The following is a 288,358-nucleotide window of genomic DNA, read 5'->3' on the forward strand; positions in this document are numbered from 1 at the left end:
CCAGTCTTCTGTGGCATAAGAGCTCTTAGTAAACCTCTATTCCCAGACTCATATTTCTGGTGTGACCTGGGTGATAGCTTCAAGATGGAGGTATGTAAGTGAACTGAGAAATCTCTGGTCCATATCTGTCTTCTCCTAGGACACATAGGCTTCCCAAGATATGCTTTTCTCATGGCAATGACAGTAGTGCCACCACAAAGGTACATTTCAAATATGAATCTATATTATACCCAATAACAGTGGCCAAAGTGAGCAACATGCCAGGTGCAGCATCATTAGGGCAAAAAAAGTAAAATGTGTAAATGAGAATTCACAGAACAGGTGCACAGTCTATTACTGTTTTCAATCTTGTTTCTATTTTTCCTCTTTCTTCCCATATTCATCCCTATACAGAAAATCAGAAAAGCCCTTATCCAATTATATTTTCATGTTGAAAGTCTAAGGTCTTGTGATCTGCACTATGTCTGGATATGGTTCTTAATAATCCAGAGATGCCTATGGAAATAAAAGTTATCTCAGCATACACTGAAAGTTATGACTGAGATCGTAACTGTCACTGAAAAACTGATGCATTGGTCCCAGATGATGGTGTTACTAGTAAGAAGTGAGCGTGATTGGAAGTGTGCCCTTGTAGGGTATCTGGGCTCCTTTTCTTCTCTTTGTTTCTAGGTACCTTGAGATGAATAGCTTTGCTCTATTGTGTGTTTTTCCCCATAGTGGTGTTTCCTTTTCTACTCTCATTGACAAGTAGTTTATTGTTTCAAATATTTTCGGATTCTTTCAGAAATCAAGGACAACCTCAGCTTTCTGATCCTCCTCCCTTTATCTCCTAAAAACTAGGGTTACAGGCAAGAACCACCATACTCTATTTTATGTGGTGCTATAGGTGGAACCCAGGGCTTTGTGCATGCTAAAATAGTATGTTCCTATCTGAGTAACATCCACTAACCTGATAGGTAGTTTTTTTAAAAAACATCTATTAACAGATCCTTCCTTCTCTTCATGGGTAAACTATCCTTGGAATGACCCTCCCAAAGACTGTATCGAAAAGAGATGGACCAAATTAAATCTAAAGTATCAAACAGGCAATTTACAAAAAGATACCCACAGAGACTCAGCAACGGAAGTGGAATTAATGACTGTGTATAAGCAAAGCAGCTAGTCTTGCCGCCGTTCTCCCAGTGCAGTAAGAGAAACTCAATAAAGATCTTCAAAAAAATATTCATGGGCCAACTCACTGCAACACAGGGAACATTATCAGTAAATAGGAACAACCACCAGCACTTATACCTGGGACCTCCGTGTGAAGAAAGCAATTACTAGATACTAAATTAAAAAAAAGGAAAGAAAGAAAGAAAGAAATCTGAAGGAAACGGATGTTCAAAATAAATGTCGTACAATTATCTGAAACCATACCTTCTCCCAGAACCACCGGGGATCAGAAAATTTATTCAGCATCATCTCTAGACCTTCACATATACCAGTTATGAATTTAAATGCAATTGCCTAAATTATGTTTTTGATCCTGTCGTTGCCATTTTTACCCAGAAGTGGCTTTTGATTCCCTCCCAAAAAAGATTAACAGTCTAATCACAGAGAGCCCACACCTCAGGCCCATACAACTGTGGACTATTCCCTGAATGTAATTTTGATTCTCTCTGTTCCCTGTGGCCTCATTGAGCCCTGCATTATCTCTGACCTGAATGTAGCAAGCATGCCGCTCCATCAGCTTTACGTCTTATTCCCTAATTTTTCAAAGCCTCATTCCAACGCCACCTACTCCACAAAGCCTTTCCTAATTACCCTGCTCAGAATTACAATTACATTTTCATAGTTCTTTATCCCCCATTTGGGGGTAATAATGATAATTATTCCCAAATCATGACCAGAGTCTTGATAGGTCTAAGTCTGTTGCCTCCTCGGGATAGCGAGCTTCAAGAAGCAGCAGAGAAGCCTTTTTTTTCATCCCTTTCCTTACATATGGTGTCGTGGTTCTAAATCCATAACTCAAGATGTCTACCAACTGAATTATGTGTTAATGATTCTGATTTTTCCAATATGCTGAGGCCCAACTACACATACTCATCCATCACTACATTAACTTAAGCTGTTCCCTTATTTTTCAAAATGATGGTTTTACCATTCATCATCCTCAAGGCCCTCAGAGCCACCTTTTTAAATACTTTGAAGCCAAATTTATGGTCATACAGTTGAACTTCTATTAGCAATAGCAGTCGTGGGGGCTCTAAAGGATATACTAAACAGTTATGAAAATGGGAGCTGTGGGCAAGCTCACACATCAGCAAGTAGGTTCTTTGAGTTTAACTAAGGATAGGTGATTCATGCATGGAGGAGGGAGCTCACAACTGTAGTTATTAAAAATAATGAGATTAATTAAAAAACATTTCTGGAGATATATTTGATCTGGAAACTTAAGTATATTGTGATGATAGTGGTGCACACCTGTAATGCCAGCACTCGGGAGGTAGAGGCGGGCGGATCCCTGTGAGTTCGAGGCCAGCCTGGTCTACAATGCGAGTCTGGGACAGCCAAGGCTACACAGAAAAACCCTGTCTCAAAAAACCAAAAAAACCGGAAACAAAAACAAAGATGGAAGTCACGTCCTGAGAAAGCACTACATCTCACAGCTGTGAAGACCAGGTGATATGAAGAAACCAGTGTTCTGAGGGAACTTCCTTGTGAAAACTGATGTTGAGGTCTCCAGGTCATTATTGCACCTGTAAGAGCTAGCTTCGAAAGAAGCAAGCAGCAATTAGTTGCTGACCAGTTAACACTGAAGAGTTGAGAAAAGGAAGATTAGAATGCACTAACTATAAAAAGGATTTTTTTTTAAAGCAACTTTCTCATGGTGGTGAAAACCAAAAAGAAAAAAAAGTCATATTAAACACATACTGGAGGCTGTTTGGCTTTGATTTTGTGGTGCTGTAGTAGTTGCCATTTGTGCTTTAAAATGTGTGGTAAATCTCCCTTTGGAAAGGTGAGCTCTATCTAGCCATACATATTCATGTGGACATGGTTCTGATTCTTACTCAACTGTGTTCTCCAAACATAATCCTGCTGAGTCCCTGCTTCTTTGTAGGTCTGAAGGGTTTGAATAAATCAGGTTCTAGACATCTTTTACATACACACGCTGTCTCTAAATCCTTCTGATTAGATTTCCAGGTATCTTCTACCCGCTCCTTCTCTGTGATCGCCTCACACTCTTCTGTTTGCCCCCCAGGGCTTCCTCATTCTTCCCTCTACTTCTGACAGTATTGTTACAGTCCCCACATCACCCATTGCTAGTACTACCTTTTTTTAAATGGATACATGATTATATTATTTCTCCATTTAAAAGCCTCTGATTTCCCTACTTTTTCACAGTTAAACTGACAATAGAATAATTTGCATAATAGAGGAATCTATTTGTGAGTCAGCTCTATGTTTCCCTCTGGGCTGTTATCTCTAGTCACCTGCAGTTGTATTTGCTCCTGGTGGCTCTGTGACCACTCAGAACATTCTCAAGACCCAGTCCACATAGGAGTCACTTTCTACTAGACTCTTCCATTAGGAGATGAGTGTCTCTGCTGGAAGTATCCACAGGTTTGCCTTGTATGATCTGTTTCAGTTCATATCTTGCTTTTAGTTAAAAGTATAATTGTACCAAATATGAATGTGTGTAAGTGCAACACAGGTGATTTGGTCAGATGTCAGGTTCCCTTTACTCAGCTGATAGAATGGCAATGGGACAGGGATTCTAAAGTAGCTTTTATGGACAAGTATTTACCCCCAAAGACTGACCATTGTCAAGCATCTTTAGAGTAGGCAGAAAATTACAGACATTAGAAAGACATTTCGGTCGTCAGAGTTTACATTCTGAAGAAGTAGATGCTGGGATAAAACTGTTAAAATAAACATGTGATTTAATATCAACAAGAGATGGGAAAGAAGAGAGGGAAAATATAACAGGAGAGTCCTGGAAAATTCAGGGAAGGCCTCTCACATGACCTTGTAAGATCATAGCATCAGATTATTTGAGAGCTCTCACTCAAGGCAGTAAACGAGCAAAGGCCTGTATCAGGAACCAGCTCCCCATTACAGACCAGTCAGCACACTTGTACAGCTGAACAAGGACAGAGGAGAACACTTCAAAGGAACACTTCAACTACAGGCTAGACATAGTAAAGGGCGTGGAAGAAGTGTGTGGTAAACTGACTATACCGACATTGCTCCCAGTAAATCACCATGAATCAGAGACCTGGAGGTAGGAAAAGCAGGAATACCATGAGTCGAAATCAGGCAGAACTCTTACAAGTCACTGGAGAGTTAATGTGTCTTTTTACCTGCCTTTCTAGACCATGCCATAGACAAGCCATAGAGCATCCACAGCAACTTCCTGAACAGAGCTCCTGGGACTTAGTCTGTTTCTCAGCTTGGTGGTCTATGAACCCACCAAACCCCAGTCATTGTAAAGGAAAGCCTCAGGTACAAAGGGTACAGGAAGCGACAGGAGGCTGAGCCTAGCTTCTCATTTGACCACAGCTTGTCAACATATTCTCTTCTGCCTTTGGAGCTGAAGATATCCACAAATGTTACAATGTGCATGTCACATGGACTGCTTTAAATGAGATTTCTTCATTTCATTGGTATTCACAGAGGTATAACATTCATAAACACAGCACAATGGATTATGTCCGCTAGAAGAAGAAACAGTGTTCTATTCCTGCCATTTGTTGGTGCAAAGGAAGAACCTTCTAAGGCATCCTGGCAGTAAGTAAAGAGAAGCCAGGGGTAGCTATTACCAAAGTAGAATTTGCTTCCTCTCCTTCAATTTCTAGTATGCCAGTGCTATTATTCTCCCAAATAAGTTGAGGGTTATTCTAATAATAAGTTTCTTTTAGGAATGGCTTCACTTCAGAGTTTTTACCCATGTATTTTCTAATTCTATCCAAGTCTCATACAACTCTCTTCTAGTTCAAGGTTGCACAACATGCAGAGGTGTGTGGATGACATCTCTAATGGGACCCTGTGCTGAAGTTAGCAGAAAATGGACAAAACAGAAGTTTTCCCATGGTATAACACTCTATTCCGTTCCAGCTGCCTTCCTCTTGTCATCTGCATCTGTGAGCGTGGCTAACCCCGGTGACAGAAAAGAAGTCAATGTGAGATGTAGCTGATCTGTTCTGGAATAACCGGTCTTACATAACAAAACTTCAGCAAGCTGTCAGTTCTTAGGTCCCCAGCCTCTAGACCTATGCTCCTGTCTCAAGCAGAATTTCCTGCTGACCCTTGATCTTGTACATCAAAGAATGAATTGAAAGCCTGCTGTCTGATCTGGTGTTCTCCAGAAGACTCCACCAATTCTTGTCTCAAATTCCTGTCTTTTCCTTACTTTTAACATGGAGCTGGAATGTGCAGTGAGAAGCACAGCAGATGCTTCCACAAAGTGGCAAAGGTTACAGTGTCATTGTTCCTGCCTACAAACCCAGGCCTTGGGAGTCTAGCACAGAAGCACTGCCATTAATTTAGAGCTAGCCTGTGCTACATAGTAAGTGTCACGCCAGTTAGAGCTACAGTAAGAGGAAGAAAGAGAGAACAAAGTAAAAATAAAGTTTCAAGAAGAAAAGAAAGTTAAAGAAAAGAAAAGAGAAAACAAAGTAAAACAACAAAGGCAAGCCTTTAGCATAGAAATCAGGCTATCCAACCAGGCATGGCAGCATCTTCTGTAGCCACTTACTCTTGGGAGGCTAAAGCAGTTGAGATCAGCTGAGCCCATGCGTCCAGCATTGAAGGACACTCTCTTTGAAAACTCAATCTGTCAGTCAAACAAACAATCAAACAAACAAAACTACTGGCAACATTTGTTTGCCATGTGAATGTGGCAGCAACTCCAAGTCTAAAGTCCATGAAGGACCTCCATATTGAGCACCAGCCCTTCACACATAATAATCCCCTTCATTAGAGCAGCACGTATTAACCTCCACTTGTATACTATGATGAAGCCGATTTGAACTTCATCTCACCCTAAAAAGTGTCTATACAATTAATTGATTTTAAAATCAGCCTAATTATTCCAGAAAAGTTAAGAGATTATAAGTCATAATTTTCAAGTGTTGATTTTCTCATAAACCTAATATTAATGTTCATTGCTGGGTCCACTTCTTTGTTGCAGTATCTCTTTCACAGATCACATAGAGTTTATTTGTCTGAATAAACCTTGTAAAAAAAAGACCACTTTTATCTACAAGACATTTGAGAGAAAAAACATAGAATAAAACGTCAGTAGTACAGCTTATTTGAACATATTTTGTCCCCCCGGGGCGAACAGAATCATGTAAACAAGCATGAGCTTGAATCTCAAGCCCAAAGTTTCATCACAGTCCCCTGAGGATCATTTGTTTGTAGAGGCCATATTTTATGCACATCAGATTTGAAATGTAAATGAATTTTTCGAGTTGGGTTTATCTTTGTAGCAGTAAAGACAACGGGAAGATACAATGCACTTACAGGAAAATGCTACAAGCTGAAAACAAGAGCACACTCTAACTGGCCAGCAGCAGGAAAGACAATGGGTGTGTTTAGGAGTCCTTTTCCCATCCTGACCTCATACACTGCAAACCCTGCTTCAAGCCAGTGGATGGCTAGAGGCTGACTCTGGTCCGGGCCTCCTGGAAACTGCAGAGTTCACCTTCTGAAGACACTCACCTATCCAGCAAGATTGATATAGAACATTTGCACTCGTTATTTTATAATTTCGTTCTGTTTTTATTGAACACTGGACTAGAATTATCTATCACATTCCCTCCACTCTCCTTTTACTGTGAGGCGAAAGTGAATCTGAATGGAATATGTTAAGCAGACAGCCTGACTTTAGTAATTCACGTGCCTGAATACAGAAGACCCAGCTGGTGAGACTCTTTTGGGAGATTCCACAGTCTCTGAGAGGTAGGGCTAGCTGGAGTAGTGGCTTGAGTTACTGGAAAACTGGCTTGAGGTTTACAGTGGTCCCTAGTTTCCTGTCCTGCCTTGCTTCATGGTCTACAGAGATATAAGAGCCCATGCTCCCACCACCACAGCTGGTGTGGCTCACAATCTTCTTTCTTTCCCATCACGATGGACCATATCGTCAACTGTGAGTCAAACTAAGTCCATCCTCACTGCAGATCATTCTTGGCAGGTGTTTGATATAAACAGTGAGAAAATTAACGGATATACATTCAAGCAAATGTAAATAGAGAATATACATGTACTTATTCTGTTGAGTTTATCTACTGTGTCTATTTTGTTTATTAAAATAGTATTTTGTAAAGTACTTGTGAATTTCATATAAGGCATGTTTATCATACATGCTCCTTCCTTGGTTTATTTTATTTATTCATTCACAATTTTTTACTTTTCATATGTATAACTGTTTTGCATATATCTGATGCCTGCAAAGGGCAGAAGATAACATTGGAGGCCATGGAATAGAGTTACAAATGTTTGTAAGCCACCACGTGTGTGCTGGGAACCAAACCTGGGCTCCCTGCAAGAGCAGCAAGTGCTCTTAATCACTGAGCCATCTATCCAGCCCTAGCTATTTTCTTTTTGATACATCATTAACATGGGCAGGCCTATTATTTTCCAAATAAATTATTTAACCTAAGGTAAATGGGCTGAAGTGTAGACCACAGCAAGGGAAGGATGGCACTGATGCTCTTTTATAACATCAAAATCTGTTTGTCAATTGAGAGCTGCTAACATTTGCTTCAATACTTCCTAATAAGTTTTCTGAGTAATCTGAATCCATTGTTTCTTGTTCAATATTCAATATGTGTTTTTTTTCTCCATTAGCTAATTTGCAAAAAATATTAAAGAGGACACTGATATTTTTATGGTGGTGTTAAATGCAGAAGCAAAGGGCCACTCAAAAAGAAAGATAGGATGTATTTACTAAATGGGCCTCACAAAGTTCTTCAGCACTTTACTTTTCCTGCAGTGCTGGCATTGCAGTCAACCACCACATCTGAATGGCTTTCATGTGAGTACTGGGGATTTGAACTCTCTTACTCCTACTTGCACAGCAGGCGCTTTACTCACTGAGCCAGCTCCCCAGCCTTTCCCCCGTTTCTGGACACACTTTCCAGGTGCAAAATTCATACATAGACCATAGAAGACCCTACTTTGTAAGGGTAATATTGGATAGCAAGGATAATCTTCAACATGGCCATTTGAGCCAGCCATGTAGCTAATCAGCAGGCTGTGTTATGAGGTTCCTTACAGCTACAGTTATCTTCCCTCTGGCTTTTTGCCTTTGCATGTGTTTAACTTGTACATGAATGAAGCTGCTGGAGACCCTTTGTTTCTCCTTACGAAAGTATCAAGCTCCTGTCTTTATAACTACCATCAGCTGAATTCTCCAGAATTATTGTTCCATGTTTTTGTTCCATGACAAAAATGCTCCAATTACACACACACACACACACACACACACACACACACACACACACATACACAATCACACAAGCACACAGAATCACACAATATAAATTGTTCTAAAGCTTGCCTTTTCCAAGTATTTAGTATTTAGTAATAGTTCCCTGTAAACTATAATTTAAACAAATTCCTTTTGTCATCATCTCTCTTTGCACATGTATGCAGGTATATCAGTAGAGAAAAATCCCCTAGTCATAAAACCATACAATCAAAGAGAGTTCACAAGTTAATTTTTATTTTCAAACTTTCCTCAAAACACTGCACTAATGACTTTACCAACCATAGGGAATATGAACACTCCCCTCTTCATCTCTAACAAGCTTCCTCTTCAGGCATATGTTATTGATGAAGAAGGAGGAGGAGGAGGAGGAAGAGGAGGAGAAGGAGAAGTAGAAGAAAAAGAAGAAGAAAAAGAAGAAGAAGAAGAAGAAGAAGAAGAAGAAGAAGAAGAAAAAGAAGAAGAAGAAGAAGAAGAAGAAGAAGAAGAAAAGAAAAAGGAGAAGGAGAAACGTAAGACACATTTTATTATTACACCTTATTATAAATTACAAATATTGGTATAACTTTTGTAAAAATATGAAAGCATATACGTGACTGTATCTCAGGTAAGTTTTATTTTATTTTTTTTACAACAATGTTCACCACATACTGTATGGACACAGGAGGATGAGGTGATAAGCAATCTGAGTCTGAGTTCAATTTTTCTTTGTCTCAGTGTCTTCTGCTTGCTGAGATAAAGGAGGCCGGTTATTGGTTTTAACCCAGGCAAGGGTGGCGGGTGGGGAAGAACTTATTACCCACAATCCCTCACAACTCGCTCAGTGATGCACCGATGACAGTACAATAAATCTGCTTCTTCATGAGAGCCAGGTTGGGAAGGTAGCGCTCGGCAGCGTGTGTCGTCATACATCACCCTCAGGCGTTGCTGGCCGTGCTCGACAGAGTGGCAGTGCTCTGATCTGTCTTCCTTTTGTCACAGACTCCTCCAGACATCACTGTCTTGTTGAATGTAGCTGATCTCTGGTCATATTTTCCTTCTTCCTGCCACCTTCCATTACTTGTACTGAGATAAATCTCCCCTCTTTGGCAGAAGGGTTGAATATACAGCCGCTTCCCCCGGTTCTGATCAATACCTTCTTAAAATAAGCCAGCCAGAAAAGAGTAGACAAGAGCTATAGGGCTGGTTCTCTGCATGGTTACCTGTCATATGAAAAGAAGGGGCTTCTAGCCTCCATGGTATAACCCATGACAATACCCCATGTTTTAGTAGGATATGAAGACAAGTTTGTCACCATCATGATACGCACATGAAAGAGAGCTTTTCAGGTAAGGAATAATAGCCTTGAGCCACATGACTCACCTAGACACACTCTTGCTTTTATTATTTTTTTTTTAGTCTTATTTATTTATTTTTCCTTTTTATATTAATTCTTTTTTACATATACATTTTATTATTACAAATAAAGTATATACAGCAAGAAGAACCATGAAATAATTAGGAACTATGTAAATATTTCATTCATAGTGCTTTGGCTATTTGTATTTGGCAGCCTTGAATAAAACATCTTTCCTATCTTGGTGAGTCTAATATTCTGAATGTAAATCAATATCTGTCATATCTCATCTCTATCAACTTAAAACATCTATACCTAAAAACATCTTAACTCCTAAGCAACTAAGGTTAGTTGTAAAATTACACTTCCTGGTCTTCAATTCCATCAGAGACTTGAGAAGAAATAAAATTAATTACCTGAGTAAACAGGAAGTACAGGTTAGCAGTTTCCAAAGCAGGGGGGAGGGGGGAAGACAGAGACAGTTTGCTGCCTGAACAGTCACCCAATAGTGTTGGAGCATCATCTTCAGCCTTATGGTCTTGTATATCTGAGAGACATATTTGTGAGGCAGGAACTATTGAAGACTTGCTTACCCTGTCTTGGCAAAGTTTGGCTGTCAACTCTGCCTGCACTCAAGCTTGCCCATTTTTAGGCAGGATTCTGTCAGTGACCAAAACGAGGACAATTTGCCCAGTGGCTGATTTGCCACATTTTAAACCATCTCCATAGGTTCATTGATGCTCATCATCTTCTTTGAGGTAGGCTGAGTGTTGCCAGGAGTTAATCTATTATACTGTCAATGAATCTATAAAATAATAAAAAGCATCTTTAAATGCCATATTCTGTACATTTCTGAGGTTTTTTGAAGACCTTATCTAACTGTTTTACCTCATCTATTTACAGAATAATATTTATTTGTTAAACCAAGGGTATATATTCTTGTAATATAAATAGACTAGTAATTGACATGACCATGATTTGATCAACTATTAACTTGTATAACTTAGTGCAATAGCACTTTCAAGGTATTGGAAGGAATCTTTGTATTCTACTTGAGTTGTATGGTTATAATACCTCATATTAGAGTAGACATATATATAATGTTATTATTGGTTTGTAAGCCAAATCTTCCAGGCCTTACCTTTATGTAGAAAATCATAAAGGTCCACAAGATCTATGCTAATGCTACTTTCAATGGTATTGATTTCAACCACTTCAGTGGGTCCCTGAAATTTAAGTCTTATCACTTTAGTGAGAATGTGTAGGATTGTCCTAAAATGCTCACATATTGGATTGTCAGTTGTATACAGAGTTATGTACAAATAATATTATTCTCTTGGCTCAGTTGTTGTCTGGGGGGCTAACTGCCTCCTTCTGCTAACCTAAGTCTAGTCCTAGAAGCTTCTAGCCTCCATACAATCTAATCTAGGCCTCAAATGTTTTAGCCTCTGAGATTTACTGATTAATAAAATAATCCTCATTCTTTTTGAGCTCTGGGCTGCTGTTTCAACTCAGATCTTCTGGCTCAAACTCTTTTCCCAGATGACTTATTTAATCTGGCTTTTCTCTTGGCCCAGAATTGCATGGTTTAGCCTCAAACTAATTTAGCAATCTGCTCTAATCTTCTGGCTTCTTCTCTTTTTCTGGCCCATTCCGTCTTCACCAGAGTTCTCTCTCTTTAACCCATCTCTCTATTACCATCCTGGAAACGGCCTTCTCTCTCTGAACTGCCTAAGAAACTTCCCTTTCTTCGCTTTTCTCTCTAGAGTTGGTCATATCCTATTCTGTCAAATCTTCTCTGATTCATCACTTTTTCTGCCACTCAATTTGGCATCATTTTCAAACATGAGTGCTTCCTACTACAAACGAACTTTACCTTTACCTTTGTTTGGGATTAAAGGTATGTATCCCATGCCTGGATCTAAGCCTTTTTTTTTTTAACCTGATACTTGCTCTATACCAGGCTGGCCTTGAATTCAGATCTGTTTGCTTCTGTCTCCTGGACTAAAGGCATGGTTGTATTCCAGCTGGATCACACAGACCTAGAAGATCTTTGGATGTGATCTCTTGCTAGCTGGATCACATAGACCTAGAAGGTCTTTCGATGTGATCTCTTGCCAGAATAGCCATGTTCTGAAGTAACATTCTTGTATAGAGTTACCTTATGGCACCTACCATTAATCTTCGGTTTAGTCTACTTACTCCCTTAGAAAAACTGACTACTTCCTTCCCACCTCCACCTTACTGTCTCTAGTAAATTGGTTGCCTCCCGCCTGACCTAACACCACACTGCACCGATGTTACAAATGTGCTATAATATGATAATATATTGTTTTACAAAAATATTTTAACTTGAAAGATTGTTTACACTACTTACTTCAATAGCTAGTAGTCAATGAACTAATATCTTGAAAATAAAATAAAGGTAATAGTACATATTTCTAACAGCACACACACACACATATATATATATATATAAAGAACTGTAATAAACCCATTTTTCTTAGATAATTTTCCTGTTAACTATGGTAAAAAAAAAATACTCTGAAAAGCAAATTAAGAGATTTTATTTCAGCTCAGAGTTCACAGGTACAGACCATCATGGTGAGGAAGCCTTGGCAACAGGACTTGCCTGGAACCTTAGGACTGGGCATGTTGTATCCACAGTCAGGAGGGAAAGAGTGATGAATACTCACACGCAACTAGCTCCTTCATACTGATGTAATCCAGTGCCCAAGCCTAGAGAATGATGTCACCCTCTGTAGGGTAGTCATCCCTTCTAAATTGATCAAAATGATCTCTCACCAGCATGTTCAAGAGGCTAAACTCTTCTAAATAATCCATCATGGGTACACCTAGATGTTTGTCACTGAGGGCATTCCAGATCCTGTTACACTGACAATCAACCCTAAGCAGCATAATACTCTTTCCAAATACATTCACTTGTATTCAGCATAGCATAACTTTTAAAGTAGGGGAAAAAATTTAGACAGATCTATCACTGAATATCACTCCCAATTTTCTCATGATAGCCTAAGAGCCTGCTTCTGAATGAAGATGGACAGAAAGGTTTGGAGTCTTTCAGCGAAAATATTGATACTGCACAAACTTGTTTACATAGCACTGGGGAGTGGTCTTTAAATACTCCAAATTTCTGTCTCTCAAATGAACAATTGTAGGGGTAGTTGGGATGTTTTCAGGGAGACTTGCCCTCTATCAATTAGTATGTTAACTTCAGGAAGCCACCCCATGTCTTGCCATTCCCATGCTCCTGTCTGTCTTCCTACTTCCTTGCATCTACTTGTAAGATCTCCTTTCAAAAGATACCTGCAACCGAGTCTTTATCTTGTGTTCTCCTTTCAGGAAACCCAAAATAATCCTGAACAAGTGCCCACTCTTGCTAAACCAGTGCATTACATATATGCTAGGTCATATAGAAAGGGACACTTATTTAAGTGCAGTAAGTGACATATTTGAGAACATTATAGAAATATAAATACAGTTTGGTATTTGTTCATGTGAATATTCTTCTTTCAAAAAGTGTATTTGTTTCTAGCTAAGGAAGTATTTTACACACACACACACACACAATGTAACAATGTACAATTTTGAAATAGTTGAACTATCTTTTTATTCCCTTAATTTTATTTGACAGTATTTTCTAACACTCTTTGACACACACACTGCCTCTTCATTTGAATGGTACTTTTTTCTTTTTTCGTTTTCTTTTCTTTCTTTTTTGAATGGGACTTTTTAAAAAGTCGAAACTGTGCCCAGCTTTCAGCATATTGTTTTGTTATTCCAGGGATGTTTGTACACAGTTCAGTGATGAATGAGTCTAAGAACCCAGGGAAATTGTAAATGGACTGTAGGAAGCCCCATAATGCATTGTGGCTGGATAAGAATACACAGGCCATGACCTGGCTCTTGTGCCGACAGGCTCCCATAAATATCAGAATCCAATTCTATTTGAGTTATACTCACTCTTCCCTGTAAGCTCATTTGCATGCATCTATTAACATACTCAGAGAACAAAGGCCCATTCCTTAGCCCAGATGGAGGAAGATACTTGTTTGAACCGGCATTCATAATTTATGATTGCGGGGATTAGGAGCCAGCCTTCCTGCTTACTAACAGCACCTGGTGTAACTCAACAGGAAGCTTCCACCACAACACACATATTCTCCATAAGCTGGTTATCCTCCTATACACTTAATCTTTTCCCAACCAATCCCCCAAAAGAAAATAAATATTTGTAGATTAAAGGAGAACTGCCTTCTCATCCTTTCCAGCTGCTGGTGTACAAGCTGTTAAGCTCAGAGTGTTTAATTAATGGATAGATACCATTAGAGAGACAGCTGGACCTGCATCCAAATGAGCTTGGATTCAAGGTGCCACAAGATAAAGATCAGAAAGTGGAGAAGCTGGACTGCAATTGGGTTCATTTATAAAAGGGGCTGTTAAAGGTCAACTGTGTTTTCTTGTGCAAGAGATAAAGAGATGCTATTAAAAACAATTGGAAAGTAATTCATAAGGGACCAGTAAGTCACTCATGTTCAATTAATTTGTCTTTCTGATAGCGAGGCACTCTTGATGGGAAAGTAAATTTGCTTAAAAATCAAGATCTCTCAAAGACAGCCATTGATCATGTCTTTGCTAAAAAGCCACAGAAATAAGCTCTTGTGTGCCGTGACTACTGGTGCCATCTGATCACAGCACACTCACAGCTCTTTGCAACCCCTTTCCAGGCTGAGAGTTAACCAATTATTCCCGAGGACAGTAAGTGCGGTGGCATTTCTGTGGCCATGCTGCGATGCTGAGCCTGCCTGTGTTTCCCGTCACCTCTGATGAACTAATCGCTAAGCACCGGAACAAGCCATCGTGCACACAAAAGTAGTCTTCTGACATTCAACAACATAACAGCATGTTCCATCCCACTGCCCTCCACTCAAAACGTCCCTCTGCCCTGTCTCTACTCCAGCACACCACAGGTCCAAACATATACATACTGAGATGAAAATGCTTTCATTTATCCAGAAAATGTATCTACACTTATGCCTGGCAGTTTATTTAACTCCCCAGAACAACATGATACATTTTCTTTGTATCACATCCACTGGGTAAATCCTTCCACTTGCGCACCGTAAACTGCCTTTCTCCTCCCTCGTGTCCTGTCACTAGCATGAGATGTGACAAAGGGTGGTTGCTTTTAGTGCTAAGTTATGGCAGCCCACTATAACACATTTTCTTCCTCTAGGCAAGATGGAGGTTGTTTCTGTTTGCAGTCACTCGTGGATATGAAAATGGAAAAATGCATTTTATCACACTGTGATCTTTGTTGACTTAAACCTGGGGTGACCATGTCCTCCCTTCTGCTAGTTACCAGGGAAAACTGCTTGTCACTCTTTCTTGGAGTTGAAAACTAATTGGGATACTCTCTCTCTCTCTCTCTCTCTCTCTCTCTCTCTCTCTCTCTCTCTCTCTCTCTCTCGTGTGTGTGTGTGTGTGTGTGTGTGTGTGTGTGTGTGTGTGTGTGTGTGTGTGTGTGTGTGTGTGTCTTCCTCTCTCCCTTCCTTGCTTCCGTTCTTCCTGTCTTTTTAATAATGTAATGGGGAAACTGAGCAATTGCCTGAAAATGTCTGTTTTTTTTTTTTTAAATCCTGCTTTCCCAAGCAGTCACTAATGACAGCACAGTGCAGCTCACTACACACTGCTTCTAGCATCAGTGAGGAGCATCAGTCAGAAAAGACAAAGGGATTAGACGCAGTTAATGTCCCCATTTTTCATTGCTCATCATTTGCAGGTTTTAATAAGAACCTTTTAGTTCCAAGTTTGCACTAGTAGGGATTTCCCAATTAAATACCACAGTTTCTTCTCAGCCTCTTCCCTTTGGAAAACCAGAGGTGTGGGCATGGTTAGCAGTAAGCACACCAAGGCTGATGCATTTTGTTTGTGCTTAGCAGAATTGGCAATTCTTCCTACTTGATTCATGTCAGGTAACCATACTATTTGTTTTATATACATTATTATATACATGATCATGTATTACATTCCTTATGGTTTATTATTTTTTACTCTCCAAAGAAGTTAAGTAAAGCTCTCTTAAGACAAAAAGACTGGTAAGCAGATGAGACAGGGTCCATTTGCAATCCTTTCTTTGTGGTCAGTATCCCAAATCATTTGTTTTGGCTTTTTTTTTCCTGGTGTAACTACAGCTGGAAAAATAACTAAAGCAGATAGGGTACATTTTTCTTGACTGTATGTCCAACCTTCTGCCTATCTTAATGTGGAACCCACTTCCGTGTATCCTGGGGAAAGCTCTCTCCACAAAATCCATCTTGCTAAATCACAGCTGCTTTCTTCCAGCCTACCTGTTCGCACTGCATGGATCCAAGGATGGTCACTTTCTCAAGTAAGGACAGTCCTTAGGGCCCTTCCTGTCTGCCCGGCTAATGTTGTCTGTGAGTGGGCATGTGAGAGAATAATACTACTAATAACAGCTAAAATTCTTTACTGCTTATGGGCTAGCCATTGTGTATTTTAACTACTTACTATCACAAAAGTTCTTTGACACCGGCAATGTTCTATTTCCATTTTACAGAAGTGGATTTCGCCCAAGGTCACATAATCAGAAGTAGCAAAACGGAGACTTGGTTTTAACTCGTGAACTAGTGCTACAAAAATTCTGACCACGCATGGCTCACAACAAAATCACTCACTCTTCCCGTGGCATGGAGGTGGGGGTGGGATGCCAGGAGAGTGGCATCTAGGATCAGGTCTATGGTTCTTGGCTAAGTTTAGTCTTGCAACTAAGTCAACAGGGGTCAGTCAACAGGAAGCTAGGAGGACACCTCTGTCCCTTTTGTCTCTTATCCCCTCCTGGAAAACAAGATTTGGCTTGGCCATTCTTTTTATACAGGGAACAGATAAATAGCAGCAGCACAGGCAGAGGCTTAGGTCCCTGTGCCTACACCTAGTCAACTGCCACTTCCACACAGGCAGAATTGATCATAGGCTTAGGCCCCCTATGCCTACGCCCAGTAAACTGCCACTTTCACTCCATGGAAACTTGAGGAAGAGAAGCACATGTAGATGTCTTTTGTGAAGAGGACTTCATAGTCAAAATTGAAGAGTAAAGATTCAGGGAGGGGTAAAAAGGGGCCAGTGTTACCATGCATCCCATGCTATTCCTTAGAAAGTCTCTCTGTTATGCAAGAGAATTTTCAGTGCCTTGTCAGTGGCTGACACTATGCAGCATCAAGTTCTCAGCCTGTCACTATTCCCTTTCCTCGGTATAGGAAAAAACAAGTCCAAAGTGAGCTATGTAGTCAGCGCATGCACACACACACACAGACACAGACACACACACACACACACACACACACACACACACACACACACACACACACGATAACATGGAATCTCTGTCCTCAAAGAACTCATCATATTTTTATAATTTTTATATTTATATTTTTATAATTTTTATAATCGGAAAAGCTAAAAATAAAATCGGGTGTCATGCTGGAGAGATGGCTCAGAGGTTGAGTACTGACTGCTCCTCCAGAGGTCCTGAGTTCAATTCCCAGAAACCACATGGTGGCTCACAACCAACTATAATGTGATCTGATGCCCTCTTCTGGCTCGCAGGTGCACATGCAGGCAGAGCACTGTATACACAATAATAAATAAATAAATCTTTAAAATAAAAAAATTTCAGGTGTCAGTGACTGACTTTTGGACAATGTGCAAGGTCACAGAGAAATACATAAAATGACACCTAGTGACTGGAGCAGCATTATTTGATAACTGACAAAAATTCAAGTGAAAAGAAGTTTTCTATGTTTCTGTGAATTTTGCAAGGCTGTGGGTCCTTGTTTAGCTGGCAAAATTGTTCTGCCAAACTTAGATGTTAGGTCCCTGAAGTGCCATGGATTGTTAAAAAGAGCCCCCTTGAGATTGTCCCATTCTGTTTATCCTGACATGGCGCTTGCATGGCGACCTCTCATCATCATTTTGTTTTGTACATAGTCCGTCATCCAGGGAAAACAATGAGCTCACCAGCCTACGGCCACAGTCGATTCTGCTTGGCAGTTCCTTCTTTGCACAAAGTTTTTTAAAAAATTGACAGCCTAGTTTATAAAACAAAGTCTTGAGAGCCTCGCTCTTATCAGGGTATAATTTATTTCACATGAAACCAACATAGGCTAAATATGTTCCTGAAAAAATGACAGGACTGGCTCAGAGAGGCAGAATGTCAGGCACAAGCCACTTCCGGGCTTTCAGGATGTGGAATCTGGCTCAGTCGTCTGCCTTTATTGTTTAGGGCTTGCCTCTACGTGTGAAAATTCCAGCAGAGAAAATCCTAATGGTAAGATGGCTCGTGTTGTTTAGATTGTGCACTGATGCAGGAAGAACGTTAAACAGGAGGTTGGTCCATTGTGGGATCATGTGGTTGAGAATCTCCTTCAGAACCAAGACCAATGACAAGTCAGGCACTGCCTTTGGTTATCGTGAACCAATTATGCTTAGTGCTCACTGGGTCTGAAAATAACAGATGAAACTGAATCTGAACCCAGAAATACACAGGCCCATATCCACACTCTGCACCCAGATGGAGCCTCACCCCTTCCAAAGAACAATTTTTCCTCATTTTTGTTGATGCATTTTGTAGTAGTGCAATCCGAACAAGCTCTGACAGCCTTAGTGTGTCTTCCGGAAAGGTGAGTCCTCAGGGTAGGAGATTTGCTGAGGTGAAAAACATCTAGAGAACACTAAACGAAAAGATATGGGCATCGTTATCTCTATTGCTCCGTCGGGAATGCACTCATGTGCCCTGCAATACCAAACGAAGATTTGGAATTAACAATATTCCAGGTCTCACAGGAGTGGGTAGGAAGAGGAGCAACATCCTCAGAGCATTTACAGCAGCCTGCACACCTTAGCAGAGGCAATCGGTAGACCCTATCCAACTATACTCACCAAACTATAAATTGTCTTCTAAAGAGCAGCAGAGCCTATATAAATTTACAGAAAAAAAAAAAAAACCAAGGTCTCGGTGAAAAACAATTTCTTTCATCTTAAGTTAAATCCAGGATTACTTAGGTAGATTAAGAACAGCTCATTAGTATATCTGCTAAGTGGACAGTTAAGAGCATGATCAATATTACAAAAATTTGAAAATTTAGGCATGAAATATGATGAAAAAGGAAACTGACATGTGAAGACAAAATATCTATGACTTATTCTTTGTTTGCCTTTGAGCAAAGGACAGTGATGTTGACATTGTGTCTTCACCTGTGAAGGGGTCCAAGCAAACATGCTAGTCTCTAGGAATCTTTCCATGTTAGATGTTATTCCAGTACAATATTCAATGCTCAATATGTCCAGGATTGCTGTGTCAATATGTTCTCAGTGTGCACTATTATTTATAAAGATAGTGGGGACCTTGGGGCAGAAACACTGTCTGCATGCTAAACCATGCTCACTCATGAATTTACACAGCAGTGAAAAGCATAAGATTCATATAAACTTGTGCCCCATCATGTCTCTTCCATGTTTCCCAGTGTGAGAGGCACAAAGCACAAAGAATCAGACTTGTTTCTTCTTTTAGGAAAAAGTGTGGCCAGCAGTGCCTTCTTCTCTTTAACCTCAAGTCAGATATGTAGGACTTGGGGAGGGAGCACAGAACCAGGATACAAAAATGGAGAGGGAGATGGAAAGTGTGCATCCCTTATGCTGCTTGTTTTGCTTTTTGAACAATGTAAATATATTGCCTATTTAGATACATAAAATCTAAAAATCCTGTTGAAAACATATATGAAATCAATCTAAAAATTTGCTTGATGTGTGCTACTGAGAATGAAACTCAAGGCCTTTAGAATATAAACCAAGCACTGTACCATCTCCAAGAATGAAATGTTCATTTCTCAGCCAAAAGGCTATGGTTCATCAGGCTCTTTCTAGAATAGGTGTCTACCTTGTATTGATCTAAGAGTTCTGTACATCCTCCTGACAGGGGCAGGTGAAATGGTATGGGTCTGGAAGTGGTGAGATCGTGGCTATCCTCAGTTCTTTGCCCAAACTCAGGCACCTGTGACTGAAGGAAGCTGGGAACAAGTGTAGTAAACAAGTAATCGATCTCTGAGTCCAGTGGGAAGGCCCCCAAATGGCAAGTGCTAAATTAAGGAGGGTTACTACTTTCCATTGCATCCCCAGATGAAATCCCTCTGTCTGGACTCATCTTTCTATGGTTATTTCATCACAACCTTTCATTACCATTGCGCTATGTTATAATCCATGGTGAAACACATTGCACATCACAATAGAAATGCAAATGAACTGACTGGTGGAGGGAAAACCCTCCCATTCTGTGGGAAAAGCCCATCCAGAGTCCATTTGGAAATTCATTTCTATATTCTATATATCCTGATTATAAATGATATCTACTCTCTGGATGCTCTCCTGAGCCCATTATCTTTTTTGACAATGAATTAAATAAGAGTTTTAGCATGCAGTTTTCTCTTTATCTATGTGAAAGCCATGAGTCTAACCTCCTTTAGGAACCCCGTATCAGCAGTAATTGCTGAGGGTTTGCACAGCTGGCTCTCATCAAGCTATCTTGTTTTCTTTCTCTGGTTTATTTGTTTTGGTTTCTCCCTAAGTTATGCCTAGCAACATCTCCAGAAAGGCTATGACACAGAATAGCATTAAAAAAAAAAAAAGAAAGAACAGGGATGGAAACAGTCTTACTATCTTCCCCTTCCACTGCCACCCCAACTGTTAGGATGTTCTGCCTGGATCCTATCATCAGAGAGCATACTCTGCTGACATTTCCATTGCCCACAGGAAATGCTGTGACTCTTCTGAGAAGACCATATTTGCAAGGTTTGTTCAACAAAGAGGTTGGATAATCATCTTGGATTAAACCTTCAAAGCCGCAGGCTTTTGGTTACCCCCCACCCCTATACCATGATTAACCTGGGAACGCTTTGAAACCCTCTTCCTTATCATAATGTGTTTTTTGAAACCATCAGTTATTCATAAGAGACACTTTTGTAAACATGCTTCTTTATACGTTTCCTTTAATTAGCAGTCCCTTCATTTGGCACAAAACTTTCTGTATTTAAACTTTATCTGCAAAGGAATTTCGTATGAAGTATTAAAGAATTAGGCAACTAATGGAAAATACATTTCTCCTACTGATAACGTATCAAAATCAGTTAGACTACCCATTAATTTCTAGCTGCTTAGCCTCCAGGAAGCTCAGAGCCAAGTCTGCAGCTTGAATTTAATAGTTTTGTAGGACTTACCTCTCTGCACCAACATTCTCCAAAATGAGGGTTGCATCCAAAGATATTTCATCTGTTCCTGGTTTTAATTATTTGTGTTTATGCTATTTTATTGCATCTGTTTTTTTAAGTCACTTATATGAAGATATAAAGAATACACTTATATAAGTGGATCATACATTTCTCTATTTGTAATTCTATGAGAAATGCATACAGGAATCACAGAATCTCATGTGATAGCTCTTTCATGGCATGTTTCATTCAAAGACAACAGAGCACTGGCTCTTGGGCATCTTATTTAACCTGCCCATGTGCTGTATAAATGTGGAAAACATTAGCTATTATTAGACTCTAAAACAGGACAATTATGGTGTATCTAAATTATCAGTTGGATGAGTTAAGAGACACTTAGGGGCTTAGTAAAGCGTAGCTCCAGATGTGTCTGCAAGGACATTTCCAGAGAAGATGCCATTAGGAGGGCTCTGACCTCAGAAGGTCATGGATCTGTGAAAGATGGAGCCTTGTTAGAGGAAAGGGCCATGAGTGGCCAGTCCTGGAGGACATGTCTTGGCTCTGGTGCATCCTGGTTTTTTTCTCTTCTTGGCTATTGTAAGCTGAGCAGCTTCCTCTGCTATACTGTTTCTTCCATTGCTCTGCTTCTCCAGGGGCATGAAAGTAAGAGAACCAGCTGATCATAGACGGAAACCCTCTGATGCTGAAACTGAAATAAGCCTTTCCTCCCCATAGTATGAAAGATAGAGGGCAACTCTGACTTCACAAAGGCTGTGTTTTTTTAATCGTTTTTCTTTTCAGAATATCCTGTGCCTCTCTCAGAGGACAAAGGATACAGAATGCAACCTTTGGATGATCTTCATGTGAAAATGTTTTCCCCTCAAGGAAGAGTGCAAGGAAAAGAGGACACAGATGAATGTGATTTTAGAAATACCTACCGTTTAAACTATGTATCGCTGGGCACAAATTACCTCAGACTTAACTAAAAACAACACACACTCATAAAACACAGTATCTGTGAATCAACACAGAGTCTGGACATGACTTGGATTTGTCCTCTCACCTGATATGGTACTTGGAGAGGGTTCCTGATCAACCCATCCCAGTTGCTGAAGAGTTTATTTACTTGGAGTTGTAAGACCGGGAGCCTTCTTGTTTGTTGTTGGCTAGGGGCCACCTCAGGTCTTTCAGCCCATTTATTTCTGTGCAACTTGATGACTTTTCACCAAAGCCAGTAAATTGGGCAAAATTTTGTCTTAGTCAACTCTGGCTGTTGTAACAACAGACACTGATTTCCCACAGTTCTGGTGGCTGAGAAGCCATCAGGTCCAATGTCATCTCATTTCTGGTGCATAGATGGCACCCTCTCACTGTGCTCTCACTAGATAGATGTGGCAGGCAGCTCACTACGGCTCCTTTATCAGGGCACTAATCGCACCCAGGTGGGCAGTCTTCTCAGTACTTACTCGCCCCCCCCCCCATAGTCCCACCAACACCACTACCTTGGACAGTAGGATTCCAATTCATGAATTTAGGTTTAAGAGTAGTGCTACTATTTTATGTAATATAATTACATACATGAAATCATGTTTACTCTTTCATTTGCATCACGAATAGGTTGCTTAGAAGCCACTGATAGTTCTTGCTGGAATACAAAAAGAAGGAAAAATAACAAACCCATGACTATCTGGAGGCAGAAAGCTCAGGGCTGCAAAATATGACAATACAAACAACTTTGCCACCATCCAGGCGAAGGGCCTTGAACATACTCTAGCATGACTTCTCTCTTGCTAAGCCCTGTCCCTAGGACACTGACCTGCCTAAGAAAGCTCAACCACTGGCCCACTTCACTTATTCCTGACTACATACTTGACCTGCAGTACTTTGGAAAGTGTTTAAATCCCTTTCCTGTCTCTTTGAGATATAAGTCTACAACACAAGCATATTTATCCCAGAGGCTGAGAAAATACAATCTCTGAGAAAGATCGAGGCACTGTCCCCTAGTCCTGGGGGAAAGCAGGAGCCTCACGCCAATGAATCTCTAGTTAGCACACAGAGATGGCCAAATCACACTGCCTGGCAACCTTATCTGTTGTGTCCTTTAGTATCTTTCCTTTAGCACACTCGAAGTAGAAAAGGCCTCTTGAACTTTTTTCCCAGTGGAGTTGAGTTCTGTTTATGCAGAGTCTCCCTCTCTTACTGTAGAAACTTGAATACAATCTCTTGCAATTTTCACAGATGCTTGGCTGTCTTTCTCTATTGCAGTAGTAGGATGCTTAAGTTCACTGAAATCCCTTACTTAGAGATTTGGCCATCGTTACATTATTCATTCAGACTCGGTCTAACTAAACTAAGTTTCCACGAGCATTTATGAATGTGCTTGTAACATGTTTTTGGCATTATCTTCTGTCCCATTATAGAGCTGTTCCTGAAGAGTGGCATATACATTACATTAAGTTAACAGTAGCCAAAACACTAATGGACTTTGGAATTGAAAAGAATCAAAGGTATATAAATATACACCAGGCCATACAGCACAACCAGGATATAGGTCCTGTATGGTTAGAGAGAGGCAAGGAATTTTCTTAGTGGTCAGATATGATTGACTTATGCACGCAGAAGGTTTGTTGTTGTAGTTGTTGTTGTTGTTGTTTCAGTCTTGATGAAAGAAAGACTGAGTAGCATTGACATACTAGTAAAAATTTCCTTCCATTACTCTTAAGTATAAGTTCATTCTTGTCCCCTTGACACATCAGGAGAATCCACTCTCCCTGCTCAAACCTGAGGTAGCAGCACTGAGGAAAGAGAAAGGGGGTCTGGAATTGTGTTCTATAGGAATGCTTCTTTTTCTCAGAATATTTTTTGGTACCTCACCATCGTAGAGAGTTTCTCAGGTATTGTTGAACACAGACATGGATTAGCATGTGTGCTCCCAATAGTCCCCTGTACCCAAGCACAGGCCACCAAGGTTCAGGGCCTCCCCTTTCGTGCTTTCCCATGAGAAGGATCCCAGTGCTTCAGAGCTCTGTCCTATGACACTGAAGAGCCAGTCCCTCTGCCTGCCTCCCAAGACTGTCCCACAGCCCACCCCTCAGAAAATAAATGCTGTTCATAATCAAGGTGGAAAATACACACTGATGCTGACCAAGTCCAGAGTAAGAGGCTTGTATTAGTGAATGTAAGGGTCTCAGAAAGTTAGATTTCAAGGAGAATATTGCGCAGATTCTCCCATTGGATATGAGATATGTTAAGGGCATTTTTATGTCATAGAAAGACAGCAGGGAATGGGGACAACTCTGAGGAGAATTCAGAATGTAGCCCATAATACATTCTTGTAGTCGGAATGTCTCTGATTCCCAGGCAGTTAGGGCAATGATATAGGCTCGCACTTTAGCTAACGCGTGTCCATCACACAGGATATGCTACTTTTAGTACCTGATTCCTTAGCTCCTCGGGTGGCCTGATATGTGTGTGTGTGTGTGTGTGTGTGTGTGTGTGTGTGTGTGTGTGTGAGAGAGAGAGAGAGAGAGAGAGAGAGAGAGAGAGAGAGAGAGAGAGAGAGACAGAGAGAGACAGAGAGAGAGAGAGAGACAGACAGACAGACAGACAGACAGACAGACAGACAGACAGACAGAGACAGACAGAGAAAGAGACAGAGACAGACAGACAGACAGACAGACAGATGCATGTTGAGTATGAAACCAAGTAGCCCACAATCAAATTTGAACAGTCAGGGGAAGTGTTTGGTGTCATTTTTCAGGGAATCTCAGAGCCACTGTGTTCTACAGCATGCTATAAGGCAAAGTGTGGATACCACAAGCTGAGACATTACTTTGAAATTTTGCATGTTCAGTGAACTGCAAGCAAGTGCAAACCTTTACAAAGCAGAGAAATATATCTTCCTCAGATGTGCTTAGAATACGGAGAGACTAATCTGTGTTTAAGTCACCTAAAAGTTTTAGAAATGGCATCATTATTGATTTTATCTATTTATAAAATGAATTGGTTACATATTGTGTAGGTATTTTAAATTCAACAGCAATTTCTTTATATTTATATTATTTGTAGTATTCTAAGCTACTTCAATTCTGTTATTGTTAAACAATGATACAGCACCTTGACAATGTAATATTTCTGGGGAAAAGCAACGAGAGTTTTATTCAATGTGGTCACTGTGAAGAACAACAGATAGAGGGGTTCAGTGACCCCAAGTCTTTTTGCAGAAGTATGACTCATAGGACAAATAATATTCCAACTTTAAAATAAAATTAAACCCTGCATAAACATTTTTTAACTCCAAAATTACATCAACTCAGTACCCGCTCTCTACACAACTGTGGAGAATGTGTTATCCACTGGCTAGATCTGAATAGGGTTTCTAGGTTTACTGCATGCATTGTTCTTGGTTGGTATAATAGTTTGATCCACCAGCCTTGATTGTCTTCTTGTAGGTTGCTAGGACCCTCTGGATCCTTCTATTTTTCCACTCTCCCATACCTCTCTCACCTGGAGTCCCAATACAAAGTCCCAGCATCTAACCCAATCTGCTGCTAAGTGAAGACTTTTCAGGGGACATCCCTGTTGGTGGTAGTGTTCAATTATAAGTGAGTATATACCATGTGTATTTTTCTAGGTCTCTAGGTTAACTCACTAAGGATGATCATTTCTAATTCCATCCACCACTTCCCCTTGGTGGGGAGGCCTGGTGGCACTCAGAGGAAGGGTAAGCAGGCTACCAGGATGAGACCTGACAGGCTATGATCATATGGTGGGGGAGGACGTGCCCTTCTGTCACAGACCTAGGGCAAGGAATAAGGTGAAAGAAGGAGGGAGGGAGAGGAAAGCAGGAAGATACAAGGGGATTGATAACAATTTAGATGTAATCTAAATAAATTACTTAAATATAAAACAAAAACAAAAAACAAAATTACATCAAATTACTTCACTCTCTGAGATCTGATACTAGCTTTCAAAGACACTTCTTTACATATAAGTCTTATCATTGACAATTTTTACTCCAAGTGGTTTGGCTTCAGGTTTTTCACTGTCATGTTTCTATAGCTGTGTTAAGAAGGCTCCGGTCTTGCTCTGAGTGCTAGTAAAAGAGATATTTCTGGCCTCATAAACTTCACATGCAGGCAAGACTGGCTTCTTCTGCATGATCCAAGTTCTTCTTACCACACAAAGCCTCTGTGAGCAATGTGGCTTATATTACCAGCTTTCTCTTCATAGTAAATTATAATTTAAGCTTTTCAGGATTAATCTCATTGATGTTTCAACCTAGGCAAAGAACTACTGGCAACTAAGAAATGCTGAAAACTGGGAGAGCCTCCCCATTGGCGATGCAATATCAAATGGTCAGACCTAAAATCATATACACCCAGGTAACATTTTAACACACACGCATGCACACACACATGCACATACACACACAAGTAAAAATAAATAAATAAATAAACAAATAGAAACCATAAATTTGAGAGTAAAGGGGCATATATAAGTATAAAGGGTGGAAGAAGAAAAATGATTCTAAAATCTTAATTTTAGAAACTAAAAATATTAATTTAAAATTTTTAAAGGTTTTAGAAAACCATAACTGAAGACTGGAAAGGTGGCTTAGATGTTAAGAGTCCTGGCTACTCTTCCAAAGGTCCTGAGTTCAATTCCCAGAAAGAACATGGTGGCTCACACCATCTATAATGAGATCTGGTGCCCTCTTCTGGAATGCAGGTGTACATGCAGAAACAACACATACGTAACTAATAAATATTATTAATTAAACAAATAATTAAATAAAGCTTAAAAATAACTGATTAGATGGAATAAGTAGTACATACCTTTTTAATTTTAAGAAAAAAATGCATCATTTTATATCTTTCATATACCAGATAATGTCCTGTGCATGATTTATTTAATCTTCAGTTACTAATGAAAGAATGGCCCCAAGTGAGGGAAGACAAATTAATTTAACAAGAAGATGCTACTAGTTATAGAAATCCAGGACATCTTACAAGGAAAGAAGAAGAAGAAGAAGAAGAAGAAGAAGAAGAGGAGGAGGAGGAGGAGGAGGAGGAGGAGGAGGAGGAGGAAGAGGAGAAGGAGGAGGAGAAAACTTTGTTAGTTTAATGAAAAAGCAATTGACCACTTTAGCTATCTTAGAAAAAGCAATTAGGGACATTTAAAAATGTGTTTGACTACAAAGTAGGAGTTACTAAGCAGTTGCTACAAAGCTATTAGGGCAGAGTGACCACTTATTTTATTTAGAACGAGGTGTGCAATCAGCCTGATGAAGTTGAGTGTCCTGAGTTGCTAAATGGATGACGGGAGAGTGTCTGTAGCCCAAGGCAAGCACAGCCCTGTGGTGATAAGGTACGCTTGCCTGCCTCACATAACTCTTTCAAAGTTAAATCTACACTTCCATATTTAGTTGGACTTACAGCTTCAGAGGGTTAGAATCCATGATGGTAGAGGAAAGCCATGGCAACAGGAACAGCTGAGGACTCCTATCTTGATCAACAAGACAGAGGACAGAGAGGACACTGAGAATGGCTCCAGTCTTTTGAAACTTTGAAGCCAACCTCAATGACCCTCCACCTAACAAGGCCACACCTCCTAATCTTCCAACTGGGGATCAACTACTCAGCTATATGAGACTATTGGAGTCATTCTCCTTCAAATCACCACAAAATGTAATTGAGTGATCCAACCCACACATGGTACTGTGAAGTAAAAGGAAAACTATGTCCTGGCAAAGATCCTTCCATAAATATGTATAACAACTTTAGCTATAGTCCCTAAAAACTGGTGTGGTGTGTTGAACGAGAAATGCCCCCATAGCCTCGAACATCTAACTATTTGGCCCTAGTTGGTGGTGTTGCTTGGAGAAGGTGAGGTGGCACTCCCTTGTTGATGGCAGTATGTGATATGGGGGAGGGTAGGATTTAAAAGTACAATGCCTCATCTACTTCTGCTTTGAATCCTCTCTCTCTCTCTCTCTCTCTCTCTCTCTCTCTCTCTCTCTCTCTCTCTCTCTCTCTCGTGTGTGTGTGTGTGTGTGTGTGTGTGTGTGTGTGTGTGTGTGTGTGTGTGTTTTATGTTTGCAGTTCAAGGTGGGAACTCTGAGCTTCGCTTTCCATTTCTTGTTGTCATCCCTCCAGTTGACCATTATGGATTCCTGTTCCTTTGGTCGTGGTGTTTTATCATAGCAGCAGAAAAGCAACTGGAAACTTCTAAAACATTTCTGGATTGAAGGGTAGAGAGACAACCAATACTTAACTCCAGAGCTAAAATCACTCAGCAATAGAAAGGAGTGAGTGCTTGTACACATAACAGCACAGATTATTTAAGTGGAGGAAGCCAAACTTAGCTTCCACATGCCAAATGGTTTCATCTATACCACATCACGGGAAACGTGTAAGACAGAAAATGAGTTAGTGGTTGTCAGAGGCTGTAATTGGGAGGAGACCCTGATAGTTAACTATGCAGAAACTACAGAATTGTCGGCTGACTGAAGTTACTGACTAATTTACTTTTGCTGATGTTACCTGAGTGTATGTTTTATTAAACACATCAAACATCTACATTTTAAAGGTGAATCTTAAATTATATACATTAATGGTTTTTAGGAATGAAAGATAATGAATAAGGCGTCTGGTTTGGGAGATAATCAGTTATACTGCTGAGGGTGGTAGGAAACATGGCTGAGGAGCAGACAGCTCTCAAAAACAAAACAAAACAAAAAGCCAGCCAGCCAACCAACCAGCCAACCAGCCAGCCAAAACAACTACAACAAAGGCAGTTTCCCCCTCAGCAACCTGCATATGAGGCAGCAGAAACGCAGGAAGTGATTCAATGCTAACAGGTGGTGGGAGCTCTCCTTGCTGGGTAGCCATTGCTTTGTACGTGTCCTAGCCTTTGTCTGGTTGTCTGTTACGGGAAATTGGAGTTGTTGTCTAGTGTTACTACCCATAATGTCCCCATTGCCATTCTATTGCCATCCACATGGCTCCTCTCACAGAGCTGAAAAGTTGCTGATCTGTGTTCCATGCAATCGACAAAGTGGATTTCCTGAAATGAAAATCTGATCAGGTAATTCCCTTGATTAAAATTCCTCACCGGTTCCTTATTGCCTTCAGCAGTGCTTCTGTACTGTGACTGCGCATTAGAATTGCCTGGGGCACTTTACAAGGTGTGCGATGCTCAGCCCACCTCCAGACATTCAGACTTAATTGACCAGAGCACAGAACCAGAGTATCAGCGCTTTAAATACTCCCCATGTGGTTTGTGTCTTAGGGGCTCATATTTTCCTAAAACATCATTAAAATAATATTCATATATTTCACAATTTACTCCCTTAAAGTGCATACTTCAGTGGCCTCTTTCTGTATCCTATTATTAATTCCTAAAATTAAAAGTAAGCTTTGTAACAAAAAATGTGTTATTTTAACCACGTAATGTGTGTGATTCAGTGGTATCAATGGCATTCACAATACTGTACAGCTCCCTTAGCTATTTCTTCAGCTTCATGTGATTTAACTATTTATCCAATTAAAAAGAACTAAATGCAAAGTACTTAGTTTTTTAAAAAAAAGCCCTTTCCTGAGCACTTTTCATCTGGCATTTTCTTGGGTTCAGAAAACCCACATTATCTTTAGCCTTTGCAGAGTTTGCTTTTGTCTATTGTCATGGTGTTTCTTTGAAACACTACTCACATTAACTGCTACATCTGTTTAAAAAATGAAAACATGCCTTTAGAGCCAGCCTCAAGTGTTATTTTTTTTTTCAGACCTGTTTCCTGAAGCCTAAGCTTATTTAGCGTAGTCTTATTTTCAACCTCTACTAGGTCGTTTAATCCTGACAACCTCCTCTCCCTCCCTCCCTCCCTCCCTCCCTCCCTCCCTCTCTCTCTCTCTCTCTCTCTCTCTCTCTCTCTCTCTCTCTCTCTCTCTCTCTGCACCCAAACTAAACTGAGAACCAAGGCACATCACACAGAGTGTAGCTCATTGCAGAGGCTGTTTGATGAACAAATTAAGGAGCAGTTACTGATATCCAAGCAGAAGACTATAGCCGTGGATGGTATAGCTGAGCGACACCCACTAATGCCACAGTGAAAATGCTAAATGAGCATGGGTGCACAGGGTGATGTGCCAGTAAAGGAAGGACAACTGGAGCATTGTACGAAGTTACTGCCTTTACTAAGTACATCTGCTGGGACGGGACAGAAGAGCTGACAAGTGGTATGTATGTCTTTATACCTATATATGTAACCCTCTTTTAACCTTTATTTTAAACATGCTTGAGGCTTGGAAGGACCCCCTTTACTACCTCCTTATATTTTGTGGATATAAAATAAAGAGAACTCCAAATAAAAATTAAAAACTCTTGTTTGGTTTTGGTTTTTAGGTTTTCAAGACAGAGTCTCTCTACGTAGCCTTGCCTGTTGTGGACTCGCTTTGTAGACCAGGTTGGTCTCAAACTCTGAGATCACCCCGCTCTACCTCCCCAGGTGCTGGGATTACAGGTGTGTGCCACTGCACCCGACTAAAAATTTAAAATTTGATACCATCCCAAACTGTACTTGAAATGGACGTTGTGGATCTTGGTCACTTAGTAGCACCGACTGACTCACCTGGGTTTGTAGCTGAGGTTGTCAAGTAGCAAAGGAGGAAAGCACAGGCTTAAACATAGCAATGATTACATGAGGGAAAGAGACACTGAACGAGGATGGCACGGGCCAGAGAGAAATGGAAGAAAATCTTATTCTCGATTGTTGCATGAACAAGCAGGGGCTTTGAAGTGCTTAAGGAAGTACCTTTCAATCCAAGAAATGTGGACTGAAAGGCTTATGATAGAAATCTAAATCCATGTATATTGTTACTGGAGGTATAAATGATGTGTTTTTGTTGAGAACTATGAGGACCATCATCAAAACTTGAACGTAGAGCCAGGCATGGTGACACACAGCCATGATTCTAGCACTTGGGAAGTTGAAGCAGAAATGTAAGTTGAAAACAATCAGCTACTATATTGTGAGATCCTGTCACCCAAAATATACAAACAAAAAATAGAATTATTATATGATCCAACAAGATCACTGCTATCTGTCTATCTAAAATACATTAGTAAGTGTATGTCTTCTAAAGAGTTACAACTGAAAAAAAAAGGTGTGTGTTAGTCAGGGTTCTCTGGACAGGGAATAGAACCAACAGGAAGAGTGAAAAAATACATTAACCATCACAAGATGGAGGCCAACCAAGTTTCCATTGATAGATGAATAATGAAACTGTGGTATGTCAACAAGGTAATTATTCATTTTTAACAAATAAGGGAATCCTGTTACATACCACACCATGGGAGGTCTTTGAAAAAAGTATATTGGGTGAAATAAACCACTTACAGAAAGACAAACTTTGCATTACTCATTTATATGAGATATAGAACTGTCAATAAATTAGTCACTAGGAGGCATCAGTAGGGGCTTTTAAGGAATGGGAGATATAATGTACTTATGTAAACAGTTAAAAAGGAACAATACAGCAGAAATACTAAACTACAGCGTAAAGTGAAGAGGGAGTATAAGGAGGGATTAATAACACTAAAGGCCTTTTGGAAAAATGTAGAAACCCACTACTGTAGAAGATTCCACGTACATACACATTATTTGTATGTGATTTATCCCATCACAGCAATAATATCCTTACTAGACACCAGAGGCTAATAGATGAAGTCACAGTGAAAGAGGAGTTGCTGGAGAATGATGTCCCAAATACCAGCAAACATTACAGGATATTGGCATTGCTCTTGGTTTTCTCTCTGGGTCTTGATGGTGAGAGTGTATTGCCAAAGACACCAAATAGAACATGGAAAAATATTAAGTTGGTGCTTACTCGAAAGCATCAATCCCACTGGCTGTCTTTCACAGTGCTAGGATTTGCTATGCACACTACCAGAGGAGAAAGTAATACCCAGATGTGAACCATGGGAGTTACAATAATGATTGGTCTGGCAAGACCTGCTCACTAGTGCAATAATGGAAGAAACATTGCAGCAGTCACCAACCATTTTCTTATTGGGTTTAAGTCCTATTCCACAAGATGACATCCATATCTGAAATCCTTATCAGGCCAAAAATCTTTGCCAAGACAGGAGACAGACTTAAGGGAATACTTACTACTTTTATTCTGATATATGGACACAGTATTGATCCAACTTATGCATAATAACTTATTATGATACCCATAGGTCAATATTATAATCCTCATTTGAGAAGGTTCTTTTGCAGTAAATGCTGATTAACACAGACCCATAAATAGCCAAGGCACAGAGAATAATCAATTGAAGAATGCGTAGCTCTAAATATAACATGTATACAGCACCTCCTTCTCCCAAGGCTTAGGGATTATTGCAGAAGATGGGGCAGACAGTGTGTAAGAGCTAGATGTGGTGGGTGATTACAGAGAACTAGCATCTTCTGCATACATCAGGTCTGCTACACATATGAACTCACAATGGTTGTGAAAGCTGAGCTAGATCAAATCCCAGCATAAATCTAGGAATTGGGCATGAAATGCCACCCATTTGCTTGGAACTATTGGCAATTGTTAGCTGCTAGAAGAAGGACGAGAGAGATTTCTCTAAGAGTGGAGCCTCTGGAGTGTGGTCTATGCATAGAAGAATATTCAAGCAGTGCAAAGTTATCTCTCTTAGAGAACAGAGCCATGGTGTGAAAGGATTGTTTTGTTCAAGAGTATAAGGATTCACTTAGCCTGATGATGAAGTGACACCGAGCTATCAGACAATAATGAGCAGAACTGGAACCATGACTATTGAGAGAGACTTTCCTTTGCTCCCTCAGGAGCTAGGATGAGAGAAGAAAAAACAAACATGTCTGAAGAGCCTGAAGACAAAGATTGTACCAGGAAATTTCCGTGAGACAATCCCAACTTTTAGAATTAGATTCAATCAGATAATAGAAGCCAAATATAGCAGACCCAAAAGATAGCCTCAAAAGAAAGTATTCCTGGGGAGAAAGTACCTAACCCTTTTGTTAATTTAATTTTACCAATGAACTGACAGTTTGAAGGCACAACTTTTTTCCCTCATTAGTATAATTATAAAGCTAGTTCAGTTCAGCAATACTCTGGAGGTTACAATATATTCATGATTTACAGCTCTGACTAGTTCTGTATTTCTTCTGCTCAAGGTACCAAAATACAAATATGGACCTAGAGTCTAGATCTTTTTTTTTTTTACTTTATTAATTTATTCTTGTTACATCTCAATGGTTATCCCATCCCTTGTATCCTCCCATTCTTCCCTCCCTCCCATTTTCCCCTTGTTTCCCTCCCCTATGACTGTTCCTGAGGGGGATTACCTCCCCCTGTATATGTTCATAGGGTATCAAGTCTCTTCTTGGTAACCTGCTGTCCTTCCTCTGAGTGCCACCTTTATGCTTTGTATATAATCACAATTAAAAATCAAAACAACTATCCTCTTATATCTCATTAAAGCTGAAAAATATCAATAATTGTTTAGTCTCACTCCAGAGCACCCAGGAATTTACTGTGCTCTTTCTCTTCTCATTTGTGGCTGAGACCTGTCAATAATAGTCAATGGTCGAGGGAATAGTAAACTTATGGATAAAACACCTTAGATATGTTTAACACATTTAAGAACACAGTTTACAGACCTGATTTCCTTAATTACAGAATTTCAATGTGTAATAAAGAAAAGAGCACCATCATTTCCAAATAATAGGTCTCTTCCTGCAGAGCTCTTTATTCATTGTGTGAGGCAGATGGCAGACTCCTGTAGAGCTGACTGCCTTTCTGATACATTAGGTGCTACTTAACAAGCTCCCTTGTTCATTGTCCTGAAGTCTGAATGTCCTGAAGAAGTTTACTTATCTTTAAAAGCAAAAATTAACCTCATGTCTCCTTTAGTCTAGGCTCTGACCCAAATGGGAAGAGGCAGAACTCTCCTGCTACGTTTTCTGATGCCCAAGTGTCAACACTGAAAACTAGCACATGCAGGCTTATATGGGCATCTGGTCTGATCCAATTGCCTATTGTTTCTAGAAGCCGTATCTTTTAATCGTATGTGGCATGAATACCCTGAATATGAAAACGGTGGTTTTATTTCACTTCACTGACAATAGCAGTGCACACAGTGTCTTATTTTCTAGAGTGAGCTATTTAGCATGCTGTAGGTGTAAATGGAAGATGTAAAAGTGACAAAAGCGACCTTGTAAACATTAATGTGATGTTGGCTGTGTTATTATGAGCCTAATGAAATCTTCTGCACGCAAGAACACATAGGTGTCACGCTGGGAAACCAATGGTCTCACTCTCATCTTGACTGCAGGCAAAATATATCTCATCAAAGCTATAAATTTCACTAGTGTGCTCCCAAATTTAAAGCCCTTAAGGAGAATGGATTTCATGGCTCAACAGTTTTAAAGGGTTGTTCTTATTTGGCTTTGTAGCTAGGAAATTAAGAGTTCTCTAAAACAAATCAGAACGATACCATAGTTGCTTATACTCTCACACTGTTGCTGTAAGTACTTAACTTCCTCTTCAGATAACAAAGTCACGGATTGCACATTGAATTCACCACGGGAAGACATTTATTACCTGCTATGATTGCTCAGGATAGTCTGGAATGGAGAAGACATTTTCTCATTCATGGCTATGTAAAAAAGGTAATGGAAAATGGAGTAGTTTTCTAATCAACTTTCACAACGGAGAGGGAATCTTATTTAGTTTAGTATCAGGAGGAAGTCACCTTAGTCCCAGGCAGTATCCGAACTCAATCAAAGGAAACCTGTACAGGCCTTAGAAACCACAGGCACTGGAGAAATGTCAAATCAAATTAATTTGTTGCTTCCTTTTCAGCAGGTTTTGCAATGTATTTGATGTAGCCATGTAAGAATTTATAGGAAAGAATCTCCTTTTTGTGAGTTGTTCACATCCAATTTTAAAAAGCAAACATTTATTGCAACTGGGAAGAACAAGACAAAATATATTATATGCAGGAAAATAGATACATTCAATGCTTCTGCTTAGAGGAAAACTATTAGTGACTCCTTTGCAAAAGAATACAACACAAAATGCATAATATCGCTTTTCTAAAGGCACTAGAGGAGCAGCTCTGCTGCCCCACCCCATTTCATCTGGATGCTCAGAAAGCTCCCAAGGGAAGGGACTGCCTCCTGGAGTGGAGATAAGATTCATCAAGGCAGCCCACCCACATGCCAATATTAAGCAGCAGGGTACATGTGTCTTCTGTGCCCTCATCTATGCTTTCTAACTCCAAGAAAAATGGATAGCAATCACTGAAATACATTTTCAGGGTTTTTTTTTTTTATCTTGCTGATTCATTTATAGACTTATAATTACAATATTAGACCACTGTTCAAGAGTCTAATACAACTCACAATATGTAAATTCAAATTTTCAAGTAGTTATAGCTTTAAAAATAAAATTTTAAATAAATCTATACAAAAAAGGTATTTCAACACACAATCAGAATGCAAATTATTGAGCTACCGCTAGTATTTTCGGTGTACTTTCAAAGTCTGGCACCACATATGAAGTAATTCTAGTTCATCTGTTCAGTAAGTACATGTGGCCACACACACACACACACACACACACACACACACACACACACAGAGAGAGAGAGAGACCTTGGTGGACATATAGTTGTAACTTGTTTTAATTAGCTTTTTTCCAATTATTTTTATTTTGTGTGTTTTTTGGCTGTTTGTATTTCTACTATTTTATGTCTTCAAATGTCTCTTAGCAATCAAACAAATTGTGGTATATTCACATTGAGAACATTTTTGTAAATAAGAATAAATTAGACTATTTCAAAAACACTATGCAGAGGGAAAGACAAGACGTGAGACAAAAGTTATGTAAGTTGTGATTTCACTACATACTAGACCAGGCATACTCCAACAAAGAAGGTAAAGAGAGACTATAGCAAGCCTGTGGGACTTTAAAACTACAAGAGAGAACATTTTGAGGGGGGGAAGTGCTCTGTAGATTGGAACAGAGGACACATGGTGTGATGGCTAATCCCAGTGGCATGTCAGGGTCCAGAGTCAATGAGAAGACACATCTCTGGGCTCTTCTATGACGGCACTCCCAGCAGGGATTAACTAAATGGGCCTAGACTCTTCCACAAAGCAGTAGCTTCCAATGGGAGGCTCATATATCGAGACATGAGGGGGGAAAGCAGTTGCCTGCTTGTCTTTGCTTCTTCCTGAGTGAGTCTATGGCTGCTGCTGTTGCTGCTGCACTCTGTTGACCTGATCCATCCTCTCTGGCCTTCCAATGATGACTGAATACCAGCAGCTCTCCAGGAAGCTTCCAGGCTCCCACATTGCTTTGGGACTGCTCAGACATTCAGCTTCAAGGCCCAAGCAGCTACTGGGTTATCTTCTCCATTGTGTGGCAAGCCACTGTCTGGCTACCTAGTCTCTACTGTGTAGGTCAGTCTGTAGCTACAAATTTCCCCGTCCCCAGCTCCTGAGGAGGAGGACCTTGTCTAATACACCTGGATGTACACATTTGTCTAGAGTTATTGAGTTACACATTTGAATAGGTGCACTTAGTATAAATGTATCCAGTGAAAAATTGAGGTAATAACAATACCTGTGAGCAGCATCTGCTATTATCCTCCACGTAAGACCATGTGACAGAAAATTGCATGGCATATAGGTGCATGGCATATAGGTGCATGGCATATAGGTGCATGGCATATAGGTGCATGGCATATAGGTGCATGGCATATAGGTGCATGGCATATAGGTGCATGGCATATAGGTGCATGGCATATAGGTGCTCTTACTCAAGTTTTGTTGAATGAATTTAAGAACCTGGGCCCAGGGGCTCCCCACAAACTATGGCACCAGCCAAGGACAATACGTGCAGTAAACATTGAATCCCTACCAAGATCTAGGCAAGGGACAGGACATTCTTCACAGATGAGTGAAGAGTGGCGACTGACTTTCACATGAACTCTGGTTCCCCATATTTGACCACGTCCGCTTGATCGGGAGACCTGGTGGCACTCAGAGGAAGGATAGCAGGCTACCAAGAAGAGACTTGATACCCTATGAGCATATACAGGGGGAAGAGGTCCCCCTCAGGAACAGTCATAGGGGAGGAGACTAGGGTGAAAGTGGGAGGGAGAGAGGAATGGGAGGATACAAGGGATGGGATAACAATTGAGATGTAATATGAGTGAATAAATAAATAAATAAATAAATAAATAAATAAATAAATTTGTTAATTAAAATTTAAAAAAAAAAAAAGAATGTGTATCTAGCAGTTTCCATTCAGCAGGCAGCTGTGTGGTGTCACATTCCTGGCTGCTTCTGCTGTCTGTGCTTTAGACCTAAGGATGCAGTGTAAACTAAACACAGTTAAGGAAAAAAAAATGCCAGTCCTCCGTGTGATAGAGACAGACTAATAAAAGGTGCTTTTATTTTTAGATTCTTGGAGGTTATGAGTATATACAACTCAGAAACTAGCATGAGCACAATTCATCTCACTGGCTAGGTTTACACGCATCATCAAGTATAAAGGAAGCCATGTTCTGCAGGCATTCCACATCATAGGCTGTCTCAGTGCAGAGTTCCTTATACTTAGTTCTGGCTAGGAATGAGCTCAGTAACAGGGCTGAAGGGATTATGAAAACTGCAGATCTCATTGTATGTTGCATACTCCTTAGCAGTCAAATTAAAGAACATATGCCAGTTATTAACCTTTATGTAGACTTTCTGTACATTTAAAGAATCTATATTGCCTCAGATACTGTTGCAGTGTTCCTTAATACAACTCAGGCAAACTAGGGAGAGAATTTCTCATGGGAAAGTAAACCGTACTGAACTTGAATCTAGACATTCTAGTCATACCAGACTGAAAAAAAAAAACTTCTTGTGTTTTAACAGAAACATCCTTGGGTATTTTGTTGTGGCAAGCTGAAGACGTAATGCAACCTGTGTAGTGTGAAAATATATAACATGCAAATAAAGTGATTAATGACAGCTATGTAATAATTTTGTGGCATTATGAGACTTACATTTGGGACTGGAGAGAAGGCTCAACAGTTAAGAACTCAACTCACATTGCACCATTGCACTAAAGAGGATCCACGTTTGGTCCCTTGCACCCATGTTGGCAGCACACATGTCTCAGGTCTCAAGTCCAGAGGATTTGATGCCTCTGGCTTCTACAGTCATTGTATATAGGAGCACAAACCCTCATGCAGCGTGTGCGCGCGCGCACACACACACACACACACACACACACACTTTTTAAAAATGGGTATTTAAAACACTCCATATATTTTAACACAGAGTATCCAAGTGTACGATTTAAATTTTTGGCTAACTCATACACACTTTTTTCCTAAGGGAAATTTCAAGGACTTTTACTCTAACTTTCATTATCCTAAAGTAATGGGTACATAGTGTTACTTTTTTAAAATTATGAATTTATTTTGGTGTAGGTGTATGTGGAAGCCAGAGGACAACTTCCCTGGGTTTGTGCACTCTATCATGTGGATCCTAGGAACCAAAGTCAGGCTGTCAGGCGTGACACCAAACATTCCTCCTTATTGTACGATCATGCTGATGCATGGAAAAAAACATTTTCAAAGGGGCAGCATGACAATTTTTAAATAAAGATATCACTTTAATACGAATGCTACGTCCACACAATGATTCTCCCAGCGTCTCACTGACTATGTCCACAGAATGGCTCTCACTTGTGTCTCTCATACTAACAGCTCATAAAAAAAAAAAAAAAAAGAGCAGATGACAATGTACAAAAATTGAATGAGCCATTTGTTTTGAGAAGTGGACAAAGCTCTCTTAGAATGTCACAGAGAAACAATAGGTGTTTTCATAGCTGGCCCATCACACAAAGATTCTTTCTATTCTGCAGCATAAAACAATAGTAGTTATGCCATTTCCCTTACTTCATTTAAGTAAAAGTCATAAAGTGACTAAAAGTTACCCTGGAGAGATGGCTCCAAGATTTAAAGCATATGCTGTCTTTGCAGAAAATTAGAGTTGGATTCCTAGCAACCACTTCTGGTCTCTCTGGCTTCGAAGGCTCCTGCACTCACATGCAAATATCTACATACAGACACAGTTAAAAATAATTAAAAAAAAACAAATTTAAAAATAATAAATAGAAATGTTAAAAAGTTGGTGTAGAGAATTACAGGTGTGGTAGAAAGAAAAGTGCAGATCAAAAGAAGTATGGTATCGGTCGCTATTATGCAAAGATTGTAGTATTTGGGGGTAAGCTTCTTTACATTTAAACTATTGCTGTTAAATACAAAGTACACAGGTTTACTTTATTCCCCTTAAGCCTCACATTGATCGTGATTACAACGGGAAAAGCAACAGCATCAATCTCACATTCACAGGCACATCTGTATGCACTACCTAAAACCTGTAATGTGCCTGCTAAGGTATGAACTACCTATCACTACTTCTTTCAGAGTGACAGCCAAACATGGTGGCACATAGATTTAATCTCAACACTGTAAAGGCAGGAGGATCTCTGTAAGTTCAAGGCCAGGCTGGTACACATAGGAAGTTCCAGAACAGCCAAGACTACAGACAGACCCTGATTCAAAACAAAACAAAGAACAACCACCACCAACATAAAAAAAAAAAAACCTGATAAAACACCAATCTGTGTAAATATGGCTATTGTGAAATAGATCCATGCAGGAAAAAAAGTCACAGTGATTTTGATATTGCACACTGCACACCCCTGTGCAGACTCAGACCTGTTTTCTCAACCTTTCCTTTTACTCAGTTCAGAATTTACCCAGGGAGTCTGCTTTGTAAGTTTGCATTCCTTTCCTGATTCCTGTCAGATTAGAGACTTTTCTTCAATGCACTTCTTGTTTGGCCTACTTGCAGTTTTCTTTATTTCAACCTATGATCTCAAGCTGTCAGCACATCCTACTATCACACGTTTATTGAGCTTGTCAGATGCATGTGATAGGAATACAACCCCAGGGACTATATGCCGACTCTATTGTGTAAGAGAGGATGTTTTATGTTGGCATTCTCTTATAAGTTCCCCCTAAGTTCTACCTCTCCTTATAGGCAACTCTGCCTTCAACAATCAAGGACATCTGCCAAAAATACTTGGTTCTGCAAACTGCAACAGGATTCATTCCTCCTGCTGGAGTTGGCAAATAACAGCTTCGAAGCCAGAAGCAGGGAGGATAAAGTGTCTTGACAATACTAACGAAAATAAGGGTCAGAGATAGTCTGGACATTTATAAGCCAACAAAACACATAGAATGTTTTTGTTTTTAAATAGCTGAGAAAAGTTTGTACAAATAGACAAATAGGTCTTTACTATTTTTAAAAAGATTGTGTGTGCACGTGCATGTGAGTATGTGTACTGAGTGTGTGCACGTACATGTGTGAGTATAAACTAAAGTGCATACAGAGGCCACAAGTGTTGGATCCCGTGGAGCTGGGGTTATATAATTGAAGCACCAAGCTCTAGACTATAAGTAAGCAGTAAGCATTCTGAACCACTGAGTCATCTCTCTAGCTCCCTTATTAAATATTTTATGACTTAAAAATCATGGTCCTATCTCTGCTACCAAGGATTGTTATTCAAAAACTGTTATTCTGCTACTAAGGATGGTTTTTCATCCCCTGCAAATCTAGAGTATCATGTGACAAACTAATGTGACAGCAGCTGGTCTTCCATGTTTCCAATCCTCTTTTTAATGATTTTGGCTGTCCTTGTTAGTCTTATATAGTCAATTTGAAACAAACCTAGACTCACCTGAAGAGAGAACCTTAACTAAGTAACTGCACAGATCACACGCCTGTTGGCTGACAGTGGAGGGCTCAGCTAATCTTTGGGTGGCACCACTCCTAGGGAGTTGTGTCCAGGCTGTGTAAGAAAGCCAGCTCAGCATGAGCTAGACCAGCCAGGCAGGAGGCTGTGTTCCTCCAAGGCGTCCTGAGACCAGGCAGTGAAGGCTGAAGTGAACCCTTTCATCCCTAAAGTTGCTTTTGTTTATCATGAGAACAGGAAAGCAAACTAAAACCTGGGTTTTCTTTATATTGATAACTGGAATTTTGGTAACTCCTTTTTGAAATGATGATGGAATATAGCAGTAAGAATAGAAAAAGAATAGCATGCTTGCAGATGTTTCTTTCAGGCTATCCAGATGTGTTAATACTAAGGTCACCGGGTAAAGAAAACCTTTTCTTGTATTCAAATTCCTTTCTTTTAAAAATATTTCAAAGGCTGGTATGGTGGCCTGTTACTTGAATTGCAGTAATGGAAGCAGAGGTAGTTGGATCTCTGTGAGTCTGAGGACAGCGTGGTCCTCATAGGGAGCTCCAGGCCCACAAGGGTACAGAGTGAAACACTATCTCAAAAGGACAAAAGCTGAAACAAACCCAAAACCCACCATCACCAACATCATGACAAAAACAAAAAGCAAGCAAACCAAAGGTTATTTTGAGGGTTTGAATTTGAAATAAAAGTTTCATTGTTAAAAAAAATTCCAAATACAAGCTCCTATTTCAAGGACTTTATTGATAACAAGTTTGCAAATTAGATTTTACAATTCACATTCTACAAATTGGAAATGTTATCACTGTAAGTTGTAAATGCTTCAGAACACAACAGAAAATCCTTTATTTCTTTGGATTTTTCTGCTCCATGCTGAGCTCCTGAGATGCATTTTTCTTTTCAGCTTCATTTTCATCTTCCTGCAAAATAAATTTTAGTAAACATTAAATCCTAAATTTCAGAGTTTTCAATCTGACAACATTTTAAATAGTATCCTTCCAGTAAAACAATATACTATTCTGATCAGAAACCTTAATTATAAAATTAGTAATATTTAATTATAGCACATGGCATTTTCTTCTAAATGCTGATTAACAGCATTCAGTTTTTCAAGGCTTCAGAATTACTTTTTGAACACCTGCTTCTGAACAGTGCTCTCTGCAGTAGGGAAACTAGATCGCCTTTACTTTGCTCTTTGATAAAACACAATAAATTTAACTCCTAAGACAAGTTATGTGCTCCAGCAAGGCATTCTGGTCTCATCTAGCATACTTTTTTGACAGGTCTGTCAATTTTTCAATTACTTGTACCACCATATGTTATCTGGAGACCAGTCAGTTCTAAAATAGGAAACATGGGCACACCGTGCTGTAGAGCACTTACAATCTTCTACAGTTTCGATTCTAAGTGGTGGCCTCATAACTCACGTCAGTTTCCCGTGGCACATGGTGGGTAATGAAGTGACATCATAATGTCTGCTCCCACAGGAATGAAATGTACCTTGTACTTAATATTAAATGGTGGCCTTCGAGGTATAAATAGCATGAGTCTAGAAAAATATTTCATCTTCTACTTGGTAACCTATCTTATTGTACATGCTCCTTCAACAATGTCCAAGTACCATGCAGTCTTGCTTTCCTGTTAGCTCTGATTTATCAATATGATCTTTCATTTTTATTAACTGAAATAACTACCTACAACACTACTCAGTTAATTAAAGAATAGACAGAAATTCATAAATATCTTTAGATAAAGTTAATACTAATTCTCTCCAAAAAACCAACCTGTATGTCTGTATTTTATAAAACCAAGTTTAAGTAACTTTTGAGTCTTGCTTAGTGTCAATGCAAATCAGGCATATGTAATTGATTTCTGTGGGTAAAACAAAAACAAACCACCACAAGCCTTTTCTACACAGGAAAGTGAAGGGAGCATGCACCCTTTATCTTTCTCTAACCCCACAGCATTTATAATTTAGACTCTGTTGATATCAGGAGAGTAGAGAAATTATCAATATTATCAACCATTCTGAAGCTTTACAGATACATGAGATACCAGATGGATTTTAGTACCATCTTGGCAGTACAACTTTGTTTATTTTTCCAGGAACTGTTACTAGATGCCATTTAAGTTTCCCTCCAATTTTTCTCTAATGAGTAGATTATTTTCCATCAGCTGACATCTCAAGAGGTATTAGTAAATAGGTAACTGCTTTTTTTAGACAAGAGTTCCTAGCAATTACATTTTAGTTATACCCTATTCATAATTAAAACTTCATTTTCTACCTTCTGGTGCCTACTACCAGGGAGACACAGTCAGTGTATAAAATCACTTGGTACGGAGGCTGTGATGCTTGAAAGAGAATGGTCCTGACAGGCTCCTATGTTTGAACTAAGTCTCAGTTGGTGGAACTATTTGGGAACAGCTGGGAAGTGTGGTGCTGTTGGAAGTGTGCCACTGGCAGGAGCTTTATGGTTTCAAGAGAACAGCTCCATCTCCAGCTTGTCCTCTTTGCCTCTTGTTTGTGGCTCAAGCTCTTACGTCTCAGCTGTTGCTGCCACCAGGCTTTTGCTCTGCTATCGTGTACGCTAATGTTCTGAAAGCATAAGCCCATTTAAACACTCACTTCCTGTTGTGGGTGGCCTCGACCGTGGTGTTTTATCACAGAAATAGTAATGTTACTAAGGAAGTGCACTTTGTTAGGCAACACCAAATTTGTCAAGATGCTTTTCAAAGTGCGGGTTCTTGCTTACGTTATATTCCTACCACCTGAATAGCTGCAGTTAGAATACAACTGGAGTCCACTCGGTGTTCTCTGAATTCTATGAAATATCAGAGTTTAAGAACAAGAGGTGTGTGTAAATTATACACACTTTAAAAGCCATATCATCACTCCTTAATCAGCAGTCACACTTCTTACAATCTTGACTTACAGTGACACCAATAAAAAAGGAAAGCAAAACCGAATGAAGCAGTATGTGCCAAAATAGCCGTATATTTTAGATGTGTTTATTTTATTTTCAGGTGTATGAGTATTTGTCTGTAAATGTGTATGTGTACCACATCCATGGCTGTGCCTAAGGAGCACAGAAAAGTGTGTTAAAGCTCCTGAGACTGAATTACGACTGACTGTGAACCGTCATGTGGGTATTAATAGAGCTGGTTCCCCTGCAGGACCAACGAGCGCTCTCAAGCACCGAGTCATCAACTCTCCAGTGCGACCATTCAAAACTCGGATCCTTTTAGTCATGGGAAACAAAGCCTTTGTCATCTCAACAGTCTACTAAGTGTGCAGGCCAATATGACTTCCTGGTTAATAAGCTGTATCTAACTTTATCTAGATATCTTAACACTATTTTAACTTAAAATACAAATATACAGGGGCTGTTGAGATGGCTCAGTGGTTAAAAATACTGGCAGTTCTTCCAGAAGACTAAGACCAATTTCCCAGCACCCTTGTGGAGGCTCACAATTATCTGTAACTTCAGTTTCAGGGGATCCGTCTGTTGCCTTCTTCTGGCCTCGGTAGGGACCAGACACAGACACACAGACACACATACACACACACACACACGCGCGCGCGCGCGCAAAAAAAAAAAACCCACATGCACATTAAAAATATATAGATGTAAAGATGTGATAAAAAGCCTGAGAAGCCTAAGATTTAGGAAGTATCTATATATTTTGCTTACATTTTTAGTTTATAGAAGCTATAGAAGAATGCTACTAAGTAAAATAAAACTTTGCAATTTCCCTTAAGCTACAAATGGTTTAGTATATGTAACACTTCGCAGAAATAAGACGCTGGAAGTGCATGCATCAACATCAGTCTTCGTTTCTGCCTTCCTAATCAGGAAGCACAATTATAAAGTCATGTCCTTTCCAGCAATGCCACCTCTTAAGCTGATGCACACTGTTTCAGCCCTTTCTTTATTCTGAAGATTTGGTCCATAAAAATTTGCCCTTTTACATCGTAAGTCACTTGCACAACCAGCACGAGGCTGTCTGTTATTTTATATGGCTATAGCTGTGACTTAGATGTAGCAAAGGATCATGCAGGGGAGTAAAAGACAATCAAGTCTAATTGCTGCGATATAAGCCTGAAATTGCTATACTACAGCAGTAAAATTATCCCAGATTGGTCCTGTACAGCTCTGATGGGACTATGCTTTGGACGTATGTATGTTTAACATTGTAGGCCAATTTTGTAAGAACTTCACATACAGTTCAAGATGAACAAAATCATTCAGGCAATAGATCAAGTATCATTAACAAACAAGTGAACAGGGGCTGGAGAGATGGTTCAGTGCTTAAGAGCACTGTCTGCTCTTCCGAAGGACCCGGGTTCAATTCCCAGCACCCACACGGCAGCTCACAATTCCAGTTCCAATGTTCCCAATGACTCCCTTGCCCCCACACCAATGCACATAAAATTAAAAAATAAATAAATAAAAAACAAACAAGTGAACAGCAATGGAACTGCAAAGAAAAGAAGGCTTTGAGCACAGCATTTCTTTACTACTGGGTAGCAAATGCAAGCTGACATTGCCTCTGATGGCACAGGGTTTTCACTTTGCTGAGCTAAGACATCTGTTCGTTTCCCAGAGAAAGAAGACCCCTACTACACGGATCGTTGTCTTAGTGACAGTCCTGACAAGTTTGACATTTGTTTCATGAAGGATCCCTGAAGCAACCGTCAAGAAAACAAGCCCTTTGGGGAACTGGAAAGCAGGAAGGCATATTCTTAACATTTAAGCTTGTTATTCAAACTCCAGAAAAACATATTGATTCCAACGACCTTGTAGTTCTTTTAATCAGATGCGGAATTTAAAGTCTGCAGTCATATGACAGTAACACCCATAACTCCTAATGACTAAAGGTGGTTCAGTAGCTCACTAGCTTGTTTTTGCTATTTTTTACACTGACAAGATGAAGAGGAGAGTAGCTATTTCCTGGCACACAAGGGACATGTAATAATGGTCTCCTACTCTAGGTGGCAGAGAATGAAGAGTTATTGGAAAAGAGCAATGAGTATAAACACTTGTCATGTCTGTCAAAGGGAAAGTACCTCATAGCACTTACAAGATTTCCTTTAAATGGTATTTAGCTTGTGCCAATGATTTAGGACCAAGACTCCATTTCCTCTTATTTTCCTCTGACTGTCAAATGTACTTTTCTTTTGATAATAGCTCAGAGCCTAGTTGTTAACTAATAAAACCTACCCACTTTCTTTTATTTTCTCTTAAGAGGAAATCAACTTCAAGCAATGGCTAATTATTTTAACATTGGAAGATTTCACTGCTCAGGTAGTGTATAGTTTCAAGTTATGGAGTCTACAATAAAGACATTAGGCTTACCTTATAAACTGCTATGTTTTAGAGGATTTCTTTCAAAGGTAAGATTATAAAAAGGCACAAAATTTGATTTTATTTCTTTGCATAAGTTTATAGGTCCAAACAAGGTAAATACCACATTAGCCACATGATCAAAATCAGTATGACCTGTAGGACTTAGTATCAGTACACCAATGTGGTGTGCTGTAAAGGGCGCAAGGTTTCTAGCCGGTCGTGTCTTTCCTTGAGCAAATCACTGTAAAGCACGCAATATATTCCACAACAGTGATGCCACAGTCAGGAATATCAGAAGTTGAAACCGTCACAAATTGGAGAAGACTAAGACAGCATGATTACTTAATGCAGCATGGAATACTGGACCATGAAAAGGCAGCGGGAAAACTGAAAACCTTGACACTATACCACAGGGTGGCCCACAAAGCCATCTGATGTTAACTTTCTAGTTTTGGTAAGTGTGCCATGGTTATACAAGATCGAAACACTACAGTCAACTGGATGAACGGAGCTAGTGATTGTCTGTCCTGTTCTCTGAAACTTAAAATGTGCCAAAATAAAAACACTTAAATATTAAATGTTTGTCCTAAAGCATAATATTAGTGTTTTAAATAAAAATAAAGTATATAAAACATATGAGAAAGATTTTTATAAGAAACAATACCCAAACAAAACCAAAAGAACAATAACAACATCAAAACCCCCAGAGACACTCCTACCTCTGCACATACATAAAAAGCTAAAAGAAACTTCCCCTTCCTATGCCTCTACATGAAATCCCTTCCCTAAGGACCTGAAATGCTAAGTGGTATTATTGTTTTATTTTATTGCCCGTAGAATTCTGTGTTTTCTTTTATTTTCCTAACTAAAAAAAATGTTTTTTTTTTAAAATCAAGTCCTATTATAATGACTGAACAAACTATTTCTATAACTGAGGAGAGTGAGAATCTGTGCTTAGAGGAAGAGAGCAGTGAGTTGCTTTTACTGCCCTGACCATGCTAGTCACACAGAGGATGCGTGTTGCCACTGAAGTTAAGCATACCGAGGTGCAGATAAGAACCAACTAGAAATGTTTCTCTTTTCTTAAAAAAGGATTCCTTTGATTAATCAGAAGTAATAATTATTGAAATTGGATTGAAACTTGTGTAACAATAACAGAAAAAAAAACAAAGGCTATTAACTTGAGGCAGGGAGCATGGTAGGGGCTAGAAAGAGGGTGGCTCAGAAGGGCTGGAGGGTGGAAAAGGAGAAAGTGATGTAATACTATTTCAATTAAAAACCATTTTTAAAGTTTGCAGTCATAGACGAGGTGTAGAAAAGTAATACAAGCAAATTGCTTCAAACTGTACTCAAACACCACTTTCCTTTATTAATCTCATTAATTTATTATTAGTGCATGTGTGTGATGTATTGGGGGGCACATATTAGTTTTAACTTTCAACAGTACTTAAGAGCAGGCTTTACTACAGACAACATGCTAGTGCTGCACAAAGAGGAAAAATTTATCTTAATAACTGGAAAAATACTGATGATAATGAAAATGTTTCAGGCAAAATGAGCACACTGCATACTTTAGACTAAAATTAATTGGAGTTTTTAATGCTTCACAATTCCACCATAATTCTTTAAATGGTGCATTTACTTCATAGTAATAAACACTTGGATCATTAAGTAAAGTGTAAAACGTGTGTGATGTGCTACATTTAACAACCTTTGGCCTCTTCTCTGTACTTCTGCATTCAGTTTTCCAATGCACTGAATAAGCAATTGAGGATTCTAATTACATTTCCTGACTTTGCATATTTGAGATTCTTATTTCACTCCATACAAAAGACAATTAATCTACCATTTTACAACTGAATTCTAACTTTAGTGGGCCATAGTAGACACTGAAGTGAACTTACAATAAATGCTTAATTAAATTTACAGTATAAAGTACCAGGATTTTTCTTATGACAGTGGTGCATACTTAATTAAAAATTCTAGAAATATACTATAAAATTAAAGTAGCACTGGATTCTCTTAGTAAGAACCAGTTCAACTACGAATGTCAATAGGAGCATGGAGGACTAGGGTAGTGCTCAGTGCAGAGCTCTGGTCTGGCAGGCAGCAGTCCTTGGCGTCCATCCCTAGCATCTCAAAAGTACATGGCAGCATTTTACTTCTGTTCTTCATTTATTCTAATAAAAAATGTAAAAGCAACTGATCCTTACTCAACGTCCAAAAAACATCTTTTATTTTAGCAACAAGTAAAATGCAAAGAGGGAAGTAGGGCATAAGTAGGATAACCCAATCAGCTAAGTTTATATTTTCTCACAAGATATAAAACCATCACAACTTTAATAATATGGATTTAAATTGTTTTAATTTTTGAGAAATTCATATGAGTACCATAATTGTATGCTCCTCTCACCCTTCCAAATCCTCCCATGTTCCCCCCAACTCCCTCTCAAATTCATGTCATCTTCTATAATTATTAGGCAGGTACACACACACACACACACACACACACACACACACACAGAGAGAGAGAGAGAGAGAGAGAGAGAGAGGTGGGGGATTGAGAGAGAGAGACTGAGAGAGAGATTGAGAGAGAGACAGAGGCAGAAAGAGACAGAGTAGTTATTTAAATTCCTTACATATTGTTATCTATGGAAGCTGAATAACTGTAAATACTATATGATAATTCTGATGTTAAGCAACAACTTAGTCATTAAATATGCAATGTGTGGGGATTTTTCTTTTCAGTTTGAAAATTCCTAAATGATCTCAGTTCAGAATTCCTTCACTATACAGTACCTTTATTAAAATTTTAATTTACTCATTGCAAAAGCTACATCAAACTGAAAGCTAGTCTTAGGCTAGTCTGATTGCAACTATGATAAGTATGGGGAAACCTCTTTTATTTTCTTACATTTCTCCTTAGTTACCAAGTCACTAAAGCTGCCTCAGTAAAGATGGTCCTTTTGACAAGAGTGTAAAATCAATTTATTTACTAGACTTAAATTGTCTATAGACTTAAAATAAAACAACTATTTGGATTGTCTTACAAATTCAAAGGATTTGAAACTCCTTTTGAAAAAGGAAAAATGGTAACTTCACAGTGGGAAAACCTCATTAACACCAATGCCAACTGATGGATCAGGTTAGCATCACCAGAAATCCACACTGACATATTCCAATGTCCCTGTCAGTGATGGTAACATGGGCAAGAGATTTCTCCTTAACACTCAGCTTGCCTAATCATGAGTACATACTGGAAAAATACAAATGGAAGCTAGGACGTGGTGGCACATGGTTTAATGCCAGCATTTGAGAGTCAGAAGCAAGAGGGTCTCTGTGAGTTCAAGGCCAGCCAGAGCAACACAGAGAAATCTTGCCTCCAAAAACAAACAAAAAAGATGCAAATGAAAGGCATTCTACAAAATAACTGAGAACCAAAGCTGTGACACACAGGATAGGATAGGGAATCACCTGAAAGAAAATTAGCCAACTGAAAGAAATTAAGAACACTGAACCAGCTGAAACAAAAGTGAGCCTTGATGGAATCTTGTCCAGAGATGAAAAGACACAAGTGGTAACACTGGTGAAACCTACTACTTTAGAGTACTGTCCAGGGTTTCTTTCTGTTTCATTGTTAGTAACTCTAATGTAAAGAGGAATTGGACAAGAGCATCAGCACTGTCTATAGCACTTTTGCAGCTTCCTTATCATCTAAAGTCATCTCTACACAAACATTCAAGGCCAATGAACAGCAAACACTATGAAGTAGAGATATTTTGATTTTTACTAACTTTGTAGTTATAATAGCCAGGGCCACTTCTTCTTGAGAAGCCCATGACAACATGGTTGTGCTCTACTTTTCGCCTGACTCTCACTCTTTCTAATAACCTCTATGCTTAATATCTGTACTTAAAGTGTCTTCACAAAACCACAAAACTCTTACCTCCGCTTTAAAGAAAATCCAGAAGTATTCAGTTATAAATACTGGAGCTTAGGCATCTCCAAAGTATCGATAACTCATTACGGACTCTACTCTATAAATCACTATCTACCACCTGCCAGGAAATTAAAGTTACTGGGTGAAATTTCATCAATGAAACTCACTATCACTGTGTTTTTTTTGTTTTGTTTTGTTTTTAGGTCCTATAGTTTAAGAACCATTAGAACAAAATTTAACTATATTGTGACAAATGTAACACAACCAGTTTTTATTTTCAATTATATTTTCTTTGGCTAGCAGACATTCACATTAATAATGATACTTTAATACCTTGATTCAGATATTTCAAAATGTCTCTTATGCAGAGGAAAGGAGGGATGTCCACCTAAAACAGTAATAATCTCTGCATTATTTGAAAATGTTGGGAACCAGCTGCTAAAGAACCATCTGCCCTCTCTGTCGCTGTGACTTATAGACAGGCTCTGACTGATTAAACGAAGTTCTCATTTTAGAAGAATCTGCAGTATATTTTGACCCCCTGGCATGATGTACAAAAAGTCTACTTTTTAAATGATTGATATTATACAAAAATTGGGCTATGCTATCAGACACTTTCATCTCTCCAGAGCTTAGTTTCAGGCATCAAGATAAATCTTTTTTTTTTTTTCTTTTTGGTTTTTCAAAACAGGGTTTCTCTGTGTAGCCTTGGCTGTTCTGGACTCACTGTGTAGACCAAGCTGGCCTCAAACTCATAAAGATCCACCTGCTTCTGCCTCCCGAGTTCTGAGGTTAAAGGCGTGTGCCACTATGCTTGGCTAAAATAAATCATTTTTCAATCTAACATCAACTGCTCTTTTATTAAGAATAATTCCATATCAAGGGCTAAACTTTTAGAAATAAACTTATTAGGAACTGAAGTATGAAAACTTTACTCTCAAATGATCTGACTAAATTGTCTCAAATATACTTATTTCAACTTGAGTGCTATTTTCCCCAGAGTGATCCCATTAATCTTCATTGTTTTATTAGAAATTAATAGCTCATTAGACTTCCAAGTAACATATCTCCTATGGCACATTAACTTTTTATGGAATAAAAAGAAGATATTTTACTTCAAGAAAAAAATTTAAGTACTACATAGAAAATTACATGCAATATAAGATTCCTCTATTGTGGTACTTTATTATCAGGGATAAACATATCAGTTTTGTTTTTACCTCCTGAACTTATCTATTTGCTATTGAGTTGTATTAAAATTAAATTTAAAACCATTTGCTTTAAGTTGTTACTATAATGAACTCATCTACTGGCATGTATTTAAATGTTTCATAAATACTGGACAGTTGGCACGATCCAAATCACTTATAAAGCTTATATGAAAATGCATCATTTAACCAATGGTCTTTTTACACAGCTAATGATTCTATTGGTATTACATACTTTTCAATGTTTTACAATCTAGATACAAGACTATGAAAATATTATTCCATGCAATGAAAATTTTAAAAATTCCATTAAGAAAGAAAACTATATAATCCATCTATACAATCATCCCTGATCAAATAACTATGTGATGGCGCTGTACTGGGCTTCAGAGTCTCCTCCTGTATAGTTCCTACCACATGCAGCTTGTAATCTGTTGAAGCAATGGATTATTCAAAGTACTATGGCACTGAAATTATGATATGTAATTGGCAAGGAAAATGTAAGACTAGTTAGCTTTCAGGAGAAATATATAAGGGAAATACCCTACTGTGGTGATTTATGTGACATTCCCCATGTCCAGGTGTTTGAATATGTGGTCCCCAGCTGGCTGTTTGGGACATGTGACCCTCCTAGAGAAAGTATGCTTATGCCACAGAGTACAAGCTCTGTGGTGTCAAAAGACTGATACCATTTTAAGTTCTCTTCTCTCCCTCCTCCCTTTCTTCCCCCTCCCTCCATCTCCCATTTGGTGTTTGACATGTGAGCTCTGAGCTGCTCCTCCAGTCACCCAGTCACCATGCCTGCCTGCTCTACGCTTCCCCTGACATGATGATGTCATCCCTCTGAAACCATAAGGCCAAAATAAGCTCTTCTTTCTCTAATTTTCCCTAGTCATGTGTTTTGCCATAACCACAGAAACCTCAGACAGACATTTGTACCGGGGAGGGCTACTGCTGTGACAGACCTGATTATGCTGTTTTTGGAGGAACACGGAAGGTGTTAGACGTTCTAACTTTATGTCAGAAAAGTGGTTGCACTGCATACTGTAAATGGAGCTGAATGCACCATTTTGGTAGGAGCTTAGGAGAATACAGTACTGCTGAGAGCCATGACCACTGTAGCGGCCCAACTCAAGTGGTTTCAGAGGGAAACAATATTAGCAACCACATTGAAGAGCATTTTAATGACATTTTGGCAAAAAGGTGGTTTTCTGTTTTTGTCCTAAAAATCTGCTGGAGGCTAAATTTAAAGGTAATGGACTAATTTCTTTGGTAGATAGATTTCAAACAGCGTAAGATTGACTCTGTCACATGGTTATTAAGAATCACTCTTATGCAGCCCTACAATGAAAAAGAGCAGATGGGCACAAAGAAATACAAAATGTACTGATTCAATGTATTCCCTATCAAAATACCAACACAAATTTTTAAAGACTTTGAGAAATCAATTCTCAACTTCATATAGAAAAACAAAAAAACCCAGAATAGCTAAAACAATCCTGTACAATAAAAGATCTTCTGGAGGAATCTCTATCCCTGATCACAAGCTGTACTATAGACCACAGTAATTAAAACAGCATGGTACTGGCACAGCAATAGGCTGGTTGATGAATGGAATCGAATTGAAGACTCAGAAATAAATCCACACATCTATGGAAATCTGATTTTTTTTTTTTTTTACAAAGAAGTCAATTCCATACGATGGAAAAAAATAGCATCTTCAACAAATGGTGCTGGTCTAACAGGATGGCTACAAGTAGAAAAATGCATGTAGATCCATATTTATCACCCTGAACAAAACTCAAGTCCAAGTGGATTAAAGACATCAACATAAAACCAGACACACTGAATCTGTTAGAAGAATAAGTGGGGAAGAGCCTTGAACTCATTGGCACAGGAGACAACATCCTGAACAGAACACCAACAGCTCAGGCTCTAAGGTCAACAAGTAATAGATGGGACCTTGTGAAACTGAAAAGCTTCTGTAAGGCAAAGGATACTGTCAACAGAACAAAATGACAGCCTGCAGACTGAGAGAAGATCTTCACTAACTCTACATCTGACAAAAGGCTAGTATCCAAATATATATATATATATATATATATATATATATATATATATATATATATATATATATATATATATATACCTCACAAATTAAACACCACCAAACCAAATAACCCAACTAAGAAAGGGAGTTCAGAACTAAACAGAGAATTCTCAACAGGAATACTGAATGGCTGAGAAACACTTAAAGAAATGTTCAACATTCTTAGGGAAATGCAAATCAAAACGACTCTGAGATTCCACCTTACACCTATCATACGGCTAAGATCAAACCTCAAGTGACAGCACATGTTGGTGAGGATGTAGAGAAAGGGGAACACTTCTTCAATGCTGGTGGGAGTGCACACTTGTACAACCACTTTGGTAATCAATCTGGCACTTTTCAAAAATTGTAAATAGTGCTACCTCAAGACCCAGCTATATTACTCCTGGACATATACCTCAACTATGCTCATAGCAGCCTTATTCATAATAGCCAGAATCTGGAAACAACCTAGATGTCCCTTAATTGAAGAATGGATAAAGACTCTGTGGTACATTTATACAATGGAATGCTACTCAGCTATTAAAAACAAGGAAATCTTGACATTTGCAGGCAAATGGATGGAACTGAGTGAATGCGATAACCCAGAACCAGAATGACATGCATAGTATATGCTCACTTATAAGTAGATATTAGTCAAACATAGATGTCCTGAGTGATTCCACCCAGTATGGGATCAGGACAGATGCTGGCACTCACGGCTGGACATCAGGTAACAGTGGTATGGAAGAATGGAAGTATAGAAGGACTCATATGAAGTCAAAATCAAGGAAAGCCATCTGAATTCTCAAAACAAGGCAATTATTTCCAACACATCTGAGATTTTATTATTTCTAAATCTTTAAGTAGTACAGATTAAGTAATAGTGTAGCGTGCTCGTATTCTGTACAAGTATTTAGTTGTCCATCAAAAATCTAAGCAGTAGTAAATGATGGGGATACATTTTCTGTGAGCAGATTAAAGAAAGTTCTAGATTTTCCTACTCATATACTTGATAACCCCAAAACATAAATAGGCATTAGACCAATAGGTAATGTTATCGTGTGCCACTTAAGAAAATGACCTGTTCTAAGAACGTAAAGTAGAAAACCATGAACTATTAACATAACTATTGCAGTGCTTTCTTACTTTACCGAGAAACTCTCAAGAAGGAAATGGGGATGCTATCTTGGTTATAAGCTTGCGGCTGAAATGATTTAGATGGTTTTCTTTTCCAAACAGTATCAGTATAACATCTTTTTTTTCTTTTTCTTTCCTTTTTTAAAACAATAAATTATAGCTGATACTTCAAACCTAGTCTATCTGAATCTTCCGGCTCTGAAAACCAAGAAAGCATAACTACTTACCCTACATAAACAGAGCAGAAGCAAGATGAAGATAAAAATGGCCCATTATGGTGCACTGAATACCAGCTATGTATTCCACCACTGTGAGAACAGGAAAGCGCGTCAAGCATGACTACTGGCTTTGAAATCCAAGCGGGCTAAAGTTGCCAAGAAAACTAAATATTTGCGGTTTTGTGTATTTGAGGTATTATGCGTTCATATTTCCCAAGTTCTAGTAATAATAAAACTAATGTCTAAAGGATATATTGGAGGAAATCCAGTAATAATTTAGTATCACACCAAATCCCACAAACTGAAAATTAATAGCCAGCAAACCTATATATTTACTTATTCACTTTATCCTTGCAATTTCTGCTTTTTAAATATTCAAACTATTGCCCCTTAAAATTTAGGAGATAAGTGATTCTCACAGTCAGCTCACTTGAAGAAAAATACACTGGGAGTTTGGATTTTTGTTTTTCTTTTCATGAAACAAGACTTCAATTTTAGCAGGCAACACTTTGAGAAAAAGAAGGTGGTGAAAATTAAAAAAGAACTTGTATCAAATAATGCAATCAAGAAAGATACATATTTAAAAATTATAAGAATTAAAAGTAAGCAAGTTCAAAATAGGTTTAAAAATTTAAACATGAAGATACTAATATCTAGGAATAAATCTGCCTTATTGCACTGATGCAACATGAAACTAATGTCAAAGAATAAAATCTGTTAAGGTGATAAAAATGCTTGTGGGACTCATATATCCATTCAGGATTTAGTGAATTTCAGGCAATATAACACAGAGCAAGGAAAGCTTAATATCTTACTTTGTATCAAATCAATAAAAATGACTTACTCTTTTGACATATCCCAAGGAATAAAATGAACAATCTACACAAAACGTGCAACAAAAGAAATTTTAGTTTTTTCTAGATTACAACTCCTTCACTCTGTGTCTGTATTAATATACCCAGAAACCTACTGCAACATGTAGACCTACAACTCAGTCTGGACTGTACTCAATTACACAGTCTTGACAAATATGCAGACTTAGTAAGTTGTGTTTAAAGATAATATGGAACAGAACACAAGAAAACTGAACACAGGAAGGACGAGAAGGGTAAACGTCAGTGTGTAGCCCGTGGACCAGTGCACAGACAATAGGGTTTCACGACTTCCTTCTCAGTGATGCATTAGTACACTATTGGAAAAGGGAGCTAAGATGGGTGCCAATAATCCCAGGGAGGCAGAGGCAGGAGGATTGCTGTGAGTTCGAGGCCAGCCGGGTCCAAGACAGCCAAGGCTACTCAGACAAACCCTGTCTCAAAAAAAGAAAAAAAGAAAGTGAGCCAAGCCATGTCCCATGGAAAAATTTACCAACCTCCCTTATTCTGCAATCATTTGCCTTCAGTATTATCTTAGAGGATATCAAGTTACCTGCCACTCTTGTTTTATATTGTCATTTATTGTTCACTTATTCAAAGACTAATTCTTGGCACACTATCTACCTTTTAACATTTAAAGCAACACTTTAGGATTAGTGTGAAAATGATTCATTGTTCATTTAAATACAATTCAACTTTTCAAACTCTTTTACATTGGATTTCACACCAAATACTAATGATTTATTTCTTTTTGTCTTTAATCCTCTTTCAAATGTGGGATTCACCAAAGTATGACAATTAGTTTACTTATTTATGCAAAACTGATCTTGTTCTTCTAAAAGTCCACATGTAAGATTACTCAAGTCAAAAATTGAGCTTAAGAATTAATCCTCTTGCAACATGTAAATGATCAAGTCATGTATCAACTACCCTCAAACGGTGCAAGAAAGAAATGAGTACACACTGAAATGTAGTGATTGTGAAGGATAAAATCCAAATGAAGGTCCTTTCCCCCCCCCCCCCAAAACAAAGACAATCTTACAGCGTTTATTATCAGCGGATAATGGCCACTAAAGCAATACAAATAAACATTTCAGACTATTCTCGATGCGGAAGACACCTTTAAGAAAACTGAACTGCCTACGCAACTCCTCCAGTGCTTGACCATTTCTAGTTGGAAACACTTTGCAGCACAGTAATGTTATCTCCTTTTAGCATGATCCAACCCAGTTGTTTTCTTGACTTTGTTTTTGAATGAATCTCTTCTGCAGCATCTAATATGAGGTTCGTGTGCTCATCAAAGCCAATATACAGCTCTCTACAGGCATGTTCATTGCTCATACAGCCACATCTGAATAAGATATATTTTGCAAGTATCTGATGATGAGGCTGGTTGGCTGCACCATCACTCTCTGCATCTTCTGACCCTGGCTGCGATACGCCATGGTGAAAGTCTCCAAGACCAAACCAAAGGGACTATTTTTAATAACAATAATGCCGGAGATTATCTTAGTCTTTCTTAGTATTTCTCTGTAGCTACTAAATCTGTAACTTTAAAAAAATATACAACTCACTTCAATGTTTGAGGAAATTTTAAAGTTACCCAAGCCAGTCAGCTTCTGTAAAAGTGGAATTTTCTATAGTTTTTTTTAACGTATTTATTAGTTATATGAAACCAGCAACTTTATCTTTTATACTCTCCTTTCCCTGAAGAAAATAAATTATATCTCTAGAGGCTTTACTTTATGAAACTTTAAAACTCAGGCTGGAGGAAAAAAGAAAATTTTGTTTTAGAAATACCTTTTGCAAGAGATTTAAAATACAAAGGGAAAATAACAATCATTTGTTTGTCCCTGGATGGGTGACTTGAGTTCCAAGTTCACTTAAATCACATGTCACATGATTCCAAATTCAGTTAGAAAGACGTAAAATTGTAAAAAAGAAAATCTCAAAAACATTATTAGTTTAAATTTTAGCACCAATGAGACAAACAAAAAATGAGGTTGAATGTAAAATTCAGGATTGAAGCCTACAGACTGTCAAAGAAGGTAAAAAGCAATAAAAAAAAATGCTTTTCCTTAGATAAAGTTGGGGATGGCGGCTGGGTCACACCTGTGATGCTGCACTCACACAAAGGACCAGCCTGCTTTACAAGGCAAGTTCCTGGCCAGCTCACAGTGAGCTTCACAGTGAGCTTATAGTCAGCTCGTGCTTCCTGAGACCTCATCGCAAACAGATAAAAGCTATTCTTACTAAGACTTAACAGTACTCACATTTTCCCCCTTGGATATTATGCTGAAATTAAAAGTGAAATGTTTTAGCAATTAAATGTTTAGTATAGCAATGTGTATGTGATATATATCATGAAATACTGCTGTTATATTTCATTCTCTTAAACATTAACTTTGCTCATTATATAATTGGTTTGCCTCTATGTTTCTACAATATCATAAAGCTTGAGTGAAAAAAAGTTAAGCCTTTCATTTTTTAATTGATTCTGTTTCTAATGAGAAATAGACTCTAAGAACTTAATAAACTCATTTTCAAAGGAAAATACTGCAAGCCAAAAATGCACCAATACACCAAAATCTACTGAACACGGGAGTCCAGAAGCACAGCACACTGGAGCTACCTGCAGTTCATGTTGATGTGACTGAGTGGAAGCTGCCACTTACTTGCTGCCTTCGCCCAGCATCAAGACAGGGTTGTATAACCTGCCACTCCAGGAAGAGATCAACTTTCATAATTCCACCCGAGTGTTATACTAAATGAATAACCCTTTCACACTGTGGTAATGTTAAAAATATTGTAAACTGAATTATCACCAGTGGCAATTATCTGCCATAGCATGTATGGGTTATAATCCCAATGAAAAACAGCAGATGACAGTAAAAATGAATATATTATTTACTTTTTAATTATTCCTATGCAAACTCTGTTCAGAACACAGAAGTGGCTTTGCAACAAAAACAGCTTAACACATAATATTGAAGAAATATTTGTGAAGCAATATTAATGAAATGATCAAGAGTAAAGTGATTTATGCTAGTGTTTCATAACTGTTTTTCCCCATCATCACCTCAAACATTTCCTAAAGAAATACTTTCCTCTGAAATTTTAGTGCTACAGACATGGTTTTGGTGTAGTCTCATTCTGTAGGCCTTATTGAAATGGCACTTACAGTAATCCTCCTGCTTCAGCCTCTGAGTCTTAAGATTATAGTTATGAGTCACTACTTCCAGTTTAGAGTTATCAGGATTACAATGTTAGGATATGGCAAAATGTAAAAAACAAAACAAACAAACAGCAACCTACCCATGCCAGTCCTCCACTGTCTTTTATAAAGGTAAGGCATAATAACCATATAAATTATTTATACCATCTATTCCCTAGTTTTGAATGCTGACAACAATTCTGAAAACCAGTCCTCATTCATAGTACAGAGCACTTAATTAGGAAGGATATATTAATTACTACTTAAAGTGATTAAATGTAATATAGTATAGTATAATATAATATAATATAATATAATATAATATAATATAATATAATATAAGAGTTCATATGCATGTGAAGATCTCAGAATCCTTTCAGCATGTACCTGAGAGAGACACTCATTATGACAACACTGGCTGACTGAACTACCCAGCAGGCTCTCCACTACTCAGCACTGTGGCAGCCATAGCAGCGCCAATGGTATCCAATCTTATCAAATTGACCTTAATGTCATGAAAATTGAAACATTTTTTAAAAATGCAAAATGGAACTGATTTTTACAAAGAAAAGACAGGACGCTAGTCTAGACACAGCATGCTGAGAAATTAAGCTACTGTTAATAGTGTTACCTACACAAAAAAGAAAAAAATGCTTACTATTTCTGTCTCCTTCTCCCCCGCCACCTTCTGTTTTTTAAAACCATCTGACTTTAACAAGACACATCTGAATGTATCATAAGTTAATTCTTTATCAATTTTCATAAATCACATTTTACCTTGGTCAGCCAGCTGAAAATTATGTAAGCCATAAATTAGCTTTAAACAAGCTCGGAATCAGGCTGGAACTGGTTTTCGAATTAAAGAGCCTTCAGTATATTACAAGGTGCTGTCATTTTATTACCCCAATCAATTTTGTGTGGCCTGAGGTAGAAGGAAAATGAATGCTGTCTTCATTTGCCATGGGTTTATCTCCTAAAGCAGGCTCTGGAAACCTAACCGCAGCAATGAAATGAAAGCTAAGTTACATTTAGCATTGCCAACACAGAAAATTGTTACTCCTTAACAAAGTTTGAGTTACAACAGGGAAAAAAAGACAAAGAGCATTTCCAGTAAGTTAACATAGTATTTTAATAAATTAAATGGGCTTCAAATTAAAAGAAAAAGGATGAAAACACAGGGAGTGCCGCTATCAGTGCTTCAGAAGTATTAAATGACTTATCAATATAAATTTCAACCTCAATCTCAATGAAAGAAATATTTAATTTTTTTTTTTTATGGACAAGTGACCACTCAGCCTAGCCCTTGCCTCCCTAGACAATAAAGAATAAACAAAGGAGCCTCCAGAAGCTTAACTACGCAGACAGTGATTACTGTCTCCATTTTAACACAAAGAAACTGAGGCAGGGGGATGACCTCACTTCCTTTCTTACTCAGTTTTGTTAACAATTTACTTCTGAGACTTTATCTCTGAGCACACATACTGACTAGCATAAGGACATCAAGTATATCCAAAAGACTGACTGTTGCGGAAATAATGTGCCACATGAACTCTCACAGTGTTACACAAGGCAATCTCAATACTCTGGAGGCACAGGCAGAGAGAACCAGCAAGCCAAGCCTCTTTGGCTACATAACCAGTCTGAGGCCTGCTTGGGCTCTATGAGACCCTATTTCAAAAACCACAAACAACAATAACGACAAAACCAAACTAAGTAATACAGAATACAACCAAGGTGAGGGACCAGAGGGGTCACCAAGTCAATTTAGAGGTGAGGTCCCTGTCAGTGATAAATCGGTTTTGTGCACCTACTTTCATAGAACACTGAAAGTAAGAAATGTTTGTTTTTGTCAGGTTTTACTTAGCTATTTACAAAGCTACTCCACCTGACAATGTGTAATATGCGTTTCACAAAGTGGTTCTACATGTCTGTATTTTAGCACAGAGTCACTATTAACCACTGGATTTATCAAGTAACAATATCGTACTTCTGAAAATATTGATAAGCTCTACTAATAAATGCTGGCAGCTGGAGCATTCACTGGCCAACACTGACCGGGACACTGTTCTGCTTTTAACCAGCCATGTAAATCCATGGTTACCATGAATCTCTAAGCTAGTTTTTCTTATCAATAAAAAAAATTTAAAAGCATTTGGAACATATTAATAGTTTTCTAATTATTTAACATATAAATGCCAGCAAACTCAAATTAGTAGTTGTTGTTTCTCCTTTTTATTTGAAAAAGAAAAAAAATTTCTCACATAATCAAGTCTATTCTAACAAAAATAGCTTAAATATTTCAAAAGCCGACAGGACCTGCGAAGCTTGTTTGGAAGTGGCTACAGGTAGCTGACTGAGTTTGAGGGGGGACAGCCTAGTTTGCTCAGCAAGCTTCAGGCCAAGACAGAAGGTGTAGGAATCCCGAGGAATGCGTGCAGGAGGCTGTCTTCAGGCTTCTACATAGGTATGTTCAATCACATGCACATGCACAACCACCTGCACGCACAGGAAATGCGAGAACAACTATGGATGCGTAATATTCACTTTCTAAACAAACCCAGTTCACTGGTGCACTGTTCATCATAACTGAGAAGAATTTTCCAAGTAATCTTCTTCATGAGATCTAGCCCAACTACAGTGAAGATTTTAAACTCCTCCTCGTGTCTGGAATTTGCTAGATACTGATAAAAAAAAATCACATATGTGTACAAATTAGGACAGAGGTTTTAAAGCATTGAATGTAACTAGAAGGTACTTCAGGGGCTGAGAGGTCAGAAGCACTGTTCACAGCTCCAAGAATTAACAATAAATTGTGGATAATATAACATTTGAAGAAAATTATGACAGCCGGATAGTATTTCACAGAAATTCTATAGTGTAAACTTTTAGGCTCAAGAGTTATATGTTGTTATTTTATTATATTCCAACATATAACAGAAGACTCAGCACAGCTTATGAATAATTTGTAGAATTTTATTCAATAAATTATTGAAGCATTGTAAACATACAGAATGTCTTCAAAGACAAAGGAAATATTTGAGCATATGTGGGCTACAATTGCCTGTACAATTTTGTGCAAAAAACATTTTTTTCCTTTCAGATTAATTATGCATATTTAGACTAACCAGGTATTCTTCACTTCAGGAGTAAAGATTTTAAAGTTAAATTAAATTCTACTTTAAAAATATCTGCTATAATCAACATTTATATATTAACAGAAATACTGAGTAAACTAGGTAGGAACAGAAATGATTCTAAAAATATATGATGCTTAAATTCGTTGAATAGATTTTTTTCTGCATATTTGGGCCATGGCTGGCACAGATTTATGCGCCAGACAAGTTTTGTGCATCAATAACTAGCCTCAGGCTTAAAAGCACAATGCAGGGTGCAGGAGCTTCACTACTTATATATTCCCTTTTGGCAGAATAATGGTTTAAAAATAATTTCAAAATAAATAAGCAGGAAACAGGCTATCTGTGGAAAAACAGGAAGTTAAAATATTATAAAAGATATGTTTAACACCTGGTTCTTTGTCTTTGAGAGAGTAGAGAAAAACCCTGCCATAAGACTTTCCATTCAGCATGCAGAGAACCTGGACCCAAATGATAACAGCACAAAGAAAGCCCTGCTGAAAGCCAAAATGAATAGTCTCACAGAAGAAGCACACAAGGAATTCAGTCTATGGATTGCGGAGAAACTAGGATCTAGGAGTTAGGCTGGCTGCTATGGACATGATTTTTTTCCCTCTAATCTAAGAATTCCTGTGCTGGATGCTTGGCAGTGTTAGAGTATTGAACAACTAGGCTTGAGGTCTTTGGGCCATTAACCGCGCTGTTTCCTGAGGTAGGGCATGGCATTCTGATCCCGGCTAATTCTCATGAGAACACTGCTACAAGAGTCCCTACCTTCTGGTCTCTTCACAGATCTTCCCATGAGGTTCTGCTTCAAACTCACAGCCTGCCTCTCCCTCTCGAATGCTGAGATTAAAGGTTTGCACCACTATGCCTGGCCTGGGAAACGTTTATAAATGATACAGCACTCTCCCTTCCTGTGAAAGCTATGTTATTCATCTTCTTTAACTGTCTTAGATAGAGTGGAACAAATTTAATTATATTTAAGGGAGTGGCAGGATAGATATGGTGAATTTTAAACTGAGTTATTAAGGAGCAGTTCACCACTGTGGGCTCTTGGAACTGCCTAATTACATTAAGAAAATAAAAAAAGTTTGATGCCTTATACTCCTAACTTGTTACATGATACCTATACATCCTGAGAATAGATTTATAAATACAGATACATAAATACAGATGTAAACTTTGTACACTTTGTAATCCCTCAAGACACACAAGGGGCAGTCCTGGCCCCCTCCACCAGGAGCTCCAGCAGCCGGCTGTAAGAGCTAAAACAGCTATAACTTCCATTCCAGCCCACCCACCCCTCTTCCCTAAAGGCCTTAATGGTCAGTTGTTTTCTAAAGGTTGTGATGGCTATTCCCAGCCCCAAGGCAGGAGAGTGGCCAGGGCCCTGCCCTCATTCCCAGGCCACCCACGACTCCACCCCGCCCCCCATGAAACCCTCTATAAACCCTGTGTTTTGCCTAGTTATTTTCTGCCTCTCACCAGAGCAGGGGCAGCCACCCTCCTGAGATTTTTCCCTTCCCAATAAACCTCTTGTGTGAGGTTTGCTGTGTGGCTGACTCTGAGGTAGTCCTTGGCTCCTGACTGCCAGCATGCATTCTGGAGCAGAGCTGTATCATTTTCACTTGGGGGAACTTTCCCAGCAGCTAGAGCAGAACTTCTAAGGGTGAAGCCTTCCCCTTCAGAGCTGCAACACTTACATTATAATTCTGACTTTAGGAATACAGTAAAAATATTATTTGTTTTTTATCGTTGAGAGAATAGTAAACCTTTCAAGAACTCAGAAATGGCTCAAAAGTGGCTGCATATGGCAGGTGAGTGCCTATAAATCCAGTTTGTTTTTTTTTTAAGGCAAGGTAGCAGGAATTCAAGGTCATCCTCAACTACATATGAGACCAAAGTCAGCTAGAGCTATATGAGATCCTCTCTCAAAGGTACCAACCCTCCCCCCAAAAAAGGCAGGGGAAAAAACAAGAGAGAAGAACTGAGAAAAGAACATGCTGCTGACAAAAAATGCCTTGATGCAGATTTGACTTTTCAAAGTGATTGTAAATACAAATCACCTCTATAAGAATACTATAACAAATTCTCAAACTAAGGAAGCAGAGAATCATGTGTAGCAGTTATCTCAGGTACATTTAGTATATGACAACAAAGGTGTAAGCCTAAAATAAACGTTTAAGAACACTAAGAGGTTGTATCTTTAGTAATCAGAGATTAAATTTAACATATAAAGCAGTGCTAAGGAACAGCACATTTAACTTACAATTTAGGAGTGTATGAAATAAAAACAACAACAACAAAAAAGATCACAGAGCTAGGACATATATGTAAACAGAAGAGAATGAACACACACACACACACACACACACACCTGTTTTAGCTGACTTTTTATAGGTGGGATGATTACTTTTATACTATGGCTAGGGAACAAAAGAATTTATACAACATGAGCAAGTTAATCCAAATGAACCAGAGTGGTGTTATATTAGCATTTAGTTCACCTACAAACAAGACACTATTTGAAAATTTAAAAAAATTATGACTGCCCAAATATGAACTGAACAAGGACGATACCAAAAAGCACACCAAACTGGACAGTGAAGAAAGCTGACAAGTCCCCAGCCCTGCAAGAGGAACTCCAGACAACGGAGTAAAGTGGGGAGCAGGAGAGCAGATCCTTCCCCGGGAGAAACACACCAATCAGCTGTCAGTGCCAAATCCTCAGCCCTAAATGCATACATACGAGGAGCATCAGATGGACTCAACAGGCTATATTTAAAAGTATAAATGCATATACAAATACATATATGTGCATACAATTAGAACTGAATTTGAAGGGAAGTTGTGAAGATTAATGGAAGGAAGGCTTAAAGGGGGAAAAAAAAGGAAGGGACAGATGTTGTAACTAAAATACAACCCCAAAACTAAACAAAAAATAAACATTTTACTGCAAAGGAGTGTTGATACTAAGAATAAGAAACTACACAAATATCCTGGGATGTAAACAAAGTGGCTGTTACTACACAAATCAGAATGTCTTTGCACAGAGACTAAATGTAGTGTGGGCAGCTCTGGTCTATTTCAACTTCACAACTACAACAAACTTCACATAGTTAAGACTTGACCCATCTAAAATACATTTTAGATCTATCATCTTCTTCCAAGTCTGATAGTTAATGTGCCGTCCATCTTGCCAGGCAGCACCTGCCTTAACACAGATTCTCCTTCTGTGTGGTGGGGTGGTGTTCTCCTCCCTGTCTAGAAGATGTGCAGGGATAAAGATAGAACAGAGATGGAAGAAATGATCAATCAATGCCTGGCCCAACCCGAGACCCACCCCATGGCAGAGAGCCAACCCCTGACACTACTGAGAACACTCTGATATACCTGCAGACTGGAGCCTAGCATGACTGTCCTATGAGAAGCTTCACCCAGCAATGGATAGAAACAGATGCTGAGACTCACAGCCAAACATTGGGCAGAGCACAGGGAGCCTCACAGAAGAACAGGGGGAAGGATAAAGGGACCCAGAGGGTACAGGAGTTCCACAAGAAGACCAACAGAGCCAATTTACCAGGCCCCAGAAGGACTTGTGAAACTAAAGTACCAACCAAAGACCATGCATGGACTATATACCTAGGCCTCCTACACATATGTACCCGATGGACATCATGGTCTTCATGTGGGTCCCCTAGTAAAAGGAGGGGCACCTGTCTCTGACATGGACTCTATTGCATGCTTTTGATCGCTTCCCCCTGGGCTCCTCACCAGGCCACCATGGAGGAGGATGTGCTCAGTCAGCCCTGACACTACTTGGTATGTTGTGATGAGTTAGTGTGGGTAGGGGGGCTCCCCTTTTCTGAGGGCTAGAAAGGGCAGGATAGGGGAAGAGAGAGGGAGGATGGGGCTGAGAGGAGAGGAGGGATGTAAAGTGAATAAATTTAAAAAATAAAAACATTAAAGAATTTTTTTTAAATAAAGAGCATGGACAAATGGGAACTAGGGAGATGACTCAGTGGTTAAGAGTACTTTCTCCTTTTGTAGAGGACTCCAGTTTGTTTCCCAGGACCAAAATTGAGAGGCTCACCAGTATCAGCTATAAGGGATTCAGAGTCTTCAAAGGCATATAATAAACACGTAAATAAAAATAAAATAAAATAAATAAGAACCTGTATACGGTATACACAATAATCTTGAGGAATTTGCTATATAACACAGTGGTCAAGTAGGAAGGTAGTAACCAGCCTTTATAATTGCAGGTAAATAGAAATGATTTTATAAAACCATTCTCAGTATTCCACAATGATCATGTCCTACCTTATGGCACGAAATATATCTACATTTTGTTTTGTTTCATCTAGTGACACGAGGTCTCTATGTAGCAACCCTTGGCTGGCCTTGAATTAGTACATGATCCTTTGGCTTCAGACTCTCAAGTACTAACAGTCAACAATGTAACATTATTGATGGCTGTATGTGATTTCTTTACTGACTCCAACTTTATTCAGAAAAGTGGAGTGAGAAGGAAGAAACAAAGGGAAAACAGAAATATGTACCTTTAAAGCAGAATTGTATCTAATTATTTTATTATTTTAAACATTATTGCTATTTTGAATTATTACTTCCTAGTTTTATAGTCAACTCAAAAACAATCTACAAATATATTTACCTCTATACATATACCCTATTTCTAGAATAATCTGTTAGAACAGAATTTCCCCATGCCTGTGCTTAAAAAACTTAAAATTAAGTGCAATCAAAGGATATTCTGTTGATATAAGCTCATTGTCTAAGTATCACTACGGCATCTGAAAAAAATTTTATAAGGAATGTATGCACCACACTGGGCATAGCAACACAGCCCTGCAATCCCAGCACTTAATATGCAAAGTCAAGTTCAAGGTAGTGTATTGTAGAAAGCCTGAGGACACTGCTACATAGTGAGACCTTGTCTCCTAAATAAACACGTACACAAACAAAACCCATATACCTTGACAAAATGAACACATGTTATTTTTCAAGAATTTTTTTTGTATCACACACACACACACACACACACACACACACACACACACACAGACACACACACACACACACACACACACACACACAGAGCTCCTGTTGCGGTCTGAGTGTAGAAGTCAGAGGTTAGCTTTCAGGAATAGCCTCTAACTCAACCTTGCTGAGGGGTTCTCTTCTGCCATTCTTGCCTCATTGCATACCACTGGCTAACTGGCCTGTGAGCGCCCAGCCATACTCCCTTTCTACCCCCATCTCTCTGTAGGAACACTGGGATTACTGACTCATACTCTAGACTGTCAGGCTTGCATACCAAGTGCCTTTACCCAATGAGCCACCTCACTGGCCTGATCCAGCCTTTCTTTGGCTGGTATTATTTTCAAATTTAATGTATTTTATCTTCTTGCTTCAGTTTCCAGCTAAAAGTACAATAAATTAAAATGAACTAATGTCTTCATAGTCTTGGAGATGTTCTTCACCTATTACTTCAGCAGGTTTTAAATTAAACAAAATAGTTTCTGATGTTCCTCTTTTGCTCACATCACTTGAATCCCTTCCTATTATTCCCGTTAGACCTGACAGAGCCAGTCCTAAAATTCAGAGGACTTTATATTTATATTTATATTTAACACAAAATATATAGGACACATGATAGCTAAAGTAACATATAAATTTAATAGTTAAGAGAACCATCAAATGCCCTGGTTTAGAAATGTGTTAATTATAAGGATAGCTATCATTGCCTTTTAATTCTAGGATATTTTTCTGGGTAGAAAGTTAGACATGAATTCACACTACTTAATATAAAACTCTGAAAGAAACAGGAAAACTCTACTTAGTATGTAAAAAGGCAACGTAATGAGCAGGAAACTGTGTTTCACAATGCATTATAAAAACATCTCTTATATTGAACATGTCATTAATTCTGAACTTTCAACCCCATTGCCAAGGAACAAGCTCAGCCTTATAGAACTGGAGTAACTTGCTGAAGGTCATAGCACTGTAGCTAAGATCTGAGCCATCTATTTTCCCAGAATATATACAGGCCCTTTCTTCTACCTCACAGGCATATTCTGATCTTATTATAATTTAACTGCTTTCTCATTACACATCACCTCTGATCATATTTAATGACAAACCTTTATGGAAAATGAATGATCACTTAAAAATACAAAATCCTTAGGGATATACATCCTAATTTTAGAATTGCTAAAATATGAATTCATTGAGATGCAAGTAACATGACATCACAGTGCATATGCACTGTCTACAATTCCCAGTCTGTAACTCTTCATCAGCCTTGGCAAAGACTCCATTCTGTTAACTCTCCGAGTTCAGTCAGTTTAGCGTAGGCTTCAGGATTACTTTAAAGAAATGTATCTCACAATGACACATATATAGGAAAATATCATATTGTTGTACAATAAAGAAAACCAAAACAAAAAAAAATTATCTGATAGGCAAAATATTTTCTTAAGGTACAACATACAAGTTAGGAAAGAAGATATATATCACAGACAGGTCCATATGATGATAAACTATATAAACTACATACTTCCTAAACTAGAGTGAGCAAATTACCCATGTCTTAAGTAGAATGCCTGAAATCTTACTCTGGCATTTAAAGCAAGGATATAAATGACACTAATCAGGTGCCGTCTTCATTATTTATAATAAGCTAATTTACTTCAACCAGGACTAACCATCTCTTCAAATGAGTACTTTTACTCACAGTAGATTTGTGGACACAGTAAACATCAATTAAAATATAGCACATTCCTCCTCAATTTATAACATTATGATCTGATTCACTGGTTTACTACATAAACCAATGTTAGTATGTCAGATGCCAGGTTACTAAGGTTAAAGAACTCTTTACTGACTTTCTGAAAACTATTATAAAATATGCTTTTGCTTTTCTCAATTTTAAATATGTAAACAACTCTTTTCTCTACAATGAAAACAAGTCAGACCATGAAATGCTATTTTAGTATAAAGGGCAGAAAGACATTGGTAATTTCTGAGAGGCATTTTCTATGTAGGGTATCTCTAAATTCCGATTCAGTTTCTTGTCACATATGGCACCCCACAGATGGAATATAAACTCATCAGGCCCACATGCCACCCAGCTTAAAAATGGCTTGGCTTTTTCAAGTTTGCCATAAGTATATCTTGAAAAGTTATTTAGCATTTTAATTCTGAAAATTATTTTGGAGCAGTTTAGGAAGGAATTATTTATTTTAAAATATTTCAACTACTTTGTATTCTATAAAGAAATACATCAAAATAGGTGCATCATAAACATTGACAAATTCTACCTGAAAGAAATCCCATCCCAGGTATGTCCTGGTGAAGCATATGTTTGGTTGTATTACATGACTATGCGAACACCTTAGATCATTGAACTAATCAGATCAGTGTGGACTCTAGTTCTATTATAAAGGAATGAAAGCAGATCACCTGTTTTAAAACACCCCTAGAATAATGAAGCATATTACTTCTTTGAGTTGGCAGTTTTCCCACTAATTAGTTCAGGATATAAACATCAATATCCTATAGACTTTGTTATTGTTGGCTTGTTTTGATTAAACCAGGTCTTGCTAGATAGCTCAGATAGTCTTTAGACTCTTGTGGACTACTAGGTCAACTCCTGTTTAACTTCAGTACTATCTATAATTTTGGAATTTAATTGGTAAATTAATAGTAGCCCTAAAGTACAACAGTCTTTTAAAAAGTATGGTGACAAGGCATTTGTACAGTTTTCCTTCCTAGGGAAAATGCTAAAGGAACTACAAATGTGCTTAGCATCAAAAGCTCCACCAATAAGAAGTTTGCAGGCTTAACCCTACTCACCCAGCAAGCAGGGACCCAAAGCTGTTAGACTAAAACACCACAGATTTAATATTCAGACTTTAGGCAAGTCTATCTTCCATCACAGACTTGTTCTACAGGACGCTACTGTACAGAACAGTGCAAAAAGCTTTTCCTTTTCCTTTTCCTTTCTTTTCTTTTTACAGATTTTTGAATATCTTGAATAATAAGAAGGAAAATCAAAACTCAGAAAAGAGTAGTGAAGAACATTTCAGTAAGGTCTAATCACTGTGTACAAATACCAGGTGGTGTTTTACATGAAGATGATTTCTCTTTCAGCAATGCTAAATTCAGAAACTTATAGTTCAACCTGTACGCCCTGTAAAGTCCCAGAGGTCAAATGAATAGTTAAAGTATGAGAAAGTCCTTTTTATGGGTCAGTTATAAGCTTGAAATTTAAAAGAACTTTTAAGGATACATCATTTTAATTTTATATTTTTCATAAATCTTCACAATACATAAAATCTAGACATTCAATCTCCCATATTACTAGGTTCAATTAAATGTGCTTGTTTAATGTATTGTGGCAAGATACTCCTTGGGGAGACTGCTCTATTAAGTTCCCAAAGAGGCACAAATGTCAAAACTATTCTACTTGAAAATAAATACAGTGATATTTTATTTTTAAACATTAGCTACAGAATTTTATTTTTTTTCCTCCTTTATTAATTTATTCTTGTTACATCTCAATGGTTATCCCATCCCTTGTCTCCTCCCATTCTTCCCTCCCTCCCATTTTCCCCTTATTCCCCTCCCCTATGACTGTTCCTGAGGGGGATTACCTCCCCCTGTATATGCTCATAGGGTATCAAGTCTCTTCTTGGTAACTTGCTGTCCTTCCTCTGATTGCCACCTGGTCTCCCCGTCCAGGGGACATGGTCAAAGGTGAGGCACCAGAGTATGTGAGAAAGTAGCTACAGAATTTTAATTGTTCATTGAAAATAAACAAAAAGAAAAACAAAATAAAACACAATTAAAACTGTATTTTTTATACTTAGGTTTTTTTGAGTAATTTTATTTTTTATACTTTATTTTCTAAACGTTTATTTATTTTATATATATATATATATACAGTGCCCTGCCTGCATGTACACCTGCAGGCCAGAAGAGGGTGTCTCATCACATTATAGATGCTTGTGAGCCACCATGTGGTTGCTGAAAATTGAACTCAGGACCTCTGGAATAGCAGTTAGTGCTCTTAACCTCTGATCCATCTCTCTAGCCCTATACTTTATTTATTATAATTCATTCACATATTACATCTCAGCTGTTATCCCCTCCCTCTTATCTTCCCGTTCCCACCCTCCCTCACTAACTCTTCTGCCCTGTTCCCCTCCCCTAGTCCTCTGATTGGGGGCGGAGTTAGCCCTTCCCTATCTATCTGGCCACAGCCTATGAGGTCTCATGAGGATAGACTGCATCCCCGTCCTCTGTGTACCCGCAAGGGCATCCTACAGTCTTCAAAAATGTCAATTGCATCAGCTGGTATATAATATGTATGTGGTTCTTGAAAATCTAATGTAAAAATTTAGATAAGATTAATAATACACATAAAACTTTACAATTTATGGCAGTTGCCCTTTAGTCTCCGCACTCCTTGCCAGAGCTCCCGGAATGGCGTCTCAAAACTGTGACCCAGCTGCTGCCAGCTTAGCCCTGCCCTTGCAAGAGAGCCAGCTCAGTGGGGGCGCCGCCAGGGGCCGCGTGGGCAAGAGGCTACAGCAGGAACTGATAACCCTCATGACCCTCCCTGAATCAGACAACCTGTTCAAATGGGTAGGAACCATTCACGGTGCAGCCGGCATGTTATTTGAAGACCTGAGGTACAAACTCTCCCTAGAGTTCCCCAGCGGCTACCCTTACAACGCATCCACAGTGAAGTTCTTCACACCCTGCTACCACCCCAATGTGGACACCCAGGACAATATCTGCCTGGACATTCTCAAGGATAAGTGGTCCGCGCTATACAATGTCAGGACCATCTTGCTCTCTATCCAGAGCCTGCTGTAGGAGAACCCAATACTGGGGAAATAGAAGGATCCAGAGGGTCCTGGAAACCTACAAGAAGAGCGTTATGACGGGCAGAACTGGGTCCTGGGGTCCTGCTTAAACTATGGCACCAGCCAAGGACAATATAGGCAGTAAACTTTGAACCCCTACCCAGACCTAGCTGATGGACAGGACATTCTCTATCGTTGAGTGGAAAGTGAGGTCTGACTTTGATACAATCTCCGGTGCCCCATTTTTTACCATGTCCCCTTGATGGGGAGGCCTGGTGGCACTCAGAGGAAAGATAACAGGTCACCAAGAAGAGACTTGATACCCTATGAGCATATACAAGAGATCCCCCCTTAGGCACAGACATAGGGGAGGGGAGTAAGGGGGAAGTGGGAGGGAGGGAGGAATGGGAGGACACAAGGGATGGGATAACAATTTAGATGTAATATGAATAAATTAATAAAATATTTAAAAAAGCACAAATACTAAGTCTAGTTTACATCATACCTTTTAATAGGTGTACTCAACTATGTGTGTACACGCTGGAGTCAGAGGTAGATGGCGTGTATCCTGCCCTACCATTCAGACTCTCTCCAGAACTCACTATTTTGGTTAGCCTGGCTGGACAGCAAACTCCAGAAATCTGACAGTCTTTGCTGCTCCCAGTGCTAGGCTTACAGACACAGGTTGCCACACCAGGCTTTTACGTAGATGCTGGTGATCTGAGCTTATAACCCCACACTTTACCTTCTGAGCCATCTCCTCAGTCCCTATATCTTATTAGAGATGCATACCACAAAATATTAGAAAATTGCACTCTATAAAATAAATTCCCCATGGTTATTAAAAATGGTAAGAATGAAAGTTAAGAAAAAACTAAGGGACTGTCTACATCCAGCAACCAAGAAATATGAAAACTAAATTCAATATACATTCCTAATTAAATATATGAACCTATCAGGACCATTTTGTAATAAAGAGGATAAATGAGACAGAAAACAAGAAAGGATCTGGGGTTAGATGAGAACGCATCAATATAAGCTTTCTGATTTTTGTTTGATATATTTGTAAATGTAGGATGATGGAAAACCACTGCAAGATTTTTAAGACAGAGGTGTGACTGTATCTTCAGAATCACTACTCTGTTACCAGACACTTACTATTTAAATGTAGCCATGAAATGAATATGGTAAATTATTCACCAATTTAAAAAACGTCGAGTGTATTTGTCACTCATTTTTGCGTACCTATTTCAGTGCTACAATTCTATAAAATACCACACAAACCCTAACTATTTAACAGCAACATAAATAAGCCAAACAAAGTTGGTTGTGAGGAAATTAGTATTATAAAAGCTAACGGCATTTTTATAAATGTTACAGTCTTATTTTAAACTTTTTATGTATATTATAAAATATATTCAGACATGGAAATTATAATAGAATGTAATAGAATGTTACATAGAATTAAGTTAAATATCACTTTGTTTCATACTTCATTTGGAGGCCTCTAGTGAAAAGAACAAAAGAAGAGAAGTAAGTTTGGAAGAGCACTTCAGAGTTTCTAAATCAAAAGGGACTGTAATAGAGTGAGAAACGGAAGGCACTAAATTATCACACCAGGAAGGAAGGAGGCACGCCCAAGACTCAAAAGCAATTTGCTATGTCTAGTGAGGATGAGGAGGCTTCTCTGAATGACACTAGGCACTTGGTTTGAATAGCTGGATAGAAGTAGAGATGCAGGAGAAATGTAGGCCATAGGGAAAAAGAAACAATGTACAGCTTTTCTAGGCACACAGCATTACCACATGATAGAAACTATTTTGTAAATAACCAAAAAATTTGAAGCCTAAGAAAAACATTTCAGAAGGCTATAATAAATTTTGACTACTTAAAAATATTTCTGATTTGACAACACTGTAAAATTATAATTAACTGATAATATCAATTTTGTCATAATTGATTATCAATTCTGCACTGACCAATTTAAAAAGTATGGCTGACATATTACAATAAGGATTTACTTTCATTATTATTGTATGTAATAAAAATAATATTGCTAACCCATAGCTGACCATTAAGTCCTCATCAAATATATTCAGCACACTTCTGTGAAATGAGTACAAGGACCAAGAATCTATCTATTCTTTCACTCTCTTTAAAATTAAATAAGTAAATAAAACTATAGGTTGCCATAATTTAAAGGTAAAACACTGACAGTCTGTAGAAATTCAGCTTATTTTAGAAGATAGACTATTAAACTTAATTCATTATTATCCTTTCTACATAGTTAAAATAAGTTTAGATTGTTTAAATTAGATTTTAAGTACTGAAGTCTATAAAACAACTCTAATATATTTACTTACTTTATGATAAATCATCTCCAAAATAAAATAGGATTTTATTGTTCAGCCCTTTTACTAACAGTATTTTCCCCAATTATGGCCTCAAAGTAGTAAATAAGCAGAGAGATGTTATCCTACTATAAAGTCATTTAATATACTAGAATAATACAGAGAACATTCAATACAGCTAAATATTCTATATAGAGGAAACCGATATCATTTAATATAGTTTTCTTCATTTTTAAAATTAGAAAGTGGATGCTGTGATACAGAGAAATTGTCAAGATGAAAGGAACTGATTTCTTCAATGCTTTCACCCCTTACCTTTGAAGAGGAAGAGTCACATTCCTGACATATCCATCCATAGCCTGTTTGTTTAGGAGATTTTTTCAAAGGAGGATCTAAACAGCCAAAATGGTAGCACAGTCTGCATTCATCACATCTGTAGGGTAAGCAGATTCACAGTGTATCTAAATATTGAAACTATTTATTTCAAAGACAAAAGTACAAAGGGTTACACATTACAACTTTAACACTTAATTCTAACCTTTGCTCAGGAGATTCTGAAATTAACATTATAATAAATGTGATCTAAATCTCAAGTAAATAAAGTAGAAGAAAAATTAAACAATAACAAAATTTGTAAGGAAATTGTCATTAAGAACATTCTGACAATAAAAAATGTTAAGCGTATATAAATATTAAGATATGAGTAAATATATGTGTGTGTAATATTATATGCAAAAAACTAGCAATCAAAAATTCAATTTTGAATTACTAGAATTAATCATTTATCCAGTAGACAGTTTACTGAAGTCTGAGCTATAATTACTTATACTTCATTTCTGTATTTTTCCAAGTTAAAGTACAGTGGAAATGAACTTTCTAACATTTATAGCAGGCTAACACAACCTACTGCAAATACAATCTTTTTATGTTAAATAACAAAATATTTAACTATATAAGAAGAAACCACTTCAAGGATTGAATATTACTCTCAATAGTTTTGTCAAGTCCTCCCAGTGTACTTGGCATTTCCAGTACTTCTGAGGACATTTTAAATGTAGTACATGTTTTGATAGGCATCTTGCCTATATGATGCACAAAGTCTAAGAAAACTACCATACCTATTCTTCGCTTCAGACAATCTCATCCTGCTGACAGTGAAGAAAAATCTGTATTATTTCAGTGCTTTTAAAAAGAATTCTGCATCAACTGAAATAACAAGACCAAAATTTAGCAACTAATATCAAGATGTATACATCTTACAAAATGGGTTTTATTCCTGAGTTTCTTTGTGCTTTAAATTAAAAAGGAATAGTTTTTTAACTGATAAAATTCTCTTCATTAGTCATTTCTCACTGGTTTAAAGCGTCAGAAGTCAATTAATTTACAACTAAAACACCAAGGAAGGAATTTATTAAGCAGATTGCTTGAGTGCAATACAAACTTACTATTCAATAAACATTGGGAAAATACAGAAAGGAGCTATTCTTATGCATATGATACAGAAAGAAAGAAAACTAACTTTTAAAATGATCACATTAATGAAAACGATAATCTATATTTTTGGTAAAAATTTTGTACCATGCTACAAAAACCTAGCCTTTCAAGAACTAAGTTCCCATTTCAGAACTCAAGAGCCAAGCTATCAATGCACAAGCAAATGTGGGACAGTTAACTGCCATGGTTTACTCATTATTTCTCTACATCTCATTTATTATCAATGAAATAACTGAATGAACGTTTTTCAAACCTCTAACACTCATGAAATGAACTTGAATTATACATTTACTATAATTCCTATTACAGAAGTGAATAAACAAAACAGAAATAATAAATGCTATACATTATACCACTGTTTGAGATAAAGCATCCAAATGTTATTAAAAATTTTTAATGTCCAAATAACTCTTACATTTTAAAATACACTTATACAGCTAATATCAAATGTAAGTTAAGGATGTCATATAGTAAGCCCACAGAATTCAGGGTCTTCCTTCCTCAACTGCACTTATTTACCTCTCAGTAGCTAAAACTTCCATTACACTAAATACTGGGGTACAGAAATCTTTGAAGCAGGACTGTTTCTAAGTTGGTGGGAAGGTTCAGAGTCCTACATAGGATGGGAACACTGCTTTAAGTACAGAGACGATAGTAAGTCACTAAAACTGGATGGAAAATTTATAAAAAATTTGGTTCATTGGGAAGAATACAGAAAATATAATTTTCTCTGCCTTTGTTATTCTAGGATCTTCAGTCTGAATTACATTTGGTGTTATATTACTGTGTCAAAATTCTGTGTTAAAATACCATTCATCTGCTGTTTTGTCTGCTAAGTTTTTTTTTTTATGTTCAGTTTTTCCAGTTCTTCAGGATTCTTGTTTGAAAACTACCAGTCATTGCCTCCTAATACTGTCAGTTTTTTTTTTACAACCATAACTGTCTTAAAGAAACTTACTTATGCAGAAATTAGAATACCAAAAGTATCAAGACTATGCAAATTGACAATGTTTGCAATGAGGCATCTAAAAATACATTAAAAATTTAAACGATCCAATACCTGTTCTGGTATTGGTAGCTCTTTCAGAAGATGCTGTGAAGCATTTGCTCTTTTGAGATGACCTAATTCTTCCTGACACCTTCATCAGGATACATTTCAGGACGTCTTTCTCATGATGGCAGACAATTGGGGGTCTTAGGATAGTTCTCTAAGGTCCTTGCTTACTCACCAGTAAGTAAAAGCTGCAACTCAAAGTTTACATAGCACAAAGCGATGGTCTCTACCCTAGCAACCACCAAAGCCAAGAGAGAGAAAGAAAAACACAGAAATACCCCATTTGAAGTCAATAAGTTTGCCAAGGAAATAATAAATATAAGCTATTCAAAGGAGTTTTACAAGTTAGTTTCATGTACAAAATATCATTAAATCAGTTAAATTGAAACAAAATAATAACTTTAGGTACTGGTAACAATTATATCCTAAATGGTAGAGGTGAAATGTAGCAGAATTGCAAGAATTTGTATTAACTGTGCCCACTGACACATTTCAACTGTAGAAGACCACAACAGTTGGCTGTACCTCACATCCATGCACACCACAGGAATGTTTCTATCAAAACTTAGTAACCAGCACATTTTGTCTATGTGGAAAATTAAATCATTTTTAAAACTAAAAACAAAAACAAAACAAACAAACAAATAAAACTAAGTTTTATATGTTATACCCTAAAAACTATAATAGGGCAAAAAGTTACTAATCAGTTTTATTTCATTTCTATTTATCATAAGTACTTGAAACTTTTTAACTGCAGCAATACAACATACTTAACTTGTCAGAACAAACAGCAAATAAAATGTTTAAATTTTCTAAAGAACTCATTGACCCACAAATGTACTGTGATATAACACAATATACTTTATTAAATAAAACAAATGTATGTAATAAAAACATTATTATACCAATTGCACACTGTAATAAAAAGAAAGCAATAACTTAACCATGAAAAGAGAATATAAAACTAGCATATGAAGGACACGTCTTTAAATAAAACCTAAACTTGATGTTTAAAGAAGTATGTTTTAAGTATCTAATAAATATTGTGCACATTAGACTACAGGGTATCTTAAATTTTACAGTCTAGTGAAATAAAACAAACCCCATTTACAATGTAAAAAACAAAGCTGACCAATTAAGTACCTATCAAATACATGTTCCTACATACTATATTACTGATTGATACATATGCAAATGACAGAGAAGCTCTCTATGGTCCTCTACATATTGACTTATCAAAACATAGACATTAAATAAGCACAGCTCTATTTGTATTAAGATACTTACATAGCATTACAATTAAGTATAGCACCCTAAACAAAGAAGAGAAAATGATTGCTCTTCCTGTGTGCTGTGATCCTCACATTAAGCTGGGTGTTGTGTGGCTACTGACAATGGGGAAATATGAAAAAATATCTGAATTATTTTCTCTTGTGCCTAAAGGCAAGATAAGCAAGGTGCTCAAGCAGGGGTTCTCAAACTGTGGGTCATAATCCCTTTGGGGGTTGACTGACCCTTTCCCAGGGATTGCCTATGAGCATCAGAAAACAAAAATATTTACATCAAGTTCATAACACTAGCAAAATTACAGTCATGAAAGAGCAACAAGAATATTTTTATGGTTGGAGGTCACCACGATGTGAGGAACTGTATGACAGGGCTGCAGCACTAGGAAGGGGGAGGTCCATTGCTCTAAAGGGTTTCATTAGCTTTCATAATGTCCAACTAGTAAGTTCATTTATGGCATACACTAAGTAATTACTTTTTTTAAAACCTAGCTGAAATAAGTGAGTGCACCTCCTAAAGAAGCGATTTATGACCACATGATAAACTGGCCTACAGTAAGAAGTAAAATCTGTGGCTCAGACTTGAAAAGGGATGTGCCGTTTTATGATCACATTGGTCTTGATAACTGTAGATATTTTGTTACCTTAACGGAGTACAACATGCGGTATTCCCTCCAAGTCTGTACAACGCTAAATGAAACCCTGCCTCTGAGACTTGAGAACATTATACTTTTTCACTTAGAACCAGGAGCATCCAGGGAACTGATAGGTTGGATTTTCTGACTTTCTCATTCATTAGTCTTGACTATTAACACTGCTTAAACAAAACCTTACTAGCAATTCAAACACAATTTTAGAAACTAATCATCAATCATTTCAAGTAAATGTCTTAATAATTAGAATAAATATACAGTGAGGCCCCTTAAAAATTTAAATATATGAACTGTCATAAAACTCCACATTCTACCAATGTTATATAATACCTATAAGTACACCATTTTAATCCTTGTAACATTTAACAATTTTAGTGCAAGCCACCTATGTGAGCATTTTTATACAAATTTACTAGAAATGTTTTAATTCATATTTCACAATTATCAGACCAACATTGAACATGTGAACCTATTTCATTAATAATAAACTTGGGATTTCTCTCACATGCCACAGCGAATGAGTAAGTGGTAAAATAGTTTCAAAGTCTTCATTACAGCAGAGTATAGATAAACTGAAATACTATTTGGGAAAAACCAACTACAAGTTCAGTTAAAGAGTAGAATCAATTCATTATCTACATCTGCAACAGCCAGCTTACAACTTTAAGAGTGAAATGGAAAAACAAAACAAAATAAAAAACCAGAATATGAGACAAGGCAATTCGTATGAAAATACACAGTAAGGTCAAGTATCTCTTCCCAGCATGAGAGACTGACTAGACACTCCCATACCTGAAACACGGCTGCTTCGCGCTTTAATAAACTCATCTCCATCTGCTCGAGCCCTTGGAAAGTTTTTAGCACTACAACCTGCTGTGTTCAAGCTCCACATAACTTTGCATTTCCTTGTTCATAATTAACTAATTATACTCCAATCAATAGTGTAGATCCTGACTTTATAATGTAAATCAGATAAGTGAGATAACGGATGGGGGGGGTCAATCTCATTTTACTTGCCAAGCCCAGCATGAGCATTCAAGTTCATTACATCCTATGTGCCTGAACAGCAGTCAATCTTACTGGCAGGCCTACAGAGCATCTTGAGGTGAGCACTTCAGGAAAGAAGCCTACTTCTCTTTTCACTATGAAGAGCTACTTGTACATCCTGACTCAGTTCACATTCCTGACTGCTATCTAAATTTAGAACACGATGCCTCGGAGAGATGGATGCATTCTGTCTTGCTATGCTTTCATATATCTTAAATAAATATCTTAAACAGGTTTCAAAGGTCAAAATTAATTTCAGAAAAGTAAAAATGTTTTGAAAAGTGTTAATGTTTTAGTATGTTGCAGACTCCTGAAATTTTAAACAGATTTTGGTGAAATATTTCAATATTGTAAGTCAAGTAAAACATAAAAACATAACAATGAGGTAGGGGTGTGTGTGTGTGTGTGTGTGTGTGTGTGTGTGTGTGTGTGTGTGTGTGTGTGTGTGTGTGTGTAACATATGTAACTGAGTGCTTAAAGTGTTTCACTATGAAACAGGACTCAAACAGGGAAGTAGGGTAACAAATGTGACTATTATTTGTCAGAAATCTATTTTTATGCCACAAGATATCAGATAAGCATTCAAGAAACACAAAGTATGGTGATAGATAAATGATGCATACACATGTAAACTTAAACTCAATACAGGCTCGGCTAAATTTTTTTCATCTCATATATAACTGTAACTCTCTCTCTTTTTAAACGAAAGAACATTGATATTTTGGGCAAGCAATGTTGCTCTGTTTGTAAAATAAATGTTTAACTGGTTTTTTAAAAATTAAGGAAATTATATTACATATGTTTCAGAAGAAGCTACTTTTCTACAAGACCTGTCTAGAAACAAATATTTCAAAAAATCTAGAGCCTCTTAAAGATATTAAATCCATACTCATTGTAAATTAATACAAATACATAAATGATTATTTTAAACACAGAACTGTATATGAGATGTTCTCAAAGTAATGTCGCTGACCAGCTAAATCAACATTATTTGGAACCTGTTACAAATTCAAATTTTTGGGTCTCATCACAGATGTACAGAATTAGAAACTCCAGAGAGTCAGGGAGAGAGGACATCTGGTCCAGCAGGAGGACAAGACGATGACTGCCACCTGAATCTCAAACGTTCTTCCTGTGCCTCTGACATGTCACTCCATAGCATCCAGTGTGTATTTCACAGGCATTTAATGTCCTTCACAATAGCATGTATGTGTTGGGGGGAAGTAACTCTGTGTGTGTGTGTGTTTGTGTGTGTGTGTTTGTGTGTGTGTGTGTGTGTGTGTGTGTGTGTGTGTGTGTGTGTGTGTGCGTGCGTGTGTTGATCTGCTATTCTGCTTCAGAAGGTGTCCATCAGGTTTTTTGATATAGGGTCTCTCATTGGCTTGATATTAGCCAACCTGTTGGGTGGCTGACCAGTCAACCACAGAGACTCTTCTGTCTCTGGCCCCCATTACTGGGATTTCAAGCCTGTGCCAGCTCTTCACATAGGTATTTGGTTCTCATACTTAAATGGTACTTTAGCACACTCCCTTAAAATATCAGCCCCTTTCTGATATTTCAGTATTTCTTCCATTTTCTATTCTGTGATAAATAACTGCCAAATACCTGAGCTGTCATTCTCTTACATATAGTTATAAGATATAAATTACTTAGAAATATTTTCTTTGATAAAGATTAATTTTCCTCTTTAACAGCAAAAGACTAATTTTCCTTTTTAACAGCAAAAAAACCAATAATGGGCAAAAGTTAATTTTGTTTTCATGTAGATTATTAAAAGAAAATGTTTCATTCTGTTCTCTTCGGAAGTTAGTAACTTTTAAAAATCTATCATGTAGAAACTGTGCAGTTTATATTTGTAACATATGACAAGGAGGTAACATGGGCCTTTTACCAATCTTGGAAAAGCAGTATCTACCAATAAAAAGTAAACGATGAAGAAGCATAACTACAGTGTTCTAATTATAAGCACTGTGGAGGAGCTTTGGCTAACACTGCCACTACAATCACACTACCTATGATTTCTCAGAACCAAAACAGAAACCATAAATTTAAAACTATCCATTCATGTTTTTAACTTATGCTAACACAATTGGTCTAAAGCATACTTCATTTGAAAAATGGTAATTTCCTATTGCTATTTTCTTAAAGTTTGCTGGAGTTTACCAACTTTTCCATAAACTCAGTAATGGTAATTGGTCATTCCTTATACTCAAAAAACATACTGTTTTTCCTAAGGTGTGTGAATATTTTCTTCAGTGCTATAAGATCTATCAATAAATTAACAGTATCTTTATATATCATTTCCTATGTATTTAATCTTACAAAGCATTTTGTCCAATCATACTGTTCCTTAACTACAGATTAATAGAGACACCGGCATTATAATTATCCTTGTATTTGCTATCTACAGCATCGCCTATTTTATGCCTACGGTTTGAACTATACCAAAAGCCCCTATACCAGAAAACATCCAAATCCACAAGGATAAACAACGGAATTTCAGGAGCTAATTTGGCAATTTACATGTACATGTGCATTTCAGTTTCAGCAGTCACTTCTAAATCAGTTTGAGAGTAAGTGGTGCAACATTCAAAGCATTTCTGCTGTTGACCTAAAACTGGGTCAGTAAAGCATGACGATCAAGTGAGAGCTCTGTAACCCTCTGGGAAGACACAGGTGCTGGGGCAGAGCTTTCAGCAGGCAGACTGTTTACCCAACAAGCTCTGTGGCTCCCTCAGGTCACAGCTTCACATTTAAGTTCAAAAGGCAAAAGTATTTGGAACACAGAATGTTTGTATTAAATAAAACAATAAGGAATAAATTTGGATATTTCTGAAAAAAAAAAAAGCCTATAGACTAATACAGATACTACTATTATTCTTGAGCTTAAATTCTAGTTATAAAATGTCCATGCTAACAATAAGTGCTTCCACAGTACTCAAAAGCAAAAAGGTGTAATCTTCATCAGCCTTTCACTTTTGCTGAATATCACAAATAGAAATAACATTTTTTGAGTCGAGTTATTTTCATGTACAAATACATGTAGTAATAAGGTGATGCAGACCTGCAGATCAGTGGAAAGCATTGTCCTTTTATAAACAAATAACAGAGAGTTCAACAACAGGAAAGCACAGAGCAGGTATGTCCCACTGGCTTCCTCTAGTCTTCAGGGAGTCCAAATACTGCATCGTCTTTTGCCAAAGAAGCAAGAGGGAAAGACATTTACGTGCTAAAACAACGCTGACAAGACATTACCTACTGTTGTTTTACTAATGCATACACCAAGTATTTTGAGGACTGGAGAGAGAGAGAGAGAGAGAGAGAGAGAGAGAGAGAGAGAGAGAGAGAGAGAGAGAGAGAGAGAGAGAAGAAAAAATTCTACACAGGCAAATTAACTGCCTTGTCTACCCCATATAACAAACCAATCAATTACATTCTATCCAAACTTGACAAGCAACAGCACTTTTTGCAGTGATAAGCTTATGGGAAGGACAAAATAGCTGTTCTCCTTTAGTTTATACGCTCTATTGAGAGTTTTATCCACAGTTTTAAAATCACACTTATAAAAGGTTTCCGGGATTGCCTCCGAGGATGAGCTGTGGCAGAGTTGGGTCTCATGAAGGGTATCTACACAGTAAAGTGATAAGAAAAGAGCATTAACATTTAAAGATCATAGCAGCTCTGCACTATGTCTTATGAAACATATTAATAACACCACAGTAGATTCAAATAACAGAGATAGAAATCCTCACCCTAAATGCCATGATCTTGGGCAGGTTCTCACTGATTACAAGTGAATATTTTATCATTTGAACACTGAGTTGCCTCCTCTTGTATTACTGGTAATAGTTTTAATTGTCAAAAATCATTCTGTTTTATGAAAGAAGGGCCTAAATTTAATGGAATATATATTTGATCAATTACTATCTTGAAAAATAGTGTGCTGCTTTCATTACAGAGAATGGTAAATTTACCATGCTTGAGAAAACATACAACTCTCCCTCACCCTACAGTGGCTCCCCCGATAAAGACTGAATTTGGAAGTATGGCTAATATAATCTGCTCACTCTGTGTCTTGATTTTGAGAGGAGAAATCATAAGGGATTATAGGTTAGAAGTAACATTTTTTTACTATGGTAGAAACAAAAATTAAACATGTTTTCACATATTTAGGGCTATATAGATAACACAAAAAGTACTACATAGTCACGTCATAAAAATTCATTTTTTAATATAACTATTAGAAAGATGTGTTTAATGCTTCTAAGTTCCACTGAGAAAAAGAAAGTGAAAAGAGGCACACAGAGAAATAAAGCAGTACTGAGGAGAGCTACCATGCCAAACTACACCAGAGACAAGAAAAGAAAACAAACCTCTGCAAGAAAAAGAATATAATGTGAAACAATGGTAAGAGAAAGGCTGTACTTATCAATATACAAGAAACTGGACTCTCTTGACAAATAGCAAACCCTGTGAGGTATATTCATAAATATTAGTACTTCGGGCCCTAAGGGAAGAGCTTTGAGCACACTGGGAATCTGGTAAGAACTCTGAACATTAAACCGTCCTGGAGAAGCATATTCTAGAGGAAGTAACCATTTATAATGAAGTATATTTCACTCTTAATTATGTGAAAATCATGGCGACTAATACATAACTGAAAAAGAATTTATGACTTGAGATAGTCCTTTGCATATGGATACATAATACATCATGTAAATCCATTTTACACTCCAATTAGATTCAAGTTGGTCTTTAACTGTGAAAAAACCAAAAGTTACTTCTGATATTCCCTTTCATACTGAATTTCACCTCATATTCTAAGTCTGTCTAAATTCTAGAATAAGCAGCATAAGTTGTCTTTTGCTGTAACATGTCGTTAAAACTGCAGTATTTTAGATAAAAGATTATGTTTTAACCTAGTATTTACTCCATTTGTACCTAGTAAGCTTCTTTTGAAATTAATATAGAACTGTTTTTAAAGAGTTGTACCAACAAATGAATCAGACACCATAAATGTGTTCTGCATCATGCATTAGTTGTAGTGGCATAAGGAGAGGCCTCTACTCTGTTTGGCTAGGTCACATATGGGAAGAGGCAGGACGCCTAATGACCAATGCACGGCCTTGATAATTAAGATGCCTTACATTCAATACCCTTGATCATACTGTAAGTGTGTGATCTTAGGCAAATAGTTCTCCATTTCCTCCCTCACAGAGTAGGACCCCTATTTGTCTCGAAGGTTATAGTGGGGATTAAGAGAGGTCAATATGGAAAATACCAGCAAGATGACAGAAACGCAGTAAGTAGGACCTGGAAGGAAAGCCAGCCGACCTGTCAAATACTACAAAACTGTTGTGGAAAAGAAGTTTTAGTATTTAACAATCCACACAGATTCTTTTCATATATAATTGAACTAAATTTCACATTGCTGCTTCTGTATCAAGGATCACTCATATCTAAAAGAAGATATGTACATCTCACAGGTCTTACAAGACCTGATGGACAAAGTCCACATAGAGAACAGAGTCTTGGACTGAGAATATAATACAACAATTATTTAGAAGTAACATTCTTTTGTAACTAAGTTATAACACATTATTATTTAGATACTGCAATCCACCAACTCCCAAAACTGTACCTAATCCTACTGCTAAATTCCCATTACTTCTTACATTATTAATATGATGTTTTACAAATTAAAAACACAAAGTCAATATAAATTAAAGCTCCCACAATATGAGTAATGGATAAAATAATGTTCATTTGAATGAATGAAATAAAACCAATAAAGTGATGTATTTAGGTTTCCAACTGGGTTATATTTGTTTGGGGGTTCTAAGGACTGAAGAATTTAAGAGAGGACATGATGAGCCACTTGGAGGCAAACTGTCCTTTCCTGATGACAGCTGTGTCACACAGCAAGAGACTTGAATAGCCGTCTCTAACATGAGTTGTTCTCTGAGGCTCGGAGTCAGCACTGGGAAATAATGCAAGACCTAAGTGAATCTACTTCCACACTCTTCAGGCCTGGAAACTGTTTCTTTTTGGAATCACTAAATTAGAAATGTTACAAAAAATTTTAAAAAGATATAGATAAGAAAATGACTAGAAGTAACTTACTTCAAAGCAATCCACTTGGCCAGTAACAGAACTGGTTAGAGATTCCACCCTGCATGTTTGAGTATGTATCTCTCTGTGTGAACACTTGCTTGTGTGTTTGTGTATGTGTATGTGTACACATGAATATGAATGGGTGAGTGTGTACGTGTGTGTGTGTGTGTGTGTGTGTGTGTGTGTGTGTGTGTGTGTGTGTGTAGCCTATAGGATGAAATCAGGTGTGTTCCTCAATTACTCACCAATGTACTATAATTGTTATTTATTTTCTTGAGACAGAGTCCTTATTAAACCTGTTGTTCACTGACTATACAGGCCATCTGGCCGGCAAGCCCCAGGCTGCTGCTGGGATTACAGGCATGTCCCAGCATACCCAACTTGTATATGGGTGTTAAGAATTAGAAGTCAGGACTTCATCTTTACATAAGAAGCATTTTACTGGTTGAGATCTCTCTCCAGTCCTAAGGAGAAGCACTCTTGCTACAAAATTAATATAATGACTGATGTATATAATAAATAATCTTCTGTGTGTCAATTAACAATATAAATATATTACAATGGATAATGAGTTCAAAATTAATCTCTCTAAATGGATAAATTAGTAAGACATTTCATTGTTTAATGTGCTTAAAACCAAGATTTTTCTTATTTACAGAAACAGCATATTTAACTATGTAAAGGGAATATGTGTATGTAAACCATATACAAGCTTTTGTGATTTTTAAATGTGTCTTCTCTGCGGTCATCTAATGCGATCATAAAGAATTATAACTACTGATAACATAAAAACATGAGTCACACAAATTTACTGACAAGTTTAGGTTTCCTGTACATTTTTAAATTATACAGTAACTATTAAAACGAAGAGTGTACGTTAAAATTAATACTAAATATGAGGGGTAGTGTAGTCCTTCTACATGTCCAACAATTTCATCAAATGAACCTGATTAGAAAAATTAGGGGGAAAAGGCATGGTAAATGAACATTTTGCTTTTAACCCCAACATTTTTAGAAACCATAATAGGAACAATGCAGTGGCAGCTGGGGTGCTTTCAGATCTAATTGTTAACGTGTGAAAACTGAAGATCCCTTTCCCAACATTTACTAACAGAAACGTACTCTAAAACTCACTTTAAGTATAGGATTCCTTTATGGAACTGTTTGCTTTCTAATTCCTTCTTCAGACTCCAGTCTTTTGAAGATACACCAGAAGCATAACATTAATTCTACAAATGTTGACTTTAAATCACAAAGCATTACTTTATAAGAAGGAAGGCAGGTCAAAAGGAACAAGGAAACATTCTTAGTGGCAGAGATGTTGAAAAAAGGTTTTAGAACAGTAATGGGAAGAACCCAATATTAAACCCTGCGTTCTTCTATGCTATAAACATCCTTTGTCCTAAACTGTTCAATAAGCATGCAAGGCAGCTTTAGAATAAAGACATTTAGAGAATGCACGGAAGAACTGCTGGTCTGGTGAGGCATGACAAGGAAAAACACATGACCTGGATAGCAGCCAAGACACTGGGGGAACTGCCTCAATGATTTCAATACATAGAGCTCCAATATTGCCCATTTTATTGGGCAAAAGAAAGACCCAGAGGCTATAGGAAATGGTGTAACAGAGCTACTGAACTCAGGCAAAGACTGGCAGTAAGAACGAAAGCATTCTCCATACTGACTCCCAACACTGATTAAACAGTGAATTAAAGTTCCCCTCCCTTTCCCTCCCCTCACATCTCTGTCAGCATTTGTCATCAGCTGTTTATTGATTAGAGCTTATTCTGACTGCAGTAAGATGAAATCTCAAAGTAATTTTAATTTGCTTTTTCCTAACCATTAAGAATGATCAACATTTTCTGACCTATGTCTTAGCCATTTTTATATCTTCTTTTTGAGAACTGTCTGTTCAAATCAAGAGCCCACTTTTCAACTGAGTCATCTGATTCATTGCATTTGCATTAGTACTTATTATTGTTTCTTTGTATATTCTGAATATTAATCCTTTATATGATGTGCAGCTGCCCACTCTGTGGACTTCATCTTCACTTGTTTCTTTTGCTGCACAGAAACTTTTCAAGTTTTTGAGGTGCCATCTGTGAGTTGTTGGACTTAATTCCTGAGTGAATGGAGTTCTATACCAAAAATATTTTCCTGCACGTCTCTATTGTGTAGGGTACCACTTATGTTTCCTCTAGCAATTCCAGCGATTCAGGTTTCACATAAAGTCTTTGATCCATTTGGAGTTCCTTTCTTTTCTGTTTTTAAATCGGATGACAGAGTCAAGTGTAGCTTCATTCTCCTACACATGCACATTCAGTTTTCCCAGTACCACTTGTTCAAGATCTTCTTTTCTCTCTATGCAACCACTATGGAAACCAGTGTGGGAAATTCTCAGAAAGATAAAGATTTACCATATGATTCACGTACACCACACAGGGGCTATGTGGGGAACACGGCAAAAACTGGAGCAGCAGACTTTAACTGAGGGGAGGGATGGGAGGACACCACAAAGCAAAAGGGAAGGAGGAGAGATAAATATCATTAAGAATGGCTGAAAAAGTCATGAGGAATATATTACTTTATGTTTACTTAAAATATGTATTATATGAATATATGTAAGTTTATGAGTAGACACATGTATCTAGATTAAAATAATTTACACTAGATTAAAATAATTTAAAATATCTAAATACATTCTCCTCCAAATTCCAGTAATACATGTACACATACATGTTTATATGTATGTACGTATATTGTGTGTGTGTGTGTGTGTGTGTGTGTGTGTGTGTGTGTGTGCCTAAATATATATTGCATTTTTGGTAGTTTGAACAAAACTTTAAAAAACGTTCCTACTCACTCCTTTTTAGTATATTTAATTAATAAAGCACATTTAGAATAATTTGATATTCACAGACAAAGTTTGAGTAAATAAAAGCCCTGATTTAGACATACTTTTTCAGCAAAGACACACACACACACAAACATATGTACACACACACACACACCCCACCACCACCACAACAACAACAAAAATAACAGGACCACATGCTAAAACAACAAAGTAACAGGAATCAACAAAACTGTTCATTGATATCTCTCAACATCAATGGTAAATAAGATCTATCCTTTTGCAACATTCAGGAAAAACACCTTAAAATTTCAGTATCTAACAAATACTTGAAATAAAAATAATCAGAAGAAAAAGGGAAGGACAGTAAATACTTAAAGAAAAAAATTCACCAAGAGGCGATGTAATTCTTAATATCTATGCCCCAAACATAAGCACACCCAAGTTCATCAAAGAAACACTATCACAACTTAAAACACATACTGACCCTCATGCACTGATAGTGGGAGACTTCAACAATCCACTCGACCCAATAGACAGGTCATCCAGACAGCAAGTACACTGAGAAATGCTGAAACCAACCAACACCATAAACCAAATGCCCTAATAGATATCTATAGAACATTTCACACAAACATACAAGAACACACTTTTTCTTAACACCTTATGAAAATTTCTCCAAACTGACCACATACTTGGACACAAAGCCAGTCTCAATTGATGTGAGAAAATTGAAATAACTCCCTGCATCCTATCAGGCAGCCTCAGATTAAATCTGGACATCAATAGCAACAGAAACAATAGAAAGCCTACAAATTCATGGAAAGGAAACAAATCTCTACAAAATGAAAAATGAGCCAAAACAGAAATTAAAAAGAAAATTTTTAGAATTGAATGAAAATGAATACACAATATACTCACATTTATGAGACAAAATGAAGGTAGTTATAAAAGGCAAATAATAGCACTAAGAACTTAAGTGGGGTGGGGGGGGGGGAAAGAGAAAAGATACTGATCTCATACTAGTGACTGAAGAGCACTTCTGAAAGCTCTGAAACAGAAGGAAACACATCCAAGAGGAGTATATGGCAAGAAATAGTCAAACTCATAGGTCAAGTCAATAAAATAAAATCAACAAGAATTTAAAAATAGAATCAATGAAACATACAGTTGATTCTTTGAGAAAATCAGTAAGACTAACAAAACCTTAAACAAATTAACTAAAAGGTGCAGAGAGAATATCCAAATTAACAAAATCAGAAAAGAAAAAGGGGACATAATAGAACTGAGGAAATGCACAGAATCACGACATACTTTAAAATCTGTACACCACATAATTGGAATATCTAAAAGAAATGAATAATTTTCTCAATTCATATAATTTACAAAAGTTAATTCAAGATCAGATAAGCAATTTAAAAATATCTATATCTATAGTGAAACAGAAACAATCATTAAATGTTTCTTTAAAAAAAAATCCAGGTAAAGATGGGTACTGCAGAATTCCATCAGACTTTCAAGAAGAGTTAATGTCAACACTCCTCAAATTATTCCACAAAACACGAACAGAAGGAACACTGCCCAATTAATTTTAGAACACTGTTATTCTGACTCCCAAACCATATAAATACAGAACAATAAAGAAAATTGCAAACCAAATTTCCTCATGAACATAAGTGTACAAGTCTCAATAAAATATTTCCAAACTGAATCCAAGAACACAGGAAAAAGACCATTCACCAATATCAAGTACGCTTCACCCCAAAGATGCAGGGATGATTCAACATACATAAAATCAACAATCATAATCCACCATATAAACAAACTGAAAGACAAAAAGCACATGGTCACCATATGAGATGCCAGAAAAGCCTTTAAGAAACTCCAATAGCCCTTCATGATAAAAGTCCTGGAGAGATTAAGGATACAAGTGACCTACCCAAACATAATAAAGGCAGTTCACAGAAAGCTCAACACCAACGGGAAATTAAAAAGAGAGAAATTCAAAGCAACTCCCCTAAAACTAGGAGCGAGATAAGGTTATCCACTCTCTATATACCTTTTTGATAAAGTACTTTGAAGTAATATATTTATAGTATTGCCAGAGTAATATGACAATTCAGTGGAATCAAAAGGGTACCAATAGGAAAGGAAGAAGTTAACATACATTTATTTGCAGGTAATATGATAGTATACATAAGTGAACCTAAAATTTCCACTGCAAAACTCCTACAGGTGACAAACACTTTTGGCAAAGTGACTGGATTCCAAATTAACTCCTATATAAAAATGGCAAATGGACTGAGAAGGAAATCAAGAAAACAACATCCTTCACAATAGCCTCAAGTAATATAAAATATCTTATGATAACTTTAACCAAGCAAAGTAAACAAAGGCACATAACCTTCATCCTACCACAGAGACACTTGCTCAACCATGTTGTCTTATTCATAATAGACAGAAATTGGAAACTTAGATGCCCCTCAGCAGAGAATGGATGAAGATAATGTGGTACATATACACAATGGAGTATTATCCAGACATTTAAAAAACAGCATCATGAATTTATAGGTAAAGTGCTAGAACTAGAAAAAAAAAGTTATTTGTAGAAAACAAAATATGTTATTTATTCACTGATATGTGGATATTAGAACCACCAAAAAACAAATACCGTCACCAAGACTATAGGTTGTTCTCTACACACTGAAGACAAAGCCCCATTGCTGAGGTCAACATTTAAACAACTTATTGAACATAGAGAAATCAACCTGGTGCCTACACAGATCCTTCACTCTAGTCTTTTAGTGTGTTTGGTACAGGAAAAAACTCTGTAGGCTATCAAAGAAGAAACATAAACATCAACCAAGACACAATGAGCTCCTGATCACAAGATTGATAGTGTAATGGTGGCACAAAGCTCGTGGGATTAATTAACAAGAGTCTGACTTAATTTAAAGCCCACTCCTGCCTGAACCCATACTCGGCAATGTTTAGGTGACCAAGAACCTGAGACAAGATTGCCCAGAGTTTTAGGGTAAAACCAAGTACTACTGTTTTAAAATACTACTACTACCCTCACAACCACCACTACCATCACCAATAATAATAATAAGACAATAAATTTGACTCCTAGTGACATTCTGCTGTACGTATAGATCAGTGCTTTACTCAGAAGTTTCCTCCTGCAGCTGACTGCCATCAAATACAAATACAGAGACCTAAAGCTAGATGTTATACAGAGTGAGACACACTGGTACATTCAGCACTAAATGGGATGTCTCCATAAAATCCCTCCCCACAGAGTTCAGGCAACCTTATGAAGGAGGGAGCAGAAAAAGTGTAAGAGCCAGTGGGGATGAAGGACACCAAGGAAGCAAGGCTGTCTAACACCATACTAACAAAGCCCGTATGAATTCAGAGACTGAGAAAGCAAGCAATGTACCTACACAGGTCTCCAACAGATGGAGTCTTAGAGCTGAAAGAAGTGGCTACGTGCCCCCAGGTCACAAACATGAGGACAAGTTCTAGAAGCTTTGCTGGACAACATTTCAAAGACCGATGGCTCCCCAGCATGATCTTTGGACATCCAGAACAGCTGTTGAGGCTTTGCTTGAAAAGTTCCAAAGATCCCTAGCTGATCACCACTGCCCTTAAATATTATGTATGGTCCAGGTGTAATTTTGCCTAAAAATACTTTGAAATCTGCTTTTTCTCCTAAAACTACCTTTCTATTTCTCACTTTGAGTCCAACCCTAATGAAATATACACTGGAAAACTTTTTCCCATAGAAAATGTTGAAAGAAGGCATCTGGCAAAAGGCATCTCAAAAGACAATGAGATAGTCTTGGCTGACTATTGTGAGCAGCCAAGCAAAAACTGCTTGAAAAGAAAGTTAGGACCTTTACATAACAGTACTTGGTTAGATATTGTTAGCTGTAGAAAAATAAAACTTGATTCTTTAAAATCTGTTCTGAAAAGAATAGAAGGTGAGCATGGAACGTCATGATTTACAGATATTTTACAACATTTGGCAGTTAGCCTAAGCTTGGATAGCACACCTGTTGTTTTGGGCCTGGAAGTAAGTCAAAATTTTCTGTGTTAAGGACATTTAGTTTCTATGTCGCTATGACAATCATGTAAACACAATGGCTTTAGCCAGAGGAAATTTATGATTAAATATTCTTGAGTATTGTTTAAGAAATAATAATCAGGTCATGCTGACTATTGCTTCAAAATTGATTGACTTTTGCTATACGCTTTATTGTAGGTTATACAGAATTGTTTGTATTTCTTTGTTAAATTGTTTTGTTGATTTCTAAATGCTCTACTGATTGTAAAAGATGAGAAAATCATGATGTAACCTGTAATTTAAAAAAACTGAATCGCACTTTAAATAAAGTACTGGGGTTGGCCAAGAAGACAGCAGAAGAGAAATAAAGTTCTCCTGGACTAGAAGACCTTTCAGTTTGCAATGCAATTTATGTCTGAGCCTAAATATTTCTTTTCCCTTCTGTTCCTCCATCTCTCCTCAACAATTAGTTCTCCTCTGACTAATTGTTCACCAACAGCTGTTCCTTTAACCAGCTGTTCCTTGCCTGCTCAATTTTCCCTACTGAGGAACCACCAAGACTTTCTCTTCTTTGATCTCAAAGCTGGTCTACAGGAACCCACCTCCACTGCATCTCTAAGCCTGAATTGATAACCACTTGCCAATGAAAATTTAGTTCCCTCCATGGTCTCCCCAGGAAAATAAGTTACTCTTAAGTGTAGGCTCCATGCCCAGTAGTAGATGGCCAATAAAAAATGAACTCAAAGGCATCTATGGAGATTCCTTGTCTCATAACATCCTGAGACAATTCCTTTCATTATTATTATTAAAAAGATTCTTCCTTTTATTTTTTCATTTATCTTATTCTCATTTTTATTTATTATTATTTATTATCATTGTCTTGGTTGATGTCTGTGTATCTTCCTATCATCACCATTGTTATTATCAGATTACTCTTCCTTTTATTTTTTATTTTATCATATTTTTTAAATTTTTATTTATTTATATGTTTTTCCCTTCTCCTCTTACCCTGCAGGTCCTTTGTGGCTATATTTTAATTTCCAGTTTAGTGTTTTCATTAGATTCCTGAGTGTGAAAACAAGTGAGTCTCTTTCTCTTGGGCTTTTTTCCTTCTGTTTGTTCATGTTGTCCAATTCTGATGTCATTTATTTTAGTATTATTATATTTTATATTATTATACCACAGAAGCCTGTTTATTTTCTAATAGGAGAGGATGGGAGGGAAGGTGGGGTGGACGTAGGAATAGAGGCAGGGCAATCTGTATTCAGGATATGTGTGTGGGGAAAATATTTTCAATAGGAGGAAAAATGTTAAAGCCTGTATTTTTAATTTTCAGTCCTTTAATAGTAAAAAGACAAAGGCTAAAACAAAAACAGAAGAAAAGACAAACATGCATAGGCAGTATGTACACTGCACTAATTCCTTTTTTTGTCTTTGTTTTGTTTTGTTTTGTTTTGGAGACAGGGTTTCTCTGTGTAGCCTTGGCTGTCCTGGACTCACTTTGTAGACTAGGCTGGCCTCGAACTCACAGAGATTCGCCTGCCTCTGCCTCCCAAGTGCTGGGATTAAAGGCATGCGGTACCACCCCCTAGCTAAATTCCTTTTTTAAAAAGTGTGTTTATTTTATGTATATGAATCTTTACATGTATGTATGTATGTATGTATGTATGTATGTATGTGTACCATATGTGTTCCTGGAGCTCAAAGAGGTGAGAAGAGGATTTCAGATGCCCTGACTGAATTTGCAGACAGCTGAGAAATGCCATGTTGGTGCTGGAAACCAAGCCTACATCCTCTGCAAAAGTGTCAAGTGTTCTTAACCACTGAACCGTGTCTCTAGACCCATCAGTTCTTAGTGTGGTCTCAGGGAGGTACTGGGTTAGACACAAGGAGTATCAACAATGAACACTGAAGGGATGAAAGTGAGTTCAAACTTAGCCTTTAGCATAATGTATCTCTGGAAAGGAAATTATTCACACTGTTGAAAAAAAAAACAGCATGGTAGGCTACTGTTGAAAGGGTATAAAATTTTTTTAATAGCCTAATCTTTCAGGTTCTTTCTAGATCTCAACTTCTAATTCATTAAGAAAGTAAACTGAGCTTTTTAGTAAAACTTACTATGTTTAACTACAGTTCATGACTATACTACTGAAATGGTAACCTTAAGATCTTAATGTGCAGTTGCTCATGTATTCACCATGTGTTCATCATTTTAAGTGTAGCATTATTATCATGAAGTCAAGAATGCTAAGTGTGACTTAGTTTATAAGTTACAACCAGTTGAGCTTCTGGATAGCTGACAAAACATCATGAAAGCAACTCTTTAAGTATATTCTATACAGAGAACATCAAGTGTCAAGAAGGGGGTCTGTCTTAAATGCAATTGTTATGGTGTCACTGTAAAGAGGAACAAAGCTGAAGAAAAAACAGAAAGGCCTAGGTAGGATAAAACCAATACAATTTGGTCACGTCCCAGTCAAAGTCTACAAATCAAGTCACTTGCATTTTATTTACTGAAACCTTTCATACTCATTGTTCTCTCTCCCTCCGCCGCCCCCTCTCCTTATTTTGCTGTGTTAGTTATTAAAGAATGGCAAGTTTGCCCAGTGATACCAAGGACCTTGTTGGGTCATGGTCTGCAAGTGTACACTCATCGTTTTAAAAGGTTGAGTAAGATTTGATGTCAAGCATTGAGCACAATAAGTGAAAGTTTTAAATCATTCTTCTAAAGGTTTTAGTCATTAAAAATTATCTTTTCAAAAATATTTCACCATCTTTTCAGAATTTTTTTCTTCACTAGATTTAGATTTATACTCTAATCTGTGTCATAGTCTTTAAAGACACTGAGACATGTTCCTATATTCAGTGGTCAAATAAGTAGAGCACACAAAGGTCTAGAGAGTCAGTAGATCATGGAGACACTCTGCGAGAAAAGTTTTCATATAAACCAAGGAAAGGGGCATTTGAATTGACCCTTGAAGAAGCTAAAAATATTTTAGAGGTATTCAAAGAAAGATGGGCTTTTTCAAGAAGAAAAAATGAGTAAAGACAAATCACAGGACTGTTGAGTTCATGTATCTATAGCTTTGGGGAGCATATTTCATATAGAAGACATAATATACAGTAAAGCCAAGATGGCATATAAATTGCTAAACAGATTGAGGAAGATCCAAACACAGGTCATCTAAAGTTGTGAGCACCTGAAATTGAAAACAAAAAACACACTGAAGCCAGATTTGGTGGGTCTACTAGGCTAAATTGTAAAGCCTGAATTACCATGAAGAGGTGAGGAGTTCATGAACAAATTTAAGTACAATAAAGACAAGATGATGTTTTTGGAAGACAGCTGTATTAAAAGCTAGAAAGAATGTATCTAGAGGTTATTGCAACAATCCAGGAAAGTTATGAAATGTATCGTTTACTTCTGCATATTCCCCTAGAAAGGAAATCGATAACCCACTATTTACAAATAAAAGCCAAAACACATGGATTATGTGGCCAGCTCAACGTCACACCCAGAAAGGACTGAGCAAAGATCTGAAACTAAACACTTTGAGATTTAAGCATTTAGTCACTCTGTTTTTATTTTGTTCTTTTCCAGTTCCCACCATTGCTATGTCTGGCTACTAATACAATGATTTAAGACAAAAACTACATTGTGAAGATTTCAAGGAAGAATAAAGCATTCAGGAAAGTTTTCACCAATAATAAATGATGAAATAAAGACAATTAGATGAGTACTTAGAAAAAAGGGAAATTACACTTAGCAATTTAGATTTCTACAATGAAGACAATTTTGACATAATCAATCATGTTCAACACTCTCAGAAGCCACAATGCTATATAAGATATAAGATTTCAGCAAGTAATTTTACCATGTTTTGAAATTAGTGTCCATATGTTAACGTAAACAAAAGTCTAAATAAAAAAGTAAGCTGATTTTAAATCAACAGAACACAACTTATACTCTAGTAAAGGTGATATCATAATACATAATAAAAAAATATTTTAAATGACAGTGCCTTAGCAGATCTTTAAAAACATGTGACATAAAACTACATGGCAATTTCACAAAAATGTTCATTAACTAAGTAATATATATTTGGCAGCTATTTATAACATATCATTTTTCCTTTTTTCAGATATAGATTTAAATTTCATTTAATAAAAAAATCATAAGAAAAAGAAACCATCAACTTAGCATTTGAAATATCTACAAAGGTATGTACTAAAAGTCGTTTTTTAAAATTCCCTTAAACAGAGGTACTTGACATAGAAGAAAAAATCCAAATAGTTCAGTTAGGAAAAGTCAATCGCATAGCTGCAAAATACAATCAAACTTCTAATTTCAATTCACTGGATTGACAAAAGTCTTTGCTATACCACTAACACAGGGTTCATATCCAAAATAAAATAAAATAGAAACTTTATTTAAAGTAGATGTATGTAATGCACTTTTACCTGGCCTTGCCAACACTAAATAATTAAGCCTGGGCTAAAAGAGACCCTGTGTTAACAAAAAAATGGAAGTAATGAGATTAAATATGGCCGAAATACATTATATACATGCATAAAGATGACATGATGGCTAACATGAGACTATTGCTATGTAATAAAACTTTTAAAATACTGATTTAGCTATATTTATTGAAAAAATCATGATATGTCATTAAGTTTGAAAAAATAAAAATTTCAGACAAAATCTTATAATTATCATGATAGGAAGGAGAAAGGATGATAAAAGAAAATAAGAATAAAATTTTTTGTCCCCTTTAAACCCACAAGGTATGTGGCAGATCTTCAGTGGATGCCTGATACTTAAATAGCATTGAAACCTACATACGACATATTTGTTCCTACCTGCCCTGCAGCAATATTGCCAAACATGCCCAAAATGTTTTATTTGTGTACTAATTTGGTATCACTCCTCTTGCCCTTTGGAATCATAAGGAAAAGGGGGACAGAATCACATGACCATAAACACTGTAATAGAATAAAAGTTAACGTAATAACTGCAACAGTTACTAAGTAGTAGTAAATACAGTGTGGATGCACTGATGAAACAAGATTCACATTCCAGGCAGGAAAACAGAAGCTTCCAATACTTAATTCAAAAAGACAAGGAACTGAAAACAAAAGAAATGAACCAGAAAGATGACTCAGACTGTTTAAGCACAGGCCTGACAATCTGAGTTCAGTTCCAAGACGCAAGTGGTAGAAGGAAACTGACATCAAAAAATTGTCCTTTGCCCTCTATATGCTCTCAGTGCCATCTGCCCATAAACACCGATTCTCTGCATGCTAGGCACATCCTTAGCTACACCCTTAGCCCTAATCAGTGAATTTTATAAATATCTGAACCAAGTGTACCATAATGTGGATATAAGCATCACTGACTGCAGTTCATTTTCTTCTTGTATACATTTTTAAAGTGTGAACTATAAAAAATTTTTAATTTAAAAATATCAGATTACAAGGAACTATAGGTAACTGCAGATAAAGGAGACTACTAGAGACTAAAGTAATTTACTTCTTCAAAGGAGAAGATTTAATGGAATTACGAAGTAATGCGCTTTTAAGTCAATCCAAGAAGTTAACATGTATCACATTAAGCCAGTAATTAACCTTTAAAATAACCTTAAAAAACAAAAACATAACAAGGTTTTAGAAAATGGCTCAGCAGGCAAAGTACTTGCTTAGTAAAAAATGAGGACCTGAGTTCAGATGCCCAGCAACCATGTAAAAGTCACAGAAGCAGACAAGATCTCCATAGCTTGCTGTATCAGTGAGCTCCAGATTCAGTGTGAGATCCTGTCTCAAAAACAAGACAGACTAAATCCCGGCAGGAATTGGTTGGTTTCTGCCACAAGTGTTGCCAGTATTATATCAGTAGGCCTATCCTGCCAGACCAGTCACTGTAACAGCTCACTTGTTTCCTTGGTAGCAGGGATATAGCTTCCAAGAGGCTACCCATGCTTCAACAGAGTGCTCCGTACATGAGGATACTCAGTGGGCTTAACAAAAACATAGCACATGAAGTTGGAAAGTAAAAGGTATTCACAGATAGGGTGAGGACAGAGGGGAGGGGTAGGAGTGGATTTTGTCAAAACACATAGGCATGCATAATAGTGTAACAATTAAAATAATAAATGTTGTTTTACATTTGGGCTTGGTGGTGCACACTTTTAATCCCAGCTTGCAGGGAGGCAGAGGCAGGCAGATTGCTGTGAGTTTATGGCAAGGTTGGTCTGCAAAGTGAGTCCAGGACAGTCAAGACTACATAGAGAAACCCTGTCTTGAAAAACAAAACAAACAAACAAAAATGTACTCATAGCAAAATAAGTAAAAAAAAAAAAAAAACAAACATGAAGGACGACAGAGGACTATATATGTGCACAGGAAAGTGCACCTGAATATACACATACATGGATGCATACATTATACACACAAAACAAATTCCAGCAATTAAACACATTTTTTTCACAACCCTCTTGCCTTGTGAGATTTCTCATCTTCCTAGATATGCTCAGAGTCCTAATCTTCTAAAATGCTTTGCTCCTCTCTTTCCTAACTGCAAATTATCCATTCTTTTATAGCCTGTCTCATTTTTATTAGTTATCAATTATTTCTACAATTAATTTACTAGGTAACTCATATCATTCACATCATCCATACATGCATGCATGCATACATACATACATACATACATACATGCATACATACAGGAGGAAGTGGAATTTATTTCTTTACAAATCTTTAGCTTTCCAACTTCCCTGCAGAGGACTGGGAGGATGTAAGAGGCAGTGGTAGTCAGGAAAGAGGACAGTAGAGTACACATGAAAGAGCACAGAGAGGAAAGCAGAATACAAGAGAATAACTGAATGAGAACTGTAGCTTTCTATGTTTTAAGTAGTATATAAGGCTATTAAGGCAGGTCTGGGGTTTTGTCTTACTGCTTTTTGGTCTGTTTGTTTGTTTTTGGTTTTGTTTTGTTTTGTTTGTCCTGAGTCAGAGTTTCCTGCAGTCCAGGCTGGCCTCAAACCTATGTAATCAGCATGCATGTGTGCACACTTGCGGGCATGCATGTGTGCACGTGTGGACGCGCACACACATACACACACACACACTCCACATATAAGAGAATGAATAATTGTCTTGAGTTTAGCTTACCTCACTTACTTTTCTAACAGAAATGCTGAATTCTTCAGGTTTAAAGGAGTGAAACGACTAAAGCTCAAATAGGGATCCTATCATAGTTGGGTGGAACTATTGTGTGATTTAGAAAAAAAAAAACCCAAGAATACCTATTTAGGCAGCGGCAATGGAATACTCTGCTATCTGAATCTTTCTTTTTGATCTCCAATTACTGCACGTATTTGTGACATACAGAACACAATACAAACGTTCAGGCTGGTTAAATTAGAAAGGCTCAGGAACACTCCGATAAATGAAAATGGGGAAATTCATCTCCGAATGCATATTACCCATCAACCATTCAAAGTGAGCCAAAGAGAATATGGAAAAGAAATCTATGAATTCATTGTGCTAAGTTAGTACACACAAAACAAACCAAGAGTCACTCTATTTTATGTTTTCCTCTTTTTATTAAATTTTTTTAGTCAAGTGTGCTGGCTAGTTTTATGGCAACTTGACACAAGCTACAGTCGTGTTAAGAGATAACTTTTTTCCATTGAGAAATGTCTCCATATAATCGGGCTGAAGGCAAGCTTGTAGGGCATTTTCTTCATGAATGATGTGGGAGGTCCCAGTCCACATGGGGCCATCCCAGGGTTGGTGGTCCTGAGTTCTAGAAGAAAGCAGGCTGATTAAGCCAGTCAGTAAGAACACTCCTCCATAGCCTTTGCCTCAGGTTATGCTTCCAGGTTCCTGCCCTGCTTGAGTTCTTGCCCTCACTGCTTTTGATGATGAACAGTTAAACGGAAATGTGACTAAAATAAACCCTTTCCTCTTTGAGTTGTTTTGTCACAGTGTTTCGTAACAATAGTAATCCTAAGATAAATTGGTGCCCAGATTCCAAGGCACTGCTGTGACAGAGCGGACCATGTAGCTTTGGGGAGGACTGTGGAACTTTGGACTTGAACAGCCACTGAGTGTTGAGAGCTCAATGGGCTGTAGAAGTGTAGATGAGTGTTGAGAACAATGCGAACTGTGGAGGGCTGGCTTGTGAAGTATCCAAAACACCTTAATGACTCGATCAAGAACATTTGCTATTTAGAGTTTAGAATCTGTAGTTTGGTTAGCTCCTTGTGATTAACAAGAGACCAGTACCACTACAGTAAAACATCTGCTTTGCTGGGACAATGGATGCTGGTCAGCTGAAGCTAACAAATTAGCAGTGATTAAGAAGAGACCAGCATTATTTAGGTGAAATCTTCTGGGAAGTGTTTCCTACGTGCCCAGAGATGTGTTCCAAAGTTGGCCAAGGTTGTACCTCATGCTGACAGCTGGGCTTGGTAGTGTAAAAAATCATCCAGGTTATGGTTTTGATGGCATAAGGGGCCATGAACAGCATTGGAGGCCGGGCACTGTGAAAGGCCAGTGTAAGTAATTGATAAAGGTGTAGCCTCAGTAGCAGTTGAAGCTCCAGGACCAAAGGAGTCAATGAAGAGAAATTGAAGCTTAGCACCATGAATAGAGCCCAGGATAGGTTACTGGTCAAAGTGCAGTCCAACTGTAGCGAGAGGCTCGGTATTTTGGAGATCCCAGTACCATGAGATGGCCACCAAGTACAGCAGCAGCAGTGGTGTGGAGCCAATGGAGCCATGAAGACAAACTGTGTATGCTGCTGAGGGCAGAGCCCAAGGAGTGACCAAAGCCCTCAGGAGGACCTTGAGTGAGCCCCACCCATTGGATACTGAGTTATTTGCAGCTAGGTTTTAGTTTTGCTTTGTTCAGATTGTGACTTGTTCTTTCCTCTTGAAGTAAAAAAAAAAAAGTTTACTTTTTACTTTATAGGAGTCCACAATTGAGAGACACTGAATTTTAAAAGACTCTGGCATTTAAAAGAGTGGATGTTTTAAAGAGGCTGACTTTTTAAGTGTTTCATTTTGAAGACTATGGGACTTTTAAAGTTTTTTAAATGTTTTATACTGTAATGTCAATATTAATGTGTGAGTTTTGGGGATGAACAAGAAAAGAAAGGTTGTAGTTTAACAGTGAGGAATTTGTGTGTGAAGCTAAAAAGCAGTCAGTTGTGCTGGTTATTTTTATGTCAACTTGGCACAATCTAGAGTCATGTTAGAGATAACTCTTATTTTCTCAATTGAGAGATGCTGCAGGTAAGCCTGTAGAGCATTCTCTTAGTGACTAATTGTGAGCGTGCCTAGTCTATTGCTGGTAGAGCCACCCATGGGCTGGTGGTTCTGGGTTCGGTGGAACTTGGAACACACTGATTTGGCTAACTTGGCTGCCCAACAATCTCCCTGGATACTTCTGTTTCCACCTCATAATTATATATACAGGTTACTGTGCTCAGCTTGCTTACATAGGTTCAGATATCAAACTTAGGTTTATGTTGTACAGCAAGCACATTGCTTATTGAAAAATCTACTCAGCCCCCAAAATTGCTTTTGTTTTGTTTGTTTTTTGGCAAAGTCTGACTAAGTCACTCTGACTGGCCTGGAACTCCCTGTACATTGAGCAGCCCTGCCCAGAAATCACAGAGGTCCACCTGGCTCTGCTTCCCAAATATTGAAATTAATAACATGAACCACCTTCCCAGCCCCAAAAGGGCATTTGTGACCCAAATCTTCTATCAGGTATTCCTTGTAAACTCTGAAGAAGGTGATTGAATAGACAGAAATTAATGTGAAAAATAATCCACTAGCTCTTTCCCTAATTCTAGGCATTTATATTAGTTACAAATATTTTCAAATACTAAAAAAAGTACCATGAAGAGCATTCCTATATGTAAGTTGTGGTATTAAGGGATCAAACCTATTAAGGAAAGATAAACATATTTTCTTTCATATGTAGTTCCCAGATATTATGCATTCACAAAGTCATGTATGTATGTATGGTGTGTGTGTGTGTGTGTGTGTGTGTGTGTGTGTGTATAATAAAAAGCAGAAGGGAAAAACTGTAAGGCAGCAATTCTCAAGCTGTGTACCATGACCCCTTTGGGCAAAATAACCCTTTCACAGGCGTCACATATCAGATATTCTATATATCAGATGTTTACATTATAATTCATATCAGTAGAAAAATTACAGTTATGATGTTGCACTGAAAATAATTTTATGGTTGCGGATCACCACAACATGAGGAACTGTATTAAAGGACTACAGCATTAGGAAGGCTGAGAACCACTGCTCTAAGGAAACAAAGGGGACAAGAGAAGGGACGTAGGATGGGAAATACAAACTGGTATGGAAATGTCCTTGTGTAACACAGGGCAATGCACACTGAATGCAATCAATAAAATAAACTGGGCAAATATACACCTGGGAAGAGCCTTGTAAGTACCAGATCTTTAGTAACCTCCGCGTCACATTTAATGCCTTTGGTTTTTATTGCTAGGCTGATGTCCAGAAAAATCAGACTTATTTAATTTCCTACTATTATGATACGTTAATGTACTTCCATGTGCTTGTCTGGCTCTCTAAACGAGAGTGATCCATTTCCTGAAATTATGTGTTGCATCTTTGTGTCAGTACCTTCATCCAGACACCATCAGTTCTTTGCAGCTCAGTGGGCAATATTTTTCTAACTGCTGCAGCATCATTACTACAAAGAATAGTTAATAATAATTAGTTTTTTAATGGAGGTCCCCCAAATTCTGTTCTCATTTTCTAGCGTGACCTCATGTTTTAAGAAAACATACTCCAGAATTGGGCTGATGCTATAAGATGCCTCTCAGCGCTGCCTGTGAACCAGCAGCTGTTCTCAATCACAGCATCACTTTCAGCCCGATAACCACTAAAATCTCTGCCCTGTGGTTTCCTGGAAATGCCATAATCCTTCAAATGCCACGCTAAATTGAGAGAGAGAACTATCAGTGCCTGCACAGTCATGTAAAAGGATGAGCATGCACTGAGTGAGACGTTCTGGAAGAGCAGCAACCTTCCCCTGGATGTGTCTGCCTCCCATTACCTTTTTGACACAAAATGCTGCAAAATGATTTAATGGTGGCATTTTGTTTTGCTGACTTTCCTTTTTTTCATTATACTGAAACAAAAGTTAGGTCATGAATGTAGGGGAAGAGTGGCCAAGCCTGAATTCTATAATAAGAATCTGTTTTGAAAGTAAATTAATAAAAATATTAAGAAATGTGCAAAAAATGTGCATTTCTCCCTTTTATTTGTATATGAATGTTAACATACAGAATAGTTACCTCAATTATATTGTCTAATTTACCTTTTCTTATCATTGTCTTTCTTTTCTCAAGTAAACTGTGATAATAATGCCATTTGAATAAATCAGAAAAGCTTTATAGCTTTATTTAAATTATTATGCACACAAACCTGCTTCATGTGATATCCTGCCTTTGTTCCTCATTGTGGCCACATATGGCCACTAGAACAGTGAAGCTGTACACATAGACTCCACACTCTAAAAGGTGGATGCCTACGAACTTTGAGGTTCACATTTCTGTTCGGAATAAATGTCATCCTTTTGTCATACATACTAAAGGACAGAGCTTGCTTGTACCTGTAGCAGCATACCAAATACAACTGGATAAATTGGCAGGCTGCAGCTTGTCTTCTGCACTTACATTCCTTGCTTTTAATATGGAATACCTGTTTGTGTGCCCAGCCACACAGCTGTTTTGAAAAGATAGTTTGTTATACGTGCATAATTTTAGTATCTCCTCTAAAGAGAACAGTACATTAGGTTGTGCTTAGCTGAGCATCCTTTTATCCTTCCTTTTGCCCTCAGCTCTTGATAAAGATAGTACTTTAGCTAACAAAAGTTGGAGTATCTCAGTCACGATGCCATCCATTGTTTCTTCTCCCCTGACTTACATCATTTCATCAGACTTCATTGTTGTCTAAGAACTCTGGGATGAATTAGATTCCATTTGCTGATGAATATTATCAGTTGCTTTTTCTTCTAAATATCTTTTTTAATGTAATTTCTTTATTTCTTTTAAGATTTATTTATTTATTTATTACATATACAGTGCGCTGCTTGCACACCAGAAGGGGGCACCAGATCTCAAGATACATGGTTACGAGCCACCATATGGTTGCTGGGAAGTGAACTCAGGACCTCTGGAAAAGTAGACAGTGTTCTTAACCGGTGAACCATCTATCCAGCCCTCTCCTAAATATCCTTTTTTTTTTTTTTTTGGTTTTTTTGAGACAGGGTTTCTCTGTGTAGCCTTGACTGTCCGGGACACACTTTGTAGACCAGGCTGGCCTTGAACTCAAAGCAATCCACCTGCCTCTGCCTCAGGAGTGCTGTTTTAAAGGCATGCGCCACCACACCCGGCTTCTCCTAAATATCTTAATAGAAGGATTTATGTTTTGGTTAGAAGTTCATTATCTTCTTTTATCTTACTTAATTTTATTCAAACTGTTGTCTAGAAAATACTGACTAATTAGGACATTATGCAATGCAGCTCTGTATGATATTCAAATACATATGAGTAAAGCACTTTGTTAGTGATGCGATCTCAATGTGCTATAGGGGCTGATCAAGCACACTGGAGGGCCATAGAGTAAAAAGCCTTGAATTTGGAATACAGAGAAAATTTCTAAACAGCCATATAATCGCAAAGGTACCTGCTGTATGTAGAAACACCTACATTCATCTTTAAATCCTATTAAATGCATCATAATATGAAAAGCTACATCTGTAATTGATAATCATAATTTATTTCAGTTTAGGATAAATGTAGTTGTTGCTGGAAACTGTTTCAGGGTTAGGACCTAAAATGAAGAGCAATCTCATATCAGCCAGCAAAATGGCTACTAACATTACAGAGAGGAGAAGATACACTACACTGACCTAGAGAACATAAATCATGTTTATCTATAAACACTTTTTAATCAGCTTGTTTTGAACAAAGAACACAAGCTCGTGAAGTTAAAGCAAAATTCTACTATAGCCCTACTAAGCTCTTCTTAGTAAACAATAATAAACAATAAATGAGAAGCAAATGCCTTATAATTAACTCAGACTTTTGACAAGATATAGTCTGCAAAATGTGTAAGATCAGACTGTAAAAAATATTACGGGTTAATAATATTAAAAATAGTAATCACTATCATATTCTATGCTGGGCATAGCAGCACACACCTTTAATTCCAGCACTTGGGAGGCTAAGGCAGGCAGATCGATGTGAGTTCAAAGCCAGCCTGGTCTACAAAACGAGTCCAGGACAGCCAAGGCCAACAGAGAGAAACCCTGTCTCAAAAAACCAAAAAACAGAATTTCTTACTCTGAGTAAGATATAAAATTTTACATTTCTAATATTTTTGTTTCTTATGCCCAATATTTATGAGAAAATATGTGAACAAAAATATGAGACTTAAAAATTTCTCAAATTAATTTTGGGGGCGAGGCAGGTCTATAAAGTACTGGCTGTTTAAAATGAAGTCCTGAGTTTGACCCCTCAAACCCATTTTTTTATTAAGAAAAATAGCAAGAAAAAGCCAGCTGTGATGGCATTTATAATTCTAGTGCTGGGGAAGACAGATAAGTGATGCTCTGTGCCCACTGGCTGGCCAGCCACAACTACATGGAAACTACAGGCCACTGATAGACTTTGTTTTAAAATCAAGGTAGACTGCTTGCAAGAAAAGATAACCAATGTTGACCTCTGACTTCCATACACAGGTAACCAAACACACCAGACAACTTCACAACCTACACATATTAAGCTAATGTATTGCAGGGCTCCCATCAAAATGAGAAAATTGGTTTTCAGAAATACTATCTGCATTCTTCAAAAACGGACTACCTGCAGGGCCGTACCTGAGTTCAACCTCAGATTAACTGGCTGGCTAATTGGAGTGCTGGAGATTAAACCAGGGTCTTATATAAACTACAACCCTGTGATGGCTGATCTCAACGCTAAGCTGGAGATCTAGAAACGCCAGGGAGAAGAGTCCCTGGGCACGCCTGTGTGGAATTACTAGGCTCACAGAGATGGAATGACATTCCTACCCTGGGCTGGGATCCAGGACAAATAAGAAACTAAGCTGAGCACAAGCATTCATCTCCCTCTGTTTCCCGACCACAGATGCAACCTCAAGCTCCTGCCACCATGACTTCCTTTCCACGATGAACTATACCTTCAAGACCACTGTTTTTTTCTTTTTCTTAAACTGCTTTTGTCAGATCTTTATCAGAGTAATAAGACAAGTGACTAATATAACCTCATCCCATAATCTTCAAGTTGTACCCTTTTGCATTATCCTCACATTTCCTCCTAGTTACTAGTGATTGTCAGATAAATCCCATGTTCTATTTTTCATCACTGACAAAAATACTGACTTAGATAAAAGCAGAAGAAGAATTGAGAAAGTCAAGTCCCTCAGTAAAGTAGAAAATGATTACTCCAGTTGTACTAGTCAACAACCAATCCATCCACGTACATCAACAAGAAAACTAGGATTACACTAATGGCATCTACCAAAGTTAGAGAATGAGGTCAAGAAGGTAAACTGTGTGGGAGGATGTTGGGGGAGGGCGCAGGTCCGATAGTTTCAAGGATGTATGTTTAGTAAGAAAACAGAAATTTAAAAGCGCAATCTTTTAACTAAAATATTTGTGCAGACACAGGAAGGTATCTTTATAGGAGAGCAGGATGACCTACGTCATGCGACTCTGCAGTTCTGACTTCTGAGACAGGAAGTCTGTTCACGGAAGCTACAGAGAAGATGGGATTGATGGCATGAAACTTCTCTGGCAAGGACAAGCTGACATTTTATGAACATTCACACAAAATAGTCTCAATTTCTAAGTTTACTGAAATTCATTCCTTTGTACTGGTGTACTTTAATGAGTTACCTTTCCTAAAATAATAACCCTCCAGATCACAAATAATCAAGAAACCAACTTTTGTGAGGTACATGTGATCCACAAAGTTCATTCACAAAATGAAAGTAGTGACATAAAATGCTTGAATAGGTTTGGTTTGGTTTTGTTTTGTTTTTTTTGCACGAAGTAGTGATTAATTATTTGCCTCTCTAAAGTTTAGTGCTGCACTCAGGTTTCTTTAACCTAGACCAGTAACACGTTGTTCCTAAAACAAAAGAACCACAGAATACTTTCTTAAAAAGGTGAGTAAAATTAACATTACTAATGATTAAAATAGTAAAAGTACACATAGTACCACAACTTTGCTAAACACCAACTTTAAAAAATTATGTGCCATTAAATTTTTTTGTTATATATGTGAGCTAAGTATTTATGTATGTGACATTTAAATATGTACAGACATTATAAGTACAATGTAATTATATTCATTGACTATTAAAATGTTGATGTACCTTAGTATTATCTAAATGTAACCAGCTTCTCAGCCATCAAATATCCCAGAGAAGCATGGACGAAGTTCCATCTCTATCATTAGTGCTATGATCCTTATTCAATATAAAGTAAAAGTAAAGAATAACACAGTGACATATGAAGTTTTATAGAGTAAGGGATTATATTAATAAATCTGATTAATTTTTTTAAAAAGCATGCTTAAGATCCTAGAACTCACTTAACTGAAAAAAAAATGTCTAGGAAGACATAAAACAAAACAAAGCAAAACAAAAATCATGAAATGTGTACTACAAACCAGGTGGTAACGAGTACATTTATCAAAACCAAGTCTGTTTCTTGAGACAGGGTTTCCCTGTGTGCCTATGTAACTCAGCCTGGTTTCTAGGCTCTGACTCACAAGTACTAGGATTAATGGCTTCTGCCACATGCTTGACATTCACAGACAAGACGTAAGCAACAGGGAACAAAAATATAAAATACCTAGCATTGTGGAATTTGGAGCAAGACAGTGCAAGTTTAAATTCATCCCTTTTTAGATATCCAACTTTTGGGAAGTAACTTGACTCTTGTGTTTTAGTTTTCTCACCAAAGCCAACTCAATGGCAGTAACACTGGCTACTTTACTAGGTAGCTAAATAATTTAAGATGAACATATAGAAAGAAATGATGCCAAATTTACCTATTTTGTTATAGTTATTCTTCTTAGTACATGTGGAACATTTACAATTTCCTAGCCAGGTGTTATATCATTGTTTATTGTTCCAGACAACCTACATAGCAGGCATTACTGTTCATCAGTTTTAACAGAAGGTTAAGCAAGAAGAGATGAAGGCAAAGTTTGCAAGTTACAGACATAGTGGTTAAACCAACCATGATTATTAAAAATTCATTATACAATACTGTCTCCTAGAATACAGCAAACACCTGCAGTTTTTAATAAAAGCCAGACACAGCTATATAATAAGAGATCTTGTTTCAAAATTAAAAATAAATTTAAAAAATTGTGGGAGTGATTATTTTAGGGAATGAAAATTACACCTCAGCAGAAGTATTTAAACATAACAGCTGTTTACTCATCAATGGAGCCAGCTGATATTTGTTTTTATTGTCCTATAATAATGAGAGACAGAGCAGCTAGAAAAACAGCTTCCATGTTAAGAGTCCTAGTCAATTATAAAGTAATGTGAAAGGAGTTTATTAAAAATATAGCTTAAAATTATTTTAAAAATAAAGACAACATAAGAAGCAAATATTGTTGGGCACAGTTGCACACACCTGTCAATTTCACCACACAGAAACTAGAGGCAAAGAATCACTATGTCTTTAAGGCTCATCTGGTCTACACTTCCAGGACAAGGTAGGCCTTCCTGTCTCAAGTTCGCCTGTAACAGCTTCCAAAGTCAAATGTTAAAAATACAAGAAAATAAAGTTACAATGAGGTTATAATTATAAATCTTTGTTTAAATATTGGATTTTTTCCCCTTTAAAGAACCCTGTTAAAAATCATTAAACAGAGATGTTTTCAGGCTATGAGTTATAGGAGAGATATACATTTTCAGAGTCATCTTGATATGATACTTGTGATTTGCCTTTTGTATTCAATCTATCATGACAATAAGGAAGATGAAACATGTTGTCAAAATATTAACATAATTTGTTAAAACACTCAGTAAGGCAGTTTGGTGAGACTGTTTTAAAATAAACAACAATAAAAACAAAGAAATATGTGGGGAGTCTGGGCTGTAGTTCAATGACAGAGCATTTCCCTAGCTTGAGCAAGACCTTATTAAGTCACCAGTACAATAAATATGATAAATACTCATTCAAGAAAATAGTATTTCCTATATTAGAGGTTTAAAAAAGTCATTAATGAAACAATTATATAATCAAAACCAAGCAAGTTTATGAATTCTACCAAGTGTAAACTATCTTTCCTTAAAGAAAACAAAAGTAGACTGGTTTTTAAGGCAATCTTAGTGATCCATTTTTAGCAATATTAAGTGACATTAAAACAATGATCAGGCTGGGGCTCTAACTCAAGAGGTAGGGCACTTGCCTACCATGCACCAGGCTGGAAGAGGAAAAAATGCTTTGAAAGAAGTAACTACATGACAGCCAAACTTAGCTGGACTATCTATCTAATCAAATCTCACAGAGAGAAGCTCAATTATGACCCAGGAAATTTACAATCCTACATACTTGTTAGGACAAAAAAAATTAATTAAAAATTTAAGTACTCAGGCTCATTAGCGACTAATACTAGAAATAAAATCTACCATACATGAGTTCTTATTCATGTCCCTCATAGTTTATGATGCACTCAAATTAATTTAGAAGAAAATGTTCAGAAGTAAGACACTGAAATTGCTATAAAAATAGCATAAGCATTACTTAGCCTTCCAGCTAACATCCTAACCTTGTAGCCAAAACGGTTCAATGTCTGTAAGTCACTATATACTCAGATGGGCTTCTACCATGCAGTTAATAGGGCCGAATTAGCTATAAACCTGAAACAGTTTCACAGATTATTTCCTATCCTCATGCTTCTAATAGCTACATGCAAAATAAAATAAATGGTATTAATGTAAGGGACTCACAGATAATAAGAATTTTCCATGAACTTTTGTGGTTTGTCTTTCACTCAGTACTAAAGGGCATCACATTGTGTTTATCTAGTTAATGTAAATTATGAGGCTTACAAATCAGTCTTGCTCTCAATTTAATAGCAAAGTAAAAAGCCCACAGAGAGGAAAGGACTGCTTATCTCTAAAGCTCGACTTTTGAAGAATCAATATTTTGAAAGAGAAAAATTATTCCACGTCTACTCTTGTAGTATTAGGTTCCCTTCCTTCCCTAATATGCATAATTAATATACAAGTGTGCGATATACTTGTTACCTAAAAGCATTTCTACATTTTTAAGCCTTTGAAACATATCTACTTGGTGTGTATTTCATTTAGCAACTCAATTTGTTCTTAGATTCAATTATAACCATAGTTTTTATTAATTATAAAGAGCCAATACTTATATGAAGTTGAATAAGTGTATAAGATTCATTTATCAAATATTTGAGGATAACAGATGGAAATAAAAGTAAATGAGGCGTAAGGAAGTGGGTGAGGTAAATATAGAACATTATTATCAAAGCAGGTATGTGCCTAGAGAGATACTGCAATGTTGACAAGTCTCAAGTAGGCTTTCAGCATTTTAACTGTATATTTTTAAGCCATGAAAAAATATGGTTTTAATGGGCAATTTTTAAGTTTAAAAAGAAGATGGCAAAATGGGAGTACTATTTTAAAAGTTTCATTAAGATTTATAACCATTTAGCATTATCACAAGATACCAAATTTAAAAATTAAGATTTTGATAAGCTACAATAGAGGGGAAAACTAAAGCACAGAAATGCAAGTAATTTGCCCAAAATCTGAGAAAAGTTTACAGAGTATAAAATAATAGCTGTAACCAACTAAGTATAGCTGATAAAACTGCAAATATGAGATAATATGAAAAATACATATAAATTCACATTAACACATTTACCTTTAACTGAAGAAGAAAAGTAAATGTGAAGGACTTCCGTACATAGCCTAAATTTCAGAGGTGTCCTTTCACAGAGGCACCACAGATCCCAGAGTTATAGATATTATTTCACAAGAACTTGAGAAAATAACAAGCTACATTCAGTAAAATATATATATATATATATATATTAATTACAACACAGTAATTTTACAAGAAAATCTAAATGGAATATACAATGAAAACTAAGCACTGAAATCAATGTATCTATCATCTATCTATCTATCTATCATCTATCTTTCTATCTATCTACATTTTTCACTGAGATCTGAGGTTCTAGGCCTGGCCCATAGCAGCATGTCAGTGAGTCCCAAGATCTGCCTGTCTCTTCTTCCCTAGCAAAAGGATTCTATGCAAAATACTCTACGCCCAGCTTCTTTGTGAGTATTAGGAACACAACTTGGTTTGTTTGTGTTACTATGTCAAGTACTGACTTAGCCACCTATCTTTAAAGTGTATGGGTCCAATACCCAAGATTATAAATAAATAGGTACATACATAAACAAACAAATATCTGTGTGAATAATAAAGTAAATATGTTAAAATTATGGTAAAATAGTATGTGCACATGATAAAGGTACAATATGATCATAAAAATATGATGTTAGAGAAAGGATTCTCAAACAGTAATGGTGCCAATTCCAAAATAAATGAGATGCCAGGCAAAATGACAAATATTAGTAGACAATTCATTTTACTAAGCAGATAAAATTCTATATAAAAATTTTATTCAAAGAATAGTGATGCCTAAAGTAAACATACTTTTCGAAAGATAACATTATAATTCAAAAATACTTCCTATATTATGTCATATTTATTGTAACATCCAAAATATTAATGAAAACATTTAATTGCTTGTTTACCAATTTCTTTTAAAGTTTTATAGATAAGCTGGGCTGTGGTGGTGTACTTGGGGGGCAGAGGCACATGAGTATCTGTGAGTTCAAGGCCAGCCTGGTCTAGAGAGTTATTTCCAGGGCAACCAAGGCTATACAGAGAAACTCTCTCTTGAAAAACCTAAATAAATAATAAAGTTTTACAGATAATTTATGCTGCTATCTCTTAATAAGCCAAAGCAGAGAAAGAAGCTCTCTTTATATATCAATTCTAAAATAACAAATATTTTTCTTCCAAAAGACTGACAACATTTCAGGTACTGCAGATTGCAATAATGTGAGTAGAAATAGAAGTTTTATAATAGAAAGTCATGAAATAGATAAGAAGACTAATACTGCTCAAAAGTCTTATTAAGTTTAAAACAAAGATGAAACGTATTTTTTGAAAGACAGCTAAAATATGATGCCCTAGGGAATGCCCTAGAAAAAAAGAACTTTTTGAAATAAAAATTGTATTCATTTGTAACATCAAATATATCCGAACAATAGTACATCCCAGTAACTGTCTATTGATCCTATAGTAAATGATCCAGAATCCATGTTCTATCTCCAAGAAGAAACAGTCTGCATATAGGTTCAAACGGTTAGAGGAGGACCATCAGCCTAAATTTCAGGCACTGTCACAACCATCAACCTCCTCAACCTCACTCCAGGCCCCAGGAACTTCCTTTCATTGAGTTCTGCTAACTATATAAGGGTGTCATTAAAAAAAAAAAGTATAGCTTTATGTATACAACATGCACTTATGCTTATAATATCACTTTTTATGTCTTAAAAAATTATAATAGGAAGCCAAGCATTCACGGGTATTTCTGATTAAACTTGGAAGAATTTTAAATTGTAAAGGAACATAATCTTTATAGCAGTTCCTAACATTTCTTCACTGGAATGTTTACTTTCACCTAATCTTTTTCAGTACAAAGAAAAAGAATCCTAATATTTCTATGGATTAACACAAACAGATGTTATATTCTTAGTGACTGAAACACATGGCATCATTTCAAAAGTAAATACTGTAAATCATACAATACAAATATACTTGTTTTATCAAAGTTGAGTTTATTCGTTTTGAAATGTTTACTTCTTTGTCCTCAGTTAATTAACTATAGATTTGCTAAACACAATTTCTGAGAGAACTCAGAACACGTTCCCTTCCACACCGTGTGAACCTCTGTGTCACTGTCCTCTGAACGAGCACTTTTATTTTCCATCCATCCCACCACCACAGTCCTGAGTGGTCTCTTCCATTAGCCACAGATGCAGATGCCTAAACTGAGAAGTGTCTGAACCTTGGGGAGCAGCCACTGAGTAGCATCTGCTGAGGTTCCTAGAAGGTATCGTGTTTGACTTAAAAATTTATTAAAGTACAGAACAAAACAAACAAAGAAGGAAACCAAACAAAAAAAAAATAAAGTCTATCTAGGCCATCTTTTCACCTTTCTTTATTTCATAACAGAGAAGCATTTAACACATTCATTTTGGAAAGCATTAAGGAAATTATTGCCAATCAAACTCAATCAGTTATGTGAATAAACTTCAACTTTTATGATATGCTAGACACTTTAGAAACTGGTCTGATGAGAAAAAACAATAATCTTAGTACAAGGTACTCAGAACAAATATGTTTGCAGCTTCTTTATACAAAGCATTAGCAACTTATTCTCAAGAGAAAATGAACTTGCTTAAGATTCATAGTCACTGTTATTTCTATCTACGTCTGAAATATAAACGTGTAGCAGGTTAATAAGTGGATAAAATCTATTTCTGAAGTAGCCATCTCACTACATACTATATAAAGGGTTTATTCTGTAATTGGTTTTACTGTATCTGTTATCAAAAGTAAAACGCTGGGGATCTGACTTGACCCTAGGGACAAGGTCCCCGTCCTCAATTTACCTGACGAGATTCTCATTATCTCCAGTCCCTCTGCAGGTCGCACACTCAGTTCTTAGGTCCTCAGCCTTGGGCTTCTTCTGCATCACAGACTGCCTCTGCCTCCTCTCTCTAGGAACTCTTTCCTGCCATACAAAGAAGGGTAAGCAAAACAAAACTGAAGACAAAAGATAGTGGAAATAACTCACAGCAGGAAAGCGTGCCTGAGTGCAGAGTACATAGGAAGATTTAACTTATTCGTACCTCATGCTTTTCTTCCTCAGGAACAAAGCTTCGCTTTCGTCCTCTGGTTCTCTGGAAAGAAGCCCATAAAAAGACATGAAGTTTATCATGATAAACATAAACTTTTCTGTTAAGTTTTATATCTTAAGTTATACTTGGAAAACTGGTGTTTCTAAATAATGTTGCATTGCTCCATTGCATGTTGCCAAAATTATGCCATTAATATAGTAGCTTTTTAAATAAATACACAAATTATTTGATATAAAAAATTAATTTTCCAAAACTATTCTAAAGAGTTTCTTCAACATTTCATACTTATATATGATTTACACAGACTATTTAATTTCTCATGTCTTATCACAAATCATTTCTACAGCTACAACACTGAAACTGAAATCATATATCTATTGTCTTCCCACACATACACCTATGCATACACATTTATGCAATAAAAAAAACATTATTAAGGAGCCATTAAAACAAGGTGAAAGACGAACACCTCATTATTCCCAAATAATTAAGACTAAATAATTTAGTAAAAATGTTAATATCCTAAATTTTGGACTTCATTTGAAAGAAGGCATATCTACGTGTTTAAAGGAAATACAATAAATAAATTAAAGAAAATAAATTGAAGGTAATAAGGCTAAAATAATTTAGTAAAAAATTTTAGTTCTTGCATTTTCAACTGTATTTGAACTTCATTTGAAAATAGCCATCTAGCTTTTCCCCGCCCTTAACGCGGCTGGGCCTGCAGGTCTGCATGGAGCCGTGGATTACCACAGGATGGGGTTCGTGAAAGTTCTGAAGAATAAGGCCTACTTTAAGAGGTAACAAGTGAAATTCCGGAGGTGGCGAGAGGGTAAAACTGACTACTATGCCTGGAAATGACTGGTGATCCAGGACAAAAATAAGTACAACACACCCAAGTACAGGATGGTAGTCCGAGTCACCAACAGAGACATCATCTGCCAGATTGCGTACGCCCGTATAGAAGGGGACATGGTAGTCTGCGCAGCATATGCACATGAACTGCCAAAGTACGGTGTGAAAGTTGGCCTAACAAATTATGCTGGAGCCTACTGCACTGGCCTGCTGCTGGCCTGCAGGCTTCTCCACAGGTTTGGCATGGACAAGATCTAAGAAGGCCAGGTGCAGGTGACAGGAGACCAGTACAATGTGGAAAGCATTGACAGTCAGCCTGGTGCCTTCACTTGCTATCTGGATGCAGGTCTTGCCCAAACTACAACTGGCAACAAAGTTTTTGGGGCCCTGAAGGGAGCTGTAAATGGAGGCTTGTCTATCCCTCACAGTACCAAACGATTCCCCGGTTATGACCCTGAAAGCAAGGAGTTCAATGCAGAAGTGCATCGGAAGCACATCATGGGTCAGAACGTTGCAGACTACACGTGATACCTAATGGAGGAAGATGAAGATGCATACAAGAAACAGTTCTCTCAGTATATAAAGAACAACATCACTCCAGACATGATGGAGGAGATGTACAAGAAAGCTCATGCTGCTATCCGAGAGAATCCGGTCTATGAGAAGAAGCCCAAGAGAGAAGTGAAGAAGAAGAGGTGGAACCGTCCTAAAATGTCCCTTGCCCAGAAGAAAGATCGGGTTGCTCAAAAGAAAGCGAGCTTCCTCAGAGCTCAGGAGCGGGCTCTGAGAGCTAAAGCAGTTTTCTATGAAGAGGTTTTTTTTTTTTTTCATAAAGACAATAAACTTATTGGCCAAGCAGAAAAAAAGAAAGAAAATAGCCATCTCCATGTTTAAAGGAAATGCAATAGTATTTTCAGGCAGTATGGCTAAAGTCTCTATCCTACATAGCATGGCTTCTGAAGACTCACCATCCCCATCTGCAGACCACTGTTCTAAAGCCTGGATGAGATACAATGTACCACCTAGGTTTTATTCTAACAGCTGAGATTTAAATATATATATATATTTATATATATATTTCAAAGATAGATAAGTACCAAATAATTCTCAAAAGAACTCTTTTCTAGTATCTAATATAAGTACATCAATGCTGTTTCAAACTTGAGTTCATCAAAGTAGCTAGCCCCTTGCTAGTTAGTACAAATGCAAAAATTTCACACTATATGATTTTCCACCAGTAACCAAAAGCAAATTAAAGTCATTCAAGACAAGTAAACTTAGTTTTACAGCAGCATTGAATCATTTATATTAGAAACTCTTCTGTTGAGAATTATTCAGTACCTAACTTTGAAAGATATGGGTTTTTGTTTGTTTGCTTTGTTTTTAATCTCAGCTATTAGAATAAAACCCCTGTGTCTCATTCAGTCACTAGAAGCAGTCTCCAAATGGAGAGTGTACATCTTTGTGATACAATGTTTATCCCATCTAAAGATTCAAAAAATTTGTTTTAATAAAATAAACTATAGGCTAGGCATAATGGCACACTCCTTTAATCCCAGCACTCGGGAGGCAGAGGCAGGTGGATCGCTGTGAGTTTGAGGCCAGCCTGGTCTACAAAGCGAGTCCAGGACAGCTAAGGCTAAACAGAGAAACCCTGTCTCAAACAAACAAACAAACAAACACCAAAAATAAATATATAAATAGTTCATTTGAAATTAATAAGTGATTACAATACACTATGTAATATAATATAAACACATGTGATTTGGCAAAAAGTTTAAATTATTTTCCCTTTTTTGGTACTCGTTTAATTACCATACCTTTCATATATAGGCCAGTAAGGTTTCAAAATGGTAAAATTTTCAGTTTAATAATTTGAATAGGAAATATTGATCTATAAACATTTTTCATATTTTTAGCACTGAAGTCGTAACATTACTAAGCGACCAACTTGAATATGTGTAAATTACTAAAGCATTAGGGTAATAAAGGTAGACTTTAGGATATGTCATTATCTCTCAATTAAAGACTATCACTGGAATGGTGGCAATTATGACCATGACACACATATAAAAATGACAGGACAAAACCATTAAAGTTGTATGCTAGCTTAACAAAACTTTTAATAAAACAATAGCTGTCCCCCTTGACTTAATAGCTTATGTGTGTAGAGAAGGAAATTTGTTATTTCCCTCTCTAAAATAATGACCTAAAAGAAGCAGTGTTCTATGGAAGACAGTGGGATTCAACAAGACTGAAAATGTACTGACTACTGTATATACTGTGTCAGCAAATACATTTTATAAAACCCAAAAATTTATGAGTCATGTGAAATAAAAATCACAGAACTTCAAAGGAAGTAAGGCTGATGCATATGTGAATGTAAGACTAGGAAAGAACAGGTCACAGAAAGCCTCTTGCACTTGTGAAAAAGATGAAAAGTCACCAGATGTATATAGTATAAAGAAATGAAAAACAAAATCAGAAAGCTTTCAAGCTACATTAAAGTTATTAGAAAATATACCTAAAAGTACAAATATCGTTTTTAAAGTAACTTCAAAAGGGACATGAATACTCTCATTTATTTGCTATAAATGTCATTTCTTTCCTAAAAGAAAGATACGCTCCACACAAGGACAATGCAGAGAAAATGTCTACATTACATACTCTCAGAAGGAAGCAGCACTACGCTTCCCATAAAGTAACTCTACAGCCTCACCCATGAAGCAGAAGCAGGAAACCTGAGAATGGGACCAAGTCTCAGCATTTGAGCCTATGAGTCCACAGATATTAAACTAGGAACTACAACAATAATTACAAATATAAAAATAAACACACAGGCTGTACAGATCTTTTAAAGTTACAACTCAAGTTTAATTAATAAAAATGTACTTAAATGTTAAGTCATATTTTAATACCTTTAATAATGATATAAACTACGTGTCCCTTTAAAAATTGGTATAATAAAAATGTTAAAACAGTTTTAGGAAAAGCAAACAGATTCAGTAAGAATGAAGTGCAAAAGTTCAACACTGATATGGACGGAATATAAAAAAGCACATGAGTATAGCTCCATAAAGAACTAGCAGAATCATTAGCTGAGTAACTAGGCTGGGTAACTGTGTGCTGACTACTTTTATATCGACTGAACACAAACCAGTCTTCTGGAAAGAAAGAACTTCAATTGAAAAAACGCCACTACCAGATGTGGGCAAGACTGTGGTGCACTTTTTTTTCCCATTGATGATTGATGTGAGGCACCCAGCTAATTGAGAGAAGTGCCACCCCTGAGCAGGGGTTCCTGGGTGCTACACAGAGCAGGCTGAGCAAACCATAAGGAGCAGGCCAGTAAGCAACATTCCTCCAAGGCCTCTGCATCAGCTCCTGACTCCAGCCAGGCTGCTGTTTTGACTTCCCTCAATGATAAACTGTGGTATGGGACTGTAAGATGAAGTAAACCCTTTCCTTCCCAGCCTGCTTTTGGTCATGGTGTTTTATCACAGCAACAGAAACTCTAAGACAAGATGAGAGAAGAAAGATGGGCAGGACTAGGTTGCATTCAATTGAGTTCTTGGCCACTGAAATCCTCAAACTACCCAAGATGTTGCTAAGAATAACAGTTGCGCTCCTCAAACTGACACACATGGCTCCATTGCTGAGGACAAGACCCACGATGGAGCCTTCAGCCTTATGTTCCAGTCTCTGGTGTGGGAAGGTAGTCTAAACACTACCAAAAGAGAAACATAAACACTAACCCAGGCATAAAACCTCCAAACTAGGATCTACCTGTCTACAAAATATGCTAGGAAAATGGTGGCATAAAATTTGTGGGAGTAGCCAACCAATTTCTGATTTGACCTATTTAAGGCTCACTCTATGAGAAGGGACCCACCGCCAACACTGCTTGGGTAACCAAAAACCAGAGACTAGATAACCCAGAGACCTAGGGTAAAACCAAACGAGACCAGCCAAACAAATACACATATACACACAAAAAGAATAAAATGATTCCTAATGATATTCTGCTGCACTCATAGATCAGTGCCTCATCATGTCATCATCAGACAGGCTTTGTTTGGCAGAAGATGGGAACAGAAGCAGAGATCCACAGCCAGACATTACGTGGAAAGAAAGTCTAAATTAGAGGTCTTCATCAAAGCCCTCTCCTCAGAGCTCAGAGAATGTTGCAGAAGAGGAGGCATGTTCACTCACAGAGACTAAAACAGTAAGCACAGGACCTACAAAGGTCTATACCAGGTCCTCTGCATATATACTATAGCTATTAGCTTAGTATTTTTATGGGACTTGATCATGATAATGAATGGGTCTCTGACTCTTCTGCCTGTTCTTTTTCCTCCTGTTGGGCTGCTGTGTCCAACTTTGATAGGAAAGATTTTTGCTTCATCTTATATTTTCTTTTGTTGTGCTTGGTTGTTATCTCTTAGAAGCCTGTTGTTTTCTAATGAGAGTCAGAAAGGGAGTTATCTAGATAGGAACACAGAGGTGTGGAGAGAGGGGAAACTGTAATCAGGACATATTATATAAGAAAAGAATCTATTTTCAATTAAAACAAGGTAAAACAAAACAAAAAATACATAAATAGAGTGTGCTAGGAGATTCTTCATATCAACCCTTGTGATCAATGGGATGACTACGCCAGTTGCCCTCGTATCCATTTTCTCCCAGAAAGGTTCCCTGGGAAGCAAACAACCCTTAAGGTTAGGCTGCATGCCCAGCAGTAAATGGCCAACAGAAAATGAGCTCAAAAGCTTCTTTGGAGGTTGTCTGTCTGTCTGTCTGTCTGTCTGTCTGTCTGTCTGTCTGTCTGTCTGTCTGTCTCTCTCTCTCTCTCTCTCTCTCTCTCTCTCTCTCTCTCTCTCTGTCTCTCTCCCCATCTCCTCTTCCCCCTCTACCTTACAGGTCCTTTACACAAAGGACCTTAACACTATGAATTGAAATTTAATATGTTTATGAAATTCCTAGTATGTAAATCAGTGGGTCTCTGCATTTATATATTTCTTGTGCCTCTTCTTTAAATTTTTTCCTTCTCTATGTTTAGTCCTATTTTATGTGTCAGGTTTATATTATATTATATTAATTATGTTTCCATAATTCATTAAAAGCCCCTTTGTTTTCTAGTGAGAGACAGAAAAGGGAGAGGTAGGGAGTAACTAGAAGAAGTAGGGAGAGAGGGAACCATAATCAGGATATATTATGCAAGGGAAAAAATCAATTTTCAATAAAAGAGAAAAAGAACAGGAATAGAAATGTCATTTTAGAACTATGTATCACAACAAAAACAAGAGAGGTAAAATATTTTCTCTTAAAATATCATTAGGCAGTATAAACACAAATGTAAATCAACACTGGTAAGGAAGGGAATAGGTGTTACTAGACACCCTATAATGGCTGTTTTAAAAGGACAGGCAGTAACAAGGGCTAGAAAGAATGTGAAAACAGTCCTCTGCTATGCCCAGCAAAAAAGGAAAAACATCTTGACAGCTAATCATATAGTTTACAACTTCTAGATACGTATCTAAAAAATCTAAATGCAAAACTAAATGCATGGCTAAAGCTACCGTCCACTAGACTATAGGACTCAAAAGCAAAACTAATTCATGGATTAAAGCTATCATTTCTTATAAAAAATGGACATTGAAGGATGTAGCTGAGTTGGCAGAGTTGCCTAACACAAAAAAGGCGCTGGGTTTCATTCTCAACACTGTATAAAACTGGGTGTGGTGGTATGTCAGAGCACAGTGCAAGAATAATGTCATATGAGGAGAATTCTTAGTGCTCCCGAGAAACCTCCCAAGAACACAAGACAAAAATCTCGTGACCTCAGTTTCTTCAATAACATGGAATTGTTCTTGGAATGTGCTTTCACTGCCCTCCCAGGTACAGTGCATAGGAGTGAGCTTACTTCAGATTATTCATTATGATTGGCTATTGCTATTTTGTTTACATGCCTCCATGAGAAAACATGTTCTTGACACATGGACCTGAACTCCTGAGAGCTGTGTTCATGTGATTCTTCTTAACCCCCAGAGTATAAATTATCTGATGGTCTGAATAAAGTTCACTATTGCATGAGACTTTAGTGTGCCTCAATTTTAAGCTTCATTCCCCAAGTTCCACAGCCTTAAGAGCAGTGAGCAGTGGTGCACACCTGTAATCCCAGGAGTTGACAGTTAAAACCAGGATATTCAAAAGTTCAAGGGTCTCCTTGCCTATAGTAAGTTTCAGGCCAGCCTGGGGTATAGGAAACCCTGTCTCAAAAATATTTTTAAAAGATGCAATTAACAGGGATTATCTGTTAACAAAAATATTATTTACATTTAAAAATAATATTTATATGATTTACATCAACAGGATTCTTAAATATGTAACAACCACATAAATTCATATAGATAGAAAGAATTTTATAGCAGACCTGGAGATTGTTACTTTGGGTATAAATTTAGTAACAGAAAGTTATAACAAATTTCTTTACACATTCCAAATGAGAAATACTTTCTCTCAGGTAGTTATTTAAAACTAACTAGGATTACAATCTAAAGAAACACAGATACAAACAATCTTGAAATTCTGTTCTGTCAAGTTTAAAAGAACTGAAAAACCAATGGGATGAATATCTATCCTCAAAATGTACAAGTTAATTTGTTGTATTGTGTCCCTCAGTATACTTCCACCCACACATAGCCAGACGATCAGAACAACACAAAGTATTGGAAGCACAATAGCTGACTGCATGAGAGTTTCAGCTTTTTCAGCAGCTCTGACACTGCCTTCCATAGTTTTTGCACTAATTGTCATTCCTAAAAAGTGTTTCTTACCTATGAGTCGAGATATTGTCTAACTGAACTTAATAAACCAGGCTTTTCTTGCCAAGTGTCTAATGAGGGGGATCCCTTGTGTAGCCTCTATAACTCTAAAGAAGAAGAAAATCACAGGCCTAAAATATATTGTCCATCACAAGATTCCATAGGTGTTAAGATTCTTTGTTCATTTATCCTTTCAATTAATTATTTTAATGGATTAAGAAATAGGAAACTTCACTGGTGAATACATGGGGAACATGATAAAGATCCACCTAGATATCCAGAAAGGCAACAGGAGCTAAAATAACCTTCTAGTTTCACTACTTTAACCTACAATAAAGTTGTACTCTAGGCACTATGTATTTTTTATTGATAATATTCATATTACATTTCAATTGTTATCCCATCCCTTGTATCCTTCCATTCCTCCCTCCCTCTCATTTTCCCCCTACTTCCTTCCCCTATGACTGTAACTGAGGAGGACCTCCTCCCCCTTTATATGCTCATAGGGCATCAAGTCTCTTCTTGGTAGCCTACTATCCTTCCTCTGAGGCACTATGTATCTTTTTCCCACCAGCAATTCATTTAATCACTTAATGTCTAACATAATAACCACAGCTGGGAAATATGGATAAGACAGTATTATCATCTCAGAAAAAAAAAAGTGTAGAGGATCAGGGATTCTGGAAGCTACTTTCTAGGGGACCACTCCTAGAATGTATAAAAGGAGAAAGAGTTGGGGCCAGGTGTGGTGGTGGCACACGCCTGTAAGCCTAGCACTTGGGAGGCAGAGGCAGGTGGCTCTCAGTGAATTTTAGGCCAGCCTGGTCTACATAAAAAGGTCCAAGACAGCCAGAGCTACATAGAGAGATCCTGTCTCAAAATCAAATAACAAACAAACAAAAAATATAGAGAAATGTGTCACTAAATATGTCATGGCCAAATGTTTAAAAACAATTTATATTTCAACTGAAAGTATTTCAGACAGAGTAGACTTGATTCCTCTTATGTGTTTTCCACACGTGTTTATATTCATGATTGAACAGTGTTTTCATGATTCACAGACCTATCCAAGTGTTTTAATGCTTTTCAAAAAGATGCATGAAAAAATGTGTGCTGTCACTTGAGTTTGAGGTTTCGGTCTACCATATTTACTTTTTAAGAAGTGAGTATATAAATACTTTGCCAATCTTCTAGCTCACTGAAAATACTTTCAGGTCAGAATTTAAAGACTTTCTTTTTGTAAACACTTCTATTTGTGTTACTATGGGCGTGACAATCTCCTCCACCCTGCAGTAAGAGTTTTAAGTAAGAGTTTAGTGTGTGTTTTTATTTACATCAGAAGCATAAATTTCCTGGCCAGATTCAAAAAGGCTGACCTCAGTTGTGAGTTCTTAGGAGCCTTTACTTTTTTCCTTGTGCCAAAACTTCTTTCTTTCTTTCTTTCTTTCTTTTTTTTTCAAAAAGTAAAAAATTGGCATTTCAAGGCTGAAGATGATGCTCCAACATCATACAAAGTTTGGAGGGCCTGTTCAGGTAGCAAACTGTGTCTGTCATCTTCTCATTTGGGAAACTGCTAATCTGTACCCCCTGTATACTCCTTTATTTTTATTCCTTCTCAAGTCTCTTGATGGGTTTGTAGACCAGATAGTTTACTTTTACAATTACATTTAGTTGTTTCAGGGTTCAGATATTATTACATCTAGATAGATGTTATAAGTTGATAATGATGAGATATGATATCTTTTTTTTCCCCTTGGTTTTTTGAGACAGGGTTTCTCTGTGTGTAGCCTTGGCTGCCTTGGACTAACTTTGTAGAGCAGGCCAGCTTCAAACTCAAAACGATCTGCCTGCCTCTGCCTCCCAAGTGCTGGGATTAAAAGCGTGCACCACGACTGCCCAGCGAGATATGATAGATATTGATTTACATTCAGAATTTTAGACTCACAAAGATAGGAAAGATGTTTTCTTCAAGGTTGACAAATACAAATAGTCAAAACATAAAGAATGTAACATTTATATAATTCCTGGTTGTTTCATGGTTTTTCTTGCTGTAGGTAATTTATTGTACATATGTGTAATAATATAAATGTATATGTAAAAATAGAAAAATACTTGATAAAAAAAGTAAAAAACTGTCCTTGAGGAAAATAGATATTTTGGCTTAGTGTTGTCATTTATTTTGGTAATATTTCATTTTAAGAGCCTTTATTACTTTAAAGCTTCAATTGTTTGAAAAATTACATTTAAAAAAACATAATAACCCTTATTTTGTTATTATTTTTGGTTGTGAGCCTAGCCTTTAATGGCTGAGCCATCTCTCATTTTATTATTTTAAAAGCCTTTTTTGTTTGTTTTGGTTTTTGAGACAGGGTGTCTTTGTGTAGCCCTGGCTGTCCTGGAACTCAGTCTATAGAAGACACTGGCCTCAAACTCAGAGATCTGCCTGCCTCTACCTCCTAAGTACTGGACTTAAAGAGGTACACCCTACCACGACAGGCTTTTTGAAACAGAGCTTTATTAAAGTGGATCCTTTCAGGATGGATAGGTATCTCAGGGACCCACCTGCCTCTGCTTTACATGTGCTGGGAATAAAGGGCATGCACCACAATGCCTGGGTACTACTTGGAAAGTTTTCAGAAAACTTAGTGAAATAATCACTTAGATTATTTCATTCACTTTTATTAAATTCTTATGTAACTGATAAGGCACATCTGGGAGTTGTTCTCTTAGGTAAATTAAACTTTTTTATTTGTAATCTTTCCTAGATAAAATACCACTCATAAGGTTTTTCTATATAGTATAGTTTTTAAAACTATATCATAGTTTATTAACTATATCTCATAGTTTATATATATATTATACTTTATTCTTCCTACATCAGCCTCCCACATACTGGTAGTACAAATATGCACTACAATACCTAGCTGTACTTTATATTAGATTTCAGTACAACTGGAGATTTTTCCATCTTTCAATGTAATAGTTGCATTTTTATCAATTTTTAATTTTCCTGCCATTATTGATGAAAATGTGGAATATATTTTCCTATTGCTTATACTATACTCTGTAGGTACAGGTTATTGTTTAATTCAAAGGAGCATTTCTGTACCACCCCCCAACCCCCACCCATATCTGGTTGTGATCTTTATTCTGAGAATCTCCCATCTCAATGTTGTGTAAACACTGTTTCCCAATTGTCTCCTGATATGCCAATAAAGCAGTTTACAGCCAATCGCTGAGCAGGATTAAGAATAGGGCTGGACTTCCTGCCAGTAAAGGGAGGATGAGTTAGAAAAGGAAGAGGGGATTCAGTCAGGAGCAGAGGTCCAGGAGACATTCAGAGAGAGGTGACTGAGCAAGAAAGCTACAAAGTCCAAGTATCTCTGGAAATGTAAGCTAGGAGAAAACCAAATTAGCTCAGAGGGTTAAGAATACAGTAATAACTCAGTTATTGAGCTACAAAGCTTATTATTAAACAAATATGAGGTAGTCTCAATTATTCGTGTGATAGCCTGGTTAAGAGAGAAACCAAGAAACAAACACAGTTTTATCAAATTAACTACAATCATTCTCTCAAACTTTAAAGGAAAATTTACTTCCATGAGTATATAGAATAATCATAACATGCCCTAAGGTTCATTCTTTCATTTGAAAACAATATACCAGCAAATTTAATGGCTTTGGATGTGAGTATGCCAGAGCACGTGCATGGATGTCAGAGGACAACCCATGGTATCAGTCTAGTCCTTTCCTATATTTCCATCTTGTGAGTCTCAGGGATGAAATCTAGTGAATTACAAATAGTCTACAATTAAACAAATCTATACTATAGTCTCTAAATGCTCAATACCACGCTACAAAGGGACATACAAATTTAGCCAAAACAATTACTAGAAAACCAAGGAATGACTAGCACAGAAAACACCTGAAGCACGATCCATTCTTCCCACAAAAATTATCAGTCAGAATAAATGAATTACAAATATATGAATCTATGAATTAATCAAATCAGTATCAAGTTTTGTTAAGACATGGTGTTATAGAAGCAAAAAGGTTGACTTCTCCATTCACACAAAACCCCAAACTTGACAAACTCAACTAAAAACTGTTCATGAATGCATAGGTCTGAAAAACAAAGAAAAAGAGTAGGAAATGAGAAATGCAACTCTGACATAAAAGGTAATCTTCTATACAGGTGAGCTTGCTGAGGGAGGACCAGGAGTCTAAGGCTCCGGGAATGTCCTGTTTTAAGTGGAGTCTTCGGTTAAATTGGTGTTCATTATTAGGATTTTACCTAAACCCACAAACTAGATTCTCAGCTAAATATAAATGCTATGTAACACTGAAAACTGAATACACAGAAATAACCAAGAGCAGTATGGACAACTGACTGACTTCTGAGCATATGTTTATGATACAAATGCTTTATCTGCTTAAATTTTTCCATCAGAATGTCACTGAGACCAATAAATGAAGAATAAATACCGTGTTTCTTATTGGAATCTTCTTGGGTTCTGGTGGCACATCCTGTGGGACAAATTTCACTGGCTCCTTAATCTGTCTCCTTGATCGTTTGGTTCCATCCGGCAAGGTTTCCATGGCCATGTCAGCTTCCATGTCACTGCTTCCTGCCTGGTCACACTCTGAGCACTGCCTGAAAAAGATTTGTTAAAAAGTATGGTTACAGATTTATTGTCTCCCAATTTTAACTATAATTTCTATAAATATAAAAAGTATTCATACATAAATAAACACACACAGGTAGTGTGATAATGACAACAGGAATACACCTCTACTGCTGCAAGGATGAACTATCATGGCTGTTTTATAGAAAGCAATTCAGTGTACCCACAAATTACAAAAACATGTAACATTGCTATTGTGAAGCAACGTAAGTCATAGATGAGAAATAAAAAATTTGATGGAGAGTGAATTAAGTAATGAGAAATGTTTAGAGATATTTGAATTTTAAGTTACATTCAAAGCGCAAAGTATCTCTTCAAAGCTATTAATATCAACATAAAGTTAACATCATAAGATAATTTAATGTACTACAAATCAGACTTTTGGAAAACTGCTTTTTGCTCCTTCTTTTACATTATATTTTATTAAGGATTTACTTGGTCTACCAAATAAATGACTGTTTTTCCCAGCACTCCACATCTTTGCTAGAGTTTTTCCAGACGGTGTATTTAGCAGACTGTATCATTAAATCCAATGAAAAGGTATGATAAAGGAGGATAAAAATGAAAGTCCATAAAAGACTTTTCAGTGTATCAATACTATACACTTACTATTAAGCTCATTTATACTTTTAAAACTAAGAGCTTTAAATCCTGAGTTCTGCAGCATAAATACAAAGTACCATTTGTTTCGATGATGCAATCATATTAACTGCCACAATGCAAGTTAAAACATAAAATATTGATTTATTTTTAAATTCCTATTAATCTGCAGTATTAATAAAAATTTTAACATAAAAAGAAACTGACCAGTGAGAAAAATAAAGCATTATTTTCTAATGTATTAATTAGAAAATTCTTTCGTGGATGTTGCTAATGCAACCAAAGAAGTCTTTTAAATTAACAAATCAGCACCAAAATACAAATACACCTAATCAATAACAAACTAATTGCTCATACCCTTGTCTCAAACAAAAAATTCAGTAACTGATAATGGCAGAGTTCACACGGTGACTATATTCTGAAGAGAACTTACCAGGAAAACAAAATTATAAAGAATTGTGTAATGGTAGGTTTTGTTTTGTTTTGTTTTGTTGAAAATAATACAATGAGATCACCATTTATGTGACTAAGTCTAAAGCAATAGCAAGTTCTGTCTCAAACGTAAACCATTTTTACTTTATATCCCTAAATTATACAAATTAATATCAAATTGATCATTTTTATCAGGTCAGTGAAATGTCAAAGTTTCTCAAGCTTTCCAATCCATGTGTGTGTGTGTGTGTGTGTGTGTGTGCACGCACACGCGCGTGTGCGCACACGATCAGTTGCCAATGAATGTGGACATCTTGAGGGTTGGTCTCAGTCTTTCACTGCTTTGTGGCTTACTGATCAGGCTACACTGACTGATGAGCAAATCCTAAAGATCCAGTCTCTGCCTTCCAGCACTGAGATTACAAACATGCACCATGATCAAGCTGGTTTACATGGCACATGGCTACTAAACTCAGGTCATCAAGCTTGTGTGGGAAGCACCTGATCAGCTGAGCTCTTCCCTGAACACCCAGATTCACATTACAAATCCATAAAATCCTATTAATATAAAAGCATGTTCTTTTTGTATAATCAAGTTTTCCAATTAAAACATTTGTCATTTTAGTTCTATTTTGTAGCTATTACTCATCAATACAACATTCTGTTGCACACTCATTCCCAAGCCCACTAAAACTTAAATGGCAAATAAATTAGTTCTAGAACATTCAGTCAATAAAAAAATGTCATGCTGCGAAACCTCAAAACACAGAACACTCAAAAATATCAAGATTTTGAAACTGCTGACACTGAACACGTGCTCCAATGTCAAGGCAGCTGCCACAAGCCATGCCGAATACATCTACACAAATGGACCATTTTCATTCTTTCAATAATATATTAACACTGTAGTCTCCAACTCCAAAAACTCTTTAAGATATTTACACAATAGCTTAGAATAAAAGCTACAGGATATGCAATCCAAAGAAATCAAAGAACATTTTCAGGGAAAGTGATGATTATCTTACAAATGTCAAAAGCACACACCTGAATTAAGTTATCTATGGCAATATTATGACACACAAGCTTATTAATAAACCTCATTTAATCCTCCATGTTTACTTAATACATACATTCGAACAGAGACAGGTCCTATAGCTTATACTTCTTATGCAAAAAAAAAAAATCTTAAAATAATTGAAGTAATGAAAGCTACTAACTGACAATGCTCCCTCAAAGAGCAAAAGACCACTTAACGAAAACCCAACACAGATATGAGAAGCTTGTTTTTTATTGTACCATGGTCATCCAAGAGACAGCCAAACATTACATGCTATTATGGCTGACCTTGGTTGCTCCCTAGAGGTGAAAAGTAAATCCCTATTGCTGAAGACACCATGTACTTCAGACACCCCTGAGCTGGACCTAGCCTGAGCTTTCACAAACCAGAAGGCACCTTACAAGCTTCCAGGGGAGGGGTGTAAGCAACAGTCCTAACCAGCTATGATGCTTATAAATCACAACAATGACCAACATGACACAATAATCCTAATGGCACAGCAGTGGTACACATAACCTGTCAGTAACCAACAACTCTACAACTGGACTTAAATTCCTACTCAATCATTCCCAGTGCTGAAACCTAATCTAACTACCCAGGACTAATAAAGTCAAAGATCTTAGGTCGGAATCTATAAACCACCACTTAAATAAACCTGCAAAATCCCTAACTACATTCTAAATGTTAGTCCTTATACCCACAGATAAGTATAGTCCTCATACCTCATCAAAAAACCTCTTTGTAACAAAGACCATTGCAGAAAATCAATCAAAATGCAGAGTTATGAAGTCCAGTCCCAATGGACACATCTACAAAACACTTTCATGCATAATGCTCAGGAAACACTGAAGAGGGGGCATAAAGATTATAAAAGGAGGAGAACCAGATAGTTGGCTGTGAGACTGTGTCTCCTAATAATGTCAGAAGCTATAGCCATAAAGTCTCACTACATGATTTATTATACATGAACTGAAAAGGACAACAATACACATGCCCTAGAAATGGTAATGAGACCTCAATCCTGAGTGTGAGAGACACAGTCTTCCCCAGGCAAAAGCACACACACATATTGGTTGTATAATATCAAGTGGTCAGCTCCAGAAACCTACACATATAAGTAACATACAGATGGAGTAGCTTACAGTTAGGAATATATATGCATAAACACTTATGCATGCAATGAAGATTAATAGTAAAAGAGACTAAATTTGAAAGAGATCAAGGGGAGGGTATGGAAGGAAAAAAGAAAAGATAATGTAATTGCATTATTTCAAAAATAAAAGAAAAATATTTTTTAAACTATTAAATAAAATGGATTTTAACTAAATAATGAAAATTCATTTGAGGAATTATGTAAAAGAACACCATTCACTTTCATGATGAAATATCAAGAGAACCTTTTCCATGTGTTACATATTCTGTCTAGCACAACTGTCAAATTAAAAAATAGTTTTCAAATAATTACAAAGGTTATTTCTGAGTAAGATAAAAGACCAAAACCAGTTAAGGGGAAGGGTTATATAGTCCAGAAAGAAGAGTCAGAAATTCATCAAAGTGTACCAGTTGTCTGAAAAAAAAATGCAGAATAAAAGATTGGGATGCACAAAAAATAAGCAAAATATAGAAGTCACAAAGTCAAATGCCATGTTTTCCCTTATATGCATACATTCAAAGCTCATGTTTGTGTGCATTTGTGTTCGTTGTGTGTGTGTGTGTGTGTGTGTGTGTGTGTGTGTCTGTCTGTCTGTCTGTCTGTCTGTCTGTCTGTCTGTGTCTCTCTCAAGGCCAAAGGAACCCTCTATCTTCCTCCATTGCTTTCCAGTTTACTTTTTAGTTGTTGCTGTTGAAAGATTTTTTTTTCACACACTATATTCTGCTCATGCTTTCCCCTCCCCCAGCTTCTCTCAGATCCACTTTCTTTTCTGACACAGGTCTCTCAGTGAACCTGGAACCCATAGATCCAGCTACAAGGCATAAGCAGACAGCTTCCAGGGTCTTCCTGATTTTGCAGCCAAGGGTTGGGACTACACACACCTGAAGCCACACAAAGCTCCTTATTCTGGTTGTGGGGAACCAAACCCTGGTCCGTAAGCAGGCACAACAAGCATTTTAACCCACTGAGCCACCTCTCTGGGCCCCTGAATCCATAACCTTTTGAAAAGATTGCAACTCAAGGATGGCAGTCCTTTTCTTTTCTAAAACTAGAAAAAGGATGTGCATAAAAATAATATTCATATTTATTTCGCAGTTTTCATTGCCTGCATTCCCTTTCCTGGAATAATTTATCAATCAGTCTACTAAAATCTGAGTATTTGTCTCTTCCTTGGAATAAGATCAGGATAAAGTTCATTATACACATGTGTGATGGTTACTGTCAATCAATGCGGCAGAATCTAGAATCACCTGGGAGTTTCACTCTATACCTGTGGGGGATTATCTAGATTAAGTTAATTGCCATAGCAAAACCCATCTTTACCACCTGACCATACTGTAGGCAATAGATAAGGATCCTTCTGCCTTGACATCACAGCCCTGAGGGCCTGAGCCCTGAACCATGAGCAAATATTAACTCACAACCTTAACTTGTTTCTGTCAGGATGTTTCATCACAGCAACAAGACACTTTGTAGGTCTCTAGGACCCTCTGGATCCTTCTATTTCCCCATACTCCCATGCTTCCCTCACCTAGAGTCCCAATAGGATGTCCTCCCTTCTGTCCCACTTTCCTGGTAAGTGAAGACATTCATGGGACATGCCCCTTGGGCTAGTGTCCAGATATAAGTGAGTATATACTACTTGACTCTTTCTGCTTCTGGGTTAACTCACTCATTATGATCATTTCTAGTTCAATCCATTTGTCCACAATTTCGGGAATTCCTTGTTTTTAATGGCTGAGTAGTATTCCATAGTATAAATGTACCACAGTTTCTTTACACTGTGGGACACTTAGGCTGTTTACATGTTCTGGCTATTATGAATAAGTCTGCTATTAACATGGTGGAGCAAACGTTCTTGTTGTGGGCTGGAGCATCTTCTGGGTATATTCCAAGGAGTGGAATAGCTGGGAACATAATGATAGGCAGATCTGCTCAAACTATGGCACCAGCCAAGGACAATATGTGCAGTATACTTCAAACCCCTACCCAGATCTAGCCAATGGACAGGACATTCTCCATAGCTGAGTGGAGAGTGGGGTCTGACTTTCACACGAACTCTGGTGCCCCATATTTGACCACGTCCCCTTGATGGGGAGGCCTGGTGGCACTCAGAGGAAGGATAGCAGGCTACCAAGAAGAGACTTGATACCCTATGAGCATATACAGGGGGAAGAGGTCCCCCTCAGTCACAGTCATAGGGGAGGGGAGTAAGGGGAAAATGGGAGGGAGGGAGGAATGGGAGGATACAAGGGATGGGATAACCATTGAGATGTAATATGAATAAATTAATAAAATATTTTTTAAAAAGACACTTTAATGAAACACCTGTAGTGATTCTACATAACTAAGTCAGTAGAAAGATAATTACAAACGTTTGTCAAGACTAGGACTGTAAGTAAATTAGTGGAGTATTTGCTAAGTACACCAAAGTCCTGGGTTCGATTCCTTACACCAGATAAACTGAGTATTCTGGCACAGGCCTATAAACCCAGCAGAAAACAGGCTAGGAAGTTGAAGTTATCCCCAATGTCCTAACAACTTTAACACAAGACTGGAGAATGAGATTCTGTCTTTAAAAGAAAAAAAAAGTTTTCAAAGTTTCTGGATTTTCAAAAATAGGCTGATGAAACTTAAAATTAATTTGCCTTCAAAATAAAAATAAAGCATTTGAGAGATACCAACTCATAAAATGAAATTATAAACACACAAGAAAAACTCCTTATGCCTTATGTAAGAAAAAGAATTGCTAAGATTAAAAAAAAATTTAAATACATTTCTACAAATATTTTATTTCATTCTATTCATGTAATAGTTAGGAAGACATAAATATTCAATGCAAAAGTAATTTATTTACAAATTAGCAATATAACACTGTTGTACTGCTGATAGTAAAAGCAAACTAATTCCAACTATTTCCTTTCTACTTCACTTACCAATAACTGTTTTTGGTCTTCCTAGGCATCCTTGTAAGAGGAGGATCGAGGCACCCGAGATGATAATGTAGTTTACATGTGTCACATAGTAAAAGGAGATGCTGATCATGGTTCTTCTTACAAATTCCACAACTTTAATAAAAGCAGCAAATAAGAGTTATACTGCTGTCCATGGTGACAGCTTACTTGTAACAGTCTTGAGTTCAACAGCTTTCATCTTCATTACTTAGTCCTCTGTTAGGCATTCTGGTTCATTAAGATTGAGTCTTGCTATATGGACCAGGCTGGCATTCACCTCATGACCCTCTTGATTTAACCTCCTGAACATGGAGGGAGTGCAGGTGTGTGCTACAGCATCCTGCAAGAACTTACTTAGCACTGCTAGCAACTGTTAGTTCTACATAGTTTAGCAAAGTTAATAATAGCTCAGCTCTACTAGAAGGTTAAAGTTTAAGACTGGAGATATTTAAGGTATGTATTCTCAACACAGCCTTTTATTACTACTTCAGGTTCATTTAGCATTAGTTCAACTTTTCTTTAGAAGCATAAACTATGAAAATAAAACAATGTAAATTGTGAAAAACACAACTTGGTTTTGATTACTAATTGCAAATATGTCATACACCCTTAAACATATAATCTATATATTTCTATGTCTTTTTTCACAATAGTCAGATCTCGAATTTTTTAAAAGCATACTAATTGATATATTACAAGCTTAATGATTTTTTTTAAGTCAGTTAACATCTCTTGAGGGAAAAGGAAATTCACTTTTAAGAAAATGAGAGCCATGGCTTGAAAATTTAGTCCATATTAGGTAGGCGGTGGTGATGCACACCTTTATTCCCAGCACTTGGGAGGCAGACAGAGGTGGATCGCTGTGAGTTTGAGGCCAGCCTGATCTACAAAGTGAGTCTAGGGCAGCCCAGGCCACAAAGAGAAACCTTGTCTCAAAAAATCAAAAAAAAAAAAAAGAAAGGAAAGAAAATTTAGCCCATATTTATACTAGAGATGTACAAAATGAGGAAAGTTGTCTGAGCACCTAAAAAAACTAGGAATGCACAGAAAACTGAAAAAACAATAATGTCAGGGTAAAACAGCAATAATAACAAAAATGAACAACAGTAACAACAAAAAAACCAAGCACATCTTAAAGTTAAAAGAATATCTCTAAACATATTCTAAAGCAAAAAATAATTACAGTCCTAACCGCCGAAGTCTGGTGCTATGCCTAATATTTCAAAAGTACCAGCCACACTTGGGAAAACAGTGAGATGACACACCGATGTTTATTTACACTACAAACTAAGACGATAATTCGCTTTCTCACAGAAGGATCCAGAGGGTCCTAGGAAACTACAAGAAGAACATTATGATGGGCAGATCTGGGCCCAGGGGTCCCGCTCAAACTATGGCACCAGCCAAGAACAATACATGCAATAAACTTCAAACCCCTACCCAGATCTAGCCAGTGACAGGACATTCTCCACAGATGAGTGGAGAGTGGGGACTGACTTTCACATGAACTCTGGTGCCTCATATTTGACCATGTCCCCTGGAGGGGGAGGCCTGGCAGCACTCAAGGGAAGGATAGCAGGTTACCAAGAAGAGACTTGATACCCTATGAGCATATCCAGGGGGAGGAAATCCCCCTCAGTCTCAGTCATAGGGGAGGGGAATAGAGTGAAAGTGGGAGGGAGGGAGGAATGGGAGGATACAAGGGATGGGATAACAATTGAGATGTAATATGAATGAATTAATAAGTTAATTAAAAAAATAATTTGCTTTCTCATCTCTCTCAGACACACATGTAGGCAATCATATATGTGCATGTTATTTTTATATACTATTTAAATCACATAATATAAACAGGATTTTCTAAGCCATTGTTTAATGTGACTTAATACATTACGTGAAAAAAGTGATCTCTATTTAATATAGAAATGAGACCTTTTTTTAAATACAGAAAATGATACTATCATGTAAAACTACTACAATGATCAATACTGCTAAAATATTGAGTACATGAAGTAAAGAAGAAAACTATGTCTGGAAATGAAATTATTATAACTGAGCAAGGACAGAATAAAGTACAGACCAGTTAAAATATAGTTTGTCAACTTTATCCACCACATCACTACCTAAATCAAAAGCAAAATTTCACAACTTACTCAAGTTAACTCTAGGTGTCTATTTACGTATTATGTCCACTAACATAATTAATAATTGCTTAATTATTGGCCACAAGTAAACTTAAGAGATTAAATATAACATAACAGGCACAACTTTTAAAATAACTTTGCAATTTCCTAAAAAGAATTCTTTGTGTCTGTGGTATCTATGAGTATTCATTCTCAGTTCCTCAGAAGATAGATCACATATCTTTCTGAAAAACAACAAGCATCTCTTCTTTCCTTGCATCTCCAAAGCATTTTTGATCAAATGAGCCTGAAACACACTTAAGTGAAATTCTGTAATGGACATAAGTCATTCTCAGGTATGAAAAGTGCCTTCTGACTAGTACATATTAGTTGAAAAAAATAAGCAGTCTTATTCTGTTATAAGTCATTACTTGCCTATAGAGTACTGTAGGAAGAGTAGATGCCTTTTGCGTGCCTCCTTCCTTTTTACTTGGTTTTCTTTCCTTAGGTGCTCGTAAGATTGCTGGGACATTCAACTTCTATTGATTGAATAAATGTAGTACATGTTGTTTTAACGAATATGTACACAGCAACATTTCCCCTTATTTGCCACTAAATCTAACTAAATAAGCTACAATTCACAGTAGTAAGTCTTCTTTACCAGCTATACTAGTAACGAGAAAGAACATAAGTTTTTAACCTCAATTATTTCTATTAGAAAGCTACAACTGCATAGTCTCATTAGTCCTCAGATAGATATACACTAAACTATATGAAAATTATACTACTTTAGCTTGAAAACCTTAAAATAGGAGGACAGTATAGGAGGATTTTAAAAAGTCTAACACAGTATATTTTTAAAAAGAAAAAGAACATCAGTGTTTCTTTACAATATCCCAGCTATATTAGTGTTCCATAGGTTAATTGGAAAAATTATCTTACTGGACCAAACTATAAAAAAGCAGATGAGATTCTCGTTGGTTCTCTACTAATCTGTAATATGCTGGTTTCTGAGACAGTGAGCATCTATCAAAGTCATTGCTTAGTAGCCTGGTGAGCCCACATCTGTTCAGCCAACTGGAAAAGTATCACACAAATGATACACACACATGAATTTTACATCTGTGCATGCCACCTTCACACAATGCAGTTTGCAGTCTTCTATAAAGTTATTTAATAAATGGAAATGTCTTTTATGGTAGATGATATTTTAAACTATAGAGGAGGTTTTTGTAGGGACAAGAATTAGTATGTCCAAAAGCAACTCCTCATCTTCACCTTTTAAAATGAATTAGTCTTTGTGGTACCAGTGACATGCAACCTAATACAAAAGGTTCTTAAAGGCAACAAGGCACTATATAGATCAGCATGCATTACTTTATATCTGTATAAATTATATCAAGAAGTTGGATTTTGCAGATGTTTGAAATGTTGTATACATGAAAAGACCTACAAAGTACTTTTACAGACAAAGAGCCCCAAACAGTGTGACTCCATCATTTATCCTTGTAACTGAATTATCTGAAGAAAACTTATCATTTATTATACACAGTATTAAAGGCCATTCAAAAAATAAATTTTATGTTTTTTTAATATGAAGTACATCAATAGGGTAAAAGTGCTCAAGGATTAAAAAGACTTTTTTTTTTCTTTTTCTTTTTTGGTTGTCTTATAATTACAATTAATAGCTACTAATGAATACAATAAAGCATAGTTTAACATCTAAGTTTCAAAAACCATAGCTCTTGTGCAGCTGAAAACCAAATTAACATAAAAATTAATGGCTCATGATTGAATTTTAAATTTTTAAATCCATAAACACAATGGAAAAGAAAAAAATTATGTGAAAAAAATCTAAAACCACTGAATAAGGAATATACTAGAGGAAACTCATGCTTCATATCTTAGCTCATCAGAAATGACAGGTCAGCCAGTTTGATCAAAAGTAGAAAACTGCCAACAAGACAGCTGACGAAAGAACCAAATGAAGCTCCAGGTTCTCAGTCAGCAGAGGCTGCCAGTGGTCTGGAAGTATTTCAGACAGAAATCATTACCCCGCAGGATTAGGCTCTGATGGAAAACAACTATTCAGTTAGCAAAGTGACTGTTGTTCAATTACATGGAGAGCAAGAGATGAACAAAGCTATTGAAAAGAAACTAACCTGCCCTGTAATTCGGCCGAGTAAGGCCCATATGCCTTGCCCTTCACTTCGAAGTTTCCCATTCAGATTTTGCAGTTCCTCTAAAGACTCACAAAGCTACAAAAAGATTAAGTTAAATTAGTAAGCTTTTTTATGTGCAAATATAAGTAAACAAGAATATTTCCATTCATTTTCCATATGTAACATATTCAAGCCAGATAACTACTGAAAGGCAAAGATATCTTAATTATTACTTAGCACGGTGAATATGGTCAAGAGAAGGTAAACATTTTTTATTCTAGTTTTTAGTAATGTTGATAATCATTTAGTAATGATGATAATCTGTATATTTCATTGTAGTTTGGCACATATTTTGACACATATTTTACTATCAAATCACATTTCTATTACTGTTCTCAGGAGGAAACTAAAAATCCCAGAGGTTCTTTTGCCTAAGATCATATAACTACCAAAAATGCCCAGATCTGCTGAGTTTATCCCCCACAGTCTTTTTACTACACCTATGTTTTACTACAATCACCACTGGACAGTACTTCGTACTAATTTCATCACTTTATATTTTTTAAACAATTATTTGATAGTAGCTTAAATATTCATGTACTTAGAAACTAACATTTTTGTGATATCTTGCTTTATACATTAGACAGGAGGAAATTCAGTAATTTGAGTGTAGAGTGGAGAATGACTTTCACAGTGGTGCCTCATATTTGACCATGTCCCCTGGTGGCACTCAGAGGAAGGATAGCAGGCTACCAAGAAGAGACTTGATACCCTATGAGCATATACAGGGGGAGGAAATCCCCCTCAGGAACAGTCATAGGGGAGGGGAATAAGGGGAAAACGGGAGGGAGGGAGGAATGGGAGGATACAAGGGATGGGATAATCATTGAGATGTAACAAGAATAAATTAATAAAAAAATTTTTTAAAAGATTTCAAATTGGAAAATATTTTTTTATCAAAAATAGCATATAGTTTAAGAAAGACTACTAGATTAAGACAAGATTTTCCAATTCTCACAAACTTTTAAAAAGAAGGTCTATAAAGGTGTGTGTATTTAAGGATAAGGAATGGGATTGGCTGCATTAGTTTCAAACCCCAACTACAAATCTTGATTACTATGTGGCCATGTGCAAAGTAAGTAAGCTCCTCACTCCCCAGTTCCCATGCTAGGAGCAGCAGCCACAACCACAGCTCACACTAGGGACAGGGAGACTTCTCTGGCTCCCTGTGTGTAAAGGGGTCAGAACTGCGCCTGGCATACAAAGTGCTCAGTGAGAGAAGGATGGGAAGAGAAATGACAATGAGGGTTGGACGAGCCCAAGAGCTCTAGAATTTCAAACTGAAACACAGAAAGGCAATAAAATCACAAAAGAACTATGAATAAGATCTAAGTGATATTGTGCATTTTTTTAGCCAACGTACCTTATTATATTCTACATGAAGCTTTTCTTGCTCATTTTCTAATTTATCCTTTATATTCTTTTGTTCAGCCATATTTTCCTGAATTTGAATCATGCGCATATTTCTCTCTATTTAAATTAAATATCCAATTTTACTTCAGTAGCAAGTAAAAGCTAATATAAAACATACACAAAGAATCAAACTAGCCATAGAGATGGTCATTAGATAAACTAACATTGGTCAAACAATTTTAAGTATATTTTTAAAAATGAGCCTAGAATTTACAAAAGACTATAACATAAGAAAATAAACATGCCTCTGACATACACAACTAGGAATGATTTTCTAAAACATTAGTAGCATATCAAATTCTGTCATTAGCAATTTATTCCCAGGGGACTGTGTCTATACTGACCAAAATAGTAATTGACAAAATCAGCAGTGAGAGCTGGCTGCTTGTGTTTCCTCCTTCCATCCACACTAGAACTAGTATCTGAATTGTCCACTGGAAAGATATCTGTACTGATCCCCATTAGCTCAGCTTTGCGCATCAGTTTACGAATGGCCGAAGCACTACTTGTGAGTGGCCTGGGTAACTTTTCTCTGGGAACCCAGGCCTGCGGTCTGGTGGAGCGAGCCAGCTCTGCCTTGGCACGATATTGCTGCAGTCGGGCATTGATCCTTGCCTATAAACAAAGGCAGAAAGTTTGAGAGACAGTAAAGTGGAATATACTCCTCATAACTTGGACTTTCATGCTGAGACGAGGTAACACTACTAAAATTTCACAATGACAGCAAATCATATTTACCAATGATCTTAAGATTTACAGTGTAATTCTGGATTTAATAAACGAATCCATACCTAGTAACAGCCGCCCTCACACGGGCCCTAGAACTAAATGAAGCTGCAGACACACCTCAGCCTCTCTAACCCAGAAGCAATCTCCAACTGATACCTGCTTGCAAATACAAATGTAGCTCCCTCCAAGGGAGTTGCATACAAATTGTGGCTGCTAACTTAGATTTATGAGATTCCTATGTTAGGTAAAGAATGAGTTTCTATTTCTTATGTCTTCTTTTGGGCACTTTTCCTTCTGTGTGTTTGTTTTGTCCTATTCCAGTGTGTTAGTTTTCTGTTTTATCTTATACTGTATTTATTATTATCCCTTAGAAGCCTGGTTTTTTTTTTAAGATTTTCTTTCATTGAAAATAGATTCCTTTCTCATACAGTACATCCTGATTATAGTTTCTCCTCCCTTTACTCCTCCCAGTTCCTCCTCACCTGCCCTCACCTCTGGATGCACTGACTTTCTGTCTCTCATTTAAAATAGAACAAGCTTCCAAGAGACAACAACCAAACATAACAAAATATACTAAAATAAAGCAAAAACTATGGTATCAGTGTTGGACACAGCAACTCAACAGGTAAGAAAAGAATCCCAAAAGCAGGCAACATACTCAAGAGATACACTCGTTCTCATAGTCAGGAGTCTCATAAAAATATTAATAGTTATTCTCTGAGGACGGACATGGTGCAGAGCCATGTAGGCCCTGTTCCTGTTGCTTCTTCACTCACTGTGAGCTCATGTGCACCTCGCTTAGTGGACTCAGGCATGCTCTCCTGGTGACTTCCTTTCTCTCTGATTTTTACAGTCTTTCCCCCTTTTCTTCCACAGGATTCCCTGAGTTCTGAGGGGAGGGGTTTGCTGGCAATCTCCAGTTTAGACCCTCTCTCTATATATATAATATCTTCATCCAAAGTTTTCAACATAAGACTTTATAAATGGCTACACCGTTGACTTGATGAAGCAGAAACAAACTTTACTGTTGTCAAACCACAAACCACTGCTTACTTAAGTAAAATTTTTAGTTATATTTTATATGCTAGACCCTACTGTCAATCACTTATCACTAGAAAAACACATGAGATATGAAAAGAAAACAACAGTTTTGGTGTGATTCCCATACCTGGGCTTCCGGGGACAGCTGCTTTTCTCTCTCTTGCAAAGACATCTTACAGTAAGATTGTAGAGCCAAGTAGTTTTTTCTTTTCCACTTTCTGTCTAACCTGTCGGCATGCTGCTTACAATAAGCAAAAAATGGATCTGCTATATCCTTAAAAAAAAAAAAAAGTGGAGGAAGTTGAAAATTTTATCCAATGGGCCATTTTAAAAACAAACTATCACCAAATAATAAAGTTCCCTTTTGACAAATCTCTTGGTGATGGTTACATCAATAAAATGTTGAGGAAGCAATTCTCACACATCATGACAAAAAGTAGTTGCTGCATTTGAAATGTAATCTATCAACCTCAAATTACCAACTGTTTTTCTCTAAAGGGCTTTGTTAGGCCTGGGAGTATAGCTCATCAATACAACAATTGCAAGACCTGGATTTGATCACAGCACTACAAAATAATAAAGGGCTATATGGATTGCAAAATATCAAAAAAATTGTTATTTGTGTATGTTTGTGTACTTCTTTAAAATGTGTTGTGTAATGCCTGAAATTTTAATAACCTTAAGATTATAAACATATTAAAAATACATATTCATAAATTAATAAGAGCAATAATACACACACACATACACACACACACACACACACACACACACACACACACAGAGGTACGCGCACACACGTGACAGGCAAGCCAACAAAGTGAGATGTTCCTAGATCACTCACATACATATCTTATGCTGGACAAAACAGATGAGGAAGGCCAGACCCTGTCAATAACAAATTCAGGCACTCCCTTTTTATCTCTTTATAACCAATACCTCACAGAGGAACATGATGCTAGCCAAAGGGTACATTTTAATTCATTGTTCAGGGTAGTTCATGAGACTCCCAAAACATAGTCTACTTGAATTCTACACAGTTGTCTCTCAGAAGCTGACAGAAAGTCTCTATTGTTGAAGATAAAAGTCTCATGTACTTCAGACACAGGAACCAAGCAATTCAAGCTGGCTCTGACATGAAAGCCTCCTTCTTGATGACTAGCCTTCACGGTACCATATGGTATCATTTACGTTTCCAAAGGAGAGAAGCAACCAACAGTCCTATAAGCTATGATGCCTACGAACTTAAACAATGACAGCAGGATATGCTATCCCAAAGGATGCAATGACTGAATGCATCTCAGTAATAGCCAACACCTCTCTAACTGGACTTAAGGTCTATTCAACAGAGGAAAATCACGCCTGGTACTAGAAACCTCGCCAACTATCAGGGCCAGTGAAGACATGGATCCTGGAGGAGAACCTAAAAATACTAATATAATCCTAACTACATTACAGATATTTATTCTTATACCTGCAGGAAAGTAGACATCTTAACCGTCATCAAAGATACATCTCCTTGTAACAGACAAAAGAGCATTAGAGAAAACCACAACTAATAAAAATGCAGAGAATAAGTGACCATGTGCTGCCCAGATCCCAGTAATACTTGTACAACACAACTGTACCTAAGGTTCAAGGAATAGAGTTTAACAGGGAGTGGAAACATGGTAAGAATAGGAAAATATGCTGTAAGATTTCATCTCCTAGAAATGTCAGGGAAGTTATACCCATGAAGTCTCATCAACACTGCTGCCTTATAAATAACACCTGAACAAACATGACACCAACAGACACGCCTAAGTGTATGGGGGAAACCTCATATCTAGGACCTGTGTCTGAAGTACAAGAGATTGTATCATGGGGCCTCAACCCCAGACAAAGCACAACTAAGGCAATCAAGGAATGTTGGGACCAGGAGAAATAGTCTTCTCTGGTCAAGGGCCCCAAATTGGTTATCCAAAACCAAGAGCTCAGCCCTGAAAGCATATCCATACAAATAATCTTACCCTGACTGAGCAGAGCAGGTTGTATTTATATATTTAGTAATACACACACACACACACACACACACACACACACACACACACAACAAATAATAGCAATGAATTTGAGAGAAAACAAGTAGAGTAAGCAGAAAGGGTCAATGGGAGGAAACAACTTTAAAAACAGTATGGTTAAAAAAAAAACTTAATCCCAATTAAGCCACAAAGATTTTCTTTAAATATAACAAAATTAAAATAATTTGCACTAAATTAACTATGCTAGTCATTAAGAAACAGCTGGCAATCCATTGTTTAGGCCTGTCCAAATAAGGTTAAGGTATCTAGATAGTTTTTAAATCTAACTTATAATACTAAAAGGAACTCTTTGTAGATAGGGATTTATAATCCAAAGAGAAATAACACTAAATGCAAGCATACTTGAGATAGAATAGAAGAATAATAACCTTAAAATTCTAATCTTTAGTTTTTTTTTTTAATTGAGTCACTTTATAGCCTGATTGTAGCCCCTCCCTTGTCTCCTCTTGTCCCCTCCCTCCCCTACCTAGTCCTCAGAAAGGGAAGCCCTCCTCCCCTACCCTCTGACCCCAGCCCATCAAGTCTCATCTGGATTGCCTGCATCCTCTGCCTCTGTGGCCTGGCAAGGTCGCCCAGCCAAGGGGAAGTGACTCTACCACACTTTACTTAAAATTTTTTAAAAGCACATAAAGCAATTCTATATTATGACTAAAGGATATATTTACTAAAGGATATAACACCATATAAAATTAAAAATTTAAAGATACAGACAACCATTTATACACTGATATAAAACCTTCAAAAATTATTTCAAAATAATAGTATAATCTCTACTTTAAAAAGATAGAACTGACATGTATTTATCCTTTATAAACTTAACCTAATGTCTATATTTACTCATTGTTTAAATTATCCGAAATTAAACTGAGTATGTGTTCTGTGCATGTGCACATGTTTTTGGTGTGTGTGGAAGCTACCTCTGCCTTTTTGTCACTCTTGTTAAAAAAAAAGGGGGGTTTTCATGGGTCCTAAAGATCACCAATTTGGCAAGATTAGCTGACAACTGAGCTTCAGGGGGCGTCCTGTCTCCTTTCCCTCAGTGTCATGATTACAGGCGTAGGCCACCACACACAGCTTCCTTCATGTGTACCAGATATCTTAATTTAAGTTCTAAGAGCTTTCATGGCAAACACTTAACAAATTAAGCCTTTTCTCTAGCACTAAGATAATCTTAATTAACGCTTACCTACTAATTTTGAAAGTTAAGTTAAAGATGCAATTAACTGTGTGGAATGAAGGGAAAAAGAAAAGATAGATTTTTTAAAAGATCAAGTCAGATACAGAGACAGACAGACAGACAATTTTCTTAAGGTTCTGTGTATCATTATATACGCATTTTGGACCTGATTTTTTTTTTTAATGAAATTGCCAGGCAGTGGTGGCACACACATTTACTCCCAGCACTTAAGAAGCAGAGACAGGTGGATCTCTGAGTTTGAGGCCAGCCTGGTCTACAGAGTGAGTTCCAGGACAGCCAGGGATACAGAGAGAAACCCTGTCTCGAAAAACAACAACAACAAAAACAAAAACAAACAAAAAGAAACTGCTATCTGTCACAATGGTGTTTTTAAATTCACAATCAAGACCACTTGTTTTTGTTTTGTTTTAGTGTGTGTGTGTGTGTGTGTGTGTGTGTGTGTGTGTGTATACTTATATGGCAAATTAAAGTATACTAGCACTTAGAAGTTAAACAGGTTATCTATTTTAACATAACTGCTAATTATCAAAAATAATAAATAAAATGGTTAATGCTGTGATTTCTTCAATTGAACACCCTGGAAAGTGAAACCAAGGACTATAATATCTGAGAAGTGAAGAGGTCTATCCTGATGCATCCAAAGGAAGATTGAGAAATGTGACTTCCTGACATGTTCCCTTCTTTATCCTCAATACCTATTGCTTCATTTCTGTCTCTTAACGCTTACTATAAACACTTATGTCATTTTGCTCCCCATGGGTATGACATAGTGAATGGAAGTCAAATGCCAGCTCCTTAGGTAGCTGTGGCAACTGTATTAACTGCTGACCTCCCAATTAATTTCTTCTCATGCGGTTTTCATACTATTTCCATTGACAGAAAGTGAATGTAATGGATTTCACTTTCCAAGCTTTCTCACTGGTAATAGTGACTCCATTTTAGTACACAAGATGATCAAAAACTACTCTCTCTGAGCTACGGGAGAGACACTTTCATTCCTAGCCAGGGAATCCTTTTATTCCCTTTTTTGCTTTAAATGTTACCATGTAAGAACGAACTGCTTAGAGCTACTTCAGTCCTTTTTAAAACATGAAAAATGAGTTAAGAACAACAAGACAGGCATGGTGGCCCACACTTTTAACCTCAGCACTCGGGAGGCAGACACAGGCGAATGTCTGTGAGTTCAAGGCCAGCCTGTTCTACAAAGCTAGTCCAGGACAGCCAAGGCTACACAGAGAGACCCTGTCTCCAAAAACAAAAACAAACAGACAAACAAGAACAACAACAACAACAAGAAGAAAGGATAAAGAAGGGAGGGAGAGAGAAAATTACAGGGGTAAGAATAGAAGAGAAGGAAAAAAATAAGTCTATGTGGCTGAATCAACCTGTGAACTACTTAGACTTTGTATCTTCTAAAATAGTTAGCTTACTATTTAGGCCACAGTAATTAAGTATTCTATTGTGTGACTGAAAACCTAGGAGGCATACAACATCTGGAAAAAATGAATAAAAGCATGTCATAAGGCCCAATACATACTGGAAGGAATAGACTGCAGAGGTGGCTCTGAAATGGACAGGGTGTTAACCAGGCAAATATAACGTCCCATACTCATTATACCCATAGAGTACAAAGCAGACACCTGAATCAGCAACTATCCAGCTGCACTGTGTAGGGACCCACTGGAAACCTCAGCTACCTTAAACTACCTTAAACAAAGGGTTAGTAGAAAGAGAAGGAGGCCTTGTCAGAGTTTCTGTTCTCAGTCTAAAGGCAGGATTTTGTAGAAGTGAGACTCATGTAATCTGGTGTAGGGGGGCAGTGGAGTGGCAGGCCACTCCCAGAACATAAACACTTCAAATTTTCTGATCTTTTGTTTATTCACTTAGAAATTAAATGATCCTCCCTATAAGTCTTCCTCTTAGTTTTTATTAAATTAGTAACTGTAGCTCTTTGGAACGTTCACATTGGGGGGGGGGGCGGGGAGGCTCTTATATAAGTTTGAGAGTGAGATTTCATCTTTCCTCTAGTTAACACATCCATTGTTTAAGCTATAGGCCTCCAAATAAAAACCTCAAAAAGGTCAAGAATGTTTTCTTCCCCCAATATATTAGAAACTGAAAAAATACTGTGTAATATATTGAACATGGATAAACCACATCACATATCAGCATAGAAAGTACTGGCAAAGTGCTGAGGGATGGGATAACAAAATTTGGCTGAGACTTAATGCTGGGTGTCCTATAAAGGGAGTCAGCAAACTACATCATGCGCTAAACGTGGTCCTGCCTGTTTTTGTAAAGCATTATACACATGCAGCCACAATCATTCACTTTTTAATATTGTCTAAGGCTGCTCTCATACTACAGTAGCAAATTAAACATAAGCCATAGGCCTACAAAGACTAAAATACTTACATTCTAAGCAGGCTACCAAGATGAGACTTGATAGCCTATGACCATATAGTGGGGGAGGAGGTCCCTCTGGGTCTTAGACCTAGGGGAGGGGAATAGGGTGAAAGCGGGAGGGAGGGAGGAACGGGAGGATACAAGTGATAGGATAACAATTTAATGGTAATCTGAATAAATTAATTAAATAAAAAAGAAATTAAAGGAAAAAAATAATGTAGATATACTCTTTCATCTGCCAGTCTTTGCTCTTAGAAAAAACAGAACAAAAAGAGTTGGGAGGCCTGCATTAGCTCAGGTATCAGAGAGTGATGTGACTACGGAGCATCAATGAAGTCAGTAAAAGTAGAGCTGTTTTGAAAATATAGCGAAGAGAATAAGAAGTGGGAGAATAAAACAACAGCCACATAGCTTCCTGGAAAGTTAATCCAGAGTAATTTTTTAAATGAATTATAAATTACCAAGTGCCACATGATCACATAAAAGCTACTAAAATGGCTGTTATTATAAAATGACAAAACTCTAACAATGTAGTATTTTGATGAATCTACTCAAAATCATTTAACCCAGCAACAACCGATTTCTAATCGGTTATCCTAGCAATGTTGAGTCATCAGTTAGGCAGCCAAGATTCTAACAAGAGCTCTTCAGATTTAATCTAGGAATGATTTCAATTCATTACATGAAAGATTTTATGCAAGTATATAAAATAAAGCCCAATGTCAAGAAGGGATTACCACATTTAGAGTTATTGGCCACTGAACTCCCAGAAGCCTCCAAATATTACAGACTTTTGCCATTGCTCTAGGTTATGCTCCAGAACTTAATGGTAAGACTCTACAGCTAAACACCTTACAACATGAAGTCATAGAAGATGGGTAAACTAAGCTAACACTAACCTAGAAGCTTCATTCCTACTGGTTAGCTATGAAAGCTAACCGCAAGTGGCCAGACAGGATAGTCCTGCTGGTGCAATTGCTGCAGGAATACCGTGGGAGTAACCAACCATTTTCTAATTGTGCTTAAGGTCCACCCCACAAGATGGAATCCATACCTGCCACCATTACCCAGACCAGCAACATATGGCTAGGTAGGTTGTAACTTATACCTAATGACTTCCAGGCATCAGAGAATGAGTGTGACTACAGAGCATCAATGAAGTCAATAAAAGTAGGCCTGTTTTGAAAATATTGCGAAGAGAGTAAGAGGTGAGAGAAGAAAACAATAGCTGAGTAGCCTGGTGGAAAGTTAATTCAGAACAGTTTAAAATAAAGTATAAATTACCAAATACCAAATGATCACATAGAAGCCACTAAAATGGCTGTTATAAAATGACAGAACTCTAACAATGCAGTGCTTTGATCATATTTATATGCAAAGATTAGGAGCATCTTTCAGACCTTATCAGAGACACTTCTTTTTCCCATAGCTGGGTATTAACATGGAGCCCACAACTGGCCAAGGTGTAGAGAATAAGACCCTGCACAGTATTCACCCTTAAATCAGACATTTTTAACAAACCTTCCTCCCAAGGCTCAGGACCATTAAGAAAGAGGAGGCAGGAAGACTGCAGGAGCTACAATCAGAAGATATGTTTCCCAGGCAGAGCACAGCAGTTGTACTCAGGAACTCACCACAGAGACAGACAAGACCTAGGCAAGCTTAAGCCAAACAAAATCCCAGCATAGACAGGGAGCTGGTCTCAATCCTTGATGAGGAGGCATTGGTAGCTGATATCTACTGAGAAGAGAAGTTAGTTTTCTTTAAAGCTATGGCTCTTAGTAGGTTGAACATGCTCCAGTGGATGGCCACACACCAGGGCATGTAGCCATTGGTATTGGGCCACACAGGCAAAAAAAAAGACAAAAAAAAAGATAGGTACAGAAATAGATAGAGGTGTGCCTGGGAGGAATTGGAGGAAAAAGGAACCAAATATGATCAAAATATAATATTTAAGGTCTCAAAGAATTAATAAAAATATGTATTAAAATCAATAGAATCTACAAATAATTTCATACTGTTTTAAAGACTATTTTCTAAACAATATTATAACATTGTTCTCAAAAAAAATTTTTTGACTTTAGTGAGACTATAAGTAACTTTAAGACATAATATGAAATGTAACATAAATGTAGGTGCTGTGGTAATTTATTTTAACATCTTTGAACAATGCATGCTGTATTTAAAAACAGTATAATTTGACTATTCTTATAATTTGAAATATTTTACAAAGTACACAAAAAAGCATGCAGATGTCTAGTAGATCTTCACCAATGTGGAAAGCAATATATCCAAAGACTATAAAAAGTTTTAAAATATGATAAATAACACTGACGGAAACTGAGGTACTTAATTCTGTAATTCAGGCTTTCTTTTACTATCTGCATAAAACAGCTCTGGAGAGGTCCAACATCCCACTTGATAAACAAGTTTAAGCAAAATATAAAATAAAAGCTTTCTATGAAACCTAAAGAACATAAAACTGAAGCAGAAGGCATGATGTCTTATAAATAATAAATCTGCTTTAACTTAAAATGCTTCTTAATTTACAAAATGCTAAGGTGAACGTGACCACATGTGCCTATAGTCTAAGCACTCAAAGGGCTGAACAGGAGGATCACTGAGGAAACCAAGGACTACACAATGAGACCCAGTCTCGGGGGACACAGGATCTTATCTGTATCCCATATACTTGTGTAAACCACTACAAACAACACCTCCATTTTAACAGAATAAATATTATCAAAAGCAGATCTCACTGATATCCTAACAATTCATGAGAGGTTTTGACATTCTATAAGGAGTCCATATGAAGTCCCCGTTCTCACGGGCTGCAATGGTACACGTTGTAATCAAAGCTCTGAGAGGACGGAACCAGAGGACTATGAACTTGAGACTATTGTGAGCTGGTATGGAATTCCATAGCAGCTGGACACATACTAATATCCTGTAGTACAAAAAAAAAAGTTCCAATTCTCTTAAGTGTTTACAACAACAAACTAGAAACCTATTAAATATGCTTTAATAAAACTACAAAAGATGGAACATCAAAAACACCAAACTAAACCAAGCCAAACAAAAACCCCACAATACCAAACCTCTAGACTGGTCCACACATCCAAGTTTAATATCTTTATTATTTCAAGTTGCCTGTACATTTCCCCAAATGAGCTCTTAGACATGGTCACTGCAAACTGTTGATTATGTTTGGTTTTGTATTAATCTGCATGTCTTCTGGTACAGAGAAGCAATCTCAGATTATGCATCCCAATGTACACTTGCTGTTTTATATATTTTTGCTTATTACCTAAATTAAAGAGTTGTTTTCTCCAAAAAGGATCATGTGTAGTGCTATGTAAAGGAACCCAAACTCCCTTAATATAAATGGTAAATCTCTCAAAAGTAAAACTCTGTGTCTACAAAAGGAACATCCCCGTGTAAAGTTCAGTTATCCAGAAGCAGACAACCTGCTGTTCACCTGTGACCTATGCTTAGTCTGCTTAGCCCCACTGCATTGGCCCTCTGCACCTCTGTCCATCCTCCAGAGTGTCAACCTTGACTCATCCACCCACGCCTAGGCTGCAGTTACACTCGTGTCCTCCCAGGAGCTGTGAATATGCTCAGTGTCCATCCAGTACTCACTCAAACCACAGGTCCTCAGAATCAGAAACGAGAACAAAATGGTACCTGGCAAACTGTATCGCTTCTACATAGATCTATTCAAGTTAAAATAAAACACATTCTTCAAGTGTTTTTCTGCAAATTTTCTTCATTACATTACTTATTTCCTAAGGTAAAAGTATAACAAACATTTTATGAGAAAATAAAATTTTATGGACAAACAAAATGGCTTACATATTGTCAGAAAGCATTATAAATAGACAATAAAAGTTTACTGAACAGATAAAATCATAGAAGGAAGGAACTATAATACCTGCTCTTAGGACCCCTTAAAATTCTTTTAAATTTTTGTGAATGTCGAGGAATTTATAAGTTGTACTTTCAGAAACATATCACATGGGATAACACTTAGAATACTCTTATTCACTAACCTATTAAGTAAATACATATTTTTAATCAAAAGGACTATTATGTCATTATCAACAAATTTTAGTAAGAAAGGGTGTAGTTTACATTTTTGTAATTCTACTGTCTACCTTCATAACACAAAAGTAGGATTCTCAGAACTACTTCCATGTTCAAGGTTACAGTATTATGTTGTGTGTAATCTCCAGAAACTTTAAACGCTTAGAACTGAGAAATACACATTTTGTATTGTTTCAAAAACAATTTGAAGCACTGCATCCTAGAAACAAATTTAATTTTTAAGGCATCCCAAAAATACACTTGGTAATCAAATAATTTCTAAAGTCAGTACACCTGGAAGAACTGCTAAGGAGCTAAAACTAAAGCCAAAAAGAGCAATATTACCTTAAGAAGATTTCATACTCCTGCATAAAGTATGCCACATACCAGCACTTTAAGACATTTTGCATTACCTTCTGCCAGAACTCACTACAAAACCTTTGAGATGCTTTCCAGTATGCCGTAACTAGCATTAAGACTGATAAAACCTGGTCATTTACTATTCAAAATTTAAGTGAGCGGTCTAGTCAAGACAAGAATAGATTATGACGTTTCCCTCATGCCTTATAACTACTACAGGACACAGCAGACATAAGAAATCTTCTGAACGCATTTAGCACCATGGTTACTGGGGTAAATAAACCTACCTCTTCTGCTGCCGCCTCTGAAAGCAGGCCTTCCTTCTGGGCACAGGTAACATGAAAATAGGCTCTGCACATCCCTGCATCACAGCTAATGCAAACTCCAGTTCTAGCAAAGCGAGCATCTTCACAAAAGCTGCACTCCTATGAAAGTCACAGGAAAACGCTCACAGCAAGTATTTCTGAAACAAAACTAGCCTTTCATGAAGCATCCACTAAATAGTTAAAATACGTCAGACACAGAGTACCAATGCGAACAACTGCAGATAAGCAAGGTCTTATTCATATACAGCTCTAATCAATCTAAAATTAGTATACTAGTAATAATAACAAATAATGATAATATATGAGGACTTAGGTGCCTGGCACTCAGCCTAAGCTCTTTACATACATGAATAAATATATATTCATTTACCATGTTAAAGAAATTTAATCATTTTCTTGTTATATTACTAGGCAAAATGCCCTCATTTCTACCATAGACAAAATTCTGCCTAAAAATGGGCAAGCTTGGATGCGCTTAGAGCCAATGGCTAAACTCTGCCAAGACAAAGTAAGCAAGTTCTCAATAATTCCTGCTTCACAAATATGTCTGCCAGAGATAATGGGCCAAAAGGCTGAAGATGATGCTCCAACTTCATACAGAGTTTTGGGTGACTATTCAGGCAGCACACTGTCTCTGTCATCTTCTCATTTAGGAAGCTGCTAACCTGCACTCCTTGTATACTCAGGTAATTAATTTTATTCTTTCTCAAGTCTCTGATGGGATTGAAGACCAGATAGTTTAGTTTTACAATTAAGCTTAGTTGTTTACAGGTTAAGATGTTTTTAGGTCTAGATAGATGTTTTAAGTTGATAATGACGAGATATGATAATAGATATTGATTTACATTCAGAATTTTAGACTCACCAAGACAGGTTTTCTTCCAGGCTGCCAAATACAAATAGCCAAAATACTATGAATGTAACATATATATAATTCCTGATTGTTTTGTGGTTCTTCTTGCTATAGGTAGTTTATTGTATGTGTGTTTAATAAATGTTTATGTAAAAATAATATTTAATTTAAAAGCTGTAAAAAAAAGTTAATGTGGTAATGGGCTCACACATGCTCAAATAAAAAGTGGTTTTATATGTTCTTAATATTTTTTTGTTTTGTTTTGTTTTTTTGTTTTGTTTTTTTTTGAGACAGGGTTTCTCTGTGTAGCCTTGGCTATCCTGGACCCACTTTGTAGACCAGGCTGGCCTCGAACTCACAGCGATCCGCCTGCCTCTGCCTCCCGAGTGCTGGGATTACAGGCATGCGCCACCACGCCCGGCTATATGTTCTTAATCTTAATAAAATTCATTTCAAAATTAAAGTAAAGTTGTGAGATTTCATTTGATCCAACTGAGTGCAATAAGGCTTTCTCTGCATCTTAGGAAGAAAAATAGTGTCAACTAACATCTATTTTTACAACGTAAGTTATCTGAAATTAGATCATATGGAAGAATAAATACATTAGCCCTCTGGAGAAACAACTATCAACAAATGATTCAAATCAAGCATGGTGACCCATACATGGAATCCTTGAACTGAGAATGATGAGGCAGGCTGACTGCTTCATGTTTGAGGCTGACCTGAGCCACAGTGAGATATTATTTCAAAAATACAAAAGCAAAACAAAACAAATTAAAAATATGATAATAAACGACTTAGTGCTAAGGGCTCCGCTAAGAGCATGCTTAATAATAAACACTTTTGTAGTCAATCAGATTTAAAAGCTATGTAAAGAAACAAGTGAGAGATGTCAATTTTAGTTAATCTTAAAGTTGACCTTACCTTGGCACCATATTTAGAATAGTTCATTTCTGTTAGTGTTACGGGTCGTAATTTATCAATATCTCCAAAGGCTACTCCTGGAACATATAGTGCACAAACGATGTGGACCCATCTATAAAAGAAATACGTGATTTTGCTAGCAAATGCTTTCCTGAAATTCTCACATAGAAAATGAACATAAAATATGTTCCACCTTAAAATACTACTGAAAGGAGTCTATGATTAGATTTCTTTTAAGTCCTCATCTCAGACTCTTAACTAAAAAATACAGAATGCCTATAGAAGGATAGCAGATAATTAATCACAGAAAGCACGCACAGCTAAAGCTACAGCTAAGGCTACGGGGTGCAGTCCTTTTCTAGAGGTCTAAGTCAAAATGTAGATTTAGCAACCATAATTGCTTTCTGCTTAAAATTCACTGCACTTTGGTCTTATCTGTTATTCTTAAATATTTGCATAAAACTGCTATTCAAGGGTAACAAAACATCACCTTCGTATTCAAGGAAAGATACTCACATTCATTACTGTGAACACTTTTAGAATTAAGGATTCTAATTTAAGAACTATGAAGTTATTCTGCAGTAATTAGGTTAATTGTTCCTTATTGCTACTTCTTTCCCTAAGCTGCTGGATATCCCCAAGGATATATTTTTAAATAGTTTTGGTACAAAGTTTCTTTCTCCTCAGGCTAAAGATGGTGGCTGGGAAAAGATACAAAACAAAACTATAATAATGCAAGGATGTCATGTTTTCCTCCAGTTCCTCTGTTCTCTAAATAACCTATGAATTCAAATTTATAAACCCACCTACAACTACACGGTGTAAAGTCTGCCCGAGGCTGTTAACTTTTTAAAAACCGTTCAGCCTCAGCATACTGAACAAAATCAGAGTCGGTTCTGATTTCTTTTAACTCTGAGCTATTAAGTTATCATGTATTTGTTTGCTGTTAGCCAAACAAAATGTTGACTAGCTGTCTGAAACTTAAACAATATATATGCATCACCTGTGTAAGAAAAGGAATAAAAATGAGATGGTAAATCTCTATGAAGCTTGTGACTATATTGACAATTTCTGCTTTATCCCAGTTTAAAAGGTTCTGGTTTTGTGATATAATGAGTTTTAAGAGACTAAGACTTAATTATTCTATAGGGGTACGGAGAAAAGCTGTTACAGATCTTTAAATTTTTTATCATTTTCATTGTAAAAATAATCCAGTTCTGCGATTTTCTTGATAGAACTTTTTAATCCAATTTTTAATCAGGTCCTGTGGAGTGCAGTATAAAGATAGTATCTCAACAAGCAGCCACCTTCTCAATGTAATCTGTGTGGTTTCTTTATGCTTGCAGATGCATTAAATGCCGCTGTTCTCCACAGGAGTTCACCTCTGATAAACCAACGGCTGGCTGCTTGCTTTGTACTGACCTTCTTAGGATGTGCAGTGCAGATCTGAACTGCCATTTCTGTGTGACCAGCACACAAATGTATCATTTGCCCATCCATTCATATGAGGACACCAATGTGAGTCCTTATTAAATTATATATCAAAGTCACTGAACATTGCCACTAAGACAATTTTGTTCCTTTGAGCACTTTTTGTTCACATATTTTAGAATTAAGTTGGGAAATCAAAACATAAGAAAATCTTCCTTGTTACTTTACCATCCATTTTGCTTGGCGCTATGATGACAGATGTTGATTGGGAAAAGGAGCAGAAAGCAAGTATCACAAAACCATCAAGAGAGAGAGGCAGACTGTCATTCTAGAATGGAAACTATCAACGCATCCAATTAAATCCATATATTGTTTATAGACAGGCAACAACTACACAGTAATATACTTCTTTAAAAAATCACGGCCCAATGGAAATTTAGTGGAATAATTTTGAAGTAATTATTTCCACATATTTCCACATATTTAAAAAAAAGTTTTAAAATATCTATGGTATGCTATTTCCATTCCTTCAAGCCAGAACCAATGAGTCCCCTAGGTACAGAACATTGCATAAGACAAGCGGGAACGTAGCTGCCTGGGAAGAACGTAGAGCAGTATGTAGCTCACTGTCTTCACTCAAGGAACATTTGCTTCAAGGAAAATTAGAGTCTGGTGTTTCCTATGGGTCGCACATCGTTCTTCTCATTTGCAAATCAAGAAATGCTTTCAGAGGAGTGAAGCCTTCAAATACAGCAAGTTTAGGAGAGGAATACCATGAGGCTTTAGGAACCCAGTGTTCCACTCCCTTCCTTACACTGAAACAGCTCCTAACTCCTAGGTCACAACCCCTCTGGGAGTCGAACAACCCTTTCACAGGGGTCATCTAAGGCCATCAGAAAACACAGATATGTACATTGCAATTCATAACAGTAACAAAATTACAGTTATGAAGTAGCACTGGAAATAATTTTACGGTTGGGGTCATCACAACATGAGGAACTGTATTAAAGGGTCATGGTATTAGGAAAGTAGAGAAGCGCTGTTCTGTTGTTCTATTGTATCATAATGTTTACTGTCGAGGAAAAATGACCAATAAATCAGAGCTATAGTACATTCCAAATACACAAAAGGACAGCCAGCTAAGGTGGCAAAGAAGGAAGACACAGGCTGTTCTTCCTTCCAGGAGGGCCACTCAGTCTCTGTTTTGGGTATATACCTTGCTTTGCTTTGTTAAATGAACTTTTGTTTAAATTGGAAGCAGAGGTGAAAATAGAGGGAGGAAAATAGATATATTTTATATTATACAAAATTGGGTCTATATGATTACTTGGAGAAAATTATTCAATTGAAGAAATGAAATAAAAGTTACATTTTTTACTTCAAGAATTCCACAGCCATTTTCACACATTAACTCATTTTCCATGTACAAATTATGGCTCACATCAAGAGAGGAGAGAAAGTCTGGCTTGACTCATGTGCTAAGTCAATTTCAATACTTTTTCAGCTAGGGCATACACTACTCTCTCTTTCCCTGAGCATCCTACATGAAGATAAAAACACTAAAAGACTTCTCCACTTTTTAAAGGCTTTTTCTCTTCCATGGTTCTTAAAGCAAACTGGCATTGCATGCTAAGAAATACATAAGTGTCCATAATTTCTACTCTGGCCTACATGGGATTATAGACACAAACAAAAGTGTTTACACAGTAAATTACAGAAAATTTCCAGACTGCCCATGGAGAGATTTTATTTTTATATATTATATAAAAAGTGTATGTATGCACATATGTATACATATGCATGCACAGTAGCTAACGTATTTCCTAGTAAATCTCAATGCTTAAAGAGCTTTCTTTTGTCTCGTTTTGGAAAACATTAAAAATTACTTCGCAGAATATGATAGCACAAAAAGTCGATACAACTTTTAAATTAACAGGAGAACCAAGTAAAAGGAATTCTCTTCCACAAAAGGAAGCTGGGGTTTTTTGTTTGTTTGTTTTCTTTTCTTTTCTTTTCTTTTCTTTTCTTCTCTTTTTTCAAAATGGCCTTACTTCACCACAACCAAGTACTCAAAGTTTCAATATTGAAGAACCAAGCGGCACGTCCACTGCAGTAGCTTCCTTAAGACAGCAGCACAGCGCCTCTGCAGAAAGCACGGAGAGTGAATAAAGGGGCCCTGACTGACCACCAACTTCCAGGAACTGTCTGACCTGGGTTGTGTCATTCAGCTTCTCTACAATACTACAAAACTAAAGCATAATAATGAGGCTAAGGAATTTGCCTGAAGTCATAGTAGAATAAAAACAAAAGGTTAAACAAAAAACAAATCTAAACACGGGCAAAATACTCTGAAAGCACATACTATTCATGCTCACTAAAGCCACAGTTGTAGGCCAAAGTCTGACCGTGCCACCTGCACAACAGGAACAAGGTCTAGTCTACACAGCAAAGTCTGATCGTGCCACCTGCACAACAGGAACAAGGTCTAGTCTACACAGCAAAGTCTAACCGTGCCACCTGCACAACAGGAACAAGGGCTAGCCTACACAGCCAGGAACAAGGTCTAGCCTACACAGCAAAGCTCTTACTGTTATTTTACTTCCTGGCTTCTCTTAGGTGATGAGGGACCTGGAACCTCAGCACACAGCATTCCCTAAGACCCCACCCTAGAAGCTACACTATCCAAACAATCAACTGAGGTTATATTTCTCCAGAGTCTGGCTAGTAATAGAGACAAAAATGAGACAAATATTTTTCTTAATTTTACTAAAGTAAAATGTATTACATCTAAGTCTAGATTTCATTTGTGAGCTACATCCTATATTTTCAGTATTAAAAAATGATGAAATTTTATGTTCTTTGGTAGTTCTTGCTGGTATTATTAAAATATTAAGCATTCTTTTTCAGTTGGTTGGTTGGTTGGTTGGTTTTAAGTTTCTGAGACAGGGTTTCTCTATGCAACTATCCTGGCTGTCCTGATCTCACTCTGTGGACCAGGTTGGCATCAAACTCAGAGATCCATCTGATTTTGTACTGGGATTAAAGGTGTGCACCACCACACCCAGCTAAATATTAAGCATTCTTACTTAAAACATTCTATGTGGCAGAGAGATGGCTCCACAGTTAAGCACATGTTACTCTTCCAGAAGACTCAAGTTTGGTTTCCAGCACCTGTATCAGGCAGCTCGCAACACCACTAACTCCAGCTCCAGTGAATCTGAAACCCGTCGGGACTCTGCAGGCACCTGCATTCACGTGCACATACCCACACAGACATAGACATATACACTTATTTTCAACTAATACTTTAAAAAAATGAGCTGGGCATTAGTGGCACATGCCTTTAATCCCAACACTTGGGAGGGAGAGGCAAGTGGATCTTTGTGAGATCGAGGCCAACCTGGTCTACAGAATGAGTTCTAGGGCAGCCAGGGCTATGTAGAGAAACACTGCCTCAAAAAAGCCACACACAAAAAAGTGAATTTTAAAATTCTAATGCCTTATTTGTCAAAATAAAACACAAAAATCTCTCCTATTACTGGCAGAATTGAGGTGGGCAATGTTTAAAACACACAAGACTGGGGAAAGCTTTGCATTCCAGTCAGCCACCCCAAGTTTCATAGAGAAAAGCTGACAGGAATGATGCCAGCACTTTAATGCTCCTAACTGTTCAAATGTGGCAGTGAGTGTGAGTGTGACTCTGTCACCCCTACATCAGAGCACTGTAACTCAAAGGTGTAGAGGACAGCGAAGGAAAAGAGCTTTTCAACAGGGGCAGAGAGTGAACACTGACTATAGCATAGCCACATGCTCAGGCCTTACCACCTCACAACCCAGGCCCAACCTTGAGATCACTTTCAACTGACCTCTTAATAAACACAGCAATTTGGTTGCCAAAATTAAAACTGTTAAAACCTGCGGCCAGCCACTTATTTTGGCAGATAACGCAGAAAGGGTTTCTGGCAGCCACAAGTAGCTCTTGTGGAGAAGTCTAAACCCCAATGTCAGGGAAGAGATAACTCCTTAATTGTCTATGTCATCCCTAGGATTCCCTTCAAGAGCTCATTATAACTTTTATGCACTTTTAGGCCATAATCTTAATAATTTTTAAATAATAATTCTTGTAGAATATTTATTCTTAAATAAAAATTCTTAAATAATTCTTAATAGTTCTTAAATTTCTCCATTTTTAATCACTGTATATTATACTCTGAAGTGAGACAGACCTGGGTGTAAGTTTCTCTATTTACCAGACTGTGGTCTTAAGCTAACACATGACTTAAATGCCATGAGTCTTGGGTACTATCCTTATAATTTGAGAAACTACCACTTTCGTCTTCACTGAATAATGAGCGTAAAAACAAATGCAAGCACTTGAGAGATGGCCTTTCTTCTTCCCCTCATCCATCAATATGGTCAATTCATTCCTCTATACCAGAGATGGGAAGAAAGGTACGTGACTCAAAGTCACAAATGGAAGAGAAGAGAACTCCGAAGCACGCATGTTATGAAGCAGGCATATGGACACAACATAATGAGGACATCGACCTTCCAGCATCAGTCTCCTTGAAAATTCCATCCTGGTTAGGACACAGTTCACAGCTGGGAGATACACCACATTTACAGGCATCACAAAACCAAGGCTCGGTGGAGTTTTCAGAAGCGGAACTCATAATCGAGTCACTTTCCCCATCAACTCCATAACAACCTAAAAAAGGAAAATAAACACTTATGATTTAATAGGGTTTATTTGTTAAACTCACTTCTCAAAAAAAAAAAATCAGAAAAAGAAAGTACAGAAAAGCTTCTGAAAAAACCAATGGCTTATAAGATTGATTTAAAAATAGGAGTAAAATAATTTTGCAAAAATTATTTTTACCTTACAGCTATGCATATTCCATTTCAAATGAAAACTGTTAGCCCTATGCTACTCAAAAGTATTAATAGCACATTTCAATATACTCAAAGTCATATAAGAGAATGCCAAAGAAATGTTTTGAAAGGAACTAAACTGGCACACACGCAAAAGGACCAAAACTTACTAATTTCTTTAATATTAAATTTCAGTTAGTAACCACAATCTTCACTGCTTATGTATAAGTATGATTTTATAACACAAAATCATAAACTTAAAGGGCTTATAGTTTTCCTGTTGGTACAGTTAATATTACCTATAAAAGAGCAATAACTAAAACCTCTTTTCCAAAGAAAAGAATAAAAATAGTCAATCTGTATTATCAATGTTTTCCTTCAATATTACAGGGAGGAAAACAATTTTTTAACAAAATAACATTCCTTTAAAGCAAATTATTTCAAACCAGATGAAATCTATATTCAAAGTAGACAACTGACAAGATAAGAAAGGCCCCAATGGGCAATCAAATTTATTAACTTTGTACAGTAAAATCAGGACAAATCACAGCAGTTGACGTGTGTAGCACAACTTCAACTTTGTTCTGAAAATGCAGTCTACACACAGCAAACATCCTCAGAGCTCTACAACACCTACAAGCATCCATGGTAATGGATTCTGAACTTCATTACCAGAAAGTCTTCCTCTGTAATCTAGAACACTGGTCCTCTTCCAGTCAAGAGACAGACGGCAAGTAAGGAAGAGATTTCTTCAGCTTCACTGTCCCTGAAAACTGACACACGCTTTATCACAGCCTTCACAGAGCCCTGCCATGTCCCCATACTTTTCTGCCATAATCTTAGTATTTACTGACCTCTAAAACCAAAATTCTGGTACTTTATACCAAATCTAATTCAATCCAATTAATGACCAGATACATTTCTAAATACTTACTTCTTTCACTCAAAACATGAGTATAAAAAGCTATTCTTTCATTTGGGAAAAATGTTACATTTTAAAATTTATAAGCATAAAATCATCACATGTTAACTACTTTCAAATGCAAAATTATATTTATTAAAAGTAACCTTATACAAACCATATTTAAGGAAAATATGTTAAATACATTTAGAGTTGTCTTGAATTTTACAAAGATATAGATGATCCAAAGTAATAGAATTCAGATTCTTAAAAAGAGACCAAACAATGTTATACTCTTCTACCCTCTAGCTACGTAGCTTTGTACAAAATGAATCTTTGAGACTTGACAATCTTATTGGTTATGTGTATTACTAACACTTATCATGTTCCTTGGTATTTAAAAGAGGACAAAAAAAACATAAAAGTTACCACAATAATCTGTATTTTAAAACCTGCATTTAACAACAAAATATATAGATTCCAGAAATCAAACTCAGGATTTCAGGGTTTACAATAGGCACCTATTCCGACTGCGCCATCTTGCTGGCCCTATACAATACACTAAAACAAAACAAACAAACAAACAAAAAATAGTGGACTTGAGGAAGTCAGAAGACAAAATTACGAGGCCTTAAGAAACCTGGAAACACAGAAGACCAAGACATGTGGAATAGAGCAAATCTAGCTAACCAGACTTTTAAAAAATATCAAAATGAGAAATAAGTTTTAAAAGATTTAAAATAAACTAATAGTTTTCTGCAGTGCTTAGAAAAGAAGCCAAAGCCTGAATTATTAGAAACAAACAGTTAAAAACAAAAATAAATCATTTCTAAAAGAACAGTAGAAAGGAAATTCCACAGGTTGAATTTCATTGGTGATTAACAGAATTGATAAATGTACAGTGTATACCCATGGGTACACTCATAATGGAGGGGAGACAGTTCACACGACAAGTGCATGTATAGCAAGCATGGAGTACAAGCTCCAGCACCCAGGTACAGCAAACAGAAAAGCAGAGATAAATTATCCCTGTTTTTAGGTAATATGATTCTTTATAAATATAAGAAAATCGATAACTATTAGAATAAGGAAATTCCACTTTATAAAAACAGGATACAGAATTTTTTTTAAAAGCCAACAATCAACAGCTTTTCCGTATACCAGTAATGAATTTTTTGAGGTGGATAGCACGTTATGACCTACCCAAAGTGACCTACAGATTCAGTACAATCACCATCAAATTCTAATGACATTCTTCACAGAGCTATTAAAAAAAAAAAAAAAAACCTCAAGATTTATATGAAAACTTCAAAGAGCCCAAACAACCAAGGCAGCCTTAAGTAAAAAGAGTACGGCTGAATGCATCACCAATACCTAATTTCAAAATATATAAAGAGGGCCATAATTATGTAAACAACATGATATTGACCTAAAAATAGATACAAAGATCTAAAAGAAAGAGAGTAGAGAACACTTCTATACAACTGTATCCAACTAGTTCTCCACACATTTCAATAGCATCCAAAAGAGGAAAAACAGCATTGTTAATAAATGCTGCTGGGAGACAGATACAAATATGCATGCAGAAAACTGACACCAGACTCCTACTTCTGAGCTCAAAACCCAACAAAACAAAGGCTTAAATTCAAGACACAGAATTAAAAACTAGTAAAGAAAAATATAATGAAAATACTTCAAGATAGTGATACAAGGATTTTCTGAGTAAGTGTCTGTGATGTTCTGAATGAGAATGGACTCATAGCCTCATCTATTTGGTTAGTGGAACCATTTGGGGAAAGGTTGGGAGGTGTGGCCCTGTTAGAAGGCATGCGTCCTTGGCGAAAGAGGCGCATCACTAGAATTACAAGTGAAACAATATTATGAGGCTTTAAACACACAACCTTCTTTCCAACTCATACGGCACATATCTTGATCGTCTTATTTGCCTGCCTGATTCAGAATGACATTTTAGTTGTTTGTAAAATTCAAAGCTACCATAGAAAGGTAGATTAGTCTTTAATGAAGCTTTTTGTCTAAAACACTGATCACATTATGAACTTTAACCTTAAAGATGTCAGTCAGACTAACATGGTATCCTTACAGAAATCTGTGTTCACTTGAACAATGAATTTATTAAGAAAAAAAAATCACCCTAAGAAAACTGTCTCTAACTTTAAAATGGTATAAGGAATTCTGGGTATATAGCTCATTGACAAAGTGTCTATCTAGCATGAACAAGGGCTTCAGTTTGATACACAATACCGCATATATTATATTTAGCAAAACATGCCTGTAATCCCAGCACTCAGGAGAGGAGGCAGAAAGATTAGTATTTCAGGATATCGCAGATACACAGCAAGTTCTAGGTCAGCCTGGGATAAATGACATTCTGCCTGTCACAGTAATAAACAAACGTGGACACACACACACACACACACACACACACACACACACACACACACACCACTCTAGGGCACTGGTAAGTGCTCATGGTAAGGTAAGGACTATCTAAGAGGCTGGGGAATTAGAAGGCAAATTAGAGACTGGCAACACAGGAGACTGTGGTGGTTTGAAGGAGAATCATTCCATAGCTTCTGATGTTTGAATATTTGGTCCACAGTTGGTGGAATTGTTTGGTAAGGATTAAGAGGTGAGATCTTGTTATAGGAGCTGTGTCACTGGGGGTGGGCTTTGAGGAGAACACCGGTCATTGTCGTCCCCCACCCCCGAGTCTCCCGCCTCATGCTGGTGGACAAGATGTGAGCTCTCAGTCAGTGCTCCAGCTCCATGCTTGCCTGCCTACTGACATGGTCATCACCATGGTCATGGAATCACCCTCTGAAACTGTAAGCCTCCATTAAATGCTTTCATCTCTAGTTTGCCTTAGTTATGGCTTATAACACCAAGAGGAAAGTAGCTAAAACACAGAATCTTTCTTAAGACAAGAATGAATAATTAATTAATTAATTGAGCAGGGACCAGAGCATGACTGTGTAGAAGAATGCTACTTGTACATCTGTATGAAGTCTAAGTTCAATTCTCAGTACCAAGAAATAACAAGAAAAAAGAAATACAAAGGGAGGGAGGGAGGGAGGGAAAGAAAAGGAAAGGAAAAATAGGATAAAGAAAACTGTTCATTCTGAATCTTAAAGGACAGTATTCCTTGGTGAGCTTAGGTCTAAAGCTATAGTAAAGGTGTTGTAGCCAAACAAAAATGGACACCATTAATCCCAGGTGGAAAGCCAAGGAAGCAGGAGTTTAAGGCTAGTCTCAAATACAAGGAGTTCCAAACCAACCTGGGCTATGCTACTTGAGACTGTAACAGACATAGGAAAACTTGCGTTAGAATCACAAATGTAAACCACTGAAGTTATCTTCACCCCCAAAGCGAAGAGTAATTGAGAAGATGTATGTTCTCCCATCCCTACAGACCAGGTAACTTAAAGCTGATTAAGTAGATGGGGTAAACTGAGGACTGCAGGCTCTATTCAGCTACAGCCAACTTTTGACATAAGACAATGAAGATCAGCCAGGAAGGCACAGGCCTATAATCCCAGTACTCAGGGAAGGAGAGGCAGGTGGAGCTCTGTGAGTTACAGGCCACAAAGCAGAGTCCACAAAATGAGTGTAGGACAGCCAAGGCTACACAGGAAAACCCTGTCTCAAAGAAAAAAAAAAAAAAAGAAGAAGAAGAAGAAGAAGAAGAAGAAAGAAAGAAAAGAAAAGTAGAACTTCTTTTAAAGAGCTTCCAAAAGCAAAATGGGTACAAGAGAATCTCATAGCCAGGCACAGGGGCTCATGCCTACAATTCTAGCCCTCAGATAACTGAGGCAGGAGAAAAGCTCTAAGTTTAATAAGCAGCTATACTACCAAGATTCTGTCTCAAAAAACTAATGATGATGATGATGATGATGATGATGATGATAACATCAACAACAATAACAAGAACAATAAAATATTTTAAAAATTAAACAATTTCTAAAATTTCCCAGCATCAGAATGTCAAAAATTGATTCAATTTGTTCAGCTATTTGCATGGCCTTAAAAAACTATATCCATGTTCAAATGACCTAACCTAAAATATGGCACAAAGACTAATCTAAAAAACAGAAATTATCCTCAACGTGACAATGAAATTGGGATAAGCCAAGTGAGTTAAGGTCCTCAGCACAGCAGAAGTCTCTGACACTAATAGCAAAGCTACATCAGCAATAACATTCACAGACACAAGCAACCATCACACCATCATCTTTGGTCAGTACAACAAACACAGTCAGCAATCTGTACACATACATCCTCTTTCCCCTATAGTTATGACGGCTACTCTCATCTGCTCCATCTCTACTTAATGTTAGAGCTTACCACCTCTAACTTTGTATGCAAAGTCCTCACACCTCTTTCTATCCTACATCATCAGCTATCAATTCTCCCTTCCCATGGGGCCTTTCTATCAACATAGAACATGCAGTAGACTCTGCATGTGGCTGTCTTTTGATAGCCTTCCATGATCAATATTGACTACTAGTCACACCATTGGAAAGGCCCCTCCTCCATCTGACTAGATTTGCTTTGTATAGACTATGTACCACAGCAGAAGTGGTTCTATGTACATCCCAAATTAGGTTTAAAAAAAATTAGCTCTTCCATATAGTAATCTCTGTTTCTTCTGTCTTTGATCACCAATATAATCATCTCCAACTCTCTGGCTCTTTGATTAACCACTCTGAAATCAACTCTGGAGAGTGAAAATGGTGTGGAACTCAGCAATGGGCACCAAACAATTGAGATCTAACATATGTAAATTTGGGAGCAAAGCCTCTAGCTTCAGTTCTAGAATGACTATAACCGAGGCCTAGGCCAACAGCCTTTACCTGCAACTTCAAAGATCCTAAACCTGACCCACCCAAAGATTCTGAAGAGCTGGGATTAAAATATTCAATTTGAGACTCTTACTCATTGAAATGAAGTAAGTCACATATATCTGTTCTTTTAAGCTGCTATGTTTGGGGGTAATTTTATACAAAAAAAAATGATATCTAATATAACATCTAAATTATAAGGACAAACCCTCCCTTTATTTCATAGCCCCATCAGCCACATCTCCCTGCCTCTTATAAAGTTTATCAGAAAATTTCCATCTAGTCACATATTTTACTTTTCCTTCCTTGACTCTCACTTAAACTCCCTAAAATCAAGACAATCAATGTCTGTCAAGTTACTAAGTTCAATGGATTGGTGATTTGCTTTCCCTGTTTGATGATACTGATTTCTGCTATGGATAATCAAAATAATACATAGGAAACCTACATGTGTCATATAGAGACAAACAGAAAATAAAAGAATATGTGCATTAAACAAAAACAGTGGAGAACAAAAAACAATAACATGAGGGACATAGTTACTAAATACACAAAAGGTTCTGAAGAGCTGGGATTAAACTATTCAAAATGATTTATGATGCCCATTTTGGTACCATGTAGTCACTGCTTAAGAACCAACCCTCATAAGTATTCAGAAGGCCTTATTTTGATTTTCTATGTAAATTGTATGATAAACTGGTGCCATCTATATTTGTTGCTGTCTTTGCACACTGATTTAATCCACCCAGGGCACTTTATATGTGGGCTCCTTACAGCCACTTACATCTGCTAAGTCAGAGAAGCAGGCCTACAAACACTGTCCTCCAGTGCAGTGCGTGGTGTCTGCATTTCATAGTTAGGTACTAAATCACGCAATATATGTAATGTTTGTCAGGAAGACTTTGCTTTTTGGTTTTGTTTTGTGAGTATGTGTAGAGTACATGTGTGTGTGTCAGTATGTGCACGTGCATGAGAGCAGGTGTGTATGTGGACACATGTTCACATGTGTGAGTGGAGGTCTGAAGTTGATTTTGGGTGTCTTCTTCAATCATTCTCCACCTTATTTATTGAAGCACTGTCTCTCCATTGACCCCAAATCTCACTGATAACGTTGGTCTTGCTAGCCAACTTCACGTAAGGAAACTACTGAGAGTTGAGATAAGGGGAAGAGCACCATGCCCAGCTGACCTTTATATGGGTCCTTGGAACCTGAACTCTAGTTCGCAGCTCAGTAAGTGCTTAACAGGATAAGCCACCCAGTCCTAGCCCATCAGTGATACTGTCTGCTTCCTAAGCTGAGCTACCCTGCTAGTGGTATGACTGCAGTCTACCAGTGAGTCTGAGTAATGCCCCACAAGAACTGGGTCCTTATATAACTCTAAACATAGTACTATTAGACAGGTACTGATTTTCCCTTTTTGCAACATTCTGTCCTCTGCTTATCATATAGTTATCTCCACATTAATGTATTCCTCATATCCTCAGAAGTATTAAAATGCCTACTACATATAATCTTTGTTAAATACCACATTCAATCTTACAGATTTAAGTAATGTCTTCAGGTCAATGAGTCATTAATTTTTATGTCCAGTGCAAGAAGACAACTGCAGTCAGCCTGACAACATACAAAGCATTTCAGAAAATAAGAACAACTAAGAATAAGTAATATCATGAAAAGAAATATAACTTAACTCTAAAGAAATACTGTTCTTTCCAGAAGACATTTTAATAAGTAAATGTATACTAAGAAAATATGAAAAGTGATGTCCACCAGGAAGAGTGTGAGGTCATAAGTCTGTAAGCTCAGCTCAAGGTCATCCTCTCTACTACATAGCAAGCTCAAGGCCAGCCTGGGCTACATAGGATCCTGATTCAGACACACACACACACACACACACACACACACACACACACACACACACAGGAAATATAGTCAGGATGGGAGAGATGATTCTGTGGGTCAAGGGCTTGCACCCATGTAAAAAGCTGGGCTTGGTGGTACATGCCTGCACTGCCACCACTGATGCCAAAGACAGAAGGGTCCCTGAGACCCAATGGCCAGACAGTTCATTGAAATAAGCAAATGTTGGGTTTGGTGAGAAAATCTGTCTCAAAACCTACGGTATAGAGTAGTTGAACAGATATTCAATATCAATGTCTATCTTTCACACATGCATAAATGAGCAAACAGGCATGCAAGTACATATGTGCAAGCACGCATGTACACACACATATACTACATATACACAAAATAAACATATTTCAAGAACTCAATATACATTATATTCAGTTGAACCGTCACATCATATAATACTGCAGTAGAATCTTGTGAGTACAAATAGAAAACAGTTTTAACTTCCTTTGAACAAAATATCAACCAGCCACTTTTAAGGGGAAAAAAAACAGCGAAATTACCTTCATGAACTGTAATGCCACAATTGTCACACTGAATTATTTCATCTGCGTCTTCACTATTATCTCCAAGACAAACACAGCAAATCAGAATGTGGTCCATTTTTTGAGAACTCCAATTTTGACTCTTCTCAAGAATCAGCGAGTCCTAAATATTAAAATACATCAGAAAAATCACACTTTAATTAAAAAGTAACAATATACACAATTCTCATTTTGTACTTCAAATTTATGTGGCATTCTATTAGTAGCTTCAAAGTGTGCTACTCTGCTGTCAAAGGACCCTTTACACATCCTCTTAGTCTGTCACTTCTTCCCTCTGAAAAGCGACAAGGCACAGGCATGCAAATAGCTCTGTCTGCTTTTGGCATTTGACTTTGGCTCTTAAGTCAGAGGAAAAGGAAGAATTAATTCTCAAGTAATTACCAATCCTACATATAGACTTCTAAGTCTAAGGTGTACTTCCTATGCTTTCAGTAGCATTACTACCTAAGAAAGACAAGACAAACATACACAAAACAGCAGGAAATAAGCTAAAGGTAATGTATAAGCAAGTATGCATGTGATGTTTGAGAGACTTTAGACTCCAGCGTGTAAAAGGTCCAGAGTTACCCAGATACTGAGAAAGAGCCTGAACACATAATCTACATATCTAGCTATAAAAAAATTTTTTTATCCAAGTTGAGTAGTTGCTAAAATAGTAATAAAATGTATTCCTTACATTTATGTCAAGAAAGACCTAGTACAAACTGGTAATAATAACAGCTAGCTATTATCGATATGAAAGAGGAAAGCACTAATAGCAGAAGAGTATAAAAAGATTAAATCTCAAGAAAACAAAGTCTATCCATTTTAATTTAAGCCTTGTGCATTATGGGTGTAAACTTTAATAAGGAAATGGTTCACAGTGGCACACTCCTATAGCTCTAGCTACATGAGAGGATGAGGCCGGAGGATAACTTGAGCTTGGGAGTTAAAGACGCCAGTCTTGGTAAAATAGCAAGGCTCCACCTCAGTCAAAACAACGAAACAAAAAGTGTTGTTATATTAATATATATTACAAGCTGGCATATTGGTATGTTTTCATTTATAAACCTAACCACACTCAAGAACAAAATTAAGTTAGTTCTATGTCACAGTCACTAAACATATTTAATTTCCTATCAATATATTACTGGTTTATATCACTTTAAACTCTGTCATTTCTCTCAAAGGTAACACTTGGAACCATCATTTCAAAGCAAATTGTAAATGACAGTTTTAAATATTTGGGGGAGGGGAGAGGCTTTTTGAGACATGCTCTCATGTAACCCAAGATGCTCCTGAACTTGCTATGTACCCAAGGATGTCCTTGAACATCTAACCCTCCTGCCTCTATTTCTCATTGGCTCTGATTACAGGCATATGCCAGTGAAAATCCTTAAAGGTCACAATAATTCTTTTGATACATATTATGAAGAACTCCTAAAATTAAAGCTGTAAAACAAATCAAGAAAAATAAGTTGCATGCCAAGTGCGATCATCCTAAAAGGAAAACTCACATGTTTATAGTATCTTAGTAGTTAATGAACAACATGGGTTTCCATGTCAGCTTTCACTTAACAGCTGCTGAACATACAATGCTCCCATTTGCAAAATAAAGATAACAAAAGTAAAATGGATCAGAAAGGTTGTTGTGAATTAATGAAATAATAAAGATCCGCAGTGTTGCACTGTGCATGCCCTCCCTCCTCTCTTCTGTACTCCCTATAGATTCCAACAGAGAAGGATGGACTGGCATCTAATAACGAGGCCAGGGGGGGGATGCCTTCTTTAGAAGCTCAAGGACAAGTTACAAGCCTAGGTTGAACACCATCATCCCCATGGTAAGTCCAATTTCTAACTTGATTTTGTTAGCGAAACAGTCTGATAATTAAAGGGCTACCTGTGTTAATGGACTGCCAACATTTCTTTGACAGAATTACTTCTAAGCTTCAGAAAATGGCTTAATACAGAAAATACATGAATTCTATGAATAAAACTGTGAATGAGATTTTTGTAAGTGAATTTCTTTAGCTAGAAACTGAATCAATGGTCTGTCACTTCTCTCCAAGAGCCATGGGTTTTCCCCTCTGCAAAGGGGAGAAAATGGAATTTTCTCTATTTTCTGATGCTATTTAGAAAAGCACTGGGTAAGCTGTCTCTCTATGACAATTTCTCTCTCTATGCACTATGCTCTAATGCATAAGAATGAGAAAACAGTGACTGCTGCTTGGGGCCCTCTGATCCCAGTGAGATGCTTGTTCAACAGCCCTGCAGTGTTCCTCTAACAAGCAGCTGGCCAATATGACCTGAGTGTATGTTAACAGAACAAATATACATTAAGGTTTATGTATGATTTAAGCACATTTATGATCAAAATAACAGAGTCCAGTTTCTTATAAATTTGTTACCATACTTCTGAAGATATGTGTCTTCTTTCAAAGGAAATTAGGCTAAAACTATTAACAAAAAAAAAAAATTTAATGCAGCTTTACATAGAAATCAGGAAAGTGAGTTACAGATGGCAAAAGAAAACTCACCTAGAAATTAGAAAAAAATGGGATACTACAGCAATAATTCAACAATTATTTCATTTTTCCTCTTGGGATTTAAAGTCAAATTCAGAGAAAAGAACTTAAGGGAGGCAGAGCTGAGAATATGCAGGGCGATACATTTACATGTAAAAGCTAAGCAAAGGGACTACAGGGAGAAGAAAAGGACACGTTTAGAGGGAGGAGGGGAGCCAGCAGAGTAGACAGGGAAGCCACTGAGAACTAAGTATAATGGCACATATGCATGAAGATGCTAGGTCGAATCACAATGCTTGGTATGCCAACCTAAAATTAAATAGACACTAGTCTAAAAATGAAGCATTGCCTAGAATTCTCTCTGCACTCTAAAATACATTTAGTGTTCATCTGCTATGTATTCTAAAAGATGATCATAAAATATATACAAATGAATTGAATTGTCCCTGTTATATTTAAATTTAAAAGAAAAAAAAAGCCAATATACTTTACAAGGAACCTGTATTAAAAGATGAGAAAAAGCAGTATAACAAAAGTGTTATCAGGGACCTGGAGAGATGGCTCAGCAGTTTAGAGCACTTGTCTGCTCCTCCAGAGGTCCTGAGTTCAATTCCCAGCAACCACATGGTGGCTCACAACCATTTACAATAAGATCTGATGCCCTCTTTTGGCTCACAAGTGTGCATGCAGATAAAGCACTCATATATACAAAATGAATAAATAAATCTTTAACAGTGTGATCAATAATTCTTCATGAATGCTTTCTTTTCAATTTAAGTTCTTAAGATTCAAATGCTTGTAAAATATTACAAAGCTGTTTTGAGTAGGACTTAAAGCAATTTTTTCTTCAGATTGTGCAAAGAGATAACTAATTAGTAAGTTAGACATCCCAAACAGATACACATTCCCAGTGGTATACTAACAGGAACTGATAATAAACTGAATTTTGTATTTCTTTGATATTAAGTGTGCTTGAAGCTTTTAAACACACCTGCTCTATGGAAACAGATGTGTTCAAGAGAAAGGGTTAATATTTTCCTATTAAGAATATTTATAAATTTTGCCAGAATTTTTCAATATTAATTGCAAACATCAGGTGACACTTGTCATTAAACATAAATAAGCACTGTATGAAAAAAATATTTTACAAAGCCAAAATTATAAGGTTGTACTTATCAAAACAGTAATCCAAGATCCAAACAGTTCTACAGATCTGCAATATGAAAGAAGCTTTTTCCCTTTAACAAAACAAGACTGCCACTTCTACGGACAGAATTTCTGCCATTCGTAAATTTTGTCTACAACTCTAGATTAAAAGTCTTGAAAATAAGAACCATTTTCTGAAAATAAACACTACTCATCTTCGAAAAACTTAAGTCAGAGATCAATGGGTGGGCAAAATGATATTATTTACACTCAGACGTTTCCAAATAAAGGGCTGAAAAAGAACAAAAAGCTCCCCTGCAGGAGCATTATCCAGACTGCACTAATCTCCAAACTGGAAATGCAAAAGCCCACAGACAAAGGCAGGCACCAATCTGCAGAGAGTGTGTGTAAGTAAGTGCTCTGTCCCCTCTACAGCAGCTCCGGGAAGCTCCTGTGCAGGAAGTGGAAGGTGAAGACTACCTCATGATGCTACTAATGTGCTACCTGCTTTTTTCTCTTCTTTTGTGAGTCGGGGAAGCGCTCAAGAAGCTACATGAAGCAGGCAGTGTTACCAGCCTGACAACTAGCCTGTTTCTGTATCTTTTGTTTTCACTTTTTACAATTTCTAAGATTAACTGAAATTGTAAATGTCATATTCAGTCTACTTATGTAATACTACAACTCTTCAGTAACTTGTTAAGGGCTCCTAAAGCCACACTGTTTTAGAAGCAATTGTCTATGTGCCTTGGCATGCTGAAGCCAACAGGGACAGTTATAAAAATTCCCTAATCAAAACACGTAAACTCCACGAAAAACTTCAAAATTGTTAAGGTTTGAGAGCATCATTTACTTATAGACAATCCACATCATTTCTATGCAAACATAATTGACAGTGCAACCAATAAAACATTGCCAACTGATAACTAAAGATGATGTTCTTGTGTGTTTTCTAAAGTCACACTTTCTGCTGTCTCTCAAATGAAATGGAATCTCAAAACTTAAAGGAAAAAATGGAGAAAATAAAACTTCAGATACATACTCATTAGCTATGGTGAATATTTAGTAATTATTATTACTTGAAATAGATACCTAGAAAGACCAGCAGAAACATTAGCCATAAGGCAATGATAATAAACTTTAAACAGCTTTCTCATAAATAAAAGATCATAAAAATAGAAAACTTAAACTTATAAGTAATAATCTAAACTGATTAATTTGTTAATTAAAATTTAATATCTAGTTTAGTTTAACATAACTTAAATGTAATTAAAATAATGAAAAAGTATTACAGAACTAAAATAGCTCTGAAGGAAAAAATTGTAACCAAGCATTTAAGCCGGTTATTCTCAAAGAAATTAGCTTTCTATGTTATTTTATATGGGTGCTTTTCTGAGAAACAACTTGGGATCTCATGCCAAAAATATTTTTGGGACACTTACATATAGGAGCTATTACTTACCAGAATTTGTGTTGTTTTACACCAGAAGGAAAAGAAATACAAAAACTAACCCATATATGTAATCTTGAAATGAATTAAAAAACTTAGCCTTTTAAGCACTGTTTTCAAGTAGAGGTTATTAAACATAAAAAACACACTTCTATACATATGCAGGTCTCCCTACGTATTAACATGAATTTTCTCCACAGGTCCTCTATCATTAAATTGCGTTTGTGAATATTACCCTAAACTGATACATGGGGGATGCTGCCAAAAATAAACTCAATCAATACATATAGAATAAGTGCTAAATGTTATAAAAAATAAACTGAATAAATGCTCAGTCTAAATATTAACAAATATCTATAAACATGCCAAGATAGCATTAGTAATATCGAACAGCTTGTGCTACAACCTTAAATAGCACCACACTATCTCCTCAAATGAGCTTTCCTTTACCTAAAGACAAGAATGAGGACGCAGGTTTCATTCTTCATAGAAATGAAGGCAACCTAGAAATTAATTGGTGTTTATAATGCAAGTATAAGCTGTTATTTCATCTCTGCTGACATGGAATCCCTGACAGTTTGCTGTATTTAAAAGGAAAAAACCCACAAAACTTATAATAAGCCTAATTAAAATAGACAATTACCACTCTGTAAATCTATAAGCAGAATAATATAAAATAAAGCATAAAGAAAATCTACCAGTTTAAGCTATTTGAATGATATGAAGAACAAAAGATGGTGAAGAAGTAAATGCTGTTGACATAAACACATTAACAGAAATGACAGAATTAATACAGTTCTACATGTGATGTAACAGATACATCTACATGTAAGACACCAACTCAGTCTTTCTTTTGGAAGGAAAACACACAGGCACAGAGACAGAGACACAGATGTGTTTGACTGAGGTCTTGAACGTTGCACCTCTGGACCAATGGATAAACCTAACTTGCAGCAGCAGGTCAATGGCAGGACTGAGGCATCACTGTTGCTTCAGGATAGAAATGTTTGTCCTATGGGGGAAAACGTTTGCCTTTATTTGTACTTCTTTGCAGAAAATTTGTTCATCAAACATATTTTAAAAAGTACATTTGACTGTCACACACATAAAGCAAAGATTGGTGACTATGCTGATGACTGCTACAGCTGATAATGACTTAACCTTGAAAACAACTCTCTGCAAGTCTGAGAGAAAAAAAATGAGTTATATATTGCCCTCTTCTAAAGTATTCAAAAGGCCTTATATTTTATGTGGCTACAGATAAAATTGTGTTGAAGGAAAGGCAACCTCTATTTTCATAATCCACTCAGTGCCAGTTAGCAGCTAAGAACAGGAAGAAGATAGAAATGGGAATAGAAAACTACCATTTCCCAAGTCTACAGGTATAAAAAATGTTTCTCTACATATTTCTGCTTAGAGATGGAGACGACAGACTCCTGGAGAATGTTGAAAAATAGAGGATAATTAAAAGTTTGTTGACCAAATGAATAAATGTTATGCTCAGGGTGTTCATTCACTCCTACAACTAAATAAAAATTCACGGAAGCCACTTAATATAATAAGCACTGATTCAGAAAGTTCCCTTTTCCCCAGACAAACAGATATCATAAAAATTGGGTTGGTCTACCTCATTGCTCTTGCTCTGAGATAGGGTCAGGCTATCATTGGTCAGTTCCTCATCATCAGCACTGTTTCTGCTAAGAACTTTACTCTTCCTCTTCTTGCAGCCTGCTTCACTGGCAGGGCTGCTATGGTCTTCATCATGGCCCTCATCATTGTCTTCATCATCACTCCCACTTCCCTCATCCTCGTCGTCCTCATTGTCTCCGTCACTGCCCTCCTTCTGAGACGCCGACCTCCCCTTCCTCTTTGCTACAGTCGGCCTCCAGTCGTTGTCGTCCTCACTGTCATAGTCATCCATGTCATTCAGCTCTTCCATGGATACAAAGTCCAAAAGGGGCCGGTTCCGGCGAAGGTTCCATTTCTTGGGCTCAGTGACTTGTTCCTCCGTGGTGGTGGTTGTAGTGGGGACGGGAGGGGAGGTAACAGCAGGAGGACTTGTGGCTGGTGTCGTGGCAGCAGCAGGAGCAGCTGCACTATCAGATACTGCTGCCTTTTCTTTGTCCTTCTCTCTTTCCTTTTCTTTGTCCTTCTCTTTCTCCTTTTTCTTTCTAGGTCTTTCACCATTTTCTTCTTCTTCCTTCTTTTCCATTTTAATTAACTGTTTGTCTGATGGCACTACTTCTTCCTCTGTAGAATTTTTAAGCTGTTCTTCTTTTATTATAATATCTTCATTCAGTTCTTCTTCTAAAATATTTTCCTCAGAATCACTACAGGAGCCTTCTCCACTGTCCTTTGAAGGGTCTTCACTTCCATTACCACTCCCTTCAGAATCTGTTGAAAATATGAGAAAAAAAAACCACACATATGTATATACATACACACACACACACAACACTGACACAAATGAAACCACCAAAACTTGTGGATAACTTGTAAAACAATATAAACAAATCTAAGGCAAAGGATGGTAGACATTCCCAACCTCATTAAATAATAAGTCAACAAAGTTGATATATGATTTAATCCAGTATGAGCTAATGAAGATGACATGTGAAATTTAAGTTAGAATATAATTTAAAAATAGTATCACTGTTTTATATCAAATAGCTGATAAGTATGTCCTAGAGATAATTTTTCTAAAAGTATGTTATAATAGATACTTGACTGTAACATAATCATAATAATTTTATTATTCTTCCTTTACACTCTTCTTTTATAAAATATGCACACTTAAAGTAATAAATCATGTCTCAAGCAAGAAAATTTAGGCATCTAAAACTCTGCATAACTTATTAAATTTTTATCTGTCAAAACAAGCATAGATATATGATAGTGAACTTGTAGCATGTTAGATCAAGTACGAGAAGGTGAAAATGGACAATACCAATGACACACAAAAAATGGAAGATGAAAGAAAATTTCAGTCTTCCTGTTTAATAGGATACTGCCCACATCAATAAATACATCATGTAAACTTTTGTAAGTTCTAACTACTGAATGCCCTAGAATGGAAGATGATGATGAAGAAATGAATCTCTCCTAAAATAATCAGTTACTCACTACTGAACAAATAGGCATGGTTATTGAGTAGCTCATGCAAGCCTATAATTAGCAAGCTGTTTCATACCTGCCTAGGGCAGCAGAGTCCATCTCAACCCAGCACTATTCTTTATTCTAATCTTGCCTACACTAAGGCCAATAAATAAAAATTTAAAATATTTAGACAGGAGGATAAATGGAAGTGGAGAAAGAAGAGGGAGAGAGGACTTTTGTATCAATTATAAAATCTATAGAAAATCAAATTGTCTGAACTTATAATCGAGAAAATGGAAATGCTAAAATAATGTAAAGCATTATTGCTTCCCCAAAATTTTAATTTCTATGAGTTCAACTTTCCTTGACCTCTAAAATTAACTGGGAATTGAAGATACAAAAAGTAATTAGAATATCTCAATCAGAAACCCCACTTAATGGCTAACAATAAAACTACTCTGTATTTTAGTTAGCTCATGTAATAGGTGAAAACAATGGATTTTCAATGACTCAATGAAATTACTACCAAGACTATGAGCCTACTCAAAACCACCCTTGTTCTAAACAGTCTTACACAGGACAAAAGTACACTATCATCCAAGCTTTGGGTCCTTAAGGTTCAAACCTTTGGAGCCAGGAATGTGTAAATTTAAAAACATTCATATTTTATGAGAGTAATTTAGAATATGCATAATATATTGCATTAATACCACATTGATGATTAAGGTACTATTCTATAATCAAATATAATAGTTCAATAGCATAAAGTACAAGTATTTACAAAGCATGAAAAATGGCACAAATTAACTGCTGGTTTTAGGCAGGTTTTGCTATAAAACAAGTTTCTGTCAAACCTAAAATCTTACAGATCTCTGAGCTTTTTGGATTTAAATACTGTGGACTCAATATCTTTGCCAACCATAGGAATTGATTTCAGGTCAAAGAGTTCTATAAATCATTAAGAAAATGTGGATTTTTAAAGCACTCACAATAATTACACCTAACCTACAAAGAAAAATCAGTCCTAGCTAAAACTGACAATAATTTCTACAAATGTTTTAAATAATGGCCTTCTGAGAAGTAAGCAGAACTCTCTAGCTACTTCAAAGGCAGAAAGGGATCTCTTATGCACATTAAAGAAAATTATGACAGAGGTAACACCATAATCAAGAAAGCTAGCAGGTAGCCAAGAAGGAAAGGTCCTAGTCAGTTAGTTGTCTATAAGATATTTTAATACAAAAACTTAAGAGGAGATGCACAATTAAGCTCACTAGTACAGTGTGGGTTCCTGAGGTACCTAATACCTGGTAAACTTTGCAAATGTCATGGACTTTGTGGTTTTATTTTCCATGTCAACACTAATGCCAATTATTTTCAAATGTAGAGGTAAACTAATATTCTTTGGTTTTGTTTTATAATCATGTCTGAGCACAGTGCAATTTTAAGATTCAATTGTTTTACATTCATCAATGTATTATTACAAGAACATGACATTCTTTTTTCAAATTCAATACTAGTAAGTTGCTCAACTTTTTTAGTCACAGAACATAACATCTTAGTCATAATCTAACAAGAGGACCAGGATCTCTGGAAAGTCAATTTTTCATCTGATTAGCCATCCCTTCCTTTTGGTACATATTCACTTGAGAAACAGTTATTTCATATGCACAGATGAATAATAATGACAATGAGAAAACAGGTCCACAGTTGGCTACACTTTTATAGGCTGTAAAGGAAGAACACTTCTATTACCAGGATGTCAGAGAACACCTTTACCCCATGCTGCCTCTCATTTCATGTGGAAAAAAGGAAAGCAAGGGAAGGAAGCAAAGAGGGGAGGACAAGGAATCATATTAAGAAATTAGACAGATAGCCCAAATAAAGCTCTCTTTGCAGAAGAACAGAGTTACTTACTCCCACGTCTACAATGAACTTTTTTTACATTTAAAAATAACTTTAAAATTGAATCCTATTCATTTAGTTCCAGAATTTTAAAAAGCAAACCTCCAAAACAGACAGTATGTCAGGATCTCTCAAAGCAACAGTCATTTCAACTGTTAAGAAAATGTTTTAGTTACAGAACTCAAAAATCTCTTGACAATATTCAGATTATATAAATTTAACAATCTGTAGTCACCAGTATCATTACAACAAAGCTTATTTTTTTCTTCGTAACATATTAAACAATACAATTAGTACAGTTTAGAAATTTACAACTATGAAATATAATCTTTGTCTAACAATTCCATAAACTGCTTATTCTTTTCATAGGCCCAGCACAGCAAGAATTATCACCATAATTAATAGTAAATAACAGATCACTAGTCTACTGGTTAATATTGAGTAATGCTGGAGCCACCTTTAACTGATTCTGTTTCTCTTGATAGAAGAGCCCATTACTCAACACAACTAATACTCTACTGACTCTAGTCACAGACGTGCCATCTTGCATTTTCTGGGTCATTCTAAATTGGAACTTCTCTAGTTTGGACAACTCTTTCCCCAAAAGACATGTACTAGTTCCTAGAAACATTGGCAGTCACGAGGCAGGTACAACAGGTAGGGAAGACACTACGGGAATCAAGTACCAGACAAAGATGCTCTAAAGGTCACAGATATACTACACAGGACAAACCTCCACAACAAAGAATTAGCCAGCACCGAATGACAATAGTGCCAAGGCCTTTTGAGAAACCCACATCTAGAACAAGGCCTCAATCTCCTCATTGTTTTCTTGGCATGTTTCTTTTACTATTCTTTTTACTTGGTCCTAACTCCAAAGAGAAATAACATTTCCATGTCTCAACCCCTTTAATGTTTAATATTTCCCTCACCAAGATTGTTTTCCTCTAAACATTATTAGTTCACAGCTCCTCCCCTGACTACCCAATAAAATTGATCTATATTAAGCTGGTCTAAAATAATCCTTTCTCCTGACTTGAACTATATACATAATCAACCACTCCCTGTAACATTTACTAACCATCACTTAATAATTGCAATCTAACCATTTAGCTGTGGTTTCACTATAACATTTGGAAAAATGTTAAATGAAATGCTAATGAGTAAAACGTGATCAATTTACACAGGTTAAGCAAAAAGCACTACCAAAAAACAAAACAAACAAACAAAAACCTACTAGTGCCTCAACCTGACCCTTCTAGTTAGATTACTTCTAGGCAAAATGGCCTCATTACATAACTAATAAACCATCAAGATCTAAAGTAAACCCACATTACTTTGGGAAGCAAAGAAAGTGGGAAAGGGCAGGACACCACTAGTTTATATTGTTAATAAATTAATTAATGCTCACATCTTCAATAACATTCAATTCAGATAACTATCCCTCCTCTTAGGCACAAGTCAAATAAAACATTTTACTTAAGCTAAAACCATGAAATTCCTAATATTGGGCATGTTTTGACCTATGAAATCAGGAGCTGGAGAGACGGCTTAGAGGTTAAGAGCACTGCGTGCTCCTCCAGAGGACCTGGATTCAATTCTTAGCATCCAAATGGCAACTCAGAACTGGCTATAACTCTGTAAGGGTAATAGACCTACAAAATCGGTCATTTGTATGTGGTTCCATCTAACATTTCCATATGATTCTTCCAATGGTCATTATTATAATTTCAACTGTGCCCTGTCTTAGGGCATATTTATCTTATTGTCTTCAATGAAATAGGAGCAGAAATAGTGCTGATCCAGCATAATTCAACAAACATCTCAGTTATGAGCACCAACACATGTGGCCAAAAACGGAAAAGAAGATTCAATTACCAGGGACTATTATTTTAAGTAAAATAATTTTCCACTAGCTCCTTTTCACAATAACATTTAAAAAAAAACTACAAATATAAACTTGTGACCTGAAATCTTAGCTCACATAAACTTGCAAGGAGCTGGGGCAGTAAATAGCTGGGGACTACATGACAAGAGGTGACAGAGAGTATGAGTTTTTGAGTATTTTTAGGGGACATTTATAAGCCTAATATACTATCCTTTCAACAATAATTAGTAAACATCAATATCTGGAATCTTGGCTTGGCTTGATAACATACATTCTTCTTAAGGTAGCTTAGCATTATTTCATCCCTTGTAAAGAGAATGCCTATTAATAACTCCACCTCAATAAACAAGGAAACAAATCTATCTAATCAGGATTTATTGAAACAAAACCATTTTGAACATTTAAAGAAAGTAACTTTTGGAGTTTGTTTCATAAATTGCTATCTTCCAACCAGTAAGTATCAACTTTTTTTCAGTTTAGAATCTCATTGACATACCAATACTACCTTTAAGCAGAGAATATTCCTGTTAGTCATCCCTAAGAAGAAGACATTTTACCTCCTTTCCCTTTCCTTTCTTTTCCTTCTTTGAAAGTACCAAACATCAGTGAATCAAATAAATAGGGGATAAAGAGCTGCAAAGTAAGGGTTAAAAAAAACAGTTAATCAAGGTAGGCTTATGAAGTGTTCATTGCTGGAGTGAAGTCATCAGTTATGACAATATCCAGGCCATTTTGATTTGAGATTACATCAATCCACTCTTAGTATCTAAGCAATGAAAAGATTTTGTAGTCAGACCCACTGGATCTATAAGTTTCTGAATAACCTCATGAGCAATCCTTTAAAGTCAGTACCTCTGTGTCTATAAAGGAACATCTCCTTAATGAGTTAGTATAAAAGTTAAATGAGGCTCTATATCAAATAATGTAAACCCTGTTTGCTGATATACTATTAAGAGTAACACAACAACACAAACTATTTCTGGTTTGTTTTGTTCTGTGTATCTTTGACTGACCCAAAATCACTCTGCAGCCCAGGCTGACTTTGAGCTCACAGAGATCCACCTGCCTCTGCCTCCCAAGTGCTGGATTAAAGGCTTGAGGCACCACCACCTGACTGATATAAATTTATTTCATCTCCTCTCAACAGCTCTAGAAAGATGATAGAGGGAGCCAGAGAAAGGGAGCAAGATGTTTCATCATCTCCAACTGCATGATGGGACACTAAACCGCGTTAGGGGGCTGGTAGTCTGGAAGCGAAGCACCGCACAGGGCCCTGAGTGTGACCCCAGCACTTCAAGAAAAGAAGCCACAGAGGGATGAAGCTACAAAGGCTTTTTATTTCTCATTTTATCTAAATGTTCGTCAAAAGGGGTAGAAATACAAAAACTGTTTAAGGTTCATGTGTCTACGGACTTTTTTTTTTTTCAGATATAACAGCCCCTATAATTTGGTTTCTCAAATTCCTTTTAATTAAAACTTAATATAGTAAGTACACATTAAGCAAAAAGAAGAACATTCACAAAAGAAAGCCATAATGTTCTGTTTCTGCTTTTATACTATGTGAGCATCATCTTTTTACATCACTAAGTAGAATAAGCAAGCAGGTATGTTGTACCCAAAGCTCTGAAGCTCCTGTTTTAAAGCCGGAGGTTTTCTTGGACTAACTTTATCCTGTAAGAGAGCGCACAGAAGGAACTCCTCCTCTAAGAGTGCCACATGAGCTGAAATGGGAATAACCCTGTTCAAGGCTATTATGCTCCATCTTATTCTTAGCATACTCTCTGCATCTGGGGTACCTCAAGTCACTTGAATATATAAACATAAATATATTTGTGGGAAATGTGGGAATAAAATGGGAAAACCGATATTGTGTCTTTGAAAAGGATCCTTCCTGAGCAGCTAATAATCAGAAAATCTGAAGGGAAGCAAAAGCCATGCTATCTAGTTGAAAGGATCTTAGGGAAATGTGGGAAAGAAAGCAAATGATCAAAATTAAGTTTTGTGGTTTTCCTGTAAATGAACATTTTAATCAAAAACCGGTTCAAAAACTAAAAAGTTAAAAATGCACTCCACTGCAGAAAGGTGGGAAGGGCAAAGAGAAAGGAAACGTTTACCTGAAGCATCTCCAACTTTAAAATCACTGTCATCTGAACTATCATAATCAAGAGCTTCCAGGAGAGAAGCAGCCAAAGGCTTCACCTGCCTCCTCTTGGAGCTGCGATCCACTGTTAAGAGAAAATAATACAGTCATTTTACAATCTCACCAAACAGCGAAAGCTCTGATGCTGAGGGCGATAAGAATGACTTTGTTCAGGGAACCACTGAGTGAGTTCACACAGGGGGTTTGGGGGAGAAGTTGGGTTTAGGGACAGCTGCTGCAGGCCTGGTTGCCCCTGGGGTGCGGCTAAGACCAAATCAAACCAGCCAAAATCCTCGCCTAACTTCTGTGCCTGCTCGATAAACCCTCATTCAGACACCACAATGGTACAGAAGCATCCGACCAAGGCATCCCAGAAGCCAGGGCTCATTCCAAAGGACCACAGAGCAGCTTCTAAGCAAGGGTTCCTCTGCCCGGAAGGACCCACCCATCCCTCCCTGCTCCGCCAATACTGACTTCTGCAAGGAAGACCAGAGGGGAGCGGGGGTCTCGGGTCCACTTACTAAGGAATCCGTGAGGTGGTCGTTTGGACACCTAGAGAGGCTGCGGGAGGCAAGGCAGCAGGGACGCGCAGAGGGCCAAGGAGACTAGCCGGAGAGCAGCGGTTTGAACAGGGCAGTGCGCCGACCGAGCAGGGGCGACCCTGGGGGCGGGCCACCGTCCCACCCCCCGCCCCACGCCCGCCCGGCGCCCCTTGCTTTCCCTGTGCTCCCCGGCCGGAGGCGCCGGGCCCGAACCGGCCGCCCTGGGAGGTGAGCTGCTCCCGTAAAAGCCAGAAATCAAAAAAGAAAACTTTATTAGCCTGCACCAGAAACAAGAAAAGACCCAGGATTTCCACAGTCGGAGGCTTACTGTCAGAGACAATAGAAAGAACGACCCGGATACAGCTCTGACAAGAAGGAAGTGAATACCACGGGCTGAAAGCTGCCGCTAGCACAGGAGCTCAGAACGCCTGCGCAAAAGCACTCTCTCCTAGACAGAGCCGAAAGCAGCCGAGTTAAGCCGACTGGAACCGAGTAACTTCTGGCGGATCAGAGAGTTCGCTCAGAGCCCCGGAAGCTCCGCCCACAGCCTAGTCTCTGAAACCACGCCCCATCTCCTTCAGGTCATGAAACATCAGCTACTCATTCTGGCTTATGTTTTCTATCTTAAAGAGCTACTAAAAGCCATAACTGATATCTACATACCCCATCAGCACCTAGTTCTTCAGTGAATTGCTTTTCCTCAAATAGGAATGCACAAAAATGTGTTTTCTGCTAAACTTTGTAAATGAGAATTGTTATGTCACACACAAAAGGAATTTTTGTTTTTGTTTTGTTTTGTTTTGTCTTTTTTTTTTTTTTTTTTTTTTTTTTTGCTTTCTGAGACAGGGTCTCTCTGTGTAGCCTTGGCTGTCCTGGAATTTTTGTTTCTTAAATAAGATTCTGATCATAGTGACCTGGGAGTTTGTTTCTGGATGTGATCACTAGCTCTTTCTCTCTCCTGAAGACAAGATGCCCTGCCTAGTATTCAACCTTATCTACATCAGATCCCATGAATAAGCCTTCCAAGCTACAAGGGACATGGTAATATTTAATAAATGAGACCCCTCACAATAGGTACAAAATGTAATGCCTTGCCAATAGGGTAAACTCTGCATGAGGATTCCAAGAAAGAAGCTAAGGCTCATTGAAAGACAAATCATGGGCAGATATCCTAATTGCCAAGTACATTGCAGCCCAGAGGTGGTGCTTTCTGCAATGTGGATGTGCTCTAAGGGTTAAAAAGAATCACGTGAGTAAAATAGACGCTCACAAAGACAAGCTGCACATGGCAAAAACATGCTTTTCCATAGGGGTAATAAACAAATAACAATATCCAGTTGTAATGAATAATCCTATCTCCTACACAGGGGAGGAGCAAGAAAACACACTCCAAGATCAATTCCTTGTTTTGGAGAAACTGAGGTCCCAAGGCTCTTGTTTTTCTTGGAGGAGTCTCACAATTCTCACAGAACTCCGTTCTAGGACTGTGTTGCAACAAAACCTACTACACTGAACCTCTCTAAAGCATATACATTATGAAAGGAATTTAAATAGAGTGTATTTACTCCCCTGTATACTGGGGGAGACAATGCCTCAACTAGCTATTTTACTCCACCTACTAAAAACTCCACTGCTGGGAATTGGTTTCATCTTGTTAAGTCATTGGCCAAGGGGCTCCCATAGAACCCTTCAAATATCACAGACGATTACTTGCCCCCTACAATGTGATGGTAGGCCCCTATTTGCTGAAGACACTGGTCCTCAACTAGATTTTTCATGCCTAATGATTAGTATTTATGGTCCTTGTGGTGGTTGGAACACATATGGCCCCATAGACTCAGGAGTTTTAATGCTTGGCCCATAAGGAGTGACACCATTAGGAGGTGTGGAGGAAATGTGTCACTGTAGGGATGAGCTTTGGGGTCTCCTATGCTCACACCTAGTGTGTCACACGGTTCCACAATTCCCTTCTGCTACCTGTGAATCAATCTGTAAACCTCTCAGTTCCTTCTCCAGCACCATGTCTGCCTGGATGCTGCCATGCTTCCCACCATGATGATCATGGATTATATTTCTGAAACTGTAAGCCAGCGCCAGTTAAAAGTTTCCTGTTATAAGAGGTGCTTTGGTCATTGTGTCTCTTCACAGTAATAAAACCTTAACTAAAACAGGGCTAGCAGGTGCTCTGCACAGTACAAGAAGAGAAAGGTAATCATCAATATCACCACCCACCAACACTGAGATCTATAAAAGCATCCTGCCTGCAACATAGGCTGGTGTAATAGTAGCACAAAGGTTATGGGAGTAACCAACCACTTTTTGATAGGAAGGCATTCTGTATAAATAAGCCACAACACTCAGTATTACTAAGACAGAAAAAAAAGAAATAACGAATACAACCATGGCAAAATTCCTCTCACAAGTCTATTGTGCTGCTGTTTGTCTTTGTTTTCCGAGGTCCAGTCTTGCCTGAAATTAGTCCAGCCTGATCTTGAAGTCACAGTAATTACCTGTCATAACCTCTCAAATGCTGGGAATCGAGGAATGTGCCACCATGCCCAGTTTGGTAAGTTTCTCAGGCTGTGTGTCTATACAACAGGAAATAGTATCTGATGCCAAATTATAACAATTGTTTTTAAGATTCTTTCTAAGTCCATTAAAAATGAGGAAAATGTGTTCTAGATATGACAGTCATTCAGCAGTTCCAGATGCCTTCTATTCTAAAAAAGTTACTAAAACATTATGGTCTGAAGCAGTCTTAGCAGTTTTTAAATTACTCTTATTACTGAGATTAGGTAAAGGTTTGAATGATACAAGTAAGATTCATTCATTCATTCCACAAAGATATGTCGAATGGTAGTCTGTTTTGCATGGGAAATGCAGTGTTTTGAAAACCTGCATATGAAACTTGTAGAAATCAAATCACAGAATGCAATGAGAAACTAGCTTTTTACTGAAACATGTTTTAAAAATACCATGTGTATCAATTTAGGGAACACACCTTATGAAAAGTGATTATAGTCTTTTCCCTGCCATAGCATAAGATACAGTTGAAGATATAATCAAGTAAATTACTGTTTGTTACTCTGAGCAATAAGAAAAAGAATATACATGCTAAGAGAAAACACAAAGATAAGGCATTTTAGAGAAATTTATATTTATATTCAGACACAAAATTTTTCCTGAGACTGAGTTTCTCTATGTAGCCCTGGCTGTCATCCTAGGACCAGCTCTATAGACCAGACTGGCTTTTAATTCAACAGAAATCTGTCAGCCTGCCTCCCAAGTGCTGGGATTAAAGGTGTGTACCACCACAGCCTGGCTCTGACACAGAAATGTAAATATGCATCTAAATTGGGGGTTTAGGTGAGGAGTAAAGAGAGATAAAGATGTTTAAAACCAGAAATCCCCAGGGCTAAAAACATGTTGAGACTAGAAATCTGATTGGCACACTAATGTGTTTAAGAAATAAAAGGAAAAGAAATTTTTACCACTTTGATTTAAGATTCATTTGATCTGGTTTGGTGTTGCAGGATGTTTAATCCCACTGTGAACTCTGAGATTGTGAATTGTAAAATCCTGTTTCTTGTTTGGCCACAATACACACCTTTAATCCAAGAACTTTCTGTTTACTATATCAAGTGATTACAGTCTGGTTCAGCCAGGCCTAACACACACCTTTAATAAAAGAGCTTTCTGTACACACGATTTAATAAAGTTAGCCCTAGTTCAAGGGCTGGAACAAGAAACCAGCTGACAGGGATTAAGGGGAGGAGAGACTTTGACTTGGAGGCTATTTAAGACAGCATGGGTAAGAAGAAGAGGCTTTTTAAGCATTAAGGAGTAAGCTTTCAGCTTTGGGCTTTTTGGTTTTGCCTCTGAGACTTGAGCTGAGTAGGAAGGCCAGCTGGGATCTTTCTCTGCTGCTCTGAGTTAGCAGGTTTTTCACCCCAGCATCTGGCTCCCGAGTCTTTATTGGTAAAACCAAACAATTAGGATTTCATTTTTTTAAAACAACAATTTGATTGAAAACACAGGGAGAATGTTATTACTAATAAAAAGATTTTGTAGTGAGAAATAATTAATTGAATTGTCATGCATAATCACCTGGAATAAAATACCTATAGATAACAGTCACTAGGGCAACAAGTACTTCTTATAATAGAACACTAAGATGGAACAAAAATAAATACGTAAATAAATAAATGGCCTGCACTGGACTGAAAAGCAGCTCTAAGCACTGTGTGTGTGTGTGTGTGTGTGTGTGTGTGTGTGTGTGTGTGTAATTTAGAACTCTAGGCTTTTGTTCATAGTGTGCGTGTGTGTGTGTGTGTGTGTGTACGTGTGTGTGTATTATATATGCATATCACATATATGCAAAATATTTAAAACATAATATTTAATATATATGATGTGCAAAAACCTAGAGCTTTAAATTCTTGCCTCAAAACTTGTGTAAAGAAATACAGCATCTCTGTTATTCAGAGCTAGCATTTCTCAGTGTGGGCACTGTGGATATTTTGGGCTAGGTAATGTGCTGTAGAAGGTGACCCTGTGTTTGTAAGATGCTCCAGCTCCTTCCTTCTACCTACTACACGCCAAATAAGAGCTCACCTTCACTCAAGCTGTGACAACTACAAATGTAGCGACACTCTGCCAAATGTCCCTTGGAATGAAAAGTCCACTGCAGTGGCCTCACTCGTGCCTCTGAGAATCATTGCTCTAAAAGAAGGTCATCTCACAGAAATCATTGAACAACCACAACAGCCAGTGACCCAGTTTGTGAGCATTGTGTATATTGATTGGTAAGGATACCCGAAAATTTGACAATAGGCTACAGCATCAGAGAGCCTCTTTGTCAGCATAATTAGACCTTTCTTTCTTGTTGAAATTAGACTCATCTGCCCTCCTCATCTGTATGACAGGTTTCAGAGTCCTGGAAATGGGACTGCAGATGTGATTTAGGTTTTCCCTTAAGAAGAGATTTGAAAGTGGAAGCAGAGAGTAGCTCATTTCCTGCAGTGTCGCAGCAAACTGTAATACAGAGCTGCCTATCTTGCTGAAGACATTCGAGTGCTGGCCCTTTCTGGAGATAGGAAGATTTGGCAAGGATGTTGTGCTGGAGAGCTTCATGACACAAGCTAGAGTCATCAGAGAGGACAAGGCCTCCACAAGACTGGGCCACCTGTGTTCTCTAAGAAAACAGGCTGAGCAAGCCATAAGCAGTAAGAGCACCCCTCCGTGGCTCTGCATCAGCTCTTGCCACCAGGCTCCTGCCCTGTTTGAGTTCCTGTCTTGATTTCTTTTAATGATGTACTATGGTGTGGAAGCATACACTCTTTCCTCCACCACTTTGGTCATGGTGCTTCATCAAAATAATAGAAACCCAAGCTAAGACAGATGCTAGGTCTTCTCTTGTCCACTCCTGTTACATGCACCGAATCTTACATTGCAGTGGGATCTCACGTCCTGACCATAAAGGAAATGGTGTTTTTCATTATAGTAGAAATAGTCTCCTATGTTTCGTGAAAGAATCATTTTCTTGCCATTCTTTCCATGAGGAGGGTTATTTGTGGAAGAGTAGATGTTGGTAGATGTGGCTGCCTAGGAAGGAGACAAAGCAGAACACTCACATTTGAGCCAGCTCTGTCTGTCCTCACATCTGCATGACATGTCTCGGACCCTCTAGGAAATGGGATTGCAGATGACATTTATGTGTGTTACCCTAAAAAGAACTTTGCAAATAGAAGTAGATTGTAACTGGCGTGACCTCAAACATGGAGCTTCCAGAGAACTTCCTCTTGTGCCTGGGTATGAGTGCCTTGGCTGACTCATGCCTATGATGTGGGCAGCTACAAAAGCAGGAACAGAGCCAGTCTCCTGACAGGTGTATTACAAAGGCATCTGTGTAAACTTCAAACCAACCTTCCAGAAGGAATGCCATAATTTCCTCTTGGGGCATCCATTAATGTTTTAGATATCTACTGCCAACCATTGACTCTCTTTCTTCTTGAAAACATGAAGTGTTTTTCTTTCTAGTATATGTTGTCTGTTAGACAATCTTTTAAAATTAAACTTTTTTCAGACGAATGTGGTGATCAATTCCTTTAATGCAGGCCCTTGGGGCAGAAGCAGGCAGAGTGCTGTTAAGTCTAAGGGTAACTCTACACACTAAGTTCCAAGCCAGCCCGGACTACAAAGTGAGACTCTTTGTAAAAAAAGAAAAAAAATTATTCATCATTTAAAATAACCCTTTTCTCCTAAGCTTGCAGTGCCGAACAAACAAATATAGCAGGTAGCCAAAAAGCTGTCGTTCCTAATTCCTTAAAGAGATCATATGTCCTTTCCAGAAAATGTCTAGCTGGATGCACCATGCTGTTGTTAGTATTTCAAAGATATTCAGGAAAAACCATGATGAGATTGAAACCTATAAACAAACAGCTTGGCAATGGTGGTGCACACCTTTGACCCCAGCATTCAGGAGGCAGAGGCAGAATTTCTGAGTTTGAGGCTAGCTTCATCTACAGGGCAGCCAGAAGTACACAGAGAAACTCTGTCTTGAAAATATAAACAGGAATGCAGACTGTGCTCAGCTGGGCGTGGTGGCGCCTGCCTTTAATCCCAGCCCTTGGGAGGCAGAGGCAGAAGGATCAATGTGAGTTCGAGGCCAAGCCTGGTCTACAAAGTGAGTCCAGGACAGCCAAGGGTACACAGGAAAGCTCAGTCTTGAAAAACCAAAAAACAAAAAACAAAACAAAAACAAACAAAAACCATAAACAAACAAACAAAAAACAAAATAGTGCTATAATTTCTATATTCAAGAAAATGCTAAGTCTTCTCAAAGAGAAAAGATAGGAAATCTGCAATGATATAGAAATTAGGGTAAAGTAAATATTCAACCTTCAACTCTAGGAAACTGGAATCATATTTAACAAAGGGCCAATAGTAAATATTCAACCTTCAACTCTACGAAACTGGAATCATATTCAACAAAGGGCCAATACTTTAAAATATTATATAGAACTAATTAATATTCTGTTAGGGATGGTAGGCCATATGGCCAATGTTCAGCCATCTTGTCAGAGCCTAGGTTTCGATCTCTCCAGCAGTCTGTCATTTACTAGAAACCAGCTGACCCTGTTTTGGTTCAGCAGTTCTGATAAACTAAAGATAAGATTTAGAGGGAGCCACCCTGTTGTAGTTTAGCAGTTAGATTAGATAAAGATAGCAAAATATTCGGTGTGGCAGAACATTAGGACCTGCTTGGAATTCCTCGCATCTTGAGATAGCCTGCAGCTGGGTTGCCATAGCAATATTCTTCCCTGCCCCCTGCCTTATAAAACTGTCTACCTGAAAAATAAAATTTGAGAGCTTCATCAAAGACTTGCTCTCTTTCTTCGTGTCTTGTGTTCTGTCCCTATAAGGAGAATTCACCTTCCGAGCATTAGTCAAACCTCTGCTGGCCGGGACAATATTCCACACATAGAATATAAAATATCAGCTCTAAGCTAAACACCTTTAAAAATGAACCTTATCATATTTAAAGGGATGCCTAGGAGGGCACAGATGTAGGATGAAAATGTAGTTTTCTTTTTTCTTTCTTTCTTTCCTTCTTCTTCTTCCTCTTCTTCTTTGTTGTTGTTGGTTTTTCAAGACTTGGTTTCTCTGTGTAACAAGCCCTGGATCCTTGACTCATTTTGTAGATCAGGTTGACCTCGAACTCACAGAGATCCATCTGCTTCTGCCTTCTGAATGCTGGGATTAAAGGCATGTACCACCATGCCTGGTTGGAAAATGTAGTTTTCATGACTTTTTCCTGCTGTCTCTTCCAGTTGCTAGTATCTTTGGAGTTTCTGGGCTTGCAACAAATACAATCACTGCACCTCTCTCTCTCTCTCTCTCTCTCTCTCTCTCTCTCTCTCTCTCTCTCTCTCTCTGTATTATATATATATATATATATATATATATATATATATATATATATATCACCTTCTTTTTGTAAGGATTCTAATCATTTGATTTAGGATCCACTCTAATACAATGTCACCTTATTAAATTAAGTTCATCCATAAGTACCCTAATTTTCCAAGTACGTTCACATTAGGAGGTTGTATGTATCCACGGATTCGAGGGAGGCATAATTCAACCATATATTATGTACAGATAAATATGATCTGCATCATCTAAACAACTACTTCTTTTATGTCTGGAAGTGAAGTCCTGAAAACTTGTATCAAATAAATTTATGCATAATATTTTACTAGGACCAGAAAGTTTGAAAGTTAATATTTCTTTGATAAAGCTTCTAAAGTCATCCTGGTTGAGATTACAAAAAGAATTAGCTGTTTCATTTCATGTTTTCTCTTTATTTACTTTCATTTTTATTCAGGTGTGTATGTGTGTGTCTGTATGAGTGTGTGTCACACATGGGCACATGTCCACGGAAGCAAAAAAGTCATTTCATCCTATAACTGGAGGTACAGACAGCTGTAACCTATGTAATGTGGGTTCTGGATCCTCCGCAAAAGTAGCAAGCACAGAGCTGGAGAGACGGCTCAGAGTGTAAGAGCACTGGCTATTCTTCCAAAGGTCCTGAATTCAATTCCCAGCAACCACATAGTGGCTCACAACCATCTATAACATTATCTGATGCCTTCTTCTGGCCTGCAGGTGTATATGCAGATAGAGCACTCATATACATAAAATTAAAAAAAAAAAGAGCAGCAAGTGCTCTTAACTTGTGAGCTATCTCTTTAGTCCCCATGATTTATTTAGCCTTCCCTGCCTACCAGCTCTGGAAACAGTGAAGAGGAGAGAAGAGAAAGTATTTTTGGATCCACGGCACAGAGAATTGAGCAGGTGGTGAACATAGCAACCTGCTGTTGCTGTTGAAGAGAGGCTGAGGAATGGAGAAATAAATACTAGAACCAAACATATGTGGCACAAATTGAAGGTCTTAAAGCCCAGGAGACCTTTATTTCTCTGTCTCTCTCACATGCTTACTGTCTGTCTGTCTTTGTCTCCTTGGGCCAACCCCAGTACTTTATTTAAGGTGAATTTCAATTTTTGGGGGGGAGGGGTTTCGAGACAAGGTCTCTCTGTGTAGCCTTGACTGTCCTGGACTCACTTTGTAGAACAGGCTGGCCTCGAACTCACAGAGATCCGCCTGCCTCTGACTCCCGAGTGCTGGGATTAAAGGTGTGCGCCACCACACCCAGCTTTTTTTGTTTGTTTGTTTGTTTGTTTGTTTTTTCGAGACAGGGTTTCTCTGTGTAGCCTTGGCCATCCTGGACTCACTTTGTAGACCAGGCTGGCCTTGAACTCACAGCGATCCATCTGCCTCTGCCTCCCAAGTGCTGGGATTAAAGGCTTGTGCCACCACGCCCAGCTCAATTTTTTTCATTACAGATTCCATCATGATTTTTCTAATCTTTTACAATCAATAGGACACTCAAAAATCAATGAAGCAAGAGAACAGTCTAATGAGGAAATACAGGTTTTTTAATAACCTACAATAATGCATACAGCAAAAATTAATCAATATCCAAGCAATGGTCAACATGACCTGATAATTATTTCTTAAACAATACTCAGGAAAGTATAATCATAAATGTCCCCAGGCTAAAGCTGTTGTGTTTACATGATTGTCATAGCAACATAGCTAGAGCTAAATGTTCTATAATAAATAAAAGGCTTGAGTTCCTCCCAGTCCCAAACCAACAGGTGTGCTCTCTAAGCCTAGACTAACTGCCAAAGGGTTCTCTATAAAATATCTATAAAGCATGACATTCCAAGTCCACCTTCTATTGCTCTCAAAGCAAATTCTAAAGAAGCTTTTCTACAGCTAAAACTATCTAGCCAGGTACTGTTATGTCAAAGTCCTAAGTTTCGTTTATGCAGTTTCTGCTTGGTTTTTCACAGTCACAGCAAAAAAAACAACAACAACAAAAAAAAACTCTTAACATTGTCTCAAGCCTTTGGCCAGATGCCTTTTTTCAACATTCTCTGTGGAAAAAAGTTTTCTTTGTGTGAGTTTTATTAGGGCTCATAGTTACAGTAAGAAATAGAAAGAAAAACAGTTTTAGAAGAAAAAGCAGATTTCAAGGTAGCTTTTACACCCGGGTTATATATAATATTTAAGGACAATGGTGATCAGCCAGAGATCTTTGGAATTTTGTCAAGCAAAGCCTCAATAGCTGTTCTGGATGTCTAGAGATCATGCTGGACAGTTGGAGACCTCTGGAACTTTGTCAAGCGAACCCATTATGACTTGTCCTCGTGTCTGTGACAAGCCTCACTATGCACCAACTATGCTTATATGTATTTTCATTTATAAATGAATTATTTTATAAAATTATTATGATTTTTTCTTAGCGGTCCACCAAAAATTCATGAATTAAAATCTTGTCTCCTAATGCAGCAGTGTTCACAGCCTTTAGGAGGCAATTGGTTCATGAGTAAATTAATCCACTTATGATTCACAGGCCCATAGGTGTGAGGAGAGAAACCTTGTTACAAGAGTGAGAACCCTTTGCTTCCTGGCTACAATAAGTTGAGCAGCTTTCTTCTGTCACATGATTCCTCCATTGTAATGAGTTATCTGAGGCCTAGGAAAAGCAGAATCAAGTAAAGGGAATTTAAATAGAAACATCACAATAATATGAGCCAAAATATTCCTTTCCTCCTACTAACTGATTATTTTAGGTCCTGTTGTCACAATAGCAAGAAAGCCCAGAAAATATAATTGTACCTATAACGATGACCTTAACATTTTAATCTTTAGTTTTATGTTATATGTATGGCTGTCTTGCCTACATGTACATCTATGCAATATGATACTGAAATTAGTCTGAATTATGAGAAATTTATGACTGGTTGTGCTGCCTATTTAACCAATCGTGACAGTTCAATAGAGGTTAACAAACAAATAAACCATGCAGGGACTTATAGCACTGAATGTGTTACAATGACATTTTATTAAATACATGGGCCCAAGGCCTGAGACATGTAGATGAGTGTTGTACCAATAAATTATATCCCCAGCTCTGATTTTATTTCCTAGAGACAGGGCATCACCATGAAAATTAGAGTGGCTCAAGACTCATGGTTTTTTGTTTTGTTTTGTTTTGTTTTGTTTTGTTTTACCTCAACTTCCCAATTACTAGGATATTTGGAATGTACCATCATGTCCTATTAAATAAGATGATTTGGCATATACAAGCACTATAAAGTATTACCATAATAAAGTTAACTAACATATCTCTTCAGATCACCCTTTCTTTTACTGTTTTTGTCTTTATTTTGAGACAGAGTTAAAACTCTATAGCTCAGGCTGGCCTGGGACTTCAGATTAAGTCTAGGCTAAACTCAAATTTATGGCAATCTTTCTGAATTAGCCTTTCTAGTGCAGAGAAGATTATGGGTAGCCACTCTCAGCTACCTTTTCTTTTTCTGTGGTGGTAACATTTATGACTCGCTATTACTAATTGTAGTCGATATTCCATACATTTAATCTCCAGAACGGATTCATCCTACACGGTGAACGCTTTGTTCTGTTTCACCATCATCTCCTATTTTACCTACCTTTCAATCACTGATGTGTCGGGTCCTGGCCCACTGGAAAAATCAAATCAGGGTTCACCTGAAAGAGGGAGTGGGGATTGAAAGTAGGATACAGAGACATGAAAAATAATGAATCAATTCAGGAAGTTTCTGATTTCCCTTTAATGCTGACTAGTAGGAACATATATAGAGCAAGGTCAATAGGATCTATTCTAATCTCACTCACTCTAGTCCCCCGGGCAAGAACACAATAGCCTAAATCACTCCCTTGATCCTCTGGTGGTTCCAAGTTGGAACTTCCCTTCTTTCAAAGGTAAATATTCCAAGGATAGCCTGGAACACAAGACCTCGTGAGGCAAAGGTCATCAACTTGAAGGCCACAGCACACAGCCTAAGCACAGGATTTCTGACATGGCAGAATTTGGCATGGCTTCCCACACTGATGAGCACCAATTTCCTCTGAGTTTAAGCTCTTTTATAAGAGCTTGTATATCTTGATTTCTTTGGGGTCAAACATTGATATTTTATTTTATACCTTTGGTAGCTCCAGGAATTTGTGTGATCCTTGTGGCTTTAGCTTGCTGTCTATACATGTAAAGAAATATGTACATCTTCTGGGGTTTTTTTGGTTGTATTAATCACAGAAAGCCCTTTCTGATCCAGCTTATCCATTAAATATGGATACACCACTGCTGAGTAGTGAGCTTGCTGCTGGACCACTTTCATCAGGTTGGTCTGGTAACTGGCTCTGGGTGGGAAGCCAGGAACTTGGGTACACTGGAGAGACTCTGTATCTGTGGTTCACATGAAGTAGCCTGAGACCTTGAGCCTCACAGATCAGCCTAAAGCCTGGGGATGCAGGAGTGTCAGGGCCCTGGGGTTCAATAGGTAGGTCATATGCTCCCACAACTTTCTTTATCCCATGACAACAGAGAGTAGCATTAGTAACAGAATTATTCACTATATCTAAGAGGTGAAAGTAAATTAATAGAAAAAGAGACATAGAAAATATATGTGCCTGATATAATTTTGTCTATCTGCTTCTTGTCTCTGTTCCTTTCCCTACTGACTCCTCTGATGACCTTATGTAGAACAGGAAGTGCTATTTTCCACAGGCCATATCATAGCAATTTATTGTGATCAATTTTTTTCTATACAAATATGTAGCCTAGGAGTTCTGCTTCTCTGGTTGGCCCCTAACTAATGTAGTGACCTTCAGTTCTGATTCCTTTACTATTCCCTCACTCTTGGCCTGGCCTTTATTTGCTCATAGTCGAGAGAGCAGTTCTCAACATTCCTAATGTTGCAACCCTTTAATACAGTTCCTCACATTGTGGTGAGCCCCAACCATAAATTTATTTTTGTTGCTACTTCCTAGCTGTGATTTTGCTATTGTTATGAACTGTAATATAAATAGCTGATATGCAACCCACAGGTGGGAGACATCTCTAGAGTCTTAGGACACAGTGTCTTTTCCTCCTACACGTTCCTTTTACCTATTTGTGTAGACAAGCTCAAAGGATTCGGTGGTGTTAACTCTTACCTGTAGGCTCTTCATTTTCACGTGTTCTTCATCTTAAGGGCTTAACATGTCTCTCACTGAAGATATTTCACAGATTTCATAGGTTCTGTGAATCAATGAAGTGATTTCCTGGGGCTAGAGAGGTGGTTGGTTCAGTGGCAAAGTGCTTGCTGCACAAACATGGGGACCTGAGACAATCACTAGCACCCGTGTAAAAGCAGGGAGCAGCAGTCTATCCAGAGCAGGGGAAGCAGGGCAGGAGGACTCCTGGGGCGTGCTGCTCAGACAGTCTAATAAAATCCCTAAGCTGCAGTCTAGAAAGACTATCTCAAAAACTAAGGTGGACAGTGACTGAGGAAGACACTACACTAACCTCTGATTCTGATACGCTCTCTCTCTCTCTCTCTCTCTCTCTCTCTCTCTCTCTCTCACACACACACACACACACACACACACACACACACACGCACACACACACACACACACACAAATCCATACACACAAGCATGCAGCTATCATGCACACTAAGCACAGCAAACAGCACTTAGTAAGCATAAACAAATGACTGAATAAACTAAGGACTCTGTAGAGGAATTTTAATCCAACATGGCTACTCTAGCTGGAATACAAACACACCTTTAATCCTGAGAGACAGAGGCAAGTAGGTCTCTGAGTTCAAGGCCAGCCTGGTATAGCGCAAGTTTCAGATAAAGAAAAGCTTAGGTCCAGGCATAGCGGCACACGCCTTTAATACCAGTACTCGGGAGACAGAGGCATGCAGATCTCTGAGTTCCAGTCAGTGCTGTTCAGTCAGTTCAGAGAGGTGGAGCTGAGTTCTTGGCAGTTGAGTTGGTGGCAGTTCAGTTCATGGAATTCAGAGGCAGCTTTTATCAGGAGAGTTTTACAGAGACAGGTTAAAGAGAGAACAAAGTAGACACAGGTGAAGTCAAATGAGCCGGAGACAGAAAAGGAACCAGAAGATTAGAACAGATTGCTCGAATTAGTTTGAGGCCAAGAAGAGAAAAGAGCCAGAAGCTGAGAGAAGCCAGATTAAGTCAGTCAACTTGGAGAGGAATTTGAGTCAGAACAGCTGACTTGAACCAGTCAGCCAGAGTTCAGAAAGAACTAGAAAGGGTAAGTCTCAGAGGCAGAAACCATTCTAGCCTAGGCCTGAAATACACTGTACTAGAGGCTAGAAGTTTCTAGGACTAGGCCTAGGTTAGCAAATGGAGATGGCAAGCCTCCAAGACAACAATTACATCAGGAGAATAAAATTCATTATTCTTTACTTTAATAGGAATCAGTTGTTTGTTTGTTTGTTTGTTTTAAGGCATCAAAGAAGAGGGGTGGAAAGTGAGATAATCTAAAGTCTATCTATGAAGAATAGATGTTTGATGTTCTATTCCAAATAAGACAAATGCATTTCCCCTAAATTATTATTTAGACAGGTTTCATTGAAAAGAAGTATTCACTAAATTGCTGTGTCTCTGCTTTTTAGTATTCATTAAATTTTGCACATAAAGAACTTCAAATATTTAACTTAAACTTATATCGGTAAAGCTTTGAGATTTATAACAGTGGGAGCAAACTTTCAGACCGAAATGCTTTCATTTTTCTAATAGAAATTTTATAATTAGTAGTAGTTTATGCTGAATAGTCATACTAGTAGAAGAATATATTTGTTTATAAAGATAGCTGCAGAATCTTTATTAAAAACTGAAGTTATTTGCATTTGTGTTATCAGAAAAATAACTCCAATTGTCATTTTATCTACTAGAAAAATAATTAAAATCCTAAATGCAAACTGAATAAAAATATGACTCTGTCTTCAATTTACATTAATATAATTGTATTCTATGGCTCAGTTATTAAATTATTTTTCTCAAAAGAAGCTATTTCTTTACTGTCATGCATTCATAACAACTCATAATCATCATAGATTCCAGAATCTTCTAGGCTTGAATCTTCAAGGAAACTATACATGGGGATTTAGAGGTATTCGCTATATAAATGCTGTTCATTCATTGTTTGTTTGTTTGTTTTGGAGACATGCTCTTTTGTAGACTAGAATGGCCTTAAACTTACTTTGTAGCTAAGGCTGACCTTGAAAGCCTCACTTTTCTGTTTTGCTTCTGAAATGCTTTGATTATAAATAAATGCCACCACACCTGGCTATAGTTTCATTTAATCTGGACAACTACTATTTACATGTTTTTAAACTTTTAAATCATTCAAAAATTAAAGTAAACAACACAACAAGAAATAAACAAGCATAAATCTCAGAATAAAAAGGCAGCAGATATCCCAATTTGTTATTAAAATCCTATGCCATGCAGTAATTTTATTCTGTGATTAGAAATATTTTTTTAAATCTTCACTACCTAAAGGATAAAATGACAAATCTCACAGACCTCAGTTAACCTTTTCAGCTTTATTTCCCATGTTTCCTTTCTGTGAAACCCATGTCCTACTAAGCTAAACTCAGCTCCTTCGATAGACTATGAACTTACAGGATGAGCTTCTCTCTCTCTCTCTCTCTCTCTCTCTTTCTCTCTCTCTCTCTCTCTCTCTCTCTGCTTTGTTAATATATATATGTATATATGTATATATATTACAAGGCTCCCTTTCCCCCAATAATTCTATTTGATACAATATTTTGTCACAGTACTAATATTTTCTATACTATTTCTCGAGTGGGTCTTTGTGAATACATGAATCACAGCAGCCTTGTAGAGCTTGTAGGGTATCTTCATGGATTGATCTTTGTCTTCTACCTTGCTTGAGACAGGATTTCTTATTGTCTGCTACTGCATACTCCAGCCTAGGTGTCTTATGAGCTTCTAGGGTTTGCCTGTTCTCTGTAATAGGATTAAAGATGCATGCTACCACCTGTGGGTTCATATGAATTTTTGGGATCCACATTCAGGCACTGATACTTGAAGGATAAGCACTAAGCAATTTTACTGTGCCATCTCCCCAGCCCACTTTTTACATTATTTTTATTTTTTTAATTTTGCATGCTTATTGACCAAATCAAATCACCTGAGCTTGACACTAGCAAGAGAATTAAATATGAGTTTGCCTAGAAAAAGCATTAAATTTGTGAACAAGAGGCCAATATAACAGAGTGGTTTTTGTTTTGTTTTGCTTTTTTTTTTTTAACAACCACTGAGGAATCTTCATTCAAGACATTCAGGTCTTGATTTGTCTTGTGTCAAAATGCACACAGCACAGCAGAGAACCTAGAAGTCCTGTCAGTGGTTACTTCTAACTCAGAGTCTATGACAGATGACATTGTGGAAGAATCTTCTTTGATTATCTTTTCTCTTTCTGTCCTTCTTGACATACTTTTCTTTCTTTTCTTGTTTTCCCTCTCGCTTTATCTTTTTTTAAAATAAATATTTCTTTTCAGTGCTTAGAACCAAACAAAATCCTCATACACACTAAGCAAGTGCTATAGCTCTGAGCTACAATCCCAGTCCAATACTGTAATTTCTGGTCCTTTCTTAGAATTGCCTTTGATTGATCTAAAGAGCTTTAATTGTCCTAAAACACACACACACACACACACACACACACACACACACACACACACACTTCTACAGTAGAACAAAGGCTGGAGACTGGATAAATTAATGAAGAGAATGAGAAATGCATATAGATATTGAAATGACTTTGTGCTAAGTTGCTATCGCGTCAAGATAGGGATGGTCTTTAACTAAACCCTGATTTTTCAGCACTCTTCCTTGGTTCTTGGCTTAAACCCATGTATGGAGTTCATAAGCACAATCATATCTTTCTATCTGGTTCTTTCCTCCAGAAGACTGGAGAAACGTAATATCAATTCATATCTCAAACAGTCACACTTTTTAAAACTCAAAACTAAGAGTTTTTTTAGCTAGCTGTACACAGTCTACGTCTCTTCTATTTTGAATCCCGCATCATTGGCCAAACCTGTAATTCTTTTGAGACAGGCTACGCTGCTAATCACAATTACTACAGCTTGAAACAACAACACTTTCTTTCTTGCTTTCAAAACATACCCATCTTAGGAAAGCAATGGCTCTTTCCAAATAGCTTACAGTTTCACACCCAAGCCCATGCTGGTAAAGCAGACACTGTCTGGGACATAAATGGATCTCCTCGTGAAGGGAAAGGAGAGAACAGCGTACGTGCAGCAATTCTGCATGACATGTATGATTTTCCCCTGTTTCGTTTACGACTAAAGAAAGTCACCTTATAAAGCCTGATGATAGCGAGGCAATGAAATGACTTCTCTCTCTAAGGATATGCAAAAAGAATTTGTAAATGACAGAATCTACCACACAGAAAATCCCTGCTATTGAAACTCACACGGCAGTTGCAGTGCTTCTTCTACCATACCTTTCTTAAACGTCCGCCTCTACTCTAACCCTACTTAAAATATTTTTTCACATGTCTTTCCTCCTTACTTTAATATGCAAAATTTAAGCTTTGAAAATTTGACCTGTTAGTTACAGTTAGTCAAATGTATATTGTGTAATTCTGCTTTGTTAATATTTAAAAAGGAGGCCTCACATGGCTATCCATATGACTGATGTCTAGGAACTAGGTTGATGATCTCTAAGAAAGACAAAACAAAGCAATAAAGTTGTATATTTTATTTCCTTTTTTAAACGGTGGCATTTCTGTATATCTACTTACTCTTTATTACTAATGTTATCATTCCAAATGAAATATTCAGCAAAAGGTCCTCGCATCTTGCAATTTGTTTGCTACCAGCCTGGCTATACTCACTACTGTTAATTTCCTTGTTGACATCTGAGTGCTTTTTGCACTGATTTTTAGCATAATCATACTCTTTCCCACAGTGTATAAAGTATCACCAAACTGTTACTCTCTCTTCCCTCCTCCTTTGGGATTTTCTCTGGGATTTCCCCCCCCCCCACCCCAATCATTACAGTCCCTTTCTTAGGATAACTTAAAATTGTCTCATGTGGACTATTGCAAAAAGCCCTTCTCTCTACTTCATTCTTCATAGCCAAAGGATTCCTTTTCAGCCACTGAATCTTCCCGGTGAGTTTCCTAAAGTGTGGTGCATAAAGTCCGTGTGTAAGTGGTCCTTGGCTTGATGGGGCCCCAACTGTTCCTTCCATAACAGACTTTAGCACCTTAGCAGCCCTGCGCTTCCGACCCACGTGAATTGTCTTCCTTACACACTCCACCTGAAGCTTCCTCTTGCCTATATGTCTGCTTCTTCAGGTTAGCAGTCTCGGTGAAGATGTTTCCTCTTTTTAGTCCTTTTGAAAAGCTTTAAGATATGTAGGGAGGTGGAAAGGGTTCAAGTTGTTGCTTGTGACCTCAAACTTCCCATCAAACTCATCCCAAGGGAGGACTTTTGAGCAAATGTAAATTTAGAAAGAGATAAGTGAAAATCTGAAGTAGGGTTGTAGAGAAGGTTAAACGCAGAAACACGACCAATGAAGATACTTTTAAGGTTGCAATATCTAGACGAAGAATCATGACCTAAGAATCTAGACATCACACTGAAGAAACTACGGCCATCCTTCAGTCACTAGCTTTTCGATTTCTGTCCCTAAGCGCCAGTGGAAGACAGGAAGCAGCTGCAGTCTTAAACCGCAGCCGTTGACCTCGGCGGCAGGAGACACGACCCACCCTGCGGGAGCTGGGCGCTGAGCCCGCAGAGGCGCCGCTCAGCTCCCAGCGGGGCTCTCCGGGCGGCCCGGCGCGCGCACGGCACGCGCGTCCCCAAGCGCCTTCTGCGCGCGTCCCAGGCCGGGAGGCGCCGCCGGAGGAGCCGCGCCCGCAGAGCACACCGCCAGCCGGCCGCCGGCTGACCCGAGCTACACGCAGGTCGTCCTAAAAAGTGCCTGTCTCATCAGTGAGGCGCTCTGACTTCTACGCGGAAATATACCCATCCCAAAGATACATTGTGGAGGGTTGAAGGATGATGAGCTTCACAATGGAAGGAAGAGATCGGGCCGGGTTAGGACAAACTTGCGACGTCTGACCACCCACTCAGGCACTGTGGAGGACAGCCGCATCCGGGCTTTCCTGCTGCAGGCTGCCCTCTGAGCCAGGGGTCCTTCAGGTAGGAGGTCCTGGGTGACTTTGGACGTCCGCTCAGCCAGGTTGCACAAGTGGATCGGTTTGTGTCCTGCTCCTGTTGTCCTGTCTCTGAGGGGGTAGGCCTCTGCCGCAAACATGCTCCGCCAGATCATCGGGCAAGCTAAGAAGCATCCCAGCGTAAGTTCGTGATCTTTTCCAGGGTGGCCTCTTAGTTGTGGTTGTGCCAGCCTCTGTTCCCCTGGGGACGTTCGCTTTTCACTGTTCCTTGGGGTTAGACTGTCTGTGGTTGGGTTAGCGTGGTTGCTGGAAGCCTTATTTGTGACCGTTGACTCCTACCTACTGCTGCAGTGTTTTGCCTGGAGCAGAAGGTGGCCCACATCAGGGAAAAAGGGAAACATTCTGAGCGTTGGAACACTGTGGCCACGCTCTCGCAGATTGATTGCTCCCAAGAGGGGTGGATGATACCTTGAATGATTAGAATCCAGCAGAGGTCAGGGGTGGTGTCCTGTCTTTTAAGGCTTTCATCCCTAAGCCTTCTGAAATATAAGGGATCTAACTTTTGTAATCCTCACTTAGCTTGGAAACCTTGACATTTGCAAAATGTATTTAAGCTCTCTTGGCATCTCATTTTCTGCCAGTATAGCCCAATAGGGTAGTGTGCTGTGGACCTAAAGCTCCCTTGACAGGCCCCTACTCTTTGCCCTAAGCCTAGTTTTCTAAAATATTCAGCAAAATTATTAGCTCCGTTCTCAGAGTTCATTCCTAGAGCTAGTGCTTGTAATCGACATTTCTGTCAGCTAATTATGCTCTTTATTTCACAAAGATTATGTTCACAGAACTTTTCAGAGCCATTCTTTAGTAGTTTTCCAAGGGGTTTCTCTCCTTCCAGCCTTCCAGGGAAGTACTGAAATTTAATCAGAATGTTGTTCAAATGTTACAGAGGTGAGAGTGTACTTGATAGGATTGCTTCTCCATGTAATTTACTCTTTATAATAAATTAGACTCTTCAACCAAAATCACACATATATTTTGCCAAAGATCATGTCTTTAGAATATAGTTAAATGAAATATTGCTTCCTTCTGAGCTCAACCTTGATTCACACTGTAGGACAAGTTAGAGAAATAGCAGACTTGAAAGTTAATATGTGCAAACCCGTGTGGCCTCATGTTGGACAAGATAAAGGTATGAGATGTGATGACAGCGGCTGTTTTTTTCCTCTGTTTGGCTCTAGTTGATCCCTCTCTTCGTATTCATTGGAGCAGGAGGAACTGGAGCAGCGCTGTATGTGATGCGCTTGGCATTGTTCAGCCCAGAGGTCAGGTGAGTCCTGGGGGAGGTCACAGTAGAAGCAGCTACAGTGTTGTGGCCATGCAGTCAGCCCCAGGGCTGCTTCTGCTGCTGGCATTTACTTTTCCTGCCTCACGAGCTTATTTACTTTCCTTGACTTTTCGCTTCCTATTGGTAAAGTAGGATTTCTAATACCAAGGCTTGCATTTTGAAGGCTGGGATAATAATTGTTGGTTTGTTGGATGGTTATTGCTGTTGTTTTGAGACGGCCTCACAATGTACATCTGTTCTGGCACTCACTGTGAAAATCAGGCTGGCTACTCTAGGGCTGTAATTAAAGGCATGCACCATCATGCCTAGCAATAATTGCTTTTTATGAAATACTTAGCCCATTGTATATGAGTGTTCTACATACTTCTCAGTAAACTTTTATTTTTGCAGTTGGAAAATGATTGGTTGAACATTCTTTACACTTTTGTGTATTACCTCAATGATAAAATCAAAGATTTAATACGGGGAAAAAAAACATTTCTGTTATAAAGACAGAGGGATTAAGATAGATATCCCAAAAAGGCTGAGTTCTGTGATTTTTACCAGTTGCATGCTTGTTTAACTAGAATTCTATGTCTGCTTAATTCTATAATGAAAGTATTGCCATACTAAAGCTATCAGAAAATGAGATTGATCTAGTCAAAAAACTAGCTTCTAAGGATGTATTTTTTTAAAGCACTATAGTAGTTTTATATGTAGTGTCTTATTACTACAGTAACTATGTTTTCTTCATTTTTAGCTGGGACAGGAAGAATAACCCAGAGCCTTGGAACAAACTAGGTCCCAATGACCAATACAAGGTAAGGCACAAAACTGTTAAAAAATTGCAGGCAAGCATATTGTAACAGATGTGGTTATGTGGTAGTTTTTTTGAAGTGGCATATGCAGGTAAAATTCGATTATCATCATAAGGAAGTTTGAAGGGCCCCTGACACTTCACTTCACTAGGATTAAGGGTTTGCACTTCATAAAGCTTCAGAGGTTGCTTCTGCTGTGGCTCTTACTGTTGAAGTATAGGCCGCTCTGCTAACTTGGGTGGTTTGGTTGCCTGCCTCTTTTTGGTATAGTTCAAATATTTTAGATGAGTATTAGTGGGTTGAAATGAAACGAAGTTGAAAATGAAGTTGAATTTAACCATACGCCTCAAACTTTAACATCTTCCCAGAAGAGTGTTCTGTGTAGCTACTCTTTGAAAGAATGTGTTTATATACCAAGACAATTGATTTCACAGATACAGCCTTTCTTATGTGTAATATTTTTACATGAAAACCCTCACATTGTCAAGAATACTACTGTATTTGGGTATAATTTTCATGCCATACGATTTATCTATTTAGAGCATCTAATTCTCCCATCTGTTTTTTGTTACATCAAGTTGTTTCTAAGTAACCAAAAGTTTGGTTTTAGCACTCAAGAAAAGTCACAATGACCAAGACTTGGGGAAAATGTCTGTAGTAGAGATAATGCCTTTTTATTACTATTTACAGCCACTTTTTAAGATTATTCTTTCTTTACTGTAAACTTTCTGCTTAACCCACTCTAAGTTGTCTTTTCAGTACTTAAGCTACTGTCCTTTATAAAAATATAACTCAAAATTCACTAACCAAGCTGACACAGGCCATATGATATGTCTTAATATTTTGCTCAAGAAACAAACAGGCCTTGTCTTGTGTTGTTTTGCTTTAGGAATTTAAGTACTATTTATTCCGTGGTGGGGGCAGTGTATCACATCTAGGAAATGTTAAGAGGAGATCAAAGGACTAGAATTTGGTTGTTTGACCAAAGAACATATTAGAGTATTGTATAATTATTTTTCTGAAAATGTGCCAGATGGTTCCAATAGTTGTGCCAGATGCCAGGGCCTTGGAATATGAAGACACGGGCTGATGTAAGGCCATGTAAACTGGAAATGGAATGTTGCTGCTAGAGCTAGGCATGGTGGCACACACCTTTAATCCCAGCACTCTGGAGGCAGAGGCAGGCTGATCTTTTGAGTTCAAAGCCAGCCTGATCTGCAGAGTTTCAGGACATCCAGGAGTACACAGAGAAACCCTGTCTCAGGAAAACAAAGCGGATCCTAAGGTTTGGCATAGTCTGAGCCTTGAGTACCTGTAGTGAACTGCAAGTAGAAACTGAAGAATGCTCCTATATTGGAGTATGAATGAAGACAACTAAATCTAAGTGTTGTAGCTTGGAATGAATGAAGTCTGTTTATTTTTGCTTCTAAACCCAGGCAGTGAGGTAAACTAGGTCATTGTTTCCATAGTTAATATTTCTGTCGTGTAAGAGAATTTTTTTGAGTACAGGACTTCTCTGCATAGCCGTGGCTTTTTACAATCTCAGTCTGTAGACCAGGCTGGCCTTGAACTCAGATCTGCCTCTGCATCCCAAGTGCTGGGTTTAAAGGTCATGTGCCAGGACTCTAGCTTCACTTAGGAGAATTTTATTGATCTGGCCACAGACATCAGATTTAACAGACTTTGTGTTACAAATGATGAGATAGGAGGAAGATATTTACCACTTTGGAACTATTTTGTTTTGATTAAGTATTCTTTCAGTTTCTCTTGAGAACCAAAGGGCTTCTCATCAGACTTAACACTGGGATGAAATGAGAAACAGCAATGTGATTGTTTTTTAAAAAAGGGTTTATTGTGTTAAGACAATAAGATTCGAACTGGCTGTGATAAAACATATCATAGATCGCGAAGTTTAGCTCACAGTCGTAGAGGTGGCAAGTGTGAGACCAAGGTGCCAGTCAGTTCTGTTCTGGTGAATATCCTCTTACCGTATGCTCTCTCAAGAGGAAAAGAGCATTCCTTTATAAAGACATTCCTTTATAAAGACAATGATCTGGTTGTGAAGGCTCTGCCCTCAAGACTAATTACCTTCCACACGCTCAGCTTCTATATATCATTATCCTATTGGAGGATAGAATTTCAACAGAAATTTCAGGAGGACATAAATATTCAGTTCATAAAATGAAGTTATTGGTTCCCCAAAGCAAGCTTATATAACATCAAGAGATTAGCAAAGATGGGATCTAAGGATTAGGGGCCCAGAAATACATCAGAGAATTTTAAGTACAAAGCAAATCAAAATCCTATTAGCTTTGAGGAAAAAAAAAATGTTGAAGACAAGGTCTCTCTCTATAGTCCTGCCTGTCCTGGCCACAGGTCTACCAGGCTGGCCCTGAATTCACAGATATCTGCCTGCATCTTTGCATCCAGTGCGCTGGGATTAAAGGCATGCACCACTACTTCTGGCAAAACAGTTGGCTTAAGGACATAGCTAAAGCTGTCTTGGAACTTGATGTGTAGATCAGGCAGATCTTGAATTTAAAGAGTTCCACCTCCCTCTGGGTTTAAAGGCGTACTCTACCAGCACCGCCACACCTGCCTGTAGTTTTGTTTTTAAAGGTTTATTTTTATTATATTGAATTACATGTATTAGGTGTTGGTACACCTAAGTGCAGGTGCCTGCTGAGACAACAGGTGTCAAAGTCCCTTGAGCTGGAATTACCAGGGTCGTTGTGAGCCACCCCACATGGGTGCTGGGAACTGAACTCGGGGCCTTTAGATGGGCAGTAGGTGCTTTCAACCATTAAGCTATCTCTCCAGCCTTTTAGTTTATTTGGCTTTAAGTAAGTTATAATTTGGTCTTCAGCTGGATTTTTATAAAGCAAAGGATTTTGATGCCTAAGAGACATGTTGGCTTCTATGAGACGTTTATTGTCTTAATAATATATATTATACCTGTATATCCATCTGTAAATACCCTAATACGTGAACATGTTAGAGACTAGCATAACTCGTTCTGTTGTCTAGGGACACTCATTCTTAAGACAGTCAGAGCAAAGAATGTTGCTGGTTACAATTTTCTGTCCAAGAAAACCCTAGGTCTGTACGTATGTACCTAAGGGCGATATGGTAATATGCTTTACAGTTTGAAGCTTTTTCTTTTTTAAACATCAAGTAAGGGGCTGGGTTCAGCTGGTAAAGTGCTAGCCTAGCACATCCCCTGTATCCTTAAAACATGATGGTTTATGCCTGTCCTTCCATTACTTGAGAGGAGGAGTTGAGAGAATCTAAACTCTTACGATCACCACAGAGGCCACCCTAGGCTGTGTGAGATCCTGCTTCATACAATAACAGAGTGTGTGTTTGAAGAGAAGGAGGTTTGAAGAATGCTGTTTGTATATTTTTTCACAGTGGAAAGGCTTGAATCCAGGGCCTCAGTAGACTAAGCTACTGGTGTGCCTTTTAGCTTTGATACCAGCCCAGAAATTCTCCCTTAATATAAACTGTCTTAGGCACTGTTATATTGGCTGTGAGGAGACACCAATGACCAAGGCAATTCATATGAAAAAAGCTGGCTTACAGTTTCAGAGGCTTAGTCCATTAATGTTTCAGCAGGGAACATGGTAGCAGGCAGGCATGGTACTGGAGAGTGTATATGGGAACTACATCCTGATTTTTCAAGCAGAGAGAACTGGGCCTGGCATGGGCTTTTGAAACCTCAAAGCCCACCTGTGCCACACTTCCTCTAACAAGGCCACACCTACTCCTATCAGAGTTGTGCTCCTTGGTAACTAAGCATTCAAATATCAGAGCCTATGGGGTCATTCTTAATTCAAACCAGCACACATACTGGAGAAAATGTTTATGATCCTTTTGTAGATAAATCATGTAATCTTTAAGGAATTGTAGCATTATCTCCTTAATTTTCTTTAGCACAAGAATAAGTAAAATTAAGATTATAATCTTCTTTCTTCCAGTAAAAATTCCAGACCAATTTCAACTACATTATTAAAATAAAAACAACTCACTAGCACTTACACATTGTTTAGCATTGATCAGAGTAGAAATTGTTGCTAAAATGAATTTTAACTGACTATAAGGATATATTTGGAAATCTTAAATATGTATGAGTGCCATATTACTTAAAAGTATCACCGAAAGTTACTGTGGCAGCGTTCAGAATTGAGAGAAGACAGTTTGCAGTTGAAGAGTCCAGGGTCACAGAACCTATGACTAGCCTTCATTCTTTTTGATTCAAGGTCTTACACATCATACATACAACTCATTACCTAAAGGGAAAGTCTGTATACTTGTATTCTGTTAGAGATTCACATGTATATTAGAGATTCATATATATAATGAATACCAGAAGGACTGCTTTATTTACTTCACCAAAACCATCTCAAAACACTCAATTTTAGATGAAGTATTTTTTTGTGAATTTTTATATCATTAAATGTTCTTAAATTTTTCATTTTGGAATTGTTACTTGAGAAAGTTAAGGCATTAAATTCTAAACTCCTTTTGCCATGTTTGGTTTTGTTAACCTAAAATACCTTTTTTGCTCCCAAGTTCTACTCAGTGAATGTTGACTACAGCAAACTGAAGAAAGAAGGCCCTGACTTCTAAACCATGAAGTTCACCATAAAGCTGCTTATAATGAAGGTCTTTCAGAAGCCATCCGCACAATTTTCCACTTAACCAGGAAATACTTCTCCTCTGAATGCATGAAATCATGTTGATTTTTTGGAGTTTATTACACTGGTGAATAAATCTCTGAAACTTGATATGTGTCACTATTTAATGCTGGAAATCCATATGGGACTTTATAACTAGTGTATAGGGAGTGGAGTATTAGGGTTTAAAGAATCTCTTGAATTTCTCTTTAATACATTTGAAAATGAGACTTTATGCTACTTTAATAAGGCTGTGTGTGTGTGTGGGTAGGTAAGCTCACACTTGTTAACTTCAAACTGGAAATTTAAAAAGGCACTTTTGGGAAGAATAGTCAAACCTTTGTTAAATGAACAAAATAAAAGCTTGTGTTTCATATTGGCTGGTACTGAAACACATAGCTAACATTCTCTACCTTGGTGTTGTTTTCAGGGTTTTCCCTGCACTGGTTCTGGGATAACACTGAGAACCTGAGTCTGTCACTGCTGACTAGTAGCTAGAAGATGTTGAGAATTTCTATTGTGTAACTTTGGCAGATGCTCAAAGGCCAGAAAGTAATCAGTGACATTAAAAGTGGGCCTTTGAGTTCTATTTAGGTTGAAGAATAGTACAGGAACATTTAGATGTTTCCCGATATATACCTCCAGGCTTTGGGCTCAGATGACACTATGGACAGAAGATTTCAGTGGTGGCTAAACAAGTAAGCATATAGCCTATACCATGTCCTTACAGAAGTGTGTGTATATCATCAATCGGAGACTAATTTAGTGAGATAATTTTGATTTTAACATAAGTATGAAAGTTTTGTTTGTAGAGTAGTAAACATACTGAACCTGAATTTGGAGTGCGTGTGCCATTTTAAAAGCTGAGGAAACTGAAGGCTTGGAACAAGTTATTAGAAATTCAAGTAAGTGGATATCGAACTCAGACTGAATTTAGCATGGAGAGTTCCGTTACTTGATTCTCCATTTTTGGAATATTTTTATTATTTAAAACATTTTTAATTTAAATATATTTTGATCACATTCTTCTCCCTCAAGTCTAGATGCTCTCCTCTGTACACACCCGGCTTCAAGTTCTTCCTCAGAAAACAAACACCAAACATGACAAAACTAAACAAACAAAATTAAACACCACCCAAAAAGAAAACAAACTAAATGAAAGCACGCACATGCACACACACAAAAAAAGCAACAACAATAACAAAAATCTGGAGTTTATTATATGTTTCTGAACATGAGGCCTGTCCTGGCGTCTTACTCCATATACCCAGTGTCATTCCATTGGAGAAAACTGACTTTCTCTGAGCAGGTATAAACAATAGTTTATTAACCCTTACTCTTAAGTTAGGTTTTCATCCATTCATTATCTTTTAGAATAAAATATAAGACAAAACAAAAACTATCATACTGAAATTGGGCAGATCAAACCAAGAGAAGGAAAAGAGCCCAAGAGCAAGAGACCTACTTGCTTACACTCAGGAATCCGACAAAAACATTAAACTTGAAGCCAAAATATATGCAGAAGAGCCAAGTACAGACAATGGATGAATGAAAACATGAAGTATTTGAGCTCGGAGATACTGAAGCAGCATTCATAAGGCCTCTGGCCAGCAGCTCAATTAGACATAACACACTCCCAATGTTGGAAGTTTCATTTGTGACCAGAGATGGCCAAGTGAGACTCTTCCCCCATTATTTAGACTTAGATCTAGTATTAGTTTTTCATGTTACTCTCAAATCCTCTTAATTATAGGTTTCTTACCTGGTTTACCTCCCGCAACACCCCCCTCCTGTCTGTCTCCACTTGATCTTCCCATTTCAACCCCAATACTTTCATCTGTTTCTATTTTCATTTCCCTTTCCTAAAAAGATCTATCCATTCCCGCTAGTTCTTTACTCTATACCTACCCTCTGTGTTTCCATGGATTTGGAGCTTGGTTATCATTGACTTCACAGCTAATTTCCCTTATAAGTGGTACTTACTATATTTGTCTCTCTGTTTCGGGGACACCCACTTATTAGTTTTTCTAATTTCATCAATTTCATGATGTCATTTTGTTTCTTTGTTGTTCTTGTTTTGCCTGGTTTAGTTTAATGGCTCAGTAATACTCCATTGTGTAAATGTACCACATTTTCTTTAATGATTCTTCTGTTGAGGGACATCTGGGTTGATTTCATCTTCTTTTTCTTTTTCTCCTCCTCCTCCTTTAAATTTTATTTAATAAATTCACTTTACAACCTGATTTCAGCACTCCTCCCATCTCTTCCCTGTCCACCCTCATACCTCATGCTCTATTCCCCCTTCCCCTATCCTCAGAGAAGGGGAGGTACCCCCATGGGTACCAACCCATCCTGGAACATCAAGTCACAGTACGACTAGGCACATCCTCTCCCACTGAGGCCAGACAAGGCAGCCCAGCTATTAGAAAGGGATCCAAAAGTAACAAGAGTCAAGGACACATGACTAACAAGATGTTCATCAGCTACATATGTGTAAGGGGCCTAGGTGCAGCCCATGCATGTTCTTCGGTTGGTGGGTCAGTCTATGTTTGCCCCAATGGGCCTAGCTTAGTTGACTCTGTAGGTCTTGTGGGGTCCTTGACATCCTCCAACTCCCTCAAACCTTCCCATTCTTCCACAGAACTCCTTAAGCTTGGCTTGTTGTTTGACTGTGGGTCTCTGCATCTGATTCCATCAGATGCTAGGTAAAGCCTCTCAGTAGATAGTTATGCTAGGCTCCTGTCTGCAAGCATAGCAGAGTACTATTAGTGGTGTCCGAGGTGGGCTTTCTCCTCTGGGATGGGTCTCAAATTAGACCAGTCATTGGTTGGCAATTCCCTGGGCTTCTGCTCCATCTTTATCCCTGCACTATGTATAGGCAGGATAAATTTTGGGACAAGGGTTTTGAAAGTGGGTTAGTGTCCCCTTCCCTCCACTGGAAGTCCCGCCTGGCTACAGGAGGTGGCCTGTTCAGGGTCCATATCCCCTCTATGATGGAAGTCTTAGCTAGGATCACCCCATAGACCCCATGAAGCCTCCTACACCACCACCATCACCTCCCCATCCCAGAGATGCCTCCCACTGATTTCTTTCTCAGTCTTTCCCTGTCTCTATTCCTTTCCCTTTCCCTATCCATCTCCCATCCAGTCCCCTCCCCCCAACTACTTCAGATGTCTGTTTTATTTCATCTTCTGAGGGAGAATCAAACATCTCTCTTAGGGCCTCCTTGTTACTTTGCCATCTATGGATCTATGGATTGTAGTCTGTTTTTCCTGTACTGTGTGGCAAAAATCCACTTATAAGTGGGTACATGCCGTGTGTGGCTTTCTCACTCAGGATGATATTTTCTAATTCTATCCATGTGCCTGTAAATTTTATGATGCCCTTGTTTTTAAAGCTGAGTAGTATTCCATTGTGTAAAAGCACCATATTTTCTTTACCCATTTTTCAGTTAAGGGACATCTAGGTTGTTTCCAGTTTGTGCCTATTATGAATAAGGCTCCTATGAACATAGTTGGGCAAGTATGGTATGGTATAGTTTCTTTTGGTTATATCTGGGCCTTGAGGTAGAACTATTCCCAATTTTTTGAGATACCACCAGACTGATGTCTACAGTGGTTGTATAAGTTTGCACTTCCACCAGCAATGGAGGAGGGTTCTCCTTGCTCAACATCCTCACCAACATGTGCTGTCACTTGAACTTTTGATCTTTTGATCTTTTCATTGCACTGCCCTAAAGAAGAAGTGTCCCACCGATGGACAAACTTTGGGGCTTTTCACTATTAGTACACATATATTTAAATACCATGTTAGAGGCCAAGGTACTTGATTTGATTGGTCTTCCTGGTCGTTGTCTGCATAGTCTCTAATGCATTTAATACCTGATTCATGGTAGCTGCAATGTGTTCACTCCTAAACTTAGAAACATCTCAGTTTCCATATGCTAAAATATGCAATGCTCAAACCATGCAGTCTTAAACACTTTTGTAAATACTGACCATCTAGGGATCAAGACAAAACCTTCAAAATCTTCACTAATTATTCTTTGTACTCCAAAGTCAATCTGGTTCTTGCTATAAGTCTGTTTGTACTGAAATCACAGAATGCCATAGACTAATTCAAAATGAATAGAAATGTGCTTTCTCCAGTTACTGGAAGCTAAGACAGAAACCTGACATTTTTTGTTTTGCCTTGTTTTTTGTTTCTTTTTAACTTTTTATTTGTTCCGTTCCATCCCTATGGTAGCCCCTCCCTCCGTCCTCTCCTTCCAGCCCCACCCTCTCTCCCTTTCCCCCTATTCCACTTCCCCTATTCCTCAGTAAGGGGCCCCCATACCACCCACCCTAGATCATCAATTCACACCAGGACTGAGCACCCCCTCTTCCGTGTGCCCTGGTGAGGCAGCCCAAACCAGGGGAGACAAAGCGCCTGCAGAGAGAAGACAAACCGTGGGCAGAAGCATTTCCTTGACAAGCTGGAGCCCTAGGACGTGGTAAGCTTCTGGGAGGATATGGGGGTGACTCTAGCTGAAAAGCTTGACACTTGATGAAGACCTTGCTACGTCATTTCATAGTGGAAGGGAAAAAGAAGACAGAGGAAATGAGGGCCAAAAAGGCTTTTTACAACAAATCCACTTGAGATAATGGACCCACCAAACCAAACCAACTCACTGGTGAGAATGGAGCTATCATGACCAAATTGCCTCTTACAGGGCTTATGTCTTTTTTTTTTTTTTTTTGCTTTTTTTCTTTAAATAATTTATTCAGATTACATCTAAATTGTTATCTTCTCACTAGTATCTTCCTGTCTCCCTCTCCTTCCTGTTTTCACCCTATTCCCCTCCCCTAGGTCTGTGACAGAAGGGGACCTCCTCTTCCACCATATGGTCACAGCCTATCAGGACGCATCCTGGTAGCCTGTTTACTCTTCCTCTGAGTGCCACCAGGCCTCCCCACCAAGGGGAAATGGTCAGATAAAGGTTACCAGAGTTCAAGTTAGAGTTAGTGCCTGCTCTCCACACAAATTGTGGAGAATGTGCTATCCATTGGCTAGATCTGAACAGGGGTTCTTGGTTTACTACGTGCATTGTCCTTGGTTGGTACAGTGGTTTGAGCAGAACCCCCCCTGAGTCCAGAGGCACCAGCCTTGATGGGCTTCTTGTAGGGCTCCTGGAACCTCTGGATCCTTCTATTCCCCCATTCTCCCATTCCTCTCTCATCTGGAGTCAAAATAGGAAGCCCCAGCATCTATCCCAATCCCCTGCTAAGTGAAGACTTTCAGGGGACATCCATGTTGGGCTAGTGTCCAATTATAAGTGAGTATAAACCACTTATAGAAGAGAAAATGGGGGGCGGGCAGGAGTTTTAAACTTACTGGCCCAGGAAAGATTTTCTGAATAGGACACCAGTAGCACAAGCATTAAAATAAACTATTAATAAATGGGATCTCATGAAACTGAAAAACTTCTGTATGACAAAGGACACCATCATTTGGACAAATGGCATTTTACCCACTCCACATCTGATAGGAGACTAATATCAAAAATATGCAAAGAACTGAAGAAAAACTGGACATAAAGAGAAATAGCCCAATTTAAAAAAACCTAAAGAACAAAACAAAACAAAAAAACCTAAACAGAGGGTTGCCAAAAGATTAAAAATGGTGAAACACAAATGACTGGTAAACACTTGAAAGAGATGTTCAACATTCTTAGTCATCAAGGAAATAGAAATTAAAACTACTGTGATATGTCATCTTACACTAGTCAGAATGGCCAGGATAAATAAAGCAAGTGCCAACTTGTGCTAGAGAGGATATGGTGAAAGGGAACACTTAGTCATTCCTGGTGGGAGAGAAAATATGTACAGCCACTGTGGAAATCAGTATGGTAGTTTCTTGGGAAGCTGGGAATATATGTAACTCAAGATCCAGCCATATGGTTCTTGGGTATATACCCAAAAGACTCTACATTCTGATACAGAGGTGCTTGGTCATTCATTGCTTCTGTACTCACAAATAACAAATAATTGGAAACACTCTAGATGTCCATCAACAGGTGAATGTGTAATGAAAGATGTGGTACATATACACAATGGAATTTTATTCACCTGTTAAAAATGAAATGATAAGGTTAAATACTTGAATCTGATTTATTTATTTATTTATTTATTTATTTATTTATTTATGTTTCTGGTATCCCTGACAGATAACCTGGTACCTAGTACATAGTTGGTAGATATTTGATAAATATTTCTTGTATAAAGCAGTTCACCAAGTTATAGAATGGATACAGAGAATCTGAAGAGAAGATAATGAAAGGTCTTTTATAACAAGTCTGTGAGCTGATCTACCCCATACTATTGCAGCTGATAATTTTTAAACAGCTCTTTTTGTTTGTGTGATTCTTTGTTTGTTTCCAGATATAGCTTTATGTTTCCACTTACAGTATCTCTTGTTCTATATTTTGAAGGCTGCTGTTTTTAAATTATTTCACAACATTTCAACCAAGATGAGTGTGAATTAAGACCTTAAAAAAGAAAGAAAAGTCTTTAGTGTACATAACACCACAGTCGTCACTGCCCAAAGCTAGCCATTTCCTTTGTTCCTAGTTTCCCTTTTTCTTTTCAAGTTATAAAAGCATTGGATAATCAAAACATTTGATGAAATGTACATATGCTTGTAAGTCTTATAATAGTTTGAGGTATGTTAGAATAGTAATTGATAATGGTGTGCTTAAAAATGCTCAACTGAGGCATTCAGGAACCTGTGTGTGTGCGTGAGTGCGTGAGTGCATACGTGGGGAAGGGGGTTTGGGAATTGAATCCAGGGCCTTGTAAAGCTAAGCAAGCCTTCTGTTACTGTTCTGTACTTGAATATTCTGTTATTGAGCACTTGTATATTTTGCTTTGTGAAATAAAGTAACTATATTACATGCAGGTTCACAAATGTATTTTAACATTTTAATATTTTCATGCAGCTATTTGTTCTTTTTCTCTAGGAAGATTGGTAGAGTTTATATTTGGGGGAAATCTCTACTTTTCTTAGTTTTGTTGAAGGTAGGAGGAAAGGACAGAAAGAAAGGTTATAAACTTATCAGAATTAAATCAATGACATAGGTAAGAGTTTTCAAGTGTATATGTATATGTTTGTATACATCTGTATGTGTTACTTTAGTTATTGCTAATTATATACTTTTTTCTTTATCTTAAAGAAATAAAACAAGTCATCCCCAAGAGCCAACATAACTAGAAAAATAGTAGATTCATGATTTTAATCCAAAAAACAAAAAACAAAACAAAACTAAACAAAACAACAACAAAAACCCTAAAGGACATCAGAGTTTCTGCCCTGAATCCTCTATAAATGTATCTCACAAAGTGGTCTCTTTAGGAAATGAGATTAGTACATCGTATAACATATTATAATTAACCTAGGATGTATTTCTTCTCTGCCTTCAGAAACCTTAAAGGAAAATTTCTGAAAGTCATATGACAAAGGCCTAAGAGGAAATAAGGCAATTTGGTAAAACTTTACACACTAACATCAGTTGAGTTACTAATTTCAGCGTACAGACAAGAGAGGCTGCCTGTTATGCCACAGCTGTTTGACTAAGAAGCGGTGTGATTTAACATTCTCCTGTTTGCTACCTCAATGTCTGCATATAGAGCATTCATAACAATGTCCCACCCCCTTTGATTTGCATTATGACTCTGACTGAAAATCTTGATATGCTGGTCGTCTCTCTATGTTGAAACTGGCACTGAATTAACTTGTGCCTGATGCTGAAAGAATGGTGCTTTGTGAATGACAAAGAGTTGGGAAAATTAATCTTAAATGCCATTGCACACTGTCTTTTTTCATTCTTCAAATGCAGTAGTTTGTAAACTTCATAATAGCTAAGATAGGATAGAAAGATAGAAAAGTTTTGGAGATGTAAGATGGAAAGGAGCCCCTCACACATGCGCTTGTTTTTGAGTTTCTTGAAAACAAGAAGCAAGAATTCCACCATCATTGGCATTTGTTGTGAAGGATAACATAGAAACAACATTATTTCGTACATGTTTTGTGCTGAAGTAACAATGAACCAGGCTTAAGGAGCTTGGGCGGGGCCCATTCCTTTGCCTAGGCATTGCTGGGAAGCTTAAACGGGATTGTCAACTTTGTTTACAGGAACAATCTCCAGCTTCCTGCATCCTCATGACTTGGACTTCCCCCAATCATCTGTAATTCTGTCAGGTACCCACCCAATGATAAATTAGCCTCCCTAGCTGCAATGCTATTGTAAACACAGTAACTCTTAGAGGAGCCTGTGCCCATAGATGAGGAAGCATGGCTAGCTTGCTTTCTGAGTGTCTCTCTTTCTCTTTTTAACCAATGTCTTTAAGTCTATACTAAAATATCTTTATTAAATCTCAGCTCTGCTTTATACATCCTAGCCTTGAATATTTTTTTTCTTGTTTGAAGCCAAGAATCCTAGTTTGGTTTGAGTTGAAGTCCTTAAACACTCAGGGCAAGTCCTCAGGCCACTGCAGATGAGAGAAAAGAGCAATGCTTTTTGCCTATGTCACCCACAGTAATGCTTTGTTTTCCTGCAAAAAGTAGTGAGTTAATACCATGAGATGTTTAGACCCACATCCTAAGTCTTGTTTCATCACAACCTTGCTTGGTTTAAACTAGACAGAGAATCTCTTATTTTTCCCTCTGACATACTATATTCCAACATCTTAAATTACAAAAGAAAATGTTCTGTGTAATATAACTGTGTGTATGCATGTTCACATGTGTGTGGGTACATATGTGTAAAGGCCTGAAATTGACATCGGGTGTCATCCTGGATCATGCTTCATTTCTTTACTGAGGCAAGGTCTCGCATGAGCTTTGATCTCACTAACTCTGGATCGTCTTGTTTAATATGTTGCCCTAGATAGAGATCCCTCATCTTTGCCTATGAGTTCTAAGGCTACATCGGACTTCCAAACTTGTTCAACTTTTATGTACGTTCTGTGATCTGAATTCCAGTCAGAACAATTGCACGGTAACCTCTTTATTCACTGAGCCAACTCCCCAGCCTACAAAACCATTTTTTTTTAGAAGATTCTGCTGAATTATATAGTCTTAGCCATATGCTTCTTGAAGGATTTTTTTTTTCTGATGTTGTTGGTTTCTGTGTTGTTCACTGTTCCCTGGCAGCCTTCTCCCAAATGTATCCACATTTAAAATTGCTGACACATAATGTGTATGCCTAGGGACAGGAAGCTTGCCAATGAAATTAATATAGCTAATCAGGTCATCTTAAGAAGATGAGATTACGTGAGATGATTTAGTAAGCCCAATGTTGTCAGAGGGGTTCCTGAGAGCAAAAGAGGGAAAGTGAAGAAGAAAGTCAGAGGGCAGTGTGACTATGGAAGAATGGAGAGAAATGCAGTTCTGCCACCTTTGAAAATAAAGAAGGAGGCTGTGAGGCAAGGAATATGAGTGTCCTCCAGATGCCGCAAAGCTATTGAAATGGATTCTAGAGCTCTGGAAAGAAAGCAAAGCAGCCCAGTGAGATGGAACGTTCCAACATGGAAAATTATAAGAAAACAAATCTTACCATTTTAAACAACTAACTTTGTGTGAAACTGTTAATAAGAACTAGAGAAAACTACAATAGCCAAGGTGATAAGATGCAATGAATTTACCTTCACATTGCTGATTACAGGATATCAAGACATAAGAGCAACTAGCTGTCAAAGGCTCATGGGAGCTAAATCCAACATAACCCAAAGTCTACTCAAATAAGAAAGCTTTAATCCTCTTTAAACTTGTATTTTATAGTAGAATAAGGCAGACTTAAAAAGTGACTAATTGAATACCTTATAGCACAGTTCAGCTTCTTAACCCCCAGGAATTTTGTTTGCACCTTTTCTTAGGAGGGACAGGCCGGAAATGAGAAATTAGGGAAGGATAAACAAGTCCGACAGGTAAGACATGTCCACCCACCATCAGCTGAACAGCTCCTGAGAGACCTTTCCATGAAGAAAATCATACAAATGTTTCCAGGAGTTAAGAAAACTTTCTTCAACATGAGTTTAGATCATATAGGAGTAGCAAACTACTGTGCTTTAGTGAAAATTTAAAAAATTGACCAGAAACTAATTTTCTTAATTAGGAGTCAAAATCTAGGAGGAAAAGCCTAGGCTTTAAAATTGAATAGGCTTTGTGCTGAGTCTCCACTGAGTCACCTGTTGAGTATTTACCTTTGGTAGTATCTTGCTCAGAGCTCTTAGAAAACAGAGCCAGGGACAAGGCTTGTGGGCAAGGTAGTTATTTAGGGCCACACAAAGCATTCCTCACCTCTATGAGGTTAAAGAAAATATACTTGATATTCACATATGCACAACTCAGAAGAGTAGAGATATTAGTCCTCATGTTACCCTTGTCTGGGGAAAAGCCAAGGGAGAAAGATTTGTATTCACTCCATTCTGTGAGCAAAAGCTCTGTGAAGCACTCCTAAGGCTTCTCCAAAGAGCTATAACAGTAAACACCAGTCAAAAAAAAAAAAAAATCACAAACAAAAGATAACCCATTCTTCCCTTGAATTGTCTTTCCTCCCATTCATTACCCTTCTTTGCCATTTCTGGCCTACAAAAACACATGGCCATAGATTTCCTTATTTATGTCAGCTATGAAGACTTGGTGTATGAATCCTGCATCTACACTACATACATCTAAGTCTAGTACTGATGTTTGCTATTTCCCTATTACAGGGTATAGCCTTCTTTGCTCCCCTACATATCCTCCTGTGTCGGGTATGTAATAGGCCTGTTAGCATTCATTAGAAATACTGAATACAATGGGACTGTAGAGGCTTCTGATAAGAGGCGTTTTCTCAGTGGTAGTATAATTTAATTTATAGATGACAACTGAATTTAGAACAAATGTTTAGAAGAAGAAATGCAAGTACTTATAGGTTATTAAATGAAAATAAAATGCAGTGAAATGTTTTTCTTAAGCATCTAAGGGTTCATATATAAAACACTAATGAAATAGCTGTTACCGAAGCCCAAATTTCTGGCAGTTGTTTACCACATAGATACCTTATATGATGTGTGAAGATGGAAGCTATTAATTTGAGCTACTCTAGAAAATAATGTATATAGGCATTTATAGTTCATTGTTACAATGCAGCAATATTTCCCCCTTTGCTTTACTGGATTCCCACAGTGCCTACCAGTCATGAATAAATGTATGTATTTGTTTTTCATATCAAAGCAAAAATGATTATGAGACTAAAACGTCGTCTTCTTTTTTTTTTTTTTAATTTTTTTCCTACAAGCAAATGAAACAAAGGACATATGGATCAGGAGAAGAAGTCACATCACTGAGAAATTAGAGCTGGATGCCCATTAATAATTTTCAGACTCAGAAACATAAAAAGCATTTATTATTGGCTAATATTTGTACAAAAGTAATTTTAATCTGTTTTTTAAATAATGCTTCACATAGATATGATTTTAAGTTCAAGAAAATGTTTCTGAGATAAGAAATGACTGTGTATTTACTGGATCATCAATAGACAGACATATTCATAGATCATCAACAAGGACGAACAAACAGTATAATATATTAGAGCACAGTGAGAATTAATTCACTGGTAAGAAAATGGAAGGGCACAGTAGCCAATATATACAACTTCTCAAAAGCCATATAAAAAGTCAAATTTTATGAAGTATTGTATCAGGAATGAGATGTGTAGAAAGCACGCATGGGAGGAATGCTCAAGATGCACACAATCCATGATTACAAGTAAAACTTAAAGAAACAATAATACAAGGGTTATGTCAACTACTTTTCCTGTATTAGGGGTATTGGGCAGACTTTCTTTTTTCCTATTTAGAAAAATAGAATTCTAAGACGTTGATTGACTACGTGTTTTTGAATCATACTATCAGCTTAAAAGTACAGTTGAGACAAATCTGTTGTGTTCTTGCCACACGGTGCGGTGCCCATTCTCTGACAAGACAGGTCCTCTGCACTTGTAGGTAGGTTTGCGGGAACAGCCCCACACCATCACTTACACATCCTGACGGCATTAGCACAGCAATCTCGCTTTCCTGCCCTTCCATTCTTATGGGTGTCTGAACTGTGCAATAACTTGCTTTAAAAAAAAACACCTTTGGACAAGTTTTATTCATAGTTAACAATCAAAGAAATTGGATTACTGAGGTTACGTAATTATCTTTGCTTATTCAGAAAAGAAATTGATGAACTAAGATATGAAATCTGTCAAGACCTCTCCTGAACACACAATCTATCACACTCTTTATCCATAGTGGGAAAGTATAATCCTTCTTGCTTATTACAGATTTTACCTTCTCTTAGTAATGTGCTTTACTGAACGGCATCTAAGGCGGTATGGACATGTGAGTTGTAAAGGAAGGAATCTCATATTTAATTCCTTATTTAAATCTCGATGATTGTTTCATGACCCATGTATGCTTTTTGTATGTGTTGGGAGACCCAACCCCTGACACTAGTAAGGATGCTCTGTTATGCTTGCAGACAGGAGCCTAGCAGAGTTGTCCTTTGAGAGATTCCACCCAGCTGATGCTGAGACTCACAGACAAACATTGGGCATGTTGGGAGTCTTGTGGAAATGTCATGGGAAAGCATAGAAGCAAGGGACAGGAGCTCCACAAGAAGAGCAACAGAGCCAACTAACCAGGGCCCAGAGGGGCTTGTGGAGACCGAAGCACCAACTAAGGGCCATGCACGGAGTGCCCCTGTATCCTGAGTGCTAGGATTAAAGGCATGTGCCACCATGCCCAGCTAATGTCCATTTTGTGTAAGACCAACAGTTATATTCATCTTGCTCTAATTAATTCTCAAATGCATCATCTCATATACTTTCACACTGGGTTGGGGTTTCAACATATGAGTTTATAAAGGACACAAACATTAAGCCATAAAATCTCAAATGTCCATGGTTAAAACAAAAGAAAATGAAATATCAAACAGGTACTTATAAACGGCAGGAAGTTTTTAAAAATGACTCATTTGGGGACCTGCGTTTCTTACGCTTCTTTTCACTCTGTAATAGGGCGTTAAAGTTCTTTACATTTATTTGATAGCTGGGTAAGGAGAATGGAGGAAGAGCATGCATGGGAGATTTTATAGACCATTCCTGAAAGAGTTCCACGTATATTACTTCTGTCATACTCCTTAGATAATAGTTCATTCATGCATCCAAAGCTAATTGCAAGAGAGACTGAAATATGCACTTTAGCTGCATCAGCTAAAATACAACACCAAACTTCATAGGTGACTCTAACATAACTCTAGCAAGTTTATGCTTGCTATAGGATATTTTCTCAACAGGTCACTGCGGAAGCCCTGCCTATCATAAACTCACTTTGCTCCTCATTCAGAAGGTACTTTGGGGGCTGGCTTACTCTCCTCTCAAGTACAGAAAACATTGCCTAGATCCTGTCACAGAAATAATCTCAAAATGGAGTCTTGACTCTGGGTGGCCGAATAACAATTCCAGAATTTACAGGTAGCAGTGGGCAGCCCTGGTCCTGGTATGGCTCTTACTCTCACCACTTTCATTTTAGATCTGTTACTCCAGTCGGCAAAACTGACAGGAACACAATGAGAGAACATGGTCATTTCAACAAGAAAAGCCCTCATAGACTCATATATTTAAATGCTTAGTTACTAGGCAGTGGCATTATTTAGCAAGGATTTAACTGATTAGGAGGTGTGGCCTTGTTGGAAGAAGTGTGTCACTGGGAGTGGTCACATGGGAGATTTAAAAAGTCCATGCCAAGCCGGGCGTGGTGGCGCACGCCTTTAATCCTAGCACTCGGGAGGCAGAGGCGGGCGGATCGCTGTGAGTTCGAGGCCAGCCTGGTCTACAAAGTGAGTCCAGGACAGACAAGGCTAACACAGAGAGACCCTGTCTCGAAAAACCAAAACCAAACCAAACCAAACCAAACCAAAACAAAAAAAGTCCATGCCAGACCCAGTCTCTTTCTATTTCTGCTGTCTGGAGCAGGATGTAGAATTCTCAGCTACTTCTCCAGCACCAAGTCTGTTGTGTGCTGTCAGGATCCCTACAGCATGAACGGACTGGCCTCTGAAAGCAAGCTCTCTCTTACAAGAGTTGTCTAGGGGAGACCGGGTGGCACTCAGAGGAAGGACAGCAGGTTACCAAGAAGAGACTTGATACCCTATGAGCATATACAGGGGGAGGTAATCCCCCCCAGGAACAGTCATAGGGGAGGGGAATAAGGGGAAAATGGGAGGGAGGGAAGAATGGGAGGATACAAGGGATGGGCTAACCATTGAGATATAACAAGAATAAATTAATAAAGGAGAAAAAAAAAGAGTTGTCTTGGTCATGAGTGTCTTTGCACAGCAATAGAACAGCAACTAAGACAGAGACACACAGTAAAGACAACCAGGGATGGCCACCACCCATTCATATACCTGATCAGATAGGAAAGTCTGCTGATGTTTTTCGCAGATCCCAGACAATGAATCAAAGGTCACATCTGGCCTCTCCTTTGTGAGCTAAACAGAAGGTGTCTTAACTAGACTTACCTCCAGAGGGACAGATGAGGGGACTTTACTTGGGATGGGGTTCCTAAATGTAACTTTTCTTTATCCAGAGAATTAACCACAAGGAAATCAATTAGCTACACCCCATATACAAAGTGTATCATAGTAAAAGATGGACAAGCTAACCACAATAATCTTTACCATACAGAGAGGAAGATTTATGACAATATATCAACTAGGACATTTCTCCTTCTTGCAAGTGTCCCTACATTAGCATCGCGGAGTGCTTTGATTAGAAAAGATCTCACCTCTAGGATATCTAATACTGTGCTTACTGTGGCTCTCTAGTCTTCCTCTCTGAGTAGCTGCCTTTCTTGTGCAGTGCTCTTCTTGATTTCATCGAAATTTGCCACTGAAGAGTGTTCCGTCCTTAGAGGCTGAGTAACTTTATCTCTACCTGCTTGCTGTAGAAGGAAGATTTTAAAGGTCAGGATTGTTCTAAGTCTCAGGCAGTCATGAGCATTTCTAAACTAAGATAAGATTTATTTGACATAGAATTTTTTTTTTTTGCAAACCTAACAACATCTAAATCTGCATCTGGTTATTCCATGAGACAGTAACATACCCACCCTGTTTTCCAGACAAGCTAATTATTTTCATACGTTAATTTTCTTATTACACTTCAACAAATGAGGGCGAACGTAATCAAATTCTGATTAAACTCAATTTTCTTTTCTCATGATAGGGTTTCTCTGTGTAGCCTTGGCTGTCCTGGACTGACTTTGTAGACAAGGCTGGCCTCAAACTCACAGAACTCCACCTGCTTCTGCCTCCCAGAGTTCTGGGATCACACATGTGGGCCACTGCACCGAGCTGATTAAACTCATCTTTATAACCATTTTCTTTAGGCTTTCTAATACATTGGGATATAATCTTCACTCACAGTTCATATATAAGAATATGAATTATGTTATCATGGCATGGCTTTGTGAAACCATGTTTTCAGTCACTGAAAAAGTTTCCCTATGTCTTGTTTCTTGGGTCCAGTGCCACACTATGGTTTTTATTTTTTGTTTGTTTGTTTGTTTTCTTGAAATGGTAGCACCTGCCTGGCAAGTATCAACTTCTTTGTTTCTCAAGAGATGCTAGGCTATGATGTATATCACAAAGGAACCACATCTCAGTAGAATCACAATGCCTTGCTTTTCTTCTCAGTATATTCATTCTATAATCAAAGCCATTACTGGTTTTGTCTTAGTCACTGTTCTGTTGCTGCAAAATGACACCATGACCAAGGTAACTCATAAGAGAAAGAGTTTAATTGGGGGGTTTGTTTACAGTTTCAGAGGTTTAGTTCATTATCATGGAGGGGAGTATGGTGGCATGCATGGCCAAGGAGTAGTAGCTGAGAGCACTATTTCTTAATATGCGGGGGGGGGGCATGGAGGGAGGGAGGAATAGAGGGAGGGAGGGAGTAAGTAAGGGAGAGGGAGAGAGAGAGAGAGAGAGAGAGAGAGAGAGAGAGAGAGAGAGAGAGAGAGAGAACCTAGGCTAGGTTGGCATGGGCTTTTGAAACCTCAAGTCCCACCTCCAGTGATGCACTTCTCTAACAGGGCCTCTCCTACTCCATCAAGGCCACACCACCTAATCCTTTCAAATAGTGCCACTACCTGGCTACAAAGCCATAAAATGTATGAGCCTATGGTAGCCACTTTTATTCGAACTGCCAGAGCTTATTTAAATATGCGTCTCTGAATTTCTAGTGTGAGCAATTCATTTCCCACTGTACTTCCTAGGTTTATCACTGAAAACCGTGCACTCTCTTAATCCCAGTTCAACCAAGGAAATTTAGAAGGACTGTTCTGTGTTAAGACAGACAAACAAGATGTGTGCTCCAGGAATTCCTGACATGACATTATTCCTCATTCTACTCCCTCACTACAGGAGCGGGAAGGAATTGTGTCTCTTAATGTTTCAATTCAACGATGAGATCTTCCATGTCTCCTTTCTCTTATTGGCTAACGCAACTCATGTAGCTACCACTAAAATCAAAGCAGGCAAGGAAGTGCAACCAACCTTTTGTATGTAAGAGAGAAATCCAAAAAGATTAGTGAACACCGTAAATGATAGCTAATGCTAACATGCTAACTTTATGGTCAGGAAGATAAGGAACAGTTTGTATAAGCCAGATGTCATATGAAGTAGTTACGAAAAGTATTTGTGTTGTTTTAAGATACCAAAGCATATAAAAAGTTGACTGATTAAAGTCTATACAAAAGAATAAAAATTTATGTTAGGAGAAGATCTAGAAAAGTAATCATATCCAAAGGATAATAGAATCTACCTTTGGAGTATAAATTTAGTAACAATTGCCGTTACTAAACTAATACCAGCAATATTATCTGGTAATAGTCACTATACATAGGAGAATGTACATGTATGCTGGTGGTATGTGTAAATTAGTTTGATTTGAGTGTGAAAATATGAAGAACACAAAGACAAGGAGTGACCATATGTAGAAATTACTCTCCATGGACTTAGAGACCTTGAGAATGAGCTTTAGGAATCCTCAGATTACCCAGGTACAAGGGTTTGGTTTCAGCACTCTTTCATATATTTATCCATTTACTCAACAAATATGTATTAAATGACAAACACCGTGACAAGGAATTAGGATACAGAGTGACAACACAGAATTTCATGTTATTGTTGGAGAAGACATGAGCAAGTAAATCTGTTAGTAGTAGATTGCGTTAAGTTGTAGGAAGTGGATAAATAGGAGCATACTTGGGTCATGAAGGACTTGCTGTGAAGGGCCAAAAGGACAGCATGTGTAAGGAAGTCATGGGAACTGAAACCTGGAGAAGAGGAATGAGCTGGCAGAGGGTGGAGCTGGTGAAAGTTGTTCAGCTGGAAGTGTCAGCAAAAGGTGGAAAACACTATACTCTGAAGAGGAATGAAAAAAGCTTACAGCTCATACGCTAAGAGACTAGCCATAGGGAAAATTCACATGGAAACTGGAGAGGAGATAGACATTGGTCATGTGAGGACTCAAGAGTTAATCCGGAGGATATAGTCATGTTCAGGAAGCAATATTATCTGGTGATTGTTCTTCAAAAACTGACTTGATTGCTGATTGGAGAGCTGATGGAAGATGGAAAGAGTGAAAGCAGAGAAATTAGTTATGAACTAGGTGCTGGCAATATAATAGGAGATAAAAGGCTAGACTCTAGATAAAGTGTGACACTCTAAGAAACAGGACTTGATGGGTGGATATGAGTAAAGAAAGTAAAGGATCAAGAGTGACCCTTTGGTTACTGACCTATATAACCAAATAAATGAGCGGCTGCCATCATATTACCAATGTATCAAGAACTTGGGAAGAAAAACATTGGGAGAAACCAAGAACTCTTGATATACCTGTTATACTTATTATAACAAGCTTGATATACTTGTGAAACATCTAAGTAGTAACAAATAAACAGTTGCTGTGCAGATACAGCACTCTGTAGAGGAGGACTGCTAGGGGTCTGCATTTATGACATCAACATGTCAGGGGCACTTAAGGGTTGGAGATTAGTTGATAGCAGAAAGAGACAGAGAAACAGACAGAACAAGAGAGAGGCAGGACAGAAGGAAACAAGAAGATCCTGGGGAGATACAAAAGTGCTGTAACAGTTAGAGACTTGGTAGAGAACAAATTGGGAAAGGTACTGAGAAGTGCCACCAGGTTGACATCTTGTGATTTTTGTGGACTTGGAGTGAGAATATCATTCAAGAAAGTTTGGTAGTGATGGATGTTTACTGCTTCAAAAAATTTTTTTAATCATGAATGTACAAAGATTAGCTGCCAAATCTTGCAAACTGTCAATCACGACAACAATTTCTGTGGAGTTGGCTGAGGAATGAGTGGACAATGAGAAAACAGAGGAAGTGAATACAGATAAGGGTCTCCAGGCATAATATAATCATATTATAAAGTAAACAGTTGTAACGTAATTAAATTTAAACTTCATATACTAGAGTAAATGGAATATTTACCAGTTTATAATTACATTACTTATCTCTAGATGGAAATTAATTAGCAGAAAGTGATAGTCAACGTTAGGTGCAGAGAAGGGAGCCCAAGTCCAGGAATCCAGTGATGTTAGCCCCATTGGCCCAGAGGGAAGGTGTCATTGGATCTGGAGAGAAGGAATGTTTTCTTCATTACAGAGCCCACTGTTGAAGGGCAAGGAGAATTGTCCAGATTCACTATTGTCCCAAATCTTTCAAATATTGTCATCTCTTTTGAATATCTTGTTGGTCAAACAACCTTCTCACCAACAGGCTAGTATCCTAACTTGGCTTAGTTCCAGAGGGAAGGGAAAGAAACTAGGGACAAAAGAAAGGACTTGTGATAGAAAGTGGTGACAGAGAAGCAATTCATAGAAGATTATTTTGGAAATGAAGGCCTTCATTTTTTCAGTTTTGTTTTTCTTCTTCTAAGACACAAGAGAACAAGACAGGATACAACTGACTCATCATTATGTAATGGAGCATGAACTCTTTTAGGATGATGTGTTGGTAAACCTCAGCACCACAACAGGCCACCACAGTCAAAAATATTCATACACTGCTTTTTTTCTCCTTCACAGTATTTAAGACTACATGTCCAAGGTCAAGGTGCTGGCACACTGGATTTCTGGTGAGTCCTCTTCTCTGCCTGGTAGACTGCTGGCTCCTCTCTGTATCTTAGATGACACCTTTCTTGTCACAGAGAGAGAGAGAGAGAGGGGAAATCTCCCTCTCTCTTTTTCTTCCTAGAGAAACCAGTCCTATTAGGTTTTCATCTTGCAATGGCACTTAACCTTAATTACCCCTTAAAGGAGTTATCTGTAAATATACTTATGCTGTGTGGAGCAGAGATTCACCATGTGAACTCTTTTTGGAGACAAGCTCTATGTACTCTTAGCTAGCCTGGAACTCACTATGTAGATCAGGCTAAAGATCTTAGACCCTTTGCCTTCAGAGTGCTGGGATTAAAGACTTGCACTACCATGCCTTACTCAACATATGAGAATTTGCCAGAACACAGTTCATTCCACAATAAGTTCTTTTCTAAGAACTGGAGGTTATAACATTACCTGATCAGAGGTGGTAAGAAACAAAATTGTACATTCATTTATGGCAGTTGATGACATTTTCAGCTATGACATGGTACTTTGGCAGTTTCTATAAATGCCAGAGTAAGCATTATTTCAAACTGGGGTGGTTAAACAAAGAATGCTAACAAGAGTAGGGCCGGGGTAGGAAATAAGCAATGTTAACCAGGGCTGCTTCCTTGAAATGGTTGATCATTGCATTTAAGCTTAGTTTATTAATGTTTTCACTTTGTGGTAGGACAATGACATAAAACAATATTATGTTGAACTTGTTTGAAATATATTATTTCATTTTTATAGTAACACACAGACACACAAATGAGCACAAAGAATAGCAGATGTCAAGGAGAATGTTAACTATGAATTTATGAGCAATTCTCGGATTTGTCATTTTCATTTTACTGTGGCAAAATTGACCAACAAAAGCAATTTAAGGCAGAAAATGTTTGTTGCTGAGAGATCACAACCTATCATGATGAGGAAATCAAGGCAGAATTGGGTGGGAGTAAGTGGCAGGAATCCCCATGTAGCAGTGACCCAGGAAGCAGAAAGCAGCTTTGCAATTTGCTCTTGGAACTTTTGTCGAGAATCAGATAATTCAAGGATACATGAGTTTATTTATAAGTTCTCAATTTTATTACAGTAATCTGTATGTCTTTGTTGTGTTACCATACTGATTTATATTGCTTTGAATTAGCTGGAGACAAAGACAAAGCTTCCTCTTTGTTCTCCAACTTTAAGATTGTTTTGAATAAGTAGCCAGTAATTTTTAAGGTCACAGAATCTTATAAATGTAGATAGGTTCTTGTAAAAAGAACAAGAAAAGGTTTGTCTCTCTCTTATAAATCTTCCTTTTAAGGAGCACAGCAAGTTTAAAGAGGGGCTATATAGAATGAAGCAGAGAATCTGTTTATAAGACAGTTAGCCCTAGGTATAGTGATGCGATAGTAAAGAGGTGAATGTCTAAACAACGGAGCCCTTGCATCCTTATATCTTGAGCCTATTTTAACAGTTGAAAGAATAATTAATTTTTTCATGGAATATTCCTATTTATAGGTAAAAGTCTACTTTCTCGTTCCTTGAGATGACTTGCATTGAATAATGATATGTAAAAGAAGTGGTATTATTCATTTGTAGGGAGAAAGTGGAAGAGCAATAGTATATTTTACCATTTTCTCTCCAGGCTTGGAAAGTGTAAAAACGCAAGCTAGGATTCCTGAGTGTGGATGGTACAGGGAAGAGACTACGCCCTACCTCTCCCTCAAGCTTACTCTCAGTGTGCATGTTGTGTGACCGAGGAATATACCACTATTATTCTAAATCACTGCATATTTAATACAATTTAGCAATATGTCTGATTTCATATCCAAGTTTGTTATTAAAGCATAAGCTAATCTATCCTATAGAAAATCAGAACCAAACTAACAGTGTTGCAAAATAAAAATGTAAAGTGTGTGCTACTGCTTTAGGAATTGGAGGACAGCAATCTATAATAATTTCTGCATTGCAGTGGGAGCATTCATGGGAAAGCTGTGCATAATAGTAGATCTTGTAATTTCGGCACCTGTGAGGTAGGACCAGGAGGACAAATAGTTCAAGGTCATTTTTAGCTATTCAGTAAACTGAAGGCCAGCCTCAACTACGACTCCTCATTTTCTTCCTTTTGTCCCCCACTACAAAAACAAACAAATAAACAAACAACCCAACAAAACAAAGTTAAGAAATGAACAAAATACCACTTGGAATGAAACGTAAAAGTAACAGTTTAGACCGAAAAAGATCACAAATTAAATAACTTTACAACTTCCAGGGGGAAAGTTTTTTTTTAAGAAAAAGTATTAGAAGTATAAGATAGCACCTACTCATCACAGGGAATTACAAACTCAGAAAAGAATCAGTCTGTTTACAAGTGAGATTTAAATGGAACAGAACTAAATCTAGGCATCAGAAACTTGAAGGGCTGAACAGGGCAACAGCATCACCATCCCAACCAATAAGTACACATGACACAGCCATTGAAATCCAGCCATGTGATCAGTATCAATGCTGGTATTCTCATTAGAGTCATTGTTAAAGCGTATGAACACCCGAGGGAAGCATCCAGCAATCTTTTAAATTGACCATCCATCAGATAGAAAGAGCACCACGTGGTTTTCCTGTAGTCTTGACAGTCTGGTTATCATTATTGGAGAGTGGCACAGCAGTAAGAAAACCAAACCAAGAAACAAAACATCAAGATATGTCTATAAGTAACCTGTGCAGTGGCTATTGTCTCCTGGAAACAACGACAACCAAGTAAGTAGAATCTGCTGTATTTTATAGGCAAAAACGTACAGATACATCAGTAGCCTAAAGTGAAATTTTTTCTGACTTTACAGAAATGTCCCCTAACATCAGGATCAAAATAATGCAGACTCCAAAGAGTCTTGGTGCTGACTGCCCCCATCCCCCAGTCAAAATACATTAGACTATAGTGAGAACATGATCATCAGTATCTGATGACCTAACATATGGGAGTGTTTGCATTGGTAATTATTTAAACTCACTCCCTGGCTCTTTGCCATTCCTTCATGAAGGTCCAACTCATGACCCTTTAACTCTACTCTCCTACTCTATGGCTGCTACTATTATTTGTACTAGTAGGAGTACTCTACTACTGAGCTATGCATAGGCATACAAGTTTTGAAAATTCTGATTAGATAGACAAACTGAGCTCATCTTTATTTTAAACCTCAGTTCTCCCATGAAGTGTGTAGTCTCTCCAGGCTAGTGGCTTATACTTGTTTTTCTTCTTCTTTTTCACATTTCTTTTCTTTTTCATTTATTTACTAATTTCATCTCTTTACAGCCTGATTCCTGTACCTTCCCCTTCTCCTCTGGGTCCTGCCCTCCTACCCCCTTCCCCTGCTCTGCCTTCTACTTTTTCTTACAGAAGGGGAGGGATGCAAGGAGTATCAACCCACCCAGGCACCTCAAGTCACATTAGGACTAAGTACATCTTCTCCCACTGGGGCCTGACAAGGCAGCCCAGGTAGGGGGAAGGGATCCAGTGGCAGGTAACAGAATCAAGGACAGCCCCTTCTCCCATTGTTAGGAGACCCACAGGCCACACATCTATATATGTAGAGGGACTAGGTCCGGTCCGTGCATGCTCTTTGGTTACTGGTTCAGACTCTGTGAGTCCCTGTGGTGGCCCCATACTTGCAACTCCAACTTTCAGGAGTCAGAAGCAGGATGACCAGTAGATAGAAGTCTGTGCCTATGTAGTGAAGTCCTGTCTCATTAGATTCCAGTAGATATAGCCAAAATAATACTGCACGGAGTTTATAGGATGTACCTTCTTGGATATCAACTGACATCCTTACCTCACTAATGAGTGCAAGTCCTCCTAATTCATTGGGGTTTGCTGGATTACAACATACTCTATATGGTGGCATACTTTAAGATTATAAAGATGTATTAAGATTATTTAAAGCAGCCTGGTGTGGTGGCACACGCCTATAATCCCAATACTCAGGGAGACAGAGGCAGGTGTATCTCTGTGGGCTTGATGCCAGCCTGGTCTACAAAGCAAGTCTAGGACAGCCAAGACGACACAGAGAAACCCTGTCTTTGAAAACCAAAAATCAAAAACCAAAACCAACCAAACAAACAGAAATTAACAAAAGCTAATTTAACTTGTATATCCAACTAATCATGTCTTTGCTAACTGTTCAAAACCAATCTGCTAGAAAATTTACGGGAGTGGCAACATATGTTTGATAAATAAGGTACATTTGATTTAGCATGGGTCAGAACTTCTGAAACTCAGTATTATACATGTATAATAGAAAGCTTTCTGCCAACTTAGATTCAGCATAAATTAGTTAAGAGTAACTGGGACTAATTTTATGAAAAGCTTCAGAAGAAGACCAGGCATACAACACTTCATGTTCACTGAGAATAAGAAAAGACGAGCCTATGCAATATTCATTTTTTTTCATTATTTAACGCTTAGTGAGGTTTACATTTTCAGTATTTATTGTTGTTATTTTGTATGTATACGCATGCTATTATGCACACATAGAGGTGAGAGGAAATCTTGCAGGAGTTCGGTGGTTTTCTCTTTCCATCATGAGGATCATACTCAAGTCTCCAGGTTTGGTAGTGGGTACTTTTACATATCTCTCCCACTCAACATCTAATGACAGGGGATCCAGATGGGAGAGGAGGTGGGGAGGAACTGGGAGGAATGGAAGGAGGAAAAACTGTAATCAGGGTATATTGTATGAGAAGAGAATCTATTTTTAATAAAAGAGGGAAAGGAGATTTAAATACAAATGTGTTTGTAATTCATAAGTAATTTACATCATTAAATTCTTTAGAATTTTAGATGAACATTTCTATTTGATACTTTATATAGAATATTTTTTAGTAGACGTATTATGTAAATTAGTAAAAAACAACCTGGTGGTCGTCCTCAGTTATGAACAGAGATGAAAAATTCAAGCTGATTTGGGGAATTATTTAATCAATGTGCACAAAATGTGCACAAACAAAATGAAATGTCATATGGCTCAAATCAATTTCAGACTGAAATAATGTCATTTTTTATACAATCCGTGCTTCCTATAAACACTAACAATGCTAAGTCAAACACAGATCCTCACATTTACATTGTACTATAATATCGCTTTTCAAAATATGCTAATATAAAGTACAGAAATGAGATTCCCTGTGTAAATCTTTACCGAAATACAACTACAACTTAGAAGCAAAGTCACAAACATATATTCTTGTTGAATTAAGTTCACTTCATGTTATTATTTTGCACATGAATTTTACATTTGCATTTCCTATACAAGTAAGGGCTAAAACTTATACGTGTGTCTTGATGTGCTAGTTGGTCTAGTGCTAAGTGCTTTTAAATCTTTCTGTTTGTTTTGGAGACCGTTTCTTTTGTAGCACAGGATGGCTTTGACCTCACCATGTAGCTCTGGATGACTCTGGATTCCTGTTTTTCTTGTCTCCACCTTCCAAGTGCTGAGCCTATAGGAATACTCCACCAACCCTGGGTAACATTTTCCCTTTATCTCTTTCTTTCTTTCTTCTTTTTGTTCACTATTAGGGATTGAATCCAGGGCCTTTCACATGATAGATAAATATTTTACCATTGAACTACTACATCCACAGCCCCTTCCCCTCTCTCTACAATTATTTATAAGCATTTTCATTACACATCTCAGTTTTAGAATAATGAAGTGAACTCCTTGAAAAGTTAAAAAAAGAAAAAGAAAAAGAAATCTTGCCCAAGATTATAATGGTGATAATTGGTAAAGCTGGCTGAGAGATTAATTCTTTTCTGATGAATGTTACTTGTCTCTCCCAATATTTTCACACTCATTTAATTATACTCCAGAGAACCATATTAATAAAGGAAACACAAAGAGTAAGTGTGGGGCAGGTGAACCATGTGACCAAGGGGGTAGGCCCAGAGCGAGAGTGAGGTCAAAATGTGTTCAAACACCGAAAATCTCATCTTGAGACTGGTAGGAGAAACGACAGCTCCCTCCCTGTTCTGGGCCGTCATGCCCCTGTGCACCTAGCTTGTGGCCACCACCTCTGCCACCCTTGAGGTTGCATAGCCTGGTGGTCAGGTTTCAGGTTAAAACTTCCTATTTCCTTATAAGGACCTGTCCAGCTAGCAGGTGGAATTCTCTTCATGGAAATGAGACATTCCCCGCACCTTAGCTGCAGTCAATGATGTATACTCACCCTGAAAACTCCTACTCACTTCCCCAAGATTTATATAGCTCATATTCACCTCAATAAAAAAGAGATATCACTAAAAATAGTCTCAGAGAAGGCATCTGCTTCCTGTACTCACTGCTGGACCAGGATCCTGCTAACTCACTGGTCCACTCCTTCCAGTCCAGCAACAGTGTCTGGGCATCTGCAGGGAAGAAGTGGACCTGGGCTGGCAAGTAAGAAATTACTTTTAATTTTCTTTTGAATAGAAAATTTATGTGATTTTTCCCCCCAAGTGTACATTTAAATCAGCAGATGATTTAATAGGATTCATGGCCTAAATTTGCTCTCAGAACATTGAAATCTTTAATGAGATTGATAAAAGATGGATTGTCCATCCATTTTAACGGAGTAATTTTTGTTTTTAAATTTGGCTTGAAAAAGAGTTAACTTGAGTTCATACAGAAGTACAGAAGCAAAATTTCTTTATTCGGGAAAACCTGCTGGGGATCATCCTGTGATGTACACCTGTCAAAGGAGTCAGAGGAGTTTGGGACTTTCTAAGAGGCTTTCTGTCCTTTTGGGCAACTCAGTGGTGGCCTAAGATTGTGAGGGTTGTTTTTATTCTGCAGGAAGTGTTTCCACTGGAGAAGCGATTCTTTTCTCAGTATGTCAATATGCGGAGCTATTCTTTTGAACTGCCTTCCTGCAACTGCACACTTGCTTGATCAGCTGCTGCCTGGCACGCTACACCGAAAGGCAGAAAGTATCAAAGCATTGGTCAAACAGGTATTGAACATCTTTGGACCAGATACCACACACCTTGGTTGAATGATATAGGGAAATCAAGCTGAGCTGGAAGCTTCCTCCATGGGCAGCTAAGCAATGTTTTTAGGCTAGTGGTCACAAATTTAAAGCAGCAGGCTATTTGGCATGGTGTATGTGTGTGTGTGTGTGTGTGTGTGTGTGTGTGTGTGTGTGTGTGTGTGTGTATGTTTACATTCAATAACTAAGACGCATACAAAGCGATGAAATTTAATCTGGCCACATAAAAAAGTAAAGATCTGAGTTGAGAAAGCAGGCGATGAAATGTATAGGCCAACTGACTTATGCCTTTATGAGATAAAGTGTCAGGAGATTGCAAAGAATAGGCCGAAGAGAAAAAGGAAGTCATGGTTATAGAATGGATACTATGAAACTGAAGCTATAAATGGTTTCATTTTTAAAAAAATATTTGATTCATTTTTGAATATGTGTATGTGTGTGAATCTGTGTGTAGGATGTACACGTGAGTGCGAGTGTCCCAGGAGGCCAGAGGTATCAGATCCATTTGGATCTAGATTAGTCAGCTGTGTCAGGTGGCTGTGACTTTAAGTGACATTGATATATGGCTCTGGTAAATAGCCTGGCATAGTAGTGCATGCCTTTAATTGCATCCCTTTATGAGGCAGAGGCAGGCAGATATCTGAGTCTGAGGCCATTGGTCGGGTCAATAGCCTGAGTTCCAAGACAGCCAGGGCTACATAGAAACTGTGCTTTGAAAAACTGAAAGACCAAAAACTAAAAACATATGGCTATGGAAACCGAGACCTGAGGTAGAATAAGATTATTGGAAAAGCGAGATCAAGTAACTAAGACTCCAGAATAATAAAGGAAACATCTACGTGGACCTGGAAACCATCAATAGTATGGAATGAGTAGTGTTGGAGACACCTATAGTATTCCTAAGGTTCCAAGCTATAAAGAGGAATGGTCTGATGGTCAGTAAGGAACTATAAGAAGACAACAAACCCTCATAAGAATAAAGGTCAGATGAGGGTGTAGTTGTGTGACGTCAAACCAACGCCTCCAGAAATTCAGTTCAGTGAAAACATTGTTTCACGTCCTGCCATGCTACTAGTGGCTGCTAGAGGGCAGCAGAAGCCAGGAACAGGCAAGGAAAGCTTTAACTGGAACAAGAGGAAAATGCTTTGTCTTTGCCTAGAAGAGCCATGTAGTCAGGGCAGAAACAGAAGTTTGAGTTCAAGGAGCTTGCGATTTAAGGTTCCATAGTGTAACCGGAGAGTCAGAAAGCAAAACAAAACAAAACAAGAGTGAGGTAAAGGTTTAAGCGAATAGCATTCACCTGCTTTGAACTTTTTGGGGAATTAAAACAAGGACTGGGAAGAGCCACCAAGCATTAAGGAGAGCCAGAGTTAAGCGGTAGCAAAGTGGGCACATTAATGAATCAAAGCGTGCTAGGAAGAGCTTGGGCTGTCTAGGGGCTGACGATCAATCGGACTCTGACAAAATTTTGGCATACCTCCCCACGAAAACAGGCCACACAGGGCGTAGCTGGAAACAAACATCAAGGGCAAGCGTGCTTGCTCTTCTGAAGCAGGCTTGCATGCCGCCCAGGAGGGCTTCGAACTTGCTATGTAGCCAAGGATGACCCTGAACTCTTGATTCTTATGCCTCTACCTCCAAAACTATCAGGTGGGACTTTACAACAGAGTTTTGGCTTAAATGTCAAGAATGGGCCAGTTTTCTTTCTTTCTTTCTTCTTCTTCTTTTTTTTGAAACAGAATCTAACTCTGTGGCCCACACGGGGTTTGATCCTGTGTTCCCCTTGCCTCAGCCTCCTAAACTGTGGGATTGGAGAAATGAATTACCACTGGCTGAGTTACTGCATAAATAGATAAAGTACAAAGTATCTGAAACTCTAAGACTGCATTGACTGGCGATTAATACACATGCCTATGTATATATATATGAAACAAACAAACCCCCACACCTATAACAATATACAGCCTGGCATCGGTCCTGACTGTAGTTGTCTGAATGTAGCTTTCTGGAGAGTTCTGTAAGCCCACTATTTCTGTGCATATATGTGAAGAATGCGAGCCAGAATTTCCAACATTTCATACTGCGTGTTTCTATAAGAAGAAAAGGAAGTCAGATTTCCTGGTATTCTTTTATCCTGTTTTAAATAGAGGTGCAGTGTGTCTTTGAGAAATCTTGAAAGAATTTAGGAAAGACTGTATAAAGACTCACCAATGTAGCTTAAACTTTTTAGGTGTTCACACGTTGTGTCATGGAATTAGGAGGGCTTTGAAAAATTCTAGGCATCTTTCAGGTTTTTATGTCGAGAGCATCTGTCTTTGAGTTCGAAAGTAGCAAATGATAAATACATTTTCAAAATGCTTGTTATTTCCTCCCTCAGCAATCATTACATTATCAAAAGTATTTTTGTTTTCAGTTATTTTAAATTTATATGTAAATCTACTTTCAAATGAAACTTACTGCTATTTGAATTTTATATTTTATGGAAAACTATGCAAAAATGAATAAATTGACAAAATTGCTTATGGTAATTATTCTGAAAATATTTTTTGACAACCCTTTCAAGTACATATGATAAAATAAAATGTGAAACCTTTAAAAATAGCAAACAACTTTAAAACTGTTGGGTAACAAAATATAATTTGTCCTTTGATTTAATTTCATGGAAAAAATAAAAACGTATGCTGAAAAGTAATACATAGTCAAGTTGATTTTGTTGTTTGGGTAGTGTAGGAGTGTGTGTTCATGCATGTATTCATACACATGCGTGTGTTAGAGCAGATTTCTGTTGTGTATATAAAGGTCAGAGGCCAATGTCAAGTTACACCTAACCATCATCATCATTTTTTAAAAGACAGGATCTCTCACTGGGTAGCCAGCTAGCCCCATAGATCCTCCTGTCTCTAGCCCCTGCCTCCAGTGCTGGCATTACACATGTGTGCTGCCACCCACCGTTATGTGGGTGTTAAGGATCAACTCTCCAGTGCTGGCATTACACATGTGTGCTGCCACCCACCGTTATGTGGGTGCTAAGGATCAACTCAAGATCCCATCCTTGCATGGGTGACATTTTGCAGACTGACCCACGTCCTCAGTTCATTGTCAAATTGAATTATCATATACATCATAGATACTGTCTATGCTACAAGTGCGGATCTTTTAATTATTTTTTTTTTATCAAGTGAGTCAACATTTTGTGAAATTTTGTGTGCATTTTTCTTACCTGAAGCCCTTTGTCAATGATAACTGGGGTCCTCATTTTTAATTAGTTGGAAACACATGCAACTGCTGATATCTATAACAAGGTCTGAGCAATAACACTGTGGTGAGCTAATGAATTTCAACCAAATTTAAAAGTGCCAGTATTTAATGCAGACTCACTGTGAAACAAATGCATCATATTGCGATTTTGAATAATTGGAAATAGCTGCAGGTTTCTTACAGACCTTGAGGAAGCTACAAAGGGCTCGTGACTTGTGGTGATTTCAATTATGGTTTCCCTCCTCTAAAAGATTGACTTATTTTTCTTAGCATACGAAGTACTAGGCTTCATGATGACATTTTTAAACAGTAAATTGTTTCTGTTGTTTCTCCTGCCCCTAGCCCCGGTTTCATCCTCACCATGTACCCTGTCACCCCTGGTACCCTCCTTCCTTCATGCCGCATGGATGGTTTTGCCTCCTGCTTCTTCAGAAATCTCTTGTTCCCCTTTTGTAGAAACGTTTTCATGTTTCACGATGATGTACAGTGATGTACACTGAGAAAAAGCTGTACCTGTACTTCATATTTTGAAATTGACCTCCTGGGCTAGTGATATGTAATATGATGATGTCATAATCAGCTGTGACATGGACCAGGGAAAACAAGCCGAAGCTCTCAGTCAGCCAAGTACTCACAAGGAGAAGCTGCAGGTACTCTATAAGGGGCTGTGTAGTGGAAGTCTGATGCTTCATAGGTTAGGTGAGCTAAAACTACATGATTATACCATGTGAAATACATATGGACTTATAGGTAAATTATATATAGGCACAAAAATGTTTTCCCTATTCAAAAATTTACTTAGGTTACTTCAATTAGCTTTAATATTCTAAAGACAACAAAGCCTATGAAGAGGAATAATTACTTGAAATCAATGGGGCCTTCTCTATTAGACCTTTTGCACATTGCAATCACCATTGCAAAACTGGTCCTTCACAGAAACCTTTGTTAGGGATGGTCTGTAATCTGGAACTATGAGCTAAAATAACCCCTGTCTCCCTTAAACAAAACAAAACAAAACAAAACAACAAAACAAAAACTCCACATGTGTTGGAGAATAGAAATTAAGGCTGAAGTGCTAAAGTTTCTTTTGGTTAATGAGAGTAGGAACATGTTCTTATCTTCTTTCGCTCAAAATCTTATCATGATCCAAGTGTGTCTGCACATCAGTTGCAATCTTTGTGAGCATCCCATAGGGTACAGAAAGGTCAGATAGCTTGGAGGTTAGCAGTAATAGGGAGGATCACAAAGAATGGTGCCTGATACCTCCCTAGATTTAGAACCCACCCTTTCTGGCTATTAATTGAGTAGACTTTGGTTTTTTTTTTTTTTCATATGTGTTTTTAGATAAGGTGAGTGATCAGAGGTTGAGAAATGTTGGTCACGAGGTTAACATTCAGGAATAGTTCAAGTTATCCACTGTGCAAGATAATTACAATTAATAGTAGTGTATTATGTTGAAACAACCGAGGAGGCTGTTTTCAGCCACCTCACTTTGAATAGTATATGAGGCATATGAGTTGCTTTCTCTACTACTGATCTCCACCCCTGGTCCCCTCCCCATCCTTGCCCTTGTCCAGTTTCCTCTCTCTATCCACCTCCAAATCCTATTTTGCTTCCTTTTCTGAGTGAGATTCAAGCATCCTCCCTTGGGCCCTCCTTGTAACTAGCTTCTTTGCATCTGTGGATTGAGGCAAGGTACATGATAAGTACCTCAATTTAGCTGTTCTATTGTGTAATGCATACATATTTTAAAATCTTATGCTGTATGTAAGTATACTATCGTTTCGTCCACTAAAAGGATTTTCATGAATAGTATAACATAATAGGGTTGTGAGTGATAAAGGAAAATATCTGTGATATCTAGAAATGTTCTGACCCTATGAACTGAACCATGGTGTTGATAGGAACTGACCTCACTCCGGTACCTGAGTTGTGGAATTTGCCTACAGAAAATGACAAATCCATATACTATCAATGCTAGGCAAGGCCACTGCAATTTTAAGGAATAAAGTCAAGTTAATAGCACTCTATAATCATGTGTGAGCACACAACAATATACACATTCTTTTTCTTTAATTAATTTATTATTCTCTTTACATCGTGATTGCAGCCTCTGTCTCCTCTCAGTACACCCCTCACATATCCCTCCCCCCATTTCTCCCCTGTCCTCCTCAGAAAAGGCTTAGGTCCCCCATGTGTACAAAGTGCCCTGGCACATTAAGTTGCTGCAGACCTAGGTGCATCCTTTCCCTCTTAGCCTAGACAAGGCAGCCCAGTTAGGTGCACAAGACCTAAATGGTGTCATCAGAGTCAGTGAGGGCCCCCAATTCAGTTGCTGGAGATACACATGAAGACAAGCTACAAATCTGCTACTTACATGCAGGAACCCTAGACCAGTCCATGCATGCTCTTTGGTTGGTGGTTCAGTCTCTATGAGCCCCCATGGGCCCAGGATAGTTGACTCTGTAGGTCTTCTTGTATAGTCCCTGACCTGCTTTGGCTCCCTTAATCATTCCCCCAACTCTTCTATAGGACTCCCGAGCTCTAATGTTTGGCTATGGGTCTCTGCATCTATGTCTGTCAACTGCTGGATGAAGCCTCTCAGAGGAGTCATGCTGGGCTCCTGTCTGCAAGCATAGCAGAGTAACATTAATCATGTCAGGGATTGATTCTCTTCCATAGGATGGGTCTCAAGTAGGGCCAGTCTTTGGTTGGCCATTTCCTCAATCTGTGCTCCGTCTTTGTCTGTGTACATCTTGGCAGGACATATTTGGATCAAAGTTTTTGTGGGTGGTTGATGTCCTCGTTCCTCCACTGGAAGTCCTGTCTGTCTATAGGAGGTGGCCACTTCAGGCTCCATATTCCCCGTTGCTAGGAATCTCAGCTAGGATAACCCCCCTAGACTTCCTCCCCTAATCCAGGCCTCTGTCAAATCCCAGAGGTGCCACCCCTCCTCTTCTGATTTCTGATCTCTCAACTGGCTCTCTGCTCTCTCCACTACTAATCTTCACCCCTGCTCCCCTCCCCATTCTTACTCCTATCCAATTTCCTCTCTTTATCCACCTCTAAATCCTATTTTGCTTCCTTTTCTGAGTGAGATTTAAGCATCCTCCTTTGGGCCCTCCTTGTAGCTAGTTTCTTTGGATCTATGGATTGTAGCATAGCTAATATTCACTTATAAGTGAGTACACACCATTGATGTCCTTTTGGGTTGGGGTTACCTCACCCAGGATTTAAACCACAAAGTGACTAAGAATTCTTCTATCTTGACTAAAACATTGGCTATAATTTTTATATGGATATACTGCATTTAGCATTATGCTCCTGGCCTCCTAAATATGAGTTACTAGGATCCAGATCATAGATTTAGCACAATTTTTTTACAGCTTTAGATCCAGAATAATGTTCTTCTTCCATGAACTACCTTCAGCCACTTAAATACAATCCTGATTTCCAGTCTTTCTGACACACACACTGCTGAGATGTCACATGACTGGCCATCATGCGTGGGTGTTTCTTGTTGTAGGACAAAAGTAAAGCAAAGAGTAAAATGTATCTTGTGCGTTTATTTGTGTGTTATTGGTGGTCCTGGGATGGAAGGCATAGGCATGAAAAATAAGCACCAATTAGTGCAAAACACTAGGTATAATGCTTGCTTCCTAATTAGCACTCAGTGGATATTACCTATACAGTGTCGTAGTAGTTTGTAGATTATGAAATGGAAACTCAGAGGTGCTTGTACCTAGGAAGTGGTGTTGCTGACAGCCTAGTTCTTTTGAGTCTTTCTCCAGATCATGTTTTCATGGTACCATAGTGCTACACTTTGATTCATCATTTTCTCTCTTATGCTGTTGATAGGAGGTAACTTTTTGGGTCCTGGGGCTATGATTTGTTTTGATCTATGATTAAATAATAATTCTTTTACTTTAAAAAGAATAAAAGCAACCTTTGAACCTGTCATATATGTAGATTATTGTTAGTGGAAAGACTTTTAAATTTCTAGTCTTTTATTACAATTATGGTCCTTTGATTATTATAAAATTATTTTTATTCATTTGAGATCTCAGAGACTGACATGGCTATGTTAAAGAACATTAGCTTAGATCTTTTGTAAGGTAAGATACCAGAAATAGAAGACACAAGCTTTAGTCCCAAGCTGGCCTCAGGTCACCCAAAAAATGTGAGGTCAGGTTTTGACCTTATATAAAACTGACCAATTAGCTGTTAAAACTATAAGGTAATATCAAGAAGCCTCAAGAAAATACATCACTGAAACCCAAAGCATTCTTCACATATAAATATAGAGGTAATAGATAATATATAATAACAACACAGTCAGTTCATTTGGCTTTTTGTTACCCACCATAAATAGAGAGGAAGACCATTTGCTGGAGACATTACCCACCTTGAATTAAGACATAGGTAAGAACTGACCAAGAAACTAATTCTCTTCTCTCTCTCTCTCTCTCTCTCCCTCTCCCCACCTCCCCCCTCCCTCTCCCTCCCCCCTCTTTCTCTCCCCTTCTCCCTCTCCCATGGCTGCCATTCATAGTGCTAAAGATGTTATGCAAGGTATTGTGGTAGAACTACACTACTAATCTTCCAGGGAAGATATGTCCACTGATGCAATAGCAGTATGACTGTTAAGGGGATAATGACTTTTTGAGTGATTTATTCAACAGAAGACTTACTTCACAGGCGGGATTACATGACATGTACTTTAAATCTGGTCATATGCTTATGACTGGGATGATACTATGCTGTAGGAGGGAATCTACTATTATTTTGTTAAGCAGTTATGCCGTCAAACTGTTTTACAAATGTAAGTTTATATTCATAAAATTGTGCTATTTTCAACTTTGGTCAGAAAAAATGTCTTTTTGCAGTGGGTAGTGGTTATGCAGACACTCACAATTGGAAAGGGTCCAAATATAAGTAATTGTGATTGCATATGTGGATGAGTTATCTCTATCAATCTCCTACTACAGAAGTCTCAGGGCACTTGGTGGACAAAGGGGAGGAAAGAATGCGTGAAATGTCAGGTGAAGAGGAGAGTTGTGAAAAGCCAATTTCTGGACAGGGCATGGTTGTTGCAGACACACCAGTTCACAGCAGCTGTGGTTACCTGCACAAGACCAGGGCAAGACAGGGTTGTTGGTGGCGGTTGGGTGGTGTGCCCACTCCTAGATAAGGAGCTAATGACAGTTGATGGAGAGAAAATGCCACTCTCCTGGGGACATGGCTGATGGTAGGTTGGCTGTGCCCTAGTAGATGGCCCTACACTCATGTGCATATGGATATCACTGATGGGACTCAGGGGGTTGTTACTCACAACAACAAACCTACAGTCCAGGTAGGGATACTGGAAGAGCTGAGAGGGAGGTAGTAGTGGGTGGATAGAATCGAAATATGTTGTGCAAGAGGCAACTGGGAAATGCTGAAAACAGGAGATGTTTTTTCCCCCAGGGAAAAGCTCCCCAATTGGTTAGTCACTAACAAAGTTGTCATTCCTCAGCTTATATAATACAAGTAACATTATATGGACCGAGCAGCTTATATTTATGCTTGACATGTGTGTGTGTGTGTGTGTGTGTGTGTGTGTGTGTGTGTGTGTGTGTATAAAACATATATATCACTAAGGGATATATAGCCTTTAAAGCTATTTTCCATTCTTCCCAGTCTAATCCATGTGAAGACACACTGCCACATGCTTCCACTGTCAAGGGAACCACTCTGGCCACCTTGCTTTCATTGTCGTGAGCTGAAATCCCTCTGGATATATATATATAAAAGAAAAATGGGCCCTGAATTGTAGATTTAAGAGAGAACAAGGGAGATGTATGAAAGTGGTTGGAAAAAGGAACAGGAAAGGGCTAATAAGGAAATTATAATATTAAAAATAATTGTGGGCTCTGTTTTTTAACAATTAAACTTTATTATACAGCCCAATTAGCTTACACAAGAGGGAAAAAAGGTTAAAGAGAAAAAAGAGTGAACCTTCCGATATCCGGTCCACGGGATGGGTCCCTAGGTGTCTCTGGTCTGCATGCTGGTCTGGCCTGTTTGCTGATCCACGAGTGCTCAAGCTCGGTCTGGACCTGCTGCTGTTCTCTCCTCTCCATGTGTCTGTGTTACGTGTGAAGGGCGGTCTCCTTTTCCCATTGAGGATGGATTAGAAAAATAGTCAGGTGGAGTCCCCAGGCCCACTTCCTGAATTACAGGCCCAGGATGGCTCCATCCTGTCTGTCTCAAGGTATCCATGGTGTGTCCAAGGGTAAAGCCTGCCAAGACTGCTTTCACCTGTGACAAAGCTTACAGTCCTTCCTACAAATAATAAAAATATTTAAAGTTCTTTTTATAAATGAAAGAATAAAATGAAATATTTCAAAAAGAGGGCTGATAAATACCTTTTATTTCCATTCGCTTTTACAGGATGTTGTGTTTAGGGAATTGTTGGGGTTTGGTAATTATATGTGTTTGTTTTAGGTAGGAATTGAGTTGTGTTCTTCCCAAAGAGTGTTGTTGAAAATCCCAGTATTTTAAGAAGCAGTAAGATGTGCTCCATGAAAGACACCCTTAGGATTGTTCCACAACTCTCCCAGCTATATCTATGTTTTACATTTTCACAGAGATATATTAATAGCACATTAAAGGCTCTGAAAAATATAGTAAAATGCATTTAAAATTCTAAGGCATTTCTCAACTTAAAAGTCAGTTTTTCTTCTTCTTCTTCTTTTTACATTTATTTATTTATTTATTTATTTATTTATTATTTTTTACCCAGTGTTTATGTCTCTTTGTGCACATGCATACAAACCATGACATGCATATAGAGGTCAGAAGACAACTTCAAGTGGTTGGTCTCTGATTTCACCACATAGATTCTATTCTGGGGATTGAACTCTGATTGTTAGTGTCAGCAGCAAGTACCTTTACACTCTGAGCCATCTAACTGGCCCCTGGAAATGGTACCGTAATGGTATTACCCTGCTAGAGATGAAGCATTGTGCAAACAGATAATATACCAAATGTTGCAGAGCTTACCTTGAAGTGAAAATAGGCATTACCAATACCGAGACATAGTCTTATTGTGTAGCTTTGACTAGCCATAAGTTTACTATTCAGACTAGGCTGACCTTAAACTCACAGAAATTTTCCTGCTTCTGTCTTTTGAGTGTTGTGATTAAAAGTGTGCCCCTAAGCATTTAATAATTTTAAAATTCAGCTAATGATAAGAACTATGAGGAAAATAGAACAGGGTATGGATCAAAACTTTTATTTTTCTTGAAAACTAATGGAAATATTTAATCAAATATCATATTGTGACCATTGGAGCAGTTCAGTCTAAGCATAATTTCTCAATACTGCTCCTATTGACTCATTGATAAACTGTATTTTGCTCTATTGTGTTATCAATTAGGTTGTTAAACTTTTGGATAAAATTATATTTTGATCACAAAATGGGATTAATGAACTTCTAGTTTCTTTGAATTTCATTAGTTGTGTGTGAAAATGATTTTGTGCTTCAAGTGAAACATATTTCTTCATCATGCCATTTATCTAATGCCTTCAACATATACCAACATAAACACATGTAGTGTATAAAATATTCTTAATTTACTTGACTGTGGGGATATACTATTTTTGTGGGGGCTTTTAGAGTAGCGTTTTGTGGGATGTATTTTCTTAGCTCTCTGTTTGTCTGTCTTTGTCTCTTTCTGGTGTGATACACTGCAGTGCTATGGCTCTCTGACAGTTTTGACCTCCTGCATTGACTCGGATATGAATTCCGTAAGTTTACTTTGTTACGAGCATTCTGAAAGACAGCTGTACGATGTAAGAAAATTTATTTCATAAGAATATATTATTCTTTATCATTTTGATATTTTGTTAATTTTGTTTGCTAGCATTTGAATGAGTAGAGAGAAGATTGGACAATAATACCAGGAGTTATGGTCTCTCACTATCTTAATAAGTAAAAGCACTGAATCTTTTCTGTCTTTGTAAATAGTTATGCACTGAATAAAAGGAAACTTGATATCTATTAAGACTGAGTGGCTGTGTAGTGAATAATTAAAGTCTCTTGTCCACTTATGTCTTTTAGTTCCCAAAGGCATAAATTGTCATCAGTTTCTTATGTATTCCTATTGAAATAGTTTGTATATATTTATGTAATATATGTATATAATATATATTGCATATATAATACCATATGCACACATAAAATTTCCCTTTAAAGCACAAATGTATCATGTATGTGGTTCTACTATCTTATTTTTTCACTCCATTTTACAATTCAAATTGGAAAAGTATACAGGTCAGAATATAAAGGACTACATCTATGAGAAAAAGGAAAAATGCAACAAAACCCACAACAAAGTGTTCTCTTATGTATTGCTACAATTATTTATCTATATTGCACTATGCACAGTACTGTATTTATATGGGTGATCTCCACTTCACAGAGATTTGTGTGATTTTAAATCAATGTAACTAGGATAATCTCTTGCTTGATTTTATTACTTTTTATAACTTGGTTTCTAAATTGACTTTTAATAGCTTTATTCAGTATAAAATACTTTTTAGATTTCTAGAACACTGAAAGCTTTAAGTTTGTTCTAAAAGAACTTCAAAGACAACTTTTAAAATTAAAATTGTAGTTTTTATTCTGTCAAATAGTCTAGCTTCCCATATTCATTACAACCTAGTATTAACTTTGTATTATCAATCAAATATTACATTTTCAAAGCTCTGAAATTCTTTCGTTTGATTTTTAGCTACACAATACTTTGGGACAAATTATTGTTCTGAGGCACAGTGCCTGTGTGTGTATAGTTGCTTTCATGCTATCCAACTAATCATGAATGATATAAATGACCTCGATTAGATCAGATATGATGAGGATTGAAGAGTGATGTTTGATGCAAACAGGAAGAGTGATTAGCATTGTTCTTGCTGTATGATGAATTACACCATACCATGCAGTAAAATAATGGATTGTTTTTCAGAAGATCACATACTCCTTAGCAAAACAATGATGGGAAATATATAGTCCTCTATCATTTAGCAAAAAGTAAGACTTATAAACAACATTGAAAAATTTCTTCAATTCTCAAAGAGTACCATGACACTGTTACTGATGAGAATGCACATGCCAGATCCTTGGTAATGGGCTTAGTGTATTTTACTCATTTTTTTCCCCCTGCAGACCTGTTCTGTGATAGTAAACTGTTTTAATCTCTTAGTACTTATCTTTATGTGGACTAGCAAGTCCTTTACCCTTAGGGTACAGATAGGATTCTAATAATTCTGTTTGATCTATGTTAGTCACAAATGAAATAAGTCAAGAGAAATACACATAGTGAGTATATCAAAGAGATACTTCTACTCTTAGGCATAAGGCAGTTGCTTAGCAACTTGTGTCACACTTCATGGTCATCTGTTAGGAAAGACACAAAGTCAATGCTGACTCAAGACATAAGATTGTAAATGAAAACAAACAAACCACAATCTGTTGAGCTCAGGAAAAAACTGCTTCAATGGACACAAAATGAGTAAAAGATATGAGGCATCTATTTGGAGGTCTTCAGAGCATCAATGAAATTGTCAAAAAACAAAACTACTTCAAATACAGTAGGCCAAGATAGCACAGAAAATAAATTAAGATTTGCATGAACAGTACTGTTCCCGCATGCCAGGCTCTATCTTTGGAACAGTGATTGTCTGCAAGCTGTATTAATCTAAGTAGTGTACACACAAAACCTTTCTACAGGCTATAACATCTATATCACCTTTTGAGTTGGGAGTTTTATTAATAATAATAATTATTATAGTAATGCCACTTATAATATTCTTTTATATCTTTATTTAGTATCACTTTAAAAAACTCATTTATTTTTTTCATATATTAAATCCTGATTACAGTTTCCCCTCCTTCCATTCTTTCTATCCTCCCCCACCCTCCAATTCTCTTGTCCTCCAGATCCACTCCTTCTCTGTTTCCTTTATAAAAGAGCAGGCTTCCCGGGGATATCAACTGAATATGACATAACAAATAACAAGACCAGGCACATAACCTCATATCAAGGCTTGCTGAGGCAACCTTATAGGAGAAAAAGGTTCCCAGGAGCAGGCTAAGAGTCAGAGACAATCCACTCCTGCTGTTAGTCCCACAAGAACATTATTCTCTTATAAGTGGATACTAGCTGTTAAGTAAAGGATAATAATGTTACAATCCACAGACCCAGAGAGGTTAAGTAATAAGGAAGGCTCAAAGGAGGACACATGGTTCTCCTTGGAAAGAAGAAATAGAACACATTCAATATCACATTTTAACCAGCTAAGTCTGTGACTTAGAAGAATTTTTATACGATGAGATTATGGAGTAGGTTTAAGGTCAAGAGGCTACCAAGGCTATTGTTTTAGTCCTGTAAACAGTGCTCATTGAACATCTGAAATGACTAATAGTTTCTTTTCTTCTTTTTAATGGATAAAGAATTTGATTCTGACATTTGAGTATTGCCTAGCTAATATTTCCTTTGTTCTACAGAGGAACAAAGAGTTTGTGTATGGCCTTGTCACATTAGACAAGGTGTTTAATATGAGTCTTGGTATTTCTAAGTGTAAAACAGGGCCATAAAATAGTCCTTTCAAAGAGCTGTTGTGTTTTATTTACTAAAGCTATAAAAATTAGAAAGTATATTAATTGTGGCTTCTATGAGTTATAATTCTCTGAAAAATTAAATTAATCACACTTAGGATTTCTATATTATTATCACATTCAAATATTAAATAACTGCATTTTATTGGCAATGCAGATGATAGCTATAATACATGGGATTCACAAGAGAAATAGAGACATTAAAATATCTGTCTGCTTATCTATTGATACATCTACCATGATACCATTTGAAAGGGAGAAGGGCAGGTGGTGACATAAGCTGATAATGTGGCAGTGTATGAGGGCAGCCAAAAAAATAAATATTCCACCTAAAATCCAAGGCAATTGTATCCTTCTCCCTCCTTTATGTTTTCTTCAGATGTTCAATGGATCGAATGCTGCCCACTTGTGTTAAAGGCGATGGCCTTCTTTAAACAGTCCACAAATTTAAACTTACCTCTTCTAGAAACCCACTCACGGACACACCCAGAAATATTAAATGGTTTATCAGAAATCTAGGCATGTTTCTGTCCAGTCAGATTGACCTCAAGTAACCATCTCTTAGACTATTTTTGTTTATTCCTGCAATAAGCACATACAGTTTCGAAGTCTGTCAGGAAATGAATGCTTTTTTAGTAATGAAATTATAATACTTTTAGCATATAGATGCTACTGGGAGTGGTGGTCAATGCCTTTAATCCCAGCATTCGGGAGGCAGAGGCAAGCAGATCTTCATGAGCTGGAGGCCCGCCTGGTCTACAAAGTGAGTACAGGACATCCAGGGCTACACAGAGAAACCCTGTCTTGGAAAACCAAAAAAACCAAAAACCAAACAAAACAAAGCAAAAACAAAAACAAACAAAAAACCTCACCAAAACCCCACCAAAACAAACAAACAAACAAAACAAATCAAAAAAGGCTAGAATACACTCCATCATCTGAAAGTCTGTCCTTTGAAGTAGAACCTAGCGCAACTCCCATTATATTTTTTTAATCTCTGAGTTTAATTTTGAGAGTGTTTTCAAAATCTGTTAATATTATTCATGATGTTGGATTTAGTAATCCAACCAGGTCAATTGGGAAGAGAACTGTTCTGATGAGAATAAAGTTTCAGAATCCGTCTTTATTACATGCTAGCTCATCTTCCTGGTACTGGTTGCTACTAGCTGTTTTCCCAGTGAGAGTGGAGCACTTGCTGATTTGGTCCATGCAAATAGTCACTATATACTCAGCACTATGTCAGGCTCTAGGAATGCAGTGTTGAACACGTCAGAAGTCAGCCTTGCCTTTGGAGCAGTATGAGAGATGGGGTAAATGCCTGAAGGAAATGAATAGAGGACGGAGATGGCGATGCCACAACTGGTCGGGTAAGTGAGTTGGGAGAGTGGCTGGAAGAATCTCTAAGTTGGTATCACATAGTCTGAAATCCTCCAGGACTATGTGGAGACCTTGGGCCTCAATGTTCCTTATGGGCTATGCCTCCTCAGACTCTGTACCTGTGTCTGCCCTTTCTATGTCTGCAGAAATTCATAGTTTGAATAATACCGTGTGATTTTCCATTTTCTTTTTTCCTTTATGAAGGCATTTGCTTTTTATCTTTGTTTTCTGAGACAGTTGTTTCATTTTGATGATAGATTTAATGTCATCCTACAGCAAGCTGGTGTTTCTTTCCTTTCATGAGAACAGTTTGCTTCTACTAGTTTTCACTTCAACCTGGGCCTTTTTATATACATGACGAACTCTTCAAAAATAACCTCAAGTTATCTGATGGTACCGATAAGGCAGGCGCTGGGAAGCACATTTAGAGCAGGTCATTTATTTTTCTGGCTTGTCTTTCTGTATATTAATCACTAGGTTCTCATAAACAGCCAAGTACTCCCTGAAAAGGAATTTGTAAGGTTGTTTATTTAGTGCTAATTACTCTGTTTTCATCACATTTTAACTGTTTCAAATTATGTTATATGTGTTTAGAGCAAAATCTTTGTTTTAACTGCAAGATGAAAGCATTTGTATAAATTGTCTTTTCAATTCTGCTACCTTTTAAAGTACATTAATACACAATTTAGATATTAATAGGCTAGAAATAATGTTTATACATTTATATCACTAAAGCCTAAATCACAGAAAATCTATTTTGCTATAAGTCACATTGCATATGATTATTTGGGGGACTAGGAGCTGTCAAAATTTATAATAAGCACCTAACAAAAGATGTTACAAGAAGGGGTCAAACCATAGGAAGAAAGAAAAAAAAAAAGGAATGTCAGGTTACAGTAATATGTGTAACCCAAGTTTTATATGTTCTGGTTTAAATGAGTTATACACACAGTACTTCTAATTTCACCTAGGAGGAACAAGGCAGAAGCAATTGTTAATATAAGGAAGCTAATTATAATTTATTTTTACTAATGAGTTCTTATTGCTTATCTTTAACTAAAAACAATAGAAAACTAAGTTGCTTCATAAATTTTCCTATTTTTAAAGATATACAATATAAAGCATAAAGTAGGTTTTGCCACAGATACCTGTAAAGCTATTTTAATGATTCCTCTGACTCTCCCACTCTGTTTCACTGTCTCTATGATAAAATGTCTTTAGGGAACAAACATGGAAAGACTTACATTCAATTTATGGAATGACATTTTAAAGGAATTAAAATACAGAGATATTTTCTGTGGTTCATCTGGCATTTTGGATATAGTTATTAAATCTTGGACTTATAGTTGTAATTTAATTATATTTGGCTAAAGGACTGTATTTATATTTGACATTGACTAATAGTATTACAAAATACTGGTGCATTCAACTTGATTTTCTTAGTGATCCACATAAATTATTATATCTCTATTGTGGAGGTATCCAGTGTTTGAAGAGAGATCTAACTTTTACCCAAATGATTCACTATGTTTCTGCTTAATGGATTCACTAAGAAAAAGAAAATTCCCATACCACTTAAGAAATATTTAGACATAGCAAGAGGCTGTATGCAATCATGACTCAGTCCACCTTCCTTTGAAGGGCACCTCAGTTCTATTTAAGTATGGTATACTGAAGGAGTGTATGAGAGAAGATCGGACCTGGCATTTCTCATTTCATAATTGCTTTCAGTCTGAACTTAAATTTTTTTATTTATTATAATTTATTCACATTTTATCCTGATTGCTATCCCCTCACTTTTATCTTCCAGTTCCCACCCTTCCTCCCTCTTCTTCCCTATTCCTTTCCCCTGTACCTCTGGTGGGGGAGGGGCCTCCTCCCCCACCATATGGCCACAACCTATCAGGTCTCACCAGGATAGCCTGTTTCCCCTTCCTCTGTCTGCCCACCTGGCCTCCCCACCAAGGGGAAGTGATCAAATCAGGGGCACCAGAGTTCATGTCAGAGGCAACCCCAACAACACCCCCACCCCTGGCTGCAACTGTGGAGAATGAACTGTCCATTGACTATATCTGAATAGGGGGGGCCTAGGTTTACTGCATTCACTGTACTTGGTTAGTACACCAGTTTGTGCAGGACCCAGTGGGTACAGATCTCCCAGCCTTGATAGTCTCCTTTGTGGGTCTTCTGAACCCTCTAGGTCCTTCCATTCCCCCATTCTTCCATTACTACTCTCTGTGCGCTACCCAGAGTCCAGCAGGGAGACCCAGCATCTGTCCTTTTTTTCTTTTGTTTTTTCTGCTGTGAAATTATCTATATCCTGTGTTTTCTTGGGTGTAGTTGACCTCATTGGGTTGGCATTTTCCTTCTGGTGTTTTCTATAGGGCTGGGTTGGTGCATAAATGTTTGGTTTTGTCATGGAATATCTTTTTTTCTCCATCTATGGTGATTGAAAGTTTTGTTGGATGTAGTAGTCTGGGTTGACATCTGTGGTCTCTTAGTCTGTATAACATCAGTCCAGACCCTTTTGGCTTTCATGGTCTCTGTTGAGAAGTGAGGTGTAATTCTGATGGGTTTGCTTTTATATCTTACTTCAACTTTTCCCCTTGCTGCTTTTAATATCCTTTCTTTGTTCTGTAGATTTAGTGTTTGCTTATTAGGAGGCAAGAAGAATTTCTTTTCTGGTCTGTCTATTTGGTGTTTTTTTCTCCCAAATCCCCAGACTCATGATTTTTATTTTTTATTAATTAAACATTTTTATTTTTTACATATACATTTATATTATTACACATATATACAATAGATTACCTATAGTAAGAAGAACCATGACATAATCAGGAATTATATAAATGTTACATTCTTAGTGGTTTTGCTATTTGTATTTGACAGCCTTGAAGAAAACATCTTTCCTATCTTGGTGTATCTAAAACTCTGGATGTAAAGCAATCTCCATGACATATTGTCATTATCAACTTAAAACATCTATCTAGACCTAAAAACATCTTAACCCTTAAACAACTAAGCTTCATTGTAAAACTAAGCTACTTGGTATTCAACTCCATCAGAGACTTGAGAAGGAATAAACTTAATTACCTGAGTATGCCTGGAGTGTAGGTCAGTCGCTTTTCAAATGAGAAGATGACAGCGACAGTTTGCTACCTGAATAGTCACCCAAAACTGCCTATAATGTTGGAGCATCTTCTTCAGCCTTTTGGCTCAATATATCTGACAGACATATTTGTGAGGCAGGAACTATTGAGGACTTGCTTACCCTGTCTTGGCAGAGCTTGGCCATTGACTCTGCTGGCATTCAAGCTTGCCCTTTTTTAGGCAAAATTCTGTTTGTGGTAGAAATGAGGACATTTTGCCCAGTGGCTTGTTTTCCATATTTGAAGCCATCTACATAAGGAAGTTCTTTGGTGCTCATCATCCTCTTTGAGGTAGGTTGGGTGTTGTCAGGAGCTACCCTGTCTCATTGTCAGTGGATCTTTAAAATAATAAAAACATTTTTTAATGCCAAATTTTGTATCCTGTGGGTGATACTTAGCTCTATGATTCCTGATGTCTCCTCTAAGTTTTCCATTTCCATAGTTTTCTTGGTGTTTTCTTAATTGATTCTAATTCCATTTTCATGCCTTGAACAGCTCTAATCATTTCCTTTGCCTGTTTGACCATGGTTTCTTGTCCCCAATAGTCTCTATTCCTTTGTTTGTATTTTCCTGTAATTCTTTGAAGGATTTATTCATTTCCTCTTTATATTTCTCAAGTAATTGCAGAAGCATAGCTTTAAGGTCATTTTCCTGAGGATCAGCTGCTTTACAGTATCCATAGGTTTTTTTGGGGGCGGGTGGTGGTTCTGATGGAGCTGTGCTGTTCTGGTTTTTCTTGGTTGTATTTTCACTCCTCTTTTACCAATCTGCTGTAGGGATGTGGATTTTCTAAGCTGACCATCGAGAGGGCAAGTCCCCTGGCAGGCAGATCCTTGCTTTACAGGCCTAGGAGACACTGTCCTTCTGGAATGTAGATTCGCCTGAGCTCTGACAACTAGGATCTGGGATTCAGCAGGCTTCCACTGACTACCTGGTCTCCTCAGTGTGATCAGCAGCAGAGGAGAATAGTGGCTTGGAGCCCAGAATGCTGTATCTGGGTTCCAGATGCTGTTCTTGGGAATTCCCTATATGGAGAGTGCAAGGCACTCACAGTTTATCGCTCCTGGACCAGGGGATGGCTGAAAACTCCCAGTTTCTCCCCTTCTGTCTAAGAAACACCAAATTCAGTTTTGGATCCAGCAACCCATTCACTCACTGGTTTGGCCACATCTAATCCTCTGCTCCTCGAGGGGTGCCTGCATTCACCTCAAGTATGCAACTGTGCATAGTGCAGGTTGCTAGGAGGTTCTGATTCCTGAGCTAAGTCCTGAACATCTGGCTATGGGACATTGTGTGTGGGGGAGGACAGGAGGGAGGGGGCTCCTTCTGATCCTCCCCAACTCCTGGGCTTTCCTGTTCAGTCTGAGAAGCACCAAAGTAGACATTGTGGATCCAACAGCCTGTTCACTCACCGGTTTGGCTGTGCAGCTCCTCTGTTCCCTAGGGGGCCTGCACTTGGCTGACTATTTGGGAGAGAGCAGGGTGCCCCAAGCTTGTAACCCTCGAACCTGAGGGATGTCCAGTGGTGGAGATGGGTGTGTGTGTGTGCCGGTTCTGATGCTCCCCAACTCCTGAGTTGTTCCCTTCAGCCTCTGATCATCTGCTCCCTAGACACAGTACGCAATGAGTGCGGCCACCTTGGAATCTGGAGTCTGAACTTTTCAGTCTGCAGTTTGGAACATTGATCTAAAAATTGATTTTAAGTCTAAAGATGAGGGCAAAAATAAGTCAGTACTTGTTTCTCTACCTATCTTTCCATTTCCAAACTAATTAAAACAATACAGCAATATGTATATTTCTTTGAAGTCAAAGGAAAAGTTAATAGTCTATAATTACTCAATGATTTAATGTTTCTTTTTGTGAATTTCTGTGTTTACTTTCTCGACTCAAAGAGAAATATGGCTTGCTATATTCTTACTTGTACAAAATTTTGCTACTTAAATTCTCAGAAATTTGAGTAATAATATGTTGAAAACATTGCTTTTAACAGCTTAGACCACAGCGTGTTCATGAAGTATAGATTAGAGAAAAAGTACAAGTTAGCATATTCTGAATATTTTTAAACTGTGTTTCTCAGAGGTTCTTTACAAATAATGTACAAACAAATATAAATGTATTAAGCTCCCTTTTTACAACTATATTATCGCTCCATTTTGTACAGAATATGTATCAAGTTCTTAGGAGGCTGAAGCAGGATGGATAAGGGGTTCAAGACCAACGTGTGCCACAGGAGGAGACTCTGTCGTAAAGAAGGTCAAACCATTACTGACAAAAAAAATGTGCATATGCTCTGTTTCCAGAGTATTTTTTTGATTGCTAAAAGAGAACTATAAGTCTCAAAAATGAAAAACAAAGAGGTCTAAAATTTCTTTCCTATATACATTTAAAAAAACGGGTTTAGTGATTTTGTGCATAAATGTACTTTTGTTTGTTTTTCCCTGAATAAGACTGTGACATAATTCTGAAAATGAGGGGACTATGCATTAGAAAATATCTTGGCAAGTAATGCTATTTCTAATGTGTCCAGAAAACATTGTGTGTGTAACAAATTCCTATTATATGATATCAGGCATTTTAATAGAAAATTAGTTAATTTTGTAATAAAGAATTTGAGTAATACTGAAAACTGCAAAAAAGATAGTAATAAAAGTTATCTTTAGTGCCACTACTCCCAACCCATCACCATATTACATGAACATTATTTCATTGTGCTTCTATGAATATGTGGAAACGGAGATGACAAAGAACATTTAAATATACTCTTTTAAAGAAAATATGGTCATAATGAACACACTATTTTACAAACAAAACTTATTTTTATTTTAATTAACATTAGCAAGTGAAAATAAGGTGAACTAGAGGGTGAATTATGGAAACTTTCTTCTACCACAAATACTATTTTTGAAAGATTCCTTAAAAAAAAAAGGGGGCTGGAAAAGATGACTTGGTTGGTGAGTGTAATCACAGAGCTGTGAAAACAAAAAAAGACATTAGAGATAGGTGATCTCTGGGGCTTTGTGGCCAGCAGGTCTAGCTGAATCGGAGAGTGCACAGCTCAGTGTGATATCTTGTCTCAGAAAATAAGGTGGAAAGCTGACAGGACAGTGTAGTGGTTAAAAGTATTTGCCATACACGCCTGATGACCTGAGTCTATTCTCCAGGCCCACAGTGAAAGAAAAAAAAAAATCCAACATCCAATCTGTTCTCTGACTGCATATATATTCTCACTCTATCTTTTACACACACACACACACACACACACACACACACACACACACACACACACACACGTAAAAATAAAATAAGAAATAAAAAATAAAGTGGAGAGCAGTAGGGGAACATATTTGAGGCTGACCTCTGACCCAATACACATATGCACATATGTGCATAGGCAGAAGACTAATAAAAAGAATTATGCAAAATGTTACAAGTTAGGAACTCTTTTAAAAACACACCTTTAAGTGACAGTGCTTGCAACAGGACCCCAGTACTTTCATTTCTTTTGACTTGTGTAACCTTATTTTGAAGCAATCCCGTCTGTCTTGCATATTTGCTGTATGTCTATTATTTTAATATATTTGCATTTTAGCATCATCATCATAATTTCTTCACTTTCTCCATGTTAGTATTATTAGCTGTAAGTTTCTTATACTTTAAACATAGCTTTTGTCTTTATTATGTGTTTTTATCCTTAATTTATTTTCTTAAACTTATTCTCTGTTGTTTTCTGTCTCTTCTAATTTTATGTTTCTTATGAGCAGGTAATAGTAGTCTCAAGTTTACTAATACACAGATCTAGATATAATGGAAAAATATTTGGGGATGGAAACAATGGACATCAGAGATCTTTGGAAACATATTAATCTTTATAATCTGGTTTTGTCTTATCTAACCATTGAATGGCCTAACGGTAAGGACATTTCCAGAAGAGAGAAGAGGAAGGAGTCTGCCTTCAATGCTGTGTTTATATTCAAGACCACAATATCAGTTCTTATCAGAGTTTCCAGCTTGCTCTGCAAATTTCAGACTTGCAACTCCTTACAATTGTATGAGATGACAATTCTTTACTATGTGTTTACTATGTTTTGTGTGTGTGTGTGTGTGTGTGTGTGTGTGTGTGTGCTTGCTCATTTGCCTGTGCGTGATTTTATCAAGCTTTGTTTCAAAGTTCAATTGGTATACTGTCTCTTGATTCTATGGACTTTTTAATTTTTGTCCATCTTATTATAGTTGGTGACTGTTTATTTCCCATGGTTTCCCTAGTAGAAGGAAAGAGGACAGTTGCATTGCATTTGGTGCCTGTTTTAGAATATTTAGGTTCTGTTCTTATTTCTGATTTTTGAAGTTTTGTTGAGCATCCCACACCCTGGAGTCATTTGGCATCTATGGCATCTCCTCACTGAGGGGGCAGGGAAATGGGTCAGCTCCACTCCTAAGCATGTAGACCAGAGGGGCCTTTTCTTCCAGCAGAAGGGTGCAGTTTCACAGCCTCATTGTTCACACCCCAAACGTCATCTATTTCTTTTATGTAGCTTTTCCCACTTTCCTTCACTAATGTGTTTGGAGAATTAGAGCTCTCAGATTCCATGCCTCATTGTGGCAGGAAGGGGTGGGTGGAGTTCAGTGTCTCTTTGCAAAGCATTTCTCATTCTGTTCCGGCATCTCATTGTTGTGTTCTCTCTTGGTTGCTAGTTTTGAACTTCATAGTGTAGAACTGCTTAGTCTCTGTTGATTTTTTTTTTTTTTTTTTGTATTTTGGTTCATGGGATTGGATGTTGGGAGAGAAAATCCTACTCAGCAACTTTATTCCATTGTCTTAGCTCAGAATTCCCCGAAGCCTTATGTTAGCCAGAGAACATTTCCAGGCATTGTATGGAAATGCAAATTTGTAAATAGAAGATTAGGTAGGGCACATTATCTTGTGAAAAAAGTGCTTAATTACATTAGTGATGCAAATGTTTTTTGAGATTATACCTTTGTAAACAAGATGATCTTGTAATGGAGGATTTGTGGTAACTGCAATGTAAAGGAGCCTCAAAGGAAAAATTAAGAAAACTAAGTATGCAAACTGTTTATTTCCAGAGCTAGAATAGTGTGATAGGATGTGATGAATACCGAAGAGGATGTACAAAGCCACAGCACAGCGCTGCTGTAACAGTCTCATCCTTTTCTTTTAAATGTCTAGATCACTTCTTATTTCTTGTAACTGAACTGAGGAAATGTTGTCTCAGGCTGACACACTTCCGAGTATTTTAAATCTCAAGCAATCAAAAACACACTTGGTAGAGAACTAATTTCACACCTCAGGCATTAAAAGCCAGAGTTTGTATTCATTGTTTATTTTACATAATGTAAAACAGCACGAAGCATGATAGATTACACAATGGATGGATGGGGATTCTAGAATAGGGAATCATTTTGCATTTACACCTGGTAGATGACATTTTATATATGGAAACTGTCCTGCCATATCAAATACAATGAATGTTTTTCAATAAATTGAATTCTTGTCAAGGTATATTAAATCATGAAAGATCTATATTGTTTGATTATATTTTCTATATTATAAACATGATTTTATGAGTTATTTTGATATTAATGCTGATACATAATACTCCAGGTTATGTTCTAAAGGTGGCATATGCAAAAGCTAGAAATAACCATAAAATATAAACTAATAAAATTAATGTTTACTAGTAAAGGGTTGGCACTATTAACATCAGGCCTTTGGCAATGTAATAATTCATTTCTTGTGAAGTTTTAAAGAGTATGTTAGTAACTGATGGTTTGATTTCTGGTGCCATATGTACATAATATATTATATACATATATATAATATATATTATATACACATATATACATAATATATATGTATACACATATATGTATATATTTGTGGCTGTAATATATTGTGTAAATTTGTCCAAAGATTTACTTTGTGTGATGAAAAGAACAAATTATCCCATTTGCAGTTATCAACTGCCAGTAACTCCTCCGTCTATGCAGGACTTTTGCTCGGCTTGATCTTGCACAGGCTTTGTATATTTAGTCACAGCTGTTTTGAGTTCCTGTCAGCAACATCCTTGCCGTGACATGAAAGCACTGTCTCACAGCAGCCCTCTACCTCTGGCTTTTACAACCTTTCTTCTCCCTTTTTGGTGATGATCACTAAGACTTTGTGAACTGGGTATGATGTGAATGTCTCATTTAGGGATGGACACTCCAAAGTCTCTTATTCTCTGAACAGTAACCAGTTCTGAATCCGTCTCTGTATTAATCACTGTGTACAGCAGAAAGAAGGTGCTCTAGTAAAGCTTGAGCGTTGCACTATTATATAGGGATAAAGATAACTGTTCAGGATGGGGATTTATTATTTTGTCCATTTAACTAAGGAGTAAGTAAGCTCTCCTTGAGGCCTACAACCTTGTCACCCTTAACACTACCAGCCATAAGTTCTTTCTTGTAGAGTGAGCTTTAAATCCAACCAGAAAGTAATTGGTTACTCCTATAGCATTCTTGTCATAGGTATAGCCTACCAGGTCAATTGTTACTGTGGCTCATAGAATTCACAGCTGGGTAATACTGTTGATGATATTTCTTATCCTGAAGCAATCATAAAGCCTTCTGGAGCCATTAAACTAGCCAGTGCTTTGCTCAGATGTTATTGGCTATCGAGCAAATAAACCAACACTGTAGGTTCTTTCCCTATGACTTGTCAGTGGAGTCCCATAGGGTAAGTCTCTATACTAAAATACAATATGCTTGAGTTCTAGGACACAAATAAATCAAATGGGCACTGAACTGGAAGCTTTATTCCTTCTACTTTCTTAAGGTCAGCAGTAAGTATGTATGTTTTTTAAATGTCATTATGCTGTCATAAAAATTTGGATGTTGGATTTTTCAGCCTGTCTTAGAGTTTCTATGGCTGTAACAAAACACCATGATTAAAAGTCAAGGGGAGGAAAGGGTTTATTCTGGTTACACTTCTTCATCACTGTCACCTCCAAACAAAGTCAGGACAGGAACTCAAGCAGGAACCTGGAGGCAGGAGACAGTGCAGAGGCCATGGAGGGTGCTGCTTACTCCATATGACTGCTTACTCCATGCTTAGCATGCCTTCTTATAGAACTAAGGACTAGCAGCCCAGGCAACACCCACCGTGGGCTGGGCCCTCCCCCATTGATCACACTAACTGAGAAAATGCCTTACAGCTGGATCTCATGAAGATTTTCTCAACTGAGTCTCCTTCCTCTCTGATGACTTTAACTTATGGCAGGTTGGCACACAAAACCAGTGCGTTAATAGTCTATTGAAGTTGTTCTTGTTATTCTCTCCTTGGTTAGAAAGGAATTCTAGTTGGCTTTTGAGACTTTTGTAGCTGTTTTGAGTGATCCTTGTTGAATTTTGCATTTTGGGCTTGACAAAGAGTTCCAGGATCATATCAATTTTCTGTGTTCCTTGATGCCTCTATTTCTCAAAGAGCTCTTGCTTTTTATTTTTTTAAAGTATTGAGAAAGCATTAGCTATCTATTAGACATACTTTCCTCTCCAATGAAGGAAACTAAGTCATGTGTTTTAAAAATAAAAAGTATATAATTTATAATAATTTTAATTCAAATTCAAACTATACTTGACCCTTTTATCTTATATTTGGCTTTCCTTTTATTCCTGGAAGAATTCTGGTTGTTACAAATACACCTATGGCTAATTCTTCTCCTTTCTTTCACAATTTCACATTTAGAGTACCAACAGAAGCAATGGTTTTTGAGGTGGATCAACAGTTAAAGGGACTTACATGATTATCTGAGGTCCTGAGTCTTATCCTTAGGACCAATATAGTAAAATGGAAAGAAGGAACTGACTCATACCTGCTTGTAAACTGTGGGCACACATGCACATACAAAAGTACAGCATGCAATAAAAACTTAAAACAATAAGAAAATATAGTTTGACACCTTATAATCTTCAAGTGCTGAACTGTGTGAAACATCCAATCCAGTACAGTCAGACAGATGTGCACCGCCATCCTAACTGTGTACCACCATCCTAGCTGAGAGCCACAGTACACCCCTCATTTTTATCTTATTGCAAATTCATACTTCTTCATATCAAGTAGATTAATGAAAACTTGTGGGAAAAGTGTATTTCTGTCTCCCTTGCCCATCAGGAAATCTGACATTTGAACATTCCTTGGCACACACCACTGCTCTAAGTCTTGCATGATGGCAGGGTTTTGCAGGATTACTTCTTAAGTCTGGGGAGCCCTTTCCTTGTCCGTTTGCATGGAGTAAGCCTTTAGTCTTTATTAGCCCTCAATACCAAAACTTATAGCTGCTGCCTTTTTAGGGCCTTTAATGATGAGTTCATGCTTCTAGAAACTTCCTCATTTCTTTGTTTCTGAATGTAGGGTCAATAGTAGCAAAATCAAGTTAAACCTAGGAGTGATATCTGTACCTGTGGAAATCCCAGTCACTTCTTCACATCAGAATTCTGTAAAGTCCTACCTTCGTAAGTCTCCTTGATTGTCAGAATAAAGTGATGTTTCATCCTTTTTACATAATTCATTCTTTTACTCAGCAAATATTGACTATTTTTGGTGAGCAAAATTGGTCTTGGGCTTTGTCATTAAACTTACATTCTCGTGGTGAGACAAGTGTTAATAATCAGATAACGTGCTGTGATAAGAGCTATGGGTAAAACCATAGAGAGTTGTCGCTTGCCTATTTATGGCAAGGAGGTAAGCTGTGTATCTAGTATCATAGACAAACCTTTATTGAAGCTATGGTGCTTGGACAGAAAATTGAAAGGTGAGTAGAAACTGATGATACAAAATGAAGGAAAAGAAATTGGAAATGATGACAGAGTGTTTGAGATGTGTTCGTGTTTGAGATGCAAGCACTGAGCATAAAAATGGCAAGAGATGAGAGAGGAACAATGCACATGGGCAGAGCATGTAAAGATCTGAAGAGCTTATTGAAAATACCGAATAGCTAAATGATAATATCTGATTTTTTTTATTTTTTTATTTTTTTATTTTTTATTTATTTATTTTTTCCATTTTTTCTCCTTTATTAATTTATTCTTGTTACATCTCAATGGTTATCCCATCCCTTGTATCCTTCCATTCTTCCCTCCCTCCCATTATGATATTTTTTTTAAAAAAAGACTACTTTGTTAACAGTGGTTTGAAAAGAATTTAGATATATGTCCTGAATGTTACTCTTTCAATGGTGTACTGAGAGATTCTGGAAGAGTAACCAGGGAAAATGATAATGATCCTAGAGAGAAGGCAGTGATGACTAAGACATTTGAGATTTGAAATACAAGATATTGAGAGTACTTAGGAATATATTGAGTATTAGAAGAAAGGAAGGGGGTGGTTTCAAGATTATTTTATTAGTTTTTGTTCTAAACAAATAGGAAGAGTGGTGCTAATCACAGAGAAAACTGATGGAAGACCCACTTTCTGACATTCTTAGGCTTCATTGCCTTCCGGACCTTGCATTAGAGATATTGCTTTAGGTGTGTGTGTGTGTGTGTGTGTGTGTGTGTGTGTGTGTGTGTGTGTGTATGTATCACTATGCTTTCATATAGCATTGTTAATTATTGTGAACTCATGTAGTTAGGAAACACAGGTGGCACAAAGTTCTTTTTCAGGAATCAAATGCCTATTTAAAAGGCATTGGGGATCTCCTAGGCCGAACTTACAGGCTGGATGACTATGCAGGCGAAGTTTTAAGGACAAAAAACTCCAAACCTTGAACTGGTCTGATGAGGAAACCTTGGCAGAACAGTGTATATTAGGTTTGTCTCACTGCCTCCTTAGCACCAATACCCAACTTTACCTCCATCATTTCTGTTTTTTCCTGACATTGCAACCACTGTTGGGTCTGCAGATAGTGTGAGTGAGAGTCAGGTGTGCTGTATTGACTGGCAGAACTTACGGGTTCCTCTAGCTCCCAGAATGGTTGGATATCAATGTTGAACATTCTCATCTTCACAAAGGGAAGAACAGATTGCCTTTTCACCAGGATAAAAACCTCTGTGCCCCTTCCCCATTGCATAAAGGGAAAGGTCAGCGACTTAGTGGCAACACAGGTGACAGACTGTTACTCATACATTGCATAAATGCCTTATTCATCACTGTGTACTTAGCACCTAATAAAGTCAGGACATAGAAAGACATAATTTTCAGTTGAAATTTTAAATTAAAATAAGAATTGGAGGGATTCAGATAAAAAACTTTGTTTTGATTATATATAGTCTATTATTGCATTATTACATATTTTAAATATGATTTTATAAAGCAAACCTCATTGTGAAATTTGCTAATTACCATGATGATGTTCTTCAGAAAATTACATACCCTTTTCTTCCAAAACATCATTTTACATCTTATTGAGATGTAGGACACAGTTCAGTGACGGAAATGCTTTATTTTATTTAAAAAGCATGTTTTCCCCACTTCTGCTCTCCTACCTGTGCTGTCTAATGCTAAACAAATAAATAATATTTGACATTTCCTCTTGTTCTACGATGTTCTTTGTCCTAGGACTTATTTCACATTCCATCGGTCCCATTCCCACTGATGGAGCGCGACCATTCAGCATTCCACTGCCTTCTCCTTTTAATGTTTTAGACCTTTCCAGCTATGTTTTTCCTTCACAATTTTGAAAAACAAAACATGGAAAAACTTCTGCATTGTTTTCATAAGCTTAAAACAATCTGACTATTTAATGATGGTGATAATATCAGTGAGAAATAATTTATTATGAAGTTGAGAGGAGCCATCTTATCAGATTATTTCTCCCTTAGACATACAAATTAGACAATCTGATTTTTTTTCCATTTCAGTTCCTAAGTTTTGCCATGAGATATGGTTTTGCTTTGCTTTAATTTTTCTGTTATTTTTTCAGTTTTCCTTGACACTAATAATATTCTCTCTGTCTCTCCATTCCTCTGTTCATCTCTCGCTGTCCCTCCCTCACTGTCTTTTCCTCCTTTCTTTCTCCAGGGCTGGGTAAGGGTGTGCTATAGACTTGAATCTAGGGCTTCAGGAATAATATATCCACCAGCGTACTTTACCCCCAGCCAGTATTTACTAACAATAATAGAAATTACTGTTACAAGATGCATACAACATTGTAATGCTCACTAATTGTCCATCTAATCCAAACTCCCGTGGTAGCTCTTATTGTCTTATCATGCAGGGAACTATTTGTGTTAGTTAACTCCTTCATTCTACTGAGATAGGATCTTCCTAGCAGCCCTAGATGCCTAGGAACTTGGTATTTAGATCAGGTTGGTCTTGAATGTTCAGAGATCTACCTGCCTCTGCTTCAGTACTGGGGGTAAAAGGCTGCACTATTACACCAAAACAAACAAACAAACAAACAAACAAACAGAAGTCTGGCCCTTCCTTTTGTAGTTTCAGTTACCATTGGCCCAAAGCGTAATGAGGAAGCTTCAGAAAGTAGAAGTGAAACAGTAGCCATCACACTGGATGCTGGCACAGCTGGATGTAATGGTAGACAGAGTCAGAGGTGCCGTTAGCTTCCAGGTGGTTTTTGTTCCCTATCTAGTCTTCAAAACTAACAACTCAAATAAATGACAGGATGTTCAGGCTCACCTGACCATCTACACACACTTAGACAAATGGTGTCTTTGCTTTCCATCTAGATCCACGAGCCTTCCTTCTATACTCTTGTCTGGTCCAGGGCTCTGCACATGCTAGGTGATCACTTTACCACCGAGCATCACCCCTCTAGCGTCTCTCTGTGTACATCTTATTAGGGTTATTGGCAACCAACCCATCTGAATCTTTAACTATTTCTGACCATTACAAGATATGCAATTTGCATTGTGTTTTTAAAGATAATAACTTGTGGGATGAGTTTTTTTTTTTTAAATAATGCACTTGTAATGGAAAGCAAAAATATTTATTGTCTACCTTTGAGTGGGGGAAATTAGAATTTTGCCAGATTAAAGATTTTATTTATTAGGTGTATTGAAAGGTTAAGCTGTTGGCAAAGGAACAGCTACTTGGCATGTTGGCTGTGTGCCATTGAAGCAGTTTTAAAACTTAGGGCTGAGGATGAGCTTGGTAGAGTGTTTGTCCATCACGTGTAAAGACTTGGGTTCCATCCCCAGCACAGCATAGTATGTGTGTGGCCCACACCTGCAATCCAGCACCCAGGAGCTGGAGGCAGGAGCATTAGATGTTCAAGGTCCTTTTCAGTTATATATCGATGGCAGCCTGGAGCTCTTAAATCCCTGTAGCTCTGCTGTCCATCAGAGTTTCTGAGATCAGAAACCAAGGCAGAGGGAGGAGACATAAGTTACACGCAATACAGAGAGAATAAACAGTAGCAGGTCTTTGACGAAGGCTGTAGATAGAAGCACACACACTGGGAAGAGTTCTAGTACTGCCTTCTCTGCCCAGGATAGTGTGGTGAGACAAAGTGACTCTGCAGTTACAGGTTGGAGGGCAAACAACAGCCCCATGACTTACTGTCTGAGCTCGAGCAGGACATTCAATCTCAGTTAAATATGTTTTATTAATTTTAAAAGTAAGGCACCAGTTAGCCATACTCTAGGACAGTCAGTAATACTTTGCAAAGAACCTAATGGTTAGCAGTCTGTCTTTTAATGCAAAAATTTTACACATTGCATTTAGTAATAGAAAACTTTTAAAAAGAACATTTGGATGCACCAAATACCATTTATATACAGAGTAAATAATGTTTGATTTAGAAATATAAAATTTAAAAATTTGGATAATCAAATTAAAAAACATGTATAAGTGGTAATGTGAAATACTGATATTTATAAGTAAAATATCAGACACGTTTTCAAAACTGAAGACAGTTATTGAATCAGTTTGGTAAATATTTTTCATGGAATCTGTGTCATCATTAAAATGTATGTGGGGAGCTTATATATATCACATGGAAATATTTAAATATTAGTGAGAAAGTAAGATAAAACATTAAAAATTGTAGGCTATTCTTTAAAATATCAATGTTCTTCAACCACATCAGGGACTTGAGAAGGAATAAAACTCAATTACCTGAGAAAACCCAAAGTGCAGATAGTTTAGTCGTACAATAAGCTAAGTTGTTTCGGAAGACCAGATAGTTTAGTTTTATAATTAAGCTTAGTTGTTTAGAGGTCAACATGTTTTTAGGTCTAGATAGATGTTTTGAGTTAATTGAGATGAGATATGATAAATATTGATTTACATTCAGCATTTTAGACCCACCAAGATAGGAAAGATGTTTTCTTCAAGATTGCCAAATACAAGTAGCCAAACCACTATGAATGTAACATTTATATAAATCCCGATTGTTTTGTAGTTCTTCTTGATGTGTGTAGTTTATTTTATTTATGTGTAATAATATAAATGTATTATAAAATGAAATGTAAATGCATATGTATATGTAAAAAGAAACATAATAAGAAGTGAAATATCAATGTTATTGGTATTTATTTCCACTCTATAATCAAAGGCCCTTGTTCTTTCCTTTCCCCATTAATGTCACTTATATCCTTCCATTCCCTTCCTTAGCACCACCCCACATTGTGCCTTTTTACTTTCCTAGTTTCTATGGTCACTGCATTATATATATACACACACACACACACACACACACACACACACACACATACATGCCTAAAGATTTGGAGTTAGGAGTCACAGCTGAGAGAGAAAATGTGGCATTTGTCTTTCTAGGTCTGTGCTGTGATACACTGCGAAGAGTCCTCTAATTGGTCATCCAATACCAAATGCTCATCCCTGAAATGTACATGCAAACTGAATGGGCTCAGCAAGGTACATTTATATATTTATACACTTATATGTTAACAATAACAATTAAAGCAGAGAAGGCCAGGGATTTGAGGAGTGAGGGGATTGTTGGTTGTAGGAGGAGCTGGGAAGAGGGAGGGAAATAGAGGGAAATGATGTAATTATATTTTAATTAAAAACCCATGCTAGTGAAACAAGTGATCTTATTGTTTTATTTCTATGTGTTGTTTAAATTTTCATTTACTCTTAAGATACAATGCAAGCTTCAGTGGAGAAAATGTGAAGTGCTGTTGAGAATACTGATCTGCCGCCTATTCATGAATGTGAATACCACAATAAAATGACAGTGACGTGAATAAATCACATTTTATTTCAATGGGAAAACTCAAGAGGTATATAAGCAAAACATCTCTTCAACAATTGTTGTCACAGATTCTCCTCCTTTTTTTCCCTTCCCCACAATTACCCTTAGGTGTAAAGGTGTTGGCACCCACACGGCATTTCATTTCCTTCAGAAGACTGCATGCAATATTTATATATTATATATCATTACTTTGAAATCAGTTTATGATGAAGGGAGGCAGAGCTCGTCTACGGGGCCACTTCTTTCTGTTTTAAGAGGTGTCCTTTCACTTGAATGTAGTAATGGCCATAGCGCTTTAGCAAATAGCTATAAAACATGAAAACGTCCTCCTTTCTGGTATTAATCCATCAGGAAGCTTTCAGGGATTCTTCTTGTCTAAAATATTCATAGGCAGCAAAATGTCCTGAATGCCCTACAGAATTTGTGCAGAGCCAGGCAGATGATTGATAGCGAAGTTCTGTTCTGAGTCACTCACAGTATGTAATTCTATTTGTCTTGCCAAATACAGGCGAGCAGGCAACTCATAAAAGGTAAAGGTAGCAGACATCGTATTTTCTTGCATTTAAAAAAGAACTTGGTGTCTCCACCTCACTGAACTCCACTGAACATAGCAGAATTTTATTAAATAAAATAAAAGGAAAAGGAGCTGCTCTCTGTAAAGTGGAACTATGTTTTATTAGGCAGATGCCATTTATGATAACGTGCATCTCTCCTTGGCACATGTGTGTGTGAGCATCTCCTAAGCAAATGGCATACAAATGTTTTCTAATTAGAGAGAGCCTAGCCAGAGTACTTAAGATAGGAGAGACATACAGTCAATATTCAAAATATACCTTAATTACAAAAAGCCCACTTTTATCTTCCACCTCTTTGACATTAATATCTTAAAGACATTATTTCGTTTTCCATTAAGGCGAGGTTAAAAATGACATACTATCAGGTTTATATCAAAGTTAGGTAATGTGATAGATGGACAGTCTGTGATACTGCAGCTGCTAGCTGGATTTAGTACTTTGAACTCCCTTATTTCCCGAGGGCATGATTCTGTCATTTGCACTTGTGTACAAGTCCCTGAGTTCTGGCTGAGTCAGGACCTTGGAATTGAGTCTGGAGGATTTGCTTTTTGTTTCAATATATGAAATATACTTCAGTATATAAAATGAAAATTTGCATGGCAAAGATTATGCTGCTGTATGTCTGAGTGAATTTCAGCAGATGGGTTGATAGAATAATTACAGCAGTTATAGTTACCTTTATGTAGTGAAAGCAACCTAGAAATGCATAAATATAGCACCTCTGTGAAGAAATGGATGCGATTGCTCTGTTGGAGCAGTTGAAGCCTGTGACCAACAAGGAGACAGTTGAATGAATAGTTAGTTGATTGTGTATGTTAACTTGGTAAGCTATGGTCAGTTGAGGAGCAGAAAGCAAAGTTCAATATTCCCTCTCCTTCTCTTAGAAGTATTGGGGATGGAACTCAGGGCCTTAAATGTACTAGGTTATCACTTTACTATGGAACTACATATCCTACCTTTTTATTACTTTGTTCTGAGATGGGACTTTTATTTATATATTTGTATCTTTTATTTTTATTTTATTTTATTTTTAATTTAATTAATTGACTTTTCTAAGTTGCCCAGACTGGCCTTGACCTCTGGAGCCCAGACAAGTGATGTTTTTGTTTCAGCATTCTGGGTTACTCGGTCTATAGGTGGAAACATCACATTTAGCTATTATTCCATTTGTAATCACTTACATTGATCTGCACACAGGAAACCAATAAATGCCACATTACAGTAAACCCCAGGAAAATCTATGACTGTAGGTAACAGTCATTGGGGAGACATTCCTAAATTTTAAAAATTCAGTGTTACTTTGAGCAGTTAGCTGTATGTTTTTCAATGGGCTATGTTCCTACATTAATTTGATGGCTTATCATATTCCCTAAATGTCTTTATTTAATTAATAAAAATAGTGTCACTTTACAATCTGTGAGACAGCCAATAACTTTCCCCAGAAATTTGCCTTCTTGGCAAAAGAAAACTTGCTGACTCAGGTAAACAAAGATGTATATACATGTCCAACATACCAGCAAACATAATCCTGTTGATTGTAATTTGTTGAGAAATAAAATACCCATTACATTAAAGTGCTGAAAACTTGTTTATCAGGTGGCAGAGAAACAAAATGGAATTTGTGGGGTCCTGGCTTCTTAGTTAAGAAAATAGTCGCAGGTAGTCCAAGAAGAATGAATTGGGATGCTATAAAACATGTCCTGCTTTCTAGACTTTAAATTATTTAGAAGCTATGCTATTATACCAAACTCAAGACTTTTAGAATGTATTGTACAAATCTACATTTTTGTTATTTTCTAATAGAGTAGTGATTATGGCTGAAATACATGTGAAATATGTTGGGTTTTTCTAGCTGTGTTTGCATGTAGCTTTTCTTTACATCTGACCTGGTGTTCTCTATTTTTGTCATTTTCTGATTATTGAAGATGTATCCTCCACAGTTTGGTTATAAAAAAGAGCAGATACTGAATGTAATTGATGTTAGGCAGTATTTATCCTCTTGTATTTGATTTATTTAATTAGTATAATGCATTTGAAATTTATAAGAATTTTCTCTTTCTAAGACTTAATAAATATTCCACTGTGTACAACAATATCTCTATCAGTTCATAGGTTCTTGGAAACATAATTTGGTCTATATTTTGGATACTTGGTGCTTTAATGATAGAATAGAAAGGGTGTTGACAAGATCTATACGGTTGAGGACATGGTGTCATGTTGGTTGAATGTGCAGACTTTAGATGAGTGAATTCTTGATGTCTGGTGATGACTATAGTTAATAGTGATGTGTTGCCTTTTTCAAATTGTGTTCATGGTCATACAGAGCATTGTGAGTCAGTGCATGTGTGAATTAGCTTGCTTCTGGAAATCATTCCAGAGTACATGCTTACATTAGAACACTTTATAAATTTTATATACATTTTTATGTGTTAATCAAACTTTGGTAAAATTGATAAAGAAGCAGAACAGGGGATTTTTTGGTGATTCCTCATTAAGCTGAAAATGTTTGCTGGGCTCTCACTCTATGTCAGGCTCTTTTTTTTTTTTTTTGGCATAGAGGCATAGAACACAATAAGAAGTGGAAGGGAGTTCCCCAGTCCTCTTGGGTTTATGTGTTATTTAAGGAAATAGATAACAGATGTGCATTCTGGTACATAGCTTAAGGTAAACAAGAGTGAGCTACGATAGGTGGTAATGAAAAGGCTGAAGGCCCTGGACACGAGGGCAATTCCTTAGGTAAGGGATCAAGAAAAGTGTTTTGAGATCTAGTGCTGAACTGGAGCCAACTATGCATGTGGAAGGCTAGAGAGACAGTCCATTCCCAAGAAAAGCAGCAACCAAGGTCCTGAGAAGGGAAAGAATTTCCTGAGGAGGAACAGAAAACAGAGGTGCCTACTCCCAGAGAGCAAGCTGGAAGGCACTGTGAAGGAGGCTGAATCTGACGTGAAGTTAGCAGCCATGTTAAAGCATTCAGATTCAGGACCCAGCTATTCCACTCCTTGGAATATACCTGAAAGATGCTCCACCACACAACAAAGACAGTTGCTTAGCTATGTTCATAGCAGCCTTTTTCATAATAGACAGAATCTGGAAACAACCTCAATGTCCCTCAGTCGAAGAATGGATAAAGAAACTCTGGTACAATAACACGATGGAATACTACTCAGCTATTAAAAACAAGGAAATCTTGAAATTTGCAGGCAAATGGATGGAACTACAAATAATCATCCTGAGTGAGTTAACCCAGACCCAGAAAGATACACATGGTATATACTCACTTATAAGTGGATATTAGCCCAACATGGATGTCCTATGAGTTTACTCAGTGAGGGATTGGGACAGATGCTAGGACTTGCTATTGGGACTCCAGGTGAGAGTGTTATGGGAGAATGGGGAGGTAGAAGGACCCAGAGGGTCCAGGAACCCTACAAGATGACCATCAAGGCTGGTGTATCAGGACTCAGGAGGGCCTGCACAAACTGCCATACCAACCAAGGTCAATGCATACAGAAAACCTAGACCCCCTATTCAGATCTAGCCAATGGACAGCACATTCTCCACAGTTGTTTGGAGAGCAGGGATTGACTCTGACATGAACTCTAATGCTCCCAATTTGACCACTTGCCCTTGGTGGGGAGGCCTGGCAACACTCAGAGGAAGAAGAAGCAGGCTATCTGGATGAGACCTGACAGGCTGTGAGGATATGGTGCGGGAGGAGATCCCCTTCTGTCAGAGGCAGATTGGAGGGGAATAGGATGAAAGAAAGAGGGAGGGTGGGAAAAGGAAAATGCAAGCGAGGGGATAACAATCCGGATGTATTCTGAATATAAATTATTTAAACAAAGAAGTTCAGATTCTTTTCTAAGAGGAATGTGAACTCAGTGAAGGGCTCTGATCATAGTAGGATTACTACATGATTTAATTTCTCAAAAAAGCATTCCAGAATGTACAGAATATATATTTGAAGAGGTTTGGGGACATACAAATGGGTAAGAGACAAATTAGGAGAACACATTCATCCAGAAAGGGGATGCCATTCACTGAGAACAGAGAAGTGGGGAAGGAGTTACAGGGCAACAATTCTGGACATTTTTGGAGGAAGGATGAATATGTTTTTTATGGTGGACCTTGGAGTGAGGGGAATTGTGAGATAAGGTGCTGTAAAATAGCACAGCCTTGAAATATGTGCTGACTTATGTAGATTTAATTTGGCAATATGGAAGAAGATTGTCTTTAAATGTTTGACCTTCTACTCCTAAGTAGACATAAACTGATTGGATGAGCTGTTTAATCATAAAAAAAGGAAAAAACCAAGGCAGTAAATTTAGTGGTTAGAAGAACAAGTTTAGGACTGCTCTCACCATTCACTATGTGACCTTGGGAAGCAGACTTTTTCCATCTTGATTTCGTTATTTAAGAACTGGTGTGACAATTGTAACTACAGGGACTGTTGTATTGGAGCCACCAAACATTCACCAGAAATACTGCGTATACTGTGGCATCTGATAAAATTAATTTCTACGATCTTTTAAAAATATAACATACATTAAAAGTATTACCATAGGTATTTGAGAACTGAAAATGTCATTTCATGATTGGAGTTTGATGTTATTTAGAAATGACTAAGTAAATTTTCTCCTTTTCTATTCATGTTCAAAACTTTTAGTTTTTTTTTTCACATGTTTTGCAGAGATGAGAATGTCTTAAAGGCATACTGCTTGCACATAAAATCCAAGTAATAATGACATGTTTTAGCCTACAACTGTTAACTTACCATTGTGATTTTATTTATCTTTAGCCTTGAATAGAATGTTCATATATTACCAGTCCTTCCTCATAGCACACTGTTTGCCTACCAAGAGAACTACCATGGAACAGCACACACAGTTACTCCACTGACTGTTACTAGTTAAGTGAGACTTCAGCTCAGAACATGGATGTGAACACAGGAGGTTCGGGCAACTCTTTTTTATTGATGTTGCCACATTGAGCTTTTGGCAACAGAGTAGGTCATTTCTGTATGCCTCCATGGCTATCCCTCTGAGGGGTACTTTGGAACAGGAGCCATAACCACAGGAGGCAGCCTCATTAGTGCTACAGCCATCATCAATTAAAACTCATCCTTGGCAAGGATCATCACTCTTCCCTCCTGTTTGTTGTAGAGCAAGTATCTGTTTTTAAAGGACAACGATGTGGTTCCGTTTCAATGATTGATAGAGTACAAATTGAAGGAATATTTACAGTAAGTAAAAAAAGCCCTCAAATCCACTTATATTATATATAATATGTACAGCAATAAAACAGCTATTTTATTATCAGTATTATATACTCAACCTTTATAACTAGAGAAAACAGGCTGAAGTTGCTTATGTTGAGTGCTATATTCCTATTGTAGCTGACTTGTTCAACTTTTATTCCTCCTAAATCTGTATCCATTAGCTCAGAAAGTGAGTGGGGCAATTGTATTTGGTTCTTTTATAGAGAAAAGGGGGTGATGGGAGGAAGAACAATACTTACCCAGCAGAGGTTTCTACAGAAATATGCCGGTCTGCATGCCCAGCACCATCACATTTGTGTAAGAGAAGTGAATGATTTCAATTTCACTGTCCAAATTGAAGTTCTTCTTTGAATCGAGTTTAAGGCTGGGCAGCAAAGCAGAACCAGAGATGGCTTGTTCTGTGCAGTCATGAATCCAGTTGTGACATTCTTTTTCTAAACTGAAAATTGCTGGTCACTGGTACATTTACTCAGGTAAATGACATAGTTAAGGACAAAATGAGTCATCAGTTTAGTGGACAAGGTTCAAAGGAGAAAACATATGTGTATCCAGCTATATCTGTATCAGTGAATCTATATTATATATTGATATAACTACAAATGTATATAAATATACATTGAGGACAGGGGGATGAAGATAACTCTTAAGGATTAGCTGACAGCTAGGGCTTAGTTAATAGAGAATATTTGTGCTGTGGTTTTGGCTTTTGTTTTTCTGAGTGGGGTGTGTCATCTGGAGGATTCTGAGTATCTGTTTGGGAAGAGGAAGAGGAAGAGGAAGAGGAAGAGAAGCCAGGCTAAATGGGCTCATGAGTGAATCCTTTCTCATTATTGAAACATAAATTCTCTATTGTCTTCCTTGTAAATGCAATTAAAACCTCATCTCTGCACTTGATTATGTGTGGAGCTTAGGGTAAACGATATGCCAAGGCAAGACCACAGAGCGTTAGCTACATCAGTGAGGCTGTGGTTGCTAAACGGAACTGTAGCAAGAGAAGTGAGCTCAAGGAACTCACACTTCCATTGGGAACAGCAAAGACCAAACTCATCAGTGTTCTTTGTCGTTTTTGCCAATGACATAGAATAAACACCAGGAAATGATTTATTAGAAAATATTTACGTTTTTTAGAATGAATAAGAAGTGGAAGAGTGGATAATATTCTTCAGAGGGGGAACAGAAATATGTCCATATTTACTCTCAAGTGCACTACTTAAAAGATGTATACGAGTGTGTGTGTGTGTGTGTGTGTGTGTGTGTGTGTGTGTGTGTGTGCATTTGAGTGTGTATTTTGAGTTTTAAAAATATAAAATGCATAAAATATTCCATTTCTTTTTGTAGTTTAAGGATGAAATTAGCCAGCCATCACAGCAGTAACACATATCCCTCTATAATTACTCCTATCTGTTCCTTAAATCTACTTCTTGATTTCATGCTGAAGGTTTTTGTGGTGGTGAATGAGTGACACTTGGTTAATAAGAGAGAGAATAATAACTCACATGTCTCTACTTCTGTTACCAACTTTCTGTGGAAACCATGCAATGAGTAGTGGCTCATAAGTGTTCATTTTCATACTTTATTTTTTTAATAGTTTTTTTATTGATTATTTGGGAATTTCATGAAGGCCGGTCACATGTCATCAAGTCTAAAGGTCTTCCTCACAAGTGAAAATAAAGAGGAATGAAACCAAAGTTATTTTTCACTTTTCTTAATTTCTCATTCATATTCCTTTTGGCTATATTGATGAAATACATAGATTGGGACCTGGTTTATTTATTACATTGACCCTGATCAATATGGGTAGCTTTGGGACTGATTAAGCTGATGAAGAAGGTGACCAAAATGAATGGATTTTGACTAGTCAAGTCTACATCATCCACTGTTGCACAAACTTCTTTGTTTTGAGCTATCAGTTTGGCAATGAAGCAGATTATCTTAAAGGGCAAACCCCTTTTTCCTAGTAACCAAGATTTCACAGTTTTAATTATAATTATCTTTTCATAACTCAAACAAGATATTTATTTGAACTATTCATCTTCTGAAATAAGACTATAAATACCAGGCCTGATATAATTATGAGGGAAATTCAGCAAAGTTTTGGTGTACCAATAGCTCTTGAAATTTTCAGGTTTTCAGAAAGAAAATGTATAAAATAGAGTTAAGTGAGAATAATGGTCTACATAATCTGATCATCAATATTTGCTTTAAAGAGAGAAACTAGGATGCTTGTGTATGCATTAATGTACACCATCTCTATATATAACAGTTGGATGCAGTATTGGTTTGAAAGCAGTAATGTGGTAAGAAAGCTGCTTATCTGATGCCTTTCATGAAGCACAATTCACTTTGAAATTGTAGCAAACAGAAGTGAAAGTTCATTCATCCTCTGGATGCTTTCTAGTTTGAGGGTATCATCCAACAGCGTTCTATTCTGATAACTGTTCTTTGATGGTTTTTCTTCTTCTACAAATTGTTTGTTACCATTTGTTAGGATTTGTAATAAGAATTTAGAGATACATTTTCACCTTCTGCCCAGGGAGTACAGTTATCTTTTAGCAATTCTTTTGTTGGGTACAGCAGAAGGAAACTTGCCACATTTATCTTTCTGAGGTATTTCTTTTTACAAAGAAGTCGGCTAGCATTTTGTAGCTGAAAAGAATCTAATAGAAGGAACACATTTATAGTAGAATTTCTTCCTCTCTCTCTCTAAGAAAAGGAATCCCACATTCTGATAGTGTATGACTCTCTCAGGAATCATGACACAATATCAATTTGTATAGACATATGGGTGTTCTGTTTTTTTTTTTTTGTTAAGTCTGCATTTATGCAGTTCTTTGAAAGCAGGGAAGGATTTCTATCAGGAGTTGTAGTGAATCTGATATTTACAGAATGCTAGGAGCTTTACAGTGAAATTGAAATTAGCTTTCTCACAAAATATCTAAGTATAGAATAGATAGGCCCTATATTGCAAATTGAAGGAGAAACAGAGCATCTGGAAAAAAAACCCTGATACTTGATTTTCATCCTGCTGGGATATTTAGCACAAGCTCGGATGAAGCAAAGAGGTAGTAGGAAGCATTTGATCAGGGCCCAATGGGCCCTGTGTCTAAGGGGATGGGGACAACTGCAGTGTCTGTGGAGTTTAGATGAACAGGATTGCTCTTAGTTTCCTTGGGCTTTTGCCACACTGTTGATTATTAACTTCCTTGAGAGGCAAAGGCCCTAAGTGCAAAGTTAACTGATGAAATCCTCCTTTACCATTATAAATTGTCCATCTTTATCTTTGGTAACATTTTTAAAGTCTGTTTTATCTGATAATACAGTGGTACTCTAATCTCATAATGTTTTCTATTTGCATGTATATCTTTTCCCGTCTGTTTACTCTCAACCTAATGTCTTTAAGTACAGCGTATCTTGTGAATCTTCCTTTTGTACCCACCCTGACAATCTCTTTCCCTTAATAAGAGTATCTAGGTCACTAAGTACCACCAACTTTTATTTGATTGAATGGAACACTACGGTTTTATTATTTGTTTTTAGCTATATCTTTATGTTTTTGTTTTAAGGATCCCTCTTACTGTCTAGTTAAAATTATGCAACACATGTAAAAGTATATTATTAAAATACACCAATAGAAAGGTTTCTCTTTTAAATAGTTAGGCCTTCAATATAACACAATTATTTAGACTTTAGTGATATGATCTTATCAAAGAATTTAGTAAAAGACTTTGCTATCTAAATATTCTAGACACAATAGCAACTGCATTCAAGCAGTTAACACAAGAAGCTCACAACTCTCTTGGACAGTGACTCGGATTCTCATTTCATTGCGACTCTTTATAGCTCCTACCCTAGATTATGTTTGACACTTGCCTCATTTGTTAGAATCCACTGGTTAATTTTTTCCCTGTGGTTTGAAAGATGGCTCTGGTTAAGAGTATTTGTTCCTCCTGCAGGGAATGAGCTTAGTTTTCAACACCTACATCAGGTAGCTTACAACCACCTCTGACTATTCCCAAGAGTTCTTACCTGGCCTCCAAAGGCATCTCCTCACCACCAATACATATTACATATAGACACACAGATACATAGACACACACAGACACACAGACACACACAGACACACAGACACAGACACACACAGACACAGACACCCACAGACACACACACACACACACACACACACACACACACACACACACAACATACCCCACAAATAAAAAGAAAATAAATCTTTTAAAAAATCTATCTTTTCAAGTTTTAAGAAATTTGTTTTTTAAAGTGCCAGGTACTTAGCTGGGCACGGTGTTACATGCCTGTAATCCCAGCACTCAGGGAGGCAGAGACAGGAGGATTTCTGTGAAATCGAGGGCAGCCTGGTCTACAAAGTATGACCAGGGCAACCAAGGCTACACAGAGAAACCCTGTCTCAAAAAGCTCCCCTTCTCCCCCAAAAAGTGCCAGGTGTGGATGCTTCTTTATGAGCTGTAAGTCGGGGAGGCACAAAAGGCTCATGAAATAATAATATACATTTCTGCTATTGCTCTTGGTTGCCTCCAGCATTAGACGATAATACCCTATTGCTGAAAGCACTGTACAGCTTGAAGGTAAGATACATAGAAATGAAACTGGAATGCACCTGGAAGCTTCCTCTCTGTTAGAAGGTGCTCAGCAGGCTGCTGGGAAAGAGAAGATATCAAATATCTTACTTACCTGTGGATGTCATGAATTATAATTCTAACCTTCCAGGCAAGATAACATGTGCTTGCGCAGTAGTAGCATGGCTCTTTTGAAATAACCAACTGTTTTCTGATTGTATTTGAGGCCTACTCCATAGGAGGGAATCCGTGTGTGGTACTGAAAATCTGGTTAAAACTCCAGCCTGGAGAGGTCATAGGCCTTACAGTAGAGGTTCTCAACCTGTGAATTGCCTCTCCTTTGGGGGTCAAATGACCCTTTCATAGAAGTCACCTGAGACCATCAATAAACATAGATATCTGCATTACGATTAATTACAGTGAAATTACAGTTAAGAAGTAGCAATGGAAATATTTTTTTTTTTTTTTTTGGTGAGCATCACTGTAACGTGAGGATCTGTATTAAAGGGTCACAGCATTAGGAAGGTGGAGAACCACTGCCTTAGGGAGACTTTACTAGTGTTGATCAGTTAAGTTGATATGGAATGGTATGAGACTGTCTTCTAAATATTTTATATACATAGACAAATACTACTCTCAGCTTTAATCAGAGGAGCTTTTCTTTACAACGAATGGTGGCTGACTCAGAGCCTCACGGCTTCTCAAGGTACTGAGAATAAATGATGGTTGACTGATTGTCTCTAAACAGTACATCTCTATGATCCACTCCACAGCATAGGGGACATTTTGAAAGAGGGTGTTGAGGTTGGGGGAAGGGAAATAAGAGTCAGAAGACAGGGGGAAAAGTTGAGAATGCTCTTCTCTGGGCATGACATAGCTAATGTTGTCACGCTCTAACATCAGCCTAATTTGCCTGTCTTGAGCCTACATCAGACTGAGCCTGTCAATGGCCAATCACTGATCAGAAAGGACTCTCCCTGATCTCTGCTGGGCTAATGGCTATGGATGGCTTTGGGGGCAAAGTCAGTCATTGTTTTAAATTGTGAACCACAGGTGAATCTGTAAGTCTCCCTTTAATTCTTAAAACTAATTCAGCTATACATACATCAATTACCTTTAAAGTCAGCTTTTAGCTATCTTCTTTCTTGTCCGATAAGCACTGTTTAACTTGATCATTCCCACCTCTTAGATCACTTTACTTACCTGACTTCCAAGACATTAGTTTCTTTGTTACCCTCCTTAATGATCCCTTTTGCTAACACCTCATTTTCACAAAACCAAAACTTGGTTCCATTTTTAAGGCTTAACTTAAAGGTTTTTTTTTTTCTTCAGCTTTACCTATTCCTAAGGGATTTCATCCATGTGTCTAATTTTTAACTTCAAACTCCAAATCGTTAACTGCTAAGTGTTTATCTCCACCTATGACTTCTGCCTAGTTCTATGCTTGTGTTTTTAGTTGATATGTGTTAGGCATCTCAAGCTCAATCTGACTAAAAGGCGCTCTTCACACACCTTTTTCTGAACCCCTATCACAAACCCAGTCTCCCAATGATCTCCATCTTAGAAAGCGACGATTTTTGTTTGAGCATGCTTCCCATTGTCACAGATGCTAGTTCTAATCTATTTGAAAACCACATTCCTGCCACAGCAGCCATCTATTCTGAATCATTGTCCTTTCACATGTAAGAGTTATTTGACAAGAAATCCCAAATAGCGGACCCATAAACAATACAGAACATTCTTTTTTTGCACATCTGAAACCAGCTGATACCACTGATCCAGGCTCCTTCATCCTTACTGCCTCCTGGTGAAGAGGCCTCCCTTCAAAGATAACTCAAGTGTCAGCCCCATATTCTATGTCTTATGAAAGGTCAGAGAAGAAATGTTCCTCTTGAAAAGCTTATTTATTAAAACAATCTTAAAAGATGATCCAAAGTTGTGGACCTTGCAAAGGCATGTGGATCTGGGAGGAGTTGTGGGAAAGAGTGACTAGATTGTGTACAGTTATATTGGTGAGATTTTTATGGGTATATATATGTATGTGTGTATAGACACACATACAAATGTACTTATGCATATATATACATATGGGCATGTAACAATAAATAATGAAAAAAGAAGTCATGAATTTGAGGAAGAACAAGAAGCAAGAATATGGGAGATTTTGGAAGGAGAAAAAGGAAGGGGAAACATCATATTATAACCTAAAAAAAAAAAAACAGAAAAAATAATTTAAAATACAAGGTATGACATTCTCTAAATAATAATACAAATTTAAAAAGAAAAGAAAATTATAAAAATTCAGTTCATGTTTTAAGTTTTATCCCTAGGAATGACTTGATTTTATTGGAAGAACAATTTCTTGGGAAGGTAGGAAATGCCATCTTTGTCCTAGGTGGTCAAGTGACTAACTATTATAAGAAGATAGGACAAGTATGGGATGACAGCTAAGCAGTCTCTGTAATACACCATTAGATATTTATATATCCACATGGCAGAGCCAGCTTTTCAAAACATGAGCTCTCTGGTCCAGTCTTCCAACGTTCTGAGGCAGTCCCTGAGACTGGATATGCTACGGCTTCTAGCTGTCTATCTAATATCATGTTTCATGACTCCTTTATAGTTAGTTTTCCAGTCATCTACTTTGCCATTTCTCAGGTAGTCTGAGTACTTTGATACTTTTTTTTGCTCATTGCGTTGCTGTTTGATCTACCTGAAACACTTTTTGCTTGTATTTTCATACACTTTTTTTAAATTGGCTTAATAGTGTTGTTTCAACACCCATATTAAACCTTGAAATGTGACCTTATTTTGAAGTAAGGTCTCTGCAATCATCTTTAAGGATAGTTTCATTAAGGATAATTTTATCTTTAGTTTGGAGGAGGCTCTAATCCCGCTGGCTGGTATTCCTGTGAAGAAGAGGTGATACAGAGAGATCCAGGGAGGAAGTTTGTGAGAACAGGAAGGGAGAGCTCACAGTGGTGCTGTCAGGAGATAAAGATCACTGAGTGCTTTCTGAGACTGGAAGACTCCATGTAGCCAACAGAGTGAACACAGGCAATTTCAGGATGCTGGGTTCCACGGATGCAAGAAAAGAAACTGATGTGATTGTGGGAAGAAATAGAATGAACGCCAGGCTCTTTCTGCACTCCCATTGGATTACTGGCCAAATAACCTAAGCCCAGCTAGTTAATAAATATCCACTCCATTTATACTCATTAGTGTCTTGACCTAAGTTATTTACTCCCAACCACTTATTACACTCACACATATATGTCTGTGCTTTCAGGGAACAGAGACCAGGGTCAATTGTTTTGCTTTGCTTGTATGAAATATGACTGAAGATTTTTTTATTTAATATTTTTATATTTACATTTATATTATTACACACATATAAAATAAACTACATGCAGCAAGAAGAACCATTTAACAATCAGGAATTACATTAACGTTGCATTCATAGTATTTTGGCAGACGTACTTGTGAGGCAGGAGCTACTGAGGACTTGCTTATCCTGTCTTTGCAGAGTTCGGCTGTTGACTTTGCCTGCATCTGAGCTTGCCCATTTTTAGGCAGAATTCTGTCTGTGGTAGAAACAAGGAGATTTTGCCCAGTGGCTTTTTGCCATATTTGAAGCCATCTCCATAAGGATGGTCTTTGATGCTTATCATCTTCTTTGAGGTAGGCTGGTGTTGCAGGGAGTTAACATGTGTTATTGTCAATGAATCCTTAAAGCAATAAAAACATCTTTAAATGCCATATTCTGTAGGACTCTGAGGTTTTTGAAGACCTTATCTAACTATTTTACCATATCTGTCTATATAATCATATCTACCTGTTAAACCTAGGTTATATATTCTTGTGATAAAAATAGACTAATAATGTACATGACTGATTTGATCAACTAACAGTTAACTTGTATAATTTAATATCCTAAACAGCCTGCAGTAGCACTTTCAAAGTATTGGAGGTAAACCTTGTATTCCACTTGAGTTGTATGGGGACAGGATTCATTCCTCTCAGCATGCTAGATGCTGACATCCTGCATCCTACATGTTACAACACCAAGTGCTTCAACTGCTGTTCCTCATCAGAACAGGACAACTTTGAAGAAAGCTTCCTATCCCAGTTGGTCTGGCATTTCAAACTGTCATACACAGGATTTCTATGAAGCCTGGTATTTCTCAACATTAAAAAACTGAACCACTAATGCTATTCCTTGCTTGTTTAAGCATTTTCCCCAATTTTATTTGGGCCCCTACAAAGGTATTATTTATCCCAAATCATTGGGAAGAAACCTTAAGAGAATCATATCCCAGTTCCCTTAAGGAGGAGTTCTTGTAGGCTTTTGGTTGCTTTCTTGGGCTATAGTTGTTTATTTTCATTGAAAGTTGGTAAAAAGTTTCTATTGGTCTTATTCAGAGAGAAAACGAGGTGGGACTCAGGATGTCTCTCTTTTCCTTTATCTTTATTTCTTAGGTTTGGAGATAGGGGTTGAAAAGAAAGAAGTGAGAATGTAGAAAGAAATATGGATGATAGGGCAAAAAGTAGATTATTGAGGCTACTCCTCAACTTAAGGCCTTAATTGTTGCTCACAAGGTTATTTTTAATTCAATTGTATAGAATTTTGTATATTGATGCAAAATAAGTTTAATTTTGATACATTGGTACAGAATTCAAATTTAAGACTGAAAGATTTTTTTTTATTAGATATAGAAAAGATGTGCAAAATCAAGGGGTGACTTCAAGTTTAGATGAGAGTTGATGGCAGATTCATGTGGTATGGAGAAAGAAGGGGACAGGAGGATGAGAGCACAGGTATCAGTAGTCTAAGGTACAGCAGAATGTTTGTTGTGACAAATCCAGCTAAAAAGTCAATCAAAACCGTCCAAAGCTGGGGGTTCTCTTAATTGGTGGACTAATAAGCAAGCAAACAAAAAATGGTACCGTAGGAAGAAAGAAGGCATTGGAAGCCAAAAGAATGGGCATCTTTTAGAAGTCTTTGTTGGCTGAAAGTCCTACAAGAATAGCATGAGGCTGCTCAGAATTTCAGATGTCGTTTTCTGCCTTATTCATATTGATACCAGTGATAAGAAATAATAGCATCTAAGACAAAATTTATTAGTCTCTAGTTTTTTTTTTGTTTTTTTTTTTTTTTTTGTGAAGGTACTCCCATGTTTTGTTGAAGCACTAGGCAAAGATACACTGGTTACTAAATTTGAAATCAGGAAACTACACCGTGGCTGTCTTTGCTTGCCATTATTTTTCTGCATCAAAAGACCAATCTTTTTCTTTTCCTAGGCTTTCTGTTCTTATGAAGGAATCAAATCCAAATTCTGCAGAGTGAAATGGTTTTGGTGACCTTGGCTGAGTTTCACATGACCTAAAAGTTGCATTACAACATTACCCAAGCTTGGCACAATTGTTCAGGAGTGCCTTTTATATAAAAGGCCAAAATTAACATAGGAATGAATGAGGAAGGTAGCACATTCTCTTTTTGGTACTTAGACAGTAATCCTTCTATGTCCTTATGTTGGCAAAAAATGATGCTTACATTTTGCCCTATTTTAAAAATTAAAGCAGAAAGCTTTGTGATGGAAGAAGAAATTATATCTTAAAGTCATATTTCCTCCATATATCTTCTTACCCAGAATATAAATGAATCTCTAATGCATGGTACTGTTTTATGACAAAATGGTTTAGCACATAGTGTAAAGAAATGTAAAGTTTGGATCACATCAGAATTATTTTTAATGTTTTACTCTTGAATTGCTAATTAAAAAGCAATTTTATAAATAAAAGGGAGTGAATAATCTTCATATTCTTCTGATTTTGTTGTTGTTGCACAGTAGAAGCAGCATGCTGAGGCTGAAACAAGATGGACCTAGGTTTCAGGTAAGTGATGGTTTTGAATGCTGTGTAGCCAATTTCTACCAGCACCATTGGTCCATTTTGTTTATCTGTGAACTAAAGATAAGCACTTCTACGCTCCAGGGCTGTAAGTGTTAAATGAGGTAATGGATATGAAGTGCGGCCACTGTGATAGTATATAGCATACGCGTATTTTGGATACAACATAGAAAAGTACCTTGTAGGCTTTTTTTTTTAAAGGTAGACATTAGTATGGACTTTTCAACAACACAAGGCAAATTAATATGTGACACAGGACACACAGTTATCAGAGACCAAATATACGATAATCTTTATCTTTTGAAATTCATCTTTAGCATTATGGAGGATGGAACTCACAGGACAAGCTTCTGACTCTGCAGAACCTTTTATTGCTTAATTTGGCTCCATTATAAGCCAGCTTTGATTGCATGGGCAAACAGTAAGAACACAGGTGGTTGCACAGATATTTTCAAAGCACCATAAGGGATGGGAAAATTCCACAAACTGCCATCACTCTAGTTGCCTTAGGATTTTGGAGACATCTGTTGGTTGTGTTATTGGGAATCAAAATCTGCTCTTTTATGACAATGGGAACATTTTCTCTCAAGAAGTCACTGGAGCATTAAGGAAGGCAGTGTCCCCAAGAGACTGGTAATAGGTCATTTAATCAACTGTATTTGGAAGCTGCCTTCTTGAAGAGCTTTGCTCTGTGCTCTGGGGAGGGTATGGGGCAGATTCGTAGAAGCATAAAGAGGCAGGCTTCCTTTGCTAAGTGCTATTTTCCTGGCTTTGCAGGTGGTTCTAATTAGAGCAAAGCTAGGCTTAATTTGTTTACATCTAAATTATATAAATTACAACACAAATTTCTTTAAAAGGAAAAATATAAAAAATCAACAAATTTGTACCTAGGATCTGCCCTATATATGCCTTTGCAGAGACTGGGTTGTCTCTATCTCAACCTTTCCAGTAGTTGGCTGCTACATCTTTTTTTCTTTAAAGGTTTTCATGGATAGTCAAGTATACTAGACTTGCCATCTATGTGAAAAATCTGAAAACCTGAAGACTCGTGAGAAACGGTGTCTTAAGACAGATAAAGAAAAGAAGGGTCTAAAATGTAATTGTTGATAGTACATCACATTTCAACAATGTAGGTATTTTAGTTTCCCAGTGTGTCCATGAAACCTAAGCTTAAAAAATGAATGATTAAAAAAAAAAAGAAATAGCAGAATAATATATAAGTCACACACATCTGTAGGATGTGCCAATAAGAATAAATGTACCATTAAGAAATAGTGAGATAATAAAATAAGGCTTTAAATGTATTGTTGGATGTGAAAGACCACTGGAGATCAAGTTCAATGCTAGAAGAAGAAAAGGTAACAGAAGAAACTGTGTACATGGCCCTTCTGGCTTGGGATTGTTTACCTGGCCAGGAAAAGTGCAAGTGCTCCCTCCTCTCTCCTTGAGCAACAACTTGTTGGCTGTGGTTGGGAGAGTCCCTTGGGAAACAGGAGCTTCCAGGGCTGTGGTTAAATGGGTGCCAAGCTTACCTTGGACAGAAGCACACTAGAATAACTTTTGTTGATCCTAGTTTACCTGCACATCTTAAACATCCTGTGCTTTGTGTAAATTGGTTATTTTGTTCAACTGTCATGTTTTCTTTATAAAATATAAATAAATATGATATACTTAACACATCACATAGATCTCAGAAATCTGAAAATGTTTTCCAAATCTTTGAACAAAAAAAATCAATAAAGTTACTAGAAAGCTCACATTCTCAAAAATAAAATGTATAAAAAGCATTTCTCTCTAGGACTATCATGAGCTTTTTCTCATTTTGAATATCATGAATTTTCTACATTAAGTACCTAAGAAAAACAAACATTTTACTCACAATACATTCAATAGATCTTGGAGTTTCAGTGAGTATTGTTTTGCTTGGTTCTCATTCTTTATTTTTCAGTCTCTTTATTTTTCAGTCTTAGTTGAAGAATCCTGAGTTCTAGATTTTAAGTGGCTTTAAAATCCTGGTTTCCTCATTTGGGGACGGATTTTTTTTGAGATACTTAAATATGTTTTCTGTGTTTGTTTCCTTCATATTTAGTATAATTGTAACTTAATATAAAGGAACAGACTGTCACTGTAGATAAGTCAGGCACGGTGACATAGACATTTAATGTCATCATGCAGAGCTATATATAGGCAGATGTGTAAGTGCAAAACTGGTTTGGTCTATGGAGTGAGTTCTAGGCTAGTCAGAGCTACATAGTCATACCTTGTCGCAAAGCCAAACAAAACAAATTTAGCAAACTGGAGGAAAAAACATGGTCATCAGTCGTAATTAATGATTGCAACACATAGGAATTTCCTTGTCTTTGATTTTAGGTAGGCCATTTAATGTCTTTTAAACTTTTGTTTATTTATTTTTAATTTGGTCACTTTATATCTCAACTGTAGCCCCCTCCTTCATTGCCTCCTGCTCCCCCTCCTTCCTTCATCCCCCGCTCCCCTCCCCTAGTTCCCAGAAAGGGGCCCTCCTCCTCTGTCATCTGATCTCAGCATATCAAGTCCGATACTGGACTGTCTGTATCCTCTTCCTCTGCGACCAGGAGAGGTGATCGACTTGTGGGCACAAGAGTCTATGTCAGTCCCTACTTCCCATATTATGAGACCCACAGGGAGACTGTGCTGCCTATCTACTACATCCGAGCAGAGGGCCTAGGTCCTCACTATGCATGGCCCTTGGTTGGTACATCAATCTCTGCAGCATCCCTATCTCTGGCCAGACTTGTTGGCTCCATTGGTTTCCTTGTGGAGCTCCTGACCCCTCCAGGTCCTTCTAACCCTCAATTCTTCCATAAGACTCCTTACGTTCCACTCCAGAGTTGGCGATGAGTCTCAGCATCTGCCAGTTCGTGTCTTAATGTTAATGTCTGTGCTGGCAATATAAAGAACTTGGGAAAAGATACTGTCAGTTAAGAAATTACTTCCTTCAGATTTACCTGTGGGGCATCTTTCTTTCTTTCTTAAGATTTATTTATTATACAGCGTTCTGCCTGCACATACGGTAGCAGGCCAGAAGAGGGCACCATATCTCACTATAGACGGCTGTGAGGCACCATGTGGTTGCTGGGAATTGAACTCAGGACCTTTGGAAGACCAGGCAACGTTCTTAACCACTGGGCCATCTCTCCAGCCCTTCGGGGCATTTTCTGGATTGCTGGTTAATGCTGGGTGGTCCAGGCCACCATGGATGATGGCATTCCTGCACAGGTGGCTGAAGCTGCATAAGCAAGGAAGCTAGGCAAGCCAGGGGGGCAAACCATGTCCTCCATGTTCTCTATTTTGGTTCTTGCCTTTAGGATCTTGCCTTGAGCTCCTGCCCTGAATTCTTTTGACTGTGGACTGTGATTAGGATATAAAAGCCAAGTAAACCCTTTTCTCTCCAGTGTTGTCTTTGGTCAGTGTTTTATCACAGAAATGAAGATCTGAATTAAGACCATGTCCTTTAGTCTTTAAAAGGGGGTGGGGCGTGATGAAAGATATACCAATCCATTTTTCACCATAAAACACACACACACACACACATACACACACACACACACATACACACACACACACACACACACACACACACTAAAGTTCTGGGGGGAAAAAGCCTTTGTTTAAAATAATTTTTGTTTTTTTTTTGGCTAGGTTTGATAGGCAAGAAAGACCTACCTGACCCACCAGAATAACACTCTAAGAAATCTTGTGCCAGTTGTCGGATGATGTTATGTAATTTATGGAGCATGAAGTATCCACTAAGCACTCCGTAAATGACAGACAAGGGGCACTGACAGCCGAAATGAGAAATAGGAAATGTACCATAGCAAACAGCAAAATACTCGGAGTAATACCATCAGCTAGTTCACTTTTCTTTAGGCCATACAGTATATATACAAAAGAAACTTGCTTATTGCACCATCTACTTATATTATCCAAAGTGATTGTCTTTAAAACTTTTCTCGATATCATCTTATTTGTAGAAAAAAAAATGATCTCAGAAATAGACTGAGTGAAATCATTGCTATGTGTTTTTGAAATAAACAATTGTACTTAGGTAAAATAATAGTTATCTAAAGCAGAAGATTAAAATGCAAACTTTTTAGGGGACAGGACATTTGTGTTCCTAAATCATAAGAATTTTATTTAAAAATATCTGCATACTTTTGATGAGAATTTCAGTTTGTGGGCTGAGGTTTGTTTGACTCTTGCTCATTTCTTACCCTGTCTTTACTTCCCTTTGAAATAGACTGTCTTAACCCCAAAGATGAGCAATCCATCCTCTTCTGGAGCTATAGCAATACCTGTTTCAAAACCAGGGTATTAAAATATTCTTTTAGACTACCATGCTTATTGAAAAAAAATGTAAACAAAAGCTAGGAGGATTGCTCAGAAAAAAATGTAGTCTGTGTGTCTTCACTAGATCAGAAAAAAAAATATGAAGCTATATTTTCAAAACAGCAGAGAGCTTTCTGTGAGAGTTGGCAAAGGCATCAAGGCATTGTTTGTAGATATTATTTTTGATAGGTTTGATATACAGCATAGTTTCCTGAGCCAATGGAACATTGTCTTCTAACAAATCTCACGAGGCCAGCAGTGAGGC

The 288,358-nt window shown here is 37.6% G+C and overlaps 3 protein-coding genes, 2 long non-coding RNA genes and 2 pseudogenes across 11 annotated transcripts; 4 read left to right on the plus strand and 3 right to left on the minus strand.

Annotated features, from left to right (window-relative positions):
• Positions 1-41,709: 41,709 nt before the first annotated feature.
• PHF14 (PHD finger protein 14) lies at positions 41,710-182,984 on the minus strand. Of its 5 annotated transcripts, none has more exons than XM_084787246.1 (18): positions 182,527-182,983; positions 181,980-182,090; positions 174,607-175,373; positions 167,841-167,985; positions 159,342-159,501; positions 153,363-153,474; positions 151,547-151,684; positions 141,256-141,402; positions 139,703-139,973; positions 139,309-139,415; positions 137,886-137,981; positions 136,159-136,262; positions 133,583-133,714; positions 127,205-127,373; positions 115,032-115,082; positions 114,792-114,913; positions 74,700-74,817; positions 41,710-41,891 (listed from the first exon to the last, which is right to left on the minus strand). In XM_084787246.1, coding segments are annotated over exons 1-18 (2,826 nt in total). In that variant the 5' UTR covers positions 182,528-182,983; the 3' UTR covers positions 41,710-41,816. The 5 variants fall into 5 exon arrangements, with proteins under 5 accessions (XP_084643372.1, XP_084643374.1, XP_084643375.1 ...); XM_084787248.1 differs by having other exon boundaries at positions 182,876-182,965; XM_084787249.1 differs by lacking the exon at positions 174,607-175,373 and having other exon boundaries at positions 182,527-182,979.
• On the minus strand, positions 56,833-57,231 carry LOC311599463 (small nuclear ribonucleoprotein E-like; annotated as a pseudogene). Its single transcript has one exon. The product of its transcript is annotated as a small nuclear ribonucleoprotein E-like (transcript).
• Positions 71,373-72,375, plus strand: LOC311599440 (ubiquitin-conjugating enzyme E2 C-like). Its single transcript, XM_084785352.1, has one exon. The coding sequence runs from the start codon at positions 71,648-71,650 to the stop codon at positions 72,041-72,043; it is 396 nt and encodes a 131-aa protein (XP_084641478.1). The 5' UTR covers positions 71,373-71,647; the 3' UTR covers positions 72,044-72,375.
• LOC311599745 (large ribosomal subunit protein uL18-like) lies at positions 115,797-116,804 on the plus strand (annotated as a pseudogene). The gene has a single exon. The product of its transcript is annotated as a large ribosomal subunit protein uL18-like (transcript).
• Positions 182,985-192,990: 10,006 nt separating the features above from the next.
• LOC311599441 lies at positions 192,991-195,717 on the minus strand. The gene is made up of 3 exons (XR_014779894.1): positions 195,653-195,717; positions 194,131-194,188; positions 192,991-193,154 (listed from the first exon to the last, which is right to left on the minus strand). It is a non-coding gene; the product is annotated as an uncharacterized lncRNA (long non-coding RNA).
• Positions 195,718-201,709: 5,992 nt separating this feature from the next.
• NDUFA4 (NDUFA4 mitochondrial complex associated) lies at positions 201,710-208,623 on the plus strand. Its single transcript, XM_084786317.1, has 4 exons — positions 201,710-201,877; positions 202,933-203,021; positions 203,779-203,839; positions 208,409-208,623. Exons 1-4 carry the CDS (start codon positions 201,836-201,838, stop codon positions 208,463-208,465), a joined length of 249 nt encoding a protein of 82 aa, XP_084642443.1. The 5' UTR covers positions 201,710-201,835; the 3' UTR covers positions 208,466-208,623.
• A 30,014-nt stretch (positions 208,624-238,637) lies between these two features.
• Positions 238,638-273,135, plus strand: LOC311600062. The gene is made up of 3 exons (XR_014780123.1): positions 238,638-238,709; positions 266,929-267,027; positions 273,105-273,135. It is a non-coding gene; the product is annotated as an uncharacterized lncRNA (long non-coding RNA).
• Positions 273,136-288,358: the final 15,223 nt, after the last annotated feature.

The sequence above is a fragment of the Acomys minous genome, assembly GCF_964271855.1.
Source record: "Acomys minous genome assembly, chromosome: 6".
NCBI lineage: Eukaryota > Metazoa > Chordata > Mammalia > Rodentia > Muridae > Acomys > Acomys minous.

Excerpts from the sequence above, each read along its gene's own strand:
- LOC311599440 (XM_084785352.1), top strand. The coding sequence starts at position 71,648 with ATGGCGTCTCAAAACTGTGACCCAGCTGCTGCCAGCTTAGCCCTGCCC.
- PHF14 (XM_084787246.1), bottom strand. Across the intron at positions 167,986-174,606 it reads CTCAGAGCAAGAGCAATGAG|GACTCGCTGATTCTTGAGAA; the intron begins GTAGACCAACCC and ends TTTAATATTTAG. Across the intron at positions 153,475-159,341 it reads AAGGAGACTGATGCTGGAAG|ATGGGTCCACATCGTTTGTG; the intron begins GTCGATGTCCTC and ends TTTCTTTTATAG.
- NDUFA4 (XM_084786317.1), top strand. The coding sequence starts at position 201,836 with ATGCTCCGCCAGATCATCGGGCAAGCTAAGAAGCATCCCAGC. Across the intron at positions 203,022-203,778 it reads TTGTTCAGCCCAGAGGTCAG|CTGGGACAGGAAGAATAACC; the intron begins GTGAGTCCTGGG and ends CTTCATTTTTAG. Across the intron at positions 203,840-208,408 it reads GTCCCAATGACCAATACAAG|TTCTACTCAGTGAATGTTGA; the intron begins GTAAGGCACAAA and ends TTTGCTCCCAAG.